The 222754-nt window shown below is 32.9% G+C and overlaps 1 protein-coding gene across 1 annotated transcript; it reads left to right on the forward strand.

The window, feature by feature from the left end:
• The first annotated feature begins 2624 nt into the window (after positions 1-2624).
• On the forward strand, positions 2625-217050 carry LOC143237662 (5-oxoprolinase). The gene is made up of 33 exons (XM_076477158.1): positions 2625-2906; positions 9023-9214; positions 15775-15900; positions 20552-20658; positions 29243-29358; positions 30338-30417; positions 31517-31569; positions 31790-31902; positions 36872-36960; positions 49921-50038; positions 67514-67656; positions 67903-68144; positions 84486-84574; positions 91107-91188; positions 103684-103821; positions 113118-113256; positions 118090-118202; positions 119683-119746; positions 126830-126930; positions 132443-132479; positions 144181-144291; positions 154087-154188; positions 161844-162018; positions 164850-164959; positions 178644-178718; positions 180333-180479; positions 192293-192427; positions 194774-194923; positions 202590-202664; positions 214118-214200; positions 214739-214899; positions 215183-215280; positions 215504-217050. The coding sequence occupies exons 1-33, from the start codon at positions 2685-2687 to the stop codon at positions 215555-215557; spliced, it is 3840 nt and encodes a 1279-aa protein (XP_076333273.1). The 5' UTR covers positions 2625-2684; the 3' UTR covers positions 215558-217050.
• The last annotated feature ends 5704 nt before the right edge of the window (positions 217051-222754 follow it).

A 222754-nucleotide genomic window follows, 5' to 3' on the forward strand; every position in this document is an offset into this window, starting at 1 on the left:
GAACTTGGATTAAGGGTTCAATAACTATTAGTTTCTGCAACACAAGAGGCAAGGATATTGACAATGAATAGAGGTGTCTTAACATTCACAGCATATAAACAACCAGTACCAAACTGGCCACGCAATTTATACCAGTGACAGCAGAAGTTAGGACTCCCTACTAAAGTGCCTACAGCCATCTTCACTTGGCTTACATTAGATCAGAATACAGTGTTGAAAAGATATTTTCAAAAATAAGCTGCAAAATGATTAAGAGGAGCACTTTCAATAATTTAAAGGCGAACCAGCTGCATAGATGTCTGTCTCCATCCTGGTTAAAAGATTTATAGAAGGTTTCAGTACTAAATTCAAATTTGGTTTGAGTCCATAAGGTCCTGTAAAGTAAATGAAATTATCTTGCAGATCATTGTCATCAAAAGACCCATGGTAGCACAAGAGGATCTTCAGTTAGCGTTAGAATAGGGTGAGAGATTCTACCTCAGGTCACCCTTAGAATAGAATATACATCATGTAAATATTGTTCCTAATTTAGTAAATACTTCACCTCCGTAGTACGTTTGTCATTCAATTTTATTTATACTTGTTTTATTTATTTTTGTATTTAAAGGGTTCCAATTATGATTATCGTAAATTTAATTTTAAAATGTAACTATAATTTGTAGTGTAGAAGATATTCTTCGTTGTTTCTTTTTTATTATTATTTTCATTATATTAACTTTTACCTAAGTGTATTTTTATTCAATATGTATAACACATTGATTCCAGCTTTATTTCATAGCTTAAACTAAGTAAATGTAGTTGAGTTCAGTATTACATTGTCATTAATCCTGCTAATCTTTCCATCATAAAGTAGACGTACTTAATACTGTTTGTGGAATTCTGTTCAACCTAAAATAAATAGATATTCTAGAAGTTTTCCAAGATATTCATAAGCCATTTGTTTCAGTCAATAAAATATATGAGTCAAAAACACACTCAAGCAAACAAGTATGTACTTCTTTAATAATTCAAAATGAGTATGGACAATTAAATATTGTTTGTTTGTTTTTGAATTTCGCGCAAAACTACACGAAGGCTATCTGCGCTAACAGTCCCTAACTCAGCAGTGTAAGACAAGAGGGAAGGCAGCTAGTCATCACCACCCACCGCCAACTCTTGGGCTACTCTTTTAGCAACGAATGGTGGGATTGATCGTAACTTTATAACGCCCCCACGGCTGAAAGGGCGAGCATGTTTGGTGCGACGGGGATTCGAACCCGCGACCCTCAGATTACGAGTCGAACGCCTTAACATACCTGGCCACACCGAGCCTCAGAAATAAAGACTGATTTAAATTTTTCCAGTTTCATTCTTTTACACATAATAGGAAGATTCAATTGAAGTTACCTCACCACAAGGCTCAGAATGACTAGGAGGTTAAGGCGCCTGGCTCCCAACCTAAGGATCACTGGTTCAAATCCTCTTCCCATTTAACATGCTCGTCCTTTCAACTGTGAGAGTGTAAAAAACATTATGACCAATCCCAGTATTCATTGGTAAAAAAGTAGCTCAAGCGTTGGAAGAGAGTGGTGATGACTAGCTGCCTTCTTTCTAGTCTTTCATTGCTAAATCAAGACCGACTAGCGCGAAAATTCAAACCAAACCAGCGCAGATAGTCTTCATGCAGCTTTGCGCAAAATTCAAAATAAACAAACAACACTGCCTTAATAAATCTAAAGTTTTCTGCCGATCCGTCTGCAATATACTTGTCGAGAGATCAAAAGTTTTATTTCAGAATGTCACGCGTGTAGTCCATGAGGTATATTTGCGATAATAAAGAAAACAAACAAACAATAATTACAGAAAATAACATTTTATTCATAATAGGCATAAATTTAATAGAAAAAGTAATGTAAATGTTATTACTCTTATCAGTGCCTAGAAAAGAAGAAAAATATATTTAGATTTATTGTTATACAAATATATAGATCTGACTTCAGCAAACATCAAATGGCCGTTGTAATTTATTGAACCATGCCATTCATACTTTTACGAAAATTACTTTTAATTATATAAGGTGTTTTTCATTGTAGCATTGAGAAGTTTTGAACACCTATATGCAATCTGTATTATTGTGAAATGTATTTATGACTTATATTTATGCCCGGCATGGCCAGGTGGGTTAAGGCGATCGACTCGTTATCTGAGGGTCGTGCGTTCGAATCTCGGTCGCACCAAACATGCTCGCCCTTTCAGCCGTAGGGGTGTATAATGTTACGGTCAATCATACTATTCGTTGGTAAAAGAGTAGCCCGAGAATTGGTGGTAGGTGGTGATGACCAGCTGCCTTCCCTCTAGTCTTACACTGCTAAATTAGGGACGGCTAGCACAGATAGCCCTCGTGTAGCTTTGTGCGAAATTCAAAAACAAACAAAGACTTATACTTAAGACAAAGTAAATGCATGTCCCGTTGAGACAGTCATAAGTCTTCGGAGTTACAACGCTAAAATCAGGCGTTCGATTTCCCTCTGTAAACACAACTGATAACTCTATGTGGTATTGCTATAAAAAACATAATCGCACACAATAAAATAATTGCAAGTAAAATAATATTATGCATATAATATATATATATTCAACATAGATGACCTCTCGAGCTTCGGAGAAAGCTAAGTCATGTGCTTTTGAGTTTAACGTAAACATTGATGGAGGGCGTAATGAAAGTAAGTATGGAAGTAGAGGAGAAAGAGTGCGAAACATCAACGCTGTCAAGAGGATACCAGTTTGCAATTGATAGAGGGGGAACATTCACAGACATCTTTGCAAGATGCCCTAATGGTAAAATTAGGCTGATGAAACTTCTGTCGGAAGATCCAATGAATTATTCTGATGCTCCTACTGAAGGAATAAGAAGAATTATAGAGGAAGTGTGTTGAGTTTAGGTTTTAATTTAATGTTAATTTTACAGCCTGTGTTAATGATGAATATGTTGTACTGTTTTGAAGATTATAATTAAAATAGTTATTAGTCATTAATAGTTTCAATTTGTAAACTTGGAACATAAAAAAATGGATGGATGACAAGATTTCATTTTCACTTTCAAAGTCACTTTGTCAGTGATTGTTACTCCCTCTTCAAAATGTTTGGTAGCACTACATTATATACAAATTTTGTGTCCTGTTTCTAAAATCAGGAATAATACGAGATAGAATTCAGTGCTTAATATCACCACGGCCAATAAGATGATTTTGAAGTACATTAGATTAGCTGTGTTACATGATACATAGTGTAAAATAATTTTGCATTTTTTTACTTTTTGTATCTATTGGACAATGAGTCTGAAGACCAGTGCTAAGAAAACCATGTTCCATTCAAAGTATTATTCTGGTTTTATATTTGACAGAGTAAATGTTAATTCGTTTTTCAGATTAAATTTTGAAAAGTTCATTTGAAGGAAGCCAAACATTTATTTTATATAGTAAAGTTTTCAATTACATGAGTTTAAAGTTCAGAGTTTTCTTTCCCACAGAAATATTTATATCAAAATATTAACACTGTGTCATATTGAACAACATAAATGTAATAGACAACATGATGTCTGCAGTATTGTGTAATAATTTATTCCAAAATAGAACTATTTTGTTTTCCCTACTTTTATTTATGTACTTGGTTGCACTTTACCTTTCTATGTGGAAAGGAGAATCCATACTAGCCATATAGTTGCTATTCCCAGAGCTCCTGAAGTGTTAAATGTGTTATATAATCACTTGTGGAATTTACATCTATATATATTTTGAGGTCACTGAGGAATAAGTTGTTTTATTGAGATCAGTATCCAAGAAGAACACACAGTCATGTTGTGTATATGCTAGCACTGGAACTTTCAATAAAATTTGTTTAGTGATATGAATTCCTGGTCACTCTTCTCTTGTCCACCAAAAATGTGCATCAGCTTTAATGAAAACAAATAATGATACTTCAGTCATAAAGGAGTTTGCTACAAAGTGTCACTAATTGACACAAAACTGAAGAAACTGTGGTCTTATTGTTGGTTACAAGTTGAGACTAGTATTATAATGTTGGAATGTTGGTAGGAATCAATGTGGATTCCATCTTTTATCATAATTCCATCCTCATGGACATGGGTAAACCCTTTCCTGGTTTAACTTTCTAAAATTATTAACCTCTGAAGTACTATTTTTGGAAACAGTCTCAAATATGTGGCAAAACAACAAGAAATAGATTTTTTCATTGCAGTTTTTTTAGTATATGTTCTGTTAACTATTCAAAAGTAATAGAAGTATTACACAGGCAAATATAAGAAACTTGTACAAATCATTTCTAGTTATGAAAAGTTTTAGCCATACTTCCATTACTCAACTTGATAAGTCAGTATCTTGATATCAGGTGAAAAGTATTGAACAAGAAGGTGCTTTTCATTACATTAGACATTCATCTGTTCAAGGATGTGGAAGGACTCTGATGCAGGTATTCCTGTTCACTCATCTAAAATCAATACAGAATATTCATGCATCCTTCTTCCTAACAATTAGTGCTATAGATAACCCTGCATTTTGAAGGCTGTATAATTCTGTTCTTGAACATCTACTGTATTTAAGTGCTAGCTACATCCCTATTGCTACAGGGCTGCATATGCAAGGTTTATTTAATTAGATATGTATTACTTGTTTGTCCCCCACAGGTACAGCAGTAAGTCTATGGACTTCCAATGCTAAAATCAAGAGTTTGATTCTCCTTGGTGGACTCAGCAGATAGCCCAATGCAGCTTTGCTACAAGAAAACACACATAGTCACATTACTTGTTAATGTGATTATGAGTTACTTCTATTAGACTCGCTTGGCCATATGGTTACACAAGTATAATAGCATAGATAACCAATAGGTCTTTTAGCTTTTGCTGTGTGGAATCAAGACTGCATACACAATCTTCAGTCAGTCATCACAGATTTTTTGGCAACTTTGTTCTTGTTTTCAGATGCGGCTTGACAAAAGTAGCACTATACAGTTTCATTTTGCTTGCTGTGCTAGTGATCATTCTTGTGGAAATCTGGGTAGCTGGTCCTCTGTGATCACATAGCAACAATGGAACTTTATCTCTCCTCTGAGAAACCACTATTTGAACTAATTCTGTCTGCTTTCTAGACAAGAAATGGTGCTCTTTTCTTTCATTGGCTCTGTAACATTCTTACTCAGCACCAATGCACTCAGTCTTGCTGGTAGTAAACAACTGAACACCTTGTGTACATGTAGGTATGGTAAGTCCAAAAACATTTCACTGTTTTTGGGCTTGGTCTGTTCTCATTGAGGGACGTTTTTCTGTGGAGGTCATCTGTTGAATAGGCAAAAACTACTTAATTATTTCTGTGGTGTATCCATCCCTAGGATAATAACATTAGACCTCAAGCTATAGGTAACTGTATTTTTGTTCTTTGGCAGATTTTACTAAGATATAGAGCCTTGCACATCTAGTTACATTCAATCTACCATCATTTACCAGAAGAAAGTTGATGTTAACTGGCAAGAGTGATGGCTTCACTCAGAGTGCTGTACATAAGGCAGAATTAACCAGTGTCCTGGAAGCTTTTGTGTAATACAAGAAATTTATTACATTTGTATCTTACAAATAATGTCAATGTTACAATACTTGTAATTGCATCTATTTTGATGCATGGTTAGGTATGTATAGTTCATTTTGAAGAGGTTCTCTTGTTCACACTTAAAGCAAACACTTTGATTCTTCTTTCTAGAATAACATCCAGGTTGAGGTATTTTTAGCTGTGGCACAGGCATCATGGGCTGACCAGTAAAGCTCTGCCCATTAGCTGGGAACCTGTGTGATTGTACTGCAGTGACAAGATTTGTTTGTTACTGGTTTGCCCTTGGTGAAGTTCAAGCTTAACATGATGCCGTTCTTTCAGTGGGGCAGTATGTTCAGGTTTTATCCTTTCTTATAACCTATTTAAAGTCTTGACTTAGAACCTTGTCTCTGCAGAAACTTCTGTTATTAGGATGAGAAGATCTTTTGCACCAAAGTGGTACCTCATAGTCTCTTTGAAGAGTTTGTCAACTACAATGTCTTTATGATTTGCCAAAGCCATTTAAGGCTGTGCTTTCTCATGCAATTGGTGTATTTCTTTGACATAAGCACCCAAGTTCTAAGAAGAACCTCTTTTTTTAAGCCTTGATTTTGGACCAAAGGGCAGCTTAATTTTTCTCTGAGTGAAAACATTGACACATATATTTCTAACAGCCATTGCTCCTCTGCACATAATTCCTTCTGTTCATGATTCTTTTGATTCATACAAATTCCATTTAGAAGTGCAAACTTCAACTTTACAACTCAGGATTAGAAAAAAAACTTCTGAATAGCAATTCTTACTTTCATAGTCTCAAGTTTTTTCTTCCAACCTACTTACTCTGTAATATTCTAAGATTCATTAATGTATGTATCTTTGAGTAATCAAATAAGAGTTTAGGAATTGTGAGGTTTGCTAGAAAATGCTGTACAGAACAAAATCTGAATTTTTGTAACATTGATTAAGTTTGAAGCAAAGATGTTGGACTGTTGGACACAGTGTACTACAGAGTGAGACATTCTTTATTTTCTGCACTTGTACATAATAAGTATTGTGAAGAGCAAATATGTTTCAGCACCTTTAGTTGAACTACAGTGTTTAAAGTGAATCAGTATGATTCAGTCTTCAAAGTCCTCTTGCACCTGATTGAGTAAGCATGACATGATACAAAAAAGAATAACAGTTTACAGGCACTTTTTTTCAAATTATGGAATGATGTACTCCTGGGGAAAGACCTGGCTTGTTAGTGGAAGAGACAACTATCATATTCTATGCAGTATGTGCCGAGTAATAGCAATGTTTCATATGAGAAAGACTTTGTACTTTAATTCAATGACCTAATTTCATGGATAACAAGGGGAGCAGTAACCTAATGTCTTCATTGATGACTTTTTATATTAAGAACAGATATCCTGTATATTAAGAAATTTTTAAAATATTGTATATTAACCAAAGGAAAAGGAGACAAATGTTGAGCTTGCACATACCCAGTTATATTGCATTTCAGAAGGAAGGTAATATTGTGCACTTCTTTCAACTTTTAACAGTATAATTATATAAGTTTAAGAAGGATAATGTATTTGGTATAGGTGATCATTTCATCATGCCATTGTTAGTAGGGTTATGCTGTATTTTGATTTTTGTTATTCCATAAGTGATTTCATGTACTTGGACACATTTGAATAATCTCTATACTGAAAACATCAGCCCCATATTAAGTTGTCCTGAATTCAGTTGAAGCTGACCTGTTACTTTCATCTCTCCAGTGAAAAGTACATTAATTCTAAAATATTTTATTTTGTAAAACAAAACTGCAACATCCATGAAAATATCAGGTACATGGTACTTTCTTGTAATGAGGCATAAATCAGTAACTACAGTTTTTGTGTCATCACCTTCACATCCAGGACTGAATTCTTTATTTTTATTCATTTTTTGCATGACAGTTGTTTTATTTGTACAATTGATTCACACATATAATACCACAACCATGAACAAATTTTGTATTTAATGTCATAATAACTGTGCACTCTCACAAAAATATAGCCATGGATGTAAAATACTGTGTACAAATATACAAATATTGCAGGTTGTTGTTGACCGCTTGATGGTATACATTTGTAGTTATGGCAACATAAGCCATTGTCTGGCCAGCTGCCATGTCTGTCACCAGGTCATCATCAATGAACCAGTAAATTATACTACCAACTTGTAGTACAAAATAAATAATCACAGGGTGAACTAAGTTTAACTGAAACTTTTCAGCTAGTATTTATTTAACGTGGAGTAATAGTCATGCTGTATACTACAGAGTACTTCACAGCACACATAGATACACAAGTGCACACAAAGCCACAGATTCTAGCATTGCATATTGTGCCACCACCTGTTGATTAAAATCAGCCCACTATCAGTATGAAGGAAAAAATATAAGTGATACTTAGTGAAACAAAGACTTTCACTATAATTTTTCATAGTCTGATTCATCTTACGTACTGATTAAAAGTACAACTCTGTCAATGCACAGTTATAAACTTCACACATATTTGTATGTAAATGTTACTTGAATTTGTACATTCATACAGGCACAGGATGTAAGGTGGTTTGTTTTTTTCACATAAATATCCTTTGAGTTTTACTGTAAAATTCCATATAAGTTTTAAAAAATTAAGGATTCCTTAAGCCTTTCAGCTTCTTGAAGTGTTAGAAAATTTAACAAGTTTCTTGTTTTCATTGCAGTTGTAACTTTAGGTTTTACAACTACTAATATTAGATGTCTTACCTGAAATGTAACAAGTGGCTATCACACGTGATGTAGTGCTTACCTCCTGCTATGAAACACTGCCTGATAGTTCAGGAAGTAAGGAATGTTGCTTTATTTTAGTTATTAGTTTTTTCAGTCAAGTGACTACCCATTTTGTGGCCTGACAACTATTCTGAATTAGAATGATGACATCTTGATTGGTCATCAAAGCTGTCATGTTGCCTCTCTACTGATATTTTCTCAAGTTTTATAAAGAATTCAGAAATACCAAAGGGAAGTGAATCCTTCATAATGTGTAACTAGCCTAAGAAAAGAACCTCTATATTCCAAATCCAGTTATACGTTTGTCATGTGTATTACATGTGCAATAAATACCAATAAGTGTGAAATGTTTGAAGAGAACATGCATCATCCTAAACTAAAAGGAGGAGAAGCTTATGATAGGTGTAACATACACATGTAACTGAGCATCTGATGAAGCTACTGTTTATGCCCTGTTACTTATTTTTCATAAACATTTTTTTTATCATTGTTAGGCATATATACCTAAATAAGTATTGAATCATTTTGGCAAAACTAAAAATATATAATAAACACATATTTTGCAATAAAAACTTGATGCTACTGCACATTTTTAATGACTATGTTTAATGTTTAGTAACCAGCACCAAAATATTTACAGGAAACAGGCATCAGTATTTGCCCTTCAGATCCTATAGACACAAGCAAAATTGAATGGATTCGTATGGGAACTACAGTAGCTACCAATGCTTTGCTGGAAAGGAAAGGTGAAAGAATGGCTTTAGCAATAACAGCAGGTTTCAAAGATCTTCTTTTTATTGGTAATCAAGCAAGGCCAAATATTTTTGACTTGGTAAGCACGGTGCATTTAGGATGGTATCAAAATGCTAAAATTGTAAAATAAATTGTATAATTTTAAGCTTTCTATTAATTTATTTTTTTGGTGATTGCGTTCTGGTTTTTATGCAACTGTTTTATAAATTGTAGTATACATCAAAAAGTTGAAAGCTAGCTCCAGTTGTAGAATAGTTGTTAGATTATAATTAGGGATGGCAAAAACACTACAAAGGCACTATACAAATATATGTATCATAAAAAGTCAACAGAGAATTTTGGTGTAAAAGATGATTGCCACTCACTTTCATTTGTTTCTCTACCCAACAAGCCTTAAACCAATTCATCGCTAAGATACTAAACTGGAAAGTAACTAACTCACCAAAATGTTTTATCATCCTTCTTGTTTCACTCAAGATAACCTACTGTATGTTTCTGGGCAGTGCTTAATCAAAATAACTACTAGTAATTGAGAAACAAAAATTCTGTTTCTAGCATAAATTATGTTATTATTACTCTTCAATTTAGTCTTTTTTACAGGAACATGGTATTTCATTAAACATTTTTAATTACAGGATGAAACAGGAATCACCAGCCAATAACAAATGAACATTAGATGACTGTAACATGTTGAATACTAAGTGCTTTTATCAAAAAATTTGATCACAATTGATCAACCCCTATATTATGTATGAATTGAAGGAGTAAAAATATCATTGCACACAATATTAAATTTTATTACATACATCCTCAGAATAAACTAAATTTCAGTAAGGAGGAAAATGTCACAAAACAAGTAATAAAAAACATTTTGTAAATGTAAAATAATGTAAAGATAGAAATGCAAAAAGAATACAAACAAGAATATAGGAATGATATAGCTATGCACAAATTCATCATTACATGACTTTAAATATTAATATTTAATGTAACATTTCAGAATACATACTTGAGTTTAATATACCTACAGTTGGAAACTATATATTTCTGATTGTTGGTATGCAATTTTTTTTTTATCATAATATGATCATATCAAGGTAGGTATCAGTGTAGTGTAAATAAAGCCTAGGACTTAGGTGCAAGGAAAATTAAAGCAACTTGAGTCAAAACACATGTGATTATTACAGACTTTTACTACAAGGTCTGTTGAATTGACTGACTCTGTAACCATTTTGTACTCATGCATTTTATAATGTAACTTTAAATTTCAATACTGAAAGTCAAAGGGATGATCTATGTATAGCTGTATCATCCATATGTTCTTACTTGCATTGTTTTTGGTAGTACCATTACTAGATGATTTTGCATTCATAAAATGTTTTTTATTACTTATAAAAAGCTGGATTCAAGATATTAGCTTAGCATAAACTCTTGTTTTAATCAAAACCTTTTGTTTTTGGTTATGAATTTGCTTGTTCATATCAATACATATTTAGCACATTTAATTGTTTTTTGAATAATTTCACTTGTATTTCATGTGTAACTGTGAAATTAGTACATTTTTAAATTTTTAATACACAGTTTTGGAAATACTAATGGAAATGTCAATAAAATTGGTATGAAATGCAAATATTATGGAATTTGCTCCCTCTTTATTGTAGTAAAGTGAAATTCACCAAGTACAATCAGAAGTTGACAGTTCATAGTTTGGTTGACTGTTCCAACTAAGCAGACAGTGCTGTCTTTGCATAATATGTATCAAAAGGTAGTCAGATTAATTTCAAAAGTAGTGTTGTGAATGTACTCATGACTACCAGTACAGAAATGTTACAGAAGAAAAAAAAATGAATGTTTTGACTGAAATCTACTTCACATGACAGATTATCATGTTTCAGTGGGACATGTATGGAAACTAAGATAAGGTTTTTTTTTAAAACTAATACAAGCAAATGAGTTGATGTACGGTTTTTGTACATTTCTCTAATGACAAATTGACCATTTGGTTGTGAAGCAATAATTGACTCATTGTATTTAAGTTTTGTACCATTATCATGTGTTAAAAATTTAGCATAGATGTCCTAATTTTAACTGTATGCATACTAGAGTGGTCCTTTTGAGCATGTCATGATCATCTACAATGTTACATTCAAAATTTTAGTTGAACAACTTTATTCTCAGTAAAATTTGTGTGAAAACATAGTTGGTAATTAAAGTTTTATAGTATTTTAGTTTCAAGTTCATAAATTCAAAAGAAACCTTTAAAAATGGTTAATCTTTTTTTTTGTCACATGATATGCCTTAGCTCTGATTTTTTTCAGTTAAGAATTTTTTAAATTCAAAAATAAGTTTCATCAGTTTCCAACCAATTAAAAACGTGAACTATGATTATGGGAAGGAAGTAGACTTGGTGCCCTTAGATATTCAAAAGCTTCTGGTAAAGTGTCACATAAGATTTTTGAAGGTCACATCAGTAGGGATTGGGGAAATATTAATTAATTGGATTATAAGTTAGTTAATTGAGAGAAAGAAAGAAGTTGTTATTATTATTAAAGTCCAACCAAACAAGAGCCTTGCTAATAATAGAGTATTTTAGAGGTCAGTGCATGGACCTCTACTTTTGTTCTTAATTTACATTATTGTTATTGATAGGGGTATAATAAGTAAGTTGGTGCCATTAAGTTAGGTTACCTTTAACTGTATTGAGCTGTTGAAGTATTGCAGAATAACTTGGATGATTGGTAAGTTGGACAGTCGTTTGGCATATGATCTTTAATTGGATTACATGTTTAATATAGATATAAACTTGCTCAATAGTATGACTTAAAAAAGGATTTTGGCATAGTGGTAAATACATTACTTAAGCCATTGAGGTGGTGTTAATAGCACATGTACTAAAGCCAACAGAAGTGTTAAGTGTATTTATTTATATATGTGTATACATATATATATATACAGAGGATATTGATTTATTGAAAAGCTTTGTTAGAGTCCAACAGTAAACTGCAATTGTAATGTGATGGTCATTCCCACCATTCTTTGGTAAAAGAGTAGCCCAAGAGTTTGCAGTGGGTAGTGATGACTGGCTGCCTTCCCTCTAGTCTTACACCGCTAAATTAGGGATGGCTATTGCAGATAGCCCTGGTGTAGCTTTGTACAAAATTCCCAAAGTGGATGGTATTAGTATTTAATAATAACATCTGATCATAAGCTAACTATTTAAAAGGCTATTCTTGTTGTTTAATGATATTGTCAAAGTGGAATGTTTACTTTAAGGTGTTTAAAATGTTTATAAGTTAATCATAAATTAAAAGTGATGCATATGATAAACTAAAACAAATGGCAAAACTGCTGAGGGGCATAGCCAGAAATGGCCATTGAGGGTGGGTTAGTTTGAGTGCTTGATGCAAGTACTGCAGGCATGAAACCATGCTAGGAGGGTCTGGGGGCATGCTTCCCCCCCGGGAAATTTTTTATTGAAAACATGAAAGAAAAGCCTGAATTACGCATTCTGAGACAACCTTTTTGGCAAATTTTAGAATGGCACACTGAGGTGTTTGTCTTATTTTTTTAATCATAAATAAATATATGGGTCTACATATATAATATACAACTTAAAGTTATCAGGCCCAGCAAAGTAGGCCTCATTATACATTCACTGTGATATTAAAGTTGAACCAAACTGTGTTGTAGATGTCCTGGCAAGAACAAACTGGTGTTTGAGCCTTTCATAGATAATCAATTGTATTTCTCTAGTTCTGACAAAACTTGCTGCATTAAAAGAGTGTTCAATCACAAATTTGCATTTGACCATTTGTTGTGTGTGAAACTATCTACCATGCAATCACGGATCTTTATGAAACTTCACAGGTGGTAACTGAACTCGTCTAAAGAAGTTTGGGTCCATGGCGGGTTTAACACCCAACTCCCTCCCTGGCTATGCCCCTGAAGCTGCTAATACCTTTGTTTAATGTATTGCTTGAGTCTACTCTTAATTTTTCTATAGAAGAGTCTAAGTATGAAAATTAACATTGAGTATATTATTTTACTGATGATTATCTTTATGCTAGCATATAGCTCATCAGAAATGATGAGGTAAATACTACAACTCCCACCCCTTAGTGTACCTTAACCTCACATTTTGTAGCTCACTGAAATAAATAGATTTTGCAAAATCAAACATGACCAACAAAGAGACAGAATACTACTGTATAACATCCCATAATATTTAAAACACTATAATATCACATGGTACCTTTGTTCTCGACAGATTGACAAAAGAACCAGGATGTTCATAGAATAACTAGTGGTAAAAATCAGTTAGATTAACAACTTTTAATGTATAAAAAAATAACTTAATTCACAAATTGATTTATTTAAAATTGAATCAGTATTTTTACTATTTTGATAAATTTTATGCACTTGGCTCTAGGCTAGGTAATCTCACATTACATCTTTACTTTAGGCTTATTATATCACCATTCACTACACTTATACACTTTCATGGAACACCCCTTTGTAATTCTTTCACTAAAATCATAATGGGCAAACAGTTATTGAACTATTCTGTTTGAATAAATGCATTTTGGCTTTTATGAGTCTTCCTATTTTGAAAAATTATCATGTGATATGACTCATGTTAGCTTTCATATAGGTTAGATACTTTTGTGTTTAGTTTACAAAACATATTATTTTAATAACTATAGATCCATATAAACTCAAATTTCTCATTTTACAGTTGATGATATTTATACACTGACAAGCCATCATATCATCCCTTAAGTAATGTCCAATTTTAGGTTCAAAAAAAGAGAAAGGATTTCAAATACTATTAATGTTATTTAATCAATAATGTATGTTTTGCTATTATTAATTACTCCCTGCTAATGATTCACAAGCTTCTGAATGCCACTTCAATAAAATATTTGGGGTTTGCAGGTAAAGAATTTAGAGGGGAAGTTTTGACATCTTCATGTGTTCCAAGTTCTTTTCCATCAAGATAGTTCTTCAAACTGTGGAATAGATGATAATTTGGTGGGGCAAGGTCTGGAGAATAAGGAGGATGTGGAAGTTTTTCCTAGTCTAGCTCTTCAATCTTTGCAGATGTGATTCTTGCTGTATGGGACCGTGCATTATTCTGGTGTGACATTTACAATTGATCAAAGAAGGTCTCTTTTCTTTCATTGCAACATTCATGTGCTCTAACTGTTGACAGTAGAAGTATGATGCAATTGTTACATTGAGTGGCAGCAACTCAAAGTGGATCACACTAACAGTATCCCACCAAATGCTTAACAAGACTTTCCTAGGGTGGAGGTCCATTTTGAGTCTGTGCTTTAGCCAAATTACCTGCACTGAGCCATTGTCTGTGGCACTTAACATTTTTATAAAATATCCATTTTTCTCCTCCAGTCACTAACCTGTCCAAAATAGGTGATTTACATTCACGAAAGTGCAGAGAAGTGCAAATGCCCACCCTTGCTCTAAGGTTGGCTTCTGTCAAGCCATGGGGGACCCATTTTCCAAGTTTTAACACTTCCAATCTGTTGCAGATGACAGTGAATGGGTTGAATTAAGTTTCTGTGCTAGTTTTTCAACTGTCACAGCACCATAAACACCTTGAATGTTTCGTGTAGTTTCTGCTGCACTATTACCTTTTTTTAATTTCATAAAGCATTATATGCCTAATGTGCTCATTTGATGCATCTGCCTTTATAAGGATTTATTTTATTAATGATCTGAAAATGTGGAATTGGGTTAGTTTCTTTTATTTGTGTGAACATTTTTATACATGTCCTACTACATATTTTAGTCATTAAAGACTTCTACAAAGATAGAAATGATGATGCACTTTTTGTATTAAATTTATGACATTGCTTATGGAATGACCTGATATATTTAGTATATAATACACATTATTCTATTAACCATACATGTCGCTATTCAGTAACTGATATACATTTTTTTTCATATATAGCGTCATATTGATAACTGACAAACCATCCTTATTCATGCTTATAGTAAGGAAATTTCAAAATTTAATATGCTTTAAAACCTGATACAACACATCTTGTAAAAGCCTTTTCATAGCAATTAGTGAACATTTTTGAAACACCTATAAATGTTAAAAAATATTTGCATAAACTGTTGCTTGTACAGATAGTTGCTACCAATAAAGCAACTTGTCATGGATTAATATGAATACCTGAAGCCTTTGCCAAGTAAAATAAACATTCTCTGTGAGCTTAGCAGTGAGATGTAAGTTTATCTAACTTCCTAGGGAACATTTAATTGTTTAAAATATAAACTTGGTATGTTATGTAAAAACTCAACAATAAATCTCGGAAAACATTACAGTTGCTTACAGAAGACCATTGACAACTTGTTACAATTCATCTTGTAAATTTTTATGTGTATCACTCATGCATTTCATAATTATTTCTAATACTGTAAACATTCGACTTGAAATGATTTCAGTGACTTTATAATGTATATATTGTATCATTTAACACCTTCTCACCAACTTGTTTATTGTACAAATGTAAATGTTGATATAAGCTGTTCTTTTTTCTAATATACTTATATTTTGTAAATGGGAATAATATTTCACTGACATTAAGTTGTTTTAATCAATTACATCAGCAAATAAAATGCCCAGAGATGTTGTATGAAGATGTTATTGAAGTGGAAGAAAGAGTTTTGATACATCAGCAGGATTGTCAGCTAAACAAAAAATGTAATATCTGTATTGGCACTACTAATGAAAAGGTAAGAACATTTTATTAATTAATCATGTTCAAGTAATAACATAAATACATAGTTTCAAATTTGCAAGTATTTTTTTCTGTAGTAAATTACTGCACACAACTACAATTTTTATTTCTGTGGGGAATTTGAGGAAACTGAGCTGTAGGGCTCTGATTGAGCTTATAAAAGGTTGAGCCGTTGAGTTGGCAGTTAGCTTTAGTGATGTGATGTTTTTTTTTGTGTTATGACTAACACTAGTGCCATCGTGTTTGGTGGTTTTCTTATAATATTGTGTAGTAACTTTCCTATTTCATTTTGTGCTCTTGTGGCCATGATCTTTGTTAAAGAAAGTTGGTGTTCAAAAGTTCTATTTCATTTTTTTTCAACTTAATAATCTTCCACTTCTGATATCATTGTTGTATTACTTTTTCACATTATTAATTAAAAATATTTCAACATTAAATCCATGTAACTCTCACTAATGAATAAATTTTGTTCCTCTAACATTTGTACAAACCTGAATACTTGTAAATGACAACAAAATAAGTGTTGTTTTGCATATTTGCTTCCTTCTAAAATTTAATATGCTGATTTGTCTGGTTGTTGTAAATTTATTTTGTTCATATTTTTGTTCTCTTTTGTGTACATCAAATAGTGTTATCCAACATTTTCTGTAGTTCATTATATTACTCTAATTATATTATAAATATTCCATGTTCAATATACAAGACTGTTAAGCTTAGTAGTTAGTTTATTTAGTGATTCAGTATGTAACGATTATTTAATTTTCTTAATAAAAGTGTAAAAGTTAGTTATTTTAAAAGTAATAGTTTACAAGTTTGTTACATAATTCTGTATGAGTTGTATGTTGTGTATGCAGTTTGATTGTTGTTCTCAGCTTTAGCAATATTGTTGACATAACCTTACTTGAAGCTTCCAACTTTTTTTAGTTACATACTGGGGTATATGCAAAGTAATTGGCACCTGGGGTGAATCCTTCCTTTGGTACTCCCCCATAAATATTTTTAAAATTTAAACATGCAGGAAATTATATTTGTGTTTAAAGTAGATTTTTAAACAGTATGGTACTGTCATAAGCAAATTGAAACTAAGACAAATGCAGGACATTAACAATTCAGTGTACAGGTGATATTACATTTTATTTCATACAATAAACAGAGGAAATCCAATCTCAATGCTCAGAATATTCTTTGAAGGTAACTAGAGAGAATTCACTATCTCTGCTTTTGAGCCTTAATTTCTGCAAATTGATCAATTACCTGATCAAAATTCACCTTCTTTGCATATTCATATTCAACTAAAGTAAAGCCAGATTCATCAGTCTTGTCTGACTCATGAGTGAGCAAAAAACATTTTTATGAGTTTCAATTTGGAAAAACTTCTTTCACATGAAGCAGTGGAAACATAGAAGATCAAAAAGAATCTCAAACACAGTGAAAAGCTTAGCAGAGATTCACAAAAATCCTATTTGACAATAAACTCCAGAAACTGCAATGCTGTCCATTTCTTTGCCTCTTCAACATTGATTTTGGCAGATTTCAAATGCCTCTGAAGCCATCCAAATTCCACACTGATATCTTCATTAGAGAAGTCATTGAAAATCTGAGTCAAATTTGGAATACACTTCTGAAGTTCTTTGTCTGTTGCAACAACCAAAATGTTTGGTTGAATAACAGCAAATATTGACAGAATTTGATTCAGTGCCTTAGAATGAGTTTTGATGAAACTGATTAAGACATTCAGACATAGCTCTTTTTTACTTTCTCTGCAGTGTGAGACCAGTATTCTTTCCCATATCTTCTGGCATCCTTTCTCAGAGCTTTATTCTCCTTCTCTCCACAAGGGTGTCTATTTCCTCACACTTTTTAGTGGCATAATGAATAGCACTCTTCACAATTTCATTGTGCTGATCTTTAAGAAACAGTTTTAGAGCTTGGAGCTTGATAATGCAATTTTCAAGGAAGATTTTAAGTGTTTGGAAATAATTTTGTTTAAGATTAATTTCTTTCAGGACTTGATACCAGAATGAAAGGCAACTTAAAAAAGAGAAACTACATACAGCAGACAGCAAAATTTCAGCTGATCCTCTTGTGTCCACATTTTCTTTAGGATCTCATGGTACTTCAAGAGTTGAGATCAGATTTTTAAAATTTCCTGTCATTGGGTTCAGAGTGTCATAATGAGCACTCCATCTTGTCTGGGAAAGTCTTTTTACTGTCATGCCTACATTCTCTATCAGCATTTCCCATCAATGAAATGAGACTAAAAAGAAGGAATAGACTCTCCAAGGCTCAAAAAAAAAGTCACACATGAATAAATGCTTCCAAATGAGTGTACTCTGTAAAGGTTCAGAGAATAATTTGCACAAGGCACAAACAAAGTTTTGTATTAGTCTCTCTGATCTGTGACTGAACACCACCATGAATCCCAGTCATAGTTGCAGCATTGTCTTATTTTTGACCATGGCACAGGTTTTTGTTCAGTCCATCTCTCTCCAGACATCTCAGGAAATCCTCTGTGAGCTCAGCAGCAGTCCCTCTGGCAATAGGGAAGAAACCCAAGAATGATTCCTTTATTTCAACTTTGTCACATTTAATGTTGATGTATTTGATTATTTTACACATATGATCAGTGTGGGATACATCAGGAGTGCTGTCAAAAAGAATCCCAAAATACTTTGCTCTTGATATCAGTCACTGTTTTCTCCTTTTTATCTTTGTTGGAATCACTAGGTCAATTTCATTTCTTATAAGGATGTTTTCTACAAAATTTCAAAATCAAAAGGTATAAAGCACCAACATGCATAACATGCAGGAACTATTATGACTTGAAATACATTAACTGAAATATTGTCTGTGATTATTTTTTTTTTGGTTTTGGGGGGGGCTTAAGTGCAAACACAACTCCTAAAAAACAGAAAACTATGAGCATTACCCAAAATAACTAGATCACTGACAAAATGAGAATTAAAAGTATAATTAAGAGTATATTAAGTAAATAAAGAAGTAAAAAAATTATTATAACAGAAAAGCTTTAAAAAATGGTTCTCAAACTTTTCTAACCAGATACTCATTGAGTTATCAAGTTATCATCCCAGACAAGCAGAGACAATTAGTTATCAATGCCATTGCATTAACACTAATTCATTATAGTATGGTATAATGGTAGCTATTATAAATAAATAATTATTATAATAGTTTGAACACTTTTGATTTTTTTTTCTTACTTTGGCAAATTTTTCATTTGATCTGAAAACTTGTACTGGTATTTTGACAATCCCAATGGCACTCCCCTCCTGGCTGTCACCTGGGGCAAACTGCCTCCCTTTAGTACTCCACTGGTTATGTATAATATTGTTGCTACTAGAAGGCTTGATAGTTCTAGATTTATTTTTTGTTGCATGTTTAAAAAAATAGAAAAAAATTGTGAAAGAAAACATGAAGTAAGCTGGTGTGTGAGTGATTAGTGTAAATAGGTGATCTGTATGGTGCATCTTTTTAGTAGTGTATATATAGTAATGTAAATATAGGGGTTGTTGAGCTAAGGGTACTTCTACACTAGGTTTTTGACTTGGTGGCAGTAATTTTGACAATAAATGAACAGTGTGTGCTCAACTTGCTTTTAAAATGGTATATATATATTCAGAACAAGTTAAATATGTACAAAAATTCTTTACATTATGAAAATTATAGATGTATCTTAAACACTATACAGATTTTTTCTTGTCAAAAGACCATTTAGTCCAATTCAGTTGCTTTAGAATTCAATAAGCAAGCCAAATTACTTTTTCTATCTTCATCAGTATAGTATCCATGTATAATTTACTTAATTGTTGTGTGAGATACCATAACTGCATTCCTGAACTTCCAATAATAGTCTATTTTTCATTTTTTATATTTGTTTACCTTTTGTAAAAGTTCACACGAGTGGGTTCAGTTAGTTTAGAACATTCTTTGATAAGACAAATTATGTTCCTTATTTCTTTCAAACTATTAATCTCACTCTAACATATCAGTCATCAGGCCATTTACTCCTACATTAAAATTACATTTTCTAACTTCCCTCTGACTTAATTTCTCTTTTATGTAACTTTACTTTCACAGCTATTTATGTATCTCACTTAGGCCTATTAGAAATATCTAGAGCCTTCACATCAACAAATTGCAAACACAAAATAATTAATAATACTTCCTACACTGAACAGCCTTTTATATCTGATGGTTTCACAGCTGTGTTGTAAGAACAGATATGGGGAAAATAATTGTCAGTTGGGTTACAAAGTAACTGAACAAGCCTGTATGGACTTGATGAAAAAATATACAATTATTTAAAGATCTGAATACAACTGTGGCAACCAATAAAAGAAGTGAAGTCAGAAAATGTTAACTTAGTGAAAGTGAAGTTAGACAGACAACAAAGATAAAAAGATATAACTGATTTTGTCAAAGGATGTTCTAAAGAAATGCAACCCACCTGTGTTGACTATGATGAAAATTATTATAATAATTTTATTATGGACTTTATATAGTTTATCAGTAAGATAATATATATATTTTACAAGTAATTACATTTATGCATTTATCTTACTCTGAAGTTATATATATAATGTTTTTTTCTATTAATTTTTGATGAATTTTATACATTTTTGCAGCTAGAAATGTGGACTCCTGTAAATTTAGAAAAATTAAGAATAGATTTGGAGAACACATTGAGCAAGGGTATTAGCAGCTTAGCCATTGTTTTGGCTCACTCATATATGTAGGTATCAGTTATGGTCTATGATCAACTTATAAATTTTTTAAGTAATTGATGTATATGTTGTGGGGAATATTTATTTTTCTAATTTTACATGCTGTTATTTATGGATATAAATAAATGTGATCTTGATGATTAACTGTATAAAAGTACACTACAAAAAAGGCATACAAAATGTTTTATAGGATTAAGTGTAGTTGAATTTGTAATGTAAATACATTACATAATAATTTTTTGTAGTTTTATAGCTATTAAACAGTTTCTAAACTCATAATGATATTGGACTAAAAATTCATTTTTGGTGTTAAGAAAATAAAACTGTGGCTTCACATTTACAATAATAATCAAGCATAAACTAACTTTGTAAACATGAATTTCCTTGTATTGTGTAGCTATTTTACCTGTCTCACCAACTACGGTTATAAATGCAATGCAAGGTGTTACTAGTATGTTTACATATGTTTAAAACTTGAAAAATATTATTTTGTTTATATTATATAGCATAGTAATATAAGCACTGATTGTGTTCAAAATATTTTCTGATAACAATGACATTGAGACAGTAATATCTGTCAACTAAATTTGGGATATATGGCAAATAATTGTGGAATACACTTGTAATACATATATACATATATATACACACATATAGGATTTTCAAGATTTTATCATAGAAAATATGAAAAATAATAATTTGTACATATTATTATTTGTAGTTGATTTAAATAGAGCAATACATTTTCTTTTTATTCTACCATACATATCACAATTTGTGAAATATGTTTTTATATATTGGTATTGTCCAGATGTCCTGTATTATTTGTCATATATCAGTCAGATTGTGTGGTTGTCTTTTAACATTCTTGATTTCTATAAAAACCCATATATCCTTAACAGTATTCATGTTTGGATTTTGTGCATGGCATACCAAGCCAAGGTTGTGTGTTCTATCAGCCTCTTCTTTTACCACCATGTATAATTTAATCTTATTTATTGAATACATAGAAACAATCAGTATTTTGCTGGAAGAAGAATCCGTAATGAACAGTTCTTGTTACTAAGGGAATGATACGATGAATCAGAATTAGTTTGTGTATGTTAAACGTCAAATGATGTAAGTTTTATGTAGATTTCTATCATCATTGGATGACATCCAGCCTACATTTGTATTGGTGCTCCAGCATACTTCACTTTTATTTTCTGAATACATGATGCTGTTCTCCTCTCTGCCATTTAACAACCTGTTTTTGATTGTTCCCATACAACGTAAGTTTTAAATAAACTTTTAAGAGGACTATGAACTTTAATTCTTTCACTGTGTGAAGTGTTACACTATTGTCAGTCTTTTGGTTTAATTATCTTTATTAGAGTGTCTTGTATCACATAGTTACTTAACTCTTTCACTCAGGGTATTTCGAAGTGCAGCCCCCCAGTGGCTGAGCAGTATGTCTGCAGACTTACAACGCTGAAAACCGGTTTCGATACTCGTGGTGGGCAGAGCACAGATAGCCCATGGTGTAGCTTTGTGCTTAATTCAAAACAACAAAGTGCATACCACAATTTTTTAGAAAATTATATTTAATTTTTTAGAAAATTATTATCAATGTATACAAATAAAATTGGAATTAAAACATAGCAAATAAATTAAATTTTAATAATGTTTAAGTTTTAAGATTTTAATTTTATAACAAAATATTGTAAAATTCTCAATCTTCCCTAGTATGAGAACACTGATGACAAGTACAAAATTCTATATAAATTATTTATTATAAAATAGATATTACTCAAGCAAAGCATAATTTTTACAGTTTTCAATTTTATTTACTTAGGCAGCCATAAATTAGAAAACTAGAACCATTTGTTACACCCATCTGTCATATCCTCTTTAACATATTGCCAGTTGTTTTTCACTGTTTATAATCTATGGAAAGACAAAGTTTTAATCTGTCAAGTAACATATGTTATTACATCGTTTTCTGTACAGACAACTGTTTTGTTTCAGCCCAACTTTTATTCCCACAGGAAATGCATTGATGAACTTTAATGAATTTTTAATATCCCTTATCTCATAGTTAGAAAGATTAAAAAAATCTCTTTTCTGTCTGTATTCTTAGATGCAGTATTTTATTAAGTATTAAATTATTTATTGTGGTAACATTTTTAGTTTTAGAAAGTAATTTCAAGTTTTATTGACTGTCTTCAACAAAAAAAAAAAGGTTTGTACTTTGTTTCTTGCTTTTCATAATAAAAATTCTTAACAAGATATGCTTGCTAGTATCTCGTGTGTTACATAATTTGATGGGTAATGTGAAGTACAGGTTTGCTGAGTGATTTACAACACATGAGGCAGGATTATTAACTAGACATGGTTCAAAAAGCAATAAAATAGTAAAATTAAGTATAAATAGATATATACTTTTACAAGCTTTAAACTAGTTAGGATAAACACTTGTAATTTCCTATTATGATTTGCAATCATTCCAAAAAGACAAAAATAGTAACTTAAAATTAATTCCTGTTTTTTATGGTGGTTATGAGGTTGGTCAAATCAACTGACATGGTATAGAGTAATATTATAGAAAATAACAGATAAAACATACATTTTCTAAAAAACAAACATTTGATATAATGAATGACAACTCTGGAGAAGTACTTTGAAACTTCATTGTTGATACCAAACAGGATAAAACAACACTACTCATTTTATGCCACCTTTTTCAACCTTTAAAGAACATAGAACACTCAATATCCTGACTTCATGTAATTATGGACAAAGTTTTGGCTAAAATACTTAATTAAAAATTCAGATTTTTTTGGCTACAAAAGACTTTTCATGTTTACTGAAAGTTTGCAAAATTTCCTGAAGATATGTTAATCACTTTTGTAGATGTATATATACTAGCTAGAAGTTCATGTGAAATATCTGAGCCCATTGTGATAGGGTTAAGGAGATTGATTACAACTTTTTGATAATTTTTTAGTAGTATGATCTTTTAATACATATAAATAATATTAGTAAATTATGGCAGAGAAATAAAATGCATTTGGACAGCAGTGTAAGTCACATAAAATATGTGAGCAGGATTAAAAGTTTCATTTACTGACATATGTTTTATTTGATAACTATTTATTTCAAGTGTTAATTTATGACGTTCATAAATTATTTTTGAAAACATATAAGCTGTATAAAGAAAATTTTAAAATATTTTTTTAGAAAATAGATTTAGTTATCAGTTTTACTTCAATTGCTAGTCTAATTTAGCTACATACATAGTTGTAGAATATAGTGCCCAACAATTGTCTATATAAGGGTCCAAAGATGCTCCCACATTTTATTTTGCCTAAGGCCTCACAAACTCTATATCTGGTCTTAAATTGAACTATTGGTATGCATAATAGTGACTGATGCATTACAAGATGTACTGAATTGTGGTTGTATAATGTTACAGGCACATAACAAGACACATTCAGCCTCATAGAAATACTAACTGCCACTACTGAAAAACGGAAAGGCAGCTCTTTTTCCTTTGTTCAGTGGCCATGTATGATCTGTGACTTGGTTGTTTAAATTAGTAGATCTGACAACCTTTTCCACCTGTTTTCTCTCTCTTAAGCTTCTTGTCTCTTAAGATAGCTGGTATATTAACCTGAGGGTGACTAAGAAGGTTGAAACATTATTCTCTATTTTAATAAAATTTTAATACCTATACCAGCCACCTTGAGATACACTTTTACTTCAAATGGGTTTCTTGTTATCACAAAGCCTCTTGTCTGTTATTTTTTTAGGTATTGTTGGTCAAAGTGAGCATGTTGCAACCTTTTTGAAGAATTACACTCAAAATTTGATTAAACTACCTCATTATCAATGCATATCAATAAATTACTTGGCATAAGAGCATCATTTATAATTAAAATTTTGATATTATACAAATTTTATTTTCACACTTCAAAAGAAAATATTTAGATAAATTCTCAGTCTTCACTTGTTTGTATCATATGACATTTATGTGCTTCAAATTGTTTATTTTAATTATCCTCTATGATTTTATAACATTCTGTGGAACTTCAAATTTATACTGTATGTATCTTCAAGCTAATATTCAGTTTGTATGACAAAAGTTTTTGCTTTATAAAGTTTTAGCAATAAACTGAAGGCCACATACCACACCCCTCCAAGTACTTTACTGAAAGTTCTGGAGTTTGGAACTGTTGAGATGACAAATTTTGAATAGTTTGCCAGTACTTGAACTCTGCTTAACCATTTTGAGAATTACTTAATCTGTTTCTAGCTTAGTTAGCTGGATGGATTATATTAGTGTTCTATTATATATATTAATCTGTAATTGACTTAGAGTGTACAGTTGTTCAAGAAAGAACAAAAGGACAATTTAGATTACTTTTTTATGTGGTGGTTACAAGGTCATTCAAATTGACTAAGACTAACTCAGTTAGTGTTAGGTTAAAAATGATAGCAGATTGAATGAATAAAGTTTCACTGAAAACTTTTGATATTCATTTAGAAGTTTCTAGAGGTTATGCAAATAAAATTTGAAAATTATAAAATAAAAATAAGTATTTCTATTATTAACATGAAAATTGCCTTTTGCTGGAATTGACTCAATAATGACATCTTAAATTTGCAGACAAAGCTTTCATAGAAATGCTTTATTAAAACATATCTCTAATCTTTATTAAAAGCTTACCAAATTTCTTGAAGTTATACTTACTGTATTAAAAGTTAAAATATGTATAGTGTCATGGTTACATGGTGGTTATAAGATGGATTAAAATGATCAAGACCCTTTATATAGTATTGTTTGGTATATTATATAAGTGCATAAGGTTTTGAGCATGCCCAGTGACAGGATACAGTGTGGGGGTGGAGGTTTGAACTACCTTTACTGCATGGTGACAACTTGAATCAAGACTAATTTGTCTGCAGTGTTTGCAATATAAAAGTAATTTTAAGAATAGGCTTAATTCTTACTATTGTAACACTGGAAGTATAAGAAAATAGATGACTTTATGACACTGGTAGGAATAGAACATTTTGATATAATTGGAATAACTCAAACATGGTTATATGCAAATGATTTTGATGACAGAAGTTTCTTTGAAATACATAGTTGTAGGTTACTTAATAGAACCAGAGTAGTAAATAGGGGGGGGGGAGTGGCTATCTATGTAAAGTGTGAGTTACATCCCATTGAAGTTGAGAATATTAAGGATAATGGCAAGGAGATTGAATCCACTTGGGCTTTTGTTAATGGATAATCAGTGGGAAAAGCCATTAGTAGGAATTTGTCACAGACCATCAGATGAAACTGATGAAATTAGTGAGAAACTTTGCAGTGAGATTAAGATTTGATCTGTTAATAAAGATTTTAATTTCAAACAAATATGATAGCACATTAGTTGTCTCAAACCAAATAAATTTTTCCCAATAGAATAGATGCTGCATTGCAAGATTTTGTTGGACTGATTTTCAATTTTGCAATTCTGATTGGTGGGTTTGCCTCTTATTGGAACACTTAAATACTGGTAATTTGGTCTCCAGTACCTCACTTTTGGCATTTGGCAATGGAAGCAATCCATCAGGATGGGATGGAATTACAACTTTTCAAGGATACAAACCACTATTGACATGCAAGTTATAAAAACACAGTCCACAGTCAATAGCAAGGTATCATGAATATACTCTTGGCCTTTTTTCCAATCCATATGTTACCCAATGTACTCACTATGATTTGCTCCAACACCTTGTCAGGTCCTGTTAATAGCACCATATTAGCAGCTACATCATTGTTTCTTCTTTTGTGGTACCTAATTTATATTATGTTGAGCCCATGGTGAAAGAGTTAAGTGGTATATTAAAGCTACATTACATGCCCTTTCTCAGCACCTGTTTGTGACCTGATTCATATATGCTTTGTATCACCTTTACCTGAAGGCTTATTTTCTCTTGCTGCTTGCATATAAATATAGCTGGTGGGGATGGTTTGAGCTGTTTGTACACAATTTGTCTTTATCATTCTACTTACATTTGCTGATAGTTCTTCCTACTGTGAGACAGGGAAGAGGATAAATTCTTTTCATCAATTCATCACATCACTATTTTTCATTTCTTTAATTAGATTTCGATCTATGTTATGTTGTGAGGGTCTTGAAGGTTTTGTTGCTAACACTAATGCTTTTAGAGGTGCCAGACAACAACTTATTATTCTGGGACCTCTTTGAAGGTGAAGAGTCTTCTTCCAGTAATCAGATTTGTTACAATTCTATGCTCTTAACAGTCCAATTGAAGTGTCCTCTTTAGGACTTTACACAGATTGGTATGTGGACTTACCCCAATACTTTTATCTTACATTATTTGCATGACCTTGCAGTAACTTCTAAGGGTTTTTGCCTACCTCTTGTAGAAATCTTATCTGTTTCTGCTAGATTATACAGAGGGGTAACTGTGTTCATTGCTACCTTTCCTCTTTTTCACAGGTTCTCACTTGTGCAGGTGTTCTTTTATCAAACCAATTCCACATGAGCAACCACTAATTCAGTATACTTTACTTGGGTTGCAACAGGCTCAATAGAAATGAGGTGTTTTTAAGACCACCTAGAGGTTGACTGAGTAGTATTACTGTTCTATATAGGACCACCACTCATGGACTGTCATGAATGAAGTATAATGAGATCCTGTCCCTTCCTACCAGTCATTGGATTGAATAAATTGATGTTGGTTTGCTTTTAAAAATTTAATGGAACAATTTTAATGTATTGCACTGTTTCCAGAGCACTGTTCTTTAGAGTTGATCAGTGCACATTACCCCCAGATTCAAATAGTGGAGCTAGGGAATCCTAATCACATCTGGTTTCCAGTCTCAGGAGGGGTGGACAGAGGCTTTTTATTCAGAGTGTTAGCAGGTATTCCTCCACTCTTGTATAGGAGGGTAAAATGGGGCCCCTCCTACCCAGGTCACTGGATGTTATTTACCCAGATGTTGGTAGGAGAGGCACCAGCCTATGCAGGATCCTATCAGTAATACTGGTTCAGATTTAATACTCGTCTATCTCGTTGCATTGATTGTGGCACTTTTTATTTATTATCAGTATTGGTTCAGTACATTGTTTATAATTTCAAACTCAGATGTTTACCATCCTTGATTGAGCACAGTTTGTTCTACATCTTCCTTATAATTTTGGGGGCAAGAGGAAGTTGTTTTGTCCACACAGTTGGAAACTAAGGATGAGTGTTCATAATTCCAAACAGGATAAGTTCTGTTTCCTCAGGTTGAGTATGGGTTACAGAATTCTCTCTATCCTAGTTTGGGGTGTTGTCTTTTTGGTTTCTTCATTTTGAGGAGAAGGTTTTGCACTTCAGTGTTGCTTACCTTCTTGTTCTGATTCTGGTGACTCAGAGTACATCACTTTATGACTAAAGTTTGGAATCTGCTCATATGAATGTGTCCCTTAGTGGCACAGCAGTATGTTTGCAGATTTAAAGTGTTAGAAACCAGGTTTTTATACCTTTGGGGGTAGAGCACAAAGAGCCAAATGTGTAGCTCTTTACTTAAGTATAAAAAATGTAAGGATATATATATATATATAGAGAGAGAGATTGTGGTCCAGTTGCCCTTGCCATCAACATTTGATACAGGGAGCATGGTCTCTGTATTTCCAACTCAAAGTAGTGGAATCTTGGTTTTCTTGTTAGGGCTTGTCAAGTAGTGGTGAAAAGTCATGTGAAATTCCACTCACAATACATGAATTAATACATGAAATGTTGACATCTGTGTCACTGCCATTGCAGTTTTTTTTTCTGTCATCTGTGGTAATCCATGGTTATATCAGTGCAAAGTTGTCTGATCAGAAAAGTGAACTGGAATGATAACATATCTGTTCTCTATGTGATAGCCACAAAGTATTCTCAAAACATAAGATCAAGCAAGATGCAATATAATTGTCCCACCAATAAAGCTACAAAAAGTAACTCTTTGATTTGAATTTATTAAATAACCTTTGTGTTCCAGCATCAGAACTAAGATAAATTTGTAAATTAAGTAAGAAATTCATGTTATAGGAGACCAAGATATGTGGTATATGTATACTAGTTTCAACTATCCTTTTCAAACTTTTCATACAGCTCCTACTGAAACATGGAGTATTGCCTCAGTCTGTTGCATGTTTTTGTTAGGTGATATTTCTGTTATGGAAGCCATGATTTCATCAACACACTATTGCTTGGAACATAATGACTGCCTGACTTTGATTATGCTGGTGTGTCAATACCTGTTTGGTTGGATGACTACCAGTCATAGTGTAAACAGTCCACAAAAATGTGCATTGTTACTGTTTATTTGTATACATATTTTCATACATATTATATGTTAGCAAAGAATATTTAAGCCAAAAACAATAACATTTATTAAAATTGTGATATTTCAATAAATAATTGAAGCTGATCACTTGGAAAAGCTCATGAGATTTATTGTTTATATTAAATTATATTACAAATTTATAAAGTAATGATGTTAAGAATGTGTGAAAACCTTTGAAAAAACAGGTTTTCAATTAAAACATTTATTTTATAAAGATTTCCAGATCATGAGGTTCAAGTAGGGAATGTTGCTAAGATGTTAGGGTTTCGGCATGTTTCTCTTTCATCAGAAGTAATGCCTATGGTTCGTATGGTTCCTCGTGGTTTTACAGGTGAGTCACAATCTATAACAAAAGTTAATGTTATACTGCTTTTTGACTTTGTAAGGAACATTACATTAAGGATGTTAAAAATTGATGCTGTTTGTCAAACTGTGTATCTACTTCTTGTTTTTCATGAAAAACAATTCTTTACAAACATACTTATTAGTTTTAACACACATATATATATATATATATATTGCTTAATCCTTGGCCTCTGATTATTGCACAATTTTTTGTGTTTAAGATACACTGACTGCCACCTGATTCATACTTCTGTAGTAGATTTATGAAAAACATGTTTGGGTGTTTTTTATTCACTTAGGATGGTTTCTGTTTCCTACTTATTTCTAGTACTTATTAATGTAGATATTTGAATGCTCTTACATCTTTCAGTGTACTTTTATATGTATGATAGGGAAGTAGTTGTAATTTTTTCTATGTAGTTCAGTTTATACCTTTTAATTGCTATTTTTCTGTGTAAGCACACAGGCATAATGATTTATCATCTCAGGTTCCTTTCCTATTTAAAGTTAAATTTTATTTCCCTTCATCTCTTCCATGAAAAAGGAATATATATATATATATATATATATAGGTGTAGTGCATATAATGTTAAATATTGTGTGGGAGAATAACATGTACATTATTTCCATGTCATATGAGGTTGTTTCTTTCCATTTTGAGAAAGTTATGTTTTATTCGTGTTGCACTTGAACATGTTTCTATGTGGTGATCCATTTTATTTTTACAATATTTTGTATTTGTAAATTCTGTATTGGATTTTATTCTAGTAAAAGTAATGGTAAATCCCTTATACAAACATTTTATTTTGGCAGATTAAGTTTAAAATGCCACGGACCTTGTTTATGTAATAAGTTTATCATTGTTGGATGACAGATATTTTTTCATAGAAATCTCTATAAAATGTATTTCATGTTCTTAAAAACAGTAATTATTTTGTTTCATGTGTATTTTCTTTTCTTTGTAGCATGCACTGATGCATACCTTACTCCCTGTATTAAAAAGTATGTGAATGGATTTTCTTCTGGTTTTAAGAATAATCTTAAAGTAAGTGTAAAGATCTATATTTTTTCAGGTATGAACAAATATTACTTGTTAAAAACAAACTTTTATTGTTTTTTGTGTGTTTAAGAAAATATTAGGGAAAATTACTAAGTATGTTCATAAAATGAAGAAAATAAATGTGAATGTTCATTGTTAAAGTTTTTTTTTTATAAATTCTTGAACGTTTTTTATTCAATAATGATAAAAGAAAAGTATGACTCAAAACTCCAGCACTTTGTAAAATCATTAAGTTTTCTTACCTAGTGGTAACAAAAAGTACAAAACAAAGATCAGACAGAAACAGCTACACTTATCAAAATTCACAAACTTAAAGCAATCAGTAACAAAGTAACAATATTTTAATTTCCCTAGCCAACAGTAGCAAACTTAGAATATGAGGTAATGTTAAAACAGTTGAATTGAGTTTGGCAGAGTACTAAAATATCTTTTTTTGTGCTTATTTTATATAAAAACAATTTTGTAATTGCTTAGTGTTGTAATTCATTAATAAAATTTTTTATCGTGATACTAACTGTATGAAGACAACCCTTTTGCTGTTTCAACCATTTTTTGTTGCTACATACTAAATACATATAATAATAATGTTATCTGTGAACGATATGTTTTTTATTCCATTTTACTCCTACAGTAACCTATAGTTTGATTGAATCCTGGCTCCTTAGTACTGTTTGGGAGAACAAATCAAAGAAATACCTTAGGCAGGCCTCTCATAATTATGGAATGCAAACAATTTTTTGGCTTTGATGTAATGTGCTATGTTGACTATTAATAATCTAAAATAATTTAGATGTTGGAATAATATACAACTCTACACTCAAAATCAACTATTTATTATTATTTAACAGGCTAGGAGTTAAAGTATTTGTGAATTTTTCTTACTTTCACCAAAGTATGTAATTTCAGTGAAAAAGAAAAAGTATCTGTGAATTACATAGAGACTTAATTAGTTCTTTGATTCACTATTTCTTCTGCAGTAGATTACAATTTTCCTGAATTACAGCTTCTCAATACTCATGTTTTTTAGGTTGTTAGTGATGAATAAAATAAACCTGCATCAAAATAATATGAAATTTTGTTACAGGATGTTAATTGCCTATTTATGCAGTCTGATGGAGGGCTAACTCCAATGAGAAAGTGAGTACAAATACTAAATTATTTAGAAATACCTAAATTTTCTATCATGAAACACATGAAAAAATAAAGTTTTTATGATGTGAACCAAAACATATAACAAAAAATTTAATTATGAAGGGTAAATGCAGTACCCAATCTTCCAGGAATTGATTTTGTAGTTTTCTTCATTATGAGCTGTTTTCAGGTTTCATGAATACCTATTGTTCTCATTTGTTTTCAGGTTTTGTGGTTCTAAAGCTATACTTTCAGGTCCGGCAGGGGGAGTTGTTGGATATGCACTAACAACATACAAAAGAGAAACCAATTTACCTGTTATAGGATTTGATATGGGAGGTGAGCAGTTATGCATTAATTTTTGTATTAGCTTTTGAGGAATCCATAACTTGCTTAAGGTAATTTACATTTTGTCACAGAGTCTGGGTTTTTAAAGAAATTGATGTTATTTGCAGAGATGTCTAAAAATAACTACTTGAAAAATGAGTGAAATGCTTAACTCAAGTAGTCAGTGCTAATCTTGTGCAGCATGAGGTTCAAAACAGCAGGGTAATTTTTTTCACACAGTCACCTAATAGGTTGTGCTATTAGGATAAGGAACTTATCCTTCCTAAAAATACTTCTTAAAATTAATAGTTCTATGTTGTATGTTATAAGAGAAAAAGGAACCATCACATTTTAATTGCAAATTTTATTTTTAACATTTTGAAACTACATTTTGTTTATAGTATACCAATTAGTATAGAATAAAATTTTAGCTAATAATTAATAATTTAATAGCATACTAGTTTTCTTAATTCTGTAAGACAATATTTAAAAAGTCTCAAATTACCCCTAGTGTGACACATGATACATTTTCATTAGGTGTCTTCTCTTTATTTTATCTACCACCCCTCCAGTGAATACAAAATTAGGTATAAATTATTTACTATAAAATCGTAATAAACCATCATAAGAAAATTAGGAAATAACAAGCTGAATGCCTGTCATGTGATGGAAAACAATTTATTTTCTTCTCAAAATTATATTTTTTATGCACATGTTTTCTAAAGAGTAACTGTAATCAATATATGTGTGTGGACAATGATGATCCTATTTTTGATATTTCACAAAAACATTTTTATGTATATTTGGTCTTCTTTAAGTACTGTATGATTAGATTTTTGGTTTATGTATATTTTTAAGTTATGTTAAAATGCTATTCTTGATATATCCTTAAAGACTGAAATGTGAAGAAACTGTATGACTCTACAAGTTATTAATTGTGAATTTTAAGAGTAGTGAATTTTACTATGAATTTTGGGGTCTTCTCTTTGGTCTGTTTTCCAGGTTTTGGCTTTGTTATCCTGCTGAGCTGAAAAAACAATCTTTAATTTGGTATATTCAAAATTGAAATGTGCTGCAAGTAAAGTACAGTTGTAGCTGAGGGTTCTGAATGGACAAAAGTTGGTGATGTTGTGACAATGGGAAATTTCAGTCAGTAACTGTGATCTTTGTGTGCCAGTATACCAAGCATGGAGTGTACCTATATCTGATTTGGTTTTATTGGTCATCAAATTTAAATGTATGCCCAAAGCAGCACATCATCCATCTTATACATATGTGGCTGGAAGGATTTTAAAAAGACAAACTTACTTGTTGCTGCAGAAAGTATGTTGATTAGTGCTACAATGGTTAATGTATAAGCATAAAAGATGGATAGCTTTTATTTTTATGTGGTAAATCTAAATTACCCTTTTTTCTTTTTTGGATGGACTGTAAATTGTAACAGGAAACTAAAGTTGTTTATTCCATACAGCTTAATGCTTGTAACAGTACACCTCTATTATTCTTAATTTTATTGTTATTTGCCTTTTAACTGTGTTTGACTAATAACCTTGCAACACAAGCTGAAATTTACTCTGTAAACAAGTAACTCACATTACCTTACTGATCTTTCCTTATCAAAACTTTGGTGGCTTGTGAAGGACATTCTTCTTTTTTGTCGTTTTCACTTGGATTTATTTTCTTAGTTACTCTAGTTATTCCTGGTTGATCTGGATAGACTTCTGTGCCCCATTCAGACTCTTCATTGTTTCATTTTCTTTTGTGGTTCCCATTCCCCCATTTTCATCTTTTGGTAACAATCCTTTGTGTGTGACATTTTGCCATATAAGTTGGGTTTGACAACTATTTTGATTAGCATATTCCTCCCTGTCTCAGAAGGGTATTGTTGCCCATCCCTGCCATTGCATCTGTTGACTAAATCTAGGCCAGTCTACTGTCCAAAATATGGTTTTTGTTTTCTCAAGTCGTTCTGTTTCCAGTGTCAACATTTTTCTGTTTTGTTCCTTCTTGTTCTTCTAGTGGAGTGTGGTAGTCCTTATCACTTTACAGTTCCAAGTCATTGAGTTGATGAACTATGGTGGAGTTTTCCCGAATGTAATCACTTCCATTCAGTTGAGAGTATGGCAGTGGTGGTCTTTCATAGATGGATTTTGATTCTCCAATAATTTGCTCAACTTCACTGCAGTGGATCCTGGATGTTGATGTTGCACCAAGCTTCTGTGCAGTTCCACCTGTAGGGTGAGGTCCCATATGTCTTTCAGAGGCAACCTACTATAATGCAGTGGAGCTCAGAGGGTGGCATTGCACTGTAATTTATGTGTGGTCCTATCCAGGGTATGATATTGTGCATATTTGATAAAAAAAAACGTTCCAGCTCCATGAGTGAGTCCCAGCAGTTGGTGATGAACCCAGCTTCTGTACAGTTCTGTTTGAGGGCTGAGGTTGTACACCATTTACTGAAGCAATCCACTTCTGGGTAGAGGGACCCAGAGGTTGATATTGTGCTCCAACTTTGTGTGGTCCTATCCAGAGGATGACATTGCTTTGGGATAGATCTATCACATTGCAGTTCATCCCTTTGATTATGATCTCTCATCCTACCATCACCTGGATGTTAATTCCTTGTGAGTGGTTTTGGTTTAGAGCTGGACTAATCAACATAAATTTTAGATCTGCTTGTTATGATTACTCATCCTGACTTCAATTTTGTAAATTTGCCTCATCTTCCCACCTTTTTTGGTGGCCCCCAGAGGTTGATGTTGTGCACACATGCTCCAATTTGTGTGCAACCCTGTCTGGAGGATGATTTTATTTGGGGCAAATGTTCTCCTTCTAGTGCTCCTACTTAGAGAATTATTCCCTACTTGAGACTGCCATTGCACTGAAGTTCCAGTCAGATTGGATTTTCAGTTTACCTCCTCTGGGATTTAAACATCCACCCATGTGTTTGCCATGTGTGGTGACCTGTGAAAGGGAGGAGAGGATCCTGGTGGTTTAGGAGTCCAACCTTAACACACCACTTTGGCCTTGAATTCCTGTAGACAGGCAGCCTTGATGTGGGGCCCCCTAGGGTCAATCGGCTGGTCCACTTGGGCTAGGGTCAACCAAGTACCAGTGTTGGATGTTCTCATCAGGTGTTTTGGGCATTGTTTCTGATGCTGGTGTTTGAATATAGTGCTCACAAAACCATGGCATTTGCCGCATTGTCCTTGTTTAGCATTGTAGTGCATCCTCTTGTAGGGCTGTATGGTGAGTGGGGTCAGTGGGCACTGAAATGTAGCTTCTTTGTTATGGATATCCCTCTTTCTAATGAAATAAATAAAAATGAAAGAATTGAAAAAAAAAACAGATTACTGGAATACGACCACCCATGGATGACTCTGCTTTACAGTCTATATTACAGGTAGATTCTACCAAGATGAAAACTTACCTCTTGATGTTAGCATTCCAGTTCCCAATATGGTATAAAGGCACTAATTGACAGCACAACAAATGAACTATACCAGCATGAAGTATCCCATCCAGCTGTTCAAACTAGTAGAGCTACCAACCACCATCCATTTATCAAGTATACTGTGACTATCATGTGCTAAACAAGCCTTTATATGTAGTAGATGTACATCTGCATAAAGTAGTGCCAAGTTGTTAAATTACCTTATTCATAACTAAAAATAGTTATTAGAAATTTTCAGTAAAATTTCTCTAATTTTTATTTATTTATATTTATTGAATACATTCTGGTATTTGCTACAGAATAATTTAATAATTTTATTTAAAGTTTCTTTACTAAATCCATTAACTATTAATTTTTGTATCAGTATTTAAACATTACTGATCAAATGTTGTAATTTATTACAAATTTAGAATATCTGAATAACTTTGAAGTTATAATGCTTGTAACAGAAGGGTATGTTGCATTACTGTTTAAGGAGGGTAAACCATAAATTGGAAAGATAAAATATTTTCTTTTATCAAAAATATTTACATTGATATCCTTATCAATTATTTTAATTTCTATATCCAAATAATGTATTTCTGTATCAGATATTGAAGAACTTTCTATTTCTCATTGTATTGAATAAAGTGTTGATAACATTTTTTTTTTATTTCATGATTATTTATACTGATTAGATCAATCATCTATATATCCAAAACCTATGGTACATTTTATAATCCTACATTGTAGCTTGTACCCTGGGATATTTTCAGTTGATGCAGCATTTTTTGTTTGAGCTTGCTTTTGAGTTAAAATAACAAATTATATGTATATATATATGTATATATTATAACCATAAAATATTCAAGACATTAACCAAAACACTTTAACATGAAATTTTTTTTAGATTTGAAAAAAAAAAGATATGCTGCACATTTTTTTTAAAAAAGGATCCTAGGGTGCAAGCTACAATATGGTATTATAAGATGTATCATAGGTTTTGTAGGTGATTGCTAAAGTAGGACCCACAATATGGAGATGCTAGAAAACTTTACATCGTTCCCTTATAACACCTTAGTAGGTGTTCAGAATCTTATCTTATTAAATCATTGATCTCAATATAATTATTAAAACAACAGTTCCCTCTAGCTAATGTTTAAATTATAATATTAAAGATATAAATAAAACATTACAATGTATACATACTTATGTAAATAGTTCAGAATCATCAAGTACACTATTTGATCAAATTATATATATATGAAACATTTACCACTGAGAAAGGTAGGTTTCCTTACTGAAAGCTAGGTTTCATAGGGTTTTACAAGTATGATTCATCACACAATTTTGATTTTATCTTGTTTGTGTTTTACTATTGTGATGCATTAAAGCTGTTTGTTAGTATTTTAATTGATGTTATAGCTACATCATTATTGTGTAAGTATTGTACAGGTAGGTCAGCTGATGTAGGCATATATAATATTATTATGGTATGTTAAAATACTTTTCTGAGTTTACATTAAGCTTTTATTTTTAATTCATCAGGCACTTCTACTGATGTTAGTAGATACGATGGACATTTTGAGCATATCTTTGAAACTTCCATTTCTGGTATATCAATACAAGCTCCACAGGTAAGTAAATTAAATTTAATTGAAATTGTTGGATCATAAGTTATTCTTTCTTTTTTATTTTATTCAGTCATCTTCAGTGAAATTAGTGATTTAGTGTGTGATCATTACAAAATAATCATTTACAAGCCATACTATTATTTTTGCCTTCATGAAGTTAAGTAAATACTGTGGTAATTACAAATCATTATTGTTACTTTTAGATATTATAGTATATTATCTTTACTGTGATTATATAAATCAACGATATTTTTCACTCAATGTGCAAATCAACCAGACATTCTGGGGGAGAGAGTTCCATGAAAACCATTTCTGGAGTAAAAGATATCTTTATTTAGAATACATCAAATGATATATCTCAACCTCTGGAATGGAAAGATCATGCCCACTTCTCATTATTTGTAATGTACACTGTTTTATAATTGGCTATCTGCAATTATCGATTTCTTTTATCCTAACAGAACACCCCACTTTTACACACTTTCCAAAATGATAAAGATCCTACATATTTTACTTCTTAGGAACTTGAGCATTAGACCTGAGATTCATGTGGATCTCAGTCTGGAAACTAATCAGTGCATTCTGAAGTTTAGAGCACCCTCAGGAATATGATGTGGAAGAAGAAGTTAATAAGGATGAAGGTGAAGATAATTCATTGAGTCACTGAGCACTGACAGTAATACAGAAGATCGTGACTCAACAGATGACAATAGTGGTTGCAACAGACTTCAAGTTAATTCAAGTTACAGGTTTGAACTATTAATTGGTGTGAAAATCCTGGCACAGGCATAGGTGAGGCAGAGAGCATATGTGGGAATCACAATAAGGTGTCTGATGCTGATGAAATGAATGAACCTGAGTCATGTGACATCTGATCCTATGCTATCAAGAGAGCTCTATTTATGCAGCAGTTTGGGGAACTGAGCATTGCTGAGATCAGGAATGGTAAAAAGAACGTATACAGCTCTGTCCCAAAAGACAACAAGCTTGCTTTGCCATTTCCATGTGAGTGGATGACTCGATTATGCAGAGGCCAAATGTATGATAGGAAAAGTATCTGTGAATTCCCAAAATATATCATAAAGTTAGTTGAACTTGGCAAGGAAGATTCCTCTTTCAAGAGAAGCCCAGGAAGAATGCTGGAATTATATGGTAAAGAAATATTCAGAGAGATATGATTTTCCAGCTGAGAGTGAAATTAGAGCAAAAATAACTTGTTTGAGGAAACTATTCAAGACAGTTGTGAGGCCTTCTACGATTCACATATTCACCACATCTCAACTGCTTGTTTTGGTGGAGCTTGTGCAGTATGCAACAACAATAAAACCAGGTGCAGGACTAGAGATTTTCAAGGATAAATTCAGAAAAGAGGTTGGAAACAAGAGCTTTCCATGTAATTAGCAAATCAAATCCATAATTACTCAGCTCAAGCGAACTGCTAATCAGGACACTGTGGATAGTAATGTTGGTCTTGAGGAGTCTGTTATGATATAACAAAACTTTCTCCATGTCATTCATTAGGTAATGAAAGTTGTCCTAGTTTTTTGCCTCTCTGATATCTGTTGTGGTCATACCTGTGTTGTAATAGTTTCTCTTTATTTTTTCATTTCTCTGTCTCTTTCTTTCTTTGCCCCTCTCTTCCTGTGTGTGTATTATTGCATTATACTTCTGTAAGAGTCTCAGCTGTTTGTTTCATCTCTCCTTGTATGCTTGTCATCATATCCCTGCTATTCTTGCTTTTTTCCTCTCCAACTTGTCTCATTTCAACCTCTTTGGTTGTCTGTGCCTACTTAAAGAATATTTTCAAAGTTTTAGAGCTTCATCTTTTAATAGCTGTTTTAGATGGAACCTGTAAACATGTATCAGTTTCATGAAATAAGGTTTAACAGTGTGCGTGTGTGTGTGTATATATAAATCGTTTTTAATGTACTGATTTCAGAAACTTTATTAAATTATATGCAGCAACAACAGGAACAAAAAGTATATTCTGTTATCACTGTATATTTGCAAGAAATTCCATACACTTGTGTTTTTAAGAAATTTTATATCAGCCAAGAAATACCTTAATTCCATATAAACGTAAACCAGGATAATTTAATTCATTTTAAGAAAACTTTATTATTGTTTTATGAACCTCAAAAATGTTAATTTAACAAATATATTTTTATGTACAAGCAGTGGAAACTTTGATAAGAAATATATTTATTCTGTAAGAAGTTTTTCTCTTTCTCAGTATATGGAATTTTCACACATAAGTACAATAGATAAAATTTCAATTATGGATTATGTTCCTGTCACAACTGGAAATTGGCTCCTAGTGACATAGCAGTATGTTAAAGGGTGTCTAAGCTAATTGAACCTGCCTGTGTTAATATTGACAAAAGGCAGGTGATTATTGGTAACTCAAGCAACAGCATAAGTTAATTGGAGATTGCACATGGAGATCGTATTGTCCTCCTGTTGGTGCAGAGTGGTAGGTACATTTCTGAAGTTAATATTCTTCTTGCATGAAAATGTATTTTAAATAGACACCTACTTCTGATGCATATTCTTTGTTTCATTGAGAATTAATCCATGATCATGCACTAGTGCTCATGGGGATTGCAGCACATGGAGATCGTATTGTCCTCCTGGTGGTAGAGGGCTACAACATTATGATAGTTACATCAGAAGCTTATGCAATACATACAGAGTTGTAGGGGTGGGAGTTTGTTCAAGGCATGTGGTAAATGCAGGAAATAGTTTAGTCGTATAGAGAGATAGATATCTGTCAGAAATACAATTTCAGATTAAAAAAATGTTAATTTAGAAAATTTTGGTGTTCTTCTCTAGCTCCTCAGCTGGAACATAGCTTTTCTCAAACTGGTCTGTAACTCTGTATAACTAATTTTTCTCAGGAGCTAATTGGGTCAGGTGGAATTTAAGTACCTTCTTGTCTGATTCTCTTGCAGGAATAACAGTTTGCTTTTTTCTTAAAACTTTTTTATTGTTGAATATACATGGTATAATATTTATGGTTACAATGTTTTACCAGGTTAATCTGGCATCATTAGGTAAAAGAACTATAAGGAGTGAGCTCATGATCTAGAAGATATGAAAAATAGGTTTTATGTTTTAGATAACAAGATATTCCTTTAACTTTCTTGCTATGAGCTGAGTTCCTGACTCCAAATGGCATTTAGTTTCCATACTATAAATAATATGTTTTTGTGTAACTCTCACAACATTTGCAAGCTTTAAGTAAACCTCGTAAGTCTTATGTAGACCATAAATAATAATTTTTCAGTGGAGTATATTGACTAAAATATTTTCTGAGTATATGGAGTCGAAGTGTTGACTGCTTTGAGTAAAAGTTATTTTCATTTTAAAATTAGTATTACTTTTCTTCAACTGAAAATTGTCTAATTTCATTCATGCAATCCATAAAACCTCCTAAATGAATATCAACGTTTTTTTTCAGCAAAACCATACATTTTATTTGTTATTTTCTTTACTATTGCTCTATATCTATCTGGACAATTTTACTGACCTAATAACCACTTTAAAATTAATATGATTAATTAATAAAATTAATATGGTCTTAAACTTTTGACCAGCTAGTATTTAGTCTAATTTTGTAGTGTTCACATTTTCCCTATTAAATGCTAAAAAAGGTTTTATTTTTTATTGTCATCGTTTGATTTCCCATATTTTTCTTTTTTAAAACTTGTAAAAGCTTATTTTCATCGTTTGAAGCTCTACTCAAATAAACGGTTAAGTCACAAATTAGCAAGACATACTATTTGGAGTTATTGTTATTCTCATTTTTCCAGTAAGTGTTACCATTTCAAGCCCTCACTAATCCTAAGTAACACAAATTTTACAGTAACTAATAACAGCATAGAACCTGAATGAAGTATTCATTACTATTACTTGGAACTATAGTTAGTACTAAGCCAAAATGTATAATAACTTTGTTTTTCAGGTACACATTCTCTTTGGGATAGTTATAAAATTAATCGGGGTTAATGTAGGAGAGCTTAATTGGTAAATTTTGTCCGCTGTGAATCATGAGAAGACCTGTTAATCTCACATCAGTGATGGGTATTTTGTACAACTTGTTAAAATTATTACATTAGTTTCATAAATTAAACTAACATAAAGATTTACTACACATTCCTTTTAAGTAATCATTCAAAAGTTTTAACTCTGAACATTGAAAATTTCAGTAATGAAATTATGCTATTAAAAAAAAAATTATGAGCAGCTCAATTATCATGATCCATGAAATAGAGATTCTGAAGAATTTATCACATTAAATTGTCGTTATTTTGAAGAATTTGTAAGACATTATTATCACAAAATGTATGTACGTATTTTTACTAATTGCATTTAAATTTATTTGTTATAAAAACAACAACAACAAACAAACAAACCCTTAACCAGTTTGTGACATTTACAGAAATGTAACAAAATTGAGCACAACTTGATTTGGAAGTGTCACAGTTACATGATTTGTGTCACACCCAGTGTCTGTTTTTACTACTCATTGTAGTATTTATCAAATGTTATGTCCATACATCCTCATATAGTTTATAGCAGTCTGTAGCTTTACAATATTAAAGGCTTCACAGTTGGAGAAAACAAAATACCAATGGCAGTGGTATTCTTTGTGCTGAAACAAATACAAAAGTTCTATGTGAACAGTGTAAACAATTAAAAGTTTTTCACAGTGGACAGTAATAATATTCATATTAGTTTCCAAAGACTAGTTGATTTATTATCATAGAAGCTTTTTATACACTAATATCCAAAATTTGTGATGCTGATTTTACAAACATATTTGCTGAACTTTTATGAACATATAAAATTAAAAATTATAACTTTGCAAGTTAGTAATTTTTTTACAGTGATTACTCAGTATTATTTTCATAGCATAAAATCATATAATAAAGTGAAATAGATGATTAAATGACACTGATAAATTTTACATGATTAAGAACCATACTTTATAATAATTTTAAACATTATTTAAAACCATCATGTAACTATAAAATAACCATAGTTTCTACTAAAGAATTTATAAAAAAAAAATTTGTTTCCCTCAGTTAAGTGGTATGAATGGATTGTTTTAAAATATTATGCTTAAATAAATAAAATTCAATATTATTAAGAGATCTTTTAACATTAGTGTTTTTGGGAAGTTATATTACCAAACTTTCATTAAAAGAATTGTTGTGATTATTAAGTGCTAATAGGACAATAATTATTTAAGATTATATGATATAAGAAACTTAAGTATTGAACTTTAGTTTCAAAAACATTATTAGGAAGCTCTAACTTTGAATAGAATTAGTTAAGGCTTACTTTTAAAATACATTAATGGGCAAGTTATTATCAATTGGTTGTGTCAGATATCGTATGTTGAAGCAAAGTTCATGTTATACACATTTCACATACACCATTTAATATATATATATATCATTAGCACACATACCAGTTAAACAAGGTTTTTGAACATAGTTTGTACATGGAAGTGCTTGGTAAGATAAAGATAGTTTATCTACTAGAAGGGTTTTATTCTTAGACTTCTATGTGTTTTAAGAATATACGTCTTGAGGCAGGTATTTTTTTTTTACAACATGTTGTAATTATGCTACTTGAAAGTAAGGTTATGGTGAAGAAAAATATCATTGACTTTTTTATTCAAATGAAGGTGTTTAATTCCAAAAGAATCATAAACATGTTTCTTTTTCATTTAACAAATTAGATTTTTAGAGTTAAAAGACAAGCATACTTGTTCTCATTTCATTCAGGTGTAATTCAACATTTAAAAGTAATACTTTTGTACTATAATTTTCATCATTGTATGCTTTATGTGATCTGTTGTATGGGTTATGGGTATTAGTAGTTTAACATAAGTTTAACAGCATGAATGTAGGTGATAAAAATACATAAAATGCTATGAAAAAAACATCACAATATTTTCAACAGTCTTGTTTTGTGTTTCCATGATACTTCATATGCTTTTCTTCAATACAGAAAGACACTTAATAAGATGTGAACACACATTTACTGGAATGTATCATGATATCAAAATAGCTATTACCAGTATGTAACTGAAATACCTCTTTATTAATAATACAATAACTAATTAAAAACTTAGAATAACTAATACACATTAAAATCATAGCCAGCACTAAATGTACAACTTGTCAAATCATTATGACTGTTTATAAAATCAACATAAAGATTACAGTGGAAAATATGACTTTGAGCCATTGCTAGTCCTAACCAATATGAAATGCCCATTAACTAATACAACATACCAATTAAAGGAAAATAGTGAATTATTATCAATTATTCTAATGAAATCATATTCCATGCCAGACCAACAATTATAATGATACATGCTCAAGTTTCTTTACCATGCACTCAGGTGACTTTGCCCATCTATTAAAAGAATTGCTTTTTGTCCATTCACACAGGTCAATGAATCAAAAGCATAACTGATACCTTGTTTTCAGTTTGAATGTGGATTGTAGCACACAGAAGGATAAGGCTCCTGGCATAGTGACTACGATCACTTGGAATAATCAACATTCTAATGATAATATGAAGTGTATGGTAACTATTACTGTGTAAATGTTTTCTAACTATTATTGCATGGAGCTGTCACCAGTCTTAATTCAACACAAAGTGTAGAGTAGCTGATTTCTTGGAAAACCATTGTTACTACTAAGCCAACCTGAATTGTAGAATAACTATTGTTACATGAAGTCATTGTCAGATCTAAGCCAATAAAAAATGTACAGTAAATATCACCATATGGAGCTATCACCACTTTTAACTTGGTAAAAAAATGGAATTAGCAAATATCATTTGGAATTATTGCTGTTATCACGTTTACAGTAAGTGTTAACAACTGAAGCTGTCATCAGCCCTAAGCAATACAAATTGTACAGAACCATTATCACTCCTAAATCAAAATGAAGTGCTAATTAGCTATAACATGGAACTGTAGTCAGTATTAAGCCAAAATGTAATGTGTGATAATTTACAAGATTGAGCCATTGCCAGTTCTAGGCTGTTATAAAGTTTTTAGCAACTAGTAATACATGTAGATATCATTGTTCCTAAACCAAAATCAAGTGTACAGTATCTAACACTAAATGGAGTTACTTTCAGTTTAAAAAAAATAAATGTGCTATAGCTAGTGACACATGGAGCCATAATTAGTCCTGAACCAATACAAATATCTACAATATGTAGCATTGTCACTCTAACCAGTAAGAAATATTCAGTCACTAAACTGAGTTTGTGAGGATAAAATAAAGAGACTGGACAAATTGTAAAATACAAAAGCACAATCTTTATTATAACATATTACAAACATAGTGTGAGTACTTACTTTGGATGATACATTGTCACTTTTACTGGATTGGAACTAGTAACCCAAACTGATGAAGCTGAGGTTATCCACCATATTGTTTAAACCTAATGCTCATACTTAACATGTAGCATGGGGTTTACCCACAGCAATTAGTACCAACTAAGTGACTAGTCATTCATTCAAACATAGGTGAGGCCATGCCATCTGACATATACAAGAATAATAATGCTACCTACATTCATGCACAACATACAGCATTATCTTGGTTAAGTGCTATTTCTATGGCCATTATATGGTCCTTATTTTTTCCCTGTTAAAGATGTATTACTAATGCTTGTAGACTCAGTCCCTAGATATTACTGGGTCCCTGCCTGACTAATATCTATAGCTGTGCTGTCCCCTGTTGCCATTTTCATGACATCAGATAATGCAACTTACCCATATGAACTGGAACTATTCCTTCCACTACTATGTTATGTTAGTAGTTTATAATTCCACTGAAAAAGAAATGGGATAGGAACTGTAATTATTCTCGATGACGAGAAACCAACTTGAAATAAACCCACTTTGTTCTTTCATTCACATTAACTTCATACACCCTATCATAAAGTTCACCTGTGAATGGGAAAGAACTAACCAAATAGCATTTCTTAATCTCAAAATTGCTAGAACTGATACACAATTCAAAACAAAAATCCACAGAAAAATCACCCATACTGGATTATACATTCCCTGGGACTCAGCACATGAAATAAAACAAAAATTCAACATATTGAGAAACCAAATAAAGAGCCACAAAACTATGCTCACCGGATAAAATTAACGATGAAATCAACAAAATTAAACAATGCTTGATCAACAAATTTTCTCATAAAAACCATGTAATAAATTATATGTGGACATTTAGACCAACAACAAACAAACAACAATAAATTCCAACACATATGTGGGATCAAATTTTACCATTTTAACCTCATTCCTTTCCAACAAGAACCAGTATGTGTAAACCAAATATTACTGAAAGGAGTGGATCTTGGTTGAAGGATAAGCTTGTTGGTTGGCCATTCTCATATGAATTGCAACAGGTGGTAGAATGGTAGGAAGGTGTTGTTCAAGATGAGACACAATGAGATCTGTAGACTGAGAAGTTCAAGAGCACTAAAGGTTCTTGTGCTATATATTAGAGCATCAGCACATTTGAACCCTGTATAAATATTGCTTGACCAAGGAAAAAGGTTGATTATTTTGTTTTTAAAGATATTTTTATAGAGGAATAATGTTTGTAAACAGAAAGTTTTGCCTCATTCTCAACCTAAACATCTGACTGACTTTTTGATCAATTAGAATTCATCTGACTTTGCATTTTCAGTCAGAGAATTCACTATTTAAAGTTAAGTTCTTGACAGATTTGGTTATTGTTTCTTCAACTAGCCAGTGATGATTTTTATTCTTGTATGTTGAACCCTTCATTATCTTGAACCACCATGAAAGGATAAGGTTTTGAGGGTGAACATAATGAAAGCTAACTTTCGTTGCTACCCAAGATACTCAGATTTTGTCTGATATTTGTTCCTTTGTTATTCTCCAGTAGTTAATATCTATTCTGCTGATGGATTATTGTTACAATAATACTGTCAACAGAAAGCAATGTTCTCTAATGGTAGGTCAAGTTAAATCTGAAATTTGTTATTTCCCTTACTAACAGTAACACATATGGTGTGCATATCCTTATAATAGTGTTATAGATATTTGATCTATAATACTAAAATTAGTTAGTTACCCTCTCTCTCAAGCTCAAGAGTTTGGATATCTTCTTTGTAAATAGAAATAATCTTAAAGTTTACCCTGTAACCTTAATGTTAACTAATTTTTAAAAACTGTTTGTACATTGGTTGAGGTCAAAGTTCTCATGTCATAACCTTTTAGAGAATTACATTCAAAATTTTATTGTAAAATTTTATTATTAATGTATGTTGATAAGTTTGACATGAAATGTAGTTTGTAATTCAGATTTTAATATTATGTAAGTATTGTTCTGTGACTATGGGGAATATGTTTAATAGGTGGAGAAAAATAAGAATTAGTGGAAAAATTGTAATTTTGACAAGTATTACCATTTTTTTTAACTTTATCATTTAGTCCAAACAGATAAATAGTTGCAAGTTAGGTCATCCAATAGTTTTTTTTCTTTCTTCTAGATAATTTAGTTCTATTAACTAATGAATACCGCATTTTTAAGTCTTAACATTAGTGTTGTTGCAAAATTAACTGAACTGATTTCAGGCCTCAGCTAGTGAATTGAAAGACTTTTTTTGTTATATGGAAGCTCTCTTAATCATTGACTTTGGCAAGGATATTAAATGAATTAGAATCAATGACAATGTGAAATTCTCCTAAGTGTATGCTAGTGTGCATGATCTGAAGTTAGCATGTTCTTTTGTTTGTGTTAATAGATTCTTTTTTTTTCGTAAAACTAGTCATTCTTGCTGACAACAAGGACGAGTAAGTTTATAAGCTACCAATTGGAATCTAGCCCTTAACTTTAAAAAAAATGTAGGTGACAGTTAGTTCTAAACACACACTTTAATTGCATCTGTGGATTTCAGATGTACTTTGGATTACAGGTTACTTTGGATAACCTGTTTTAACTCATTCTTCTTAACTAAAAAAATATTTACCCATAAGTGGTGAAATGATAACTAGAGGGTATTTAGACATGTTAATTGGATTTATTATATGAAGACTTTGCTTGTATAAGTAAGTATGAAGTATCCTGTCAATTATAGAACATGAAAACTTTTCTGCATAAAAATTCCATGGTGTAAATAAATTCCTTATATATAGTTTTGTATCTAATAGATATTTTGTAATCATGGTGAGTTATATTTTAGCAAACTTTTCTTTAAAATAATTCAGAATAAAGTCTTCAAGATTAGAATATAAACCTGTAAAGGATTTCTTATGGTAAATTTATAGTGAAATTCACCATTATTATCACTACTAAGGGTATCCAAGAAGAGAAGTAATGACCCTGCTAATATTCCATAACAAACTTTGCACAGTTAAATATATTATTTAGATATTGAGAAAGTTGGGAAGCTTGATCAGAGTTTATAAAGAATATACCTATAATATTAAAGAGTTTTAAACTGTTGCAGGCAAAATCTAACCATTGTCTTTCATGTAAACATAAAAGTGAGTTGGCTGAAGATGGCACAAGTCACGAACCTTAGTGACACCACTGATCTGTTCACAAAGCTTTACATTCAACAAAAAAATCATATTCTCTAGTTACAAAGTTCATAAATTTTGAAAAGACAGATTTTAGGATGAACGTCTCATTAGAGTTGTCATTATGAACCAGCTCTTCACCTAATTGTATGGTCTCTTTCAACTGTATATCGATATATAATTATTCTATGCCAAAATTGGCATAATATACATTGACATTAAACTTCAGTTGCTAAATTTCATGATACAACTCAAAAGTGTCTTTCAGGGTATATTCATTTGTGGTGAAAATTTTTGAAAATCAGCTAGAAAGCCAGTCGTAGCATGGTTATTAGTTACAAGGGACCTTCTTTGTTATTAATATTTGGTAGACCATAAAATAAACTGATCAAGAAGACTTCCTAATGGTTCTGGTTTCAGCAACTGTTTTTCATTAACAACACTTTTCTTCAATCTTAATAAAAGTCTCATGCTGAGACAGTAATAAATCTACTGATTCAAAATGCTGAAATTAGGGGTTTGATTTCCCTCAGTGGACATTACAGATAGCTCGATGTGGCTCTACTATATGATAAACAAACAAATTTAATAAAAACTTTTGCATTCTAGCTTTCCACTTGTCAGTAATATCTTGATTGAATTTCACATATTTGGTACAGTAACTATTTCTTTTGCTTTATTTATACAATTATCTTTATCTGAAATTATATTACTGTTGCCATTTTGTAATTTAGAAATTACAATACTATTATTTTACTTACATTTTTTAGAGTTCTAAAGTTTTTGAAATATGTATATATATTAGAAAAATCTTTATATTTATTAACACCAGTAAAAGCAGTATCACTGATTTGAATTTTAATATTATTAAAACATTGAGCAGATTTATTCCAAATGATTTGATGTTGTATTACATCCACATATTATTAAAACATTGAGCAGATGTATCCAAATGATTTGATATTGTATTACATCCACATATTATTAAAACATTGAGTAGATTTATCCAAATGATTTGATGTTGTATTACATCCACATACTCTTTTAAGTCCTGTCTTTTCATAGCAGATTTTGTTGAATCTCACCCATGGCCAATTAGTAGCATGGTTGTACACGATAAGAAATATTTTTTTTATTTTCCTGGCATAATTGAGAAATACCCTTTACAAAGCATTTAGCAAGGTTACAGCTGTGATTTTGCAAATTTCATTAAATATTAGGTGATCTCAAATGATATTGTTTTCTACTACAAGCACTAAAACTGTCTGTAATAAAGGACATTGTCATCTTCTATAATGAAGGTGAATTTCATAGATACAGAAATATTGGAATAAAAGTTTTGTCACATTCTACTAAAACATTTTTTGTTTTGTTCCACCAAATCCAAATTCTTTTTAATATAACTAAAAGTAACATGCTGTTATTTAAAGTTTTTTTTGTCTAACATTATATTTGGTGTTCTTTTATGTATGAAATGCTTTGAAATTGATTATATGCAGCTTTACCAAGTTTATCTCCACACAAGGTAAAATGACATATCTCACACACAAATGATTAGCTCCATTTTTTAAATTAATTTCAAGGAATGTCATGATTTATATAAAGTTATTTATAATACATTAATATTATTGTTCAATCATGCAAGTTATAATTTACAAACCATGAAAATCTAAGACGTAAGAATCTTATATTAAATATAATGAAGAAAAATTAATGCACTAATATATAATAATTGAATATTATTATTTCTGCTACTAAAGGTGGCCAAGGTTATGTTTTCATTTTGTGTGTGTGTTTGTCAGCTTGATTTCTCACAAATGGTTGAATGGATGTGTATGAAAGCTGGTATGCATTTGGACTATGACCAAAATTAGAAGTGATTAATTTTTTGAGGGTCATGGTCACAGTAACTTTACAAAAATTCTCAACTTGTTAATATGGAGAATGATTTTTCATACTATTTTTACTCTATAACTCAGTCAAAAGTTATTAGATTTTGATGAAATGTGGTGGATGTGCATGTAATGTTATTGCTTATTGTTTTGCCAAACATGGTTCATGTATATTGATAAGAGTAGACATATTTTTATATTTCTTTGAGGTCTGAACATGATCAGTGTTATGTGGCAGAGGTATCACTCTACTGAGTGCCCATCTAGTTTGAAATGTACTCTTGTAATAATTTAAAAATAAATGTATGATATTTTTTATGCAGTTTTCTATCACAATTAGTTTGAGAGGGTTGGTGCTAAACACATGATTAATTTGGACACCTGTGGTTTCAGTATATGTTATACATAATTTCAGGATGACATTAACTTGTGATATGTTGGTATTTAATTAATGTCATATATCTTTAGCTTGATATCAACACAGTAGCAGCAGGTGGAGGCTCTATGTTGTTCTTCAGGTCAGGACTCTTTGTTGTTGGACCAGATTCTGCAGGTGCCCATCCTGGACCAGTTTGTTATAGAAAAGGTGAGTGTCTCTATAGTCTTTATGTGATCTGGTTTTTTCCAGCAAGGTAGTGTTGGACCTATTTACAAAAGACGTCTTTGAACAAATTTTTTTTTCTTATACAGAAATTTATTCCTGTCTTTTTGTTATTCTTAAGAAAACAGGGGATTGATGTCCAGTTATAAATCTTTCAAGCTTCAACTCTTTTCTTCTTGTTCTGTACCAGTATCTTGACCTTCATCTTCCTCCTTTTCTTCTTTTGTGTGGTATCTCACCTGCTGATCTAACTACTGTGACCATCTAGTTGGTTCATAACCTTTCAGACCTTGTATTTTCCAACTGGTGCTCTTTCACTGCTCTCTCAGAACGTGATCCTGCTGTTATATATTTATAATAGAGTCCTGCCTACCACATGGTATGGAAGGCTTAAAAACAGGCCTTGGATACCTTTTTTGGGTATCCCCAACTTTCAAACTACATTGCTTTTTAGCAGGCCCATGCACATGCTTGGCAGGTGAGATGTCAGAGCCACAACTAGCATCTCTTCTACCACCAGTTCCAAAGTCAAATGGGACAAGATTTGGGAAGGTCATTGAGCAGCATACTTCTGCCCTCCTTTCAATCTTGCACTCCAGTGACCAGAAAGTTGCTGATGCCCAAAGCATCGCAGATACTCTTGGCAAAATCTTTGCTCGTGCATTTAGCACTTCTGCTTTATCCCCCACCTTTTCAGCCATCAAGACTCGGGCAGAGTGATTGCCTCTTTCCTTTCAGGCTGATTGTGTCTATGACTGTTATCACCCATTTATGCTGGTGAAACTCAAGCTTGCTTTCATCAATCTGGCAGTATGTTGATTGGACCAGATGATTTTCACTACGAGATGTATCTTTTGCTTTTCTTCTGGTTGTTTTTAACTAGATCTGACAGAAAACTCTTTTTCCCAATGCTTGGTACCGTGCTCTTGCTTTCTATTTTTCTAAGGATCCCAGTATACCTTTAAACTACTCTCCAATTGCTTTTATGAGCTATCTCTGTAAGATCTTAGAGAGGATGGTTATTGGTCATCTTGTTTGGTTCTTTGAATCAAGCAACATCCTCTCACCCACTCAGTGTGGGTTAAGATGACAGTGCTCAGCCATAATCTAACTGATTCAACTTGAAACATCAATCAGGGAAGCCTTTCTCAAGAAACAACATCTTGTTTCTGTATTTTTTATCTTGAGAAGGCTTATGATATTACGTGGAGATATGGTATCCTGCAAAACCCTCACTCATATGGGTTGCATGACCATATGCCCATTTTTATTAAACATTTTTTCAATGAACTAGTGATTCCAACTCTGTGTGGGTGTGACAATTTCTCATTTTTCTCCACAGGAACTTGGAGCATCTTAGAGGTGTTTCTAGAGTGCAACAATTTTCATTATAAAAGATTAATGCTATCACTGGACAACTTCTTCCTACAGTTGTAAACAGACTTAGTGACATATCTCGTGTCAGTCAATGATCATGATGTTTATTGAGTGGCAGATACAGACTGCCATCAATTGTTAATTTAAGTGTGGACCATAGCAAATAGTTTTACCTTATCTTCCTTTAAAACTATTTACATGCACTTCAGCTACCAATGGGGTATTCACTTTGATTCTAAGCTCCATCTTGGAGAAGTTGTGCTTCCTGTGGTCCTTGAGCCAAAGTTCTTTGGGCTTATTTTTAAATGTAAGCTGACTTTAATTCCACACATCAAGCAGCTACACATCAAGTGTACAAAGGCACTGAACATTCTCTGAGTCCTCTCTTCCACCTTTGAGGAGTGGATCGATGTTCTATGCTAGAGATCTATTCTACTCTCATTTGATCAAAACTTGACTATGAGTCCATGGTCTATGGCTCTATGAGGACCTTGGCTTTGAAGTTGTTGGGCACCTTTCACAATCTGCCATCTGGGGTTTTGACTCTACATGGGGGCTTTCCACATTTCTCCAGTCCAGAGTTTGTACACTGAAGCTCATGAACCTCCTCTGCGCCTCTTCCATTTGCAGCTGTCTTTACTATATACTTCAAACCTTCAATTCTTACCACAACATCCCACCTGGGGTTGTCTTTAACTTCCTTAGTGGGCCATGCTTTTTAGGAATAGATGATTTTCTATTGTTCTTTTTGTCCTTTGTATCCAGGCACAGTTGGCTGAATTGGGTTTGTCTTCCTTGATAATGTTGCCATCTCCGCTAGTCAGCCCATCCAACTATGGCTTATTGCCATCCCCCAATGTGACTTTTCTTTGATTCATCTGAATAAGACAGATACTCTTGATTGGAAATACAGTCTTCCATTTGCTTTCATCTTTTAAACCATCCTACCATTTTCATTTATACAAATAGTTTGAAATACATGACTCTGTAAGCTCTGTCATGGTTTGTTGTGATTCAGTGGTTGCACACAAGATCCCTTCTACAGATTTTGTGTTCACTGCTGAATTGTTTGCCATTTCTCTTGCTGTGGATCATGTAGATGCTATGCAGTAGACCAAAACTTGCTGACTCATTTTTTTTTCTATTTTTCTGCCCTCTTTTCCTGGATACCAGATTTTGTTGGTAATCATGGGAACAAACTCGCTGATTCTGTATCTAAGTCTGTCTGCTCTGGTACTATCACTGCCATGCCTCTTCCATACATGGACTAAGGTCTTGTATTCAAGGCTTGGCTCAATGCCAGTTGCAGTCAACTTGTAGTGGGCAACAAGATAACAATCTTTTCCAGATCAAACCTTCTGTTGCTCTTTCGCTGTTTTGCCTCCATAAGGATCAGAACGAGGAAGTTGCCCTTTTAACTAATCATTTTCTTTGATCTGGAACTGATGCACCAGTGTGTGGGATCTGCGTAACACTCAAGTCACAATAGCCAATATTTTACTGTCATGCTGTTATGACAACCATAAGTGATGGCACCATTGATGTTTTTACTGTGGGTTTACCCCTGACATTGGACAGTGTCATTTGTGATGGTAACACTGTCCACTTGTGTTTTTAAATTTTTAATGGTGATTGGCCTTATTAGTTCTGTTTAAATTTTTAATTTGAAAATTGGCCTTTGTTTTATTTTAACATAATTCCTTTTTACATATTTTAAATAATTTGACTTATTTTTAATTTTGTACCTGTTGTTTGGTATAGATATCTTAGTTGCTTTGTGCCAATAAATGCTAACCATGTTTTGATAGCTCTATTCTGATTGTTTCTTTCCTCATATTCATCCACAAGGCCAATGTCTTTCAATACAATTTAGTCCTTCTATTTGAAATAGCATCAGCTCCTTATGTATCCATTTTGCATTGCTGTGGTTCCACTCTTTTATGGACAATTAGCTGCTCCTCTTCTACTCCAAGGAGGAATCTTCAAATCATACTTCCTTTCATGAAGTCACATGATTAGGGCAGGTTTTCAAAATGTACAAATCATTTCTTACCTGAATCCAAAATTTCATCCACCTAGGTATCCTTTTAAACTCTCACCTCAGTCACGTCCAACCTTCACTTCTCTATTTACAAGACCTCAAGCATATGCGTCAAAATCCATGCCTTTTCTTCTCCTTTTGTGCAGAAGGTTCTATTTCTTTTGGAGACTGTAGCTTCAATGGAATTCCTTATCCCATATGGTTATGCACATATGCATTCCCTACAGTGGGCACTGCATGACCAGTGGAACCTGTTCAGGGATCCAGTGTTCTCACAGATCCTCCATCATCTACCTCACCTGCAGGAGCTACACTGGTGGCTAGGCTGTTCTAACACCACCTCGGCATTTTCTTGCCTTTTCTCAAGACAGATCTTCACCTATTCACAGACACCTCTCACTGGCTGAAGAGCATCCATGAACAATGCTCTTTGTTCAGGTTCTTGGTTTTCAGAAAAGTATTCTTTTCATATCAACATTCTAGAACTGCTTGCTGTTTGATAAACATGCTCCCATTTCCTACCGTATCTGGTGGACTCAGGCAATTTTATCATGATTATATCAACCAACAAGGGGCACCCATTGCATGACCTTCTGTATCCTGGCTTTGGACTTCCTTTATTGGGCCCATTGTAGTGGGTAAGCTTAGTTGCTTGCCATGTTATAGGTGTTATGAACATTTCAGCAGACCATTTTTCTCAATGGGACAGCATCCTACTTATGAAATGATCTCTTCACCCTAAAATCTTCCACAGATTTGTTATCAACTAGGTACTTCCCTTAGATGCCAAACTTTCCCTTCTTCTGTCCTATTGTCTTCATCCATCAGTCCTGATTTTACATGCTCTCAATCAGGACTGGTTTTATCTCTTCCTTTGTGCCTATCTTCCTCTCCAAACTTTCCCTGGGTTCTTGCTCTAGTTTGAGACACCCCATACACCATACTGTTGGTGGCTCCATACTGATACACTCAATTTTGGTTTTCAATACTATTTTTTTTTAAATCAAACCCCCTTCCACTTCCCATCAACCTGTTCTTTCTGGTTCAACCACAAGTCACCCTTCCTTTTATCTTCATGTGTGCGATTTGTTCAGTCCATTACCTGTTGTGCCAGACTTTCCAATTGTGTAGACTTTCTTCTCTTCTATTCCTGTTGATCTTCCACCTCTTCTGTGTACTAACGAAAATGGCAAGCTTCTTGCCGTTGGTCTATTCTTCACCATATCTTACTTGACTGCATGTGTAATTAATGGTATATGTTGTACTTTATTGATATAAACAACTGAGTGAGTTTCTGCATGTTTCAGTGTGGATATATGTTGTACTTAAGTGGTATAAATGACACTATGTAACACAAATTTTGTTCATGGATAGTATATGTTATTTCTTATTTGCTTATGTTGTAAAAATACAGAAAATGGCCATTATATTCTTCAAGCTTTGCTTTTGTGACCTGGATAATGAAATTTAGAAATTAACCTTTATTCTATGTAAAAACAGGCAAATTTGCACATTTTCATTTACATAAGGTCTGAATAAAACAACATGTGAATCTAGATTTACATGTATTTATGGTAAAGTTATACAAAAATGAACAAAAATGCTTAGAAGTGAGTAGTTTTTTGAGATTTGCAACTGTAATGTAAATCACTTTCATGAATTAGCCCCTGAATATAGTCTTCCATCATGTTTTTTTTATCCCTCCTTGGTAGCAGTGTTCAAAGTCCAGTATATTTTGGTGGAAGCACTTGCCTTGCTCCTTTGAGTATGCTCCCATGTTCTCCTTGAATTTATCAAGATGAGCATCAAGGATATGGACTTTCAGGAACATCCTATAGCTCTTTTTGTCATAGTTCTTCACCAGATTGTCAACCAGTTTCACATAATTTTTGGTTTTGTGATTGCTCAAGAAGCCCTGAACTACCACAACAAAGCTGCCCCAAGCATTTTTCCCTTTCTACTGAGCTTCTTGGGGAATTCTGTGTACTCCAGGATCTTCTTTATTTGCGGTCCAACGAAGACACCAGCTTTGACCTTTGCCTCAGAGAGCTTTGGGAAGAAGTCTCGAAGGTACTTGAAGACTGCAGACTCCTTATCAAGAGCTGTGACAAATTGTTTCATAAGGCCCAATTTTATGTGCAAATGTGGGAACAACACCTTCTGGAGGTCCACTAGTGGCTCACACTTGACATTGTGCCTCCCCACAGAGAACTTGGTCCATTGTGGCTAATGCTTCCTGTTGTAGTGTGCTGTGATGTCCCTGCTGTCCCAAAGGCAAAGATAACAGGGAAACTTGGTAAAGCGTCCTTGAAGACCCATCAGGAACACCACCATTTTGAAGTCTCTGATAACCTTCCAGCCATACTCATCATACTTCTAGGAAGGTCTTGATGCTGTTGTATTCTTATAAGTTCTACAACATTCTAGAAGTTCTTGAAAATTCTTGTAAGTTTGAGAAAACTCTCTATCAGTTACTCAGCACTGAATCTACCTGGAATGTTCTGGAAAATAGGTAAATTTGAAAATTTCATTACCCAGGTTACAAAAAAGCAAAATTTGAAGAGAAAAATAAGTCTTTTCCACTTACTTTAGGCATAAGCAATTGGGAAATAACACTTTCTGCCCAGGAATAGGAAAAAGTAAAAATTTTGTTACATAGTGTAATTGACTGGGTTTTTTTAATGTGAATACTAATATATACTGTACTGCAATGACATATATAATGGAGTGTATTTCTGTATATGTAAGTGCTAGTACCTGCTGTATTTCAGTAAAGTAAATAGCCAAGTGAGTTTCTGTATATGTAATTGCTGGTGTATGTTATACTTTAGTGTATATTATATATTAATTGAGTGGGTGTTTTATGTGTAACAGCTGATATATGCTGTTTTTCAATAATATAAATCCTTGAGTGAGTTTATGTCTGTCTAATTGCATCTCAAATGTGGTGCTCAATATGTATGGATAGGCTGAGAAAATATGGATGCCACATTCAACCTATTAGTCAGTGATACTTAAATGTTGAGCATATAATTGCCATTATTGAATGACAATACAGTTTGTATTACCATAATATTTTTCTTTTCTTCAAATTCATATATTGCAAAGAAATAATGAAAAAAGGAAAACTAGTGTTTAGCAGTAATTTAGTTTATAAACATATTTTATTTCCGTGATTTATAAGTAACAGTTTTCTATCTGGTCGCAAGGTGGCAGCACATTTTCCTTATATTTACCAAAACAGTACAAACAATACATTTTATAGCAGCTAACTACTTTTCAGCAAAATTTCAGTGGGGCTGAACCTGGCAGCTCTGTGCGTATGCATGGCTTTGCATCATTTTTCATGGCTTGGTATTTATATGATGTTCTCCCTGTTAATGATCCTAAAATGTGGTGGAGTCGATTATTATAGGCAGTTCAATGAGTTTGGGTGAAGTTGGAAAGAGTAGGCTTTGTAAATATCCCCTTAATGTCAGTTTAGCACATCATGGTATTTGTATCATCATTTAGGAACCATTCAAACTTCACTGGCCCCCATTGTAATCCACAGTTAGAAAAACTGACAAAACTGTTATGATATTAACAATATAAATTACCTTTGAGTTATAAAAACAAAACAACTGTTCACCTCTCAGCTTACTCCAATGAAATTGTTGAAAAATTGGGGGAAGCACGTAATAAATGAAATTTTCTAAAAATTATACATGACATAGGAATAGTAATGCAAAAAGACAATAGACAAACAAGGTATGGATGATTATACAAAATTAGAAAAGAAAAAAATCCTACACAAATAGCCAGTAGTACTGAGTCAATATTACAAGCTTATGGTTACTAGCAACTGTAACACTTTATATCACTCTTCAATTTAAATGTTTTTATTCAAACCTAAGTTCGTGCAACTGACAGGAAATAAACACTTAATTGTAGATAAAAATTATTGGAAATATTTGGCTACTTACAGAATGATTGTTCATATGGTTTGTGTATCCTTACCTTGTTTCTGTGTTTTTTGGCATTTCTATCCCAACATTATATTTACTTTTGAAAATTTGTTTTATTCTTGTAAATAATCAAATGGGTTTCTATATGTGTAAGTGCTAGTGTATGCTGTATTTCAATGATTAAAATAATTGAGTTAGTTTCTGTGTGTGCAAGTGCTTGTGTATGTTTTACTTCAATCATATAAATAGCCAAGTGAATACTGTATGTGTAAGTGTTAGTGTAAGCTGTACTTCAATGATGTAAATAGCTGAGTGGGATTCTGTTTGTATTAGTGCTAGTGTATGCTGTACTTCCATAATATGATTAATTGAGTGGGTGTTTGTACATGTAAGTGCTAGTGTATATTGTATTTCTATAGTATGATTAATTGAGGGGGTGTTTGTATGTGTAAGTGCTAGTTTATACTCTATTTCAATGAGAAAAGTTTTGATGATGTTGGCTGATCAATGACTCGTGTTAAGTCCTATAGATGTATTATAAGAAGACAATCATCTAGAGAAAGAAACAGATGTAACACCATGCTTAACATAAGTAGAATATTCTTGTTACTGGTGAGGCAAGTCAGTCCAGATTATTACCCCCTTTCCATCCATATTTCCTCTTAATGCTGAAAGAGGACAGCTTCTTTAGTAATCAACTTAGTGTATTTTATTGTTTATTGAGCGTAATCTCAACTAAAGTTTATCATTCATTAGATACCATATTTTGTCAAATTTTTACAATATCCATCCCTAATGATAATGAAAATGGAGAAATTGAAATTGAAAGCTGAGATTAATTAGGCTCATATTGTGTAAGGTATGACAAATTTTTCTTGTCATCATGACACAGGAAATCTTATTCAAACAGTTTTTCCAGATGGTATTTTGGTGAAGAATTTCAGGCAGCTAAAAATTTTGTATGTCATTGGTGAAGGTCTCGGGGCATAATAAGTGTAGAGTGTAGTAAGTGATTTAATATCTAATACACAAGCATAGTATAATATGCATTTTGATAAAACCTGCAATTGTGTAGATCAAATTGATTAGATTTGCTCTTATGTTATTAATATATGCCAGCAGATGTAGCCCAAGTCATATTTCTTCAGGGTCTTATGTTTAGACATGGTTCTGCATAAATGAGTTCATTACCATAGATATCACACTATGTAGTTGAACTCATCCGTGCAACAACTTCTTTGTATTTCATTGTATGTTCTAAATAGTTCTAAATAGAACTATAAAGTGGAAATTTGATGAAGCAGAGATGTAAGAAATACCATTGGTCTTATTAATGCAAGATTTTCTAATACTCAAAACTCCTTTTGGATAGCTTTTTGACGTGTGGAATGGATAGTAAGGATCTGTCTGTTGTTTTATATTACATTTTTTAAGCTTTTATTTGGAAAACAACAATAATTTTGTAAGTTAAAAGAAAAACATAACTGGAAGATCTATCCATTTTTACATTGTGTAAAGGTAAGGTGATCGAGTTTTTAAATGCCTTGATATGAATTTCAGACTGTTTGAATGTTGTTTTTTTGGAGATGCTTCTGTCTAGAAAAATTCAGGCTCAGATAGCACATTAATTTCGTAGAATCTGCAACAGACTGAAAATAAAGATGTACTTGTTCACAAATCACACACCAGTGTCTTATTTGTATCTTCATGCCCTCTAAACCATTACTCCATTGTCTGCATCAGTCAGTTGCTTAATTGGTCAAAATTTTTCTATAATTTCATAAATTAATGCTGTAACAACAAAAATAGTCTGATAATTAAAATTGTTGATGTAATTTAATATAGCTTCACTAATGATAAAAGGGTAATTGTGTAGCACCTTTACAGCTGTCTTCATAAAATAAAGTCTCAATTAACCAGGAAAAAAAAAGACAAACCTCATATGTTTTGTGAGATATTATACACAGATGTCTTGAAAATTTATCTCGTGGAAATATATGCTTAAATGCCTTAACATTCTTCATTCAAACTGCATGAGTAGCAACAGTGATATCTGGTACACCAATAATATTACTAAAATTGCAAATTAAGTTTGAGTTGTATGATTAAGAAGACACTTTATTTACAGTTACAAGAAAATGGATGAGTACTGAACCATTATAACAGAAAACCTCACACAAGATGATTTTGATTATTTTTAAATAGTGAAGATACTAAACAACTTTATACACCATTGTATTCTGCAGTCAAAAATTAGAAGATATACACTACAATTACGATTATGTATCAAAAATTAATAAAATTATCATACTTGCAAACTGACCTTTTGCACCATGTGATTGTCTCGTTGGAACAATGATAACAAAATGTAGTCCTAATAAAATACGTGAATTGAAAACTCATATGCTTGAATCTATTTTTTCATATTGATAATAGAAAAACAAATGTCAACAACAAAATGTAAACAATTAAGTATCTACCATGAAAGTAAAGGAGAAATTTTGTTTTCTCACTGTATTTTTTAAAGTAAATTAAAATATGATATGATGCAAAGCATATCTTCTTTTTACACTTGTAATATGATGTAAGCTAGCCTGTTGTCAAGCATATATATTGTTTGTTTACAATTCCAGATCATTATTTTTTAACTCGCTGTCAGATTTGGCAGACTTGTATATGTATGTATGTGTATGTGTGTGTGTGTGTGTGTGTGTATATCATTTTATGCATTATGTAATATGGACCACATAGTTTATAGTATGGCTTTTTTTCTACAAAAAGAGTATTTATTAATGGTATTAATGTTTTTGTGTGTAGTTTCAAATAGAAAATGCTTTTAGATCCAAAGAAACTGTTCAGGCTAGTGTAGATCTTGAAGACAGCTTTGTTTGATTGTTTGATGTATTACTTGGCCTTATAGGTCAAGCAATAATTTGCTGACACCCTGATTTTTGATTTTAATCTTTGTTTGCTGGTTGTCATTGTATGGAGGTGGAAAGGTTTAATGATCATAACAATTTTGTTATAGCCAGTTTACAACTAGTGGGAGTATGGTTATCTTGAAATGAACAGTGCACACTGTCAATCTTAGTATATAATAGAAATTTGCTTCTTGGTGTACAGTAATTTAGTATTTTGTTTAAGATAAATATATATATTTGCAACTGAGATTTCAGATCCTCACACTTCCATGGTTGAGAACTATAACTCTGTGGAACCTCTCTCACAGCCAACCTCAAGTTGTCAACATGTTGTCAAGGCTACCTTATTTTTTTCCTGCAATAACTGAACCACAGAGGGCTTTCCATCAATAAATGCATGCTTTAAAATGACACATATTTTATATCAAAATATATTATCAGTGGTTTATAAGTTTATAAAAACTCAACAACTTCTCTTTACCAAGGAATGCATGTTAAATTTACATGTTGTTCATTCTTTTTTTCCATAAAACTAGAAAAAGAAATAATAAAAGCTGAAAAAGATAAAGAGCAAACATAAAGGAGCATATTAAGAAAAAAATGTACTTCAAAACCTCAAATATGCTGATATCTGAACTTCTAATGAACCAAAAGAAGTCAATAAAAATTTACTAGGCAAAATGTTTATGTATAAAAGTACAAAACACACTTTTAAAAAACATCCATATGAGGGATGTGGATAGAATACTAATAGCATCAGGGCTTTTAAAATGGCTACAACCCAACTGAGTTGTGAAAGAAATAAGATAAGAAATAAAGTGAAAGAAAAATAAAATCTATTTCCAGTAATACATACTTCTGTTCACTATAGCTATTACTTGACTCTAATCTCTGATATCTAACATTGCTCAGTTGCTGGAAGGGGTCATTCTTGGTTTACGCTGTCCATTACCTAATTTATAATGAATTGGAGACATACATTTTGTGTGGTGGTGTTTCTCCAAGGAAGTCTGAGACTGCACATGAAAGTGATCCTAGACATTCTGGGGAGAATTTGGATTCACTACATTCCTTTATTCTGTTGGCTTCTCAGGAGGCCAGATTTGGATCAGCCTTTTAAGTCTGCACCCTTTTTGATGACTGAAAGATTGAGTTTGATTATTTATTTTTCTCTCCATCTCCTGGTATTGTGGCTCATTCACGAAGGTTTATTCTTCATTTATGTGAAGGGACAGCTGTGCCTTGTATGGCATGTTTGTCAGAACTACATGCTTTAGCCTACCATCACAAGGTGGGCATATATTTATACTCTCAAAGAATAGACCTACTCCTAGAAATTTGGTTTTCCATAATAAAGTCTGCAGTCAAACTGAATTGATCACAATTTTCTGGAATCCACCTGATTCTAACTATGGTGCTAAGATATTTATTATTTCTCGATCTTTTGTTGGAACCCTTTCAGTGATCACCACATCAATTTCATGACAAGTTGTGACAATTGTTTGCATGTACATTGGTTCAGTTGTCAGCTTCTGCACTTTCTCCTGTCTCTTGGTATGTTGTCAGGATTAGTAGGGTGGATATGTGTTGTTCGAGGGCATATGTCTACTGGCTTCCACTCTCTATGAGTTGCATGAGGCTTTCTTTCTTGGACCCTCAATTCCAGTTTTCATAATCAAGGGAGGTCATAAGTGTCCTGACCCCCTGATATCAGCCTTTTGGTCTTTTAATACCCATAATAGGTTCTGTCCATATCCATGAGGTTCCTTCACTTGTTCAGAAAGTTACCACAGGTAGCAGTGATTACATACACCTTTGTGATTTGTGGGGGCTCAGCTCTGAAAATTTCTGGAAGTGTGGAAAATCTTTATCCTTGATTAATGGGTACTACAGGTCCTTGAGTCAGGATTAGTCATTCAATTCACATCTTCACTACCATTATCCATCCAACCTGGAAATCCTTGGATTTGGGGACAATGGAGAGAGTTGTGCCAGCTTTTCTAGAGTTTTATTCCTGTATGTTTGTGGAACCCAAGAAGATAGAAGATTATCATCCACTCATCAATATTTCTTGTTTATATCAATTCCTAGATCCTCCATGGTTCACAATGGAGCCCTTTCTCACTCTTCATTGCATTGTTTAACAATATTAGGAATGACCGAGTTCATTGCCATTGTCAACTCCAATCTGCACATTGCTACAGTGGAGTGATCCAGCACAAGGGTCAGGTGCTGCAGCTCAGGGACACTGATGATTAATGTGTTTGCCCCTCTTTGTGACACTCAAACTGGAATTTTGATCTCTTTTGTCTCACCCTCTGATATTGGCAGTAAATGCATTCAGTCAGGACTGAACAGGATTGCATTGCACCTCTGTGCCTTCCCACTGATTTTTGTTACCCTAGGTACTAGTAAGGATTCGTTCCAACCCCATATCAGATTCTGTTGATATCATCAGATTGGCTGCACTGGTCTGTCATACTTCAGTCTCTTCTACCCCACTTAAATGGCTTTGGCAATATATAGTTTGGAAATTTATCCACCTTCATCAATGCACCCTCTATCTTGGTGCTGTATATAAGCATCTCACTTTGATAAAATAATCAGTTTTTCTCAACAAAGTGTTGATCATGATTTTATCTGAGGAAGTGCTACTCATTGTTCTGTTATGGATTTAATTTTCTTGCTATCTTATGGATTTCACTAAAATTATAATTAAAAAACAACAAGAAAATAAATAAATATATATATATATATATTTATTTAAGAAAAACACTCTAAATTACACGTGATATTTGCTGGTAAGAATTCCTTGATTGCTATTTCAAACTCCCATACTCCTCCACTGTTACTTAGTGTCTCTCTGTGATGGTGGTGAGGGTGGGTACTTTTAGTTGGAGTTGTCCATGTTTTTATCTGTTGTGAGATAGAGACATTCATTTGGCCAAGGATGTTTTCTCCTAGGGTTTTTGAAGTTGCCTTTTTTGATTAACTGGGGATAGTTTGGATTCTGTTTTCTGACACTTTTCTTTACTTCATTACCTTCTTGAATGTTCAGTTTGGATCCTATTACTTTTCTTCTATTAGCCATTTGGATTTGAATTTGTGAGATTTTGGGACTTTTCCTTGTCGTCTTTAAGTCTATTCCTCCCTTGTTTGTGGAGAGTGGGATTATTTAGGTTCTCATCTTTCCTGATATTTCTGGTTCAGGCTGAGAGATGTGCTGCTTTATTATGTGACAGGATAGATAGACCTTGTATCCTCCTTGGCTTTTTGCTTGCTGTCCCCATTAGCACAGTGTTATGTTTACAGACTTACAATGATAGAAGCTGAGTTTCAATACTTGTGGTTGGCAGAACACAAAGAGCCCAGTGTGTAACTTTGTGCTTAACTTCAAACAAACAAACAAACTTTTTTTTGCTTGTGTTGGTTTTCTGCCTCCTGGTGGAATTGTATTTCTTGTCTGTGACATGTTTATGTCATTAGTTGGAGTTGTTGGCATATTGTAGGATTGTTTCCCCTCCTGTTAGGTCCTGCTATATCCAGATAGCTCCTTTCATTAAAAGTCTCTGGCAACTAGAGAAGGGGATGCATCCATCTTTGCAATTCTTTTGGAATCATTTGTAATCTGATAATTTGTTTTGTCCTGTCAGGCCTGAAAGTGTTGTGTGACCAATTTTACCTGCTTTAGTGGTTATTGTCTTGCTTTGTTTTCAGTTGAATTCTTCAATTTCCATTGATTTTCCCCATTTCCTTAGAGGTAGATTCCCAAGTATTCATTCTGCATATTTTGTTTTTCACAAGTGAGGATCTTCTGAGATACATCTCATCAGGTTTAGTACATTTGTGTTTTTGCTAGCTATTTCATTTATCCAGTGGAGGATTTTTAAGGGTTGATATTCATACTTCTCCCCATGCTTTTATCTTACGTTCTTTACATGTTTGAGCAGCTTTCTTCTGAGAGTTATTCCATGGCCCTTCTAACAACTGATGGATTATAAGGAGGAGATGATATTTTTGTCACAGTCTTGTCTCTTTTATTTTCCAGGATTCCTTATATCTTGCTTTCACTGGATCCCACTTTGTGTTGAGTGTTGCTCAAACAGGTGGGCTTTTCTCAATCCATTTCAATACACTCAATTAATTCCATTATTCATACTACTGGTTGTAACAGACTCTGTATAAATCAGGTGTTTCATAAGACCATCTAGGTGCTTTTGAGATAGTATTACTATATTATCATGTACTGACACTCATGGACTATTTTGAGTAAAGCTGAAAGATATTCTGCTTGTCCCTGCTGATCATTGGATTGAATAAATCAGGATCAGTTTGTTTTTAAAATTTTAGGGAACTTGGTTCACCTAATGTACTGTTTTAAAGGCACTTTTCCTTAGAACTTCCCAATGCATATTATCCCCACCCCAGATTCCACCAGGTTTCCAGTCAATGAAGTGGTGGGCAGAGTCTTTTCCTCCAGAGTGTTGAAGTGTGTTCTTCCACTCTTGGAGAAATGGGCAAAGCTGCAAGCCGTTCTATTCAAGCCCTTGGATGTTATTCTCATAGGTTAGTAGGAATGGTGCCAGCCTCCTTGTAATTCTGGTTCATATTTGATATGAAACTATTCAGATGGGGGGGGGTACATGGCCCTTTAATTTGATTAATGTTGGTTTTCTGTATTGTTCATCAAAGGAGGCCCATTATCTTTTCATAATTTCAAATATGAAGCGATCCCATCCTAGGTCCATGTTTGAGTGCAGGTTCTACATCTTCTCTATGATACTCCTTACCCACTTAGTTGGGAAGTGAAGATGAGTTTTCATAATTCCAGACTAGATGAGTTCTGTGTTCTATTCCTTTGGTTGAGTACAGCAGGCATGATCCCTTCATTCTAAGCTTGGGGTTTTGCCTTTCAGACTTCTTCAAGTGGAGGAGAATGTTTGTTCACTTTGTTGTTGCATACCTGCTTTGTTGTTGTGGAACCTCAGATATCTGGTTGGGGATTGCCTATAATGATTACTCATGTACTTTTTCATCCTTGATACTGGAACTCAGTTCTGGGTAAAGAGCATACCTTTTATGGATGTGGTGTAGTTTCTCCAGTTGTGTACTACTTTTATCTTGGTACACCATTGTTGTAGGCAGGTGATTTTTGTATGGATCATGCCTGCATTGGTTTCTCCACTTTCTCAGTGTGGTATTCTATCTGTATTGTCAGTGGATGGTAAGTATGTTTTGAATTTAATGTTTTCATAAACTGAAAATATATTTCTAATTATACTTACCTCTCCTGACACTCTCACCCTGCCTCTCCACTATGAGCCAGTCTAACGTTTGAAAAAAACATGATTACATTATTTAAATGAGGCCACTATGTACAGTACTAGGGTAAAGAGCATTTTGATGAGGATAGGGAAATTTGCAAATTTGATATTAAAGTAGGGTAGAAAAGACTGGTTATCTAAACATTGTTCTTGCATGCTCCAAAATCAATGTTGAAGAATAGCTATGTTGTTAGTGGAGGTAAGTGTTAGTGAAATACACTTTCAGTTTAGGAAAATGTTAATTTGCTATGATGAAGGTATATTGTAATATTTGGGAATCATACAGTAGTAATTAAATTGGATACAACTGAAATTATAAAGGAGTTTAATGTCAGGTGAATAAATAACCTGGTTATTGAATACTGGGTGAAAGGTGAACACAGTCATTGCTGTGGAGTAATGGTAAAGAATCAGGATAATATGAAAGTAAAAGCTTGATTTATGTATAATTATATATAATAATGATCTGTTGTTTGAATGGTAGTGGTTCAAAAATGTGTTTTTGTATTTAAAACTACTGAAAAACTTATGAAACTCATATGTGGTCAGTCAGTGATTTGATAAAAAAATGTTTTATTTCAAACACCTATATTTTGTGAAATATGACTGGGAATTCTGTACTTTCCATGTTATATGGAGTCAGTGTTGTGGTTATGATTATGCATTATATTTGAACTTGGCATGTATGTGATTGGATAAGTTTGCTGTGACTCCACTTTCTTGAGTTATTTTTATTATCAAAACAGATGGTGGTTTGAAAGTTTACTCTAAACCTTTGGGTTTTTATCCTTTATTAATTCCAAATCTATTTATCTTGATGACAAAATCAGGATATGTCAATAAATTTTTTTGGTTTGGGGTGGTCACTTTCATAACAATATTCTTCACGTTGAGAAGGGGCATTGTTATAAATTAGGTTAGTGTTTAATTTTGTGGTTATATTTTTAACAATCTCACAAGTTTAATATTTCATGTTTGGATTTTATTAAAATATTCTTTCATTTATTAGTGTAATCATAATGGTATTGCAATGTTAAATTGTCAGGAGCTTGCTGTGAATGACATATATATATATCACATCTTCAGTAGCAAACATTATATTAGCATGAACAAGTTACTTGATTAAAGTGTGATTAATGCTTTTTTTGGGGGGGAGATCTTACACATATTATGCTGTTATAGACGTACAGGTAGAGGTGTGTAATTTTGGTATATTATATGAACAGTAGGTATTAAGTGTTTTTAGGTTGTTTTATGGATATTTTGTGTTATCAGAAGTTTCCTTGTGAGGGTGATGGTATCAGAATTATTTTCATTGAGGCTTAGAAAGAAGAACTTATGATACATTTACAGGTATCTGGTAATTACATCTTGTAGAGTGTGTTTATAATGTTTAAAAATCTTATAAATTTCCAAATATTAAATGGAAACAAAGTTCTAATAGTTCTCATGTTTGTACTATTGTAGAATTACATCAGATAACACTTCCTATGCATATCTATCTTCTACATTTATTTCTTCTTATGTATAATAGTCTTTCAAGATAACAGCTGAGGTTATATACTGTAAACAACTTTTTTGTACAAATAACATTTTGCATATAAATCCATTTTTATCAAAGACTTTGTATTAATGACTGGGATAATTAGCTCTTGTTTTGAATAATGCTGTTATACAGGAAAATTAGTAATTATGATTTAAGCCATGCAGCACTAAACTACAGAAGAAAACATTATCTGTTACACATAATATTTTTAATCTAAAATGTTGTTTTCCAGAAGAACCATTTTCTGTAAAAGAAGCAATGATCTTGACAGATAAGATTATTAATGCACAACAATTTCTTACAGGTGGGCCACTGACTGTTACAGATGCAAACTTGTGTTTGGGAAGGCTGCTTCCTGATTATTTTCCAAAAATATTTGGTGAAAAAGAAGATCAGCCACTGGATCATGAGAAGACCACTAAATCATTTCAAGAATTGACTAATGAGGTGTTTTTCTTCTCATTGAAAAATATTAGTATAGTAGAATGAAATGTTGATGATAAAGTTTTTGGAAAGAAATTATTTATTTTCATTATATTTTATACACTTTAATATTTGTGGTTTAAAATACCAAGAATGCAAGTTGTTTTAACCTTACACTTTTTAAAAAATAGTTTTATCTATCTTTTATGTCTAATGCTTCTTTGATCTTTATCCATTGGAAATATGTTCTTACTTCCTCTACATTTTTAGATTAACACATACCTTCTAAGCCAGTCAGAGCATGCATGTAAGGAACCCATGACAAGAGAAGAAGTTGCTATGGGATTTATACGTGTAGCAAATGAAACTATGTGTCGACCAATAAGAGCCCTGACTCAAGCAAAGGGTTATGACACCTCTCAGCATGTCTTAGCTTCTTTTGGGGGAGCTGGTGGTCAACATGCTTGTGCTATTGCTCGATCACTTGGAATATCCACTGTGTTTATTCATAGGTAAAACCTAAACATAAATATCTCTTTGATATTATAACATTATGAACCTCTCATTATACATAACACTATCCTTTATGATATAAATCTATATACTGCAAATATATAAAGTTTATGATTTTTCAAACATGTTATACATTATTATTCATTACTTTTAGTGTTTCATTGTGCCCCTTGTTCATTTTTATGGGTAGCATAATAATTAACATCACCAAGGACATGTTTTAATATGTGCTCATGCATGTTTTACAGTGCTCATATCTGAGGTTGGAAATATGTATTGAAAAACTGATTAATAGCATATTACAGTGTCAGAGATGCCAATCATTACGATTTGAGCATAATCATTACGATTTTGGTGTACACATTATGACTATACTCTCATACAGACAAATATTATGACTTGTTGCAACTCCCAAATTATTATATATTATATAGGCCTATACAATAAAGTGATAAATTCTTCCCCCAGGGCTTGAAAGGAGTGAAAAGAAAATTTCTACTGAGATACAAATAAATTTTGATCATAAATAAAAGATATAGTCCAAATGGCTACTTGCAATAATCATGTTTGTGCTTGAAATAATAAAATATATTTGTATCTTCGACGTCTACCAATAGTTTGAGTGCAGTGCTTCTCCATACTGGGTACGTGGGAGAATCCATAGTTACGTCATCAGTGCTTGTCAGCTACTCAGCGCTTGCATAGATGGGTATTTCTCGTTTTCTAAGGGGCATAGAGACACCAATGTGATCGTTCACAAGATGGAAAAAAAGAGGCCTTGTTCACCAGATTGTCTTGTTTCTGGCAAATCTAAAAGGACTAAAACTGTGAATCAAAAATTTAGGAAAGAGTATAGTGCAAAATATCTGGTCATTGCATCAAAAGTCAGTGACAGTCATGCATTTTTACAGTTTGTCACATCGATTTTTCTGTGGTGCATGGCAGGATAAACGATTGTTCCAGACATACAAAATCAGCATCTCACCAACAAAAGGCTGATGCAAAGACAAAAACTGTGCAGATAATGACATTTATGAGTAAGAATTCAGAATATGAAACCATAAATGGTTTATGGTAATAAATATGGCAGTAATAAATAATAATAGTTATAATAATAATATAATAATAAACAGCTTAGAGACATTGGTCAGGCCTAGTAGCCTCAAATGATAAAGGGCTCTGTCTACAATCATTACACTCAGTCATTTGAAATAGTTGGCATCTCTGCAGTGTATGCAGGTAGGAATAGCTATGGAAGCCAGTTGTAAGTGGTCTCTACGTGAATGTCTGAGGGAGGTTATATTTGATAATTTTATATAAAAGGTAAACAATTTAATCTAATAATTGTAATGGCATTAATATACTTTCAGTATGATAAATAATATTTATTCATATTTACTGATTTTAAATTATTGAGGAGGTACTGTTTCTCTTTCTTCTCTTAAGATCCTCAAATGATAACAAACATGGTATATAAACATCTAAGTATCAAAATTCTTCTCAGCTTCAGTGTAAGGAAGCAAATTAGGTGAATGTAAAGTAGCTATCCATTCAAATCATTTTAAGATTTTAACTAAAGCCAATGAGAAAGTCCAACTGTTAGAAAAGTTTGCTTATCAAAATACAAGCCACAATTCAATCCTGTGAGCGTAGAAATAACACTTATTACTTGAACATTTTTTCAATGGTCTCAGTACAATATGTACAAGTTTTTGTATACATTTGCACTGTGATTATATATCTAATTTTTTTATTAAACTGACCTTCTAGTCATGCTTAGCTATCATGACATACCTTGTATTGACGTAGTGCTTGTGCTTTCATGCTACCGTATTCAATTACACATGCCATATATTGTAGTAAGAGTATATAAGGGACCATTTCAAAAAAATGTAAAGAGTTGGATGGAGCCACAGTGTTTGTTTCAGTGCATAATCCATATTGCAGTAAAATAAAAAGATATGAAGTTCTTATTTTATAATCTAGATTGTAAATATTGGTAATTTATGTTCTTAATTTCTACAAAACTATAGATTTAGTATTTTGATATCACAAATATCTAATTTTAGCCAGTGCTGCATTCAGCATACCATTCGACTTATTAAAATCTTTATTTTAGTGGGTTCTTTTAATATTTACTTTTAAATAAAGAAATTAACTCATATACATTATTAAAATTTGAAGTATAATCCACAATTTTATTCTATACTTTTTAACATAAATTCATAAAATAATAGTTCAATAAAAGTTAGAATGCAAGTCAACAAATGCAATGACATGACCTTTGGTCCATGACCTGTTGCAAAAGGGTTAAACCATAAACTACTCTCATCTAATTTTGTCATTCTAACACAACTCTGTGTGAGTATTATTGTCTTTGACAAATAACACTATTTTTGGATTTGTATTCTATTGTGAACTGGAATAACTGCAGTCCATAAAATACATTTTCTGATATGTAACAACATTTTTCTGCAAAATCATTTTTGTGACAGGTAATAACATTCATTTGTAACTACTGATTCCCCTGAGGATTTTGTTTGTGGTATTAACCATCCTCATGTATATTATTATGAAGAAAAATATATATCAAATTAAGGTAAACTTTTAAATTCTAGTATTGTTTATCACTACTTGATGTTGCTTAATCCTCTCATCGTAGACAAGTCAAAGGATGCATGTCACGACAGTTTAGTTTTTTCAAAATTGAATTGAATAAGTTTATTATCACTGTATGTCAGTATTGTCTTAATTTGAATTTTGCAGTTTGAAAAAAAATATTTTAAAAAATGGTAAATTTGCTTTCTGTGTGTCATGTGGCATATTTTATATTTGTTCAGTTTGTATTTCATTATGTCTAACATACAGAATCTATAGTGTTTAATGAACGAGAAACTTAAATTTCAGATATTTACAAGCTAAAGTACAAAATAAATACTTTGACCTTTATAATTTACTGAAGTCTCAATATAATTTGCAAACCTAGAAGAGTACTGCCATTCACTACTCCATTTTTTGAAACCACTTATTTTAATGAAGTACGTGTTTAAAACCAATAGATAGATCAAATTCCAAACTACATACATCAGGCACTCATTTGAAATTGGTTTGAAGGGGAAATGTGTAACTTTATTGGAAATTGTAAAGTTATTGTTTTGAACAGAAAAGAGATTTATTTTAACCCACGTTTAGTTCAGTTAGAAAACCACATAAATTACAGTGGCTTTATGGGAATGTTGGATATACAAGACTGTTCAGTTTAAGATATTGTGTCATGTTGTCATACCAGATTGTTTTTGATTCTTTGTGTTGGGTTTTCTAAAATACAGCTAGGGAATGGTGCTGTAATGCAGAATGAGAAAGTGAAACTATAATTCAGGCAAATAGATGTATTATTTTGTTACATTTTTGCTTGAGTTATTTTTCATGTTTTCATCTGATATTGTAGGTTATAATGACACTGAGATTGCTCTACTAGCAAGAAAAGTTTGATTTCAGTGTTATGATGTTGCCTCTGCTATACTAGATTGGCTATATTTACATGTATTTTGCACTTGACAGTACAAAAAAGTGATCTGAATAGATGAATGATTATGGCAGGAATGGCTATTTCTACACTTTTATATGTGTTTCCTTTTAATTTTGTAATATTGGTTGATTTTGAGTGGTTTAACTTTTCAGGTAGTACTTGAAGTTTGTATGTATGAATTTTTTTATCAGAAAGTATAATTGATGATGACATTTGTTTCTGTGGTTATTGGGCTTGTTGCTTAATTATGTCATGTCTCATATTTTTTAGTGGTATGGAATGAAGTGGTGTGATATTAACTTGCGATAATATCATTAATATCATGTTCTTTGAAGCTTGTTAATATGAATTTTACATAAAAAATGTCAGTTGTAAAGATAGAGATCATAACAAATTACCAAAATTTTGCCTCAATAACTTTGGTTGTATCCATAAATTCAGATTACATAAACATCTTTACAGTACTATGAAGTAGTGGTAAATAATCTAGAACTGTTTTTGAAATGATGCCCTTTCAAATTATGTTTTATAGTCTTAACTAAACTTTTCATGAAGAACTAAATACAATGATTTCAGGTCTCATCTTATAAATTAAAAACCCCATTTTTTTAATACAGAGGCTTTATCATTACCTCTTGCAGGGATTTTAAACAGATTAGAATGAATGACAATATCACATTCTCTTAGGGTATGTTCTAATATACTTCACTTAGTGGATGATCTGTTAATACATTTTTACACTTTCCTTTATCTAGAACAAATATAACCTTGTTGAAAGCAAGCACAAGCAAATTTATAAACTACTAACAATGACTGTAAAGTTGGTTGCTGGTATTTAAATTTGAATGAAAATATATGATAATTAGGTTTATATACTCAATTGTATCTATGGTTATATTCTCTGGACAACCTGTTTTAATTGATTTTTTAAAAACTGAAAAACATATTTACCCATAAATGAATAAAGTATCTTTTTATGCTGTAAATACATTTGATGTGTCTAAGGCCTGAAATTAATATTGTAAGTTTTTCAAGAAAATTCTACCCAAATCTGACCAATACTTATATGGCAGTTTCATTATGTTGGTTGATGTTCTTTGTCTGCTTACATGGCATTTGTACACAGATTAATTTGTGGAAATAAGCTGCTGACACCATCTGATATAAAACATATAATCTGGCAGCAGTCTTAGCTTTCTGTGACACTCTCCATATAGTGGGACCTTGTTAAAGTGCTTTTCAACAGAATAAACTTCTATTATTTAAGTTATATGAGAGCAGCTGCAACACAATGCTTGTGTGCTGCAATACATAAAAGCTTTTATTTTAATATTTACTATTCTTTTGGATCCTTTAAAAGAGAAATCACTTATACAAAACTCGTGTGATGCATTCTTTGATAGATTGTTTAGGCAGAGTATTCATGATGAAACTTCATAGAATACTTTGTTATTGGTCCTTATTGGTTGTTACATTTTAAAATTGATTTTGAAAACTTGGAAATGTGGAGCATTTTTTTTATCCAGGTGTATAATGCAAATACTTTCATACCATACAATATTTGTGTAGATGAGAGAGATCATTGCAATCCATTTGTTCCCATCATAGACTCCTGTACACCAGACACCCAAAAGATTCTGTTTTGACACATGGCAGTTGTGTTATTTGAGCAACCATTTTGGCCTTTCTGGTTTCTTTTGTGCACTGTTTGGTGTAGTTTAGTGTCAAACTTTGGCACAAACTGGCTCTCCATCTGGTGCAATCCATGAATGTAAGTGGTAGCCCAATTTAAATGTTGTCTTGTTTGTTTTGGAAGTAGTTTCTGAGGAAATGGCAGTTAGAAGTCAGAAAGTATAATTGTAGCAACTTGCAGAATAGTCTTTCAGTGCAATTTTGTCTGTCTAAGGCACAATCGCACGGGACCTAGTAAATTTCTGGCTTAAGCAGATTTTCTGGCATAGACAGTGAATATGCATTTCCTTAATTATACAGTTATACAGTAAAACCTGTCTAAGCTAGAAACTTTATAGGACAAAAACCTGTACAAGCCAGAAATATTAAAATTTTGCAGCATTATCTTAAGATTTCTCTTATAAAAGGCCCTCTATATGGCAGAACCTGTGTAACTCAGATGGAGAACTATCTTTCACCTACCTCATCTATTAACAAGTAGGATTAGAACCTGAGTAAGGCAGAAAAAATGCTTTAATTAAATATTAATATATTATTTAATAAATATTTCATTAATTAATAATTTCTCGGACATGCATAATAAAGTGATTTTGAAACTGTAGATTTATTATTGATAATGGCAGTGATTGTGGAGAAGTTGTTTGTTATGACAATTCTAGTGAAATTGAAACTGATTGAGAATATTGACGCAGATGATTCTGTGAATGTGGAAAGTTTTCTGAATGTTGACAAGAATGTTTTAACAGAAACTGATGAAATTGATTTAAAATCTATAATAGAATTGCAAGATGGTAACAGTGTGAGAGATTCAGAAGATGAACAAAATGGAAAAGATAGTGAGGAAATTAAAATTTCTACTTCATTATAAGTGTTAAGTTATATTAATGCTATCAAATTGCATGCAAAAATGAAGAGGGAAAATGAACTTCATGAAAAGGCCATAGAATTGGCATTTTCTTTTAAGTGCATGAGAAAGCCCATTAAAAAATTAAAACAGTTGAAATTGGACACTTTCTTCAAATAAATTTGATTAAGATTTTATGTACATATGTATATTTTGAATGTCTATTTTTGTTCTTATTCTGATAAATATAGCATAAACAGTATAATAACTTTATTCACATATGTCTTACTTCCCTTGAGTAAAGCAAGTATAATGTTCCTCTCAAAAATTATATACAGTAAAACCTGTCTAAGGCAGAATTGCATGGGATGGAGTAAAATTTCTGGCTTGGACATAGTGAAAATGCATTTCCTTAATTATATATAATTTTGCTAGAATCGTCATAACAAACAACGTTTTTAAAAAATGAGGGTATTAAGTGCATTTTTACTAAATTTTAAAATTAGGGAAGATAGGAATTTATTTTTTGTGAGAATTATTTAAATAGTAGAATTTCGCACTTAAAAGACAAATATATTTCTACAAATCATGAATCTAATTTAACTGTAAAAATAATGAAGGCAGAAAAAAGAACAGAATATATTTAACCAATACTAACTGTAATAAAGTATCTGAGAAGTTATTAGTATTTAAACAAATTATTAATTAAACAAGAATTTATTAACACTTGAAGAAATTGTTAATTAAATAAGAAATTGATATTTAATAAAAACCTTTTTTTCCACTTTACTCAGTTTCTAATCCTACTTGTTCATAGATGAGGTAGGTGAAAGATAGTTTTCTATCCTTGTTATGCAGGTTCTGCCATAAAGAGGGTCTTTTATAAAAGAAATCTTAAGATAATGCTGCAAAGTTTTGATACTTCTGGCTTGTACAGGTTTCTGTCCTATGCAGTTTCTGGCTTAGACAGGTTTTACTGTATATATATATATTCAAGCTATGGTGAGTCCTACTATCTCAACTATTGCACTTTATTACATTGAAAGTTTGTAAGTTTAACACGTAACACATTTAGTTATGTTGACACATTGTTAACACTACAGTATTCATTTACACTTCCATTTTTTTTGTTTTATTCTCACTTTGTGTCTAATCTTGCTGGATTTATATTATGTTCTTTGGTTTTATAAAGTTAATGTTTTGAACTGAGTATTTGTTTCAGTTATTTGACCATTTTATCTTCACAAATTAATAGATAGTCTTTCTCTTGGTTTCTTCAGTGCACTCACTCATTTCTTGTTTTTGATTAAATGAAGCTTATTTTATTACAAATATTTTATAATTATAATTTTTTAACTTCTTCAATTTGTATTTATCTATTCCATTTTTGCCATCGATCTATGTAGTTAATGTGGAGCCTACTAAATTTATAGAATCAAAGTCAGCTTTAATTATACTACCTCAGTAGGCCAGAATATGACAAATTTTCAGTATCTTTTCCAGCTCTCTTTCTTGTAGATTTGATAATCCATGCAATTACAATATTTTGATCCTGTCCAATTTATTTTGTACCTTAAAATACAGAATGATTGTCAAAAATACTAATAGGCATAGTGATGATGTTATCAGTGCGGTATTTAATATTTTACATTTATGTAACTTCGTTTTTCTCTGAGGTAGATCACAAGTGTTCTGTGCACTGTTAGAATTTCTTAGTTGTTAATCCAGATTATTTGAAGGTAAATGTAGCATTTCTGCTAATATGCTTTTGAACTCATTAATTTTTAAATTTATTTCTATTCCTCTGATTAATTGAGTTTCTTCTTCAGTTAATAGTTCATGTTCATCAGGAATATTTACATTTAATTGTGCAGCAGTGTACTTAGTATTACTTCTAAAATCAAAGGGTAAAGTTATTCCTTGTCTATGTGCTGAATAATTTCTAGGTAACTTTAAATATCCACTATCTGTTAATTTTATTGCTTTCACCTGATAATTAAATTAATGTACATTAGATTTTGGACATACTACTGATACAGTTAGTTCACTTTTGGTGTTTGATAGCCATGTTCCTGATTTTTTAGTTTTAATGATATAAAATGGTTTAATAAGAATCACAGTTTCTCATATAGTTCAGTTATTTTGTTTTTTATACTGCAAATATCACATAGAAACATGTTGCTATGGATAGGAAATATATTCTGGAATTAAAATTGCATATTCTAATTGATCCTTCTATACATTTTAGTATATATTATTCTGTTAATTTTAGATACACGTGTTGATCATTAGAATAATTATACATGATTTTTCACTTTCTATAGTTGATACAATGAATTATTTAAAACCAGTGGTAAAGGTACTACTAGATATAGCTTAAACATTCACTCTGTTGCTTTTAGGGGGATCTCTGTAAACACTCACAGTGTATCTCTTACTGCAGCTATCTCTACATTAGCCTATGTATAACACATATAGATTTGATCACTGTGTGTAGGTATTACAAACTATAAGTGTAATGGTAATCTTCTTTAGACTTTTTCTAGTACTCTTTCAATTTTACTAAGGGATAGAAATAAATATCTTCCCATGTGCAGCTATATACAATGCCTGCACTGATATAGCAAACTGTGTTTTACTACTTCCCACAGAAATACTAATTTGTGTAAATTGTTTTGAATTATTGCGTTAAAGACAAGCATTTCAGATCCTTCCTTGTGAATTTCAGTTTGTTCTAACCTAGCATGCATTAATGTATTAGTAATACTAAAGAGTGCTCTAGATACCTTTCTAATTTAAGTAGATCATATTTTTAGAAATTGGTCTTTGCTGGTCAGTGTTTTATTTAATTCCGTTAAATTATTCATGGTTGTGGTTGCAAGTAAGAATTTTAGGATACTTTTTCCTGCATTAATTGAACTACATTCATGTTTATTACAATTGAATATATTATTTAGTTCTAGTAATAGATGACCTATTTCATTGTGATATTGATTAACTAGTGTCTCGTAATTTTCAGTTAATTCTTTCTCTAATATTTTTAGGCCCAGCATGACCAGCTGGTTAGGGTGCACTATTCAAAATTTGAGGGTTATGAGTTTGAATCCCCATCACACCAAAATATGACAGTCAATCACAATTTAAGAGTTGAGAATGGGTAGTGGTAACTAACTTCATTCCTTCTAGTCTTACACTACTAAATTAGGGAACGCTAGCATGAATAGCCCTTGTGTAGCTTTTTGCAAAATTCTAAACAAAGAAACAAAATTCTAATATTCTTACCAATTTTAAGATAGTTGTTTCTTGATGTGTCATATTTTCTACACTTTTCACTTAAAAAGCTAACACAAGTATCAACATCAAATGATTTCTCGAATGTTACTAATTCTTCTTATAAATGTATTAACAATCAAACTTACTGCAGAAGTAGTATGTCTGATATGATACATAACTATTTCTCCCATAAATAGCTATTCCTGCCCAGTTCAGGGCTACATGAAAATATTTTTCACATACCACAAGCTTTGAGTTCCCAGATACCCTACATTCAACATGGTTGGCCAGCTTTTTGCATGTAAATCATCATGTGACAATGTTTCATTTAAAGGAGTATGACACACCCTCATGAGGATGCAACTTTTTCTGTCTGATTCTATTAAACTGTCAGTTTTCATATAACAGTGCTCACATCAAGGCATTTTTATTGTGCCTTTCAGTCATTTGTTTTTCATATCTTTAAACTTGGCAATTTGCTTTTTTTGACATTCATTGAAAAGTAAAATTGTTATATTCAGTTTTAAATTGTTTGCAATTTTAAAGATAACTTATTTTTTCCTAATTTCCATTCTTCTTTCTAACACTGTTGTCTTTGATCATTCATTGTTAACAATTTATTCCAAAGTCCAAATTACTACTTTGGAGGTAATACAGTCTACCAGCATGTTTACACAGGCTGTAGGTAGTAGGGGGTAGTTCTGCTATGAAATTATAGGCTGTCATCCACCATGAGATTGATCATTATATTAGTCAGTCTGTTTTATCTGATGTTGCCCATATTCATCCTGAATATTCCAATCCTGTTGGGGCTGATGAGAAATTTGACAGCCTTTTCCTCCACCTCATTCTGCTGCATCTTACTGTACTCATACTATAAAATCAGCTTGGCCTAATTTTTTTTTTTAAAGACATGATTTCTTGAGTGCATTCTATTGATTTCCCCAATTTCTTATAACCATTTCCATCTATATTACATGATACTCCTTTCCTTCCAGTATCTTGTGTTTCCTTTTTCCCTGGATATTAGAGTTCATGCAGAGTATTTTGTCTCTCACTTGATTGAAGATGCCAACATGCATGCTCTCCAAAGGATTCAGATCAATTTGTTCTAGCATGCCATCATGCTGAATTTCCATTTCTTAATTCTTAGTAGTTGGAATCCGGTTTGCCCATGTTGGGATGAACCCTGATCATCTTGACTGTTTATCCCATGCTCAGTCTCCAACCTTTGTCTTACCCTGTCAACTCTCTTAAGGTGCTTGTCTACTATCCACCTCCTTTGCAAACTACTCTTTCATGAATCTGAGGGTTTTTTTGGATGGATGGTCTCTCCCTGTTTACCTTCATTTGTCTTCTTCAAATCATTATTTCATATGCGGTTTCTCTATTATGGGATGTTCTAACAAGAGATGCTATATCATCTCAAGCTTATTTACCACCTACTTATCTTTGGGATGTAGGTGTGTTCCTCTTTCTTTGGTAGTCTATTTTCAAAAATATTCCTGAGAATTTAGAATTCCATGTGGAGCTGGTGAGACAGCTATCTGACCTTTCCTCTTAGTTGTCTCATTCTAAGTCCCTATTGCTGTTTCCCCTTTAGCTTCTTCCCAGGCCTTACCAGTTGCTACCTGCAGGGGTTCCTCCTCTCATCAAATTATTTGATGCTAATGGACACATTGCTAAAAGTATCATCATTTTTCATGTTTTTATTCCAGGTTGTTTTTACAACCTAAGAAAACTAGGGACAGGCAACTCTTGATTTTTTTTCCCACCACAATCACTATTTAGTTCTGCACCAATTTATCATGGAGTCTTTTTTTTTCTCCAGCTTTATGGATGACCAAGGTAGATATCACAAATGGATATCTATATATTCCAACATCTTGTCTGTCAAGGTGCTGTCTTGGGCTTGTTCATCACATGATGGTTTATCAGTTTCACACACTTCAACCCCTTATATTTTTGTTAAGTGGTCAAGGCTTTCACATAACATATGCATGCACATAGTTTGTACTTACACCAACACATGGATGACCAATAAGAGCCCATCCACAACATTCACCTGCTGCTGCTGTTAATCAAGCTAGAGAAGACATTCCATATACCTACCCAATATTTTGTCCATTGAATTTATTTTATTCAACAATAATCTCAGTTAGGCTCATTCTTCCCCTCTTTGAATCCATTTGATGGAGCTTTCAGTTTTCCACATCTTTATTGCTCATGAGATACTATCACTTTTGGAGATATACTCTTCTCTGGAAACCCATTATCCCTTTGGGCTGGTTACATATAAGTTATCTTCAGTTGGCCCTGCATATCCAACAGAACCTTGCACAGAATCCATTAGAGGCTGCTATTTATCTTCCTTTTTCCCTAGTTGACACTGATGGTTGGACAGGGGTCACATGTTGGTAGGTGTTCTGCTTTATCCTGCCTGTTTGGATTTGCACATCTTCACAGATGCTTCACTCCAGGTCTGGGGGCATGGTTCAGTCAGCAGAAAGCTTCATGTATATTGTTTGCAGTTGAACAATCTTGCCAGGAATCATCAGGTTGTGATCCATTCTGTCAGGTCTACAGTAACAGCTTATATCATTCACCATGGTGGCAACTATTCTCATTCTCTTTGTGATCAAATCTTGAATCTCCTTTTTCTAGGCCAACATACTTGTTATTTGTCTTCTTACATAACATGTTCCAGTTGTTTTTAATCTTGCCATATTGAGGGTTCTTTAAATACCGTTTTGTGTAGAACAACATGGTGCATCACGTTAAAGGATCACACAAAACCTCAAGTGTGTCTTCATTAGAATATAATGTCAGAGGAGGAAAAATAAAAACACACCTTCTTTCAAATCTTCATGGATCACTTTGATAGCCATTATATTGTGTGACAAACCAGTTAATTTCTACACTTTCTACAAATGTTTATTTCATTTATTTTGATTAAGCTTAAAGCTGAATCTTTATCCAGAATTATTTATTTCATTAACTGTGTTTTATTTGTAAAAACTTAAAAACTTTGTATCATATATTAATTTCAGTTATGTTGTTTGCCCAGTTTATTTTGTAATATGCTGAGTTTTTACATTGTTGAATTTTTGTGCTTGTAATTAGCTAGCATTCCTGAGTTTTCAACTTTTTCTAATTATATTTTCAACTTATTTTTTAATATACCTCCATATTTCATTTTTGTGCTATGTTCAGTTATATTTAATTTTATTTCATATTCATTTAGGTTTTTATGTTGATTTAACTTCAGACTTTTATTCATTCTATTTGTACTTGATATCACCATGTTAATTTATTTTGTGTAACTTTATTTAGTGTATTCTATTTGTCAAAAATTTGTTTGGCATCCAGTAGTTTATGCAATTATACAGATTGTATTTACTTCCATTTCAGCTGTGTTCAGTTAATTCAGTTTAATGTTATTTTTACTTAGTTTATCTTATTAAAATAGTTATCTGAATTTGTTTTTGTGTAATTTTCATACCATGTTGGGTATAGCCTGTGGCAGTGATTACTTGTTAAGGACAATATGTGCATTTAAGACTATAGAAATAGTCCTTTAGTTTGTGTTAGAGCATGCTAATATGCATTCATTGCACACGTCAACATTTCTTTTTTACAGTACTCTCAAAAAATAGATATTTATTTATCCTTGTCATGTCTAAATTTATTTGGGCTTTAAAAAACTTCATAGTTAATATAATTTTTCAGCTGCAGTGTTCACAAGTAGCTGAAAAGTACGTTTATCTAAAGCAGGTTTTATTGTTGACTGCTAGTCTTCAGAGAATCAGTATCATTTTCAGCTTGTGACTGATAAACCTCTGTTTGCTGGTTTTGTTATCAGAATAGTTTCAAATACAACTAATCTTTGAGAGCACATAAATAGAAATTTGTTTATTTATTAACCTTTGTTAAGTACATTTATTTATTAGCCTAAACAGTTTCTTATTAATTAATTTACTGTGCTCTTCATTGAAATAATCTAGAAATTTCATATGATGACTGCTTTTTCTGTTGTCTGGTCATTAATATGAAAATCTTGTTTCATAAAATCAAGTAGAAATGTGGAAGCATTTAAATATATTCTATAAATATAAATAAATGAATAAAAAATTGAAATGAAAAGTGTATTATTTTAAGACTAACTGTCATGTGATAATAGTCTACAGCATCTACAGCACCTTTTTTGACAGACATCAGCACCACCCAATGCAAAATAACATTGTATGCCTGCTTCTGATAAGCTGTCTCATAGTGTACAGTGGTAAGGGGTGCTCAGCCTTTCCTTTGGACCCTAAAAATGTTTAAATAAGGGAGTTCTTTGGAACTTCAAATTCTGATATTCTAATATATTGTAACAAGGATTCTAAATTTGTAAAACTGAGCAAGATGATTAAGAGAAAGTGTATTAGGTATGATGTGGATATTTTACTGCAATAACTACAGTATGTTTAATGACATGTAGAATCTTAATAGATGATAGTGTTTGAAATGAAATGTGGTTCTGAAATGATATCTGACCTCCATCTGTAATACAGCTTGATTCATTATGCATTTGATTATGAGACATGCATGCCACCTAAAAATTACATGTTTTATACAAATTGCATGATGACATTATCATTAGTTCATAGCTCTCTACCAAGAGGATGGAAACAAAACCTCTTTATACAGTAACTCCTCCATTAGCAATTGTCTTTAAATAACATCATTATATTCTTTGGTATTGTATTAAATAGCCATGTTTCAAAATATATTAACTAAATACATGAGATTCATAGTTTACTAAACTTGAATATATTTATATTTAACTGTTTCTTTCTTTACTAAAGAATAATGTTATTAACATGAGACCTGTGGCTGCTGAAGGCTCTTTAACTGTACAGGATGAGACAACCATTGTTTAATAAGTTGTTGGTTTCCTCACATATACAGGACTTCCTCCTCTTATCCATTTAGCTGACATTCTTTTTCCTTAGTTTAAATATAACCAGGATGAAAATAATTTTGACTAGTTGTTTCTCCCACTGGGATTTGTTCCAGTTATTGCACTATCAATGGAGGAAAATCCTCACACTTCTAATCTTTTTCCTGACATGATTTTGCAGGTAGGTTCTGTTTTCTCTCTCTCCAGTCCCTTTTAGTTCCTCTCATTCTTTACTAAGTGAAACCCATATTCAGTATTACTTTATCTTTCTTCCTTATCATAATACTAAGGTCCATACAGTCTTGTTTTCTAAACAGCTATGCACCCATATTCACATGTCCCATCATTCTTGCCTACTTGACTCTTTTTTTCTTTTTTTGCTGGCTTACAACATTTCATTTCCATTCCTTGATATCCAGTCTCTGGAATCTCTTTCACCTGCTTCAGGTCAAACCACTTAATTTCTTATATATTTAAAAATGGCTGGTATGGGTAGAGAAAGCACTAATAGAGGAGTGAACAACGTTTTGACCTTCTTTGTTCATGGTCAGGTTCACAAAGAAAGAAATGGTTATTGACCGGTAGATGACCACATGTACACAACTGCCTTCAAACATATGTTCTTGTCATCAGTTTATGTATGGGCTGTGTGCTGTTATTTAGTATAAATGTTTTTTGGTTTTTTTTTGTTTTTTGTTTTTTTGGGGGAGGTCCTGTTATCATTTGCTTTTTACTTTGGACTCTTTTTGTCCAGGGATCATTCACCTATTATCCTCAATGGATGAATTTATCAGATCATCTGATTGGTGTATTCTTCTTTGGATATTGATACATGCAGACTTTTTCACATTCCGTTACCTCAAGTTTTCCATTTGTCTCATTTTGTCCAACCCTTGGACAAGATCTTTCAGGCTAGTATATGGATGAATCCACTCACATGTATCTCTCATTTATATTCATTATCAGGCTTTTTTGTCTCATGGGGATTTTGACTCTCTCCAGGCACTGTTCTTCAACCTACAAACCATCTTTGAGAAGAAGTTAAGAACATTTTATTTTTCATCACCCTCTTCCCTCTTATAGGGCTTTGTATTCACTTTCACTTTACCATTACCTACTGTCAAGATGTGGTGTCCCACAAGACGACTAGAGGTATGTTTGTGGTATTAAACTTACTCAGTTGCCCAACCCAAACAGTATCATTTCATGTACTGTCATGGAAGTATTGTCTGACTTTGCCCTAAACACACTACACTTAATAGTTTGCTTACCTTTTGTATGTGGGTGTTTGGCTGGTTATGGAAAAAATCCACTCATTCCTGCAACACTTTAAGGTATTTTGTCTTTCTCTCTTTTCCTTCTAGGTGAAGAGTATGGGTTTTCCTGTCTATGCATTTTCTAAAAGGAGCTCATATGGGTTTAGAAGTTGTACCTGCCTCTCCATTATTTTAGTGTGAGATTTTAGCTATTCTGTGTATGTAGTTGAGGTAACATCTCAGAACCTAACCCCTTCCTTACCTGAAAATGTATTTCTGATAGATACCTTCTCACCTATTTTTCCCCCTTTTGTTCCTTTCTCAGAAATTGAAGTTATTTCAAGGAAAAATGCTTAGGGATAGTTACTGCACAAGAAGTCATGTTACCATTATTTTGGGGAAGTAGCTATGAATGAATGATTATGTCATTATGTTTAAGAGCAACTCATGCTGTATATGTGATTTTTATGTAGAAGCTCAAGACTAGTGACATGCAAATCACATTGGCAGATGCATGAAAGATTGAGGTGTTCTGTGTGTAGAGGTATCTATTGGAAATACATTTTCAGGTAAGGAAAATATGGATTTTTTTCTCCATTAGATGTCTTTTTGAGTATGGCTAAACTGTAGACTACAAACGTATACGTTTTCAGGTAAGGAAAATATGGATTTTTTTTCTCTCCATTAGATGCCTTTTTGAGTATGGCTAAACTGTAGACTACAAACTTCACATGTGAGTTAGTTAGTAATAACTTTGGAATGAAGATGGATTAAACAGTTTCTTTATTTTGTTTTATACAGATATGCAGGTATTCTTTCAGCATTTGGAATGGCTCTTGCTGATGTTGTTCATGAAATACAGGAACCTTGTGCTGTTGTTTACTCTACAGGTTTGTTTTTTTAAAATAAATGTAATAAATAGATAGTAAGCTGATAATCTACTAAATCTAAAATAAGTCAAAACAAGAAAATTTAGACATGCAAAAAAAGAAACATTATTCTATTTTTGTTCAGGACAACTAAATATTTATTACCAGGGCTTTATTTATTATAATATTTATTATAATATGTGCTATAGTATAAAATATCATAACAATTATAATATGCCCCTTTCTGCCGTAGCTGAAGAATATTGTATAGTACCCTATTTTTTTAGGTTATAGTACATTAACAGTCATTGTAATGTGTTTTTTATTTTGAAAAGTGGTTTTATGCAGGGCCATGAACAACTTAGAAGCATCATAATTATAGTCATGAACTATCTCAGGATAATGTTATTGTCAGTTTTATAGTCATATTTTGTCAACCCACTTGGTTTATAGGAAACGTTTTGTACATCTAATTTTTAACAACAATTATAGTTTATACAGCCAGATGTAATTTTTGCTGGAAATTAATGATGTATGTCTTAAGAGTACATTTCATGCTTTTAATGAACAAAAGCTAAATGCTACATTCATTTACTTTGTTGAGATAGTATATTGTGTAGTGTGAAGTTGACACAGAACACTTGCTAAAAAAAGAAAATAGCTAGTTAAGATAAAATTAAAGATTAATGTTTTTTATTCTACTCGTTCAAAGACTTTGTCACACTGTGGCATCTTTCAGTTAGTAGCTGGTGTTGTATGTTAAATTCACTATTAAATAAAGTCTATAGTTGTTTTATGATAGTTGCTCAATGTATAAATTATTAAAGGTACTATTGTATGAATGATTGCCTTCCCTAAAATTTTAGGGCATGGCTTAGAGGTTAGCTTGCTGTACATTGTTAAGTTCAAGGTGTGGGTCTGCACTTTGTCACTGAATATACATATGTTCACTTGCATCTGAAGGTGCATTATAAAAGTGACCACAGATTTTGCTCTTTAGTTAAGGCGAGTCTTATACATGGCAACTGCTACTTATTGTTTTACTCTCTCTCTGTTCAGTAGTTTTTAATGAGAGATTTAATTATTCTCATAAAATCTATTACCTCACCTATTCCCATGTCTCTTGTTTCTGATGAGATTCTTCAGGATAGCACCTTTGTATCCTACTGTCTTCACCATTTGGCTGTCTCATCTCTTGAGATGTACCACCTGCATCTGTTTGCTCTCCTCTAGTCAACCCTCTGTCTTGAGTCAAGTGGGTACATTCTCTCTCTTTTTCTTTTTTTCATTATTTTCAAGTTTTAATACAAGGGATCCAATCAAGTGGCTGGTGTTGTCTCTGAGGATACACTTATTTCTCAAATTACACATTGAGTGAGGATAATGGAAAGCATTTGTACCATCCTCCTAGATCTATATTTTTGGCCCACTGTTAAGATGTGATGTTTTGTAAGACCATTTGAGGTGTTCTTGTGGTAGATTCTGATACATGTCTCTTGTCTGATCCAGACTGTATTTATTCCATGAACTATTATGGAAAACACCAAAACCAGGAATGATCTGCCTCCTTCCCTGTCTGACACTTGCTGGCTTTTCAATATAGGCATATGTGGTTATCCATTGCACTGTATACAGCAGGCAACTGACAGGGTCCAGCCATTTCTAAGGGTGTCCATATCATGAATTCCTCCTCCTTTTCTCTTTTAAGTGGAGTATTCAAGACCCTTATCAATTCCTAGCTGCTGGATGGTGGATCATGAAGAACACCCAATGTTTAGGACAAAATAGTTGGGGGCTAAAAGCAAGGTTCAGTGCTGTGAAATGTGGGGAGAATGATGGTGTCAGTGTAGTGCAGGTTGCCCTTTATGTTGTTATAGTCATAACATGCCAGTATCCCCTATCCTATCACACCTTGATGTCATTTCTTGGGTGTTATGGTGTTGGATCAGCATAAAACCAGCTGTTGTTGGATTAGTGCAGGAATAACAAACATACATTCTCTATCCTACTGCTGCCTGCAGTGGGTGGTCTGGTGTTGAATCACCATAGGACACACGTGTGGTTGGTCAGGATTCTCCTCCTACCATGGACTGGATGAAAAATTCCCATTGCTGTTTGTTTTTGAACCAGAGTTCAACCATCACACTGCATTTCCCTTTTCTACTGTTGCTCAGATGTTGGGCTCCAAGGTGTTCTGGTATTGGTTGTGTACTGGGTCTGCATACATGTTCTCAACCTAGATTGTTAGAATGGATGTTGCTTTACTTTTTTTATTTCTAGTCATGTGGTTAAGTCATTCAGGACCCTCATTCTACTGTTGACCAGAAGACATATGCCCAGTGTCACCTTGGTTTGGACTGGAATTTAGGTGAGCACTTATAAACAAATTGTACTCTCCTCCTGCAAATGTTGACTAAGACATCATGACATATATTTAGTACCCTTCTTGGTAGTGTTTGACCAATAAAATCTGATGGTAGTGTTGAGGTGAGTACTTGGTATGCTCTTAATGTGCCCCAACCAAACTACACATATTGGCTTTCCAACATATTGTATGCATGTTCTTATTCTCCCCATATCAAAAACACATGGATCTTGATTACCACTTTTTCACTTCCAGACTAGGGGAAGAGTGTACCCTGGATAAGATGAGATGCAGTCTCACTCTGGAGCTTTGACAGCTGGTGTGACACTCTATGGGTTTCTTCAGACATTTTTTAGAAAGAGCTCAGCAAAGTAACTTTTGCACCAGACCCTCCACCATTTCAATGTTGGATTCTAGTCTTCTTTGTGAAAAGGTGTGTATCACCTCAGAAGCTAACATTTTCTTTACCTGAAAATGTACTTCTGATAGATACTCACCTTTTCTAAGACTTCACACTCATGAGTGCAAAACTATAAAGGAAGCTGTGTTGTCTTCCTATTGATGGAGGGCTTTTGCTGCATAATAATGCCATTATGCAGCAGAGCAAATCATGAGCAATTTTATAAGTTTAGATGGGGGTTGCCTAAAGGCTAGTGGTAGATGCCCAGGGAAGATAGCTTTCTGTGTGAGAGGTATTTATTGGATATACAGTAATAATCAAACATGAAAATAAAACTCAAACTACCACAAACAAATTTCACAGATTAGTATTTTGTTTGCATTCCCTTGGATTTGATAATTGCTTCACATTGTTGTGACATTCCTTCAATAAGTTTGTGCAGATATTCCTGAGTGATTGACTCCAATCCATCTGTGAATAGCTCAAAAATTTCATCTTCTGTGTTTGGCATTCAATCTCTCATTAAATGGTTTAACTCAACCAATAAATTTCAATTGTATTGATATCAGGTGATTGACCTGGTGAAAACCATAACATCAATTCTCTTATTTCTAAGATATCTTTTAATGATTGTTCCACAATTGCAGAGAAACTTGGTTGATCATTTTGTTTGCCAATTGGAATAAAAAGTTCTAAGAAACTACAGCACGAGTACAACACATCTTATGAGAACATGTAACTAAAATCATGAAAGATTCAGGTATATTTACAAAAGCCATTCTTAGAATTAAGATTTGAGATCACATTTAAACAGGTCTCATTGAGTGTGTTTTAGAAACATGTAGTTTACATATTTTTCTGCTATCTAAAAAGGGATATGACAAATTAACAACATTTTCAAGGGGTGCCACTTTTTTTCTCCCTCTGCATATTTCCAGGTAAGGAAAATGTTAATTATGTTTGAACTTTATCCTGATTTCAGGTTGCTGCTGATTGCTTTAAAAAATCATTTAAATGTTAATAACCTTTTTTTAGTTGTGTCATCTTACATTTTATGGGATGTTTTCTTTCTCATGGTATTTTACTTTGACTCATTGTCAGTTTTCTTTCATGTACAAATTAATTTATCTTATTTTGAAACTTTCTATTTCAGAACAGTTATTTTCATTTCATGATTCCATTAGTCATGATTAAATTGTTATCTTCCAGTTATCTTTAGTTGTGAATGAATGTGTTTTTTGTTACCACATGGCTGTTATAGTATTTTTCACATTTGTTTTGCAAAGTACTCACCCCACATCAGTTTTACAGTTGTTATGGATTAAATTCTTTCTAGAACATTTGTATTTGCAAAATGTTTCACCCACACTCTCCAGACAACGTGTCAGCAAGACTTTATTATACTTTTAGAATTTTGACTTTTCATTATCCTTTCTTTCAAAATGACTAACAATTAATGTTTTTATACTTGCTTGCCTCTCTAATATACTTTATATTGATGTTGAACTACTTCAGGTTATTCCTTTTGACCTTGCCCTGTGACCAAACTCAGACACAGGCAAGGTGAATTTGTTTGATCCTGTAAATGGCTCTCATTTGATTTGGTGACTCTTTCATTTGAACTGTTGTTTATTGTTATCTCAGACCATTGGTTCATTTTCGAACCCTTGATCATTCAATTCTCGAGTTCAACAGATCCTACAGTGTGGCTGAAATGTCTTGAATTTTTATTCGATTCAGTCACTCACAAATTCATGATCAAGAACCCCATATCTTCTTCATATCACATTTCTCTAGGTTTGTAGATTTGGCATAGACCTATGCTATTTCATCTTTTCCCAGAGCCACACATCATCTGAAAATGAAAAACATGGTTGTTATAGAATTTTCTAGTTGCATCCATTGGCTAACATTACTGTGTGTACATGATTGCTTATCTATATATGCATAGTCACCTGTTACCATGTCTCTTTATCAACATGGGTAGTTTATCATTCCACTGCCATTCACATCAGATTGGCTTAGGCTCCATATTTTTTCTGTTGAGTAGTTTTCTTTGTGTTGGTTTTCTGCATTTACTCAAAAAAGGATCTTTACAGGAATAGACAGTTTATTCTGACCCTTTCACCTAATTACTTTCTTAAATTTATCCACAGATCAAATTTTCATTTAATACCAAAACAGTATTTGGTGCATCTGGGATTTTGTATCAACCCATTAAGGAACCTTTGAACCATCTCCAATGGTGTTGAAAGTTTTGATGTATCATATTTATAGTCTTCTGGCTTCAACGTATACTGCAAAAGACATTCTTTCTGCTTTGGGGTTGTTATGCAACTTATTCATGGCCCTGCTGCTTTGTTCTTAAATAATTTGCTGTCTTTCTTTATCTTGGGAAATTTTGCATTTCTCTAAATTTTTCAAGTCAGGACTGTAGCATGCTATATAAAACTATGTGTTTGCTCTTGACACAGCTTCATTAAAAATGTATTAAACATATATGTAAATATATATGAAAAAGTGATACCCACTAGTGACTAATTAGTGCCTTGACAGGAATCTTTTTCATTTCTACGTGCATGACTTTGTTGTTATTATAAATACTTGAGATTGGAAATCTATTATCAGTGGATGTCTCATAGCTTCAACCAGGCTGCAAAACATCTATATTTCTTTTATTTTCTGTTTTCTTTGGAGTTTACTATTGTATTGGATAAAGTTTGTTGAGCACCATTCTCAAGACAACTTAGTTCTTTATTCATTTACTTCTGAAGATTCAAGTGAGTCATGAAACTTACCAAGTTAGTGGTCACTTAGGAAGAAACCTTAACCTGAAGATGACCTAGGAAGGTCAAAACGTTGTTCTCTCCTTATCTATAAGTGTTAATACCCATACCAGTTGTTCTGAGATACGTTTTTATTTCAAGTGGGTTTCTCATCATCAAGAACAGTATTCTCCTAATTCTTTATGTCACAATAAATAAGTAATAAGAGTAAGATATGAGTTCATTAGCCTCCTCACTTATTTTTTACTTCTTCAACATGTAAGACAAGCAAAGAGGTTAAGACTGATAGATGGGATATCCAAACTTCTTTGTCCTACTTCTACAGTCACCTCCAAAACCCAGGGCATGTAATGGATACCCCATTATAGCCTGTGCACTGGTGATCTTATTAATTTATGCAGAGTTTTTTGTACCTTAGGCTTGTTTGGATAATAAAAATACTTTTCTATCACAGATTTGAGGTAACTGTTTCTAATGCTGTCTTTCTTTTTGATGTTAATCTTTGTTAGGTTGTCACAATAGTGTTTTTATTTATACATATAGATATTTTATAAGTTATTTCTCATTTATTTACCTCTTAATATTCATTGTGAGTATTATGCCTTTTCAGTAGTTGATTGATAAGTTTGTCTGATTTGAAATTTACATTTCTAGAATGAATATGCAATTTAAACATATACTCCTGTCTCTTCCCACAGTTGAATGGTACCTGGTTTTCTATCATGACTACATTTAAGAAATAGTTAAGTTCTTCTCATGTATATGCAAAAATTCACTTAGAAAGTGTGAGTTTAGCATTCTGATTAATGTTGATTCAATATGTTCATAATATTGGTTCATTACATTCAGAACACATACTTACATGGTAGTTAAAACAGAGCAATTCAAAAGGTAAGACTTTCAGTATTTCAGAGGTAAAAACCTGTTTAAATTTCATTTAATATCAGAAAGTGGTATTGAAAGGAATATCTAAGTTCTATATACAACTTTATTTTATAACAGCTTTTTTGAATACTATCGATGAAAGGATAACAGCTATCAGGACTAACTGTGTTGATGAATTAAAGAAGTTAGGCTTTGATGAGTAAGTATGTGTATATGTTTCTCTTTATTATGTTTTTTTGCTCCTTATTTGCTTGTCATTGACTTAATTATTAAATAGTTGACTAATTTTAATATTTCTAAAATGAAAATCAACATTTGAGAATAACTTAGAAATTGTTTAAGGTTGGGATCCCCTTCCTCTGGTATTTTGAACTTTAATGGAACGGAATGTTTGATATAACAAATGTTATCAAACATAGAATATTTGAAATTAACATAAGATCTAATGTAGCAAATATATGAAACACTGGCACGACAGTATTCTTCTAATAAGATAATATTGTAAGATGGCTTTTTTTTTTTTGTGGTTGAGTTTATTGTTCATTTATTAATTGCTTCTATCACTTAGTTTATCTATGAAGTTTTATTTGCATTAAAACAATAACACACCTTTTATATAACAATTTGTATTTTGACTAAATATTCCCTATTAGTGATATACAGATACTATTAATGTAGCCAAAGAGTATGTAAAGTTATGATCATATGAAGTTACTCCCCTCAGTGTGCATGCCTTTATGTGGTGAGGGGTTTTGTTTTTTCAGTTTATCTCTTTTAGGATCTCAATGTCCACCCATGTGTTTGCTATACGTGGTGATACATGAAAGGGAGGAGAGGATCCTGGTGATTAAGAGGTCAAACCCCAACACACAACTTTCATCTTGAATTAGCATAGATGAGTGGCCTTGGGGTGGTTCCTCCCAGGGTCGATCGACTAGTCCTGTTAGGCTAGGATCAACCAAGTACCAGTGTTAGTTAGTTGGGTGTTTTCAGTGAGTGTTGTGGACAGTATGTCTGATGCTGATGTTTGGGTATAGTGTTGCAGTATCTTTGTTTGGCATTGTAGTATGTCGCCTGCATGGTTGGTGGGATCAGGGAACACTGAATCTTTTTTACTTTCATTACGAATCCCCCAAATCCAACTAAAAATAAGATGATAAAAAAACAGCTCCTTGGTAAATGACCACATCTTGAAGACTGAACAGCAGTCAACACCTCCTTCTACACTTGTACCTCTTTTCTCATGCTACATTCTTTGTCAAACAAACCCTTAGAAAAACAATCACCCTTTTTTTTTAAAGGTGCTTGCTGGCTATTAATAATTGGTCTAGATGCTATGTTCTGGGGACATCTTGTTGAAAACATTTACCCCAAAACACAGTGAACTTCTCTTGAATTTGAAGATCATTGGAGATATACACACTGAGTTTACTCCCCATGCTACTTTGAATTCCTCACAATGAATTATTGTTGAGAGGGATTTGATCAACATACCTGAAACAGAGATCAAAGGAGTTTCTGCAGTTAGTCTTATCTCTACTCATAAGGACAGAATTATAGTGCCTGCCTGTGCTCTAATTTTGACACTTGCATCACCATATCTATCTGCCACTGTCAAGGTGGGCAATCTGAACTTCAAGATGAGACTATATTCCCGATTTTCTCTGATGTTTCTACTGTCAGTAGTTTGGTCACTTGAAAGCATCATGTCATAGTTCTTTATTGTGTGCTCACTGGAGTGGCAAAGACCTTGATACCTACAAGTGTAAGCTGTACTAATTGTAATGGCTTTCACCCCACTTATTTTTGTTCTTGCTGTAAGTGGGTGGAGGAGAAAGAGGTACAACATTTGAAAATGGTTAACAACATTTCTTAACTTGAGGCTTAGAAGTTATTGACTTGAACTCAATCTTAAACATATACAACTGCACTAAATTCAACTGCTACAGTAGAAGTGCAGACAAATCTTTCCAAAGTTGTTTTCAAAGTACTTGAAGGCTCTTTTCCGTCAATGGATAAGCGAGTTGACGTTTCAACAGCTACCCTTGTCTATGTTCCCACCATTACTTCTAGTAACTGCCTGGGTCCACTTCTTTCAGTCTTGACTTCTTGATGATGAAAAGTCCACTTGAAATAAAAAATATATCTCAGAATGGCTGGTATGGGTATTAACACTTTTATTGATAAGGAGAGAACAACATTTCAATCTTACTAGGTCATCTTCAAGTTAAGAAAGAGAGAGTTTGATGTGACTGTAGACAGACACGTCTTAGGGACAAGAGTGTAAACAGGTACAGGATTGTATAGGGCATGGGAGGTGGATGTTAAGTTATTAATTAGTATAGGTATAAAGGTGTTCCTTTATATTGGTTTAATTTTGGTTTTAGTTGCTGTTTAAGTAGGGCTTCTTTGATTTTGCATTTGTTTATATTTGTTTCCCTGCTTAATATCTGGGTGTTTTCTGTGGTTATGTTGTGTTTATTTGATTTGTAGTGTTCAAAAACGTGTGAAAGTGTTTTTGTGTTCTATGAATCTATTTTCCACATAGAAGTCGTGGCAGTTGTTGCACTGTATTTTATAAATTATGTTGGTTTTGTGTTTGTCAGTGTAGTTTTCACACAGAATGGACTTTAATTTTGTACCTGATTTTTGAATAAATTTGGTATTTACTGGAATGTTGTGTTTTGTTATAAGTTTTTTCCAAATGTTAGTTATTTTTTTGCTGATGTCTGGAACATATGGTATGCAGCAGTATAAGGTTTTGTAGTTTGTTGTATCTTGAAATTTATTGTTGTTGGTCTAGGTGTGTGTGCATATAATTTATTCCATGGTTTTTTTAGGAAATTTGTTGATGTTGATGAAGTGTTGTTTTATTGTGTTGATTTCATTGTTAACTGTATTTGGCGAGCATAGTTTTGTGGCTGTGTTTATTTGGTTTCTTAATATGTTGAGTTTTTGTTTTGTTTCATGTGCTGAGTCCCAGGGAATGTATATTAGTAACCCTTACAGAATTCAGTACCACCAAAAGTAACTTTATGTTCAATAACCAAAACTACCTACAAATAAATGGCTTAAGTATTGGGACTCCCATGTTATCAGTTCTAGCCAAGTCATGTTCTTTGGTCTAGAGAAGGCTTAAGACACTACGTGTAGGTACGTCATTTTTTAGAACCTCCATTCCTTTTTGTTACATGACCGTTTTGTAAACTAAAGGATTCTTCACCTATATCAAAATGGCCACGTTGATACAGTAGAACTATTGAGGTTTCCATTCTAATCTGGATGACCTAAAGGCCTTGATTGACTCCTATCATTCTATGTATCTTTTCTAACAGGAAACATTTCTGATATTTGCCAGAATAGTCACCTTTTAGCAGTTTTTTTTTATACTGGAATGACAAGCTGTATGATGGACAAGTGCATGAAGGGGTGGCATTCATGATTGATCAGCATGTGTCCACCCTGTTTTTGCAGCATGATACACCCTTTGAGAACCTATGATCAATCAGACTTTGATGCTCTGATTGAGCAGTAGCCATCTATATGACTAATGGACACAGTTCCATCTGAGGTATCCCGTTTTCTCGAACTTCATTGCTTTCCAGCAGTCCCATGGCTGTAGATGGCAGATTATAAACCAAACCCAAAAGGAATTCTTGGATGAAATTCACAGCTAACTTTCTCTTTACCTCTAGTTCCAAAATCATATGAGACAAGATTTGAAGGTCAATGGGAAGTATACTTCTCATTCCCTTTCCACCATGCTTTCCAATGGCTGGGAAGCTTCTAGTATCTAGAACATCCAATACTCTCAATGAGAGCTTTTCTTATGCATTTAGCACTTCTGTTTCGTCCCTTGCTTTTGTGGCCATCAAGTCTTTGGCAGAGAAATTGCTTCCTTCCTATCATGCTAATTGTCTCTATGAATATAATCACCCCTTTACACTGGTGGAACTCAAGTTTGCTCTTTATTTATCTGACAGTACATCAGTTGTACCTGATAATGTTTACTATGAGATGCTACACTTTTTCTCTCTCCTACTTCTTTTGCTGTAATTCTGGTAGCTTTTAATAGGATCTAATATGATAATGTTTTTCCTGATATTTGGTGCTAAGCTATAGTCATCTATTTCTCTAAACCTGAGAATTCCAAGATTTCTTTTAACTATCATCCAATTGTTTTGTTGACAAACTGTTCCTGTAATGTCTTAGAGGGATGGTTAATGTTCAACTTGTTTGGTACCTCAAATTAAACAACCCACCCTCACCCACCCTATGTGGGCTCGATCGACAGCACTCCAACATGGAACACCTGATTTGGCTTGAAACATCGATCAGGAAAGCCTTCCTCAAGAGACAAGATTTTGGATTTGGCTTTGAGAAGGCTTAAGACACTACGTGGAGGTACATCATTCTGTAGAACATCCATTCCTTTTTGTTACATAACCATTTGCATATCTTTACCTATTACCTAACACTTTTAACTGGACAGGCAATCCCAAGTCCTTGTGGATTTGACACTTTCTCATTTTATTCCACACAAACTTGGAGTTCCTCAGGGCTGTGTCTTGAATGTCACACTTTTCAGTGTAAAGATTAATATTATCACTACAAAATTCCTTGTACTGTTGCAAACAGGCTCTATGTTGATGACTTTCAAATCTCATGTCAGTCATGGACACGAGTTTTATTGAGTGGCAGCTTCAGACTGCCCTCAATCAGTGTTGAAGTGAACCACAGCAAACAGTTTTACCTCTTCTTTTGTCACAACCACTTGCCTGCAATTTTGCCATCAACAAGGTATACACCCTGATTTCAGGCTTCATCTTGGTTATGCTGTTCTTACTGCAGTCCTTCAGGCAATGTTGTGAAGGCTTAGCTTTGATCATAAGCTGAATTTTATTTCTCACATCAAGCAGTTATGTGTCAAATATATGAGAACACTAAACATCTTCCATGTCTTCCTTAATGTTCTATTCTCAGAATCTGTTGTGCTTCAAACTGGACTATGGGTCTCTGGTTTGTGGTTCTATCAGGAATTCAGGCTTGAAGATGCTGGACCCCACTCACCATTTGAGGCTTTAATTTTGCATGGGTGCTTTCTACACTTCACCAATTCATATTTGGTACAATGAGTTCCAGAACATCCTCTTCTCCACTGCCATTTGCAACTTTCTTCGCAATATACTATTAAACTTTGATTCTTACCTCAGTGTACCACCTAGGGTTGTTTCTTTCTTCCTCAGTGGGCTATGCTCTTTCTGAATAGGGGGTTTGCTGTTCTTCTTTTTGAGCATTGTATATAGATGTAGCTGGTTGAGTTGGGTGTGTCATTGAATGATGTTGCTCTTCACTGATCAGTCTATTCCAACATATTTTATTACTATTCCCACCTGTAATATTTCTTTGAGTCATTTGAGGGTGGTGGATACTCCCAATTGAAAGTACCATCTTCTCTTTGCTGGACATTTTTCAAATCATTTTTCCATTCTGGATTAGACAGGTGGTTCGAAATATTGTAACTTTGTGTGATCTGCCACTCTTTTTTGTGACTTGATGGTTGCTTACAAGATTCTCTCTACAGTTTGTATGTTCACTGCCAAGTTGTATGCCATTTCTCTTGCCCTGGATCCTGTAAAAGTTTTGAAGTGCACAGGTTGTAATATTTACATCAACTCTCTTAGCTTTCTACTGGCCATGGAATTGCTTACACAAGTTCCCACTATGTTCTCATCAATATTAAAAAATAACTGGTCTATTTTTCTTTATCTTCTATTCATAACTGAGTTTTTCTGGATATCTGGCCACTTTGGTATTTGCAGGTACAAGCTTGTTGATTCTGCAGCTAAGTAGTCTACTCAGGTGCCATCACAACCATGCCTATCCCATATATTGACTACATTCATATAATGGCCCAACCTCGTGCTAGTTGGCAGTTGACTTGGAGTGAGCAGTATCATAACAAGCTTTTCCAGATCAAAGTTTCTATTGTTTTTGGCCATCTGGCTTCCATAAGGATTAGAAGGAGGAAGTTGTTCTAATTAGGCTACACTGAGACATCCACGAACATATGGTCCTTGTGACACTTTGTTGCAAAAGCCCACATTCCATTGTCATGCTGTTGTTGTGGCTGTGAGCTATGGCACCTTTCCAACACATCTTTTGTATGGGTTTACTCCTGAAGTTGAAGAGTGTCATTGAATTTTTAATTCTATTTAATTCTTTTATCAGAATTTTTGGACATTACTTTCTTTTAACTTGATTTATTTTTATATTTCATAATAATTTCACTTTTACATTTTTTACCAGTTGTTTGGTTCAGGTAACGTAGCTGCTTTGCACCAAAAAAATGCTAAATAACAAAATCATGTTACCTAAATTTTCAGTATTTTGCTTGTTACCTTAAGTGAGTTTTTTTATCTTTCAATGCTACTTACATAATTTAGAGGACTTCTGAGGTCTCAAACAACATATAAACATAGAACAAAGTGAGCTCAAGTCAAGTACATATCAGAAAAAGAACTTGAAGTTAGCTAGCAGCTGAATGATTTGCTGTAACAGGTGATATTTTAAAGTTAATTTTACTAACTGATAGGTATAAGGTGAATAATTTGTCTAATCAAAGGATGCTCTAATGCAATTGAACCTGTCTGTGCAGACTTTGATAAAAGGAGACAAATATTTATGGTTCAGGATGTAACTTGTGGTTACCTATGGGGTAACATAAATGGATTATTCATTCATATGAGTGGAGAAATAATTTGTTTTGTCAAATTGATTCTAAAGTAATTGAATCAGCTTATGTTGACTTGTTTGGAGTATATTTATCACAAACAAGTCACAAGCACCTGCTGATACCTACTGTAAGAGTATCCTTAACCAACATTATACTTGAAACACTCACACTCAGTCTTATTAATGCAAATCTTGACAGTAGGTGTCTAGCATAGTCAGGGATGATTTTCGTCATTCTGGCACTGCAGAAAGAATTCAATAAATGGGGTTCCATAATGATAAGAAAACTCAAAATCAGATTAAAAGGCATACAACTGGGGGCCCTGGGCAACTGTCCAGTTTGCTGAATAGGTAAGACCACTTATGAGCATAATTTTGTTGGAAAAAGGCCTGTAATAACTTTGTCATGAAGAAATTGTATCATTTTTCACTGATGGTTTTACATAATCCAGTAATGTATGATAATGATGGTTAACTAGTGGGTTTTTCTGCTGTTTGATTAATCTCAGTGATATTGAGCAATGTAATATGTATTTGTATGAAATAGCATGAATATCTATTTTACATGAAACTGTCGGAGGTATCAGTGGATATGACATAGAAGCATCTCATGTGTAAGTGACTCATGTCACTTTTCCAGAAAGAGATCCTTCTGAATTATATTTATTGTGTATTGTCTTCTAGGGCACGTGTAAAATTTTTCCACTGGTCATTTGTTTGGCGGGGGTTGTCACCAGTTGCAAAAAAAACAACATTTTCTTTACCCTTACTGGGGTATGACTTGTTGTAGGTCTCTTTTTGGATGGTCTTGGTTTTCTGGTTTTATCTGTATCCCTTTATTCTCCAGTGTTATTACCTTCTAGAGATATCTCTATTTTGGGAATTATAAATATCCAATCTGAGTGTATGAATATTTTGTGTTGGCAAGGGCTGAACATACCCTTCTCAGAAGTTTGTGATTTGCTAATTTGCATGTGAAAAATTTCTTTAATATGACTTTTTCAGGACTTTCAATGCTTTCAGTGATCATTTTTGTTCAGTAGTAATTTTTGATAACATAAAATTTATTAATTTGTGAAATTCTTCAGTGTAGAAGATGATGAATTGCATTAACTCATGTGTAATATTTCTTTTATAAAATTATATCAATTCTGCACTTTCTGTAACTATCACTGCCAGTTTTTTTACTTGTTTTGATTATACTTATATTTTAAGTACTTTTTAATTTTAAAATATCTGTTAAACACTTGGAAGTAAAACTGAAACCTTAAATATACTTATAATCTTTTACAGTATGTTCAGATGTCTGTGTATCATTTTATGTAATTTGCACAAAGACTAGAAATATACATTTATTATGGGAGTAGTACTTCATATGTCCATGTTATCTAACAGCACTTTGACTATAATCATATTAAATATTACTTTAGAAGTACTGATTTAGCATTAGTTGTTACAGTGAATATATGCTGTAAGATATGCAGCTACATTTTTTGCTGTGTTTCCAGTAAAAACAAAATCAAGTATTTTATCTATTTACTAAAAAGTGTTAAGCTGTATACTCTTCATATACTGTATACTCTTGCCCAGTGAAGAAAGGCTAGCATTTGGAACACTAGTTGTGTTGGCACTACACATTCTTATTTCTCATGTATGAAGTCAGTAAAGTGATTGATGTTCGTGACCTGAAATACAAAAATTTACAACACTCATGGGTATAAATTGTTTAACAATTTACATATTTATGTAACATTTCTATTCCAGCTAACAATCAGTGTTCACATACACATCTTTTACTTCCATTTGGAGCATTAAATTATAGTTTTCTTGAACGTTAGAAAAACTACGATCCCATCAATTATATGCCCATGGTGACCAGGTAGCATGTGCTTCTGTGTAAGAAAAATAACATTTTATTAATATATTTGATATATTTTTAAACAATTATGTGTGAGTACCAGATTTAAAACGAAGATAACCCCTTATTTATTAGTTGTTCAAGATTAGATATGATTGTAATATGTCACTGTTGCAATGTAATTTCTCATGTAGGAAATTGGTAGGGTATTTCTGTTTCTGGGAGTAAATATTTATCTCTTAATATCCTTTAACAATAAAGGAATCTATTAAGTATTTTTCTCAGGCTGTTAAAATACTTCTTTTCAGTTTCTGTTTCATTTTACATAGCTATTAGTTTGTAATTAATTTATTATTTTAACAGTTGATATATTAAGAAAATGTAATGATATATATAATACAATTTATGATACACTTATAAAACCTTGTAATACAACATATAAAAAATAAGATGTTAAATACCATTATTCTGTTAATTTGAAAATGTTATCCTCAACAAAAACTTATTAATGTTGAGGCTACAGAGGTTTCTAAAACATATCAGTGATAAATATTATTAGCAGCAACTAAATGAGAGACCAGAGAACAGAAGAGAGGCAAAAGTAAAACCAAGTGAAAGACAGTTTCAGTCAGAGAAAAGTTAAAAAAACATAAAGCTAACCATTGTAGGAGTGAGTAACCTAATGGTTGATATAGTGACTGAGTATAGCACTTTCTTTTGTACTAAGTGATTGTTTGAAAGGGGTATTCACAAATCTTTGGAGGCCAAGATTAAGTCAGCGATGTGCTTAACTTCACTTATTTCTTATTTTTGGGTTAACTAATAGTCTTGGTGACTTTTAGGAGTTGGGTCCTGTGAAGCCAGGCTCATGTCCCCTTGATGAAATAACTTTACCTATATAGACTTCCAACACTAGGGTTTGTGGTTCAATTCCACCCAGTGGAATCAGCATTGGCTTAACATGGCTTTGTTCTACAACATATACACACATTTGTACTCATTCAGCTAGGGTAAAACAGTGTTTTTAACTACTTTTGCCTAAATTTGAAAGTAATTCTCACAGGTCATTGGATTCTCAGATGATCATTTTTCACCTGGCCCTTCTTTGCATTTCTCTCCTTTTTGGGTTTGTGTTTCCCACCTGGGTTTTTAAGAGAAAGCTTGGAATTTGCTTTGCCTATATGCCATTGTACAGGAAGATCATTATATTTGGGGTTTTTATTCCCATTTGTTTGTTTTCCCCTTGATGTTCATGGACTTGAGCTCTATAATCACTTGGTTGAATCTGAACCATTTATTAGGCCTTCTATATTTTGCCATGGGGTTGTAATTGACCATTTCTTGGGTTTTTTCCTACTTGCTTGTGGAGGATGAGGGTGTTGTATGTGATGCATTTCTTTTCACGAACTTCTCTCCTGCATTTGGACTTTCCTTTTTGGATCCATAAGGATTGTGTATTTTCAGTCTGGACTTCTCCATGGCTTCTTGCAGTTTGGATGGTTTGTGTTTTCCTCCTGTCTTGCTCCTCATGAAAGGGCCATCTTTTCCACCATGTCATGGATGTCTGGCTTTCTCACAAATTGATTCTCTCTTTCTTACTCTTCCTTCTGGGAGTAGTGGCTCAGATTGGTTGGTTGGTGAATGTGGAAATGTTCTTTTCCTTTCCCCCCACATAATACCTCATTTTTCTTGGAGTGCTGTTTATTTTATTTTCTGACTATTTCACACGGGTTTTGTCTACCTCCACTCACCATTTTTCACTCTTCTGTTTCTTTGTGATGACAAGTACTTCATTCATTTTCTTTGAAGGGGCCTTTCTTGGTTGTTTGTATCCCACTGTGTGGTAAGTGGTGCTGACCAGGTATACTTGGTCTTAAATCTGCATGGTAGGGCCTCTGATCATATACCATGCTAGATGGCTGTTATGTGAAAATTCTTCCTACCACAGACCTAATGTACAATTCCAGATACTGCCAGATATTGTTTGATTGACACTGTCAGTGTATTCTCTTTCTTTTCAAAATATAGTATCATAACACATTTACCAAGTCATTTTATTCCAACCAGTGAGATAAGGTGTTCCACAAGATAGCTCATAGAAATACTTCAGTCTTTTGCTTTATAAATATGTATTTTCTTGACCATATATTCATGGTCTAACATAGGTAAAGCAGACAAGGATTGCTTCTCACCTCCGATGATCTGTGGTATTGAATGATGCATTCCATCAGCTATTGCTCAGCTTCTCAAAGCAGGATATTGTTGTCAATCCAGTGCAATGTCTCCCATGCTGCAGTCCTCTGGACTTTTCAGTGCATTATTTCTTTTTCTTCTTATACAAGAGTATAGGATTCTTTGCCACTTACCAGTTTCTAGCTGCAGAGGTGGTGGACCATGGAGGCCTGTTCCCCAAGTGTGCACAATACCACTCAGTCGAGAGTAGGGCAGTGGGATTTTGACACTTTAGATGGTATGAAACCATCCCTACCATAGACCTAATGTATAATTCTAGATGCTGCTTGGTGTTGAATGTAGCACAAAACCATGTGTATAAATTATAGTTTGCCCTCTCGGCTGAGGCTCCCTCTTACAACCCACCAGATGTTGGTTCTTGGGGAGCACTTGTTGGTTGGAGCCAGATGAGACTCATAAGACCCTACATTTGTTTGAATGGTCACCCTCCTCCTACCATAGACAGAATAAATTTCCAGTGCTTCCAGAATTTGGACTTTTTTTTTACTGTCCACTGCATGTCAATTTCTGGTGGATCTGGTGTTGGTTGTAGCTTGGTGAGACACAAGTATTCCCACTGGTGTAAAGTTGGGTACCCATATAACTGTATGAAGAATTCCCAATATTAGCAAGTTTTTGACTGAAAATGAACACCCACCTCAGACTTCCTTCCACCTTTCTACTGTTTGCTGGATGCCAGTTCCTGGTGGATATGATGTTGAAGGTGATGAAGGTGAGATCTTGGTACAGAAGCTCCTCTTTTCTGCTAGTGCTCATTCTTGTGGGAATAGGTAGAGGAATCTCTTCCTACTACAGAACTGATGTACAATTTCTGATGCCACCAAGTGTTGGTTGAAGTTGAGCTTCGATTTACGGTTTGTCATGTCCTGTCTACTCTACATCATGGGTTCCCATTATTTCTGTAACTTTTCTGGGGGTTCATCTTTTGTTTCCATCCCTTTTTAGAGAGTATACCTGATTCAGAAGTGGTGTGATCTCCCATGAGTTTTTATTTGGGCACTTCCTAAAAGGGGATCATTTTCTCACTCACCCTATACTTGTTCAATATGAGTTTTAGTTTTTGTGAGAAGAGGTAAAGTATGATATTAAAAGTTAACATTATCCTAGACTGAAAATGTATTTCCAATAGATACTTACCTCCTTTCACATTTCCTTACTTCTGGTGTGGTTTGTATGATCTAACCAATCTCAGAGTAGTTAACAGCTACATGATCAGATAGTGCTAGTTATGATGGAGGTCGTGTTGCACTCCTACTGGTGGAGGGTTGCTGCATAATCATTTGCAAGTTAGTATGCAGATACCTCACATCAACATGTGAATGTATGATGGAGTATTAAGGCTATTGGCAGCTAAATATTTCCACCAATAGAGGGCAGTATAAATCAAGAAAGCTTTTTGCGAATAGAGAAGGGTAAGTATCCCTTGGAAATACATTTTCAGTTACTGTAATTCAGATGTAAGTTAGAGGATGTTTCATTACTTGAATAAGGTTACATAAGTTGAGGGCAAGTCCCTACTTAAGTTGTGATATGCTCATATAGATTCTGTATTATAGGAGACAAAAGATATTATTTACATACCTAATGACTTTCTCTGAATGTATTAGATAATTGTTTTATTTTAAAAGGTGAGTGTTCAGACCCATGTTAAATGATTTATCTAAATGTTAATGTAGACATTTTTAATCTTATGGTATAATTATAATTTTAATGTACCAGATATTCCTTCACATGTTTATAGTAAGATTCTGTAGTGGTAAAGGTGTTTTCCTTGGAATCAAGAAAACTACACTGATGAAATTTTATTACAGTGATGATGTGCACTAAAACTTGGGTTTATCATTTTAGGTCAAGAATTGAAACAGAACCTTTTCTTCATATGCGTTATGAGAAAACAGATTATGGCTTAATGTGTTCTGCATCTAGTTATAAAGCCAGTAATGGGACAAGCTGCTATGGAGATTTTCTGTCATCTTTCTACAGTAGGTTAGTGGTACCCTTTATGTATATGTAATATATTGTTAATAATGTTTTAGGCATAGGTAGTGTTTTGGCAACAGTACTTTGATATACAGTATTAAAAAATAAAACCTAATTAAAAATGAAAAGTATGCACAACTTAAAAAATCTGGTTAGTCAAAGAAAGGTTAACCTTTCAAATAAGAAAGAATAATTGGACAACCCAATTAAACTTTTAAAGAAATTTTAGGTATGTCAGGAGCATAAATTATAGAGCAATGTAATGGAATGCTAATACAAATGTTAAATTTTGAGATATAAGGAATATTATTGTCATTGGCATAATTTAAGTTTCAGAATCTGAGATTGCTATTTCCCATTGAACAGAGTATTTTCTTTAAATAAAAGTCCAAAGGTACAGCTTTTGAGTGGATGTTTTATTTTTATTTTACTTTTTAATAATGTTTCAGTGCTCATGTGATCATCATAAGATACCCATTTCTATTTTGTTTCAATTTAGAAAGCATATAGGGTGACACATTTGTGTCTAGAAATTTAAATAATTCTCTTAATGTCAAAAGTCTACCCAGACTGGTTCAGTTAGTTAGAATACAATTGACAAAACATTTTTTTTTCTATACTCTGTTGTAATTATTACTATGCAATTTGTGATTATTACAATTTAAATGTTGTTACTGGACATACTTTATGGCTAAACTTAGAAACACAGTCTAGATATGCTTGAATATCTTTCTCATTAACTTTGTCTTATTTCCATAAACTAATTTACTTGGGTTAACTTGACTGCCTATATATATATATAATTTGTTATTTTAACTCAAAAGCAAGCCAAAATAAAAACAAATTAAACAAAAAATTGCTGCATCAATTGAAAAGATCCCACAGTACAAGCTACAAGGTGGGATTATAAAAGATACCCTAGGTTTTGAATGTGATCACAGAAGTAGGACCCATATAGGGGTGGGGATACATGGTTTATTAGTCTTAACCTGCATTTGCCATTCGTGGTTGGGAGCTATACTAGTCTGGACAGCTGGATGAGATATTTCATGCTAGTATAGTATGTTTGCTGTGCTGTCAATTAGTGCCTTTCTGCCATATTGGAGGCTGGAATGCTAACATCAAAAGGTAAGTTTTCATCTTACTCCCAAATGGTAGTACCTTATTTCTTTGTTTTATTTCAATTAAATGTTTACTTGAGAGAGCAGTCATTCTTCCCACAACTGTCTGTAGGCAGATGTGGGATGTTGTGGGCATGAGCACTCACATCTCACTCTCCTAATTTCTATTTGTAATTATGTATCTATTGCTATTCTTCATTTTTTATGTGAGACTGGCAGATGGAGGTTAAGACTGATAGATGGTGTATCCCCACTGCTATATGGGACCTACTCCCACAATCACCTCCAAAACCTAGGATCTATTTTATAATTCCACATTGTAATTGTAACCTGAGATTGTTTCAGTTGATGCAGCAATTTTTGTTTAATTTGTTTTTGAGTTAAAATAACAAATTATATAATTAGTCAGAGGTTTGGATTTACTGTCCTTCCTTATGATTTTACTTATTTTACTATTTAACTTCATTAAAATGTAATTATTTTTACTGAATATATGTATGTGTGTGTGTGTGTGTGTGTGTGTATTGCCCGATTGAGGCCTAGAAATTTAGTAGTTGATCAGTTAGCATATCACAGTAGCGATCTTTTAACAGATAGAATGCTTCATCCACAAATTTTTCATTTGATATGGTCCCATCTCGGATTGTCTCAGGTCATTACTTTCACCACTGAGTGGAATGCCCAACTCTCATCCTTCTAGTCTCATGTCTATCTCCCATCTGACTTTGAGTATAGAGTCTCTCAGCCAGCATTGGACAGGTCTTCATCTTTCCCTCTGATTCATCTGTTATCCAAGGTTCTTGCACTGATTCACTCCTCAGACTGTTGAATTCCTTTAGTGGTGCCACATTGGCTAGACAGCCTTGGTTTTTCTTCCTTCACTATCTTCGGGAGTGCCACCATCTTCCATTCTCTGGGTTTCTATCTTATGTCAGTCTTGATTGGACTTACTTCATTTGGCAGTCACTGTCTTCCAACTTCATGCCTGGCTTTTATACAACCCACTATACAACATCATGGATTCTTGATGATGACATACAACATTGGGGATTGACCTTTATTTTGGCATCTTTATTAACATAGTCTATTTAGCATTTTTCAATGGATTTTTATGAATGGAAATGGTTTACTCATTATAAATAGTCTCTCAGACATGGTTTTACTCTTTTTCATTCTACTGTGTGTAAGGTTTTCCATTTTTGATATGGTTATTCAACAAATGTTTGGCATCTTAATCCTTTTTTGTATAAATTGGCTTTGTCAACTACTTTTAGTTTTTCTGGAAGACATAAAGTTTTTGAGTCCACAGTTTTGTCATTGCTTCAAAAATCTTTTCGGGTTAACCATTCTCAATCCTTTCCAGGTTTCTAATTGGGGTATCTCAGTGGTTCTCCATGCCTTATCTTGTCCACCCTTTGAACCAATGTCGTCATGTTCCATATGTCACTTTTTGATTAAGAGGGCATGCAGATGGGTTTGTGATTCATATTCACAAGACTCTTTAATATTCCATATATGTTCTGTTGTAACTGTATAGATCCTTTCTTCACAAAATGTCAACAACTAGAGAAGGGAATCATTCTTTCTCTCCTATTGATCTTTTCTCTATTTCCCATTTTTATATATATTATTTTCCAAATTGTCTTTTATGTCTGGTTAGAGCTGTTAGATCTTATATTGCATACACTGAAGAATTTTGAGTTTCATATCACTATTTATTTATGCATTGGAAGTCTAAGGGGTCACATGACTTACCCCTATCACTTTGACCAGTTGGATTTATCATTTGGCACATATTGCTTACACTTGGCTTTCATTTGAGGGATGGAAATTTCTTCATGTCTCATTTCATGAAGTTTGACACATCTCAGTATCCCTGACAGCTTGGATGCATTACTTACTGAAGGAGATTTCACACTTATATCTCATTATTATTTACTTGATATGGTGGTCTCCTCCTCAGAAGGGTTTAGGCAACCATCTGTATCTATTCTTTATTCCTCGGTTCACTTGTGAATGAGGTGAGTGATTTACTTTCTTTTGTGTTTATTTTTTTCATGATCCCTTTCATCCTTTAGATTTATATCCAACTGCTTATTTCCAATCTCTCACTACCTATCAGTCAACCAATCTCAAATTTTTCTGATAGCAACAAGCTTTACTGAGATAGGGTGTTCCATAAGATCACCTATTGTGTTTTCCAAGTTGTACACAGTTATAACACAAATACAAATACATTACTGGACTATCCCTCATGGATTGTCATGAGATAAGCTTAAGAGCATTTTTCCACACATCCCTGTTCATCCTTCGATTGAATAAATTGGAGTCAGTTTTCTTTTCAAAATAGGAAACATTGTTTACCTATTGCAGTGTCTTTTGAGCATTGTTCCTTGTGACTTTCCAATGTGAGTTTCTCCCTATTTTTCCTAGTAGAGCATGGGAATCCTTTCCAGTCCCAATTTTCAATGGTAGACAGAGGTTTATTCTTCCTGAGTGATGCTTGTATTCATTATTCTACTCCAGGAGAAGAGGATGAAGCTAGTGCTCTCCTACTAATAATTCTGGAGAGTTTTCCTAGATGTATGGTGAGAGCAGGATCAGCCTACATGTCTCTGGCTCATACATTTATAATGAAGTTCTCTTCATTACTCATTTGAATCATCTCCAAACTTTTATTTTCTGTAAATGGGTACCTCATCATCAAATTTCAATTACCACTCTATACTGAAACTTACAATCTTGGGTTATCACAGGATAAGTTGAATATTTTTTATTCTGGAAAATTGAGTGTGACTTTTTCCTAGCAGAAGGAAGTGACATTGCTTACTTGAACAGGGTCTATTCAGTAGCAGCTATAGAAAATTACATAAACATATTGGTTGCTAAAAACACAACAGTATGTCACATGTATATTGGGCGAGTGCTGTAAGAGACACTGGCATAGCAACACAGCTTGCAGAATCCAGGTAGTTAATATGCTAAGTTTTCAAATTGGAGAACCATCAATAAGCTTCTTCATGATTCATATAAATATTCACAATCTATAAAGAAATTAAAATTGGCTGAGAAGTATAAAAGCACCATAGGATAACCAACATTTTCTCCAGCTGCATATAATACTTCAACAGGTTTAGCTACTTCATTTATCTTTAACAGGCCAGATTGGGAGGCATGAGCTTCCAATTGAGACCCTTGAAGGTGTTTGAAACAAGAATATTGAAATCCTGGTGGTATCACTGCCAGACAGTGACTATAAAGCATGTGATTGCCTGATAATTCACTTGTCAGGAAGTTGTCTACCATTATCAAGTAATGCTAGGCAAGTTCAAGTAAATTGAAAAAACTGAACTAAGGCAGAGAAGAATTATATGAGGTCCAGTATAAATTGGGGTGATGTCAGTTTTGAAGAACTTGATATCCAGCCTTAAATAAAACTGAATGTACATTTTGTAGATTCATCTTTATTGTATTTTTGTATTGTTTATTTTAATAAGTATTTACATAATTTTAACTTTTCTATATTTGGTATAACAGTTGTAAACTTTTCACTTGTTTATTGGCACCTTGTTATAGTTATTTTTTTTTCACATGATTACCAATAAGTTATTAAAGTATTTTCTTTCACATGGTTACCAATAAGTTATTAAAATATTTTTTTAAAAGAATAGTACCCATGGCACTTATACATATTAATTACGGTTTTTAAGCGTTCTTGTGTAGTTTCACTGTTTAATCTATGCTGGCATGATGTTCTTTGGTAATTTAAGAATGTTTTTTTATTGTTTATAAACCTAAGTTTTCTGAATATGTATTTGATAGTCAATCAAAGGATTTAATTTTTCTTGTATATTGAAAGGTCTTTTTAATCATGACTAATTTTAAGGTAATTTTGTATTATGAGGTTTATCTAAAAGGATTTTTATAGTTCTAATGATTTTGATTATGTTTACCATTAATTGAATTTTGCAGAATTGCCTTTGTTTTTGTTACATATTTATTTTACAATTATATTTTAATAGTTACCATTATTTTCCTTTTTATTTTACTTTGCATAATCAGCATATTAATGTTTTCTCTATTATGTTCCATATCTCTGTGTGCCCCTCTTAATGTTTCATTTATTTTTTTCCCTAATAGTGATGAATTCTCATATATATATCCAGCTGTTACTTTTAACATGTTTGTGTGTGTGTATATATATATATATCATCAAAACATTTTTAATGTTTTTGGTAAACATTACAGTTATTTTCTAAACAAAAACTCTAAATCTCTAATAAGTGTTTTTACTAAATATTTGTTTGTGAATATGTGGAATTGATATTGACTGCTCCAAAATAAGGTTATTTTTGAGTTAAGTACTTGATCTGGAAATTTTCAAATTTCATTTGTATAATTTCTGAACATCCTAAATGAACATCGAACATGTTTTAGAATAATTTTGTATTTTATCAGTTTGAATTACCTTGTAACAACTGTAAGACTCTAAAGCTTGAAAAAAGTGAAATAAGGTGAGTAGTACTGTTCTTTCTACTTTATGATCATAAAGTTCCAAAGTACTTTTCCTGAGAGTTTTGCTTCTCACCTTTTCACATCTATTTCTTATATTTATTTTACTGTTAGAAGCTGAAGTAGAAAAACCTATCAATTATGAAACAATGAATCACTTCATCTAACATTAGACACAACACCATAATACAATACATTTGATAGCACTTAAGCTTGTGTTGTGCAATTACTAGAACTCTCCCACAGAGTTTATCATAATCCTGGCTCAAGGAACACAGCAGAAAATGATTTATTTACTTGTTTATTGTACAGTAGTTGCAATGAAAATTGTCTAATGTAATATAAGTATGAGAACTGTTTATTACATGGTTCTGTATGAAGTATAGGCCAATAGAGTAAACTTGTTAGGAATTTGGATGTTAGTTATTTTTCCAGGGTGAATTGAATTTAGTATTATAGGTGCACAAAGTATGCAAGTCCTTATCAAAATATATATATATATATATTATTGCTAGTAACTCCTAAAAGCTTATTTTTTGGTTATTTTTCTTAAAATGTAAAAGAGTAAGTAAATGTATATGAAAACAATAATTTCATGTACTTACAATGTTACAAAATTAATTTCAACTCTTGAGTTGTTCTTACTAAGCCTCATTTATTCTTTCAAATGAAGAAGGAAAATATTTTATTATTGTAGGTTTCAAAGATGCATTTTAGAAAATCAAAAATTATCAAATTATTCTGTTGTGCTTTTCTCTTGGTTATAAACACATACTTAAGAGAAGTGTGCCATGAGGATTTTGAATAGCAATACATACATTTTCGTTTGTTAACTTAAATGTTCAAATTGCTAGCCATTAACTTTGAAGCATTTGACAAATTTCATTGTGTAACTCAGTAAGAAATGAATATCGTGTGTAGTTCAATAGTTGTAGTATTTTTTATTTCATCTTCCTTGATTCCTGTAAGTTTTTCTCAGTGTGTAAGTATTGTTACATCATGGTGTCTTATAATTCATGGAAAGTTTGAGGCTTCAGTTGGGCAAGGTATACTTACAAGCAATCAAGCAAACACTAGTCCAATAAAGTTCAGTCAGAAAAAGAGTTTGAAAATGTGAGGTTAGCTTGTGTGTGAGTGATTAACTTTAATGGGTGATATCTTAAAATGAGTTTCACAATGTGACAGAGATAAGTGGAATAATTTGTCTTGTCAAAGGGCGTCCTAAAGTAATTAGATCCATCTGTGTGGACTTTGATGAAAAAAGATTTAATTATATAAAGTTCAGGATAAAATGTGTTAACCCATGAGGTAATGTAAGTGTATTATTCACTGATAATTTGTGATAAGAGTATAGAAAAACAATTATTCTTGTCAGTTGGATTCTAAAGTAATTGAATCAGTCTCTTTGTACTTTTGACAATAAAAGAGAATTTTTTGTAGAGTTTTACATAAATTTGTGATATCCCATGATGTGAAACATTTTTGTGCTTACATTGGACTTGTTTTGAATATATTATTTTAAAACAAGTAAGTTGCATGCTGTTTGTTTATTTTTCAAATTTATTTTCAACAAGTAATAGTCACCAATTGTAGAAAAATTCCAGCCCATACACCTATAAAACCCTTAATATTGTATGAAAACTTCAATGGTCATTCTGGGGTCATGTAGTAGGTTTACTCCATGAAGTTGAATTGTTAGTTTGAGAATAAGTCTGAAACAGAGAAAGGAGGACAATTTTAAAAGGCACGCAAACTTTCTTTAATGATGTAGAGATGTTAAAAATGTTTTGGTTATTTAATTTCAGTGATAGAATGGCAGCAACACGTGTTCCAAAAAAGTCATTAAGGTTTCCTTGTTTAGTTATTTCTTTCTTTGTTCTATATAGTAGGTAGTTTCTATTATGTCCTGGAGGATTGTACAAAAATATGTAGTACTTGGTTTGAAAGGATTAGTACTATAATATCATTTAACTAGCCAAATTGACATTATATAAATGATACAGCCAATTAATGCTGCAGAAAAACAAAGGGCACAAAGTTATACTGTTGACTGGACAAAGCATGATAGCTTACTCATTGAATTAAAGTGTGCTTTATTTGGTCAGTTCTACTGGGAAGATATGATTTAACATAATTGTGTTTTAGTTCTATAGAAATTAATCTGCATTCCAGTAGAACCAACTGTGATTCCGTATGAGCAAGTTTGCACACATTACTTTCTATTTGTCAGACATTTATTCACATTTTCCACTCTCTTTATATTGAACTTAAAGAAACTCAGTCAATTTATGAAATACAAAATACCTTCCTTATTTTTGATCAGCTGTGCAAGATTTATCATGAAATTAATTTTACTTAAAAATTCCACAGTCTCGTTATTTTATTCTGGCTATTCAACCTTTGTTTTCCAAATTGATACATCTATCCCAACATTTGGAGAATTGAATGTGCGCAAATGTTTTTGGTTTGTGTGTTTTTGTTTACTGCTTATTTGTCTCTTTTTGATTCATATACTTGTGTGGATATTCTTACACAAAGTTGTGCAAGATATAAAATATTTAAAAACTGGATCCACCTTTTAATTTGTTGCAAGTTTTGGTTAAAAAATGGGGTAGGTAAATGTAGTGTTTATATCTGTGACTACATTGGCTGCTTGCTAAACCCAAAGAAGATAATATTGTGATTGTACTGATATCATTTACCAAAAAGTAAATCAATTTTTTTATGTAGAAATTTGATCTTATATTTATATATGACACAAAGTAATATTAGAAATAAATACTTACCTAAGGTATAAAACTTTTTTTTTACGTTCATTTATTTATGTTGCAAATATAAGTTATTTTGACATCTTTCTCCTGAGGTATTTTGTGTAGATAGATATCTTTTTTGCTCTTCTTTTTGTTTTATATCATTCAATGTAAGTTGTTTTCATTTATATTAATTAATACACTCTTTATTTCTATTTTTTAATTTTATATCTTGCACTGGACATGACTTAGTAATAATGCTTCAGACTGTTGATTCTAGGATTCATGGTTTGTTTGCTGTTGCCAAAGGAAAAGTAGCAATTCATACTTTAGGGTAGTTAGAGACAATAAAAGAGTAATGATAACTCCCATTAATTAATCAGAGTAGACCAATAGCTGGTGGTGTTGACTAGTTGTCTTACATTTTTTTTATTAGTTTAAAGTTAGAAAAGTCTAGCATATATAGTCCATATATAGCTATGTACAAGTATTTTAAACAAATGAGTTTCATCATGTTGTTAATGCACAACCTTACTCATAGTGTTAACCTGCTGTATGTGTGTAAACATTTGCTCTTTATAATTTATCCTTTTTTTATTAAATGTGGATAACTATCTCCTTATTGTATTACTTTGTTTCATTTTTTATAAATAAATCTTTTTTTTTCTTTATTATTATTTTGTGTGGATAATTATATACTTTTATAAATTTCTTCTGTTCCTTCATTTCATTTGGACAAATTTTTTTTTCATTATTTATTATTCTACTTTACTCTTTACATCTTTTTCATTTACCTCTTCAATTTGTTTGGTGTTAATAAATATACCAAGCCATTAATTTCTCTTGTATGCTTAATAACTCACTTTTTATTTCTCTGTATTCTGATATTTTATCTGATTAACTTATGTTAATTTATTAGGCATCAGCAAGAATTTGGCTTTAACATAGATGGTCGATCCATTATAATTGATGATATTCGAGTGAGAGGAACTGGTAAGAGTGGTGTAGGCATGCCAACAGTTTTGAAAAAGGCCACAACTCCACCACCTGTAGAATTTGTAAGTTTACATTTCTTTATGATTTTAACATGTTCTAGCAAGTAAAATTTAAAGCTAGTAGTGTTTTGGAGTTTGTAAGTTCATAATTCTTTATGAATTTTAAAGGTCTTACCAGGTAAGATTTATGTTTATGATGCTTTAGAATTTGTTATCCCATATTTCTTGATTAATTTAAAAGATTGTAGCAAGTAAGACTTAAGCTTGTAATGTTTTACTTTTCTTCTGGAAGTAACAGATGCTCATTGAGGTTTAAATTTTTAGGAAGATATGTTATCATTGCCTCATATTGCCAATTCATAGATATATGTAAACAGTTCATTCATTCTTTGTTTTCAGAACATACTTTCTATTTAACTTCTTTTTATTATTATTATCTTTCTTGTTACTAACTGTAGGAAGAAGCTAAAACACTGAAAAGTTGTAAAAGTGAGTTTTTATTGTCCAATAATGCATTTCATCATGTGTTATATTTTCTCAGTATTAGATGTTTATTGTGGATAGTTTATTGTAAGTGCCAGTTGCAGCATAACTAAAAATCTCATATGTAATCTCAAGTACTGTGGTTGTTCAAAATGGATAATGCATTTAAAATATTTAATTGGCTTCACTTACTTTTAGTCTGCACCTAAAAAATAACAGAAACTCTACTTATGAGACCATATAGCACTGAACAAAAGTGGAAAACTTACAAACCTATGTGGGATGTGAAAGTAATTTACTTTAATCACTTGTTTAACATAACAGCCAACTTCTGTGTCTCCATCTTTAATCAAAAATGAATTAGTTCTAAACACTTGGACCAGTCCTGTCTTGGAAAGGGAATGTTAAATATAATTCTGAATTTACTATGTGTATTTATACAAAACTTGGCAAGTTTTAATAATGTGTACAAATCCATTTTGCACCCAAAATTAGATGAGTTACAAAAGTATTTATCAACAGGATATACCTATGTTTTGATTATTTCAGTTTGTCTCAGGTTATAACAGTTGGAGTGCAAAGTGATATTCACATGAAAATAAAAATACTTTTGCCCATTATACAGTTTTTATACTGCATTTGCATAACCTATACAACCTCTAGAATGTATATCTACAGTTTTTTTCAGTATCCCTTTTTATTGTATCTGATGTTTACTTCCTCTACCACAAACTATCACTAACTAAGTAGTGTAGGGTAAAATGAATAGTTCATATCATAACTCTGACATCAGATCCTAAATACCATATTGAATGACACTATAGAAGGTTGTAAAATTTGCACTTTGATACCCATCCAAGCATACAGGTTTGGAAGGCAAGAATTTGAAGACAAAGTTTGACAAAAAAGTTTTGTAACCCTCAGCATTTATCAATGAAATCTCAGTGTATAACACAACTTATTACTGTTATTACAGGGATTTACTTGGGTAAACAAGAGAAGATCTCTTTTTTTTTTTTTCTCCTTAAATCACTGGAAATATCAAGGCAGTTGGGAAAAGCATCAGATTTTAAGGTCTTATATGAGAAATTTATTTAGAGAAAACTGAGTTCAAAACAGTATTTCAAACTCAAATTTGTCAAGATAACAAGGCTATGAGTTTAAAGTTCGTACTAAAATTAAAAACGCACTCAGAGCAATTGGATAAAATATTGAAATAATTGTTTTTATGTCATTTTATTTGAAAATAATTTAATTCAATAAATTTGTTCTGAAAGAAGTTCAGAAAATTAAAAAAATGAAATATAGTATATATTAGTACTGACATCATTGACAAGTTCACATGGTCCAACACACTGTAAAACACCTAGATACGTAACGAAATGAATTATTCTTCTCTACTCTGTTATTTCAATACAGTCTATAATAATTTCACCACACGAATCACCACTATATGCTCTTTACGGTAAACATTGAACTAAATTTTCATTTTACCTTTATACCCCAACAAAGATCAAGAATATTTTGCTCATTACTAGATATTATGATGCAATGACATTCCATTAAAACAATGAGAAAAACTTGGAAGGTTCTAGTAACATGATACAATAACATACTAATTCAACAATTTGACTTACTGAATTACACAACATTTGATTCCTAAACAAACTTATGATAAACTCTTAGTTTTAAAAAATAACTAAATTTAACATTAACATTATATCAACTATCTACATCATAACATTTGGATTAAATTTAAATTAAAACAGTCATATTTGTCTAACAATAAATCCCTTTTCAAGAAAAGCATCTACTTTTTTTTTAATAATATATATGAAGACTTTTCAGTTCGTGCACAAAGTCTGTTTGTTTATTCTGCACCAACATATGCAGTCCCCTTAATGGCCTTAATGTGGAACTAGTAGTTTTAGAGGTACAATACCCACCTCATTATCTTCTCAATTGATTTTTACCTCTAAATGTATGCAAAGGATTGATGGCTCATCTGGATGATGAACACTTTCCTACGGAGATAGATTTTCCAAATGACAAATGTGGTAGCCAGATATACTTGTTCCATCACAGGGTAGTAGTTCTCATTACTCACAAAGGAAGTTCCCATTTAAAAGATTTAAAATGATATCCCAAAACTGCAGAATGGTGTTCCATTTATTGATGACTGTCCACCTCATATTATAAGAGCATTTTAAGCATTACTGAACAAAACTAAATGATGTTATTGCTTAACTTTTATCAATTAAGTATATAGCAGCTTTCAGTGGTTTCAAACAGATAATTGCCCAAACCAGGAATTCTAGTAGATAAAAAAAGAAACAGAATTGAAATTAATTAAGAAATATATAGAGAGAGTAATTCAGTGATTTGTTGATTTGTATGGAAAACAGAAAATATTACACTAACATGGATAGAAAGGGTCTGTGATTGGATAGAATTGAAACAATCGCTCATCACATTCTTGCAGAAATACTGCTCCATTTCTAAAGTCTGATGCATCAGTGTGAACGATGAATTATTTGAGTTTAACCTTAGAGCAAGAGTAGACATTTGAACTTCTCTACACTCTCATGAACATATCTCACCTTCTTTGGACAGGTTAGTGACTGGAGATGAAAAATAGATATATTATAAACACATTAAGTACTGCAGACAATGGCTCAGTGCGGGTAAATTGGCTAAATCACAGCCCAAAATGGACCTCCACCCTATGAAAGTCTTGTTAAACATTTGATGGGATATTGTTGGTGTGATCCACTTTGAGTTAATGCCACTCAATTTAACAATTACATCAGACTTCTATTGTCAACAGCTAGAGCACTTGAATGTTGCACTGAAAGAAAAGAGGCCTGCTTTGATCAGTCATAAATGTTAAACCAGGATAATGCACAGCTCCATACAGCAAGGATCATATCTGCAAAGATTGAAGAGCTAGACTGGGAAAAACTTCCACATCCTCCTTATTCTCTAGACCTTGCCCCATCTGATTATCATCTATTCCGAAGTTTGCAAAACTATCTTGATGGAAAAGAGCTTGGAACACACGAAGATGTCAAAAGTACCCTGTCTACATTGTTTACCTCCTAACCCCAAGAATTTTATAGAAGTGACATTCAAAAGCTTGTGAATCATTGGAAGGATGTAATTAATAATAATGAACCATACATTATTGATTAAATAATATTAAAAGCATTTGAAATTCTTTCTCTTTTTCTGAACCTAAAATTGGACATTACTTAAAAGATGACTTGATACTTGTGTTTTCTAAAAAGGGCAATTTTATGCTGTTGTTCATAATGTATATTGCACAAAAATTATATTTTATTTAGTGGTTTCTTTCTTTGAGTTGAAAGTGAAGGAATATAATATTTTATACTGATTTTCTTATATGTTAGATTGAACAAGTCTGTTTTTTTTGTCTTTCAGTTTCTTTGTGTGCAACATCATATAGTCATATGTTTCTTACTGTTGTGTTAGCACATTGATTTTTATGTCATATTTCAAGATTTACATGGTTAAAAGATTTATATTACTTAGCATTGTTATTCAGTGTATAAATTGGTAGTTGCTTTTGTTAAAGTATCAGTTTTATGAACTAATATATTGTGCATTTAAATTTGAGGATTTGGTGATTTTTTACTTAGTTCATGGTTTATTTTTATTACTTATGGATATGAATTGCAAATGATAGTGCTCAGCCTTGCTAAAGCTTTCTATTTGTTGCTTTCACTCTTCTGAAATAGAAAGTAATGGTAATCAAATGCATCTTTTGTAAACTGTATTTCATTATTTAATCAAGCTGTATAGTTTTGGTTATTTTCAGGTCATAATGGCCATATCCACAGAAGTCTAATGGTGTTTAACATATCAATATCAATATGAAGTATTTGAAATAATAGATAGACATCTGTGGGCTGTGTCTACCAGTTTTCTAAGAAATTAATTTTTTTTAATTGAAATCTTTTGCTCTGTTTTTGTTGTTCATCTTTTTGCTCCATGCCTTTTGTTTTAGAGAAATGTGATTTATTTGTTGATGTAGTTAAAAAAACAATGTAATGTCATTATCTTTTCAAAACTGAAGACATTTGTCTTAGCAAAATGGAATACCTACAGTAAAAGCTAGTAGAGAACTTTAATTGCAGATTGGTCTGTTAAGTTTTTATCATTTAATAAATTTTCAACATCAGTGTTTATGTAATTATTGTAATAAGCTACACTATATTGGGAAGAAGAGAAATTATCATCACATAAAGTTGAAATTGATTAAAAATTTGAAGTCAGTACTCCTAAATTGCATTTAACTTTAGAGATTCAGTTTTTATATCAAACCAGTGGAAATATAGATTATATTTATATTTTGTGTATGGTGTATTTATTGTTATGTATTATTCTCCACAGCAGACTAAGTGTTACTTTGAAGGTGGCTATCAAGATACTAAGGTGTTTTTGTTATGTAACCTTTTCGATGGGCATGTGATCACCGGTCCTTCTATAATTATAGATGACCATTGGTAAGTTTTAAACAAATAAAACTGCTAATCATAAGAAAATGAGAAAAGTATGTTTCTTTAATGTTTATTGTAAGCACAGAATATGTTTAGAATTCATAAGTACACAATTTCAATTGATGGCTTATGCTGATTATTTTGTTTTTCTTCAATATTAAATAATCTTGATTGTATTACTTGCAGGCTTCCCAGCAAATATATAGAACTTGTAAAACATGTTTCTCAGGAGCTTCACCTTTATAACCTGTGAAATTGCTGAAAGAGCCTGTAAAACTCATAAAAGCCTGTTTTTTAATGCTGCAGAGCATAAAAATGCATATTTATAGAAGTATTTTTGATCTTCATTTAAAATTGTCAACAAGTGGCTCAGTGGTAAATATGAAAGCTTATAATGCTAAAAATTAGGCTTTGATACCTGTGGTAGTCAGACCACAGATAACTTGTGTAGTTTTGTGCCCTGAAGTAGACATAGCTGTTATACATGTGCCTTGAAGCAACTGCTTATTGTGTCTGATATATATGGATGTGATTATATCTGAGAAGTGTCTTGTAAGGGCCTTAGGTACACTTTTTTTACATTTCTACAGAAGTAAAAAAAAATTATTATGCCAAGTTTTGCACTAGTTTCTGGTGTAAGCTCTTGGTCAGTATCTTTACAAACAGATGAGAGCAGCTGCTTGTCTTTCACAGAAATACTGGAACCCTCCAACTAGTAGTCACTGTGACTGTACAACTTTCCTCATTGGAACTTGAAGTATCCTGATACAAATGGGTTATAATCTGCCAGGCACATGGAGCTGAGCATTTTTGTGACAAACCTGATAGTCCTGTTGGATGAGGTACTATAAGTGTCATCATATCCTCCTGTAGTGTGGTCCAGTTGAACATTGGGCACTCACTCCTTTAGTTACTGCTCATTTTGATCATTTTGTAGGCTGACTGCAATAAGATCTTAAAAAGTACAGTAGGCGCACAACACTTTTTATAAGAAAAGTAACTAAAATCATGAAAAGTCCAAGTATTTACAAAAGCCAGTGTTAAAATTAGGATTTGAGATTGTATTTGAAGAGATCTTATCATGTGCATTCTAAAAACATGAAGTTCTACCGATTTTTATATTATAAAATAAAAGATATAGCAAATTAACAACATTTTCAAGGAGGGCAATTTTGTTTTTTCATCCCTGTTAATTACCAGTTATATAAAAAAAACACATCAGCTGCAAAATGTCTATATAATCTTGTTTGTCCTTCTTGGCACAACAATGAGAATGTGGTCTTATACCACTAAAAACCAGGTGGTGGGTACAGCACTGATAGTCTATTCTGTAGTTCTGTGGCTAACTACAACAAAGAAAATTGTTTATACATTTTAGAAATATAAATTACTAAAAGGTTATAAGTTTTTCTTATGGAAATCTTTGACATTTGTGTTTATATGAATAATTCTGTTGAAAAGTTTTAATCCATTATTTTTATTTTAGTACAATTTTAGTTGAACCAGACTGTGAAGCTGCAGTCACTGCCCAGGGTGACATAAAAATCAAGGTATGAGATATGTTACAAAATCCTTAAATAAGTATTGCTTGCAGATTAATTTTAATATAAAATAGTAGTTGTCAGCAATGCATTTTATAGGATAGGGATTCCTAAACTGTTTCCTTATGAACTCACCCAGTTTTACCAAGTTTATGACCCTAAATTGTCCTTTAGAGTTTCTGTACCATAAATTCTAATATGTTTTGTGTATTTTCCTGAAACTTTGAAAACTTTCAGTAAACACTTAAGTCTTTTGTAGACAGAGAACTAGAATTTTTAATAAAGAATCTTCATTATAAAGTTCTCCAGGAATATATGGAGTTAAAGTGTTCACTATTTTTAAATGTAAAATGATTTATGGTAGATTAAAAATACTTTTGTTCACCTGAAAATAGTCAAATTTCATTCACATAATCCATAAAACCTCCTAAATAAATTTCAAAAGTTTTTGTCAGTAAAAGTTTCTGCTTTATTATTATTTATTCTTCCCTAACTCTATACAGGATCAGTCAATTTGATAGACATTGTAATCACCATAAAAATGACACAAAATAAATCTAAACTGCCCTTTTTAATTTCTAGAATGACTATGTATTGTAAGAGCAAACTACATTTGTTTATGTGAAACAGCTTAAAGCTCATAACAATCTACATCTTTTTCTACATAAACTTTATTGTTTTATTATCTTTGAACTGTATATAACTAATAATCTTGCCATATAAGTTATAAGTCATTAGGTGAAAATGTAGTAACATTATCGATTGAATTTTGTAATGCAGAAGTTAATCAGAAGTTGCTTAAGAGCATATTTCATGAAAAATTTTCATTAATATTTTTTCATTATCTTACATAATTTAACCTTATCTAACCTAATAATTTTTCCAGTTTCATTATTTTTTTAATAATAAATAAAGAAAAACATGAAAAACAAGAAATATAATTCTTACCTGGATATTTTTTTTTGCTGCCAGTTTTCAGGAAACCTAACCCTATTTTTTCTCTGATAATGATATTACTGCAGTACATAATTTTTATTTAATTAAATACTCTACTAAAGAACACAGAATGGTGATATATAAAAAGGAAACAATGTCTAATAACTATCATAATTTTTCTGGCTTTCTAACTGTGCAATAAAACCCCTTAAAACTACAGCTAAGTTTGTTGAAGTATTTCCCATGGGAATGAAGTTTGAAATGGAAGTGAAGTAGACCATTCTCTGTACAGAAAACAGTGTATTGTAATATGTCACTGATAGGTTAAAAGTTTGGTTTTCTTTTGGGTGTAAATAATACAATATTTTTCATCAAATCTGGTATTTAGCACTTTGATCTGTTCATTTTGAAAAGGTTAATCAGAGTTATCTGACGATTGAGCTTGAAGTTAGTCAGTGTATGAAAAAAGAGACTGTTGGTTAATATACAAGACTGTGTGTATTGTTTGAGGTGCAGTAGTCATCATCATTATATAAAAAGTTTTTCTGTTTGTCACAACCTGTAACATTCAATCACACAAGTATAAATTTATCATACAGCAATAAAATAATGATAAAACTGGTTTTAATTCACATCCTCAGATTTCATGCCTAGCATTTATTTGATCCCTTGCTTTCCTTTTAGCACAGACCTTTAATCCTTTCTTTCTTGCAGTCTATAAACATAAGTAGAATGTTCTTTCAGTGTTGGTCATTTAATTGGTGATTTCTCCCTTCTTGACCTACTATTCCTCCTCCTCATGGATTTTCTCACCTTGCAGTTCAATCATGGAGCTTCTCTCTTTTTCATAAAAGCCCTATCCAACATCTTCAATTTTTCCAGGTACTGTATGCTGTTTTCCTTTTGTTCTGTCTCCCCTTTTATTGCATTTTTTTTATATTTATCAATTTTCTAATTGAGCAGTTCTTCCAGATTGGAATGTCATTATTCTTTTCACTGTCTTACACTCCCCCTGTTTGCATCTTTGCCTTAAGACTTATTTTAGCTTGTTGGCATTGTTTAATATCTTTGCCACTGAAATTTCACGTACTTTGTTCCATTCCATACAGGTTCTTTTTTATTTGTATTGTTCTTTTCTACACAAAACTTTAGCAGCTCATGAGCTACATTCTTCCTTCTCACTGATTTTCTCCGTGTTCCATTACTGCTCATTGTTGTTACATTGTTTGCATGGTATCCCTCCATGGTTCCCATTGGGGTCTTTTCATTCCTGTAAATATTCCTCTTTGTGTGACCTTTATTCTTTTACTCTTAAAGGTTGGGTTCATCAACTTATTAGACTTGCATAGTCTTCTCTGTTTCCTTTACACTGAAATATATTCCAGCACCTATATTAGGCACCTTACTTTTTCCTTGGTATCTCACCATCATCATGCATTGAAGGAAATTCTTATGTGAGGCATGTGGACTACATCTCATACATTTATCTTCCACTATCTGTACTAGGTGGCTGCTTCTTCAGAGTAGAGCTTTATACCTGTTGCCATTCTCCAGACATTAGTCCAGATATGACTTGGTAAATTATGTTTTCTATATCTTATTTATCTTTACAGTAGCATGTTCTTTTCAAGTCTAGGTCATACTTAATGTCTGCCTCTCCAGCTAACACTACCTGTCTCTCATATTTTACAATGTAGGCAATCAGTAAGTCATATGGGAGTACATTATCCCTTGCCTACTGACTCTGTTGAGGTTGATGTTGTCTGAGGTCTGTGGTTCCATGGGTCATTCTGCTAGTGATACCTATGAAACTACCTCTGTGGGATGTACTATCCATGGTTGATGTTGTATGAGTTACTTATGCTTTTTCATTTCTATGAGATTAGACCCAGGTGAAGAATTATGTTAAGTGCAAGGGTTATAGGAGATACCTCACCAAAGTTGTTTTCAGGTGGTGGCTTATCCCAACAATCTCTATGTATATCCATATCCAATAATGCAGACTGTTGAGATGGGGTGTTCCATTCAGTTGCTAGTAGGTTTTCCTCATGTTATCTTTGCTTCTTTAATATGCCCATTCTGGACCATATACTAACTCATGGGCTTACCTCTTTATACTGATGTCATGAATCCATTACAGTTTAAGAACAAATACCTTACAAAAAAATGCAGTTTACATTTTTGAATCTCCAGCTCAGTCTTCTTTAGGTTCTGCACATTATTTAGATATAGAGATTAAAGTAATTGATAAAAAAGGATATCAATATAAATATTTTTGACAAAAGAAAACATTGTGACTTTCCAATTTATGGTTCACCTTCCTTAAATAGTAATATGTCATACCCTTTTGTTATAACCATTTTAACTTCACAGTTATTCAGATATTGTAAAATTTATAAAACATGATAATATTTTATCAGTAATGCTGATATACTGATATGAAAATTAATAGTTAAAGGATTTAATAAAGAAACTTTAAATAAAATTATTAAATTATTCTGTAATAAATACAAAAATGTACTGAATAAAGGCAAAGAAAAAATTACTAATAATATTTTTAGTTAAAAATAAGAACATTTAAGAACTTTGAGCTGCTTTATGCAGATGTACACCTTGAGCTACGTATAAAAACATGACAATCACAGTAAACTTAGTATACTGATATGGTTCAATGTCATGGTAATTAGTGCCTTTACCATATTAGAGGCAGGAATGCTAACTTCAAGAAGTAAGTTTCATCTTACTTAACTCCAAATGATAGTATCTTACTTTCCTTATCTTTATTTTTTTTTTCATCTTTTTATGCTAATCTTATTCTTATTTTAACTTGGGAGAACAGTCCCTTTCCACAACTGTCTGCAGGCAGTGAAGGGTGATATAAATGTGGGACTTGTGGGCTTGAGCACCCACATCCTGCTCTACTAATTTCTAATCTTCTTATATGAGACTAGCAAATAGGAGGTTAAGACTGATAGACAGTGTATCCTCAACACAGTGTGGGTCCTACTTCTTCAGTCACCTTCAAAACCTAGGATACTTTTTATAATCCCACATTGTAGTTTGTACCCTAGGATCTTTTTTTAAAAAAAAATACAGTGTATTTTGTTTAATTTTAATGTCTTTTGTTTTGGCTTACAAATTTATGGTTATAATATATACATATGCTTATATCCATTATCTTTAACTTGTTCAGTAGCCACTTGTTCTCTAATGTTAACATTGACAATGGCAAAAAGTTTAGATGATAGCTTACTGCAGTCCATATCTGGGATTTCTTCTGGAGAGTCAATAGGATGTCTACATAGGGCACCAGAGAACTGTTTCTGTTCTCCTTTTCTGTGCAGTCTTTCAGATGTTAAGTTATGTAATTGTTAAGACCAATACATAAATCTATTAGTTAACTTTGGAACTGTCTGTAACTATTTCAAGGTGGCATGGTCAGTTGTAACTGTAATTTGTTTCCAACTTGGTGTATCTTAAATTTCTCCATAGCTCAGACTACATCCATACATTCTAACTCTGTAGTAGTATAGTTTATTTTTGCAGAGTTCAGTGTTCTACTGTCATATGATATGACACGTTTCTGACACAGAGCTGTTCCTAATCCAACATTTGAAGTATCAGTATACAAAAAATAATGTTCATCTTTTCTTGAAAGTTGCAAAACAGGGGATTTATATAAAGCCTACTTTAATTACTGGAATGCCTCCTTACACTGGATGATCCATTAACACCTGATATGCTTCCTTCTTAACTGACTTAAAAGCAATTGTTGCAAAGTTTGGAATGAACTAATTGGATTAGATATGCATACTTAAGAATGTGCTAAAATCTTTCCAGTTGTTTGGAGTTAGAAAGTCTGTAACAACTTTTATTTTGTCATCACTTGTGTGTATTCCCTTAGAAGATGCACCCTAACCATTCTACACCATGTGAAACATAATTTTATACTTTTGTTTGGATGTGTACCTCCTACTACCTTTTTCCACACTGGACAATAATATACCTTGTATAGAATTGGTGTAGTCTCCCATAGATGTTCCCTCCCAATGGAGGTCACACTTCAAGCATGTTCTTTAGAGGCTTTTGAAACATACTTCTCTCTATCTCTCACACCACTCTTCACTTCTTCAATATGGAATTCTAGCTATATGTGTAAGAAGAGTTAATATACAATATTAGATATTATTATTTTTGTACACTGAGAATACAACTGGTTTTTTGCTTCATATGCTGTGTAAGAGTACCATTCTTGTCGTGCTTTATCCTATGACTGTGTGTCTTGATAATAGCCCTGCATATATTTTCACTGCAAAAGGTTCTGTCGTGTCTTCTATGTGAGGATAATGATAAGCAACCATTACAACAATTCAAGCAGCTTAACAGGAATCTGTTCATATTGGAAAGGATGAATACCTATTTCATTTCCCAGCTGCATGACATATATGATGGCAGAATAGGTATGTCATGGAAGTAACTAGTGTGTATGTGACTTGAGGCACTTTTCCATATGGAGATTCCTTTTAACTTTGTTACATATTATAGCATGGGCCAAGCAGATGTCTTTTGCCATTGACTTTTATTTTCTTGGATTTTCCCATGTTACACATCATACACTTTTCTTATTGTATATGGGGTATGACTTTTTGCAGGTCTGTTTCTCTATAATTTTAGTTACCATATATTGATCCATATTTTGTTTTCCAATGCTTTTAAATATAAGGGATAACTCCATCTTGAAAATTATATATCTCAAATCTAAGCATGTCTTTATGATCTGAATGTATGGACATTTTGCATCACAAGGAACTGTTATATACCCTTGCCAAAAATGATCAGTTTATTTATATCATTACATTACCTAAGAAATGCCAGATAGTGTCAAGTATAGTTCTAATACACCTGGCCATGCCAGGCCAGGTGGGTTAAGGCGCTCGACTCATAATCTGAGGGTCGTGGGTTTGAATCCCAGTTGCACCAAATATGCTCACTCTTTCAGCCATGGGAGCATTATAATGTGACGGTCAATCCCACTATTCATTGGTTAAAGAGTAGCCTAAGAATTGGTGGAGGGTGGTGATGACCAGCTGCCTTCCCTCTGGTCTTACACTGCTGAATTAGGGACGGTTAGCACAGATAGCCCTCGTGTAGCTTTGTGCAAAATTCCAAAAAAACAAATAATCTAATACACCAATTTCACCATGGCTTTACATATACTATGATTGTTGTATTACATGCTGATTTTCATTTTCAAATTCATTTTAATATAGCATATTCAACTTTTTCTATTTGTTCAGATACTAAAGGTTATATACTATGGTTATTTTACTAAGTGATTTTAAAACATTTGGTGACACACATCTTTAGTGCTGTTATATTTGTATTAGTTTTCTTGTCAGTTTTGTATATAATAGGTTTGGGACATATACTCTTCAGACCTTGTCTTCATCTTCATTGTTTGGTTGATCCTAATATGATACCAAATGCAAACATAACTTTTACACATACATGATATTTGTATTCTCTGTCTGACATGCTGTATTAAACTTTTTTGTGTGTACTTTAACTTTGTGACTGATCAAAAATATGTATTTTGTCTCTTGTCACAAGAGACCATGAAAGCCCTTTCATGGTACTTAACTAGATGTTATTTAAAAATATCATTGTGGTTTTAATTACTGTGGTATTGCATTATCCTTTTATGATAAGTAGATTGACTTTGTAAAGCTATTCCTTCATAAAACCAACAAACAGACAGAAAGTACACTTTAATGGTATTTATATTTCTCATACCTAAACTGTTTCCATGTGGAAATTTTTATTGTAGTTTTACCTGCTTTTTCTTTTGTGTAGAGGTTTAAAACTGAGAACTTTTTTATATAAGTGTGGGTTCTTGTTTAGTGTCCATTTTAAGGTAATGTTTATTTAAATGATTATTTAACTCTTAAAATACAATTTAATAATATGTAACTATTACATTGAACATATAGTGAGAGATACAAGAAATCATATGCAAAAGGTTTTTATAAAAACAAATAAATATAGACAAACAGTGAACAAGTTTAGTTTGTGAAATGATATCAGGAATCAACTCTTTGTCTTTTTTGAGGAGGGTGTCTGATTCATATTCAGTGTGAAAAAAATTGTCATTTGCAGGTTTGTAATAACAAAACCCAGAAGCTTGGAACTGAGCTGGACCCAATCCAACTGTCTATCTTCTCTCACAGATTCATGAGTATTGCTGAACAAATGGGGAGGTAAGTTATTTGTTAGTTGTTTTGTAACAGGTCTTTTTAATTATTTTTTTAAAATAATGAAAATAAGTGTGTTGTTTCTTTGATATTAGTCACTTTAGTCTTAACCTCCATTGTTGTGAAGGTTTTACTTCATCGAGTTCTGATTACTTGATTCTTTGGAGTTCTTGATAAGCATATTCAGTGGATACAACATTATCTTTATGCTGTATAGACTCAGGTAAATTTTATAGAGAGGCCATTTCTTTAAAGAGAGTCATTAGTTGTCTAACTTTACAGCAAATAATCATTATATAATTTCATATGGTCAGTAATTTTATGGTGTGTGTATGTTTCCTAAAATATAATACATGACTCTTGATTACATAGTGTTAGTGTGTTTTACAAATCACTTGGTATTTTGCGTCATTATAAGTATTGTTTAGGGACTTTCAAACTCTATGATATAGTTATTACAGATTGTACTGTTAGTTTGTAATGTCAATCATTTTGTTTATTCATTACAGGTTTTTACATACCATGTAGCATGGGAACTTTTCATATTTTGTATTGCATGATTAAACATCATCATATTCTTAAGGATTACATTGTGTGAATTGTTGTTTATATTTATCTATAATGGTTATTCTGTCTCTTGAAGGATTACATACTGTATATTGTAACTTTCCTAATAATCTTCAGAGTATAGAAACTTAATTTACTGCAAACTTGAGACCATATTTTAGAATCAATTATATTATACACCAAAACTGACTAGCCAGATGTTGTGTATTGATTTTAGTTTTTATAAAGTATTAAGTAGGGTTTTTTTTATTGTTAACTTCTTAATCTCATATAATGCTCATATATGTAAAGATGGCCCAATACCTTTTATTTTAGAATTATGGATAGAGAACTAACTCTTTATGCTACATTGATAAAACCCTTTTATTGAAGCACATAGAATGAATATAGATAACCCCTTGTGTAGCATTGTGCTTCATTACAAACAAAAAACATCAGCTGCTGTAGGGGGTATAGGTTAGCCTTAAGTCTATATAAGATGAATAAATAATTGGGGATTTAAAAACCTGCAAATATAAATCATAAAAAAGTAAGCAAACAAGGCTTGAAATACTGTAAACTTTACTTACTCAAACAAGAAATATATATATAAAACTCCAGCAATGTATGCTTACTTTTTTATGATCCTTATTTTTAGGTTTTAAATTCTCAATTTTTTTATTTATCTTGTTTGCTGGCTATTTTCATGATGTTCCCAATAACAAAAGGACCGTGTATGAAGAGAGAAGGCTAAGGAAGCTTAGTGTGCCAAGGTGGAAAAGAGAAGGGTACGTGTATCCACTGAAAATCCTTCAGGTGAATGGTGGATAGCCTTCAAAAGGAGATGGATGGAAGAGAGATAATAGATAATTATCATGGGAATCATGTACAAAAACGTTAAAGAAATATGAGGGATGGTGCAGCAAAAACTGGGGGTGAGAAAAGGCTGTCCAAATCCTCTTCATAAGGTTCAGATTCCTCTGGAAATGGGAGTGTAAACTGAGGTTTTGGAGATATACCAGACTGCAGGATAGTTTCTAACTCATAATGCACTATGGTCGAAACTTTCTCTGCAAAAAAAGTGTGGAGACCAAAAACACAGAAGTAGTAAGATGTGGTAGATCAGTAATGGTTGGATCCTTAACAGGAGGCATTGTAGTAGCATTATGTGAAAATGTAAAAGAAAATCTTTTCCACAAAGAGTAAATAAATATTAACAAATCAAGAGTTATCAACACACATTACATTTAACAGGAAATACACATGAGAACTGCAAGTACAAAACAAACATTGAGTACAGTTGTACAGTTGAATGACAAATTGAGAAGTGATGATAGTGCTCTACAGTATAGAGGGAGTCTACTGTGCTAGGAGGGTGTGTCACACTCCTGTTGATGGAGGGTTGTCACATGCTTATTTGCATTCTACAAAGCAGCTATACTAAGAGAAATTATGTGAGGCTAGTGGTGAGCAGAAATTGTATAGCACAAGTTGTGAAAATGTATTATGTGAGGAGAGGTAAGTACCTATCAGAAATACATTTCTCATTTAGGTATATTTTACATTTGTTACTATAAAAGTTGTTTAAATGTAAAATTTAGAAAGTTATTAGATGAGATAAAAAACATAAAAAATAATAAAGAATTTACTTATAATACCAAGACTTGATTGTGTAATGAAGCTGTACAGCTTATCATTTGTTTACACAATGCTGTCCTGCTGTGATAAATTATTTTCATGGTGTTATAAGTGGTATTCTGCATATGCTGAGGGGATCTAATGAGCATGTAAAGGAAAAATTCTAAATGAACACAAATACAAGAAAGTGTTTTGGCTTTGGATGTAAGAGGAAATAATGTGTAATTTTCAGTTACAATATAAAGTCATTCTCGAAAATTAAAAGGTAATTTAGATTTATTCCTCTTGAAAATCACCTTGTACTCATATGAGAATCAATAAAATCTTTAGTAAAAGTAATTTATTAAATACTACATTTTTTGTGGACAACATACTTTTAATGTATATTGAAAGATTACCAAATTTTGTGGTGATACTTACTAGATTGAATGTTGTGTATACTTTCATTGTTATGTGCTGGTTGAGAGGTCAGATAAATTTGCAAAGACCAAAAAGAGTCAGTTTAAACATTAGTGGGATAGTCAAAATGTGGTGCATGTATATATATATTATAATCATAAATGTTTGAGCCATAAATAAAACACACTAAAATTAAACAAATCATGCTGCATATTTAAAAAAAAAATACAATGTGGGGTTATAAAATGTATCCTAGGTATTGGAGGTAACTGAAGAAGTAGGACCCACATTGCCATGGGGATACACCATCTGTTAATCTTAACTTCTAATTCACTAGTGTCACATAAGGGGATTAGAAATTTGGAGAGCAAGATGTGGGTGCTCAAGCCTACAATGTTCCACATCTATATCACCCTTCACTGCCCACAGACAATTGTGGGAAGGTGACTGTTCTTTCAAGTTAAAATAAGAATAAGAAAAAGATGCCTCAGAATTTTACAATATATTGTTTTGCATTGTTAGTTTAACCCTATGTGCAAGGGACCTATCCAAAGTGTGACAGTCACTATACTGGATTATAAATTATTTTCATCTGCTAACTTAAAAGAACACACAGTCTAAGAATTATGTTGATACAATGGAAAGTATTCAAATTATGTTGTTAGTGTGTATATACATATATCTACATATGTTTTAGTGAAATTAAATAATTACATTTAAATGAAGTTAAATAAGTAAACAAAATCATGAGAAAGGATTGTGTTAAAAACAGCAAATCCCAACCTCTGATTAATTATATTATAACCATAAATTTTTAAACCATAAGTAAAACACAATAAAAATAGTAAGTATTCTAACTAATACTATTAATGAAAATAACAATAAAAATTAGAGTATACATTATTTACCGAAAATACATACATGAGCTGTAAACATCAATTACTGTTGTAGATGTAATGTTCAGAGAACCATTTAACAACAGTATAGCCATGTATAAATAGAACATTCCACACTCCTCTCTATAAATGCTATCTGACCACTTAAAAGCCAGTAAACAGTACATATTTCTGTTAAAAATGTTTCATATGTTAGAAACTTTGAAAGCATATGTTAAGTGTTAAAAAAATCTATTACACCAAAAATGTTGAATAATTGTAACAGTAATGACGTTATTGATCTTAAGGTAGCAATAAATAAGTTACATCAATTTAGACTGATTACAACAATAAAAAAGAGATATAAATTTTGATATTAAAATAATTATAAGTAAAACTTGTGTTTTCAAAATGAAAGTTCAAATCAAGTAGAATTTTCTCTGAAACACCAAAAAACCTTTCCTTATCGAGTTGCTCTTATTCTGTCAATAACTTTGGACATTAGGTAATACATTGCAGAGCTCAAAGCAAATCAGTCATATTTCTCCATTCTCCCACTTTGTACATGACTTATTGAACCTGCAACAGATCATACACATTTCATGATTCTATTGACTTTACAATAATGATATTATTATCATTGTGTGTTTAGTACATATCACAAATTTTAATAGTTCTGGTAATCCTACAGTTTGTAACCAGTCTAATTATGTTCTTAATACACATCAGACATTTTAACTACTCAGGTAACCTTATAATTATTACTCATTAGACATTTACATGATTCACGTAAATGTAGAGTATTTACTTATTTTAAATCTGTGTTTTGTATATATCACAAGTTTTGATAGTTTGGTATTCTTACAGTATGGAATCTGTTCAAGTGTCTTTAGTGTTCATTTAATTATTGTGGTTGTGAGTTGTTTCCTTTGTAACATTTTACATAAAATATACCATAGGTGTTTATTTTTGTACATGTGCAAACTATGAAAAGTTGTATTGAAAATTGAAGCAAGTTTTTTGTGTTGAAACTTCTTTGTGATAATTTATGATTATGTTGTTGGAACTATAGTGTAAAGTTTTCATATTGTGTAAAGAATAGTAAATGTATGAACTAGAACAGTTAAGCTAGTAAACTAATTATTCATTATTCAGTAATTATCTGTTACAAGTTAATGTATTCTAATAAGATTGAAAAGATTTAAAAACAGGTTTTCACCTTATTCATATATGGAAACCAAAAATTTATTCTTGTAGCTGGATGATTGTTCTAATGCAGATCAAAAGCTATTTAATACATTCACTCCCATTGTTATATTTGTGGAATTTCACTTTGGCCTAACTTCAATTTTCATACCAAATAGTAATTTTTTTGCTGATTGAATTGTATTATGCATAAATATGGTTGTTGTTAATTAAAAAAAAAAAAAGTGTGACATGAACCTGTATGAAAGTTCATTTAATTCTGGGACATGTCACTCACATCATTTCTGTTCTAAGGAGATGTATATTTTATGTTTATAATAAATAATTTAGTTGAGAAATTTAAAAAAATTAAAAAATTATTTTCTTCAAGGATTTACAATTCAAGTGCTTGTTTTGTAATATATATATATATATATATATACACACACACACACATAATAACTTTTTGTATTTTGATCTCATACATTGCATATAAGTAAGTGTTTTCCTGCCTAAATATTATTTTAAAACCATAACAAAAACTTAAGAATAAGCCTTAAAAATAGCCCCTTACAGATTTAATGTACTGTGAATGTGATGCAGTGCATAACCATAAAATCACATCCTTCATATATGAGTGAAGTGGGAGAGAAATTGTTAAAAATATGTTTTAATATTTACCATACCAATAGTTTTATTATTAGCAGACTTTTATTGGAAATTAGTGAATAGATTATTTAAAAAATAATAAAAGTAAGGATTGTATTGATAAATATTAAACAGACTTTTATTGACTTTTGGTATAAAAATAACAAAATAAGAAATTAGAAACACAAATTTAAAGCAGACATATTTCATGGTATGTACTTTTTCAGGGTGTTACAGAGGACTTCTATATCTACAAATATCAAGGTATTTATTGATTTTTGATCATTTTCTTACATGCTATTAGAAATGTTAACAATTAATTAATTAAGCTTAGTTTTGTAACTTGTTTCTTAATTTATTGGTTATATATATTTAATAAAATTGATTTAACCTGGGAATTACAGATGGAGTCCACATATATTCCATTGGCTTTTAACGCACATTTCCTTAACAGCTTTTGTACAAACTTGCTTGTGGATCTATGGTTTTGATGATTGTAGGAGATCTTAATACAATTATGGTCAAAATGTTTACAAACTTCTATATTGATGTTATTGTCAACATACATGAAGTAGTTATTAAATAAATGCCCACGTAGTGTCAGAAAGGTAGTGTATGATCAGACAAATGTGTACGAGTTATTAATCTGGTTTATATAAGCTGTTTTTAGCATTTTTTAATCAAAATAGACATACACCCCAGTTTTGTTTAAAAGAGTGTTATTTCGATATAATCCTTTTTGAAAGAGATCACTGCTTTGTTTGGATAGTTTCTTTGTACTTAATGTAGAGTCATGCCTCGTTATATTCCTAAAGATAGTAGTTTTCTTTCTTAGAATGGAGAATGATGTAGGAGAAAGTAGAGGTAGGCACAACATCATAATGATTCATAAGACTACTGGTGTTTTAGGTTTTAATGTTGTCACAGTGTTCTTTAATTTGACAACAGAGACTCCAGTAGTTGATCAAATATATCTATGGCTGCACCTAAGACAAGTGAACTCGTATACCATTAACAGGGTATTCAATGGATGTTATTTTATCTTTCAAGATGAAAAGCCCTTTAAACTTATGTTTTAAAGACATATTTGAATTGAACTTAAGGATACTCATACTGTTGTTTATTAATTCCTTCTTAATCATGTATGAAATAGTGTCTAAGCAGTGTGTGACTCAAGGAAATTTTTTGTTTTCACAATATCTAACATAACAAGAGATATGATATTAAACTTTCAGTATGGTGTGGGTAAAACTATTTAGAATTGACAACATAAAATAATTTATTCTGAACATTTGTTTAATGTTCTCAGTTCTGCTTCAAAAAGTTTCAATTTACTGCTATCTTAAAAACTATAAAACACAGTTTGAACCACAGTTTCTTTAAAAATTGAGAGAGTAAAACTTTGAAAATGTGAATAAAATCCAGTGAAAGTGGGTTTATGATACATTTTAATCATAAGGATTCCATGGTTATTTTACACATGAACATCTAAGAATCAGTTTGTCATTCTACTGATTTTCTACAGTAAACTGTTTATTGGGTTGTTTACCATTTAAAAAATGGAGAAATTTTTCATCATTATTTAATACTATAAAGTTTAATCAGTGTGTGTCTTGTAATGTGGGCTTAAAATGTTCACTAATTAATTGTAATCCAACGTTTTAATGGAAGCACAAGAAAAGGTTATTTAGTCAGGATCATGGCTGGAAACCAATAGCCACTCAATTGATCATTTCAAAAATGTTACTTTTAATTGTTTAATTTCAAAACATAAGAGTATTCTAAAAATCAGCTTTAGTTGTATCTTGTATAATTTCATTCTGCAATCAGAGATCAGTAGTTTCATTTAGAACAATGAGATTTGCAAAAGATTACAAACTTCAAGGGAGAGAAATGGAAAAGGGCCTGTTTGTTGACAAAAACAAAGGAAAAAGTTTGAGTTGTAGTAGAAGAGAGTATTTCTGAGAATTATACTTTTCTACTAAGATTTTAATCACAACATACCACAGAGTTTTCAAAACTTATATTAACACCTTATGAGTTACTCCACAGTTTCTGACATCATACTTTTACTCTCCATATTATAAACATAAAACCTGAATCTCACAGGTTCAGCAGTTTCTTCAGCATTATGTTGTCCATATACCTACAGTTGACTACATATTTGATGCAGCTAGTGCAAGAAATTTTCTCAGCTCATTGGCAGTTTCTACATCAGTTTGCTGAGTGACGTCTACAAAATTTTACACAGTCATTCAACATTGCACCACAAAATACAGTTATGAATTACTCAAACTTTTCTTCTCACCCTCGATACTCCACTGGTATTTTTCATGTTTAATAGAAGAATCAACAGGAAAGATGCTACTTACATGAAATTATCTATAAGCTAACTTCTCAGTAATTTGTACACTTCATAGATAGATTTCTCTCCTGCATACTTTTCTATTCAGTCTACAGAATCTTTTTTTTACATCCTTTATTGAGAGGATCATGAATAACACTGCATTTTCTGTTGAATTAACAAAAGTCCAACTTGGCTGCAGACTTATGGGTTTTCAACTGAATTTTGCTACTGAAAAATTTCTTTCATCCAATTCATAGGTGTTAATAGATTATGCAAAAAAAAGATCTCAAAAGACATTACTTTCACCAAACTGACATCAAATCAACATTACTTAAAATTTGTGTTTCATGACTGGATTCTGCTGTTATATGTTTGTATATTCAAATGAAACTGAGTTAACCCTTGAGAAACAGCATGGGCCTGTTTAATAACAGGAGAGTGTCAAAATACATGTTACTGAATCTCTTCATTTAATTTTTTGAACTCTTACTATCACCTTCTGTTGTACAAACTGGTAACACAATAGGTGTTGCATCAGCTACCACCAACTTTCCTATCTTTATGGTAAATAAATGGAAGCCACAAAATAGTGTTTTCATTGTATGGTGACATCACCTGATAGTTTAAAAGCAGAGATCTCCACTTCCATTCAGCAATTGATTTCTTCAAATGAGTGTCCTAGCCCTTGATCAGATTTAGTCCCATTAATGTATTGCTTGGAAAGTCATTGTCATAGCTGATTCTTGCTTCTAGATCTAGTAATTCCTGATATGAATCACCCAGAAGAATCAAAGCTCTTCTTTCCTGAATAGGAGCAAACAGTGGTTTTATCCTCCATCTGACTGATTACCTCATCTTCTGAATCTTGATAAAGCCAATTCATTAAAGGTTTATCAGTCAAACACATATGCAGCTGGTTAGCATGTGCTATGCACATTTATATTTTCCCTGACTATTTCAACCCATATGTTAATGAATTGAATTGTTGGAATACAAGGTGAGGTCTTGTCCAGTCAAACCCAAGAGGCTTCTTTGAAGCTGGCATGTAATGAAGCCATACCCTATCTCCACTTTAGTATATTCTTTCCTTCATGGTCTTATTACAACATCTTTACTGTCAGATGGTGGCCTTTCCTATGTCTTGATATACAGACTTATGAATGCCAATTAATGTAGATTTTAAAAACTCCACATATTTTTGTGTAAATTGTGGTACATCTGCTTTAGGTGGAGTGCCATACATAATTTCCACAGAAAGCAGAATTTTGTAACTGAATATGAGCATATTTGGTGAACAACCTTTTGATCTTTGTTCATTTGTGTGGTATGTCATCATCACTTAGGGTAAATGTTTGTTTTAATTGGTTTGGATGATGTTACCAGATTTAACAAGCATACACTTAACATTCTGTACCACCCACTTCATTTAACCATCAGATTAGAATAATAGGGTGAAATGCACATTTTCACCACACTCAGCACTTTACACAATTTTATAAGCAGTTAGATATTAAAGGTTATTCCCAGACTCATATGGATCTCTTTAGATATTTCAAACTGGGCTATCCAGTGCCCTGCCATTGCATCAGTCATGGACTGTGTGAACATATTAATCAATCTTTAAGCCTCAGCTCACTTTGTGAAGTAGTTGATGACTGTGAATATATACAGATGATCTTGTTGTTTTTCTGAGAGTGGGACAGCAATATCCAGGAGTATTCTCTGCAGAGGAGAATCAACAATTTCTGGTTGAGTTAAACTTTTTAGGCTAGCTTTTTCTGTGAGTGGCATATACTGTTCAGTGGTCACATAAGTACTACGTGTCTTGACCTCATCATGGCTGGGGGAAGCACTGTCAAATATTAGCACAAATGTGTGTAAGATCTTGCCCTCCAGTGTTTGTATCATACAAAGTCTGGAGAATCTCATGCTTCAAAACTCTAGAGACCACTAACACTTAGCAGGTGGTAACAATGGTACAACATACTGTTTTTCCTCTTATGTGTCCTCACAAATACCATAGTTATGTACATCTTGGCTGTATTCCTTAATTTTAGCCAATCATTGCTTTACTTTGCTGCATGATAAGGATTTCCCATGCTAGAATGGGTCCTTTATTAATTATTCTTAGAATTATTGAAACATTATAAATACTGGAGGATATTCCACACACTTTAAACAGCTAAAATTGGATAAGAAAAAAGATATACATTAAAATAACATTTTGCTATCATTAATGTAGTACCATCAGCATGTTAACAATGGTGAAATGTCATTTCATAATTGTTGGTTTTTCTTCTATTCTCTCTCAGCTATTTTTTACATTTTAATTATTGAAGCATAACTATGGCATTGATTCATTTGTGAAACCTCTTACTGTATGGTTTGTTATCACTATTACATAAATGGTTTCAACTCCTACAGGGTGTTCAACAAGTAGACCTAATTACCCTGTTTGGTGAAATAAACCTTCTGCAGTTTATTTTGCAGGTGTAGTTATAATGTATGATTTAACTATACTTTTGCAATGATATTATTCTTTTGGTGTTTTTAAAATTTATCAGTTGTTTTAGTGATGCATGGGCCACTTAAACAGTAAACTTTATACCATAAGAAAACCATAAGTACAAGCAGTTTATCCTTCATCATACATTGTGTGTGATCGGTAGTTACATACTATTAACATATGTATTACTGTGTTTTTTCATTATAAATTAATGTGTAGTATAAGTCAAATGGGTAAAATTTCTCATTTTTCAAGTTTTATTCATATATAAGTCAAAGTGGAGAATAAGACAAAGATATAACAAGTACAGTACTGCTGTACTTCAGGTCTGCCCAGAAGAAGAAATATGGTGGGAAATGTGCAGAAATTTGAAAATAGTGAAAGTTAGCAAAAAAGTAGAGAATATAAAATAAAAATATAACAAGCTCAAACTCTTATTTTATTTTTTAATTACATACATGAAACAACAAATAAAGAACAGAATTAAACTACTTATTACTGTGAAATTATCACAGGTAATAAATATACCATTAAAGTATGTTTTAATTACCAAGTACACATTTGATCACCACAAATGTTACTTAACAGCAGGGAAACTTAAATTCCTCATCATCTCTGTCCAAGTGGAAGATAAGTTCCAAGTCTGGGGAGTTGCTAGGTGTGATGTTCTCCAGCATTAGTGAATCCATTCACACTTACTGTGTGGGATAGTGTGTTTCACTGTGTAATCTTGACATGAGACATGATGCAAATATCCCATGTTGATGAAACTTGGTTAGCCAGTAGACATCCATGGTTATCATATCTTTGTAAGTTTAGCTGTGAAGCATTGACTAACAGAAATATCCAATGGCTATAACAACTTCATTGAGCAAGTCACATTATTATCTTCACACCTAAAAGAAATTCATTATTTTACAAAACATTGAGAAATTTTGATGACTAATCATTAGGTAATTTAATGTGGTTTATAAGTTGAGCCTTGGGCAAACCATGAAAAAGTACAGTACATGTTCATTCTACTCCATTGTACAACTGCAGTAATACTGCTCAAATTCTGCTATTACTGGCATCTATGTCTGGCAGGAATTCCAGATCCTGCCTATATCAATAGTAAGGCTTTCGTTAAAGCAAACTTTAAGAGACTGGAGTACCTGCTTGCATTTCTCATTCCATCTTAGTTGCAGTCAGTAATGGCAAGATTATATGTGGGAAGTTTATCACAAACTATCATTAATATGTTGCAGAACCAAGGAAATTACAAATTTCTTGTTTGGTAACAGGTTGAGGCCAATTTTGCACAACTGTTATTTTATCAGGATCTGTGAATATCCCTTTCCTACCCACAATATGACTAAGAAATTTTTCTTCTCTGTACATGAATGCATATCTTCCTGGTTTCAAGCCTGCATTTTTAATCTACTGGAATGTCATTTTCGGGACCTCAGCCACAGACTCACATGTGCAACCAAACATCAAGATATTGTTGACATTGATCAGATATTTCTTCTGTTTTAGCCCCATCAGTGTAAGCTTCTTTAAACTTTTGAAACTATTGGGCAGATCACTAAAGCTGAGTGACATGATACAGAACATGTACAAACTGTTGCTGAAAATATTCTTAGCTCTGATTTTATTATCCAGTTCAACTTGTGTTCAGATACTTATATCTTTATAATAATAGAAGGTGACCACGTTCTGCATCTAAAGTTAATGCATAACCTAGATACACCTTCCTTCTTGACACTCTCTACTGAAGACAACCAAGGACTCTTTGAAAGCTATGTAATTTTATCCTTTAAGATTTTCTGCACATCAGCATTTGCTACTTCCCTAGTACTCCAGGGAACCCTGTTCAAAATTAGTTTAGTCAGACATTAACCAACTTTCATTCAGTCTCATAAATACATTGCCATATTCTGCCTATGAGTCACAGTGTCTGCTACTACATTGAGTCTAGATTTTTTCTCATCCTTCATTAGCAGTCTTAGTTGTGTTGGTATTCATGTGTTTACTTTTGGATGTGTTATGTTGGATGCAACCCTATCATTATCACTGGAATTGGTAACTTGCAATTATTTTCCATGGCAATGACTATTCCAGTAAGCAGCAGAATAACTGATTGACCATATTTGCAGAACCTCACAAGAACTTAAATCACCCTTATACAGATAACTAGCTGAAATATTGCTGTCTGCTTTCTGGACAGAAAACAGTCTGTTTCATATATGGGCTTTGTAACTATGTTACATGATTCACATGCGCTATATATTGCCCACTTGTGTTTTTGGGTATATATATGTAGTTCACTTTTCTTGGGATAAACACAGCTAACATTGAATATGTTGGATGAAACTGTCTGTTATGCTGCAATTCATCCATTCCAAGAATGCTCATGCCAAAACCATTCCTGCAACCACATGATGTAACATTGTCTAACTAGACAGACCTTCCACAAATTTGTGAATGAGAAAATTCTAAAGATCTGCTGAGACCATAGCAAGGAAATACAATGCAAATAAAACAGATCACCTGCATAAGTGGGTATGTTTTTCTTGCTATCTCTTTTTCTGTCCTTGAATTTGGTTCAGTGGACTGCTCTGTTTCTCACCGAGTCAAACTGTAGTGCAAATTAACATAGTAGTCACAACATGGTAGCAGGTCTCATTGATTTTGACACTGTAATGAACATTATGCCCCTGGTCTTGGTGACAGCTCATCTATCAGTTCTGTTTGACCCTAATCTCCTCTCTGATCCATGGCTATTATAGCAGTATACCTTTAATCTTGAGAAGGCTCACAATGCCCTGTGATTTACTTGCTTTTCCATTAGATACCTGTTATCTCATTTATTGATAACTCTGGTTGGCAAATGTAATCCATCAATGGCACTTCTGTTTTCTCTCCATTGTTTTTAGTTGGCTTTGACTGGAGCTGGAATTGGATTATTCCATAATATGAAAGTCTGGGAGCTCTATACAGAGTGCCCTAACAGATTGCAGACTCATCTGATATCACACCACTATGGAAATCCTCTGTCATCCATGATTTCCTTAGAAGGGTTCATGGAGGAGACATCAGAAGTAAATAGGATAGTGTTTGAACTCATCTGTAAACTATCTTCAAAAGGCCTGATCAGAAAGTTATTAGTACTGTTTCAAAGTGAAAGAGTTATGTTAAACCCATTGTTCTACACTATAACTCATACTATCCACCAGCTGCCTAATGGAATGCCATTTGTTGGTCAACATAATAGAATTTAAAAATTCTGCAAAACAGTTGATGATATGTTGCAAGCCAGGATGAAACTTCAAAAGTTACTGTTGTCTAATAGCTATCCAAATAGTTAAATTATTAAGACATTTTACAATTTTAACTTGCAAAATTTTAACAAATAAAAACAAAAAGAAACCACCTTATCAAAGCACTGTTTCATGAATTATGCCTTTTGTGATAAACCTTTAACTACTTGTCTTCATCAAGCAATTAAAAGATTTGGTTTAAATATCTACATCATACAAAAATCTAACGAAAGAGTCAAGAATATACTTATTCATTCAGCCTTCAAAAACATCAGTCAATGCAAATTCAAAAAAACGCTTAACTAAGACTTGTGACTCAGAGAAGTTCTGCACACTTAGAAACAATGAAAAAATTACATGTACACAGAGTTCAGCAACTTAAGTAGGTGAATTTAGTCATCCAATACATGGTAATTTCAAAAGACAAATTTATGCCACTGCAAATCTTGACAACAAAAAAGCTGCAACTGAAAGTTATATTAACACACAAGACACTTTATTGGATCAAAATTTTAGGTATTTGTGACAGAAAATCATTTTTGATTCATTCCAAATAGCAGTTCATTAACAGACATAATGCCTGTCCCCTATAAAATTCTCATTAACTCATATAAGATTTTTGTATTTTTTTTTAACATTACTTTTATGTCCAGTGACACTAACATATTTAACATTACTTTTAATATGTTTTACCATATATCATTGTAGTGTTGCCATTTTATATCTTTTTGGTCACTATAATTTAAAATCAGATTTTTAATCTGTTAACACTGTAAACTTTAAAAATTAATAAAAAAATTCTTTGATTTACTTGTATAAGCAATAATTTGTTGTTCTTGGAAATCCAAGGGCAGAGTTACTGGTATCAGTGTCAAGAATGAACTCTGTGTCTCTACTAGGGAATACCAAAACAACAGGTTCATTCTATGCATGCTTTAATGCACTGTATGAAAGCTTGGAAGTCTTATCTTAATGAAAGAGGGTTGCTCTAAATCTTAACAACAAAATATTGATAACATGATACATGACTTAAACTTTTTGACCCAATTTTTATAGGTTTTCTTACTGTTAGGAGAGTCATGGATGATGCTACAGATCATTCCTTGCAAAAGATTTAGGTGTTGTACTGGTCATAATGGTAATGGAGTTATTAGTCTATTGCTGTGGAACTGCAGCTACAATGTTTACTGATTTTGTTTAGGTAGACTATTGTGGAGTATATGAACACTTTGAACCTCTGTCAGCATATGAGAATCTTGCATATTTTGTGCTGACATTAACTTATTCCTTGCTGCCTGAAAAAATGTTTTTGTACAGTTTGTCTTCTAAGTCTTTAACAGATATAACAGTTTATGTTTTGTCTTGAAGGCCACTCTTACAGTTCAAATTGACACTAAAATTTAATCATAATGGTATTCTAGTTTTTAATTTTCTCCTAGAACTGATCCATTCAGACTTGACAATGAATGATATGTGACTTGGTTCATAGTATAATCATTTCACTCGTAAACTTGACCAGACCTGGTAATCTTTTTCACTAGGCTGTTTAAGCTAGAAGTATTTGCTGGTTTTATGCAACAGCCTATATCTCTTATCAAAGTTTCTTAAACACCACAACTTATGTGTTGGTTTGATCTTGGGAACTCTGTTGACTTATATCTGCACAAATTGGTTTTCAGAAAGTTCAGAAGCATACATTGTATATTTCACAACTATTAATTGAATGTTTTCATTTTTTATAAACATTATTGTATTATTTCTATTTATATGTTGCCTTTTGGGTTTTTCTTCATTTAAATTATGTCTTTGTTAAGTCAAGATTTGGTTAGTGTTTGTGTGTTACAAAGATGAAACCAAAAGTCGTAAATCAAAAACAAAAGCATCAGTGGACATAATTCATGACATGCATATCTTTAAAAGCTACCTGTTAGACCTTCAACAGCCATTTACAAAATCAGTCTTAAAATTATTAAAGACTGTTTTATAGCTTTTAACTTAGGAGCTACAACCAATCCCATGAGACTAATTTATGTCATCAAGACCAGACTAATTTTCTGTTAAAAATACTTTTCTTCAACCAGTAAGGAATAAATAATAGGTTTGTGCTGTCAACATACATTGAAATGCAGTACCTTTACATTATTGCATAGATGTGTGTCAGTTTACTGCAGTATCTCTCTGGAGGAAAAGCCTACATCATTCTGGTTAAATTCAATTCATTCTAATGAAGTAAAACATATTAGTAATTTACTTTGTGATGTTCTCAGACACCCTGAAAGCTGAAATGTAACATTATTTAAGTCTTTTTTGACAGTAGGTTTGGAGGGAAGAGCAATGCAGTTCATATGTTCTAATCTGGCTATAATAAATGAGAAATTGAGATACTGAGCAACAAAGTTTAACAAAAAGACACTTTATTAACATTCATTTAGATCAACATAGTGGAGACATATGCAATATGTAACACTATGCCAACTTAACTCTTGATTCACCATAACAATAAACTTATTCAAGTTTGTAGGATGGAAATTTTTGTAGAGAACAGAAAACAGTAGTCATTACAATAATAAGCTACCTTGCTGAAGTTTTATTCAACCTCATACACAGTTAATTCTCTCAGAGTGTAATGCAATGAACAAAACTTGATCTTTTCCTTTATAAGAAAAAGAAAAATATAGTTTCTAATATTTCTTCATCATCTTAAGATGAATGAGGCAAGAAAAATCATTAGGACTTTTTGCCTTTGTTTTTATGTGTTATTGTAATTATTTTGTGGTTCTTCTATTTAAGCTATCATGTATTACATCATTACAGGTATCCATTTATTTCATGATAATCATTTTTTCATTTTTGCTTCTTTGACTTATTGATAATTCATCTATGACATAATCTATCTATTTAATTTCTGGCTTCAGTGATCATTGTGACTGTGACATAACATTTAAAAGAAATAAAAGGTGACAACTTAATTTTCAGTCTCAGAAGAATTTCCATACATAAGTGGTAGTTCAATTAGTGTTCATTTTTCAGAACATTACTAAATATCCTACATACTCTAACTTAGAATGCAGTATAGTTTCATTAAATATTTTCATTATTATAACATACATAAATATTATTCTCAAGCTTTTATGAAAACACTAAATCTAGTTTTAGGTGAGTTATAGGTACAGTTGATTCAACTAGTTTTTATGACCAACACTTGCCTACAAGTTTGAAATGGATGTTGTTTTGGTCTTAGTGTTGAAATCTGCATCACAAAATTTATTTTTCCATCATAGTAATAGATAAAGGATAACTCCTTCAGAAAAATGAGACTTTTGTTAGTTGTACAAAGCTAAAATTACCCATAAAAGCAAACAATCATAGCAGTGTGAGAACTTGTCTGGAATTTTATCCATTATATCATAATAGTCCACTTAACTTGTTAGATGCCACTACTATATCATGTTATAAAACAATTAGATAGGGATAAAACAGTATATTTCCCATTTACAGTAAGAGCTACTTAGTTTATTTATTTCATGTGTTGCTTTCATTTGCAGTATTTCACTTTCATTTGCTATAATCTACAACTTAACTGGGGTAGCTATAAAAATGAATTTATCTTCCTGGATCTTGTTTGTCTTGCCCTTCAAAAACATTGTACTTCCCTAATTTTAGAAAATAATTTTATTTGTATGAAGATTGTGATCATCTATTACAAGCAAGGTTATTCAAATAATATTTTAGTTCCAGGTATGGTAACATAACTCAGAAAGGTCTGTTTCAAAGTCTTTTTACCTTAACACAGACTTTTTGTACTTGAAGGAAAGATTGGATTTTTCCTGTGCTCTTTTTGGTCCTGATGGAGGACTTGTATCTAATGCTCCACATATACCAGTCCATCTTGGAGCAATGCAAGAGGCTGTGCAGTTTCAGGTTAGTGTTTCACTTTCAATAAATTTAGGATGACGAGTCAGACTTTTTACATTCAAAGACCCATGCAGGAATCTTTGATGTTAGGATAGCCACTGGAAAACTTGTTTAGGAAATTAAGTCAAGAATAATAAATTATTAAAGCTCTCTAACAATAGCCATGTAGTCAAGTTTTATTTTGTTGTAAATAATTTGCCAAATGATATGTAAAATGTGCTTATAAGTGTCAAATTGCAAGGCATATTTATAACTTTCACTTCTAGAAAGTAAATGTGTTATAAAAACTCAAACCCTGATTTATATATTTTCAGTAACTTTTTATTTGTTCTTTTTGCAGTATATATTCTAGTCTTTTATGATGTTTTAAAGTTTTAAATAAAATTGCAGATATTTGTGTTCTCAAGTTTGCAGATGAATATTTAAGCTTTCAAACTTATTTTATGTTTTGTTAAATGTATTGAGAATTTTCTGTTATTGCAATTAAACATGGTTAGGAAAAGAAAAGAAATTTATTCTTGATTTCAGTGAGTTTTACGCAAAGATCAAATTATACAAAAGCATTTTAATGTTTGATTCACAGATGAAAGGTCAAGGAGATAGTATCTTCTGAAATCATTTCTAATAATTTGTTATTTATATTTCAATATTTGTTTTGAATGAAGTATTTTAAAAGAAGACAGTAACATCTAGTTTTAAAGTTTGTAATTTCACCTTTAAAACTAAAACATGAGAATTATGGATTGTCTTTTGAACAATTTTACAATTAACTTTCAAAATGTAACATGTGGAATAATAGTAATAAATTATTTAATAGTATTGTATATCAAATAAGTAGGATAGCCTTATCACCATTCAGTGATTAAAATTATGGCTATAAACAATATAACCTTGGAAAAAAATTAATAGCAATAACAAACTTAAATAGAAATCATAAAATTGTTACATTGAAACCAGGTACAGATAATGGATTACTTGTTATGTATGTATTATAATTTTAAAGTTAATAATATGTCACATAAAGGCACTAAATTTGATTGTTAGAAAAAAATCCTACTAAGACTAAAGAAACAAAACTACACCCGTTTATCAAAATAAAAATAATTTACAACACAAGAAGTATATTTGAGGATAAGACCATTGGTTTATCATCCATGTATTTTGCATGGAATTCTCAAAATAAATAAAGAAGTTGTTCTGTTAGATTTTGTTTTTCATAATATAGGTAAGCATAATCATAAACTAGCAAGCAAATACAAAGTTAAAAATATTTTTGAATTTTTTAATAAAATGAAGAATTCGAATGTGATACACACTTCTCCACAAAGAGATTTACATGACATTAACCTTTATGCAACTTCCACCTAAACTCAAGATTTCTTGGGAGTTGTAATACTATGTAGTGATGTTATTATGCTGTGAAAGCCCTCCACTGATAGGATGATGACACAATCTCCCGATGCACTAGTTCTCTGTCTATGCTTTTGCACTTCTGATCTTCATTCTATTCCTCAGCATTGGACATGTCAGATGTGTTTTCCTTGTAATGTTAATGAGATTTGTGATGTTGAGGAATATAATTTTATTTTATTTATCTTCAAACTATGAAAATTAATTTGTGTACTATCTTCTACTTCTTTGTGTGAGTGACTAATTTCCTCACACAGGTTGTGTAAGAATAATGACTTATGGAAGCACTTTCCCTGGGGATGATATAGCAGCCATTATGGATAGGATAGTTGGTTCGCTCGTACTTCTAGGTTACTACAGATCCAGTACCTTTGCCAGACATTCCTTGCCCTCATATATGAAGTGAATGAGGAGGAGGACTTTGATTGTTCCTTCGTATTTTCAAACTTTGGGAACTTCTCTCCCTGTTGAAGGGATTATTAAACCTTTTTAAATTCTTCAGTCTTAACTTATCAGGTATGGCCATTCTTTTTTCTTTCCCCTCTGCCCCTTGGTATGGATTCCTGTACATGATGAGGGGACCTTCCAAAAAAGGTTCTGTTCTTTCAGTTTACCTCCTCTGGGCTCTAAACATCCACACACGTTTGCTGTGCATGGTGACCTGTGAAGGGGGAGAAAGGATCCTGGTGGTTGAGGGGTCCAACCCTAACACACCACTTTGGCCTTGAATTCCTCTAGATGGGCAGCCTTGGAGTGGCCCTCCTGGGGTCAGTCGGCTGGTCCAATTGGGCTAGGGTCAACCAAGTACCAGTGTTGGATATTCTCAACAGGTGTTGTGAACATTGTGTCTGATGCTGATGTTTGGGTATAGTGCTCACAAAGCCCTGGTATTGCTGCAGTGTCCTTGTTTGGCATCGTAATGAGTCCCCTCGTAGAGCTTCATGGTGGGTGAGGTCAGTAAGCACTAAAATATTCTTTTTTTTTTATTATGGATCCTCCAAATAAAAACTTAAAAAATAGTGAAAAACAATCCATTGGTAAAGTACCATGTCTTGAAGATTCTGAGCAGCAATCTTCAACAGCTGTAACACCTTACCTCATTTTCTTATCCAACATTCTCTTTCAGACATACCTTTAGGGAAGATGTCTCTTCTTTTCATTCAGAAGGGAATTAAAGAACTTGCTGGCTCTCCATAGTCAGTAAAGAAGCTTTTCTCTGCTTACATATTGGTGGAAACATCCACATACATCTCAACACAGTGAACTCCTCTTGCATTTAAAAATGATAGGGGATATACCTATTGAGGTTATGCCTCATGCTACTCTGAATTCGTCATGAGGAGTTATTGTTGAGAGGGATTTGAAGAACATCCCCAAGTCTGAGATTCTCACTGGTTTCTCCACCCAAGAAGTTTCTGCAGTGAAATGTATCTCCACTCACAAAATGGAATTACGATGCTGAACATTGTCCTCATTCTGACAGGTTATCTTAATTGAAAGGTACAGCCATACATTCCAAACCCTCTCAGGTATTTCCAGTCTCAACAGTTCAGTCACTCAAAGACATCATGTCATGGTTGCTAGACGTGTGCTTATTGCAGAGGGAAGGACCATGATGCCTATGAATGTGAAATGGACCCTCATTGCATCAATTGCAATGGCTCTCACCCATTCTACTTTCATTCTTGCCCTAAATGGTTAGAAGAAAAAGAGGTGCAGCATTTGAAAACAATTCAAAACATTTCTTACACTGAGGCTTGAACGTTGCTGTCCACCACTTCATCTCGGATGTATGCTGCTGCACTTCATTCCACTACTACAGTGGAAGTGCAGACAGATCTCTCTGTGTCTGCAAAAGAATTGTTCTCAAATCAAATGAAAAGTCTTTTGACCTTCATGGTTACAAAAGTTGATGAAACAACATCAACACCCATCTCTGTCCCTACCATTCATTCCAGCAAACCTCAAGATGCACGTCCTTTGGTTTTGGATACAGGCATTTCCCTGGGTGCATCTCCTTCTCCCACCCCAAGATGCAAAACAATCATTTGTTCACATCTTTAGTTGCTGGAATCCTCTTCCAACAGCAAAGACCTGCCCAATCAACCCAGGACAGTATCCATGGAGGTCGACAGACCTCCCTCAAATAAAGGCAATAAAGAAAAAAGACATGATCATAAACAGAAAGGCTCTCTACCCAATTCGCCTACATGTAAATAAAAATGGCCACCTTGATACAACGCAACTGTTGAGGTTTACGTTCTAATCTGGATGACATCAAAACACTAATTACTTTCTACCATCCTGTATGTCTTTCCTTACAGGAAATATTTCTGAAACCTGCTGATAAGTCACCTTTTGGCAGTTTTGTTTGTACAGAAATGATGGGCTGTGTGAAGGGTGAGTGTATGGAGGGGTGGCACTGTTGGTTGATCAGCATGCTCCCACCCTGTCTTTGCCACTCGACATACCTTTGGAGGCCGTAGCAATCTTGTGTTTCCTTTGGTCATACCATCACTGTTTGTTCTCTCTACCTGTTGCCTGGAGAGACATTTGATCCATCAGACCTTGATTCTCTCATTGAACAGTTGCCATCTCCCTTTATAATCCTGGGGGACTTCAGTGGACATCATCCCCTCTGGAGAAGTGCTGATATTAATGAGAGGGGTCACTCCTTAGAGGCTATGCTCTCTAATCATAACCTTTCTCTTTTCAATACTGGTTTTTATGCTTATTTTCATGCACCTAGTCTGTCCTTTACTGCTGTTGATCTCTCAATTTGCTCCCCTTCACTATTCTCCCATTTTTCTTGCAGGATTCACAATAATCCACAAGGCAGTGATCATTTTCCTATAATTTTGAGAGAAACTGTCCGTGGTTAGTGCCACCCAACCCACATGACCTGGTGGAAGCTGGATCAAGCAAACTGGCCCTCTTTCACTGCTTCCACAGAACTTGATCCTGCCATCGTCTGGGAGCCATCAGTAGATGACTCCGTGGCAGCAGTAACTGACTGTATTGTACAGGCAGCTGCTCAGTGTAATTCTAAAGCCTCGACATGTTTTCCATGATATCCTCATCCGTGGTGGAATCCTACCTGCCACATGGCATGGAAGGCTCAAAAATGGGTTTGGATATGTTTTGTAGGTATCCCACGCTCTCACACCACATCTCTTTCTAGCAGGCCCATTCATATGCTCAGTGGGTAAGACATCAAAGCCAGAAGGATTCTTGAATTAAGTTCACAACCAGCATATCTTCTACCATCAGTTCCAAAGTCATATGGGACAAGAATTGAAAGGTCAGTGGGCAATCTTCTACCATCAGTTCCAAAGTCATATGGGACAAGAATTGAAAGGTCAGTGGGCAATATAATTCTGTACTACTATCGATCTTGCTCTATGATGGCCAGAAAGTAGCTGATACTCTAAGGTGCAAGCTTTTGCCAAGTATCTAGCCCTTCTGCTTCTTCCTCCACCTTCTTAATCAAGACTTGGGCAGAGCAATCACCTCTTTTCTTTTGAGCTGATTGTCTCCATGACTATAATTGTTCCTTTACACTGGTGGAACTCAAACGAGCCCTTCATTGGTCTGGCAGTACATCAGTCGGACCTTATGATGTACACTATGAATTCTGTGCTTTTCTTGCTATTCTTCTGATTGTGCTTAACCTAATTTGGCAAGAGAATGTTTTTCCTGAGGCCTGGCACCTGGCTATTTTCCTACCTTTTTCTAAGCCTGGGAAGGATCCTAAGATTCCTTCAAACTACCATCCCATTGCTTTTATGAGCTGTCTCTGCAAGACCTTAGAGAGGATAAGTAATGCTCATCTTGTTTGTTTCCTTGAATCAAACATCCTCCTCTCGCCCACCCAGTGAGGGTTTTGATGACAGCGCTCCACCATGGACTACCTGATTTGACTTGAAAGCTCATCATTAATCCTCACTTTCATGAGTTGTTTTCACATTGTTTCCAACCCTACTTTCAATTACTGTACCTCTTTTTTTGTATGTCATTCCCTGTCTTTTTTATTTCTGACTTGCCCTTCTACCCAGCTCAGTCTTGTTGAGTTTGTTGGATACATTTTCATCATATCGGGTTCCATAGGTGTCTGGTATTTTGTTTTGAGCTCCTATGGTCACACATTTTCATCCTCACAGGGTATTTTTCTATATTTTACCCATAAACTTTTTCTCCACTTCTCTTACTATGTTTTTTTTGGTCCTCTTCCTTTTTCCTTTCTTATTATGCTCCTATTTTTTACAATGTCTTAAGAGGGATATTTTTCAACTAATTTGCAGCTGAGATCAGCCTCTTCCAATCTCCCTGGGCCTTTCTGTCATTAGGGCTTGCACCTGTCGTATGCATTTAGCATGTGAGGTTTTGTGTTTGCCGACCATGGCTTCATGGGGACTGCTTATCCCTTTGGGCCACATGTATCATCTCAGTTAATTCTTGTGCAACCTGTGGGATGCCTTATGGGATTCCTTGACCTCAGTGTTCTTCTGTACCCTTCTCCATTCTAATATTTGTATGGGTGGCTGGATCAGTCTCTTGACATCATCAATATTCCATTACTTACACCCAACCTGACCTACAACACTTTACCTGTACTTCCCCACTTACTGGGGAGCATCTCTTAACATCTCTTTTACATCTGGAACCATGAGGTGTTCTCTCTCCATAAACATGTAGTTGAACTTCCAGTACAATGTTAGACATGATAATCATTTTGTTCCATTCCAATAACTTCTTGCTTTTTCCTAAATTAACTACCATGGAGTAATCCAATCCAGAGTCCCTTGCTTGGAAACTCTGAACCTTCTTTCTTAGGCCAGTTATAAATGGTTTGATTTCTTCCCCTTTCGGCCTGGCATGGCTAAGGGTGTTAAGGCGTGCGACTTGTAATCTGAGGGTCATGGGTTCGCATCTCCGTTGCGCCAAACATGCTTGCCCCCTTTCAGCCGTGGGGGCATCATATTGTGACGGTCAATTCCACTATTCCTTGGTAAAAGAGTAGCCCAAGTGTTGGCGGTGGGTAGTGATGACTAGCTGCCTTCCCTCTAGTCTTACACTGCTAAATTAGGGACAGCTAGCATAGATAGCCCTCGAGTAGCTTTGTGCAAAATTCAAAAACAAACAAACAATTCTTCCCCTTGCATGCACTTCGTTTCAGACTGCCTTTCTTGACTGAACATTTTCTACCCACAGTATGTATCTCTTCTCCTTCCCTGTTTCTGTTGAGGGTTCTCTCTTGAGTACTGCACTCATCATTGCCTAGACAACTCTCTCACTTTCATGATTACTCTCTTTAAATCATCATTTCTCCATCTCTAAGCCCTGGTTTTTGCTACTTAATCTGGTCTTTTACTTGTCATAATGCTTATTCACCTCTTTGGCCATCATGTATGGCTCTTAACTTGACTAGAGACACTCCTTGTCATTTTCTGTTGATGGTAACACCTGGCTGATTTAAGTTTGATTATTTGCTGTCTATCAACCCAATCCCATTTTCTCCTGCCAGTTATACACTCTATTACTTCTACATCTATCCTATCTTTTCTGTTGCTGGATCTTGTTCTTCCACCTTCACATTTGGTTTAGTCTAGTTCTTTGCCTGTGAAATGAAACTTTACCATCAGGTAATTCTTTCCTTAGAGGATCATTTCATTATTTTCCATTCCAATAACTCCTTGGATTTTTCTAAATTAATTATCATTGGTTCATCCAATCCAAAGTCCCTTGCTTGTAAACTCTGAACCTTCCTTCTTGGGCCAATTTTCAATGAGCTGGCTTCCTTGCCTGTCTTCTACCAGGTGCCGTGACAGGGTTGCAGACCACCACTCTTTACAAGACCATTTTTCTGCCTGCAGTACATACCTCTTCAATGTATTTCCTTTCAGGATTCTCTCTTGAGGACTCTACTCATTGTTGCCTAGTCAACTCTCTCACTTTCATGATTGTAATTCCTTTCTTTCTATTCTCCATTCTTAAGCCCTGGCTGTTTCTGTCTTCCACCGAGGAATAGCTATAGTGTCAGTGAAATTAAGTATTATTGGAAATACATTTTCAGTTTAGGAAAATGTTAAGTACCTTGAAACAGAATAACAAAAGTACTCTTACCATTTCCTGGCTCTGTTTATATCCACTGTTAAGCATTATGATATCTGTTTACTGTCCAATCCAGATTGTACTTACCCCATAGACTATCATGAAAAACAAAAACCAGCACAAGGGGTTGCTGTGCCTACTTCTGTAGCTGTCACTTGCTGGCTTTCTAAAATAGGTTTATGCAGTCACTTGTTGCAATGTCTCCAGGTGAAGATCTTTCTGGCAGGCATCTGATGGGTAACGGGATATTTTCTCCAAGTCTCCCCACCACAAATCTTTCTCCCCCTCTTCTTCAAGTAGTGTAAAAGAGATCCTTACAACTTACCAGCTCATATTCATTGGAATGTTGGACATTAATGTGTTAGGATGAGCAGGTTGGCTGGTTTAACTTGTAGGATAATTTGAATGAGCAAATGGAATGGATGGTTTACATTTAGATAAGGTAGGGTCTGGATTATTTGCAAGAACTATTAACTGTAAGGCCATTAATAACCTATGATTAGACAGTAGTGAATACTAGGATAATGAAAAAGAAATAAAATGTAGAAACAAGTGTAGTGTAGAACAAAGAACAAAAGTAGTTTTAATGGTAGGTTAAACTTGTTGATGTAATTCCAGAATTTAAAGAAATAAAATGGTTGACCTTAGAACACTAATAAAAATATTTAAGTGTAGACAATTTTGATAAAAGGAATTTCTGTGAAATAGTTTGATTAATAAGAATAAAGTAATGAAAAAGAAATACATATTTCAACTATTAATAAAGTTATAATTATGGGAGATATTTCATAGTAGATTGATAGATTGAAAAATTTAAGACTCAAATCATGAGGTAGACATGTTTAGAAATTGTTTAGGATTGTTTTCATCACCATTTGGCTAAGACAGATTGAGAATGCAAGCATATTTATTGCCATGATTGGCAAAAGCTCTTAGTCAGAGGGTGCCTCTCTTAGTCTTTTCACATTTTCTGATCATGTCTTTGCCTCAGCTAGATTCCTACCAACCTTTCATAGGTTCTGTATGATCTCAAAAAATGACTTTTCATGATTATGAAAGTTTCAAATTTTAGAACTACAGCACATTTAAAATAAATACCATAATAAATAAATATTTTGGTCAAAGCACCGAATCTAATTTGATAACTTTATACATTATTCTTAGACAAACCATTGTGCAGTAACTAAAACAATATAACATCATTCCAGGAAAGCATGAAAAAGAAAGAGAGACAAGCAAATATAACCCCTTTGGAGTAGTCATTGTAGTATTATAACTTCTTCTAATGCTGTATTTGACTTTCCCACAACCATTTATGATGATTTAATAACTACATGCAAAATGTGTAAGTGAACATTTAGAAACATTTACGTGAATATACCTAAATAAAGCTGTATTCTTCATTAGTTATGGAAGGGTAAAATATGATGAAATTTCAATCATTACAGTTTTACTTAACATATTATATAATGTGAAACAATTAACTTAATATTTAATAAATCCTTGAACCAAAATATATCCATGCTAATAAAAATTGTGACTTAATGTAAAAATTTTGGTACATAATTTACCCATATATGTAGTTAAGAATTTAAAAAAAGTTATTGAATACTAGTGAAGCACAATTGCATAAAAACTACAGTAGTCACTGCTACCATGTTACCAATTTTAAACAAATTAGTTGATAATTTCAGAAACACTGAAGACAAAATTATAGATAATATTATTGTTATTGCTATAGTTACGTACATAATTTTTTTTCTCACAAAGTTACTTAAATTTTATTAAACATTATTACACAAAAACTATTTGTTAGTTTTGGCAGTAGAAATCTAAATGTGCTTTGCTTTCTTGAAAATTTGCTGAAATTCTGTGAATAGCATTGTAGTATACTAGAATGGTTGTTTGATAATGGTTAGTAGCCTATATACAGTATTTTCTTTTAATATTAATTTGCTGCTCTCTCTTTGGGAGACTTCTACAAGAACTGCTTGGATACGAAGAAGATAGAATTTGAAAATATATAGCTTGGTTTGAAATCATGGGTCATTTAACTTTTCTAGGCTTGTGCCTTACTAGGATTTGTTTGAACAGTGTGTTTAGAAGTTGCAAGAAAGTTAATAAAATGCCTTTTTTTTTTTTTCTTGCTTCATTGGCTGTTTTTTAGTTAACTTCTTTGGTATATGACTGGAAGTATCTATGATATTTATTGTAATTAGTTCAGTAAGTTTTAGATTTGACCACAAACATTTTATGATGATCAATATATTTGTTTTACAGATGAGGAACCTTGGAGACAGCATTCAGCCTGGTGATGTTTTACTTTCTAACCATCCTTGTGCCGGGGGAAGCCACTTGCCTGACCTTACAGTTATAACACCGGTAGAGTTGCAAATGAGGATAGTAATTTGAATTAAAAGCTATAGGTTATTATAGATGGTAACTAGTCTTTAATATTAAGTAATAGCCCACAGGATATATTTGAGAAGCATAGTCATTATGTGTTAGTATGATGCTAGAATTACAGACAGTACACTTAAATGAGAAATGTAGTTAAAAAACATGTTATCTATGTTGACATAGATTAATTTAGAAATGGAAAACAGTTAATAGTTAAATTTAAGACTTATCAAAAGTAGATAATAAATAGTCTTTATAACTCAAGAAGTAATAATTTCCTTTTACAGCTTAGGTATTTACCCAGTATTAATTTAGCATTAGAACTGTTGATGTTCTTTAACAAAATACCTTTAGAAGTACAAATATATCTATCAAGTCTCAACTGTGAAGACTAAGACATTCTCAGGAAAAATATGAGTATTTCATTTCTACACAAGAAAGAATTAAGTTATAGAAAATCAGGATTACTGTGAAGGAAAATAAAACAACTGTTAGTTACAAACATATAATAATAATAATAACATTTGTATATATAAAGAATCCCACTAACTATTTCACATGAATGTTACAAAACCAGTTTCCGTGGTGGGTTAATAGAAGAATATTCATATATCATTTTAATTATCTATGCAATTATGTATTGAGAATGGTTGCATAAATAACTGAAATGTTTATAAATATTCTTTTTTTAACCCACTGTAGTGGCTGGTTGTGTAATGTTAATGAATAATACAACAGTTGCATGTATTACAAATTCTTTGCAAAAGAGTAAAATTAAATGAAATTGAATTAACAAAACTCTCAATTTGAAACTCAACTAAGTATATTTTACCATTATATGTTAAATATTTCACATTTAAAATAATACAAAGAAATAAAAATAAGTTCAACTGAAGCAAGATAAAAAGTCAAAACATTGAAGTTAAATTAAACAAGATATAATTATATATTTAAAAATTGCTGGTATTGGTAGAGAAAACACTAGTAGAGGAGCAAACAACGTTTTGACTTTCTTCAGTCATTGTGAACCTGAGCTTATACTGCTGTTTTGAATGAATATTGCTTGTAAATCTTCAACTGGCAATCTCAGAGTTGTCATCAACTGGATACCAGTTTTCAGGTACAGCATGATGGTAGTAACATTTGTGATACTATGAGTTTTGGCTACCTCTGCGTCATTTGCCATGCCATTTGCCTATAATTAAAGAATAATACTGGGACTTTTTCCCTTTCTAGATAGACCACTATCCAAGCTAATGCTGCCTACTTCTGTGATAGGAAGCAGTACATTTTACATGTTGGCTTTGCAGTCATTCATGCTGCATCAGTACACAATAACTTGACCTAAGTAAACCACAGAATGTTACATGTGTTCAAAGAAGCACTATGAATTTTTTCTTCAATATTTATTTGAGTAGTCTACTGTTCATGGATCCAGTCTGGCCAGCATTGGATGACTCTTTTGTAGTAAGGCAGTTCACTTACTACAGAGATCAAACAAATAGATATACAGAACACAGTCCACATGTTTTAAAATGATATATTCAAAACAAGACTAACATATGTACAAAAAGTCTTTGCACTATAGGATATCACAATTTTATATAAAGCTCTAAATCATTCTCTTTTTTTGTCAAAAACCCACACGTGCTGATTCAATTACTTTAGAATCCAATTGACAAGACAAATTATTTTTCTATACCAATATCACAATAGTATCAGCAATTAATTCCCATATGCTAATAAAATAATTATTAAATAATTGTCTCTTATTCATCAAAGTCCACACAGGATCTTTAAGTTACTTTAGAACCCAACTGACAAGACATATTATTTTTCCTATCTCTGTTATTACAGTACAGCTGTGAAACATGCAGTAGAAATCACTTATTAAGGTTTATTACTCATGCACTGGCTAATTTCCCATCTTCTTTAACTAACTTTTTCATAACTTCACTGAACTTGCACTTCCTACATCTCATATATTTATACATTTTCCAACTGTGACCTAGATCTTTCTAGGAACTAGGAGATGCTATGATGTAACAATACTCACATAAAAATTACTTTTAAAATAATTAACTTTTAACTTGTTATGAAAACTAAATATTCATTAAATATTATGTCACTAAATTAAGTAAGTAATGACTCTTACACTAAACAGTTTCTCAGAGTGGATACAGCATCAGTGCTTCAGTTTGGTGCAGTTGGTTTAATACTGATAGCATCACCTATCTTGCTGCACTTTAAAGTGAATCTGCTGCCCTGAACCACAACATATACTGTTTTCTTCTTTTCATCAAAAGCATCATGGGTGGACTTTGATAACTCTGCCAATTCACTGGGAACAACTGTGGTTATAATGCACTGCCAGAATGTGATGACTTCTGAGTGCTTTTGAAAAATGTTCAAGCTCTTCTAAGATCCTCTCTTGAGTAGAACATTTTGAGGTGTTTTCACTGCAGGTACTACTGCATCCTCATTCTTTTCTTGTAGTTCATGCCTTTGAACCTTATCATCACAGAAACTGCCTCTATTAGGGTAGAATATCTTGCATACCAAAGTAATGCTGTATATTCTCATTAGATTTCTTTGCAATTGACAAAATTCATGGTAGGGAGCACCTTCATATGCAACTGCCATAGGCCATCAGCATAGAAGTTTTCTTAGAAATCTCTTTTTAAACGTTGAACTTGGCCTGAGAGACTTCTTGATTTTTCCATTGATTCAGTACTTCAGTCTCTGCATTACTCATTGATCTAATGTCAGATTATATTGATGGTTAGACCATCCAAACTCCAAATGCATTTCATTACCTTTTCCTGAGTCCAGCTATTCCAGTCAATGTTGAATTTATTTTAAGTAATGCATTTCTTGTTGAATACTCACTGTAACTTAAGCCTCATAAATATGAAAAATTTAAATGTTGTTTATTTTTTCAACAAATATCTCCATTTATGTATTCTTTAGTAATAATTTGTTTATATTTTTAATAGGTTAAAGAACCTTTACTTTTATTTAAAAATGATATGGAATTATTATGAGAGTCCAGAAAAATTACCTCTACTCACACATACAGCTATTACTGGACTACCAGGTTTTCTTTCTTTGCCTTTTTAAGCATTGATCTGATTTTTTCTCACTTTCTCTAGCTTTTTATACCCCACATAATTGCTTTTGATGATACATGTCTCATGACACTTTCCACCTACAACAATTTGCCCTCTATCTTGATACCATATATGAGCATCTGATTGAGGTAATTTTATTACTTTTTCTTGACAAAGCATCACTAATGGGTTTTTCAGTGTTACAGTCATTCAGGAATACATTGAGCATTCTCTCTGTCACCTAATTCATTTTTGTAAGAAAAGAAATTCTGACTGGAAAGTTAATTTGTAGTATGAATTTCTCAATTATTATTTATGCCAAGGAGGCAAGTTAGGTCTCTTCTATCCCACCTCATATATCACCTGTACAGATGATTCTTTCTCTTATGGGAATGTGAGATTTGTTTGAATTCTTCAGATCTTTGGGACGAGAGGACAAGAGATCGTTTTAGTGCTCTTTATGTAAACAAGGGATCATAAAAATCTATTCACCAGTGTAATTGCCCACTATCTTGTGTAATGTGTTCTGATCCAATAACTCAACCCAAGTGTTGTATTACTGATCTTTTTATTAAATAGCAAGTGCTAAGTAATAAGCAACTGTTAACTATAATGAAGAAAAATAACAATTGAGAGTATGACAAAATGTTGTAGAAGCATGATACACAACTTGATCTGGTTAGCAAGAACAACATATATAAAAAGCATAAAGGCCACATAAAACATATCAAAGTGCAGTAGAGATAAATGCAGAATTAAATTGAAAACATGACAATCTGTGAAGAATTCAGAATAGCATCGACACATACTTTCTCAGATTACAATTCATTGAACACAAAGGTATTGTTTAAGAACAAAATTGCAGATACTGTTATTAGAGCCAAATCCACATGGTGAACTGGGGAAATTCCCAAACAGAAATCAATATTATTGTGTATGATCAACAAAATTCAAACAGTTGCTTACCAACTTTGGGGAAAATACAGTCATAGTTTGAATACGAAAAAACAGGAACGATCCAAATCTTTAACATTTATCATATCTGTTTCATGATAATGACAGTATTTCTTGTAACAGTTTCAATTTCATGTGGATCTGATCCAGTGTACAAATGCTCACTTCCTTTATACAATACTGTATCACTACGTGCAGCATTTTAATCTGTTTACAATCTGGATATAATACTCATACATGAAAATACATTCAAAGGATTATATCATTGATTAAACAGTAAGCTATAGAACATTGTTATATATTCAGGTAAAACTACATATAATGGAATCTGTAAGAAATCCAAAGTTACAACTAGTACTGTTTTTAAATACACAAGATTCTCCTATCCACAAAGGTGATTTGGTTAGGGCTGCTTCTAACTAATACAAATTATTGTTTGGAGCTGAAGACGCTTGAAACATTGCATGATACAAAATAGATAAAGTGTTGAGCAAAACTTCACAACCAGATTCCCTAGCTTCTTTAATCAAAATCATTCTTTGATCTTGAGATGTTGTTAAGTCAGAAACTACAAAGATGTGGATTCTTCTGTTGCCTCCTTGTTCAGAGTAACATTTCTTCATGAGTGCCTTGCTTCAATGATGGGTGCATATGCCAACAGTTAGATAATACACTGTATGTTCATGGATGATAAGGCTTCTCTACACAATATTTTGGTTTTTTATGCTTTGCCAAAGGCAATGTCTCATGTTCTTTGTTTTTTATGACAAAAATGTCTGGCTTTTCACAACACAAGAGATAAGTTCTCATTTTGCAACTCTGATTGATAGGTTGGCTCTCATTGAAACACCTAACTACTGGCACATTGGTCTCCTTATCTTCAGGCTTTGGCAATTAATATATTCCATCAAGACAAGTCGAGATTACAGTTCTGGTCCTTCCCTCCACTTCATATGATACTCAAGATACCAGCTATGATTTGTTCCAACCCCTTGTTAGGTCCTATTGATAGCATCAGATTAGCAGCTGCACTGTAATTTCTGCTTTTGCAGTACCTTCTGGAGGGTCCACCACTTCCACTTCTTCTTAGGCTACCCCTACAGAGTCAGCCATGATCTGACATGGTATATCCATAAGCTCAAACTTCAGGCAGAGAGGTTATGCTGTTCTTTATATGACATGAAGATTTAATTTCCAAGATTACTTTGTCTCAGTCTTTGCTTACTCCTTATCAGTAGAAATAAATAACATATTGGCAAGAGTTTACTGATAGGAGATTGAACCCACTTCAATGAGAAGTTAAAATCATTTTTTTTTACCTGGGTCTCTTGCAAGAGCATTGCATCTTCCACAATTGCCTTTTTGAGTGCTATTTGCTATTCATGAAAATTCATTCTTTGAGCTCCTAGTTCTCTCAATATTCCATAGGTTGTTTTGGGTCCTTTGTCCCAAATGAACATTTCAGTTTATCTAATTGATATATTAAGGTTATATTACATACCTTTTCTCAACACCTATTTGTGGCCTGATTCACATATGCCATGTATCACCTTCACCTTAAGATTTATTTTTTGTTACTACTAACCTAAAGACATTGCTCGTTTCTGTGGTTTATGCAGTTTGCCCACAGGCAATTCCCCACATTTTTTTGTTTTACCTAAGACACTGTCAGACAGGGAAGAGGATAAACCTTTTTCATCAGTATTTCTAACTTCTATGACTGATCAGATTTCAATTGTTGTCGTGTTCAGTGAGGATCATGAAGGGTTTGTTTTCACACCAATGTCTTTAGAGATGCTAGTCAATGAAGTTTTATTCTGGGCTCTCTTTGAAGGCAAGGAATCTTCTGCAAGTCATGTCTAGTCAGATTTGTCACATTTTTACATCCTTAGTGGCCCAGTTGAGATGCTCATTGGAGGACATTATGAAAACTGGTATTTGGACTTCCCCCAATACTTTTATTTCACATTATCTGCGTGATACAACAGTATCTTCTTCTGAGGGTTTTGCCTATGCTCTGCTATCTTAACCACTTATGCAATATCATGCAAAGAGGGGTGTATTTTCATTGTAATTTTTCAAGGTCCCTTATCTCATTTCCACATGGTTCCATTCTGTGATAAGTGTTGCTCAAGGAAGTGTATTTTTATCAGTACAATTCTACACTAGCAGCCATTAAATCAGTATGCTTTATTCAGGTTGCTAACAGGGTCTGCAGAAATGAGGTGTTCTATAAGACCACCTTGAGACAGACAGGGTAGTACTACTATACTGGATTGTCACTCATGCACTATCATGAATAAAGCATAAGGGGATTCTCCTTCTCTGCTCACCATTGGATTGAATAAATTTGGATCAGTTTGATTTAAAAACGTGGGGACTTGATTCACCTCTTGCACTGTTTTTCAAGGCTTCCTAGTGAGCATTGCCTCTCCTGATTTTACCACACCTGCTTTCCAGTTATTGGAGTGGTGACTTTCTTACAGAGGGTAATAGTAAATTCCTCCACTCTTGAAGAAGAAGGCAAAGTTGAGGTCTTTCTACCTGTGATCCTGGATGTTTTTTTCTGAGATGTCAGTAGGAGAAGCAGCAGCCTACAGGGAGCCTATTTATAATAACAGTTTAGAATTGAAGCTTCACTCTATGGATTGGTTGGCCATGGATTTTTTTTTTATTAGTATTGATTCAGTACATTGTTCTGGATGCAATGTGACTCTCCAACTAGAATAAGGTGCTAATCTTCTGTTGATATACCCATGTTCTTTGCAGGTGTTTTCTGTATGGATATTGCCCTCAGTGGTTCTTCCACTTTATCAATGTGGGATTCTAGCTGTGAGTGTGAGAGGAGGCAAGTTTCTGTTGGAAGTTACCATTTTCTTAAATCATTCCTCCTTCTACTAAGAGCTAGGTTTAGAGATTGGGATAGTCTAAAAAAGTGATAACATTATCTGAATAATGTGCTTATATACAGTACCAAGATAGAGGGCACACTGACCTGACTAGAGAGTGACAAAAGTGCATTTAAGTGGGATATAAAAGACTGGAGCAAGCGAGAAAGTCCCCTACTGGGACAGAGGTAAGTCTTCAGATTTAGAACACTAAAATCAGGGGTTTGATTCACCTCAGTGGACACAGCAGATAGTCTGATGTGGCTTTACTATAAGAAAAACACACACACAAGCAAGAAAAAATCAGATCAGTGCTTAGATGGACAAAGGAAGAAACCTTGACAGTTGAGTAATATCTGTAGACATGTTTGGTAAGTATTATTGGAATTACATTTTTGATTTAAGAAAATGTTAACTTTTGTAATTTTACAGTCACAGATACTGTCGTCAAAAATTTGGAGGGAGGAATCACATAATGCAGGATAATAGTGTATTTTAACTAACAATGTTATGTTTGTCTTTATGTATACAAGCTAGGATACTTCATACTCAATATACATGATTTCTGCTCTTATGTAATTATTCCTTAGTAAGTTGAGAATTTATTGTAGATCATGTACATTATACATCTGTTTATTTTCATGTTTTTATATTATTATTATTTTTAAATACTTTTGTTCTTCAGGTTTTCTATAAAGGCTTTGAAAAACCCATATTTTTTGTGGCTAGCAGAGGACATCATGCAGATATAGGAGGAGTTACACCAGGATCAATGCCTCCTCACTCTAAAACTCTAAATGAAGAAGGTGCTACGTTCATATCTTTCAAACTTGTAAAGAATGGAATCTTTCAAGAAGAGGGTAGGAAACAATACATCAAGAAAGCTTTCAAGAAAATGTTGAGGATTGTCTATAGGATATTAGTTTTGTCCAAAAATTTGTTTTTGTTGGACAAAAAGTTTTATATATGGATAGCCTCCATGCTATTGAATAGGGTAAATGGCAACCATTTTTGAAACTCCAAAGAAAACTTGTATTTGATCAATGACCGTTGTTCGTTTTTATGTACAACAAATTAAATAGAAGGCTTGGCATTGTATATATATTTCTGGTTGGTTCTTGAATCCTGAAATGTGATTTGTTCAGAAGCTCAATATTGTTGAAGTTTCATTTGCTTGTTTTTGAATATTTTAATTCACAAATGAATAATTTCTAAATCATAAATTCTGTTTATTGCTTGTTTTCTTTTTAATGTTTCAGAAACTTTCATTGTTACCAGATATAAATTATAATCTAATAAAACATTATGTAATTGTTCTAATTTCTCACAAACTGCAATTTTGGAATTAATAGCCATCTGCATCAGCAACTCATATTTTTAACTTCAGGATTTTTGTTTGAATAGAGAAACAGTATAGGAATGTGTCATCGACTTTCACTGCTTCTCATTGAAAGATACATGTATAAATTCAAAGATATAGGATGTGGACAAGAAGAAGTGGCCTCCTTGAAAATATTGTTAATTTGTAATATATTTTATTAGGTAACAGAAAAATATGTAAAACTACATGTTTATAGAACATACTCAATGAGATCTGTTGAAATATGATCTCAAATCCTAATTGTAACACTGGCTTTGGTAAATACCTGGTTTTTTCATGGTTTAATTACATATTCTCATAAAATGTATTGTGCAACTACTTCAGTTTCTTAGATCTTTTTATTCCAATTAGCAAACAAAGTGATCAAACGAGTTTTGCTGCAATAATTGAACATAAAAATAAAGCTCAAAATAACACAAACCAGTTTCACAAGTTATTATTTAGTTGGAATTCCCTTGGATTTCAGCAATGCTTCTTATTGGCACAGCATGTTTTCAGTGAGTTTATACAGATATTCTTGCTCACCTTCTTTCAGCACCTCAAAAAGTTCATCTTCCTTGTTTGGTTTGTAATCTTTCATTAATTGGTTTAATTCAACCCATAAATTTTCTATCAGATTGATATCAGGTGATTGACATCAATTTTCATATTTCCAAGATATCTTCTAACATCTCTGCAGTTGTGGAGAAAGTTGTTTAACCTACAAAAACTGTAGAACTTCATAGAAGAATAACTATTTCCTTCATCCTAAAACTAAATTATAGTATACAAAGTTTTAAGTCAAGTTAGGATTAAATCTGGATATATCCTTCATATGATAGTTTCCCTTAAAAAACAACCCTGGATATGTTATCGATTAAAGGAGTTGTGTATAAAACCTTACACATCTGTGAAAAAGCAGATATTGGAAAAACTGGAATACATTTAAAACAACGTTTTAAATTAGCTGAAATAGTTATAAAATCACTGACAAAAACAATAACTATAAAACTAGAAAAATTAAGGAAGATTTACATATTAAAAACAGAAAGTCAGTTCCCTGATAAGTTGCAATTTTAGCAACAGTGTGGAAATAGGAAAGGAATGTTTTCACTTTTTCATTCTATGTTTGTTCTTATTCTGATGCAGTTAGGAATCTAGAGTTTTAAAGACACAAGAGTTTTACATCAACATAGTATATAAATATATGAATCCTAAATGTAATCTTAAGTTATATAAATTCTATCGCTAGAGCATTAACAAGAACATGGAAGTTTGAGCATTAAGGAACATGCATTATATAAGTGTTATAAACCCATAAATGGAATAAAGTTTAAAATTTTGGCCAAGGGTAACAGTTAATAGGAGTTAAGAATAACAGAAGGTCTGTTAATTATTAGACTCAAACTGCTGAAGTTATTAGTATTAGCATTTTGTAGTTAATTATATAACAGTTTGTAATAAATAAAAATCCAGAACATTCACAAAAGAACTTTGAACTTTATCTGATAATGATTAAATTAAAATCTTAAACTATTTACTTGAATCTTGTGTTTAGGAAACAAAACAAGAAGTATCTTTAAAATATCTCAGATAATTAAAAAATATTACCAAATAATAGGTAGTAACAGAAACCAATTGTTTCTGTTTGAATACTTCCAGTAACATAAATAATGAATAGAAGCTTAAAAGACATTTTCAGTTTATTAAACAAAAATATTATTAAATAATTAGTAATACCAACAAACAATTCTTCATGAACACATGCATGATGCATTAATATAAACACTAGATAGAAGGATTCAAGAACCACAGCAAATATATTACAAACACCATACAGAAGTAATGAATATAAACCAGTGGTCAGAAATTACTATAGAGATCAAATGAAAGAGAAAAATATACCTGTATAGAGTATAAAATAGCAAATTACAATTCCCATTGTATATGATAAATTAAGAAATATAACTAATTCTCATAACTATCACCTTATAACAAAGGATGTAACCTGCTAGTTATGCTGATGAAGGTTTTGTCTAATGAATGACAGTTACAAGACTTATAGTGCATTTTTTAAAGTTTGTTTTCTACCTGAATTTATCTGTTTGATAACTGTTTTTAACTGCAGTTGTTATAGAGTTTTTTTGTCAATTAAACAAGCTCCTAGCATTCTTTTTTTGTTAAGATGGCTGTACTGTTTAATGCAAGAGTGATCCTTATTAATTTATGTTATTGTGTTTAATGATTAATATAGTATCTTACAGCTCACTTTCTTTGAATTGTTTTGCTAACAAATGTTTTGTTTACTTATAAGTCATACATAAATTTTAGATTTGATTGAACATCTGATGGCTCCAGCAAAGTATCCTGGTTGCAGTGGTTCACGAAACTTGAAAGACAACATCTCAGACCTGAAGGCTCAGGTTGCAGCTAATCATAAGGTGAGGCTGTAAAACTAACATTAAAATTTCCTTCAAATTACAACCTTTATGAAAGACAACACCAGACCTAACCCATGTCTTGTGTTTCTTAATTTTTAACTTCATTTGCTAAAATTGCTGCATCGCTATTTAAATGTTTGCAGTTTAATGGCAACTTTAGAATAAAGTAGGTAAAGAAAAGTTCAAAACAGGCAGACTTACCTTTTAAATGTGAAAAGCCTTTCTTTGTTGAGTTACTTTCATGCTCTGAACAAACATGTGACTGAGATTCTGGTTGTCCAAGACACAATGTAGAGCATGTATTGACTTGCATTTCTCTAATCTCATATCTTACATATGCTCATCAGGAGAATATTTAATAATATGAGCTTCACTTTCCCACCATAATTCAGACTGTTGGTGACAGTCATGCTTTTAATTTTGTTACAGTGAATTTGGAAGTAAGTATTAATTATGATACAAATATTTCCAATAACATTGAAGATTTAACTTCTTTGGAGGCCTTACTCATACAAGCTGCATCTAGCATCCTCAGTAATCCTATGGCTACATTATTTTTTATATATATGCAGAGAGACACTGTTTTTCTGTTGTTTCTTCTTTCTTTCTTTTTCTTTCCAAACACTTTTTGGTCAACCACCTTTCCTTTATTTCTTGGTAGAATGGCTTCGAACATAGTTGAATTATACAGTTATGTAATGTAGTTTTGTTTATTTAAGCCTTTCTAAGAATTTTATGGAGTCAAAAGGTGAAACAACTTAAAAATGTAAATTTTTGGCTCCTATACAGATATACTTATAGTGCCATTGAGGTATAAATTGGCACAAATATAAATTTTCATGCATCCAGCATGTTAACTTAAAAAATGTTGGATTTGCTTATTTTGTGTATTTTTTCCAGGTATATGATAGTTCAAAAAAGTATGATTTTAGGGCAGTTACTTGGCTTTATTTTGACCATTTTACCTGAGATTTGATACAATGATATTTTGCTACAGGTTCCACACAGAAATAAACAAAAATGGTGGACTTTTCCATTTTTAGAAATTAATGGATGGTTCAAGATTGCACAAAAAACATAATTTTAGGGTTTTTTTGACAGTTTCAGTAATTTTACATGGAATTTGGTGCAAAGATACTTTTTAACAGATTCAATACATATGCATACAAAAATGTGGAATATACCCATTTTTAATCATTCTAGGGAAAGGGGGCAAAAGTAAAAAAAATCATTATTTTAGGGGTTTGGGGTAATTGCTTAGCTATGTTTTGACCAATTTACATGGAATTTGGTACAATGATACTTTTCTGTAGGTAACACATATTAATGAATAAAAGTACTGTTCTTGCCCATGTTTAGTAACTATATTGATGTTCCAAAAATATAAATTTAGGATTTTTTTGACAATAAATTTGTGGTACATAGAATTTGGTATAAAGATACTTTTATGCAGGTCCTAAACAATGGTATAGGCAGTTTTCAAGTTTTTTGTGGTTTTCATGAACTTTCTGATGTCAAAATTGGCAATGTTGAGATTGTGTGGTGAAGACATATTGCATTTACCCATGAATATTGGCTTCATTAATATTTGGGATGTTGTTAAAAATTATTGACTGGTATCACTCATAGGTTTTACATTCAATTGGTTGCTAAATTTGCATAATATCTGCCATTCCCAACGATTTTGAAGAAGATAGATCTTTTACTCAGACCTTTTCATCTTCAATGTCTGTAGAGCAGGATTGTTTTTTTGTCCTAATCCTGAAGAAGGTTCTATTAGTAGCTCATTTTTCTTTTGTCTTATGTATATTAAACTTTAAATCTTGAACTAATTTCAGTTGCACCTGTGGGTGTGCCATGTTAAACAATTAATTACTTGAATCTTTATTTTTATGTACCTTCTTCTGATATTTGTTTTGTTGCTGACAACTTTAGAAACTAGCAAAATATTAAAATATTTCTATGCATTGTTTTATATTAACTCATTGTTATTTTTTGTTCTGCATAATATGATTTACCTGTCTTGAAATTTTTTCTAGTATACAGTTATCAGCTATTCTCATTTTCCTGGTTATTTTGTTAGAATCAAGTATATAACTTGCACTCTTCATTTACTGCAGATATCAGTAATGTTGTTTCTATTGTCAAGTAGTTCTTATGTTCCTTTGACACTTTAACTGTTCATATCATGTTAAAAGGCACATCTTTTCCTTCCAGCTGATCTCAAAAGAATTGTTTTTTTCTTGCCCATTTTGACTTTGCATGTGTTTCACCTGAACTGGTTTGCTATTTGTGGTAATCTTTTTATGCCTGCTTTCTTTAATTTTTTACTGCTGTATTTTGTATTCACTGGAGCAGTAATTCTCATATAAAAAGCATTAAATCACAGTAAGAGCACATTAACTGTTTCAGATAAAACTAATGTAAAAGAACACTTGATTGTGGGTTGCCATGTCACACACATGCTCAGCTCATGAAATTGTAGTTTTCTTAGTCTGTAAGCTGAGGAGTACCAAATTTTTGCATTTCAGCTAATTTTATTAAAAATTATTTTAAAAACACTTTTTATATAAAACAAAAATTTATAATACTGCATACTGAAATGCATTTTCATTCAAGTGAAAATTAAAATCATTCTTCTGTAAATCTTGTTGAGTCTCCAAAATCATTGTTTCCAATAAGTATTCATTTAACTTTCAAATATGCATTTTTGAAGATAAAACTATTTATTTAACTAAAAGAGGCTGCCCAAAATCTACTGTTCATCAGACTTTCTAAGTAAGCTATAAATAGTTTAAAAAATTCCTTCAACATTTACTGTGGCAAAATATGATCTACACAAGCCTAACAGTTTTGCATACTTTAGCTGTGGGAATAACAATCAACAACTTTTAAGATTTATGTTGAGCAAAATTTGCTGTTTTTTTTTATTGTTTATTAAGATGTCTATCAGTCAACTAAAGTTGATAAACAAACAATCTTGAAAGTTAGGAGGAGATAGGGAGGACCTTATATGGTGGACTTAAAACTTATTACTGTATCACCAAGTCAAGAAGGTAGAAAATCCAGATTCTTGTTTATAAGCATGTATAATTTGTATTTATAATTGGTTGGAAACTGTGGTAAGCTATTTTTAATATTTGAAAATTTTGAAAGGGAGAAATTAGAGCTCAGATGTATTATGTGACAGGAAAAAGTGATGATTGAGAAATTGTTAACTATATCCTTTTCAAATTTAGAAATTAAAGCTAATTACAGGTTTACTGACATGCATTAATAATAAAATTGGTTAATTACATTTTGAATATAATATTGTAACATATCTTGATACACACAAATTGCTGACATGCATTAATAATAAAATTGGTTAATTACATTTTGAATATAATATTGTAAAATATCTTGATACACACAAATTAACCAGTTATGAATGACAAGGATTAAAGGTGCTGTGAGACATTTCTTTAGTACTGTTTGCCAAAATTACAATTTTTCAGATGTATTATTGATGTTATAAATACTGTAATTGAAGTGTTGATTCGTTTTCTGTCTGATATTTGCATTTATGGTGATGTGGTATACAAGTATGCTGTATATTTTCTTTCTTTTTATTTTAACACAGAAAATTTCAAACCTCTTTGTTTATTCTGAGTTTATGCAATTTTAGCATAATGCATGCTCCAGAAGACCATTAAGTTACCTTCATTTTGGATGCTTTTGTTCCTTTGTTGTTTGCTAGAGATAACATCTTCTGTGTCAGTTGAATTTATTGCTATAATGCTTCATATTGTGAAAGACCAAATAACAACATTATCTTTTGCTGGTAGGACATATAATATCTAGAGATTAAGTTGAATTACAATAATCATTTATATGAATTGCTCCATTCTCTGTAAGTCAGAAACATTTGATTAAAACAATATAAAATAGATTTCAAGTGAGTTGGTTGAAATAACAGAATCTTGAGAGAAGAACATCAGTTATAAATTCATGATGGCCTGGTGCCCCAGCACAAGTAAGTGCACTGTGTTTTTGTATTTGACATAAATAATGGTTATGTTTAGTTGGTATAACATTTGTTCAGTTTGCTTTTGTCTTTGTTTAAATTCATTTATTTGAGTTATATTCATACTGACTTTGTTATTCAGTCTGCTGATCCTCCCATTATATAGGAGACTTACCTAATACTCTATTTTTATGTTTTATATATATGTAGATATATAAAGATAGTCTTCATTTCATGCACAAAGTCTACTTTGATGGCCTCAGTACAGAGCTGATAGTTCTGTAGATACAATGGCTACAATGTAGAAGAAGTTCTAGAATTTTTGGATAGGAAATATAATGATCAGATGCTGTCATTCAATCATGTAGTTCTTCTCACTATTCAATAGGTTTTTACTGAAGTATGTTATGAGAACAGTTCTTCTACATATTTTGCTGAAGTACTGCTCTGGTTCTAATGTCTGATGCAATGATCTGAATTGTTTATTGAAGCCTGGCATCTTAAGGATTGGTGAACTGCCTAACATCATCATTAAGTTCTGGAATGCCATCTGATATGGTTATTCCCACTTCACCTTGTTGGGTGGGCCTTTTCTTTGTCAGAGCATTCAGTTGTGCAGCAATTCTGCATAGTTTGGAATGAACTTCCTGTAGTATCCTCTTAACCCCATTAAAGATCTGACTTGCTGCTTGGTCATCAGAGCTGGTGCCTCTTATGTGTTGGTTAGTTTCTTCTTTTCCATGGCTCTCTGTTAGTTGCTCATCAGGTGCCTAACAAAGTCCACTATGGAATACTTATGTAGCACTTAGTTGGTCTGATGGTCAAAACCTGCTGCTGTCACTCACTGGAACAGCTCTCTGAGTTTCTTCAGGTAATTTTCTCATCTGGCTTTGTGGGTCAGGATGTCATCCACATAATGCATAGTGTTGGTGGTTTTGTGCAATGTCTTCCCCATTATGCAAAAGAATGTTGCTGTGAGTTAACTAACCTAAATGGAGTCCTCTTAAACTGATAATATCCATCTGGGGTCACAAAGACTATCTTCTCTTTAGGTTCTTTTACCTTTTGGATCTACCAATAACCTTTATCCTGGTCACTGTTAGTATAGAACTTGGCCCCATTTAGTTTCACCATGATAGTCTCTTGGTTGCTTTTAGATTTGGAGAAAAGTTTTGTTAGAGGTTCAGTTTTAGGAAATCTATGTAGAAGTGGTTTGAACTATCCTTTTCTTCTTCATTATTAAACTGGTGAAAAGTAGGCTGAATTTGAAGGATCAGTGATTCTAGCTTCTAACATTACCTCAAATTCTTGTATTATCAGGTCACTCATTGCAAAAAGCATTTAGTAAGACTTCACATTCACTATATCCTTGTTCATGATCTAGACCTTGTATTATACACATTCTTGTTTAGTCTGGTTTGTCTTTGATTACATCTTTGTATTGGCACAGTAGATCTTGTTCTTTCTTCTGCTTCCTTGTTAGTTCTTCACTGATGTTGACATTTGTGTACATTTCATCTTCACCCGGTAGTTTTAAATCTAATAGGTCTTCATCTTCTATGACAAAGTTACCATCTTCTGACTCTAAATCTGCAATCTCCATACCTGTAATATTCATCTTTGTTTCAGTGGCTGCACCTATTAGGTCTTATTTTCTCTTGAAGTACTTGGTGTGGTCTTCCTGTCCTCTTTCACTTTGTAGTCCCTTCTTTTGACCACTTCCTGCTTTTTAAAAGGTTCTTTCCACTGAAGGGTGAATTTGTGTTGTCTGTGAGTAGCAGAACTTAGATCTTCTGAACGATGTTGAAATGTCAGTCTTTGGCCTTCTTGTTATAGAAGTGCTTCTGACTGGCTTGAGCTGCATGCAAACATCCTTGAGCACTTTGACAGGTCTTCTTTAGTTGACTTTTTTTAGGTCTAATAACAATTCTACGTATTTATCATTTTTTACTCTTTTACTCCTGTCCATACTTTTTCAGTATCTGCATATGACCTGCTATTGTTCTTATGTACAGTAGCTTAAAGGATAAAATTATTTAGTCGTTTGTGTTATTTCTTGGTAAGCAAATACAACTACAAGCAGGTACCTGTCCCAGTTTCATGGTCTTTATTGGAGCATCTTCCTGAGCATGTTCCTTAAGACTATTGACTATTTCACAAAGTGGTTGTATGGGGTAGTAAAGGCTGCCTAATAGCAGTTATGAGGTAGACTAGATCCCTCTGACACTCAGGACTTCTTTTAGAAAGCCTACTCTGCAGAACACTTCAAGGAATGCTTCTGCTACTCTCTCTGTCTCTATTTTCATCACTGCCATGGCTTCTGGGTAATGTGCAGCACAGTTGACTACTACCACCACATACTGTTTGCCTTTGTTAGATACAATAGCTAATAATCCAATCAAGTCCAGAGCTACTCTGCTGAATGTCTATCTTTCTTCTAGGTACTGTCCTTTGGGAGATGTCACATGACCTACAGAATCTGGTCACATTTCCAATGATTTTTAGCCAGTGGAAGTTGCTGGTGATTCTATCTCAATTTTTTTTTCTCCTAGGTGACCTCCCACAGTTGACTTGTGTGTGAAATTTATAATGTGAATCCTGTATTCTGTTGGTACTGTGATCTGTGTAACTTCCTCAGCAGAAGTATGACACTTCCTTCTGGTCCTCTATGTTGTAACTCCATTTCCCCTTGGTCTTGTGTGTGACTTTCTCCCAGGCATTATCCCAATGTTTCTGCAGTGAAGAGTCTTTCTTCTGTGCTTTCTTCAGTTTCTGAAGACCACATTTCAGGTGTTGTCTTTTAAAACTTGTAGGAGCTTGATGTCTTGCTTACTTTTCTTTTTTGTTTAAGCTCTCGTGGTGACTGCTGATACCTCATCAGTCTCCTTTCTGTCTGGTATATTGACAATTACCAAGTTGTAGACAGTTGCTTTCATACATATGGTTTCAACATCTCCTACATGGTATGAAGAGTTCATCTTTATTTTTAGTATGGGAAGTTTTCACAATATCCCATCAAGCAGCACATACAGATGTACTATGCTAGTTCTCATTGTTGCATTCAGTATCTTGTAGTTCAGTGACACCTCTCAATGTTTGTCACATATTCTGATCATCACTGGCACTGTTGACCCATCCATTAATGTAAGCTGACCATCAGTTATGCACTATTTAATCATGGAAATAGAACTTCTTTCTTGTGGTTAATCTGATAAGTTATCTTCAGTATATTTCTTCTAGCAGTGGCAACCATGTTGACATTCACTCTTTTCTTGTTTCTTGCCACCACCATCTTTATGGGTAGCTACAGCTACTCCCTTCATGGGCTTCCATATACTCTTCTGGCAGCTTGATTAGTTTGTTCATAACTTTTGGTGCTCTCTCTCCTTAGAACAGTAATGTGTCTGTGGAGTACATGATCATCAACTGTTCACGTATTAGTTGATTTGTCAGTTTTTCAAAACCATCGCCTTTGGCCATGTCAATCCATTTTGTGAAGTATCACTGTAGACATGCCACAAACTGAAATACAGTATCTTCTGTGTAAGGTTTGACTTGTCTGAACTTCCAGCAAAATCTATCCTTAATAAGCTCATGACACTTTAGCAAGGCTATTTTTAACTTGTTATAGTCCATAGCATCTCCTGAAGTCATGTCCACATACACTTGTTAGCTTTTTTTTTTTCTAAGAAGGGGCTGAGATGGAATGGTAAGTCACCTGTAGGTAGATTCTTCATACCTCTCCAGGAAAACATCCATATCACCTTTCGTTCATCAAATTTAGGAAGCATAAGTTGGCTGGATCTGACCCTTTTGTTATTTTTGGGCCCTCTGTCTTTTTTGTTGGGTTAGCTTGACAATCTCAATTTGTCCTCTCATTTTCTACATTTCAAGTCTTCTTCTTTTTCTTCTTTTCTTTTTCTATTTATGAGCTTGTGTTTTGTACTCAAATTCTTTTTCAGTCTTTCTTTCTTCCTGTCTTCTCTGTCTCACCTTCCCTCTCTTCTATTGATGCTTTTCTCTATTTAGGTCTTGTTGGTTGACAAACTTTCATAGATAGGTATCTTTAAGCCCAAGTCACTCACTCGTTTCTATTCACTTATCAAAGTATCTCAACATGATTTTCTAGTGTGGTTGAGACAGTATTTTCACCTACACCACAACTGGGTTTATAAGCCTCTTTGCCACTCTTTTTTTTACATCTTTTTCTACCACCATTGAGCACTGTAGATCTTGGCTGCTCACCAGTGTCTGATTTTGTAAGGCTCTTTGAGAAAATAAGTTTAATATAAAAATATCACAAATAGAACTGGATCATTACCTGTGAGCTTTGATTACATTGACTTGTGCCCATTAAAGTAATTGATAAAAGTTATAATTAGATCAGTTAATACCTGCAGGTTTTATTAATGGGCCACATTCTTTATGTAGATGTCTGTGATATTATAATGATATATTTCAACTATAAAATACTGGAACATATTCCACTTATTTTAAAATTAGGAAATTAAAAATGAATAAAATGTATATACAAAGGTTTGTTACCCTATTGGCTACCACAGTTGTATTCAGAGTTTTGATTAATTGTCTGTTTTTTTTGTCCACACATTCTTTCTCAGTTACTTTATAATACAATTGACAAGATGAACTGTTCCTCTATATTCTGTTATTACAATATAGTCAGTGTTAACTTCATTTTAAAAATTACCATTATATATTCTTTATTGCTAAACTCACAATTACATAATCTAGAACTAGAAGTTAATAATGATTTCTTGCTGCATATTTTTACTCCAACAGAAGTCTACAACATTCCATGCAATACTGGATATCCTGATGCATTAATACTCAATTAAACCAGCAAGAAACTCAGAAAGTTCTTGCAATATGATACTATAATCTTACTATTGTAAATAATTGCTAATTCATGACAACTGAACTACATAACATATGACTTGTAAACAGTTACATGAGCAAAATTAAAATAGAATATTGCTTCTAAAATAATTAAATATGACATCCATACTATATAAACTATCTTAATCAGAATTTTCATATTCCAGTTAAACTAAAATAATTGTGTATATCTATGATCGCTGTCCAGCTTTAAATTGGAATTATCACAGGTGTAATAAGTGAAGTAGAAGTAGCAGAGGCTAGTTGTAATATTAGGGTTGTGTCTGTAGCAAAAGTAAGCATACAGTTACTAACATATCTGAGATCATTAGTTAAGAATTGTGCAAACAAGTTACACCAGTAAAAGTGATGTTGAAGAACAGTCATACAACCTTAATAGAGTGATTGGTCTTCTCTGTTAGTGATTGTTTGCAATAAGGATGGTATGTTGAAATTCTATGTTCATTTTAGATTGGGGTGTGCAGTAACTTGCACTAATGCCTCTTTCTTACCATGAACAGATAAATTTTTGGATGTAGCAGAAGGTTCCTGTTGGTTGAACACTGTATTTCTGGCAACTGTATAAATAGCAAGTCAGTTTGAAAAGTAACAAAAGTAAGATTACTATTTGTACAGGAGTAACTTTGATGGATTTTATGCCACTCAGCCTGTGCAATGCCATCTGCTACTTTTGAGAAGCTGATGAAATTTACTCTGAAAGGACTATAACTGGCCAGATGCCTGGTCTAGATTGATTGTGGTGATTGATCACATGTTCACATCTGCAACTGAGAACTTGAGAATGGTATTCCAGCTGGCAAGTAAATCAGACTTGAAACTGAAGCCAGAAAAATATGCGTTTATTCTTAAAGAAGTGAAGTTTCTTGGTCACATTTTATGTAGAGACAGAGCCTCTATAGATCTTGCTAAAATAGCAGTGGTAAGAGAATGGCCTCAACTTACAACCAAGAGAGAAATCTTCCGTTTCTTGGTTTGGTGTTGTATTACTGACCATTTGAGGTCAGTGTATTCAAGAAAGCAATAGTGTTGTTTGCTCTCATTAAAATTGAGATGCTCTTTAGATACAAAGAATGTGACTAAGCATACCAATTCCTTAACCCTGCTTTAACAACTCTTGTGCTGGCATATCCATGACAATAGCAAATTACTTTTGTACACCAACACCAGCAATATTGAAATTGCAAGATGAAATAGAATTTGTATTTATGTATATTAGTCATATACCCATAACTCTAGAAGAAAGATGCTGTAGGAGAAAAAATCTGTCCGCAGTTGTAGTTTTTGTAAAACAATATTGCCACTGTTTGTATGGTTGGAGGGTCAACCACTTCAAACTAGAGTAGATCTTCATGATTGAGAGACACTGCCAGGGGATGATTGCTGACTGGACTGACACTTGAGATCTCTACAACACAGAAGAAGATCAGTTCAGACTTAGCAAAATACCTTTGTTGCAATGTGAAGTATAGCACCTACTGACTGATACTAAGAGAGTGAGGCAAAACCAGAGATAACCTAAGATCTATCATAGTGGCCAACCAGAAGATGACATTTGTCAGTGGAGAATCTGCTGATGTGGTTAATGTGAAAAAGAGTGAATTTTCTTGCCAACTCTTGATGAGTATACTTTTCAGATATATTTATATTTAACTTAACAGGATTGTATATTAAGTTTATGTTTGTTTGAGTTTGCAATTATTATATTTATTTATATCCAGTTAACCTTTATTTGTTTGATGTGATTTGTAATAAGATTCAGATTTTGATTTCATCATAAAAGTGTTAGTTTTATTGTATATGCTTACCAGACTTCCTTAGAATTCTGCACTCTGTGGTTTAATTTTATAAAGAGATTGTTCTTTTTGTATACTTTTCTGTAGTTCAAAAATGTTTTTCTTTTATTATAATCTACCTTTTGTATGTTATGTTAGCATACTTTGATGTAATTATAATGTGTAGTGTTTCAGTGATTAAAGGATACTTTCTTTTTGTATGCATATATTAAATGGTTTTCATTAAACTAAAAGGTAGGTGAACTGTTAAGGTAGATTTTGATATGTAAGTGTGTTAAAGGTGTTTTGTGTATGTTTATATGTACTTGAAGTCATCATTTGAGTTTCTTTTTGTATTATCTATTTTTATATGAAACGTTTTTCTATTTTTATATAATATATGTGTGTTTTTGTGTTGAGCATTTTATTTTTGTATTATACATTAATTCTTGTTAAGGGTTTTTTTTTTTTATTGTATCAGGTCATCCCTTAAGTAATGTCTGATTTTAGATTCAGAAAAAGAAAAAGGATTTCAAAAGCTTTTAATGTTATTTAATCAATAATGTACTATTATTATTAATTACTTCCATCCAACAATTCATAAGCTTCTGAATGCAACTTCTGTAAAATTCTTGAGTTTGGAGGAGAAGAATGTAGAGAGGGTAGTTTTGACATCTTCATGTGTTCCAAGCTCTTTTCCATCAAGGTAGTTCTGCAAACTTCTGAATAGATGATAATCAGATGGGGCAAGGTCTAGAGAATAAGGAGGATGTGGAAGTTTTTTCCAGTCTAGCTCTTCAATCTTTGCAGATGTGATCCTTGTCATAGGGAGCTGTCCATTATCCTGGTTTAACATTTACGACTGATCAAAGCAGGCCTCTTTTCTTACAGTGCAATATTCAAATGCTCTAACTGTTGACAATAGAAGTCTGATGTAATTGTTGCATTGAGTTGCAGCAACTCAAAATGGATCACACCAACAATATCCCATCAAATGCTTAACAAGACTTTCATTCTTATAAAATATCCATTTTTCCTCTACAGTCAACAACCTATCAAGGTTGTAGAGAAGTGAAAATGTCCACTCTTACTCTAAGGTTGGCTTTTGTCAAATCATGGAACACACATTTTCCAAGTTTTGACACTGTTCCAAGCTGTTGCAGACAATGGTGAACTGTTGAATGTGTTTACTAAGCTTCTGTGCTAGTTGCTCATCTGTTACAGCACAATATTCATCAAGTGCAGCCAGCAGTAAGTCATCATTAAACTCAACAGGATGACCTGTATGTGACACATCATTTAAGCTGTAGTCACTTGATCAGAACTTCTGAAACCACCTTCAAAATTTTTTTCATTGAGAAATTCTGTACCATAAACACCTTGAATGTTTCATGTAGTTCCTGCTGCACTATTGCCTTTTTTAAACTCATAAAGCATTATACACCTAATGTGCTCCTCAGACATATCTATCTTCATAAGGGTTTATTTGGTTAATGATCTGAAAAAGCGAAGTTGGGTTAGTTTATTTTATTCGTCTGAACATTTTTATACACGTTCTACTACATATTTTGGTCATTAAAGCCTTCTACAAAGACAGAAATGATGAGGCATTTTCTGTATTAAATTTTCAGACATTACTCATGGGATGACCTGATTTCTATTTGTAATAAAGTGGTGTTATTTGTGAATATACGTATTTTGAATTACTGGAGGATTTTCTTTTTATTACTACTTCATTATTTAGTGCATCACATTTTCCATAATGAAAGGTATGAGTTAAGGATTATTGCATAGTCCATGTTGCACATAAATATTTCCAGGAACAAGAGAAATTTGATGTCCTTTTTTATAAAGTGAACTGGTTTTAAAACTTAAATTTAATTGTCATAAAAGAACCACTTAAATGGAAAATCTTCTTTTCAGTAATTTTTATATTTCATGTGACATTTTCTCTGTGCTAACATTAACTGTATATGGACTTAGTCAGTTTCACCAACCTCATAATCACCACCTAACACAGAATGTGAAATAAATCTAATTTACCATTTTTGTTCTTTCTGGAATGACTGCATATTATAACATGAAGTTATACACTATTTATTCATACAAGCAAACTAACAGACTTTCTAACTAGTTTTATTTCAGGACAATTGCACATAAACCTTCTCATAATTTGGCCAAAGCTGTTAATTGAGTTGGATAACCTTATGTAAATAAAGAATCAAATTACACATTCACTACATGTGTTACATGACCATTTTGTTTATTTAATGTTTTTCTCATCTGACCTAATAAGTTTGTAGTTTGTGTATTTTAGTTACTTTTATAACAATAAATGAAAAAAATTGCATTATGAAAACAAGAAATTTAGTTCTTGCATTTTGAATCTTGTTTTGCATTTTGAAATATGTAATTCATATTATGAAATATTACTATGCACAAAAAATAGAATGTTTTAAACTACTGAATTTAACTGCTTTCTAACTGAACTATAAATATCTTAAAATAATCCTGATGAATAACAACAAAATTTTCAGAACCTGACATCTGAGTGCTGCTACCCACATATCCTTCAATAAATTGGAATATCTCTTTCTGCTGATTAGAAATAATCCAAAAGCAGATGTCAGGGAGAATTGTTGGCATTTTTTGAAAAACAGCATGTGCTAGGAAGGATGTAATTTTGGGTTTCACTTTATTACATACATCTCAGTTAAGAATGAAGTTTAGAGGCTATAAGTGTATATTTTAGCAAGGAGATATCTAATGTATGAGTATGTAATTTGTTGGAACTTTAAAAGATCATATAGGGGAGAAAAGAAAGTCTAAGGTGGATAGTTTGGAACAAAGAAGTGTTAGTTTTTCTGTTTACTTTTTACTTTTCATTGCGTAAATTATTGCCCTGAAAGTTTCTGTGAAAATGCATTTTGAAAAATTAAATTTACTTTCACAGATTAACATGTTTAATTTTTAAAATTTTAACTTGTAGGGTATCACTTTAGTGTCCAGTATGATTGATACATATGGTACAGAAGTTATTCAAGCCTACATGGGATATATTCAGGTAAATATTCTTTAGTCATAGTTCTAACAAAAACATTCTCTAGCTCTTTGGCAATATTTTTATTTCTTTAAAAAACTTGTTAAGATACTAAACATTTCAGTCCCAATTTTTCTAATAAAAGTCCTTGTGATTTCAGTTTTGTATGTGCTGAGGTTAATCCAGTTTTATAAGAACAAAGGTTCAGGGATAGTGCTGCCCTTAGAACTGTTTCCTACATTATCAATTATGCTAACTCTGATATTCATAGTGTAACCAGCTTTTTCAAAAGATGGTCATTCATAGATTACAAGTTTTGACAAATGTTCCACAAACTCTCCACTATACAGGGAAGTTGACTTTCAAGACCTTGTTCAAGAGCCCAAAAGTGTAATGGAATTGTATCAGGGAGACTATTTGATTACTGTGATTCCAGTATTTCTGGTCATATTTGTCATAAACATAGATATTAATTTTCAGTTATGCCTGGAGTCTTGTTAGTCTTAGTCAACTTTAAATCTTTGTATTTTTGTTAACTGTTTTGCTAATAGAAACAGACAGTATTTGCCCAGATTCATTGCAGTAGTTTTTTTTTTAATCAAAGATTAGCTTTCTGTAAATATAGCCTTCACTTGAGGGTGATTATTGATCTGAAATGGGCTGAGGTATTCAATTAGTGCTGAAGACTCCCTTATTCAAAATGTTATGTTCTGTGGTTCTACATAATGAAAAATTCCTTCTTTACTATTATTGTAATACAGAAAGGTCTGTTTTATCCTACAAATTTGTCTGTGGTGACATTGTTCTCTTAGTTGGTTGGGAATTCACTTTGTATTCTTTATTTCTAAATTTGGGTAAATGTGCACTGTTGAAAACTTGAGCTTGTGACATTTTCATTTTGTATGGTGCTTGTGCTTTGACTCACCATATTTTTTATGGTTAATACTGTATATTTTTAGCTTGATTTATTTTGAAGCACCACTTTTATAAAGTTATTTTTATATCAGATGTTATTAGATTGCTCACAGGTAAATACTCTTTCAAAATTGATTGTTCTATCAGAGCTATTTAAAGGTCACTGTTACCTTTGGTACAGGGTGTTCGGAAAGTCACTGTGCACTTACATATTTATTAACAGACATGTTTCAATATAGAATACAGGAGGTAAATATGATTGACAATTATAAACAATGTTGAAAGTGACCTCCTTTAGCATCAATACAGGCTTGGATCCTTCTTATTTTGCTTCTAAACACCACTATCAGTTGCTGGCTTGAAATAGACTGAATGAATGCTGTTATCGCTGCTTTCAAAACTACACAGTGACTTTCCAAACATCCTGCATAATGAGTTGCATCTGTGATGATATACCAGTGTGTTACCATATTTAGACCATTCAGTTAAACAACAACTCTCTGTACTTATTGAACTGAACATACATATATTAGATTTCTGAGTTTATAGTTAGTTGTAAACTTAATGGTATGGACTGTATATTAAAGTATAAAATCAACAAAAATAATTTTCAGCTACCCTTTTTATGTTTTAATATAATGTAATTTTACATAGCTGTTGCACAATTAAAACATGTGCTAAATTTTTTACAAAAGATGAATTTAACACAAATGTTCATTTTAGTCGAATGCAGAACTTGCAGTGAGAGACATGTTAAAACAGATTGGAAGAAATGTTAGCAGCGAAAATGATTATGTTGAACTGAGATCTGAAGATTATATGGATGATGGCACATCTATTAAGCTTCATCTTACTATTCATACAAAAAAGGTCAATTTTTTTGTATCAAATATTATTATACTGCTCATGAGTAAATGTCTGCTTTCAGAATTGATTGTTATATTATATTTATGTAAAATTTATTGTTATGTAGAGATAAAAGAGTTGCAGTATGAAAAGAGGAAGAAGTCGTATCTCTTCAATAAACAAAATTTTCCACGAATTAAATTTTTGGAATCAAGTTATGTTTTATTTATTGGCTAATTCATTAAAGCTCTTTATTGGAATGCATTTATTGTTCATTTTACTTGGAGTTGTATTACTTGATAAAGCCAAATTTATATTTATGTGAAAAAGCTTTATGATTCTATTCTTATACCTATTTTAATATAATTATGAATTAATTATAAATATATATATCATCAGTTACTTATGCATTTTGAAACATAACTTGGTAGCTTTGGTACTGTTTAATATCAAATAAACTACAAGAAAATATACGGTTCACTTTAGGTGCCTTACAACTATTCTGTTGGGCATACCAATCAACATTGATTAATTTACTGGACTCTAGTTGTGTTCCTTTTCATTAAATATTTTCTCTAAGTTGTTTACTTTTAAGAAGACATTGGCAATAGAGTTGCTAAGCCTGATTTAATTATCAACTGGAAAAAAGTATTGAAATTTATAATTTTATCATTTTTAATCAATCTTCCAAGTTTTACTGATACAGTACAGTATGATATTATTATGTTTTTATTTAAAATTTTCAGCATGAATCGATTCATAATCTTGATAATTTACAAAGGTTAATTATATTACATTAAAATGATTTTGGAATATTGCTGTGTTGTTATAATTGATATGGTCATGCTCATTGTCATCCTTTTGCTGTCTAGTAACCTTAAACTGTGACAGTTGTCCTGCACTAAAGTTTCCATTTCAGTAGGCTACATTGTAAGACTGTCATGTTTAGAAAGAAAACAAAAGCACACTCCTCCTCTCTGATGACTTAAGGCATTAGGGTGGCATGATGATGGCTTTTTAACATGTACATCAGTTGATTGTATAAAAATCCATATATGCTGTGTCCTGTGACTTAATTAACATGTCTTTTTACTGAATGACATACATATTCATTTCATTTTCTCTTTTATATATATATATAGTATGTAATGGTTGAATTGGTTGTATTGTGGAAGCAGTTTGTGTACAGGTGACTTGTGTCACTCTTCTAGATCAGTATATTCTTAATTATATTCAGTACTATTGCCTTCAAAATGTTAATATGTTTTACCACTGATCCTTGTGTTCATGGTTTCTCACCTTTTACAAGAAAAAGTATTTTGTTTATCATGGTGGACATAATACTTGTTTCAGGTCTGTTTGTGTATGATTCTGGTGTTCTAAGTTAATCCATATTTCCTTGTTTCTAATACTATTAAGTACAGAGGATAGTCACATATAGTAAATTCCAAATCCTTAACCTCAATGCATCTTTATGATCTAAGTGTATGAATATTTTGCATATCCTTCCCAAAAGCATTCATTATTAACTGGCATTGCATTATCTATAAAATGCCAAACAATGTCAAAATGTATTTCTGATATATGCCATTCCACCAATAATTTTTATTGCTTTTGTTTATCACATAATTTCCTTATTCCCCCCATTGTAGATGCCTGAAAATGGTGAGAGGACCTCCCAGAGAAAGTTCTGTCTTTTCAGTTTACCTTCTTTGAGATTTGAACTTCCATGTGTTCATTGTGTGTGGCAACCCATAAAAGGAGAAGAGGATCCTGGTGGTTGAGGGGTCTAACCCCAACACAGCACTTTGGCCTTGAATTCCTGTAGATTCCGAAATCCAAATAAAAATAAAATATTTAAAAGCAGCTCATTGGTAAGTGACCATATATAGAAGACTCTGAACAACAGTCTCCTCACCATTCAGCACCTTGATCTTATTTTCATATCCTATATTTTTGTGTGACAAACCTTTAGGGCAAGTGTCTCCCTTTTTTTATTCAGAAGGGATTAGAGGGCCTTGTTGAGTCTTCAAAGTTAGTCACAAAGCTATGTTCTGGGGACATATTGCTTGAAACATCTACACCAAAATACAGTGAACTCCTTTTGAATTTGAAGGTCATTGGGGATATACTCATTGAGGGTATACCCTGTGCTGCTTTAGTTTCTTCATGAACAGCTATTGTTGAGAGAACATCCCCAAGTTGGAGATCCTCACTTGTTTCTCTAATCAAAGAGTTTCTACAGTGCAACGTATCTCAACTTGAGATACGAGAAAAGAATTATGGTGCCTACCAGTTATCTTGCTTTGACGTTAACATCACCACATCCACCTGCTTCTGTCAGGACAGGTTATCTGAACTCTAAGATATGGTCATACATTTCCAACCATTCCAGATGTTTCCAGTGTCAGCAATTCAGTCATTTGAAGGGATCTTCTCATGTTTCTGTTATGTGCACTTGTGGTGGCAAAGACCACTATACCTACAAGAGTCAATTGGATTGTTACTGCATCAATTGTAGTGGTTCCCACCTATCTTACTTTCATTCTTGCTCTAAGTAGGTGGAATAGAAATAATTACAGCATTTAAAAACTGTTAATAACACTTCATATCTCGAAGGTCAAAAGTTGTTGCACTCTACTCCATCTTATACATATACTGCTGCACTACGTTCCATTACTACTGTGGATGTGCAGACAGTGCTTTCTGTACCTCCCTTAGAGTCTTTTATGCATCATGTGAAGAGTATTTTGTCCTCATAAATAAGCATGTTGATAGATCAACATGTACTTCTTTCTCTGTCCCTACCATTCCTTCAACCGACTATCTGGACCCACTTCCTTTAGCTCCACTTCTGGCATTTGTTTGGGTCCACCTTCTTTGGCCTTGAGGTACAGAACAGTTATTTGTTCAGGCCCTTGGTCACTGGAATCTACACCTGCTGACATACCATCACTGTTTGTTCTCTCTACCTGTCTCTTGAAAAGAATTGTGATCACTGAGACCTTGATGCTGTCATTGAACAGTTGTTGTTTCCCTTTTTACCCTTGGGAAACTTTAATGGATACAATCTCCTCTGGAGTGGTGTTGATATTGATGGTAGGGTGATTCCATAGAGCGTATGCTATCTGATCACGACCTTTCTCTCTTCAGTTCTTACTTCCTATACTTATTATCATGAACCTATTCAGTCATGTATACTCACATTGAGCTCTCTATCTGCTCTGCTTGACTTTTCTTGGAGTATTGACAGTGACCTATGAGGCAGTGATAATTTTCTTATTATTTTGAAGGAGATTGAACATTGTCATTGCTATCCAACCTGCATGTCTCGGTGGAAGTTGAACCAGGCCAATTGGCCCACATTCACTGCTCTCTTGGAACTTGCTCTGTTGACATCTGTCTGCCATCAATAGATGACTGTGTGTTAGCAGTGACTGACTGTATTGTCCAGGCAGCTGCTTAATCTATTCTTGATACTGATACCTCAATATGTTTTCCAAGGTATCCTCATCTATGATTGAGTCCTGTCTTTGAAAAGGCATAGAAGGCACAAAAAAGTCCTGGGATACGGTTTGCTGGTATTCCACTCTTTTGAATTGCATTGCTTTCCAGTAGGCCCATTCCCTTACTCGGCAGGTTAGATTTCAAACCAAAAGGAATCTTGGATTAAATTCCCAATTAGCATTTCTTCTTCCACCAGTCCCAAAATCATACAGGACAAGATTCAAAAGTTCAACAGAAAGTATGTTTCCCATCCCCTTTCCATTTTGTTCCCCAGTGGCCATAAAATTGCTGTTGTCCAGAGCTTTTCTCATGTACCTAGCACTTTTGTTTCTTCCCCCACCTTCTTGGCCATCAACTTTCAAGGCAGACCAGTTGCCTCCTTTCTTTTGGGCTGATCATTTCTACAAGTATAATTGCCCCTTTACACTGGTAGACTTGAACTTGCTCTTGATCAGCTTCACCGTACATTGGATTGGGCCTGATAATGTTCACTGTAAGATACTGTACCATCTCTCTCCTGTTTCTATTACTATTCTTCAGGTTGTTCTGAACTGGATCTAGCAAGATAATGTTTTTCCTGATATTGTTGTCCCTTTCTCTAAACCTGGAGAGGATCTCAAAATTCCTTCAAATTATTGTCCAATGGCTTTGACTAGCTGTCTCTGTAAGATTTTGGAAATTATGATTAATGCTTGTCTTGTTTGATTCCTAAAATCAAACAACTTCCTCTTGCCCACTCAATGTGAGTTACTTTATCACTGCTCCACTGTGTACCACCTAATTTAACCTGAAACCTCAATCAGGAATGCCTTATTCAAGAGATGAAAATATCTCATTTCAAGTTCTTTGACTTTGAGAAGGTTTATGACACCATGTGGAGGTACAGTATTTTGCAAGACCTCCACTCGTATGGCCTGCATGGCTATTTACTTATGTTTTTTCAGAACTTTTTACCTAACTTATTATTTCTCATTCTCATACACAGGAACTTGGAGCCTCTCAGGACTCTGTCTTCAGTGTCATACTTTTTAGTATCAAAATGAATGCTATCACAACACAACGTCTTCCTAGTGTTGCAAACAAGCTCTATGTTGATGACTCCTACATTTCACTTTATTCCTCAAACACGAGATCTATTGAGAAGCAGCTTCAAGCTGCACTTAATATCCTGTTGAAATGGACCACAGCAAATACTTTTATCATTTCTTTTCCCAAATTGTTTACATGCACTAGTTTACACCACTAGAGTATGCAACCTGAACCTGAGCTCCATTTCAGGGATGCTATTCTTCCCATGAACCCTAAATAAATTTCTTGGAACATATCTTTGGCTGTAAGTTGACTTTCATTCTTCACATCAATCAGCTACATGTCAAGTGTATGAGAGCACTGAACATCCTCTGTGTCCTCTCTTCCACATCTCTGGGAGTAGATTGTTGTTTTGTGCTCATGACCTATCATGTTCTGATTTGATCAAAACTAAACTCTTGGTCTCTGGTCTATAGTTCTGCCAGGACCTCGGCCTTGAATGTGCTGGACTCTAATCATCATCTGGCACTTGAAATCTGTATGTAAGTTTTCTGCACTTTATCAGTCCTGAGTTTGTACACTGAGTCTCACAAACCTCTTCTTCATTTCCAGTATTTACCACTTTCTTTACAGTATGCCTCTACTTCAATCCTTAATCTAGTATGCAACCTGGGATTGTGTCTTCCTTCCTCATCGGGCTATACTCTTTCAGAACAGATGATCTGCCATTCTTCCTTTTAATATTCATATCAGGACACAGGTGGCTGAATTGAATAACTGGTAACGAGCCAACTATGGTTTATTACCATTCCCACCTGTGATCTTTGTTTGAGTCTTTTGAAAAAGGTGCATACTCCCAAATTAGAAGTACCATCTTCTCTTTCCAGAACATCTTTTGAACTAGCCTTCTTTTCTCTTTTATATAGATGGTTAAAAATAAAGTGACCTTGTGGATTCTGCCATGGTTTGTTGTGGCTCATTGGTTGCTCATGGAATCCCTTCTACAGTTTCTGTTGATATGTGTTAATTCATTGAGTACATATGTAAAAAAAAAAAGTGTGACATCACAATACTTCCTGTTCCTGTCATGAATAATGTTCTCCTTGAGTTATTCCTAACTACAGGTGGCAGCACTTATCTCAATATACTTAACACTCCCATTTAATTTATGTTTTACACAAACTTACAATTACTGTTAATAATCTCACAGTGACTCTAAATGTTTCACAATTACTTTCAGTCTGTTATTATAATCATCACTTTATCTGGTTCATTTATCCTTTGGTGCCAGTCCAACATTATCTCTGAACCTTTCAAATGCATTTCTAGCAAGTGGCTTTGTAAGAATGTCAGCAGTCATACTGTTTGTGGGACAATATTCCAGTTTTACTGATCTGTTCTACACATATTGGCGAATGAAGTGGTAACGAATATCAATGTGTTTTGTTCTTGCATGATCCACTGGATTCTGTGCCATGGCAATTGTTTCTTGGTTATCTTCCATGATACGAACAGGGTCATCAACTTCGGAACTTATTTCTTGCAGTAGTCTTCTCAACGATACTGTTTTCTGTGCTGCAAGACTCAAGGCTATATATTCTGCCTCTATGGTGGACAGGGCCACTGTGGATTGCATTTTGCTAATCCAACTTACAGCTGTTCCTGCTTGAATGAAGATATTTCCTGATGCAGACTTCCTATCATCCAGGTCTCCAGCAAAATCTGCATCTGAGTAACCAGTAATGACGTCTCCTGGTATCTTTTCAAACTTAAGACTAAGATCAGCTGTTCCTTTCAAGTAATGTAGGATTCTCTTTGCTACTGTGAAATATGCTGTGTTGGGCTGAACACAATATTTCAATATTGCTCCCACTGCATATGCAATATCTGTTCTTGTTCCCATTGCAGCATACAGAAGTCTGCCTACCAACGACTGGTACAAACTGTGGTCAACCTGAGTGCTAACACCATCATCCTTTTGCAGTTTCACGTTTATATCTGATGGAGTTGCAACTGCCTTAAACTCAATCATTCCAAATTTCACCAGCATAGTTTGGATATACTGTCTTTGATTTAACCATACACAGCCATTCTTTTCATTCTGAACAACACTGAGTCCAAGGATGTAATGGAGCTTTCCAAGGTCTTTCATGCAGAATTTTTCCTTCAGTGCTTCCTTTATAGTGATTATTTCATCATGAACATCAGCAACCAAAATAATGTCATCCACATATACTGCAACTATTGCTAGATTTTCACCCTTCTGTATGTAAAGACATGGATTTGCTGAACTATGGACAAATTCCAGTTCCATCATCTGTTCATGAAATGATTTGTTCCAACAGCGTAGTGACTGTTTTAATCCATATAGTGATTTTTTCAGTTTACACACAAGGTTTTCCTTCCCTGGAACAGCATAACCTTCCAGTTGTTCCATGTATATCTCTTCATCCAGATTTCCATTCAAAATGCAGTTATGACATCCACCTGGTGAATTTTCAAGTTGTTCAGCACAGCAAATGCAATCAAGGAGCGAACTGATGCATGGCGCACCACTGGGGTGAAGGTTTCCTTGTAATCCAGACCATAATTCTGCGAGTAACCTTTGGCCACCAGCCTACTCTTGAACCTCTCTACATTTCCAGTATTTCCATACTTATCTTTGAACACCCACTTACAACCTATAGGTTTTCTTCCAGCTGGTAATTCCACCAGATCCCAGGTGTCATTTTCTTGTAAAGATTCAAATTCCAGATCTGTGGCTGACTTCCACTCCTTTGCATTGTCACTTGACATTGCTTCACTTAATGTGCTTGGATCTAACATACTGCATAAGTTTGCAGTGTGACAAACTGATTCATTTGCTGCTGCCATATCAGCATACTCATCATATCCATAGCAGATGGGGAGTTTCCTGTTTCTTGCTGGTCGTTCAGCTTTATCTTTAGCTTTAACTTTTTATCTTACCATATGAAAATCTTCCTGGATTTTTCATCATACAGTTATCATATACAATGAAACGTACCTTCATAGACTTCATGTCTAATTTCTGTCTTGATGCATCTGACACATGTGCATATGCAAGACATCCGAACACTTTCATGTGTTCTACATCTGGTTTCTTCCCATACCATCTCTCATATGGTGTACTACCATCTTTTATTGCCAATATGAATATTCTGTTACCCACATATGCTGCAGTAGCTACAGCTTCTGCCCAGTACATTCTTGGTAACTTAGCATGAGATAGCATGCTTCTTGCTGATTCCATAAGAGTTCTGTTCCTTCTCTCAGCAACACCATTTTGTTCTGGACAATATGCTACTGACATCTCATGATGAATGCCTCTTGACTTCAAATATTGCTGGAACTCATTTGACGTATATTCTCCGCCATTATCTGTGCACAGGGTTTTTATGCTCTCTCCAGATTCATTTGAGTACAATTTCTCAAAGACTTCTGACTTCTGTCAAGAAATACACTCTGCAACATCTTGAGTAATCATCAATAAATGTAACAAACTACTTGCTGCCTCCAAGAAGTTTGCATAGGACCACAGACATCACTGTGTACCAGTTGCAGTCTTCCCTTTGATCTGATTTCTCCCACTGATTTAAATGGCTTTTTGTGTATTTTATCTTCAGTACCTCACAGAAACTGGCTTCAACAGACTTCTGGAATTTGATTCCACTTACATTTCCATTCCTGACAAGCTTCTGTAACTGTGAAACACTGACATGCCCTAGTCATTGATGCCATGTATCCAAGCCATTCATGCTGCTGTTTAAGGCTACTGTGGCATTCTCAATAACATTGGTCTTACAGTCCAGTTGGTATAGACCATCATCCTTTCTTGTACCCATGCCATGGAGTTGTCCTGATTTACCACGGATGTAACAGCGATTAACTCCAAACTGCACAATGTTTCCTTTTTCAGTAGCAGCTCCTACTGAAAATATATTGTTAGCTAATTTTGGTATATGAAGAACACTGCATTGTGACATGCTTTGAATTACTGACTTTAAATGTCATTTCTAGTTTACAATTTCCAACTCCAAAAGCTTCAACAGTTCTTCCATAACCAATCCTAACTTGCTGAGGTGTGCTAAACTTGTGATAATTTAATAATATGTTCCTCTGGTGTGTCATATGCCCAGATGCACCAGAATTCACCAACCATTCCCCATTTCCTATTCCTTTATCCTGGTTTGTTACAAAGGCAACACCATTGTTTCCATCAGTGTAATCTTCTGCCACATTAATATCCACATTCTTAGCTTTGTGGACCATTTCCTTCAGTGTTGGACAATTGCATTTTATATGTCCCTCTCTGCCACACTTGTAACACATGAAGCTGTTACCCCTTTTTTTTGTTTCTTGTGTTCCATGTGGTTTGAAGTTGCTGCAAGTGGCTAATACAGTTGATGATGTTTCATTTGATGTGGTCTTTTTTCTTCTTTTGTTCTTCATTAATTCACCTGTTGCACAAATTATAATGAGATATCATCAATTTTGGTTTCCAGGGCTGTTACAATTGTATCATAGCTAGCTGGCAGACTACCAAGTAAGGTAACAGTCTGATCTTCTTCTGCTATTTTCGCCCCAACAGCAGCAAGCTGATCCGTTAATTCCTTCATTTGTTTCAAATGTTCATGGATCGTCATACATGTTTTCATCTCACATCAAAATTACTTCTTTTTCAGGAATAGTTTATTGTCTAGTGTGTTCCTATCAAAGTGAACACGCAGTACATTCCATGCTTCCTCAGGAGTTGTGCATGAGGTGACAGGATAGAGTTGTGCACCTTGAATATTCAGAACAATTGTTGAAAATGTTCTTTCCCTTTTCCTTTGGAATCTGCCCTTGTTTAATCATTGGCTGTCTCTGCCAATACCTCTGTTTCAGTCACATGGCCCTATGGGCCTTTTCCTCTCAATAAATGTTCCATTTGAAATTTCCATGTGGCCCAATTATTTTCTCCCAACTTATCAATTGATATTTTATCTTCCATTGTCAAACTATTTCAACCTCAACTGTAATGTTCCTTTCTTTGATTTAGGTCTATTTTTCCCTTTATATGACTTGAGAAAATAGAGTGTCAATCAATATTTTACTTACAGTTTATCTTGGTATTTCACAATGACTTCCAGACAAAGGAAACGAATCACCCAGCACTTGTGATAAAGTATCCATGTAAATCCTGTGCCATCCAACAAAAACTGTCATCCAAAACTGTTCTACAGTAATCCTCAGTATCTCCTGGATTACTTGTACTAACAATTTTAAAACAGTTTCATCTGTTTAAGCACTATTAGAGCATTCCTGGGCCCATAACCTGTTGATATGTGTTTATTCATTGAGTACACATGTTCAAAAAAAACATTGTAACATCACAATACTTCCTGTTCCTGTCATGAATAATGTTCTCCTTGAGTTATTCCTAACTACAGGTGGCAGCACTTATCTCAATATTCTTAACAGTTTCTGTCTTTACTGCCAAGTTATATGCTATTTCACTTGCCTTGGATCATGTAGAAGCTATGCTGTACACTTATTGTACTATTTACACTAGCTCTCTTAGTTTTCTACTGACCCTGGAATTGCTTAGCACTAACTTTCTCCTGGCTCTCTTTGATATTCAACAACATCTGGCCTATTTGGCACCAGAGCAGATGAACTTAATTGTGCATATTCCATATATGGGCTATGGTCCTGTATTGAAATCTCAGCTTTGTGCCAGTTGTCATTTAACTTGGAGTGAGCAACATCATGACAAGCTTTTTCAGATCAAACGTTTTGGTTTTCCTTGGCTGTATTGTTTCTATAAAGTTCAGAAGGAGGAAGTCATTCTAACTAGGCTGTGCATTGGTCACAGTTTTTTAACTCATCGTTTTCTTTTTATCTGGGACTAATCCACCAGGTGTGGCCTTTGTAACACTCAAGTCACAAATGCCCATGTTTTACTGTCATGTTATTGTTGCAACTCTGAGCAGTGACACTTTTTTAGGCATGTCTTTTTTGCAGGTTTACCTCTGACGTTGGACATTGTCATTGGCAAAGGTGACACTATCCATCTTGTATTTTTAACTTTTTATGAGCCATTGGCCTTTTTAATTCTATTTAAGTTTTTGATCTGAATTTTTGATATTGTTTAGTTTTAACATCATTTATTTATACATTTTATAATAATTTTACTTTTACATTTTCTACTGGTTGTTTAATACAAATAGCATACTTGCTTTGTGCCAGTGAGTTCCAAACAAACAAACAACTTACCAACATACTTATTTGCATATTCAAAATTATTTAATATAACATTCTCAACCCTGTACAAAAAGATCACTGACACATTACTTGGGACACTTCCTTAAAACGTTAGTGTATAAGACTGGAAGAAGTGTTTGGTCTGTTACTATTTTCAGTATAGCTATTTCACCTAATGAAAGTGGAGATACACATCTAAAATCTGGTTGGATGTCAAATAATGCAATTCCTTTTATGTGACATTTTATATGTTTTAAAAACACTTTTAACAACTAAAAATGTTCATATAGCTCAAAATGTATTCATTGTTTCATCTTAAAAACTTAAAATAATTTTTGTTTTGTAATTTAGCTCTTCGGTCATAATACATAATAATTGTATATTGCACACCAAGTCTGATTATTTTGAGATAAGAAAAGTAATAAAGCAGTTTGTTTTGTTAAATTGTGTAATATTTAACAATCGAGTTATTACAGCTGCATTAATTCTAATAAAATATTAAGTTATTTCTTGAAATAGAACTTTACTACACAAGCATTTGACTATCAAGTAGTCAGTTTGAAAAAGAAATTTAAAAAAAATTATAATTCAAAAATACCAATTACCATACATAGTATGCTTCAAATACTTTACTGTATCAAATATGAGTTGGGAGATTTTAAATGTCTTGTTTGTCTTTTTTTGAAATATGTCATAAGTTACTCTAATTAAGAATACAGCTAATAACAAGGTTTTACTAGAAGACTAATTCATAGTGGAATTAGTTCAGAAAGAATTAGATTACAGTGGCAATAGTATACTTTGGTCAAATTATTTCACTTTCGATAAATTTTAGTTTTTTTAACAACATGTCATCATGATAAGTCAATCCCTCTGAATTTTTTTTAATCAGCTTATGCTGTTTATTTAATCAATGATCTATGATTTTTTTGTGATGTACTTAGAGTATTTTTACCAATTCTTATTGTTGATTTTGCTGTTTACCAACTTGAGTCACATTTTTTTAGTGAAAATAATTTTTATGTTGATCCTCATAGGGCACTGCTGTTTTTGACTTTAGCGGAACTGGTTATGAAGTTTATGGGAACTGCAACACACCAACAGCAGTTACTTTATCAGCCATAATTTACTGCTTACGATGCCTTGTAGGACATGATGTGCCTTTAAACCAGGTTAATTATTATAGTTTTTAATCTTACATTTAGAAGTGTTTTTTGTGTGTTGTGAGGCGTGAAAGATCTTGTGATTAGTTTCAAGATCATAGTACAATTTTTAATGGAGAATATACAAAAAATTGCTTTATAGAGAATATAATCTTATATTGGATAAAAATTCGTAACTTTATTTGTATTTGGATGTCCAACCATTGCATTTGGAGCTGTAGTGTTTCATTAAAGTACAAATAACTTGCAGACTTTCTTTGACTCGAGAATAGATCTGCAACATTATTGGGCATGGCATCATTAGAATATGATTTATATTCATAATCTTATTCAAAATTACCTATTATTCTAAGGGTAATTAAAATTATTCTAAGGGTAAGTGCTTGAAAACCATGATATTATACATTTTACTGCAAGAATCATTGGTAAAACTGAACACTGTAAATTCACTCCATACTATTTATGCCTATGTGTTGTACTTATATAACCACTGTTAATCCAAAGGTCAAGAACTAACATACAAGTACATATTTGAATTGAACTCAGCACTATTCAATTGTTATCAAAATATTTGTATACAAAATTTTTGAGCATTAGAACAATTAGCATAATGTGATATGACAGTTTTAAAATAAAGTCAGAAAATTCCTAGAGCATTTTAATTGCTTTTCTTAAAATTTGATTTAAAGTAATGAATAATGATTAGCAAGTGTTAATGTAAAACTGAATTTTGTAATAACACAGCAAATAAACAGACTTATCTCCCTTACTAACAGTGACAATAAGAAAACTAACACCTGTTGCTATACAAGGAGTTGGGAGAAACAGTTTAACCATGTGATGAGTGTTAAATGTATATAATGAAATTCAGTTGTACCAGGTGTTTTTTTAGTTATCAGATTTATTCTTTCCAAACATAAAATAAAACATGTAAAAAAGAAGCATATGACAAAAGATGTAAATGTATTAATTGAACAACTTTTTGTCTGTTTTACAAACCATATTATTTGGCACCTAGTAAGTTTCTTTTTAGCTGTTCATTAGATCAGCATTCTGTATAACATCAGTTTTATCTTATGTTAGTATTGTGTTATTTTGTGTCTGGTTTCAGATTTTTTATGTATAGTTGTTGGTTTTTTAAAGAAAAAAGGTTAAAAGAAACAACCTATTTTAAGTTTATTCTTTTGATAAGTGTATAAACCTTGTATCTTAAAGAATGTGATCTTTTCTTTACTTAAACACTCTTTTCTTTGGTTGAACAATCATATTTTTCATTGATTTGATTGTTGATTAGATATTGGGGTATCTTATTCTCTTAAATTAAGTAGACAACAATTTTTTAGTTTCATTTCAGCAACTAGTTTTAAATACCAACTTTAATTTCTCAATGCTTTACATCAAGCAAAATTTATTTATGAAAAACTCTACAAGACCAACTAACAGAGTTGGAGTAACATGGTATTTAAATAATTCATTAGTGTAATAATAGAATAGTATTACTTTCTCAATAATAGTATATTTGATTTATAATTGGGGTAATAATATTACAATTACTTTCTTTGAAAAAAACAAAGTTTGTCTCATAACATTCTCTTTGTTGTACACCTACATTAGTGTTCTTTTCCTTTTTAAAAGCCAAAGTAAGTGTCATTTCATAAAATATTAGCAGTTAAAATATCATAAATATGATTTAATTTTATATTCCTGCCAATATCAATTTCAGAAAAAACAGCAGCCCACAAAATGGCTTTATTGACAAAAAGGACTCTGTTTTTTTAATCTGATTGATTGCATACATACATGCTGTGCAATCAAATTAGCTGGTTGCATTCAGAATACAAAAAAGGCATGATAGAGATCTTTTGTTGTAGATAAACAACTTCTTATTATTAGCTTCATTAAACTATCAGTTAATAATTGGTTGAAAAACTCTCTTTTCAAGTATAATAACTTACTTTAAAAATGTATTTGTTATGCATAATTTGGAAAGACTTGCAAAGATTTTCATCTACAAAATCATCTGTATTTTAATTATTGTATTTTACTATTTGTAATATCCAATAGAAGATTGTTTGTTACACTCAAAACTGTTAAAAACTTGATATAAATTTGATAAATTAATTTCCAGATTTAGATTTAAACAAAGTAAGAAATATTTGGAACATTGTTTCAGAGGTCAAGAGAAAGAAATGTAATGAGCTATGTTTCACTTTTTATATAAGGGCATTATTTTAGTGTTTTTTCTTTTTTTCCTGAAGAAATCATTTATGAGTTACTTTTTCAGTTAACTCTACCCAACACTGGAAGCTAATTACATTAACTAATTCTGAAATATTACCTGTTTTCTTTATACAGGGATGTTTAGCTCCTGTTAAGGTAGTTATTCCTGAAGGTTCTATACTTGGTCCATGTAAAGATGCAGCTGTAGTTGGAGGTAATGTTTTGACATCTCAGCGTATTGTGGATGTTGTTCTCAAAGCATTTGGAGTTTGTGCAGCTTCTCAGGTACACTTTCACTGTATTATGTAATATTCTTATAATTAATTTTGGAAATCTCAATTTTAGCAGTATATTTATTTTAAAAAATGTAACTTGGTAATGAAGAAAGTTGGTGCTCATACCTTTTAACAATTTCTATAATCATGTTATATCATAGTTATAAAGACAATGAAATTATAATTGGTTTTGGACATTCTATTACAAAGAATTAGATATGTTTTCAAATAATACTTGAAAGGCAAAATATTTTTTTTAATTAAGAAGTTTGAGAAAATATTAACAAAACTTGACTCACTGGTGGAATGTGTGCAAACTTCATAAGCATGGTAATTGACTGTATGGGAAAATGAGAATGTAGTTACTTGGTGATTTATGTGTTTAATGCATGTATATGTTGTATGAAGTACAAGCCAACCAATAAAATATAAGATTAAAATAAGGTAAAGGATAGAAATTGTGAATAACATGATCTCCTATTTTGATTATTGAAAGAAGAAGAAAAAGGTAAGTTTATTTTATTTAAGAATTTTCAAAGTTTCATTTCAATTTTAGTGAATGATGATAGTTCATTTACAGTTAGTGTTAAATAGAGAAAATATCAGGTGCCTCCCAGTAGCACAGGACTACAGTGCTAGAAACTGGATTTTGATACTCGTGGTGGGCAGAGCACAGATAGTCTTTTGTTTAGCTTTGTGTTTAACTAAAAAGAAACAGAAATAACAGATGAAATATAACTTTGACCTTTAAGAAGTTTTATAGATTATGAAAAATAAATATAAAGACTATAAGATAAAAAGTGATTTTATTCTCATCAATGAAAATCACCTTGCATTCATGCTATTCAAACTCCAATAGATTCCTTAAATCATTAAATGTATACAAAACTTGTAGTAAAAATTATTTAAAAATTCCAATTTTTTGTATGCAGCAGACTTATAATATTTACTAAAAGTCTAACATATTTTGTAAATATATGCTCATTTAATTTGTAATTATAGTAAACATAAAGTCCATACTATGTAAAAATTATACTGACAAACACAACACCAACATAATTTATAAAATACAATGCGACAATTTCCACGACTTCTATATTGGAGAAACAAGCAGAAAAATGAAAACTAGATACAAAGGACACAAAAAAACACCACCACACATTTTTGAACACTGCAAATCAAATAAACACAACATAATCATAGAAAACACCCAAATACTAAGTTGGGAAACAAATATAAACAAATGCAAAATTAAAGAAGCTCTACTTATACAACTACAACCAAAATTAAACTAGTATAAAGGAACACCTTTATACATATACTAATTAATAATCTAACATCCAATTGCAATGCCCCCTAGAATCTCGTACCTATATATACTCTTCGTCCCCAGACACATGCCTGGCAACAGTTAGTTGCTAACTCTCATAAGACATGTGCCTGGCAACAGTCAGTTGCAAATTCTCTCTGTGTTAACCTGAAGATGACCTAGGAAGGTCAAAACCCTTGTTCTCTGCTTATCAATAAAAGTGTTAATACTCATACCAACCATTCTGAGATACATTTTTATTTGAAGTGGGTTTCTCATCATCAAGAAAAATACCCATCTTTTTTCATTGAATCATTAATTTTCAGCAAAAATATTTTTTTAGAAATTCTGATATTTTCTATACAAAAGACTTATAATATTTACTGCAAGCTTGCCAATTTTATGAAGATACATATATTGATGTGTTGACACAATTGTATCACAGCTTCACAATATAATACTTGACTTGTGATTGCTATCATTCCACTGTCTGGACCATTGATATCTCTTGCACACAGCACTGATATACTCCATTACCTGGTTTGGTCTTTCTTTTTCCAGACTTTAGCAGCTTTAGAGGATAATGCCCTTTATTTTCAGTATCCCATATGCCTCACATTTCTGTGATTGTTTAGACCCAAATTTATTTCTATCTCTTGTTCAGTGTTACTTACAATGCATTTCTTCCTTTTGGAGTCCCTGTCATCTTCTGTTTTTACCCCAAGACCAATCTTTTCTGAAGGTATCCTCTCTACTTCTACCCTTACTAGATGTGTCTGATAACTTTTCAAGTTGGTATATTATTTTCTGAATTACAAACATTTTCACATTCAATTAGTTTCTGTTCTAATTTTCTTGTTTCCCATCAATGATGACTCTAGGACCAGATCCTCCAGGCAGATATGTAGATAACTCCACACTTTCATATTACTCTTTCTGTTTTGGCTATTTTGTCTCCTGCAGGATTTCTGCTTCCACCAGTCACCATATTACCACCTACTCACTGTCTTTGAAATGGGTAAATATGCTCCTGTTTCATTCCTCTCTGTTTCCATCAAAGAGTACTGCCCGATGGCTGGTATTGCCTCCCAGGGTATGCTTATTTCCCTAAATCTGCATCAAGACAGGATAATGGTATGTGTTCAGTATATCTACCTTACTTATATCAGTGCCTACTGAAAAATGAAGTGTTTCACAAGATCACTTGTGGTAACCTCATGGTATACAAATTTACTCATTTGTCTGATCCATATCATACTAATTGTGTGGGCTACTGTGGAAAAAGCCAGCATCAGAGAAGTGACTGCCCTTTTCTTTGGCTCATGCTTCTTGGCTTTTAAAAATAAGGTTTCACAATCACCCATTGCACTGTCTCTAATAAAAAGACCTTTCCATCTGGTGGTCCAGTGTTGATCTGGTCACTTCTCTTGGTCTCTACATCATGAATTCTCCTCCCTGTTGTTCATGTGGGGCATGGGAGACCAGTTACTACCTGCTGGAGTTGTGGACCATGGAGAATAATCATTTGTTGGGTTTGTCACAGTATGGTGTAAATTAGGGAAGTGGTGACACTGTCAGTATAATACAGGTCAACCCTCCAACAAATATTGTACTTTCCTCCTGTAGCTAGAATTATGTTTAGTAAAGTTGGGTTGAGCACCTTAACTACACTAAACATGTTGTTTCACCAAGCACTTTTGTGAGTGTATGGCTGACCATAATCACATTTTGCTAATCCATGCAACACTTCAAACTCATTTTTTTCCCTTCTCTTCCCTTCATTTCAAGCAGAGTGTTAAATTGCTGCAAAGTTATGCTGACAGAGTCTGAAGTAATTTTAGCTTTTTGTGATTATTCAAAATACTAAATATTTAATAATGCTTGACCCCTTCTACTATTTGCCCCCTAATACTAAAAATGACTGGTGAAGAAGATGTGGGTAGGTTCTGCTTTCCATTTTGCTACAATAAATTCAGAAGCCAATGTAAATTCTGATATAAATATTGCTAACAATATAGAAACTATTATAACTACTTTTAAAGCCTTACTCATGCAGTCTTCCTTTAAAATGCAGGGTGATCCAGTAGTCATCATTTACTGATCAGTGCTTTTGGGCATTAATGCTGAATTGTCTGCTGGTGCCACTGGCAGATTCACAATAGTATAAATGTTCAGTTTGTTTACCACCCACCATTTTTTTTATGATTTTGAACAATATAAATATTTTTTTCTCAGGTCTATTTACCTTCAGTATCTATAGAGCAGGATTGTTTGTTAGCCCTAATCCCAAAGAATCTTTTTGATTTGTTCCTCCTTTCTCTCAGGTATGTTCTACTTTAAATCTTGAACCAATTTCTCTCAGCTGCTTTCATTCTCCTGATTCTTTTATTCAGGATCAAATATCTTCTTTGTAGTTTTCATTCATTGCATATATCGCTGATTATATTCATTATTACATAGTTTAAATGTTTTTTTAATACTTTAGCCCATCATGTACTATTGCAAGTTACTTGTCTACCTTTTTTATCATATTTTCTCTTCATCCTTTTTTTTTTGCAGGTATTTCATCTAAGATGGTTTTCCATTCAGAAGAAGCACACTAACAAGAAATTATTTAGGCTTTAGCATCATATTTTGCTTCTGGTCATTGGCCCTCTACAAGACTATCAGTAGATGTTTACTACATATACCTCTTGATCTACTCATTATTTCTCTTTGGTTTTGGATAATTTGTGTTTTAAAGTCTTTGAATGGGTTGGATAAGATCATTTCATTTGTATAACCTTTGGGTTTTATGATCTATTTCTTCTGTCCTTAATTTCACTTTTGTATTTTGCTCCCAAGTTTTCATTTTTCTCTCTCTGGAAGCTTCCTCTTTAAGGGCATTGATTAATCCACTTTGGATACACAAGAAGCTTAGCTGTTATAACAGATTAATACTATTCGTATTCATTCATCATCACAACATTTTATTGACTTCTGTCAGAACAGGAGGAAGGGGTTATTAGGTCACTACTCTTTTCTTTGGTTTCCCTTCTAATTCATAAATCTTCTGTTGAGCAGTCAAAACATTTAATGGTTTTTCTAGTTTCAGTACTTTGATATCAACTTTCATGTTTAGATAGATGATTGGTTTATTCTGAACCTATCTTACACAAACTAATTTGATCACTCAAACTGATACATTTCTTGGTTGGAACATCCACAACTCCAAATTTCATTTTGTACCAAAACACAGTATTTGATACATACATTTCATATGTGGGATAAATATGGTTTGAGGAACACTTCATCCATTTTCTATGGCATTTTAAGTTTTAGAAAGTTCTGTTCATACTCTTCTGTCACCCACACCTACCACCAAAGACATACTTTCTCTTTTGGGAATAATGTTCTCCACTTCGCAGAATTATTCCATTGGGACTTGGTCACATGCATTGCCTTCAATTGCACCTTGCTTCTCAGTATATCTGACATTATACTTAATATTGCAACAGCAAAATCTCCATTTTTTCACATTACTTTTGATCTTCATCTACTCACAGATACCTCTAGTGAGGTTTGAGTCACTGTGTTAAGGAATCAGTATAATATTGATTATTGGATTCTTTAAGAAGCAACAACTTAACATATTAGAATTTTCAAGATACCTGTCTCAAGTTTCAGCCCCTTCTTCATTACCATTCTGTGTTATTTCACACAAGTTACTCTACTGTGGTAGCTTATATCAAAACACAGGGCGTTATTCGTTTTCAAAATCATTGTTTACTTATCACAGAGTTTACCCTTTTTGATTTATCAGTGGTTTTGCAAATGTTTGAGTCATTTAATTATCATTGCCTTCAATCGTCTTCTTCCACTCTATTGCTTTTCACTCCAAATTCAAATCACTTGGCAGTGAATGCCCTGAAATAGTATAAGGAAAGTTCCTTCCTTTGTGCATACTGTCTACTCCACCTTCTTTTTCACATCTTCCATGGTCAAGATCAGTAACTTGAAAAGTCTTAGGAAAGGTTGTTTGTACGTGACAAAAAATCATGCTTTTTGGATTTTGTTCCAACTATTTTAACAGATTGGTTTATGCAGTTGGTCTGTCTTGTTTACTTGGAACTTCCTTTACATTTTAAAAATAAATTTCAAGCTATGTTTCACCAAAATTTGCCTTTAACACTGTCTTTGATTTCCTGTTCATAATATCTTTTTGAGAATAATCTGCAGGCCAAGTGGTGAACAAATATGAATTTATTCTTAAAATTGTATTTAAATTATTTTGCCTCTGACTGCATTTTCAAGCCAAATGTAAACCCTAGCAGGTGAGTCTGTTTATTTTGCATGTGGACTCACACCTTTGTTGTGCATTTTTACCCAGATCTGGCTATAAGGCATAACATCTCGTTTAACTATAACAGAGGCTTTTAGTTTTGTAGAATCGTTTAATTAGAAAAACAGCATAGTCTCTTATAATATGAGTCTGTGTTTGAATGGATTGTTTTGTCCAATCTGGGTTTTTGCATGTTTCACACACCTCAAAGATCGAGACAAAATTCTTGTCTCTGTGCTGCTGCTTTAAAAAAGAGTGATGCTCTCTAAATGTGGACAGAAGATGCTGTCTAGTGAATGATGATGCCTTGATTGGTACCTTTCCTAATTGTGCTTACTTGTTGTTACATAGTATTCAAGACATCAGGGACATAATAACTCTCCATACAATGTCTCATAGCTCCAACCAGGATTAAGGACACTTTGTTGCTTTATATTTATTTTTATTAACCTAGTGGGTGTCTCATTGCTTTGGCTGTTTTCTGATCAGCCTTGCTCTTTTCAATTCTCCTTCAGTACCTGCTGACTTGGACAGCCTTGTTGGATGTAGATGTATGGGGAAGGGGGACTTTGCCTCAGGAGTATTTCTAGTCTTTAGAAATTACTCAACCACTCCATTAAGAATCTTCCACTACAAAGAAAAAAAAAATGTATTGAAATCTGATCCTGACTGCCTCTAACTGCACCTGAGAATGTATCCATTCCATGAGTAAATACATACCCCTTGACTCCCCTTTCCGTATATGTTATTTAAAAGATGGTAAGTACAAAGAAATACCATGCTGAAAAGAATGCATTTCTGGGTGTCCTCATTCAATGCAGTATATTATGTGGCTGATCCACTTTACTTTTTTACCATAAATCAAGTCTGTTGAACCCACTGTGTTTCTGGATTATCTTCATATTTGCTTAATCATATTTTCAATTACTTCAGTCTAGACCTCTTATTATCTTCTTGTCTAAGAATTCAGATTTCAGTGAACCAGAGGTCCTTATGACTTTTTTACTTCCTCCTGTACCACATATTGTTGGCAAAATGAGAGCAACTAAACATGAAAATGGGTTTAATATTTCAAAGGTATATGTTTTTTTTAAATTTGTTTCAATTCTAAAAATGTAAAATATAATTTTTTTGTCTTATTTTAGCTTTTCCAAATCCTTTCATGGTGGAAGATTAGACTCATTATGTTCAGTTATATAACAACTAGAATGTAAAACCACATTAAGGATCTACATTTAACTACTTATAAATGGTTTTTTCTGGACCAGTAATATTTATCTGATTTTAAAAAACTTCTTATATGTTCACAGGTTTTATTAGTTAAGACATGCCACACCTTAAGTGGCAAATCCTTCATGTCTGAAATGCTACAAAGTATGTGTAGAAGAAAGTTAACTGTATTAAAATTCACCTTGCAAATTTGCATATGTTGTGAAGCATGCTTACTATATACCTGTACCAGCATGATTGTTATCTAAACAACTATGGACAAAGATTTATGTTATGAAACATAATGCAATAAAGCACACAGTAAACAGTTAAGACTGTTATTTTCACAAGAATTTTACTGTCTGGTGTTTGGAAAATTGTTTCTGCTATATATTTATTGAACCTTCGTTCTGGACTTTGTGAATAACATATTGATCTTGCTTATGTTTAGCCCTGGCTTTAATAAATGTTTTACACAATGTTGTATGAATTTATGGAATAAAGTCACAAGGTGGCAAACGTTTTTGTAAATCAGTTGCTCTTTAAGGAAGTTCATAACATAGTATTTTGTATATAAAACCTAAATGATACAAAAAATATTAATGATTTGACCAGAATGTTTAAATTGAGAAATGTACTGGTGAGTTCATTACAGTTATAGAAATAACAACAGTTTTATGTAATAAGTTAGTTCAACTGTATGCTATTTTAAGTTGATCAGTAGTGTGCATATAGGCTATTTTAATTCTTAATGTAATGCTGAACAAGTTTCTGAAGTAAATTTATAGCATCCATGTTTGAAAGTATTTTATACATGTCTGTTTTGCAATCATTTAGGGTTGTATGAACAACATAACTTTTGGAGATAATGAAGTTGGATATTACGAAACAGTTGCTGGTGGTGCAGGTGCCGTAAGTGTCTTTTGATACTGTTATTACAGACTATTGCATAAATGTAAGAATTTTCATATAGTGGGTTCTCTTAAGATCACTTTGGGACTAACACACAGACAGTATGAGAAAAAAATTTATTCACCCTTTCTTTGTTTTTGGTCATTTAGTGGTTTTTATGGATAAGCTTTATTTGAATGCTTTCTCCAAGATGAAATGACTTGATTGGCACTTACTGAAACTCTTACAAAAATAACATTTATTGAGGCACTAAACATAATTATTTCAGAATTAGTCTTGTACACAGTAGTTAAAATAACATTGATTTGTGTGTTACTGATCTGTAACAAAAGCATTGTTTTGACAGACTTTCTTTGTTGGAAAAGTATTTGTTTATAGATTAAATAAATCTTCTTTTCTTAAAACTGATAACTAACATTTCAGTCTTCATTGATAATTTTTTTTTACAAAATTTTAAAAACTGTGTATGTGATATCAGAAAGTGTTTGAAGCATTATAAATTCCACACTTGCAACAAGCTTGTTAAATACATGATAAAAATACTGAGAACATGTATCTTCTATTCAATGTAAAGTATTAAATAAACTATAAAACAAATGACTACAGGATATACCATTTGTCTTCAAAAAACATACATCATGCAGCAAAGTCTTTACCAACAATTTCAGCATATTTATTTTCATGATAAAATCTATGACACAGATAAACATTCAGTTATAGCATGTAGTATATCATTTTCAGGAAGACAGACAAATTTACCATTAAAGTTATCAGTACCATGTAGTACAAAATGTATAAACAATAAAAGTTTTGCTGGTTCTAAACAGTAAAAAATTTATTCAAAGATACAGCTACCACCTAAATTATAAAATATACAGGAAAAACAAAAATAACCAAGAATCCTGGTTAGTTTGATAAGTTGTACTAGAATGTATGAGCAGTACTATTATAACAGATTAGTGCATAAATATGAGCATTTTCATGTAGTAAGTCTTCTAAAGTATCAGAAATCAAATTTATTAACCCATTCCCTGTTTTAGGTCATTTGATGATATTTTATTTATAAGCATATTTAACTAGTTACTCAAGTAGGTATGAATGAAGCATACCTTTCTAATAATATTGAATGAAAATATAAATAATTATTTAAAAAAATGTTATATTTATCCTAGGTTTACATATCAAAATGAATTTAGCTGGTTATCACTTACATATTCAGGTAATTTAGCATTATGTTCTGTGAATCACATGTGATGCACAGGAAAGGGACAGGGTTAATTGTAAAATAATATATCTGATGCATCTTAACCAACTTTGGTTACAATGGAAAAAAAACAGTCATAAGGTGTACTGAATAAATTTAATCGATGATATTTTAAAAGAATTATCTTTTTTACAATTTTCAGTAGCCTGTTACACTCATCATCTTCATGCATCTAATCATAAATGTATCTGTGTAACATTTTTATCTGCCTTTTTTTTTTCTTTATCATTGTGACACTCATGATAGCTCAAGTGATCAAAAAATTTTCTTTTTCTTGCAGGACAAACATTATAATCTTAAGTTATCACACTTCTTTTCAAATTGGGAAGTCCCTTGCACATTATTATATTCCACAGTTCTTAACTTATTCAGACACTATTACACCCCTCAGTATGGATTCCTGTATGTGGTGAGGGGACCTCCCAGGGAAGGTTCTGCTCTTTCAGTCTACCTCCTCTGGGATCTAAACATCCACTCACATGTTTGCCATGTGTGGTGACCCGTGAAGGGGAGGAGAGGATCCTGATGGTTGAGGGGCCCAACCCTAACACACCACTTTAGCCTTGAATTCCTGTAGACAGGCAGTCTTGGGGTGGTCCCCAGGGTCAATGGGCTGGTCCACTTGAGCTATGGTCAACCAAGTACTAGTGTTGGATGTTCTCAACAGGTGTTGTAAACATTGTATCTGATGCTAGTGTTTGGGTATAGTGCTCATGAAACTCTGGCATTGCTGCATGTTCTTGTTTGGCATTGTAGTGCTTCCCTTCATAGGGCTCCATGGTGGGTGGGGTCAGTGGGCTTTAAAATGTAGCTTCTTTTTTATGGATACCCCTCTTTCTAACAAGAAAGTAAATCATTGGAAAACAACCACACATGGACAAGTCTGTTGTATAGTCAACATTACAACCAGATTCTACACCTCATTTCTGATTCTCCCTTCCTTATCTGAGAAATCCTTGGGTAGATGTCTCCATTTTTCATTCAGAAGGGATTAGAGGAACTTGCTGGCTCCCCAAAGTCAGTAAAGAAATTGCACTCTGGAGACATTTTGGTGGTAACATCTTCACTGCAACATACCAAACTCCTCTTGAAATCAAAAGTCATTGGGGATATACCCATGAAGGCTAATCTGCATGCAACTTTGAATTTTTCCAGAGAAGTTATAGTTGAGAGGGATTTAAAGAACATTCACAAGTCAGAAATTCTTGCTGGTTTCTCGAGCCAAGGCATTACTACGGTATGCCAAATCTTCACTCGTAAAGACAGAATTATGGACCCTACTAATGTTCTGATATTAACATTTACATCACCACATCCTCCTGCCACAGTCAAAGCAGGATATCTAAACTGCAAAGTATGGTCTTATATTCCAAACCCGCTCAGATGTTTTCAGTGTCAGCAGTTTGGTCACTCAAAAACATCATGTCGTGGTTCTTTGGTATGTGCTCATTGTGGTGGTAAAGACGACGACACTTACAAGTGCAACCTGGAACTACACTGTGTTAACTGCAGTGGCCCACACCCCTCTTACTCTATTTCTTGCTCTAAATGGGAAGAAGAGAAAAAGGTGCAATGCTTAAAGACTGTTAATAATATCACCTACTCAGAGGCTCAGAAATTATCATCTCTTACTCAGTCTCAGACATATGCTGCAGCACTCTATTCCATTACTACAGTGTGAGTGCGGATGGATCTTTCTATGCCTCCAACAGAACAATTTGGTAAACACCTTAAGAATCCATAATTTAAAAAGTTGATGCATCTATGTCTACTTCCATCTCTGTCCCTATCACTCCTTCCAGTGACTGCCCAGTTTCACTTCCTTCAGGTTCAAATGTTTCCTCAGGTCCATCCTCTTTTGCAGCCTTGAAAAGTGAATCAAACATTCATTCATGCCCTCAATCATTGGAATCTTTGTCCACAGGCAGAGACCTGCCTACCCAATCCATGGCAGGACCCATGGATGTTGATAAGTCTTCGACCAATGAAGAAAAAAAGGTTGCAAACAGAAGATCTTCCTGCCACATTCTGCTCCACATAAATAACAATGGCCACTCTGATCCAGTGGGACTGTCAAGGTCTTCAATCGAATTTAGATGACATTAAGGATTTGATTGATTCTTACCATCCCGTGTGCTTTCCTTACAGGAAACGTTTCTGAAACTGGGTAATACAGTCACCCTTCAGCAGTTTTCCTTCTATAGAAACGACAGGTCATGTGATGGATGAGTGCGTGGTGGGGTGGCATTGCTCATTGACCAGCGTGTGCCCACCCTATTCTTCTCACTTGATACACCCTTGGAGGCTGTAGCCATCCATGTTTCCTTGGGTTGTACCATCACTATTTGTTTTCTCTACCTGCATCCTGAAGAGATCAATAATCAGTCAAACCTTGATGCCCTCATTGAGCTGTTACCATCCCTCTTTTTACTATTGGGGGATTTTAATGGGTATAATCCTCTTTGGGATGGTGATAGTATTAATGAGAGGGGTTGTGCTATAGAGCATAATGACCTCAACTTGTCTCTTTTCAATACTGGTTTTTATACTTATTTTCATGCACCTAGTCAGTCTTTTACTGCTATAGATCTTTCTATCTGCTTCCCTTCACATTTCACTTACTTTTCTTGGAGAGTCGACAGCAATTCACAAGTCAGTGATCATTTTCCTACCATTTTGAAAGAGACTGGCCATGGTTGATGCCATCTGATCCATGTGCTTCAATGGAAGTTGGACCAGGCTAATTGACCTTCTTTTACCACTCTCTCAGAAGTTGATCCTGCCATCATGTGTGAGCCATCAATAGATGACTGTGTGGCAGTAGTAACTGACTGTATTGTCCAGGCAGCTACTTAGTGTATTCCTAAAATCTTGACACACTTCCCACAGTATCCTTGTTCTTGATGGAATTCTGCCTGCCACATGACAAGAAAAGCTCAAAAACAGGCTTGGAAAACCTTTCATAGACATCCCACACTTTTAAACCACAATACATTTCGGCAGACCTATAGACCATGACCCAGCTTTGTCATTCAAGCAAGATGCGTTTTCTTCCTCTCTTTTGCCAGCATGATGTTCTCATTGCCCAGACCTACCACACCAGTCCCAACAGTAATCGTCAATGGCCTGTCACCACATTCAGGCTAAGTCAGGTGCATCCATTGACCCAACCAAGATCCGTATACTACGCTGAGGCAAAATTCTCCTCCAGCCTTCCACTCAAGCAAACCTGTCTTACTTATGTAAATCCTGGAATACAACAATCAAAGTTAGCTGTTTACCCATCAATAGCCCTACCAGCTTGTTCTCTGTGTTCCTGAAAGGAGTTGACACATCCATCCAACCTTCAGAAATCAAACTTGCCTTAGAAAGCCAATACAAGATTGACATATATACTGTTCATAGAATTTTCTCCAAGTTCTATCAACCCACCAGGTTCATCAAGATTGCTTCTACTTCAGAACAAAGTGCCAATCATGTTCTACTTAATGGGTGCTACTATCATATATTCCATTTTAGTGCCGAGCACCCCTATTGCTGACCCACTAAGGCCAGGTTTCCTAAACCTGGTAATTCTTCCATTCAACCATCTGATGTCTTACAACAACCAGTCACAGATTCACTGCATATATAACAATCAAAGAAAGTAATAAATCACAGTGATTCATATAACTTCCCTCGATACCACCAACTGGTAAAGTCAGTATTACCCCACAACTCACCATGAGGAAAGATAACTCTTCTCAGTTTTAGGACAACATGAAATTTCAACATTTCTGAACCCGAAAATAAAAAGCTGAATTTGTTGCCAAATTCTCAAGCCAGACACAAACCATGTGAACTGAGACTACAAATGCACCAGGTCAGACTGACCTCACAAGCACAAACAATCAGAAGGTACAAACCGACACTGCAAGAAGACACACATCTCAAGATTGTCTAGACAATCGATGAAGAAAAACTAAACTCCCTAGTAGCACAAATTGAAACCAGAGTTTTCAACAGTTGTAAGCAAACTTGATCAGTGGTAGAATAACTAGTGGTCCCACTCCTTCCTCCTATGCTGGACAAATTATTCCCAAATTTTTTCCAAAAATGAAGACTAGAGAGGCACAATGCCTTGGCAGCAATGGCGAACATTAGTATTCCCTGATTACTCCCAGTTTTGCTTCCAGCTCTGTTTATTTGCTTTACCTCAGCTATCACAGGGCCCAGTCAGGGTTAGATCTTTCAGTGTCCTAGCCTTTTTTTTCCCCTTCCAGTTATGTTTAGTTGTTTAGTGTAGACTATTCAGTGCTCTGAATGTGAAAGTGGGTAATTCTCAGGGTACTCCTGTTCCCTCCTACAGCAAAATTCTGGGTATTTCTTTACCCAAGCCCTAAAAAGAGGTCTGTTTTGTCTGTTGTTTCTGTATTTCTATAATCCGTACAGCATCTACAGTAATGCAATTCTTAACTTTGTTGACTTGCCCTCTCTGCATCCCCCTGTTTGTGACATCGTGTTTTCAACCACAAGCAAAGCTCGTTCTTCCTAACTTCGTCCAGCTTTACTAGTCTTCCTCGCAGCTACGTCCAACCAATATCAAGATTACCACTAAACAACAATCAAGATAATTACCATTATTGCACTTGTTCAGCATTACCATTTTACTCATAAAGTATATCTTCTCAAGTTATATCTAACCATTGAAGACATGTGGAGCTGAAGAGTTTTCCCATGAAGGTTTTTAAAACCAAAACGACTACCATGTTAATGTGATGAAATAAAGTTTATTACATTCAGGGTAAGTTATTCGGTGTCCCGGAGATGAAAATGGGTTTTCCTTGGGGTACTCCTGTTTCTCCCAAAGCTAAATTCTGGGTATTTCTATACCCATGCCCCAAAAAGAAGTCTGTTTTCTCACTTTTTGCTTTGTATCTTCAGTAACACTTTATTAACTCTATTCACTTGCCCATCCTATATCTTCTTGTTCATATCGTCATAATTTTTCTATTACAAGCATAGCTTCTTCACAGCTACATCTGACTGACCTCAAGATGACCACCAGAAGACAACCAAGGTAATTACCATTATTGCATTTGTTTTTGTTCAGTGGTACCAAGATACTGATTTAATATCTCCCCTCAAACTATGTCTAACCAATGTACACGTGTGGGGCTGAAGAGGAACAACAGTTTCTGAGCGCCTGTGGGTTGCCTCTTTGTTTTCACCTTTGAGGTTTTAAATCCAAAACGACTACCATGATAATAAATTTTTTTTAAAATCAGGCCTGTACACATTCTCAGCAGGCTAGATATCAAAGCCAGAAGGATTCTTGGATTAAATACACCTCTAGCATTTCTACCACCAGTTCCAAAGTCATATGGAACACAATTTGAAAGGTTGATGGTCAGTATATTTTTGCCCCCTTTCAATTTTGTTCTCTAATGGCCAGGAAGTTGCTGATACCCAGAGTATTGCCAATACTCTTGGTGAAAGCTTTTCTCATGCATCTAGCACTTCTGCTTCATCCTCTGTCTTCTTAGCCATCAAACCATGGGCAGAATGATTGCCTCTTTCCTCTCAGGCTAATCGTCTCTATGACTATAATCACCTCCTTACACTGGTGAACTTAAACTTGCTCTTCATTGGTCTGGTAGTGCATCAGTTGGACCTAAGATATTCATTATGAGATGGTGCACCATCATTCTCCTGTCTCTCTTGTTATTCTTCTGATTGTTTTTAACCAGATCTGGCAGGAGATTGTTTTTCCTGATGCCTGGCACTAAGCTATTGTCCTACCATTCTCTAAGTCTGGAAAGGATCCCAAGATTCCTCCAAACTACCATCCAATTGCTTTGACAGGCTTTCTCTGTAAGACCTTAGTGGGGATTATTTATGCTTGTCTTGTTTGGTTCTTCAATTCAAACAACCTCCTCTCACCCACTCAATGTGGGTTCTGAAGACAGCTCTCCACCATGGACCACCTGATTCGACTTGAAACATCAATCAGGAAAACCTTTTTCAAACGAAAACATCTTGTTTCTGTATTTTTTGGCCTTGAGAAAGCTTATGATACAACATGGAAGTATGGCATCTTGCAAGACCTCCACTTATATGGGTTGTGTGGCAATTTACTGATTTTTATTAAACATTTTTAATGAATTAATGATTTCAGGTCCATGTGGGTTCAACACTTTCCCATTCTTTCCCACAAGAACTTAGAGTCCCTCAGGGTTGTGTCTTGAGTTTCACACTTTTCATTATAAAGATTAATGGCATCAGTGGACAACAATCCCCTACAGTTGCAAATAGTCTCTTTGTCGACAACTTTCATATCTCATGTCAGTAGTGAAATATGAGATATATTGAGTGGCAGTTACAGACTGCCCTCAGTCATTTACTGATTTGGACTACAGGAAATAATTTCAACTTTTCTCTCTCCAAAACTATTTCCTTGCACTTTTGTCATCAACAGGGTATTCACCCTAATCCTGTACTCCATATTGGTGAAGCTGTGCTTCCCGTGGTCCCTGGTTCTCAGCGCTTATATTTGACTGTAAGCTGACCTTTATTCCACACATCAAGCAGCTACATGTCAAATGTACAAGGGCACTGAATATCTTCCATGTTCTCTCCACTTCTTGGGGGCACGCTGCCCACTTCGATGTTCCGCGCTAAAAATGTTATCATGCCCGTATTTGATCAAAACTAGACTATGGGTCTCAGCCCTGAAAATGTTGGACCATGTTCACCATAAGGGGCTTTGGTTCTGTACAGGGGCCTTCTGAACGTCTCCAGTCCAGAGTTTGTACACAGAGTCCCATGAACCCCCTCTACACCGTCATTTGCAATTGTCTTTAATGTATGCTTCAAAACTTCGATATTTACCACAACATCCCACATAGGGTTGTATTTTCCTTTCTCAGTGGGCCATACTTTTTCGTAATAGGCAGTCTGCCACTATTCCTTTTAGTCTTTGTCTCCAGGTGCAGTTCAATGAGTTGGGTCTATCTATGGATGACACAGCTGTGTCCACAGATCAGCTCATCCCACCATGACTAATTACTATCCCCAAATGTGACCTTTCTTTGAGTCATCTTTTGAACCATCCTTCCATTCCCATTTATACAGATGGTTCAAAATCAGATGACTCTGTGGGATCTGCCATTGTTTGCCGTGATTCGGCTGTTGCACACAGAATCCCCTCTGGAGTTTCTATATTCACTGCCAAATTGTACACTATTTCTCTTGCCCTGGATCACAATGAAACTATGCAGTACACGAACTGTACTATTTATACAGATTCACTTAGCTCTCTGTTAGACCTGGAATCGCTTCATGCCAGTTCTCACCCTATTCTCACTGATATTCAAAACTGACTGGCCCATTTTTCTTGAACATCTACTTCAATCCAGTTCTTCTAGATACCAGGTCTCTTTGGTATATTCATGGAAATGAGCTCACTGACACCACAGCTAAGTCTGTCTGCTCTGGCACTATCACTGCTGTGTCTGTTCCATACATGGACTAAGGTCCCATATTCAAGGCTTGGCTCTGTGCCAGTTGGCAGTTGACTTGGAGTGAGCAACGTGCAAACAAGCTTTTCCAAACAAAGCCCTTTATTAGAGTTTGGACATCTTGTTTCCATAAGAATCGGAGAGAGGAAATTGTCCTCACTAGACTATGCATTGGTCACAGTTTTTTAACTCGTTTTTTTTTATCTGGAACTGATGCACCACTGTGTTGTCTGTGTGACACTCAAGTCACTATAAGCCACATTTTACTGTCTTGCCATTGTTACAACTCTCAACAATGGCACCATTTTAGACATGTTTTGTTCAAAGGTTTACCCATAATGTTGGACAGTGTCATCGGCAATGGTGACATTTTCAACTCTATTTAAGTTTTTAATTCATAAATTAGACCTTTCTTTATGATCCCTTTTTGAAGTACAGCTAGTTCGATATGAAATTAGAAAATGGCTGTAACATCAAATAACTTGAAACCAGGACTGGAAAGGCCAACTTCAGGTGAATAACACTGACGTTTGAACTTAGCCGTTAGTCATCCTGGTGAGTTATGATAATTAAAATTATACTACAGAAAGTTTTTTACAACTTCTATTACTTTAGCTTCTGAACATGGCTGTAACATCACAGAACTTGAAACCAGGACTGGAAAGGCCAACTTCAGGTGACTAATGCTGGTGTTTGTACTTACCTGTTAGTCATCTTGGCGAGTTATGACCATTCAACATATGCTACAGAATGTCCTTTAAAACTAGTATTACTGTAATTTCTCTCTTACTGCTGTACACTAAATATAAAAATTTAATTTCATGCTGTTTATGTTTTAATTCATAAATTAACGTTGTCTTGTTTTACCTTAATTCCTTTTTATGAATTTTAATACTTTAATTTTAACTTTTTACTGGATATTTGGTGCAGATAACCAAGTTGCTTTGTATCATAAAATGCCAAACCACCCACCCGCCCACCTGGAAATATATTTTTCTCTTATTCATGATGATGATGTTATACAGTCATCAAGTGTCTGATTTTCATCTGGACTTCACCAGGTCTGAAACTGTCTTTAAGAGTCCTGGTTTGTGAAAATGTTATTGTCTTATATTATTGATTAATTTTTATCCAAAGAGTACCTTAGTGAATTTTTTTATAGCTTGGTAGCAGGGTCAGTATCAAAGGTCAGTGTTTTTCCATCACCAAGTTCTTTGTTTGCAGAATTCTGTGTTTCAGTCTGGTCTCTTCGTCAAATATCCTGTAAGTTGTTTTATCACCATGTTATTTCCCAACCTCTTTGTGATACACAACTTTTTACAATACACGTTCATATACCATATAGCAAATTAAACAGCTTCTTATTAAGCATTACATTTACCTTGCATCATCCTTAAGAGCATCACTGAACTGATTGTGTGCATATTAGATTTATAGATTCTGTGGCTCTGAGTGATGTAGTTGGTAGAAATTACAAGTTGTTATAGATAAGGATTAACTGTTGAGTTTGCTGTTTTGTAAGACACTGACTCTCTGGGTTTTCATGTTAAAATTTTGAATTCAGTAATAGCAGTACTCAAATTAATGTCTTAGGACAATTGCAATATCTGCATTTATGTGTCTTTCTACTTTATAGTCACATGATGTGGTAGTTACTGAAATCAGTAAGCAATTATAATATGGTGTTGATGTAACAGATTAATAAAAAAAAAATGGGTGGTGTTTATTGTATCTTGTGGTATGATTGTAACTAGTAGAACTGATAACTTTGGGTGTTATGAAATGTTGTTTGTTGGAGCAAATTATTTAAACATAATGTAGTATTACTGTAATCAGTGATGTAATGGGCTTGACTTTAGGAAACTGAGAAGTAAAATAAAACAAGATGAATGGCTAAAGAGACAGAAATATTTTTGTGGCAAAATAATAAAAATGATCAATGAAGTTTTTCTTAGAAAGATTTAGCTACTTGTGTAAGAATTTTTGTATTGCTTATGTATTCATCCTGACCTTGTATCTGTATTTTAAGGCTCTTTTCCATCCCTGCATCATGTTTTTTTTTTAATTACTTGTGAAATAAAATAATGAAATGTTTTGTTTCATGCAATATTGCTGTATCAAATCCATGTAATAAAACTTGGTTTCATGTGTATAATGTTAAGGAAAGTTGTTATTGTATTACAGAAGAAAAGTTACATTGTGTTATGAAATGAAATTATATAAAGCAATACCAAAAGATTGTTGTTTAATGATATATATAAGATGATATTAGTATACATAAATGGATAAAACAAATTCGTACATTATAAACCTGTGATGGCATTCTAAAACTGAAGATGATGAAGTAGCATATTACAAAACTAATGGAAGTTAGCAGTTTAGGTAATCAAATTGCATGCAACACTTGTGAAGTTTGTCTCATGATATTTGATAAGTTTAAACTATCTATGTATTAATGTCACTAAAATAGATAGTTTAGAAAACACTCTTAAAACATTTAAATTCTATTGAAAGTCCAAATATTTTCAAAATTCTTTTTACTTCTGTAAGCATATATCCAAAATATATTGTATAAGAAGACCAGTATGTGAGTGTAAAAATATGTACATGTATTTGCATTGTAAAGATTGGTTGTTAAATAATTATTCTTGATGTATTTGTATAAATATCCATTTTGTCTTCTGATTTAGGGTCCGAGTTGGCATGGTCATAGCGGGGTTCATAGTCACATGACAAATACCCGTATTACTGATCCAGAAATTCTTGAGAAAAGGTTAGTTACAGACAAACTGAAAGAGAATATTTCTAACATGCATACGAAAAACATAAAATTCTGGAAAAGTGAAAAAAAGAAATTATAAACTAGCTTGTACATGTTGTAAAACCTACTTAAAAAAAATTAAATCAGTCCAAACATATATGAAAAGTTTATCCTTTTAATTATATTATATACATGAAATGATAGAAATATTGAATAAAAAGGTTCCTATAATTTGACACTTATTAATAATTGAATTATGTTACATTTATTCAGCTGGTCACAGTAGAAAACATTATGTACCACAGTATTAATACTTATAGATATGTCTATAAGCAATGTTTTCTAGAGAACAGTGCTAAATTAGTGGTTATAAATAATTTGTTGTTTACATATCTTTGTTCGGGAAAATGTAATCTTCACACAATCTGAATAGTAACTGCAACTATACAGAGATGAAAGTATAAGCTAAAGCATAGATGACAGAAATTAGCATTGTATTAAAATTAAATATATTCATCTTTGATATATATAAACTTTTTATGTCTTTCAGATACCCTGTCATTGTTCAGAAGTTTCAGTTAAACCCAGGTAGTGGTGGTGCAGGACAATATCATGGTGGAGATGGAGTTGTTCGGGAGTTACTGTTTAGGAAACATCTAACACTGTCTGTGTTGACAGAAAGAAGAGTCTTCTCACCTTATGGATTGTTTGGTCAGTTCCAAAAAGCTCTATTGTTTATTTTTGAAATTGTTTTTAATGCTTTACAAATTGATGTATGTTTTAGAAAATTATATGATGCATGCACAAAAATTACATTTTGATTTGCATTAAATAATATTTCCAAAGTATAGTTTAGGAAAATAAAGCTTTGTAATTAATATTTTGTCACCAAATAAATCAGTAACACTTATACTAATATGAAATCAATAATTTGTAATATATATAGAAACTTTTATAACCTGTTATTTTATCAGGATATTTATCATTATCATAGGTGGAAAAAATGGAAAACGAGGCCTAAACCTTCTTATCTACAGTAATGGGCGAATTGTTAACCTTGGAGGCAAGACATCTGTTGAAGTGTCTGCTGGTGTAAGTTTGTCATTCTCATGTAATTTGTTTTGGAAATTATTAGTCAGATGAAATGCTGTTCAGTTTGTATCACACAAATATAAAAGTATCTTTATGAGAAAAATCATTTTCAAAGAAATCTGAAGTGTAACTTGGTACTGTATCCAAAATATCAAATAAGTCTTACAATATTTGTCTGTCCTTTATCTCATAATATCTGAGGTGTGTGTGTTTTGTTCTTTAGGATATTTTTCACTTGGAGACACCTGGAGGAGGTGGGTATGGATTAGCAGACTGATGATGTTGCCAATGTTCTGGATGAGTATAGTCAAGAAGAGGAGGATATTACATTTCACATAATTTTTATTAATCAAGAACAATATACAATAGTCTCTCGTTATATGAACCGTTCTAGTTCAGGGGAAAACTTTTGTCATGCAGTGAAATAAATCCAATATTAGTGGGAAAGACATTATATTTAATATTCTGTTTCATAGTGTAGGAAGAGAATGTGAAGGTTAACTTCATTTGTTATTATACAATATATTGATATTGAGCAATATATGTTAAATATTTTGTTTTATCATTTCACATTATTTAATTGAACAGTATATATTATGTACCTTAGACTGTCATATAACCTACAGTTAAAAAAATTGATGAGATCATTAGTGCCTTGGGTTACTTTTGAACCTTTTATTAATTCAGTGAAGGTATTAACTATATTATCTTATCATTCAACATTATATAATTAACAAAATTAACTAAGGGATGCCAGATTATCATTGAATCTGTCAATTTTCAACAACAGTTCTTGAGTTATGGGGTTTGATGATTGTTTCACACCATTTGAATGACAGTCATTAAGCTACTTATTTTGGGACTATCATTGAGCTTATTAAATTTGAAAACTGATGTGAAGATATGTATCTTTGATTATGATCTAATGAGATTTTATCTAAAGTCACTAACATCATCATTCAACAAGTCTGGTAAGCAGTTCATCTAAAGGTAATTGCCATGAGGTATAATTTAACAAACTTTGATGAACAAACATACCTACAGTCATGTTTCTTGGTTTCAATGCAGTATAGTATGACTAAACATTAGTTCTAAAGGGAAATAGTGTGTTATCATTGGACTTACTGAATATGTGGAATAAAGTCATTAACTCTACAACATGACCAACTAACATGGTTTTGAACAGAGGTTTTAATTAAAAACTAAATACCTTAGGCCCACCTTTAAAAAGATTTCGTCAAAATTTATTTAATCAAAGGTATTTTATTTGTAGAGCAAGCTTATTAGAAAGACATTATTGTGTGTTAGTAATGCAAATTTGAAAATATATGATAAACGTTGATTTGTGCTCTATGAAATGACTTGATTGGCACCTACTGAAAGTCTTACAAAAGTATCATTTATTGAGGCACAAAACAGAATTATTTCAGAATTGGTCTTATACAAAGTAGTTAAAATAACTTTGATTTGTGTGTTATCTGTTACTGTTCTATAACAAAAGCATTGTTTTGACAGACTTTCTTTGTTGGTAAAGTATTTGTTTATAGATTAAATAAATCTTGTTTTCTTAAAACTGATAACTAACATTTCAGTCTTCATTGATAACTTGTTTTTACAAAATTTTAAAAACTGTGTATGTGATATCAGAAAGTGTTTGAAGCATTATAAATTCCACACTTGCAACAAGCTTTTTAAATATATGATAAAAATACTGAGAACATGTATCTTCTATTCAATGTAAAGTGTTAAATAAACTATAAAACAAATGACTACAGGATATACCATTTGTCTTCAAAAAACATACATCATGCAGCAAAGTCTTTACCAACAATTTCAGCTTATTTATTTTCACGATAAAATCTATGACACAGATAAACATTCAGTTGTAGCATGTAGTATATCATTTTCAGGAAGACAGACAAATTTACCATTAAAGTTATCAGTACCATGTGGTACAAAATGTATAAAACAATAAAAGTTTTGCTGGTTCTAAATGGTAAAGAATTTATTCAAAGATACAGCCACCACCTAGATTATAAAATATACAGGAAAAACAAAAATAACCAAGAATCCTGGTTAGTTTGATAAGTTGTACTAGAATGTACGAGCAGAACCATTATTGTTGGTAATTAGTGCTTTAAGTGAGGCAGTATGCCATCTCACTTCTTTTAAGGACTCAAAACAATTCCACTACTTTTTAATAGCCTCTAAGCTTCTCAGAAGGGAAAGGTTTGATGGATGATATAATATTTATTACAACAAGGGACTGAAAAGAAAAACGTTTTTTCATCTTCTTAAAATGTCATATGGGAGAGAGGCAAGAATAATACAAACTAGTACTAGATGGAGCAAATGAACTCACTCATCACCAGTTTAGTTGGTGTTACTCAGTTGGTAACCACGAAATAATCATCAATGTTTTTGTGCCAGTAGTCAACTAACTAAAAATTCTGCCACACAAGTAAAACTCGGCAAATGTGCAGCTCATAAGTAAACCTCATTTAAAAAATTTCTTTACTTTTTGTCATTATCTAACGTAATAAGTTTCTAATTTTTATATTCTAGTTACTTTTATAATAATAAATAAAGAATACATAAGAAAAGTGAAATATAGTACTCAAATTCAAGAATTTCATGTAGAAGGTGATATAAGTACCATTTGGTATAAATTGTGCATAAAGACCAAAACAAACAACATAAAATTCACTGTAACACATATGGACAAACTATACAAAAAAAAACACAAAGAAAGTCAGTGCTGTTAGCACCATATACAACAAATTGTAGAGAAAGGTATGGTAGCATTAATGTTACTGAAAACGTGGTAAAAGCTGTACAGAAACATAAACTATAGCACAACTGGCACCCAGTGAAAGAGAGTACAAGAGTTTCCTGTACACACAAAGATAACTCATTCAAAATCCCTAAACAACACGAGATTGTACAAGATGCAAACACCAGAATGAAGGTTTGTTGTTGACTAAATGTTACAAGAAAGAACAAATGTCAAGGTTATTGGTAGTATGAAGAAGATATGTAGAAGACACAAACAGTGTACAGGTTTATAAGTACCTTGTGTAACAGACTTTTCAAAAATTTACAATAAAAAACAAGTGTAAATTCCTTTCAGAAAAATTTTAGTAAATTACAAACACTAAAACGACTGACAAGACTGTACAAGATGCAAACACCAGAATGAAGGTTTGTTGTTGACTAAATGTTACAAGAAAGAACAAATGTCAAGGTTATTGGTAGTATGAAGAAGATATGTAGAAGACACAAACAGTGTACAGGTTTATAAGTACCTTGTGTAACAGACTTTTCAAAAATTTACAATAAAAAACAAGTGTAAATTCCTTTCAGAAAAATTTTAGTAAATTACAAACACTAAAACGACTGATACATTGTAGAAAAGAATCAGAGTTTACTGTCAGTACCAATACCAGTACTGGTTTGTAGTATATCATATATTGGCAATAATATCTGTTATCACATGTCCAATTTTTTGAGTTTTCACTGAATACCTCTTCTGGTATTTCACCTTTGTCTTTTTTTATAAAATGTTTGGTATGGTATTTTTGAGTTCATACTTCTGTTAGTAAGTAAAACTCAAAGTAAAAATTAGCAATAGCATAAAATATGGGAAACTAGTGACTTCTACACTCTGGAAGAGAATATGAATGTGTCTACATAACTGATTGCACATTAGGCAGGTGTGTGTGTGTAATTAACCCTTATCCTGGGGGTGGGTCAAACTGTGCATGTCATGACATTTTGTTGAGTTACATTCAAAATTTAATTAAATTACTTAATTATTATGGTATACAAAAAAAATTGACATCAAACCATAGATAACAAATCAAATTTTAATGTGGCATATAGTTTTAAATTTTATGTTTATAAGGAAATATTTAAAAACAACCTCAAATTCCCCTAGCATGAATATATGAATATTTGTTCTTGAGTCATCTATTGTGGATTTTTTGTCGGCCTCTAGAAAATTACAAAATGTAAAATATTCTCTACAAATTCATATTCTGAAGCTGTACTGCTATCCATGCCTCCCATTAACTTTTTAACCAATATAAAGCCTATATTTCAACTGATTCATTGCCATAGTCATCATAGCAAGTAGATTTACACATAATTGAAAATTTGGTTTGATGTGAAAAATTATTCCTACAAAAGATGCTCAAGTACCAGATTCCTGGCTGTACCAAGTCAATACAGATACCAGCAAACTGGTACCACTAGTACTACTGCAAACCCTGGAAAGAATATACAGGACCACCAGAAGGCACAAACAGTATCAAGAGTACTGCTATATTGTAGAACAAACTGTAAAGAAAGGAACTGATAGTACCAAAGGTACTGGTATAATGTGGAGCAGATTGTAGAGGAAGGCACAGACAGTACCAAGGTTACAAATATTATATGGGCCAGATTGTGAAGGAAGGCACAAATAGTACCAAGGTTATTGATATCATACAGGACTTAATGAAAACAAAGGAAGAGATATTACATAGGTTGCTGGTACCATATGAGACAAACTGTGGAGGGTAGCAAAAACATTACATTGGTTACTGCTACTGTGTGAAACAGTATATAGGTTAACTCACTATGTAAGTCAGCATTTTAGAAAACAAAAGCTACTTTAATTTGTACAGCAAACTGCTAAAAAAGGACACAAACATACTGAAACCTTTTAAGTGCAAACAGTCAGCCACAATATCAGCAAAATATATTGAATGATTTGTGGCATAGGAAAAACTTCTGACACTGATGCATATTTACATTAAAAAGCAAAACATACAATTGTAGCCATTTCTACAAGCATTCATGGTACATTATTTTTACAAGTAATATTTAAAATATCATCTTCACACATATAGAGCTTTATATTCCATTCACAGACAATATATAAATATAAATGTTGAAAATATAGATGTTTTATAAAATATGCAGAAAAAAGCTTACAAAAATTTAGGCTTACTCTTTTATCATGAACTGGCATGTAAAACACAGTCATTGATATAAGCAAAGTAAGTTATGCTAAAGAGCTTGATAAGAAGCTATTAATCTTGTAAAAACCTAGTTGATAATAAAAGTTGTTAGTCCTCATGAAGTAGTTAGCAGTAAGGAAATGGTAACTTATAAAAAGTATCTGCTCTAGTGAAGAACCCAGTGGATTCCAAAAATATTATAGTATAATAAAGAATATAGTAGATAGCAAGCAATAGTAGTTAGCTGTTGTGAAAAAAGTAGCTGGCTGCAAGGTAAAGTCTGTGTTCCTACTCAAAACAAGTGATAACAGGAATATATTTTATCTAATAAAGCTAGTTGGTAGCAGGAAGATGTGTTTTGGATAAGAAACTATTGTTGATAGAGAAACTGCTAGTTGTAAATAAAGTCAGCAAGTAGCAAGGTGTTTGTTGTTTGTAAGAACAAAACAAGTTTGCTAACAGAGTTATGTCAGTTGGTATCTTTTTGTTCTTAAAAAAACTTTAATGGGTATTAGAAATGTGTTCTCATAGAGAAAAAAAGACAAAGAGTCTGTAGACTATTATAAGTACTGTTGGGAAAGGCTCCCAGTATAAATGATTATGACTTAATCAAAATTAAATGTTTCAGTGCAGAAAGCCACTAGGTGTGTAAAAGTACTCACAAATATGAATTTCTTAAGGCATAAGGGCACAAAATGAAGCTCCATATACACCAACAGAAAATAGAAAAAAGCTCTGAATATATTTCTGGAGTAGGACATTATAGAATGTCTCATCTCAGGATGAGAGAGAATTTTTGGTGTATGAATTGTAGTTTTTCCTGCTGATCACACTGCAATCTTAATATCTTAAAATAATAATCACAGGTATACTTTTTATTCAGTTTGTTGCTTCTAATGAGATGTCTATCCTGTTAAATACATGTTAGTATCATGATGTGCATTTCCTGTAAAATAAATTAATAAACATGTATAAATGACTAACATTAAATTCAGTTTCTGTAGAATGTAAGCAGGAATAATAATAATGATATACAGGATAGTTTCTGTGCAATGAAATGGTTAACATCTGTCAGTGACATTACATATAAACTAAGTTTTAATTTCTCTAATTTATACTATGAGGTTTATTTTGTGTAACTGCAAAATAATTTGTATACAAAAGTTATATTTATCTTTAATAATATGTGAGAAATTTATTTACTAAAACCTACTTGTGTATTTTGTAAAAGTCATCAGCAGTCATGAACTGTAATAATGTATCTTTTCAGTTCAAATAACATGTAATTACAAAGAGTAATTTCTCATATAAAGAAATAAATTTTTAACTGAGCCTGCATTTTGAGAAAACTGTATTTGATCACGTTTTTTCTTTAAACATAAATACTGCTCATTATTATAAGCATGAAATGTACAATCTGATAATCAATTAAATTTACAGAATGCTTATTTTATGAGCTGTATTTGTGTTTAAAGAAAGAAACATTGTAATCAAAATATGATTAAATGTTAATACTTGTCATTACTTGAGTGTTTTATTTTATATATCACTCACAATGTTTTGTTCCTGTTGAACATGATGATGAGCTACAATATTTTTCTATACATGTAAATGATCATAGTTAGAAATTATCTTTAAACATAATCAGCAAACATAATTTATATATTTATGTACTTTTTTAACCAGTAAGAACCTTTTTCTATAGATATTGTAACCAATCAAAACTTCTACCTCAGTATTAACACAGTTATCAATGGTATCTTAACTTCCTATAGAAAAGTGTTTTTCAACAACTGATCCACATACCTGCTACTTTCCATGATGGATATGTGATTACATAGATGTAATAAATGATAATATTCTACATTTATAAAAGCACAACAGTGACATATGATATGTTGTTGTTTTTTTATTTCAATACTATTTTAAATACTGTACACAGCCATTTACGTACTTTAGTCACCTAAAAACAAGGATCATTCAGTGTTATGTCAGTTGTTGTGGTGCTGCCAGAAGTTTCTTGATGAAAGAACCTTGTTATTACATAATTCCTTGATTTATTCATTCAAGAGGTGAAAGCAGATCTACTTTAGAGATTTTTACTTATTGCCTCATTACTACTTTAATCTTACATGTGATTGTCAATAGAGGGAGCTTTGGATGAATTCTTTCAAAGAACCAATAACTCATAGAAGCATAAGAGAGATGTGAGTGCTCAGGAATCTAATGTAAAGGAAGTAGTATTAAAAAAGGCAAGAATGCTTTAACTTTCAATCACAGTGATCTATCAAGTATGTACTTGTGCCTAATGGAGATATAGATTATAGCCTTTTTCTGAGCAATAATGCCATGAAGCCTTTGAAAATAAATCATCATTTTAAAACTAAACACTCAAACTTGAAAGACAAACCTATACAATTCTTTTACTGGAAGGTAGTTGAAGTGAATACACTAATTGCTTTATTTTCATA

Source organism: Tachypleus tridentatus, chromosome 13 (assembly GCF_004210375.1).
Source record: "Tachypleus tridentatus isolate NWPU-2018 chromosome 13, ASM421037v1, whole genome shotgun sequence".
Taxonomy (NCBI): domain Eukaryota; kingdom Metazoa; phylum Arthropoda; class Merostomata; order Xiphosura; family Limulidae; genus Tachypleus; species Tachypleus tridentatus.

Bases quoted from the DNA above. Each gene is read 5' to 3' on its own strand.
- LOC143237662 (XM_076477158.1), top strand. From the start codon at position 2,685: ATGGAGGGCGTAATGAAAGTAAGTATGGAAGTAGAGGAGAAAGAGTGC. The intron at 67,657-67,902 runs GTGTTTTTCTTC...CTACATTTTTAG, and splicing joins TTCAAGAATTGACTAATGAG to ATTAACACATACCTTCTAAG. The intron at 84,575-91,106 runs GTTTGTTTTTTT...ATTTTATAACAG, and splicing joins TGCTGTTGTTTACTCTACAG to CTTTTTTGAATACTATCGAT.